The sequence below is a fragment of the Erpetoichthys calabaricus genome, chromosome 3 (genome assembly GCF_900747795.2).
Source record: "Erpetoichthys calabaricus chromosome 3, fErpCal1.3, whole genome shotgun sequence".
NCBI classification, from domain to species: Eukaryota; Metazoa; Chordata; class Cladistia; order Polypteriformes; family Polypteridae; genus Erpetoichthys; species Erpetoichthys calabaricus.
The window spans coordinates 189,140,590-189,428,947 of NC_041396.2; the positions used below are offsets into that span (position 1 = coordinate 189,140,590).

Sequence of the window (288,358 nt, forward strand, 5' to 3'; positions counted from 1 at the left end):
GCCTCAGGGGACCTTGAATGAGCGTGTGGTTGTAGGTAGCTCCCTCACTCTTGGTTTGTAGTGAGGCTGAAGCAGAACCAGGTTATGATCTGCTTTCTCAAGCGCAGGCAGCGGGATGGCGCTGTATGCGTCCTTAACATTAGCATACAGTAGGTCAATAATTCTTTTTCCCCGGGCATTACAATCCACATACTGGGAGAAAGCAGGTAATGTTTTGTCCAGCGTCACATGGTTAAAATCTCCAGAGATTAGCACAAGTGTCTCGGGGTGCTGTGTTTGTAGTTTAGCAACAGCGGAGTGGATGATGTCACCCGCTATCTCCACGTCTGCGCGAGGAGGGATGTAAACAATAACAACAATGACGTGTCCAATCTCTCTGGGCAAGTAATAGGGACGCAGACTTATGGCCAACAGTTCGATGTCCCTGCAGCAAGTGGAGATTTTGACGTTTACATATCCATGGTTGCACCACCTTGTGTTCACATAGAGAGCGAGTCCTCCTCCTTTCCGCTTCCCGCTGGTATTTGCGTCTCTCTCCGCTCTAACTGTGCTAAACGCGGGTAGCTCCACGTTAGCATCTGGGATGCTAGTTTTTAGCCATGTTTCACAAAAACACAACAAACTGCATTCTCTGTAGTTCCTGACATTTTTCACCAGTGCAGCCAGTTAATCAATCTTATTTGTTAGTGTTGTTAATACAAACTGAAGCTTCTGGATTGGTATACAGTAGTTTGATCCATGCACAAATGTTCGAGCCAAACACAAATTTCTCTTATGTAGTGTAAAGGTAGTTCCATTCAATCATATCAAATGATTTTTCTGCATCCAACAATAATAATATTTCTGGGGTGTTTGACTTTGCAGGTGAATATATTACATTAAACAGGCGTCGAAGATTGAAAGCCAAGTGTCGGCCTTTAATAAATCCAGTTTGATCTTATGATATTACCGAAGGCAGCACTTTCTCCATCCTCCTAGCTAGGACGTTGGAGAGTATCTTAACATCATTATTTAGAAATGAAATTGGTCTGTATGATGCACATTGTAATAAGTCCTTATTTTGTTTAGGAAAGACAGTGATTAATGCTTGGTGAAAAGTTTGAGGTAGAATTTGATTATCTCTAGCTTCTGTAAATGTTGCTGATAAGAGGGGAGCTAGCTGGGTGGAGAATTTCTTATAAAATTCGACAGGGTAGCCATCAGGGCCTGCTGCTTTCCCACTCTGAAGTGACTTTATAGCATCTAGTAGTTCTGATAGCGTCAAAGGTTTATCCAATTCCTCTGTGCTAAGAGTATCTATTTGTGGTATCTGTAATGCATCCAGAAATGCATTAGATTGTGTGTTGTCTTCTTTAAACTCAGTAGAATATAAGGATTTATAGTAGTCTCTAAATGTGTGCATTATATTTTTATGGTCAATGATTTTATCTCCGTTCGTGTTGGTGATTGCTGGGATTGCTTTGCGAACTTATTGCTTGTGGATTTGTTGAGCTAAGAGCTTATTAGCTTTCTCTCCGTGTTCATAGTAATGATGTCTTGATTTAAAAATGAGTTGTTCAGTTTCTTTGGTTGTTAAAAGGTTGAGCTCTGAATGCAGAGCCTGCCTTTTCCTATGAAGGACACCTGGCATGTTCTTGATCTCTTCTAGTAATTTCGCTGGTTAGCTCTGATACCTGCTTGCTTTGTAATTTATTTCTGTAGGAAAGATATGAAATAATCTGTCCTCTTAAGAAGGCCTTTAGAGTTTCCCCAGAGTATTCCTGCAGAGACCTCTGAGGATGTATTTGTCTCTAGAAGGAAACTGATTTGTTTTGATATAAATTTCGTACAGTTCTCACCAGCTAACAGAAGTGGGTTAAGACGACATCTGCGTGATGAGTATGTGGGGCATAATGATTTTAGCTCCAAGATCAGAGGGGCATGGTCAGAAATAACATTAATGCCCCGCCATGATAGCACATGTTCATTATGGCACAAAGTACTACTTACATTATGTCACACCAAAAGCTGAAATCTTGACAACCGTAACCATTTTTATGTTGGAGAGAACTCGGGATATTTTGGCTGAAACACATCACACATATAAAAGCTGACCTGCCGTGTTTGATGGTTTCTGAATATGTTCACCCCATAAGTCTTTTTTACATTAATATTAATATAAAAATTATCTGAAATAATTTTATATTATATTAATATTTTATTAATGTACATAATTGTCCTGAAGTTCTTGGTTTAAAGGTACTACAGTATATTAATAAAATTCCTGATTCACCTTTTTAAAATTATATTCTGTCCTACATTTTCAATTGCACTGATCTGAGACAACCAACCAAAATTATAATCTTGTTATGATTAACTTAAATAGTTGACTATATGATTCAGTCTGGTGCTTCTTCATTTTACACTACAACCACCACTAAGTTACCATGGAAGGTCATAGAAACTCAGGATCACCTTCAGCACATGACATTCATGTATCAAAAAGTGAGAAAACTGGTTTCCATCTGATTGGAGAAGTGACAATTGACTGCTTCATATAAACCGCCATGGAGACAGAGCAATTAAAGGAACAGATGACTCTTTCTCAGAAGATTAGCCAAAGTTCAGCTTAACCTCTGGCCCTTTCTCAGGGACAGTAACTGTCTGGTTACACAACACACCAGTTTGGGGTTTTCTGATATCAGGGTTGAGTCAGTTATGTCAACTGTGCTTTTCTTGGAGGGGTCAAGAGGTCTCATCCCATTCCCTCTGCTAACTACTGATCTGCAAAGGTTTATGTAACTGTATTACCATTTTTGCTTCCAGTTGGTGCACCACAACTGATCTGGCTGGTATCTTGCCTCGGGCTGTGCAACAAAATATAAAAGGCAGGGACCCAAAAGCAATTTGGAAGACTCCAGGGCAATCTCCCAGTGCACACATCTGCGTTCTTAGTTATTATTGACTATATACTGCATTTTTGTAATTATATTATTTGTTACTGTATATAATTTTGAGTTTGCTACTTAATAAACAGTTAATTACTGTATACTATGTCTGATCTTTGACTCTGCTATCGAGAGTAATGATGCAGTAAAGGTCTAAACCTTTTTCCATGTGAGCACACGCTCTGAGGTTCACAGCTTAAATACTCATAACTGATGAGCGTTCTGTTTATAGTTAGGTTTTGGGTTATATGTAACACGCGATAAGTTAAGCTGTCTAGCCTCTGAAGTTTTATTCTGAGACACAAGCTAATGAACGGCACTTAGCCTCCGAGGTTGCAGATGGAATATTATTCATGTAACATACACTAAGAGACCTGCTTAGCCCCTGAAATTTCATTTTCAAGCACATGCTTTTTAAATGGCTCTTAATCTCTGAGGCTACATATTTATTCCTAAACCTAAAGTTTTACAAATGACAAGCAATGCCAACTAAAACATTACAGTAACTTAGAATCAATTCATAACTTACAGTAAAAGTAATCTTTAAATATTAATAATAAATTGGAGTCAGATTAAAAGATCTGCACCCTTATTCCTCTGTTGGTAAAGTGATGGGACAATTGAAGCTTAAAAGCTAGTAAAATACACAAAATAATGACCATAAATATATAACTAATACAAGGATAAACAATGGCCAGCTAAAAAGACCTACACTATTAATATCTTAACAAAAATGCATGTTTTGCATGTTTAGAGCAATATTTCTTAAACTAGGGATCCTGGATTGCCACCGTTTGGGCTGTGAAGGGTCACGTCTCATCATTGTTTTAATGCGAACGGGTTGCAAACAGCTTGCAAAATGTCTCGCAATGGGTGGTGGTGGGTTGTTTAAGCAATCAACATTTTTTCTCTATGTCTGTTGGCAGTGACTCTCAAAGATTGTCATGGACTGGGCCTTAAACACATTAAGAAGGGAAACATTGTGTCACGCGAAAAAAAAGTTTAAGAAACCCTGGTTTCAGTTGAGTATTCCTTTAATAAATCATTATTGTATACATTTTTATATTTCTAAAGGCTATAAATTACCTATATGTAGTTTTGTAGTGTAATAACCAGCAGATATTTAAAAGTAAAATATAATATTATTATGGCACAAGCATATTTGAGTCCCTTAAATTAAATTCAAACAGGGACACACAAAGAATGCAACAAGTGGTGGGAAAATTAACAGTTCTGAACAATAACCTGAAAGGTGATTAAAAAAATCATAAATGTGTGCACCTGCCTACTTTAGCTAACCCCTAAAGAGCACAGACAACCAATAATGCTGAAACAAAAGAAAAATGCATAACATGGCTAATGATGTTAAAATTATATACATATGAAAAGCACTATCATACAAGAAAGAAAAGAGCAAACCAGTAGAATTATGCATTTTAAAAAAGTTGAAGTCCATGGCACAACTCGTAAATCTGTTATAATTCCAGGTTATCGACCTTGTGTTTTTGGAAAAATAAAGCCTTTTATCATTATGATACATTGCCAAGGACACTTTTGGCTTGTGATTGTTTTGCTTGGCCACGGCCATTCTGTTTATGTTGGGACCACATGACTGCCAGTGTCATTATCACACATTTCCATCAAAGAAAGGGTAAGGACTTTTTGCAAGCTTGTTCTTTGACTTTGGGTTTGCGTTTTGGACTTGATGGCAGATCTAATTAATTAAATCAAGTTTTTCTTAGAAATGAAAAAGGCACAATATAATATAATAACAAAGATATTTTCAGTAAAGAGGATTGAACAGATTCCTCCCATCAGCACTTCCCCCAACCCGCCATCCCCAGTGAGTGAAAGTTAATTTAGAAGAAAAAAGAAAAGAAAAGGAAGAGTGATAAGGCTACTGGGCCAGGAAAACCAAGTGTAGAAAGAAAGGGTATAACTGTGAGCCAGAAGGGCCTTGTTCATCAGCGGGACCAAGCATGACTATGTATTAATAATGGGTATACCATTCATCTGCAGTGGCCTAAAGAAGAATCAGATATTTATAATGGGTGGCTATCATTTATTAATGGTAATAATTATCACCTTGGTGTTCAGAGGTGCCTGTTTATCGACACTGGAGCTGAATGCACTACTAATCTGTACAGCCTTCAAGAAGAAGCAGATTATAACAAAAGGATTGCCAAAGACTGAATTTGGAGATTCAAGTGAGAGGTCGGGGCCATCTTGGCTACAGTACTACCTTGAGAGAAGAACCACTTCTGGGGAATTAGGGGTAGTAGAAAACAAGACAAGTCAAGAAGAAGGAAATTATAATGTTCAAATCAGATCTCTGTAGACAGAATCAACGATAAAGAGATAATGACTGAAGGGCCAAGATCATAGGACTAGAGGACAATACCAAAACCAGTGTATTTAAAGCACAGAAGTGGCGAAGAGGGACAGAGATAATCCCATACCAAAATACATCCGGACCATAAAATTGCGACAGTATAAAAATTTGAATGTGTTTATGCTTAGAAATATTTGGAAGTTAAAGTAATATTCTTTCAGATTGAATTTCAGGTGAAGGTGGAATAGGATGGAAGGTTGCATTTCCAAACAGAGACCAGTGGCAGAGGTTTATAGATAGGTTTGCACTGAAGAGAGTATATGGCCGAAATACTTTTAGACTGCAGGTACAATGATTGAGAAAAATTAAAAGCAGGACGAGAGTCAAGTGAAGGACAGTATGATACTGCATATTTATCAATTTTAGTTGAAGGAAAAAGGCAAAAGAAGAAAAATAAAAAGGGGAAGAGCAAACTTGGACAAACTTGGCAACGTTCTAAGACATCAAAGAGGTCACCAAGTGAGGCAATGTCCCATTAAGCTCAGAAAGAAAAAGAAATTAATTGTTTACTAATATACAGAACTTCATTGTTAAAAGGAGGTGGGCATGAATGCCATTTTGAACAGCTGGAACCTTCAACCTGATGCCATGTTGAGTAAGAGCACACACAGTAAAAAGACCACCATAGGAATGGAAGACCTCGATCTCAATTGGTTATTCTAAACAGACAACCAAGAGCAGGTATAGTGGGTTGGGAAGTGTGAATGCCCAGCATAACACAATATCAAGAAGTGACATCCCATCATTGTCTGCCATGAATTAAAGGTTTGGTAGAAGGTTGTTTCGTATTCCAAGGAAACCTAGATAAAACATTCAATTTCACAACAATAGTTATATCTGGTAGAAAAGGAAGATGGCATTAAAGAAATGAATATAGCAAACTATGTCCATTTTAATGGCTAATAATCGAGAGCAGAAAGACATGGGGATGGAGGACCAGCAGTCGAGAAGTCTCACATTCTTCAAATCATGAAGACAGTTGTAAAAGACAGTATCTTGTACTAAAGTGGAGACCTTGATACCCAAGTATTTAAATGTTTTGATAAAAAATGAATAGATGAGCTAAAGAAAGATAGAAAGCAGAGGCATTTTAATGTAAAGAAAGAGGATCTGGGTATAGCTTTGAAGAGGTTGAATATGACAAAGATAAGAAGACAATCCAAAGGAGTGTTACCTAAAAAAAGCAGAAATTCATCAGCATATTGAAAGATTTTCTGAGGAATATCATGTGTGATAATGAGAGTAAACAGATTAATTTATGACTTACTTTGGCAAGACGTTAACAGAGAGAAGTTCAAGTGTAGGGAGGTAAAGGTCATCTTTGTCTAGCACCCTTACAGATGTACAATGGTTTGGAGATTACTGAATTAATAAGTATAACTTTAGCAGGAGACAAAGGAGGGTCTTAACCATATTAATAAAGGTCTCACCAAACCACCTATAGAGTAAATTCTTCCATAATAAGGACCAGTTCACACAATCAAACACCTTTGCTGCAATGAGATGGATGTCGCAGCTTTGGAGCACTGTCAATAACACATAGAAGGCGAAGAACGTTGTCAGCAGCACTGTAGGGGGAAACTGTTTTGGTGCAGATGGATTAAATTACGGAGAATAAGTTCCAGGTGACAAAATAGTAACTTTGCCAGCAATATGGCATCAAAATTCATTGAGGAAATTCGATGATCAGTTTTACATTTCCATGGCTCCTTACTCTGATTAAGCAGTCATATAATCATGGCCGTACTAGTGGATTCATTTTAGAGAAGAGAGGGCAAGTAAAGGTTCTACAATGTCCTGAGCCGGGTGTTTTATTTTGACACATGGAGTCTGGGGCCTCTTTAAGCTCATTTACTGTTAGAAGCAAATCAAGCAGAGAGACTTCCTCCCCGGTAAATTTAGGCAAAGCTAAATAATCTAAAAAGGGAACGTAGATGGGTGGGGTGGGGAAACATTTCTGAGAATAACTCTGAGTAGTCCATCCATCTATCCATTTTCCAACCCGCTGAATCCGAACACAGGGTCATGGGGGTCTGCTGGAGCCAATCCCAGCCAACACAGGCCACAAGGCAGGGAACCAATCCCAGGCAGGGTGCCAGTCCACTGCAGGACACACACAAACACACCCACACACCAAGCACACACTAGGGCCAATTTAGAATCACCAATCCACCTAACCAGCATGTCTTTGGACTGTGGGAGGAAACCGGAGTGCCTGGAGGAAACCCACGCAGACACAGGGAGAACATGCAAACGCCACGCAGGGAGGACCCGGAAAGCGAACCCAGGTCTCCTAACTGCGAGGCAGCAGCGCTACCACTGCACGACTGTGCCCCCGACTCTGAGTAGTACAAAAACATTTTTTGATGCATTTGGTATATTAGTGAGAAGCGCTAAATTAATTGTGAGGGCAGTTAAGGACAATAGAATCACATCTCTGAAACCTTAGAGCCAGTAATTTATTGGATTTGGAGCTCGTGCCCATGTTCAATGGACTTTAAACTCTGCCTTTGAAAGAGCAAGGAAGTTAATTGCAATCTCCATTTGAGTAATTAATTCCTTCATTAGGATTAATGACATGGGGGTGTACAGTGTGAAAATGCAAAACATAAGAGAGACCATCAAGTGAGGTAAGATTTTTTTGATAATTCAGCATTTTCCCACAGAGAGGTGTTGAATTTTCAAAGGGCAGCAGGGGAAGGAAGTGAGGAGAGATGGCAGTGAGATATGGCTGCCCAATGGCCTAGGAAAGAGGCATTTATAATAATTATAGTGGAAAGAGAATGAGAAATAAAAATATAATCAAATCATGGACTAGGTGTGATGATGAAAAGAAAAACTTTTCTTTAATGGAGAGGTTAAAAAGGCCAAAAATGTCAGATAAATTCAGACAAGAAAAAAATTCATAAGATTAACAAGTTGAATGCAGAATCTTGTGATGAAGAAAAACTGGGAATTTATCTAAACGTTGATTCATGTTTGAGTTTGCATCCATTCAACAAATAAGTCATAGTCTTTAAATTTAGGATTTTGTTCAGTTAAGAAGAAATGATGAGCAGTACGGGGTCTTGAGTAAAAACAGACAAATTCTTTCTCAGGTCCACATATTTTAAGATTTATACTAAAACACACCAGTACGATCAGGTCATACTGAGGCAAATCTGCTGTGGAGGAATTAATGCATTTTATTCTCACTTTTGGAATTGTGGGACATCTTTTTCAAGCAGTTTTGTCTCTTGTATGAAGGCAGTGTCAACTCTGTAACAACAGAGGTAAGCAAGAATGTTTATGCTCTTGATATTCTGACCAAGGCCCATATCATTCAATATTAATTTAGGCATCTAGCAGGTTGACAGAGAGACTTGGAAAGAAAGAAAGAAAGAAAGAAAGAAAGAAAGAAAGAAAGAAAGAAAGAAAGAAAGAAAGAAAGAACAGAAACCTGGAAACACTGTCTATAGCATCACCCCCCATACTACCCCAAAAAAAAAAACAAAATCAATCAACACACCCCCAGAACAAGCCCCACCTACCTGATGGTTCAAAGAACTAATTCAAGAAGAGAATGTTGAAGGTCAGGCTGCTAATGGAGTGGACGTAATGACGTGAAGCACTGTGGGAAATGAAGTCTAAAAAACAAAAGAGTTTAAACTTAATACGATTGAGCAAAAAACAGAAATGCTGGAACAATCAAAGAACCATGTAGCACCAGACTGCAGACAATCCGTCTGGTATCATGGGCATCCATTGTGATCCCAATGGAGAGTGTGAAAGGGTACAGCCTGGACACAGACAGGAGGACACATTCTTAAGCATCACCACACGTTTATTCACACAAGTCACTATGTGCACCGCCACCAAACACCCCCACAGTCTCCCAAAGTCCAGTATTCCTTCTCTGTCTCTTCTTCTCTCACACTCAGGCCTCTCCTTGCCGCCTCCTCTCTGACCTCGTCCACCTCCTCACCCGACTCCAGCCTTGATTGTCGGGAGGCGGACCCTTTTATAGGCAGCTGAATGCTGACCACACCCAGCCACCTGTGACAAGAGAAAATAAGACATGATATCTCCAAGGAAGTGGATAAAAACACAGCATTTTCTGAATTCAGGAGGGACTAGAGTCAAACCCTAAAACAACACTAGTCCATTTGCAAAGGCGAAGCTGGCTTAACTAGGCAATAATGCAAAGAACTAAATAGAGAGGAAGCAGCCAATGATACCAATGGAGCAGAAGAATTGAGGCAATCAAGTGTATTATGGTGGCCATCATCAAAGGTGTGAAATGAAATGCCTTAACCTCACAAAAAGATTTGGGGCAGCCTCCCTGTATACTTGAAGTATGGCTGAAAAATGGCAAAGTAGTAATTGAAGGTCTTTACAGATAAGAGTCCAACACAGAACAGACAAACAGAAGGATTATGGCGGTTTTCATGGTCAGTCAGGGGAAGTGATGTCATCGGGCCTGGAAACCGGAAATGGCGTCCTCGGTTTCAGGCAGAATTTCCCAGTTTTGGTCTGCAGGGATAAAAGAGAAAGGATTAGTGCACTCTGCCACCCCCTGGCCCGGGGTGAAATGACCTTCGAGTCTTTTAGCTGCCTCCCATGCATACGTGTGTGACAAAGGGCACAACACCAGAAGCCTTACAGTTGTCATTGGCCTCAGTGGCCTCTTTAGACTCATCAAAGATCACCCAGAATGATCTAAGGGAAAACTTAAGATGTGCAGTTAATGAAATGAATGGCTGTAGACCTGCCTTGCAGGCTCTTTCTATTAGCAGAAACATTTTCTCTTTGGGAATTTGGGAAAAAAATAGATTATTTGGCCATTGAAGGGTAAATTGGCAATTGGTGCCTTGGTGAACCGGAAATCCTAAATTGTGTGTATGAGTATGCGCGTGTGTAAGTTTGCCCTGTGATGGACTAGCCCCCTGTTGAGGGTTTTGTTTCTACCTTGTACCCTATGCCAGCTGGGATAGGCTCCAGCAGACCCCCGTGATCCTATTCAGGACTAAGTGGGTTGACAATGACTGACATCATCAGTGGTTTCCCAGCAGATGAAGTGCTGCATGTGGCTGCACACTATACTGGGTCAGAAAAGACAGCTGACTGTGGATTCTTTAAAAACTTGGTAATGTTATTGCCATCTATGTCCTTATTAAAGTGTGTGAACCTTAAAGTGAGGGTGACTATATGGCATTTCAGAGACTGATTGTATTTTTGCACCTCAAGTACAAATAAACTGTTTTCAGGAAGGCTCCAAACTTCTTGGTAACCTTCTTTGCTCTTTCTTAACCTCTGTTCCTGGTGGAACACTGCAAGGTCTTCCTGAAGACCCCACAGCAAGACTGCCAGCTGGTCCACCATAAATGTATTCTTCCCTTGACAGCTTGCACCATCTTGACATCTTTTTCAGGCCTTGAATCCAGGAGCTATGTAAGAGATCTTCTTCACGATGGCATTGTTTAACTCTCCAGTGAAAGGTAAACTAAACAATAATCCTTTTTTAATTAAATCATGGAAATGAGTTTACTACACAGGGAGCACGCTAATGTGTGAATATCTTTGATCTCGGGCTGGGATCATCACTTAATACGTATTCTTTGGCCTCTAGCCTGGCTCATTAGCAAGTAGCTGGGGGTCCAGGAGCAAAAGGAGGCATCATCCCCTCAACTGAACTGTTCCTCCTTTGGACACAAGTCTTTCTCTTGCTTAACTTGCGCTGCACAGATTCTGCACAGAATTCCTGCTTATCCATAAATTCCCACTAACTCTTGTTTTGTGTTTCAACATTGAAGGAACGACTAAGAGCAGCAGATTTCATGGTTTGGGGACAAACCTTTGCAATATTTTCCAAGCATTTGTGCATCCGTGATTACAGGTGATTTTTATTTTTGAGTCGATTGTTTAGTAAGTGAATTTTGCATAATTTCACAATAGTTATATATTATATTATTCGCGTATAACAGATTTATTATACATTAACATGTATAGTTGCAGTATGACTCTGACCTGCGTGGAGGTAGAATGAAAGAAAAGAATGAGAAGATAGACAAGACAGCCAAGACAGTCTGCAAAAACTCTGCAGAGGTTTAGGTGTCTCAGAAAAGAGCGAATAAATAGTCCAGCAAAGGGCCATTAACCATTAGGTTTGTCTGTGTCTCGTATCTCCTCCACCATATCTGGTGTTGTTTTTCCTGTTATAGAAGATGAATGGTGGACGAAGTCAAAGGCACCAGTATGTTCTGTTTGTTTAAGCAGACGTAATCAATAACATGACAAATTATCAAATAATTACATAAAGAATCTTAACTTATTTTATAATATGAAGTTTAATTATCTGTTATTACTCCAATGTATACTGGGAATGAAAGTGAAAGTAAATTTTTACTTCGGTAGTTACAGCAGCTCTGTGTCAACCAAACTATCACCATACCCCTCAGAAGTTCATACGACTTCTTATAGATTTCGCTGTTTGCACCAGCCCTCTCCCAAGTCATCAACCAACACGTTTTTTTAGGTTACATTAAAAACACATGTAAAACATTAGTCACCAATATAATCAGGAACATACAGAGAATGTAAAATAGGAAAGAGCTGAATTCATGTTAGGCATGCAAGGTGCGGGATAGAATTAATAAATTAAATAATCACCCTGCATTTGCTGCTTTAATAATAAACTATAATATTTAAATAATACATATACATTATAAAGTAAATTGGCACAAATGACTCAAAGTGTCGTTTAGAGCAAAAGGAGAAAGTGGTGAGGGACCCTCAGCCTCCCTACTGTTCCCCTCTGAATTCTGCAGCATTGAAATATAAGCCTTAATAAAAGTGTCTGTGTGTTTGTTCAGTTGCTATGTCTCTCTCTCTCATTCCAAAAGCTGCCACATTACAAACATTTTTTATTAATAAAATGCATTGCATTTGTCATTCCAACAGATGGCGCATCACAAAAATTAACACTGCCTTTACAAATCCCATTCCAAATGGCATATAACAAAGATGAATGCATTGTATGGTACAGGTTGATGCTGAGGTCTACATTGATTTCAACCCGTCTTAGATGGGTAGCACAGGTAGTTGGATATAAACTCACAATTGTGCTATGCTTGTGTTGTCTGCAGATTCATCAACGGCTATGGATAAACAATCAGCCCAACTGACACCCTTAATCTCTTCCAATACATGAACAGGACATGCAGCAGTTAAAGCTGACAGAGACACCTGTTTCACAAATTCAATACCATTATCCACCGTAACGCACTCCTTAAATACCTCCACGTGAGCAAAGCTATGCAAGTATCCCTGCAGCTTGGAGAGAAGAACTTATTTGTTCTTGTTGAATTACTGAAAGGCGAGGATTTTCCTGCTGTAATCACAGCTCGCTTTCCAGGCCTTGATGGTCATGTGCCAACCCTCAGACTTTGTTGGATGAGATTTTTTAAAGGGGACATGTTTCTGAAGATAGTAGTGCCTTACATTGCATTAAAGACAGTTTCATTGCAGACCTGGCAGGTTGGCAGAGCATTTCCGAAAGATGAGATTATAAAGGCGTACGTTTCACTCAATTTGTCATTGCAATAACAATTCTTGGTATCAATTTTCCTCTTAAGAAGTTTTGACAGATACTCTTGCTAGCTAACTTGCAAAGTAAATTTTGAATGTTATTTCTAGGTTAATAAGTAGTGATGGGTATCACCCCTGTAGATTTTCATAAGAAAAAATGAATTTAAATGACTGAGCTTTCTAATTTTCAATCCTAATAACACCAAAATGAATTAACTCTCTGGAGCTTTTTTGTTTTTGTACTATCAGACAGAAGCTGTCAAAGGGATGATTGATTATCTTAAGCCCCGCCCCAAAATATGATTGATGACCTTAAGCCCCGCCCCAAAATAGGATTTATGCCATTAAGCCCCACCCCAAAATATGAAAATATGATTTATTAAAATATGGTTTATAAATTATGAAACTTATGACACGTGGCTTAATTTTATAAACACTAGATTCAAAACTAATATTAAGAAATTCAAATTAAATTAAATATACACTTATCTTGCCTGTAATACAAAGCCATGCATATGTGTATCTTTCTAAAAACGATATAAAACATTCATTTCTCATTCCTGTGTGCATCTTTTTAAATTTCATAAGACATGTTATTAACCTAAAATACTTATTCTCACCCCGATTCAAAACAATTAAGAAAATACGCTCCATAAAACAATTCTTAACGTTAAAAACACATACCTGCTGTTTTAAGCCTTAGCAGTAAGGTTCACAGACCGTACAGCAATTTTAATTATATCCCCACAGGTAGTCGCCAAGCCGAATGTGATACTGTAATTGTTTAAACCCTAGATTCAAATCTGTTTTAATTACCTTGCTGTAAGAAGGCTACACCAAGAAGTCGGAGCATTTCTGTTTTCATGATAATGAGAACCCTCTATACTTAATCTATTTTTATATCATAAGATTTTAACGTAAAAGACAGGTCTTAACTCCATTTTTTAGTAAAAAATCCTTAACAATATGATTGTTACGCCTTGTTTTCATGATGAGCCCCCGGCATACTTAATTTAATTTAAACGTGTTCTATTTTTTATATCATTAGATTTTAACGTAAATATATACTCACCCCGATTCAAAGCAATTAAGAAAATATACACTCCTTCTGATTTTAACTAAAATCCTTAACACGTTTTTCAGCACTGGCTCTGCGAACTTAATCACAAGAATGTTTTTTTTTTAATTTTTTTTAAAGCGATAACCAGTTAAATGTCAAAAAATACTTTTTTACATTCATATGGTCTGAGAACAAACTTATTAGATGAACTATTTCCTGCTAATGTCTCTCCTATATGCCAAAATAGACAATCAACTTTAAAAGAATGTAAGAAAAGTTATTCGTAGTACTAGGGTGTTGTACCGTGTTAGCCATTGTGAATGTAGAGAAAAGCCAAGCAAAATGACACCTTTTGGCTAACTAAAAAGATTACAATATGCAAGCTTTCGAGGCAACTCAGGCCCCTTCTTCAGGCAAGATGTAATCAAGATGTAATGGGGGTGTTTTAATCTATTGCTTAGATGTTACGCTTACATACGAGATCATTTGAATGAATATTCTTTGTCGCTAGAAAGGATCGCCACCACGTAGAGGAGGGGCGTCAGCAACTTTTCACCTATGAGCTTTTTCCCAAACATGCAGGGCTTGTCGCTCCTCTTTTCAAAGGCCGAGACATCAAGACGGTCTCTACTTTAGTGGGCTATCGATACATTAGCTTTTTTTAACATATACGTGCCTCGGCGATCTTTCCAAAAGGTAGGCGATTTCGCTTTTATCTTCCACAATGGAAAACAATGGAAAAAATACTTTTGTGTCTTTTGGTTATGTGTAGATTAATGGAATATGTGTTATTAATGATCATCTCTCTTCAAACTGTTGAAATGATTGTTTTTATAATTCCATTTTCAAATCAGACACGAAGAGCAATCTCTTCAAAAATTGAAGTTTTTTTTTTTTATTTCAGAAGGTTGTTCAAAAAGTGAGTCAATTCTAATACTTTTAAATCAAAATGTTGTTTATAAGACCATGCAGATTTAATACTTTAAAAGTACATTCAGACTTGTTACTTTTAATGGAGATGTCTAAGTATGTACAAACTTATTACTTTATCTTTTAATTGTAGAAGAATTGGAGGCAGCACTGTATTCTTCTTTACATCTAACAAGCATGCAGTTGCAGGAACTAATCTCTACCATAGATTGTCTCTTTGAGACTAAAAATCCTGTCTCAGACAAAAAAAGATAAAGCGTCCCCAGAACCTCGTAAGTACTTCTTTCACCTGAGTGTTCGGTGACCCGAAAATAGGGTAGGGTATGTGAGTTGAATATATAATTTTTAACAGAAACCTCAATGCTTCAGAAAAGTGGTTATTCTTCCGATGGTTTCAGTCAGCCTCTAGAATCGGCGCAAAGGCCCTTGGACAGTCTATTATTGAACATCTCTTTCACGCAGCCCAGTAAGTTGAACTAATTGTGAGAGTGCGCGGCAAATGATTGTTTTTTTCAGAACCTCCATCGCCAGGATTACTGACACAGATACTCCAGGATTCACCGCAGTTTGTATCATCACCTGGACTTCTCACCCAAATAGTCAGCGAACATGAAAGAATTGATGCCAGGGCTAAGGCTGCTGAGTTGAAGACTGAAATCGATCGAGTTCTGCAGGAATTTCAAAAAGCCTCACCAGACTTTTTACCCCTTTCTCCAGATTTCCATCAAAAGGTTATTTTATTGTATGCTATTTTAGAAAACTTGTTACCGAAATAATGACATGCAATAGTAAAAGCAGGAAAAGGAGTTCAAGTGAGGACTTGGATACTGGGAGCGGTTCTCAAAATGTTGGGTTATTGCATGGTATGGAGAATGAACTTAGTTACTCTATTCGACCCCCAAAAATGCCTACTCCTCCTCCCCGATATTTTAATGAATTGGAATATACTAATTGGCCAAAATGAATAATATAATAGCTACCATGAGAGTTCCTTCACCTGTTACCACTCCCATTGACTCTGACCAGCTTGACTGCCTTTTAGAAACCCTGCGTCCAGTAGCTACACCAGATGAAATGCTAACATTAAATAATTTGTTAGAAAGGGTTCAGCGGTCTTTGACCGAAAATGTGAATGCTCAGATGGGTCACGGCTTAACAAACACCATGGGTTCTGCAAATGCTCAGCCTTTTGTTCCAACCATCCATAACGCTGTCTCCTCTCAGAGTATGGTTACACCAGTATCAACTATCCCTTCAGTTACATCTGTTTCAGTTATACCTTTTGCTCCCTCTACTTCTGTCTCTTCATCTGTTTCAGTCACTGTATCCTCTGCTTCAGTCCTGCCATCTATAGCTATCCCCTCTGCTCCAGTCTTAACATCTGTAGCTAACCCCTATGTCTCCTCTGCTTCAGTCCCTGTAGCTAACTCCTCTGCTCCAGTCTTAACATCTGTAACTAACCTCTCTGTACTCTCTGCTGTAGCTAAACGCTCTGTTTCAGTCACTGTCTCCTCAGCCCCTGTTGCATTGTCATTTGTAGCTGTCCCTTCAACCTCATCAGTTGGGCCAGTTATGTACGGTGGTTCTGTTGTTTCTAAACCCTCAACCACTTCTACTTCAGGCGTAACAGTTATGGCCGGTCCCTCTGATGTCTCTAGTGCTGACAATCAGAGCATTTTAATCAGATTGACAGATCTTTGTTTAATAATACAGAAATAAGACACCCCTTAAGTTTAGCTGATGCCTATGAGTCTTACGAGGAGGTGTTTAACAGTATTTATGAGATGCTGCAAAGAATTCTGGATAGTTTTTCGGGTACTTTAAATCCACAAGATGTTGTACAATTAAAATTGCGTGCTGATTCCTTTCCTATTAGTGCATTTATACAGATAACTGGAAGTAATATTAGTGCAGATGATTTTCTTCAGCAGATAGAGAATCTTCTTCAGAGTCACGCGAGTGTATTAGCAGATGAGTTTCTGATGCTAGTCATACAGATTGTTAGAGTGCCTAGCAGGAGGGCTAATGGCGCTCGCAAGGTATCCGCTCTACTCAATCACGAAATAGTCAGAAAGAAAATGAGGCATTTAATTATTTCTTATAATTACGGGAATCAGCTCTGTTTTGCCTTTTGTCTGCTTACCCTAATGGAAGACTGATACTTGCATAATCCACAGTTATGCATGTGTGAAGCGTACAACCTTCAGAGCAGAGATGGATTATCTGTGCATGAAAAAGTGTCCTTTGCGGACGTTCATAAATTTGAAATCTTGCTAGATGTTAAAATTGTCTGGCACAGATGCCCAAGAAATGAAAAATTTTTAAAATTTGAAAGCTCCCACGGTAGAAACCTTAAAACATATGTTATGTTTTTGCATGACAACCATTACTACGGCATTTTGAATTTAAAGGGTTTTCTGGGTGTGAAATACTTGTGTGACTACTGTTACACAAGCTACCACTCAAACCTTAGCCATCTCTGTGAAGGCCACTGCAACGTCTGTTTCTTCCCCGATTGCAGACTGATCCATGAAGTGCTTATCAAGTGTGTTGATTGCAACCGTTACTGCCGGTCCCAATTTTGTTTTATTCAGCATACGATTCCTAAATTTAATGACAAGACCAATGACATGGAAGCGGCTTGTGACACTACAAAAATGTGTCCCCTGCGTTACAAAACTTACACAGTGAATGCCACCTCAAAACCCCATAAATGTCATCCCAAGGAATGCCGTGTTTGTAAATCAAAAATTGAAGATGATGCAGAAAACCATCAATGCTTTATAAAAACCTTGAAGTCTGGGGAGCTGTGTGAGCCCTATGTGTTTTATGATTTTGAAAGTCGGCAAGAAACGAGTGTGCACATTCCAAGTCCTTGCATTGGGAATCCTGGTTCTGGGCAGGTGAAGATTGTGTACACCAGTTCTTTGCCAGATACCGTCATCCCAAGTATCAAGGCTATACCTTCATAGCTCACAATTCAAAAGGTTACAATGGGTACTTTTTAATGAAGTATTTGATTGAAAACGGAGTGAACCTTCAGGTTACCACTCAAGGAAATAAGTTGATGTGTTTCACAGATGAGGGTTATCATTTACATTTTATAGATTCTCTGAATTTTTTAACAATGAAATTGAGTGTCATGCCTAAAGCCAATGGGTTTGAAGCCAAAAAAGGGTATTTCCCCCATTTCTTCAATAAGGCTGAAAACCAGGATTATATCGGACCCTATCCTGAGCCTGAATGCTACCGTGTCCAGAGCATGATGACAAAAGAAAAATAAGAATTTTTTACCTGGTATGAGAGTGTCAAACATGGCATTTTTAATTGTAAAGAGGAGATGGCTTTTTATTGTAAAAATGATGTAAAAATTCTTAGAACCGCATGCATCAAATTTAGAGATGAGGTCATCAAAATTGGCAATATTGACCTGTTTCAATGCATGACCCTAGCCTCTCTATGTATGGCCATGTACCGGCAAAATTGCATGCCTCCTAAATCTATTGGTATAATTCCTTCTGACCATTACATTAGTAGTCAGAAAAACTATTAAAATGCATCTATTCAATGGTTATTGTATCTCTGTGAAACAGAAAAGTTGAACATTCGGCACGCTCTAAACCTTGGGGAAGTAAAGAAGGGTTCCTTTTTTTTTGACGGCTATGCCAGAGTTAAAGGTATTCTGACCGCCTTTGAATTTGCTGGCTGCTTTTACCATGGCTGTCCAGAATGCTACGATTTAAACAGTACCCATCCTTTAACCGGCATGACTTGTGCAGTTATTTACCAAAAGTTTATGCAAAAATTGGAAGTACTTTGGACAAAATTTAATCTAGATGTGTGTACGATCTGGAAGCACGATTGGGAGACGATGAAAAAACACGACCTCAGGCTACAAACTTTTTTAAAACATTGTGATTTCCCTCAATGTATAAATCCGAGGGACTCGTTGTTCGGCAGCTTTACCAACGCCATAAAATTGTACCATAAGGCTGGGGGCGGCGAGCACATTCACTATTATGATTTCACTAGTTTGTACCTGTTTGTGAATAAAACAAAAATGTACCTGATTGGTCATCCCACCATCATTTTTCAGCAGTTTGGTGATCTCTGCCAGTATTTTGGTTTAATTAAAGCCACCATCCAGCCTCCATGTGGTCTCAATTTTCCAGTCCTGTCTCTCAGGTTTTGTGAGAAATTAATGTTCACCCTCAGTCGCACCTGCGCAGAAACAGAATCTCAAACTGTGGACTGTTGTCACACAAATGATGAGAGAGCTTTAACTGGGACTTGATGTAGTGTGGAAATAGCGAAGGCCATTGACAAAGGTTATATAGTATCAAAAGTTCACGAGATTTGCCATTACAGTACTCCGAACGTACTTCTGCGGTAGAGATTAGTTCCTGCAACTGCGTGCTTGTTAGATGTAAAGAAGAATACAGTATTGCCTCCGATTCTTCTACAATTAAAATATAAAGTAATAAGTTTGTACATACTTAAAGACATCTCCATTAAAAGTAACAAGTCTGAATGTACATGTAAAGAAATTCCCATTAAAAATTTAATAAGTCTGAACGTGCTTATAAAGTAATAAATTTGTACATTTTGAATAAAAAGTAAGAAGTTTGTACATACTTAAAGACATCTCCATTAAAAGTAATAAATCTCAATGTACTTTTAAAGTATTAAATCTGCACAGTCTTATAAACAACATTTTGATTTAAAAGTATTAGAATAGACTCACTTTTTGAACAACCTTCTGAAATAAGAATAATACCTAATTTGTAAAATCTGAACATTACAAATACTTCGTTTTTTCATTTAAAAATCAGAAAACACACCTCCTGGTGATTTGAAAGTGGAATTATAAAAACAATCATTTCAACAGTTTGAAGAGAGACGATCGTTAATAACACATATTTCGTTAATCTACACTTACCAACAGACACAAAAGTATTTTTTCCATTGTTTTCCATTGTGGAAGAAAAAAGCGAAATCGCCTACCTTTTGGAAAGATTGCAGAGGCACGTATATGTTAAAAAAAGTTAATGTATCGATAGCCCACTAAAGTAGAGACCGTCTTGATGTCCCGGCCTTTGAAAGGAGGAGCAACACGCCCTGCACGTTTGGGAGAAAGCTCATAGGTGAAAAGTTGCTGACACCCCTCCTCTACGTGGTGGCGATCCTTTCTAGCGGCAAAGAATATTCATTCAAATGATCTCGCATGGAAGCGTAACATCTAAGCAATAGATTAAAACACCCCCCATTTTATTTCGACGCAAACAGCGGCCTTTTATATATGAAACCATTTCTTAGATTGCTACATGTATTTTAATAACTTTTCTTACATTCTTTTAAAGTTGATTGTCTATTTTGGCATATACAGTTAGGTCCATAAATATTTGGACAGAGACAACTTTTTTCTAATTTTGGTTCTGTACATTACCACAATGAATTTTAAATAAAACAACTCAGATGCAGCTGAAGTGCAGACTTCCAGCTTTAATTCAGTGGGGTGAACAAAACGATTGCATAAAAATGTGAAGCATTTTTTAACACAATCCCTTCATTTCAGGGACTCAAAAGTAATTGGACAATTGACTCAAAGGCTATTTCATGGGCAGGTGTGTGCAAGTCCGTCGTTATGTCATTATCAATTAAGCAGATAAAAGGCCTTGAGTTGATTTGCTGTTTGGTGCTTGCATGTGGAAGATTTTGCTGTGAACAGACAACATGCGGTCAAAGGAGCTCTCCATGCAGGTTAAAGAAGCCATCCTTAGGCTGCAAAAACAGAAAAACCCATCCGAGAAATTGCTACAATATTACGAGTGGCAAAATCTAGAGTTTGGTACATCCAGAGAAAGGAAGCAAGCACTGGTGAACTCCGCAACGCAAAAAGACCTGGACATCCACGGAAGACAACAGTGGTGGATGATTGCAGAATCATTTCCATGGTGAAGAGAAACCACTTCACAACAGCCAACCAAGTGAACAACACTCTCCAGGGGGTAGGGGTATCGATATCTAAGTCTACCATAAAGAGAAGACTGCATGAAAGCAAATACAGAGGGTGCACTGCAAGGTGCAAGTCACTCATAAGCCTCAAGAATAGAAAGGTTAGATTGGACTTTGCTAAAGAACATCTAAAAAAGCCAGCCCAGTTCTGGAAAAACATTCTTTGGACAGATGAAACCAAGATCAACCTCTACCAGAATGATGGCAAGAAAAAAGTATGGAGAAGGTGTGGAACAGCTCATTATGCAAAGCATCATCTGTAAAACACGGTGGAGGCAGTGTGATGGCTTGGGCGTGCATGGCTGCCAGTGGCACTGGGACACTAGTGTTTATTGATGATGTGACACAGGACAGAAGCAGCCGAATGAATTCTGAGGTGTTCAGAGACATACTGTCTGCTCAAATCCAGCTAAGTGCAGTCAAATTGATTGGGCGGCGTTTCATGATACAGACGGACAATGACCCAAAACATACAGCCAAAGCAACCCAGGAGTTTATTAAAGCACAGAAGTGGAAAATTCTTGAATGGCCAAGTCAGTCCCCTGATCTTAACCCAATTGAGCATGCATTTCACTTGTTGAAGACTAAACTTCAGACAGAAAGGCCCACAAACAAACTGCAACTGAAAGCCGCTGCAGTAAAGGCCTGGCAGAGCATTAAAAAGAAGGAAACCCAGCATCTGGGGCCTCATGTATAACGCCGTGCGTAGAACTCACACTATAACATGGCATAAGCACAAAAGCGGGAATGTGCGTACGCACAGAAAAATCCAGATGCAGGAATTTGTACGTACGCTAACTTCCACGTTCTTCCGCTACTTAATCCCGATCAGCGTGAAAAGTAACGCACGTGCACGCGCCTTCTGTCCCGCCCCAACTCCTCCCAGAATTACGCCTCTTTGAATATGCAAATCAATATAAATAGCCTTCTGTGAAAAGACAATGGGAAAAGCACGGGGGGAAATATAAGAATTTCAGCGAATACCAAGTGGAGGCAAAGGAAAAACGTACTATTTGTTGGTTTAAACAGTGGTATAATCAACAAAATGAAGTTGATCGAGTGACAGAGTGTCGGAGAAACTCAAAGGCTCAAGTTCACAAAGTCGCACAGTGCCCGAAATAAAAAAGAAGTCACATATCAAAGTCGCCGTGAAAAGGCAAGTCGTAGCCCACCGTCTGAGTGTCATATGAAAGCTTATTAGGGTACAGACAAAAAAAATGGGCACACAGTGGGGAAAAAAGCATGAAATGTCAACTTTAATCTCGAAATTTACACTTTAATCACAAAGTTTATTTTGTCATTAAAGTAGAACATCATAAACTTCATCTTAAAATTGTTTAATTTACTAGTTTCTCAAATCCCATTGTAACTAAAGTGGCACATTAAATGCTTTGTTCTGTATTTGATCTTCTTTGTGCTCTATGTGTGTGAATCACTACCTGCTTCTTAAACGGGCTTTCTCTTTCTCCGACAGGACACATAATCCATTACATTCGTGATATTACAGCTCTCTGAATAATTAAAATACTGAGATGTATACGTGATATCTTTTTCATGATGATAGGAATGAAAGCATGTTATTAAACATGGGAACACGGTGGCACAGTGCTTGTTCATGTCTCACGCAAGAGGCTTGCTGCGCCATGCGCGACCTTCAATGAAATAATTTATCACAGCAGTACTGTCTCTTTCAAACGTACTAACCTCCAATTCCTGTCCTTACTTTTCTTTCTCCAAAAACCCAATCGCCACACAATCAGTTCTGTAATAGACGTGAAGCCATTTGTAAGCTTAAAACGGCAATTCTTCAAAACTTTTAAGGAACATTGAAATGTCTTCGTAGTACATGTTTAATTACTCTATCCGTCTATCCTTCCGGTGTCGCGTCAGCACCAGCAATAATACAACGCAAGGCAGGAGCTATCCGTGAACTAGCTAGCGCTGCGGCACCGTGTCCTCACATGTTTAATTATTAACAATACAGATTATTTAAATGAAGTTAAAGTTTTATTTGTATAATATAATCAACAAATTTTGCTGCATTTCATCTTAAAAATGATATCGTCATCATATGTAAATACACGCTTTATAAAGTGGCACAGGTCGTGCAATATTATAACTGTAGTACAAGTTTACAGTGAGGTAATTGTACTTATAAGTACAAACAGTTCTACAAGGAGCACTTGATGGACTGATTGAGTGCGTTTATAGTTCTTGTTGTGAAACTTTTTCTAAACTGCAAAGTCCGTACAGGAAAGTCTCTGAAGCGTTTTGCCGTGGCTCAGGCAGCGTCTGCTTCATGCTGTATACCGATATTTCTCTTTCCGATCAGCTGCTGCTGTGATTCACACTCAGATACAGTGATATAAATACTCAGAGTGGTGCAGTGAGAGTAATATGGAAAAAGATGATCTGCTGTGGCAACACCTAACGTGAGCAGCTGAAAGAAGAAGAAGATGCAGTGAGAGTAACAACGCTAAAGCAGTTATGGTATTTGGAATACTATGGCTATTCCCTGGACCATTATATTGCTACAGGTTAATTACAATCAGATGCATTACATTAATAAACAATATACAGTTAGTTTCAGTGTATTTATAAAGCAGCGTCAGGAATGTGGGTCTAAGAAAGAAAGGGTAACCACACAGGAACAGTAGCACTGCTTTGACGCTGGGTGCCGCCAGTCTGCAAAACTGAGCGGAGAAATTGCGTACGCCAGGGTATGAGGTACCGTGGAAAAGTGCGTGGCTTTATGCCAAGTTTAGGTTTTATACATCGCGATTTGAGCGTGGAAACGTTCATACGCAACATTTCTGTGCGTACGCACCGTTTATACATGAGGCCCCTGGTGATGTCCATGAGTTCAAGACTTCAGGCTGTCATTGCCAGCAAAGGGTTTTCAATCAAGTATTAGAAATGAACATTTTATTTCCAGTTATTTAATTTGTCCAATTACTTTTGAGCCCCTGAAATGAAGGGATTGTGTTAAAAAAATGCTTTAGTTGCCTCACATTTTTATGCAATCGTTTTGTTCAACCCACTGAATTAAAGCTGAAAGTCTGCACTTCAACTGCATCTGAGTTTTTTCATTTAAAATTCATTGTGGTAATGTACAGAACCAAAATTAGAAAAAAGTTGTCTCTGTCCAAATATTTATGGACCTAACTGTAAGAGAGACATTAGCAGGAAATAGTTCATCTAATAAGTTTGTTCTCAGACCATAGGAATGTATAAAAGTATTTTTTGACATTTAACTGGTTATCGCTTTAAAAAAAAATTAAAAAAAAAAACATTCTCGTGATTAAGTTCGCAGAGCCAGTGCTGAAAAACGTGTTAAGGATTTTAGTTAAAATCAGAAGGAGTGTATATTTTCTTAATTGCTTTGAATTGGGGCGAGTATATATTTATGTTAAAATCTAATGATATAAAAAATAGAACATGTTTAAATTAAATTAAGTATGCCAGGGGCTCATCATGAAAACAATCATATTGTTAAGGATTTTTTAGTAAAAAATGGAGTTAAGACCTGTCGTTTACGTTAAAATCTTATGATATAAAAATAGATGAAGTATAGAGGGTTCTCATTATCATGAAAACAGAAATGCTCCGACTTCTTGGTGTAGCCTTCTTACGGCAAGGTAATTAAAACAGATTTGAATCTAGGGTTTAAACAATTACAGTATCACATTCGGCTTGGCGACTACCTGTGGGGATGTAATTAAAATTGCTGTACAGTCTGTGAACCTTACTGCTAAGGCTTAAAACAGCAGGTATGTGTTTTAGCGTTAAGAATTGTCTTATGGAGCGTATTTTCTTAATTGTTTTGAATTGGAGTGAGAATAAGTATTTTAGGTTAATAACATGTCTTATGAAATTTAAAAAGATGCACACAGGAATGAGAAATTAACGTTTTATATCGTTTTTAGAAAGTTACACATATGCATGGCTATGTATTACAGGCAAGATAAGTGTATATTTAATCCATCCATTGTCTCCCGCTTAACCGAGGTCGGGTCACGGGGGCAGCAGCTTGAGCAGAGATGCCCAGACTTCCCTCTCCCCGGCCACTTCTTCTAGCTCTTCCAGGAGAATCCCAAGGCGTTCCCAGGCCAGTCGAGAGACATAGTCCCTCCAGCATGTCCTGGGTCTTCCCCGGGGCCTCCTCCCGGTTAGACATGCTGGAACACCTCTCCAGGGAGACGTCCAGGAGGCATCCTGATCAGATGCCCGAGCCACCTCATCTGACTCCTCTCGATGCGGAGGAGCAGCGGCTCTACTCTGAGCCCCTCCCAGATGACTGAGCTTCTCACCCTATCTTTAAGGGAGAGCCCAGACACCCTGCGGAGGAAACTCATTTCAGCCGCTTGTATTCGTGATCTTGTTCTTTCGGTCACTACCCATATCTCATGACCATAGGTGAGGGTAGGAACATAGATCGACTGGTAAATTGAGAGCTTCGCCTTGCTGCTCAGCTCCTTTTTCACCACGACAGACCGATGCAGAACCCGCATTACTGTGGATGCCGCACCGATCCGCCTGTCGATCTCACGCTCCATTCTTCCCTCACTCGTGAACAAGACCCCGAGATACTTGAACTCCTCCACTTGGGACAGGATCTCGCTACCAACCCTGAGAGGGCACTCCACCCTTTTCCGGCTGAGGACCATGGTCTCGTATATATTTAATATATATATATATTATAATATATATCTCATGTATATTTAATTTAATTTTAATTTCTTAATATTAATTTTGAATCTAGTGTTTATAAAATGAAGCCATGTGTCATAAGTTTCATAATTTATACATCATATTTTCATATTTTGGGGGTGGGGCTTAAGGTCATCAATCTGTCTGATAGTCCTACTGACCTTACTTTATTCTTAGTTACTTATTATTGCCTAATCTTATTTTTATATATTTGTTTTTTTTTCTTTCTTCATCTTATAAAGCACTTTGAGCTAAATCATTTGTATGAAAACGTGCTATATAAATAAATGTTGTTGTAACTACAAAATATACCTGATGATTCTTTATCTGGCAAAGATAGAAATTTGACAGTTGTGACCACCTGACTTCAGACTCAACTTACCTACAGACACTTCCAAGTTCTTTGAAATAAATGTTTATTAACAACAATACCTATACCAGGCTTTAAATCAACAACACAGCACACGCTAAGTCGTTTAACTTCGTTGTGTCACTGCCTCCCAACTCCGGCTCCCCTTCAGTAGTGAGATGGCTTTGTTTATGCCGGACCCGGGGGTACTTCTGGGGCTACGGTGTTGCAAAATGGAAACACTTCCAGGTCAGATTGAAGTCCTCTAAAGCATGGAGAATTACTCCTAATAGCACCCCCTGGTGGCACCCAAGGACCCCCGACAGGGTCCTGTGGGTGTCCATACAGTGGCCAAACCAGAGGAGCACTGACCCCTTTTATACTGGGGGACGGATGGTCTATAATCTCCAGCTTCCTTTGGTCTATCCGTTATTTGTTTATTAAGACTGGGATAGGAATCCACAAATAATTTGACAGAGTTGCACCTCCTTTCATGTGTTCTTTCTGTTGTGGCCTCCCAGTCAGGTAAGGATCCATCTTCCATTCCACTCAGGATGCCCGTCCATCCAGCACAGCACTTACACAGGATTGAACTGACTTGACGTGTGTGATGTGAATAATTGGGTGAATGTGTCTGCTAAAGTGTGTATGGTATGTGTTGGGGTTGGAAGAGACTACGGTATGTGGCCCAGTTTGGCCCAAACAGTATTTGTTCTTTGAGAATCTAACCAAGTCAAATCTGTTTAATGACCCCTTTTCTGATCCATGTCTGACTGCTCCTGTTACTCTCAGGTCTTTTTATCTTGATCTTGTTATTTTTTCATTTTTTTTGATAACCCTTACCCTTGCCTCTCCACCACTTTACCTGTTGCACTTTGTGGTGTCTGCTTGCAGGTAGTCTTTTGTAGTCATTTTATTAGCTTACAGGAAGTGGAAGGGGTTTTCATTAAACAAGACTTTAGTGATTGATGGGGCGTTCAGTCCCATTTTGATTTCATTTTCTGGTTGTTTCATTTGGCTCGATCTCATAAAGATCATAACAGCATTATTGTTAGCTATCACAGGTGATGAGTTATCACTGACACTGCCGCTAATAGTGTGGTGGCTTAGTGACCGGATTCAAGGGTACTGTTACAGGGCGGATAAAAGCATCAAATTTTGGCACAGTTCTTCCTTAAGTTCAATAGAGTTATTTTAGCCTAGGAGCCCTGATGGGATTGTACAACAAACACAAAATGAATTAATAGGCATGAAATATCACAAATACAACATTTGATCAGCCTCTTTTTGCCCTTGCCAAATTGGTACAGTGGAAATGGCCTGACACTCATGGTGAGAAAGTGCATGTGGTTATGCTTGGAGGCTTGCATACTGAAATAGCTCTGTGGAATACCTTGGGTGATCTCCTTGAAGGCTCAGGCTGGACAGCCACACTCACCACAGCTGAAGTAATAATAATAATAATAATAATAATTCATTACATTTATATAGCACTTTTCTCAGTACTCAAAGCGCTATCCACACAGGGAGGAACCAGGAAGCGAACCCAAAATCTTAGTATCATCTGGCATGGCTGACTCATTTCTGAAGGCTGCCCACCTAACCCGAACTAGGCATGCTCATCAAGTCATTGTGCTTGCCCTGCAGAATCTTCAAAAGGAGGCTTTCATGCTTAGTACAGGCCCAAAAGATGATGAAGCAGCAGAGGCTTGGAGAATTGACATGCTGTCAAAAAGTCCAATTTTCATGTTCTGGGACATGATCACGAGATATGAAACCCTAATTTTAATTTTCGTCAGGGCTCACAGAGAAAGAAATTTCCCACTGTATGTTGAAGTTTTGGAAGAACTAACCCGTTTTTTGCGTTGGACCATGTAAATTATGCAAGATGGACACCTGTCCATATCAGGGACATGAAATCCTTGCCTGACTCAGTCAAAGATGAGTTTCAGAACAAGTCACAAATTCTCTGCCACTCCATTTGACCAGGCAAACAACCAGATAAATAAGATTGTGAAGGGTTCAGGTGGTGCAGTGGGAATCACAGAAAATCCAAATGCCTTCAGACGATGGATGATTTCAGGACCAGAACTTGCGAGATTGCAGAAGGAATTTGAGGAAGAATACGTCCATGATGATGATTCTGACAACAGTAAGAACTTGCTACACCATGAACAGGGTTTCTCAGTTCAGAAGACTTTCCACACACAGGTGACAAGCCTCTGTGAAGCTATGAGACAGATGGGCAATCCATTCTTGGTTGATTTCCCAGAACTAGTTACTCTTGATAGCCGTATCTGTACAGGTCAACTGGTGATTGACTCACTCCGCTGCCTGGAGGACACAGGTAAGAGACAATACCAAGACTTTGTTAAGCGGGTTCTTGATGAGCAAACTCACTCAATTAATGATCCTATAAAAAGAAATTCGCTAGCACTCTTCAGTAACCCTAAACACAAATCTACTCCAAAGCAGGGCAAGAAGATCAAATAACTGAAGAACAATGTTGCACTGTTTGGGCAGCTTTACATTGCTATGTAAAACCGCAAAGGTGACTTGGAAGAGTTTTTTGCACACGAAATGCTGTCATTCTCTCCTTCCTTCTCAGACTTTGGTAAGCTTCACTTGCCAGGTACCAAGTCTGATCTGCTGCAGTGCCTTGAACAGCCTGATCAGTGTGAGGCACCTGTTTTATATGACTGCCAACTTCTGGATGGAGCTGCTATCATCCACTTCCTGCCCATTAACACTGTTAACACGTTTGATATGTACGCAAGTGGTGTTTTCATCCCTTACCTTAAAAAGCTGCTACAAAATTGCAACAGGCTAGACGTTGTTTGGGACAGCTACACCTCAGGCAGTTTGAAAGAGACAACACGAGAAAAGAGGGGTAAAGGCAAATGCAGAAAAATGTCCAGTCAGACAAAACTGCCACGTAACTGGATGGATTATCTCCGTGACCCAACCAATAAGAAGCTTTTTGCTTTTTTCACAAATAAGATTGAAGAGTTCAAGTGGTCACCAGAAAAAAAATATATGTCACCTCTGGACATGCTGTTTCAGTTCTTGGTTCTGGTTCTCCCATGAATGACTGCAACCACGAGGAGGCTGACACTCGGATTGTTGTACACGTACAGCATGCACTGGAAGACAGAGCAGAAAGTGTCATTGTGCGTATTGTAGACACCGACATAGTAGTCATCCTTGCAGGCATATTTCATAACCTAGTCATCACACAATCTGCTGCTTATATTTGGGGGGCCTTTGGCACAGGCAAGAAGCACAGATTTTACCACATTAACGAAATATGTGCAAGCTTGGGTGAGCCAAAGTCAACAGCATTGCCTGTGTTCCATGCATACTCCAGCAGAGACACAACTTCAGCTTTCATTGGTAAAGGTAAGAAGTCAGCTTGGAAGGCCTGGCAGGCGTATGATGATGTCACAGAGACATTTTTAAATCTTGCCAAACATCCATTTCAGCAGTTGACTTCTGATTGTTTACAATTCAAAACACTTGAAAGACTGACTGTTATCCTGTATGATAAAAGCAGCCCTTTGATGTCTGTGAATCAGTTAAGAAGAGAACTCTTCTGTCATGCAAACCGATCAATGGAGAAACTGCCACCTACACAGGACGCACTACTTCTGCATGTACAAAGGGTGGTATATCAGGCAGGAATCTGGACGACAAGCTTACAAACTGACCAACTGATTTCTTCTCCATTGGGCTATGCATGGGTGACAGAATTAGGATCATGGGTGCCACAATGGACCAGTCTCCCTGAAGTCTCCAGGGCCTGCAGTGAGCTGATCAAATGTTCCTGTAAAGGCGACTGCACCAGATGCAAATGCAGTAATGCAAATATAGAATGCTCACCACTGTGTAAATGCATGTGGAACAAATAGAATTAATCTGATGTAATAATTTGTGATTGACTTTGTGACTCTGTCAAAGACTGTTAAGTTTCGAGTTTCGTGTATCTACGTCTGTTTTTTATAGTGCAAGGACGGTAATTTTTGGGTCATTTTGACAACAATTTTCATTCCTATTGGTAAATCTGCAGTTTTGTGGTTTATTCAAGTATTTGTGAATGACTTGGTGATTCTGTCAAAGACTTTAAAGTGTCAAAGTCTGGTTCTTTTAGTGCATGTACGGTCATTTTTGGTCATTTTCGCAACAATTTTCATTGAAATTGGTATATCTGCAGTTTTGTGTTTTCTTCAAACAATTTTTTTGGGCTCCTAGGCTAAAATTCTTTCATAGACCCTAATGATTAGCCATGCAAAATTTGGTGATTTTATCCGTTCTGTAACGGTAATCTCACTAAGCCACCACACTATAACACTTTATGGCAGAGGTGGGTAGTGTTGGTCCTGGGGGGGCCGCAGTGGCTGCAGGTTTGTGTTCCAACCCAGTTTCGTAATGAGAAGTCAATTATTGCTGATGAAGCACCCATTGCTCAAGTGACATTTTGATGCTTCATTTTAGTGGTCTCGCTTGTTAAGGTTCACCACACTTAATTGCTTATTTCAGTCTTAAACAGATGCATTCAGTGTTTTAATTGCTCCTTATTAGCAATAAGATGTAAATGACAAAGGAGCCAGCAGTTCTCCATCGAACGTATTCCCATTTACACCTGTATGGATTAATCATGCACTATTTGGTTTAGTAAAACACTTAAAAAATGTGAGACTGAAAATGATCCATTTTAGGCTTCAAATAACTTGGATGATATCTTTGAAAAGGAAAAAAAAAATCTACGATATAAGAACCTAACATTGGAGACTAACAAGCCCTAAAATTAAATAAGGTCTGAAATTGGCAAGGATTGGTTTCTAATTAAGCAATTGGGTTGGACTGAAAACTTGCAGCCACTGTGGCCCTCCAGCACCGATGTTGCCTAACTCTGCTTTATCGCAATCCAGTCTGCTAAAGATCAACATAAGAAAGGAGTTTTATTTTCTAGTAAGACTGCAGGAACAGTCAATGCTGTGGGCCAAAAGAGCTACCCCATAAAGTACAGAACATTCATTCATGAGCTAATTCAATCTGATAGATAGATATATAAGATAAGATAAGGAGTGATCAATGATAGACAGACAGACATACATACAGACAGAAATAAATCAATGGTAGACAGACAGAAAGATTGATAGATAGGTAAGATAGGGTGTGATCAATGATAGACAGACAGAAATCAATGTCAGACAGATAGCTAGATAGACAGACAGACAGACAGATGTTGAGCAGAACCACTGTTCCAATTCTACCACTGTTTACTGTTTTTCATCATATGATGAAACCTGTTAAGACACGTATACCTTTACTGTGCTTACAATTAACCTGAAGTCAAAAGATACAACTTACACAGTATATTAACTTCTTACCTGAAATCACTACAAAGAAATAAATGAAAGAGGACATATACCTTAAACCAACAATCAATGATTCTCAACGAGACGTTTCCATGGAGTTTGTTGTGCGACCAAATGACAGTGAAATGACAGTGCCGCAGTTACTTTATCTGGAGTCGTATACTTAGCGGTTTGTAGTGTCTTCAAAGTGAACTTGAACTTGTTATGTTAAATACCCAATCCACATTATTAGAGACCATTAAATGATTTCCACTGGCAAGGATTAATGGAGCGTGAAACCTGTGTTTTTTTTTCCTGTTTGATAAACTGCCAGCACGATGGCTCTTACCGATACAGCGTGAAAGGGTTAAGAGAGACGAGACTTGCATCACAGACACTCATCTTCACAGAGCTTTATTTACATGCGCACTATTTCTTATACAAACTAGATTACAGTTCATAATGGAAACACAGGGAAAGATTCACCAACATCAAGCAGTGAAGCCATTACAAGTGATATTCAAAGGGAAACGGTTAAAATGAAGTCTTGACATATTGTCGATTATTAAGGTAGTATATTTTCTCCTTCCTGGCAGATGGCTTTCTTGCATGTGATAAATAATGACAGCTCTTGCCATTTGTGTATTTTATTTTATTATTTTTTTTTTTTTTTTGCCACAGTGATTAAAAGAAAAATTTATGACACACCTGCAACCGCTATATCATTACATGCAGAGCGTGTTTCATTTGAATTTCAAGTTCACAGGGTTCCTTCATAGCTGTAAAAAAAGCCCTTTATTCGATCAGTGAACCTGCCATGACAACATGAATAAGAGTAACAGAAAGGAAGTGAAAAAGAACAAGCGCAGCCTCTATTATGCCTGAAAAATGATCTTGAAAGCCATCCTTGGGGAGTTTCAGCTACTGCTTGACTGTCTCTCCATACCGTTTTCAAACCCAGAGGTATCACCGATGACGCAAAGAAAACCCTGCCTGCTCTCTCCTCTCAGGATGCCCAAGATTACGACAGATGCCAGATTCCTCTTTTATTTTGGCTTTGCTCTCCAAATCAGCCTCTGAATGCAAATTGCGCGGCTCTAAGCAGTTACAAGCCTTATTTACTCAGAAATAATTCAAGCGATAAAAGGCTTTAGTGCATTAACTGTCAGCTCAGGCTCTCTCTTTCTCTCTCTACGACAAAAACAGAAAAAAAATTCCAAAGATGCCTACATCTCCATCACTGTTTAAGGCAATTGGCAAGCTTTGTAGGCCCTTTGTTCTTTATGTCAGAGCCACAAATAAATCAGAGCTAGAAGAAAGGGTTCAGCAAATTAGCCTTAAGAAGGAATGTGATTGATTACGCACGAGATGTAGAAAAATAAAACTCTGTTTGGTCAAGTTGGCAGAAAGGCCTTGTGTATGACAAGTCTGAATTGAACCGCGCCTGCACTGTTTTGAAGGATAAGGACGCGTAGCTGCTGCCTTGTTGGTGATGTCTTGCTGGGACCAAAAATGTGTGGCAAAGCTCACAATCTGCTCTACTACCTTAATAAGAGACGCCGATGGAAAATATTAATAGTTCACAGTTGCATTTAATTGTTGATATGCTAGCAACCTACCAACACGTTAGCACAAAAACACATTTCTTCGATGTGCTAAAAACAAAATGAATAAATGAACAAACCAAAGAGATAAAGAAAGATAACTAGGGTAGGCATTCAAGAGGGAACTTCTATATAAAGTGGTACATAGTTACAATAGTTAGAAAAAAAGATCCATCATATCATTATTACATAAATATTCTTTTTTTTTTTTTTTTTTCCTTAAGGAACGGGGAAGGGGGATGGAGGCACAGTAAAGGTGTAGTCATGTCAGGGAGGAGGCGCTCGACGCCGGGACAAGCAGGACGGGTACAAGGGCATCCGCTGGCTATCAGAATGGGTAGGAATCATGCGTTAAAAACATCAGAGGTGCACTGCGAAGAATGCAATTATCTACCAGCCATGCACAATGACCTGCCATGGTTCCATAATCAAACAGAATAAGAAGCATTACATTATTGTAGAAAATAAGAATTCTCCACAGTCTACATCAGAACAGTACTCCGAGCTGCCTGATAAAAGTGAATTCTCGTTTTAGGAATGGCGACTAGTCTTTGCCTTTCACCTTTGCTGCTCCTGTGCCTCTCTGTGAAGCAAATTGCTGACTGCATGTCCTCCGTTCAAGCCTTCCTGAACACAAGTTAAAATAGAACAGAGAAAAAAAAAAAGGAACATATACATTGTATACATATATATATATGTCTGTTATATATATGTATATTATGTATGTGTTTACGTATACCTACTAATGCAACATCAAAGGGGGAAAAAGTGTGACAGATTTAAAACAAAACATCGCATTTCCTGCCAATTGTTTTTGATGTCAGTGTAATAAAGGAAGTTGCTTCTGTGTAACAAAAAATATATATATATATTCCTGCTGATTATGCTTTTTGTCTCCCTGTATCTCGCTGAAGAAAGAAAAAAATCAAGTTGTTTTTCTTGTTCCTATATTAACAAAAAAAATCGGTAATAAGAAAAAGCTACAAACAATATTATTTGACTCAATACTAATGATGTTTAAACAAAAGGAAACATCTTGAGTCCTAGGGTTATTGCATATATAACAGGTTCTAATTCACACATACAAGTAAACTCTTATTAAAACTAGTTTTCTCCTCCTGCTTTATTATTATTATTTTTTTTTTGTTTTGTCATTTTTTTGGCTGCCAGCATCGCCTACATATTCAAGTAGTTTGGCAATATACACAAAAGCTTATCAGTTTCCTAATAAAATGGCTTCCAAACGGAATACTTGTAAGTCCAAAGCTGTTTGCAAACTTTCATTAGCTTGCTTTTTTGTTTTTTTTTTCTTGATGAAAACGTCTTTGTGGTCAGCTAGGGAAAAGAAAGAAGCCCAGGGAAACAGGCTGAACACTGTATAGCACCCTTAGGGACGCAACTATCAGAACAAGTCTACATCTGGTTTTGGCTACATTTATACTGTGTACTGATTAAGAAAAGCCCTCTCCTAGACAGGACCTCGACAGACAGGGTTTTCCTCTACAGTTACATACAAACAGACATGTAGAATTCGCCCCGCCGCGACGGTGGCAAAAAACGTGTACCATTGCGTGTCGATCTGATTGAAAAAGGACAAAGGAAAGAAAGAGAAAACAAAATCCGAGTGCACCACTTGTGAAAGCGAGTCTTATGATCAAAGCCGCCCTCGTGTCTTGTACTTCTTCATTTGAATAATCCAAGTGCCAGATTCTTGAGGTTAATAAAAACAGGATAATCCATTCGCAGGCAGACTCATCACTCCCTTTGCTGTTTCCTGGATTCATGGTTGCAATTCTTTTTTGTTTTGTTTTAAACTTCATTGTTCTGGATTTCTTTTCTGATTTCTGTTCCTTTTCAGTGGAAACAGCAGAAATACAACTGCTGAGCTGGAGCATACAGCAATGTGAAAAGATAAAAAGAAAGTAAGAACTACACAATCCGGGAACCATTGCTTAACACCACATACTTTTTTTCCCTATAGATACTACTGCAAAAAGCTACGTAATACTTGCAAGTTCCATTAATATTGAACAATCAGTGTCTTTCTAATTTAAGCATTGTGTAGTCTCTGGACGTTTCAGGTAAAAGAAAGATTGCATAAAAGGTGTAGGCTGAAATTGTTTTTCCTTCTGATTTTTGCTTGTGTCTTCATTTTCTGAAGCAAGGATCATCTGTTCATGGCAACCCTTTAGCTTTTATTTAGGAAGTTGAGAAAAAAAAACCAAAAAGATTACGTTCTGTAAGCACACCGGTGTCCATGTCATGCTGACAGAAGATTTTGGCAAAGGGCTGGGGTCTTGCATCATGTTATGGACCTAGAGTCAAAGACAAAAAAGTAAAAGGTTAGTTGTAGGCCTTTATATTCCCAAATACATTTAATTTCAAGTTGTCCACCATGTGTTTCTTCTGAAATAATTGACTGTTATGTATTCAGTGCTCTTCCTTCCTGCTATTACACAGACAGACAAAGGCATAGAAGGGGTCACTTCAACAATAGTTCTTAGAAACTGGTTCACCAATTCAATGGTAGGCAGTATATTGAGAAATCAAAATTTAGCTGTTCATGTAAAATCTGCATGGGGCCAATCACCGTTTTTCGATGAAAAAGGGAACATAGCTGTTGAGAAGTGAGAATGCATGTTTCAAAATGTAGTATATACAGTAAATGCTGCAGAGAGAACAACACACAAGCAATATCTGATCCAAATCCAGCATTTCCTCTTGTAACCTGGCATGGAGAAATGAGGATAGATGCGGAGTAAAGTACGAGCTGAAAATACCAACTGGGGTGGCAGTACAGGCAGCAACCCTGAAAGTCCTAGCTATGTGTCTCCAAAGATACGCATGTGAGCAACACGGCAGCACCACAACCAACAGTCCTGTCTCCTTTTCTCTTTACTCTGTACACCTCCGACTACAAATATAACACCAGGTCATGTCACTTGCAGAAATTCTCAGATGATTTTGCACTGACGAGGGGATAAAAGGGGATGAGACAGAGTAAAGCAGTCAGGTGGAGAAGTTTGTTCTTGGTGCAAAGATAATTGTCTGCATCTTAACATCAGCAAAACCAAGGAACTGGTTGTTGATGTTTATCACACCAAAGAACCTCTATGTCCAGTCACTATTCAAGGAATGGATATAGAGGTGGTCCACTCCTACAAGAAATTGGGGGTCCACATCAATGACAGGCTGGACTGGTTACAGAACACAGAGGAACTATAGAAGCAAGGGCAGAGCAGGCTCTTTATCCTTAGGAGACCTTATCCTTATCCTTGTGTTCCTTTAATGTTAGAAGTGACATATTTCACATCTTCTATACCTCTGTGATGGTCAGTGACATTTTTTTATGCTGTGGCTGTTAACATGACTTCAAGAGAGGCCCACCAAATCAACAAGCTAATTAAAAGGTCAGGCTCAGTTATGGAATGCACTCTGGACCCCCTGGAGATCGTAGCAGAGGAGGCAATGAAACTGAGTGAAATTATGGTCAATGCTGCACGTCCTCTCTCTGACACACTAACACTGAGAACTTTCAGGAATGAAATATTCAGCAGAAGTGTGTCAAGAAACGCTACTGGAGGCTCCTTTATACCAACAGGAACACATCTGCATAATGCCTCACAGGGACTGTGACAGCCAAGTCAGAAGTTCTCATTCTTTTGAATTTTCTTGCTTTATAGTCATTCTGGTGTGTGTGTGTATATTTATTTATTTATCTATCTACCTACTATTTATGTAATTATTTATTTAAAGAGGTTCTGTGAAAAGCCAAACTCCCCCCTGGGGACAAATAACGTTTTATGTGATCTAATCTAAATAGTGCAGGTTAGGTGGATTGGCTTTGCTAAAGTGGCCCATGTGTGTTTTCACCCTGCGATGGACTGGCTTGCACCCTATGCTTGCTGGGATATGGAATTGTATAGTTTAGGCATGTATGCGTTGGTTTGGACATGTGCAGTGGAGAAACAACGAAAAGAAAAAGGATGCTAAGGGTAGAGCTGCCAGGCAAGAGGAGAAGTGGAAGGCCTAAGAGAAGGTTTATGGATTTGGTGAGAGAGGACATGCAGGTGATGGGTGTGACAGAACAAGATGCAGAGGACAGAAAGATATGGAAGAAGATGATCTGCTGTGGCAACCCCTAACGGGAGCAGCCGAAAGAAGAAGAAGAAGAAGATTAACAAGGCTGGCTGCTCTCAGACGAGGCTGTATTCAGATAACTGAGTCTAATTATCAATTAACTTTGGCCAGCTGTTTGAGTAGCTAATGGGCCAATTACCTTATTACACAGTTTATTACTTAAATATATGAAGTACCACTCTAGAAATGGTCCATTCCGTTTCCCTTTTTGAATATTACATTTGGTCTAAAGAACTGAAATTCATTATGAAAAAAATATACGAAAAACAGGATACCAGGAAGGGAGCAAATATTTTTTCACAGCAGCGTAAGTACATCTTACCCTGCAGGGTGACCCACATACACAATGTGCTTAATTTTTTCTAAAAAAATTCATATAAAAAGATGCGGAGTTGGGAAGGGGGTTATAAATATTAAAAACAAAATGATTTAAAACACAATTCCTTTAACTTTTAGGAAAAAAAATAGTTTTGATTTCCATTAGCAAAAAATCTACTAAAACTTTATTCACACTTTTAACTTTTTTAATTTGGATTGAAGAATAGCAGTAATAAAATAAAATAGAACAGAATTCAGCTAGCTTTAGTCATACAATATATACGTCAAGGTTGTGTTATGAATTCATTTGAATAATCTGTCTATTACATTTTGCTTTATTTCTATGAGATATTTTAACATTCATTTGGTAATATTTGTACTGTTCCTTCAGTGATTTCATGGGATCGTCATTTTGTGTATTCGTTTTCCTATGTGTGCTGTCATTTTGTGCAGGTGTTGACATAGATGCTGCTGTTTTGGAACTATGGATGTGATATGATGTATATGTTGCATGTCACATGATGACATCACTGTAAATGATGGTCATGTGTAGTAAGCAGCATCTCAATTTTAACTCATTACTGGAAAGACTTCGCAAAAGACTAGCACTCAAGCACTTAGGAAAAGATCCAAGTTTGGACTTTTGTTTTATTTCGACAAATTAGCTAATCTTTGTGCAATGATCTTAACTACACTCACCAGCCAATTTATTAGGTGCACAATACAATACAATTTATTTTTGTACAGCCTAAAATCACACAAGGAGTGCCACAATGGGCTTTAACAGGCCCTGTGTTTTGACAGCATCCCCAGCCATCCCCAAATGGAAGAAATTTTGGGAAAGGCACATCAGAGAGAGGCCCCTTTCCATGTAGGTTGGGGGTAAATACAATACAATACACAGAACAGAACACAAGTAAACCTCGATTCAATACAATAGTACAATAGTAATAGTACAAGAACAGAGCAAAACCCCTGATCAACTGCTTGCTAACGCAAATATTTAATCAGCCAATCACATGGCGGAGTGGTGGCTCTGAGGTTAGGGGTCTGCACTGGCAATTGGAAGTTTGCTGGTACAAATCCTGTAAATCCCCAAAGTGATATTACACAATTGGGCCCTTGAGCAAGGCCTGCAATTGCTTCATCCCGAGTATGACGTTAACTTCCATCCAGCCCTGAAAGAAGTTCCTCCAACTTGGAGGGGGTTGGTGGCAGGATTGGCACTCCAGCCACTGTAAAAAAAAAAAAAAAAAAAAACCTCACACTGTTCCATTCTGTTCGGACTAGTGATAGCAGAGTAATGCGCCATGTCACAGAGTTCAGATCATCTCAAACTGATTTCTTGAACACGATAATGAGCTCACTGTACTGAAATAGTCTCCACAGTCACCAGATCTCAATCCAATTGAGCACCATTGGGATGTGGTGGAACGGGAGATTTGCATCATGGAAGTGCTGCCTACTTGATGCTATCATGTCAATAGAGAACACAATCAATGAGGAATGTTTCCAGCACCTTGGTGAATTTATGTCATGAAGAATTACGACACTTCTGAAGGTCCAACCCGGTACTAGCAGGTTGTACCTAATAAAGTGGCTGGCGGTGTGTGTATGTCCACCACAATCCTTTTGTTTTACCCTGAAAGAAAGATATCCTATCTTCACTGCTGCATATAAACCAAAATCTGCCAAATAGAGTATGTAAAAATGTTCTTTGCGAATATTATAATAAAATATAATATTCCTCTACTATGGAGGAACAGTGATATTTACTCAAGCTATTCACATTTCAGATAAAAAGCTGACATAAGTACACAGAATGCTACCCTTAATCTCTGCCCTCATATTCAGAACATTTCACAGTGATAACATTTTTTGTTTCCTATCCTACCTAAGAACTGGGCCAGTTTTACTGCCTGGTGCCCCCTGTTGCATTGATAGTGCGCACATCAACTTGCTGCAAAATGGCCAGTGTTGGATTTAGCCTTTGCTCTTTCTTTGGTGCCTGTCTTTAGAGTCAATGTACCAAATGCCTAGAAGAACACTGGACAACTGATCAGGAAAGAAAAATTAATCATTTAGATCCTGAATAAAAGCCACGATTGAATCTGTGCAAAGTACAATCACTTTTACAAAGTAAAATCAACAATTTGGAATAACTCAGAAAAGAAAGGAAACCGTTGGTGTCCTTAGCAATCTGCAAATAAGCTCAACCAAGGAAATCAATGTCATGACAGAAAACATGAAATACACGAGCTCTTTTGCTCAGAATAACTGACTAAAATATCTACAACTGGCGGTGCAGGCATAACACTATACGAAGCCTAAGTTCAAATAAGACAGCAATAGGAAAATTATAAAGACAATAATGCAAAATATCAGGCTTTCAACAGCTCCAAATGTGAACAGGCCAGTTTAAACTCCCCCTGTGATGTAGAGATATAATCCTACAGACGAGACAAAACCTATACTAATGTGATGGCAAAGTGAACGTGTGAGAAAGGACTGATGTGAAGACGATTCAAAGCATACTACTTCATCAAACACAGCGGAAGTGGCCACCTCTGATAATTAATCATCCACTTTCATTGGTGATGACTTCAGCAGCAGAATGATTTCTGAAATGTGTAAAAGTATCATGCACATAAAAATGCTTGCTTGAGCTGTATCATAGAGCAAGACGATGACCCAAAACACAATCTAGAAGTAATCTGGGCAAGTTATTCTGCTGATTTAATTCCAATCAGATTTCCAAACACATTCCAATTTTGATTTCATTGTCCCGATTCTTATGGAGGACACTGTACAAAGCAGCACAATGCAGCTGGGAGTACAGGAAACAGGGGTTAGGCATTTTGCAGCAGTGCCTATTCAATGGAGTCCTGCAGATTAAAATAATAATAAATAATTCATTACATTTATATAGCATTTTTCTCACTACTCAAAGTGCTATCCACACAGGGAGGAACCAGGAAGCGAACCCACAATCTTCCACAGTCTCCTTATTGCAAAGCAGCAGCACTACCACTGCACCACCTGTGAAGAGATTAAACGCTGGTCATCTTTGCCTCCAGGATACTGGAATTGGTGTGGCGAATCTCCTTGAGGGAGGGTTGATTACAATTACAAACAGTTTTTAGGGAACTGATGTTAGTTCTGCTACAACACAGACAATTAGTCACACCAATGGCTTTATAGACCATTAGCTTGGTTTCCCTTTTGAGATCATGGCTATCAGAGGGCACCAAGGGCATAGTTTCCTGAAGAAAATGCTAGCACAGCTGATGCAATATTGAACTTGTGCCTTGATGGTTCTTTGTTGATACAGCTGGCTGTCAAGATACTGTATGGAAAGCGGACAACAACTTTCACTGTTTCTCCAGAGATGGTGATTGCTGGGGGCCCAGACATTTGGGCAGACATCTTGATAGAGGATCCTGGTTTCACACATACCGAGAGACAGTCCTAGACTGACTGGCCTCCAAAACAAACCTCAAGTTCTTCCATTGGAATGGGAAGAAACCAGCATAGCCATCTGAATTCTGATTCAGCTCAAATACAGCTTTGAGGCCTACCTTAAAAAAGGTGAAATAATCCAATCCACCTAAAAGTCCCTAGCCACAGGACCTCCATTATGATTCATTAGGTGGCACTTTACCTTGAGAAGGACTACCTCTCTGATGAGTCATACAAATAACGGCAACGCAAGGACAGAAAGGAACTCACAGAGATGTAGAAGTGACTAGCAAACAGAACTGTCTGACTCCACTGTCCCAAGAGCTGTGGCTCGGATTGGACTCTGCTGCCTTGGAAGGACACAAGATAAACCTGCTGCATGTCGCTCTTGTTTTGAGTGACGGCTAAAGACAGGAAACAGGGCACAACACTGTGCAGTATGTAATGGAAAAATATCACACACAGCAGTCAAACAGTTAATTAAATTATTACGTACACTGTAATACCATGGCTAATGAATCCTCTGAGAATGGTGTAAATGTGGTAAGGCACATGGAAAAGTTCAAGTACCTGTCCTCTAAGGCACTGTGCTAGTCACTGCGCAGCCTCCTTGCATGGAATAATCATTGTTTATTGTTGATACTGTGTGCGTATTGTACAATAAGAGCTATTATTATATATTTCCCTTTTTTTTTTAAATAAATATAATTTGCCCTGTGTGTAATGAAAACATGAAGCAACATCTTCAGAAACTAAAATGCAGCTTATAAGGATAGTAAAAACTGGATAAAAGAAATGCTATGTAGCAGAATGATGTGGGTTAGTAGCCAGCCATGAAAGGAGCCAGTGTATAGCATGGACGATGGAGTAAATTGAGAGATTTTACCTGCAAGCACTTGGGAGGTCCTTCTCCTCTGCTAAGATCTAATGGCCCAAGTGCCTGGTCACATGCAAGTCTCCTTAAGGATGGTGACATGGTTTGAGTTCATAGAGTTGTGGAGAGTCGGGCATGCAGTGTTGCCTTTGACCACAAGTGAGATGCTAGACGTGTGCAGGCAGGGCATAAGGGAGACGGAGGCACAGGGACGACATTAGGGAGCTACAATAAGCATCTACATTCCTCCTATCTACCTATACAAAGTTAAACAAAGGAGTTTCTTATAATGAACTAAAGTTCCAGAGTGCATCTACTTTGTAAACAGCAGTATTACTGTATTGCACTGGGTACAAAATTACTATTGGGATGCATGCTGATATAAAATCGCACTATTCGTACCTTCACCTGCCATACAAAAGCAGCCTGTGCACCTTCAACACCATTCAGACCGTGGGTTCATGTAAATACAACTAGATGTGCACATGCTTTGAAACAGATGTTCAGCTTTGAGGTACGAATGTGCTATTCCAAACGTCTGAATGTTGCGACTTTCTTCTGAAGGTGTGGTGAATGCTGTTCTCCGATGAGGCACGAGGAATGACTTGTTATACAAGGCATCCGTAGATGAGCTAACCTGGCCACGTATCCTAGTCCCAGTGCTGGCTGGCTGGTTGTCAGCAGGTAGCTGAAATCTACTGGGAGTGAAGGATGACAGCGTTTTGTGTTTTGGTGACAATGTTGAATGTTTTCCTTTTCAGAACATTCCCTGTTGAGATGCATTCTTTGTTGTTCACAGCACACAGCTAAAGTGCCACTAAAGTGCTTTATGTACAGACTCTTCTCTTTATTGCTTCAATAATTAGGGACTTTTGATTTTATATAAGTTAGGATATTATGTTTTCAAACCCAGAATGCCCTCCACAACATGCTAAGGTGGTTATGCGACAATAAATCCTGGGCAACAACTTTGTCTCTGGGATGGAGGAAAATGTCTACAGAGGCAAAAATATTTTAGAATTTGTGAGTTGGATTAGAGCATATTTAGGCTTTTTGTTAAAATGTAAACTAAAGGGATGATCTGTGGGATATAATGTACGATGCTTAGGCTCAAGCCTTTCTCATAGCTGAGGGAATGCTGGATAGATTCCCAAGCTCCTGACCCTGAGACACAAGTCACTGAGATGAGCATCTGTGCAAACAAAAGAGACACACTATTGCACCCCACAGATGGGTATCATATTGTAGATGAGACAAAAATGCGATGCCGTGTCCTCCAGAAGTGTTCTTCCCACTGTCTGCGCTTTTGGCTTTATTTTAAGCACAAAAGTGCCAAGGATCAGGACAAGTGTCTTGAGAAGTCAACTTTAATTTAAGTGAAACAGAGTTGTCAACTGATGATAAAGCAATCTGGCTGGTGCATTCAGAAACATAACACAATATGGCAAAACGGACACATTAATATTCATAATTTAACCAGTGTGCAAGACTTGACGGTATTATAAATGTATGCAGCGAGGTGAATATTAACCAGTTATTTCATCTAAATGTTCAGAGTTTAACATGTAATGTGTAATGGAGACATGGGGTGCTTAGATGACCCATCAGGGTTAATTGCTGGTACAGAAAATAATGCTGCAGGGATAGTGGAATAACAGAAGAAGAAGATGGCAAACTCTGTCTGGCTGCTCTGGTTTGGATCCCTACAAGGCTGATTGAGAATTGTGGTTTGGGTGGGCAACCCTCTCAAAGACCTCCAGGGCTGCTAGGTGTAGCTCTGGGAGAGACAGCCTTAATATTTCATAGCGCACTTTTCTGTTCCAGGGGTGGAAGTTAAAAGAAGGCTGCTGAGCCCCAGCCAAGGGTACTTTTTGCGAAAGCTCACCAGAAAGAGGGTGTTGGAATTGTGGGTTAAATAAAAAGACTTTCTATTACTCAAATCTGCATACTGCAGGTATTGCTCTATCTAAGCCTGATCTGGTGTATTTTCATTCTGGGTCTGCGGGGTGAGTAAGACCACCTCATCTGCACACATATATTAGCTAGTTCTTCATTACAGTTACTTTTAATTCTGTTTATTTACTTAACCAAAGTAACTGCAAAATCAGAATGGTATGGTGGTGCAGTGGTTAGCACTGATGCCTCACAGCTCCAGCCTCTTACTGTAACCATCTTTTTCGAATTTGCTTGCTCTCTCTGTATCTGTGTGTGTTTTTCTCTGAGTATTCTGTTTTTCTGCATCACCATCAAGTTGAACAGGCTAGAATGGCAACAGTAAATTGGCACAGTAGTTGTGTTCACATTATAAGCCTTATTGCTCAATTCTGATTTTTTGGTCAATGGGATTTGCCAATTTTGATGGTTCACATCCTTAAGTACAAGTGACCTGTATCTAGCTGTAATGTGAACGCATCTGTTCTCTAAAATGGCACGCATGCCCACATTGACATGTTTGTGCACAAGTCATCTGCACTACTGACAACAAACAGCGGAAAAGGTCATCAGGACTACTTCCAGTTGTGCAATATTTCTCAAATATCATATCTCTTTGTTTCTCATCATAACTAATTGACAATATCGATACACAATCACTCATCTCTATTTATAATCAAACTTTGTATCAAGATTATATTTTCGCAGTTAGGGAGGTCGAAAACGGTGGTGGAATTTTTTCATGATTACATTTACATTACTTAGATTACGTACAAAGTAAAAAGAGTTATAGTCACCTAAAAACATAGAAGAAGCATTAGTATTATATAATACTAGCCATTCCCCGCAGCACCGCCTGCAGAGTAGTGAAACAGGACAAACTTTAAAAATCAATAAACAAAAGGTTATCACTAACTAAGCAGAGGCAAGTTACGCTCCAAAATGCAGTGGCAGACTGACTCCCCACTCCTGATGTCATGCTTCCCCCTCCCCTCGGCCTGCAGCCTGTCTCACATTAGCACGAACTATGATTCTTAGCGCAATGAGAGAAGTCGCAAAATCAACCACAATGTTCAAGCAAATTCTAGAAAAAAGCCAGATCTAAATTTGTTAAGTAGTTCTCTTGTGAAAAGTGGATAGACATACAGACAGACAGATAAACAAACAGACAGACGTTGGATTTTATATATATATAGAGATAATATTTGTTGCAATCAATTGCTATAAGTAAAACTGCATTTAGCTACATTTCAGTATGATAATGATGGTGGAAATAAAAAAAAATCATAAAATTAAATGCATTACCAGGAACACAATGAGGACATAACAGCTTATTGTTCTCATTACATCTTTATATTTACATGGCATGTTCAATGTTTACATGTTATTGTTAAACTGATGATGTATAAATTAAAATAAAATTAATAACAGGTATTGAAAGAATATGCGTTATATTGAATATAGTTTTTAATATCGTGTACACATTTATATTTCCACTTGGATGGTTATTTAAATAAAATACTACTTCCAGTTGAGCAATTCTTCTCAAATTTCACATCTGTTTGCCTTTCATCATTATAAATATCTATACAAAATTTGAATCATCTATCTGTAATTATAACCATAGTTTACTTGAAAATTCGTGAAAGTATTAAGTTAAAGTACCATTTTGGAAACCCAAAAGTTGATAGGATTTCGTATTTTTGATATAGAGCAGATTTCCATAATCTCACTGACCTAGGTCAAAGCGTTTCTGAGTTATCGTGTTTACACACAGATGGACAATTTCAAAAATGGTATTTTCGAACTCAGGAAGGTCTAAAATGTCAAGAATCATCAAAATCTCGAGGTCGAATTTTTTCACGATTCCCATACCTTCTCTATACAATATATACAAGAAAGTAAAAAAACACCTTATCTGAGAGACGACTCAAGGTATTACAACCAACAAAATGGACACGCTAGTAGCTAGTGTACGCATCGAAGTTTGTTCTTGAGGACGGCAACTGTAAATGATTAAGTCAATAAGGTGAAGAAAAGCCAGCCTGATAGCTTTTAGCTATTTTGGCTCGTATTGCTGCACCAAGAGGTGTGTGGGTACGAGAAAGGAGCCAGCAATGGTGGGACTGTGACTGTTGTCACAGCTGTAGCTCCATTATTGTTTGGTGGCACTGTCAGTGCTGGCTGCTGATGGGAGTGTGCAGGTCATGCGTATGAGCAAAAAAAAAAAACACATGAATTCCGACCGTTCTTATTCATGTTGCATAGCTGTGATTCAACTCGGATTTGAAAAGATCAGATTTTTGTGTCCATACAGCCATGAAAACATCGTGTTAAGGCAAAAAAAATCAGATTTGAGACACTTCAGCCTGGCAATGTGAATGTAGCCATTATAATTGACAAGGAAATCCTATACTGTGCTGGCTGCCGTCTTGTACCCCATGATACCGGGGTAGCATCTGAAATGTCTTGGTTAAGCAGCATCAGTCAACAGACAGATGAAAGGACAAAGATATCTAGTAGATTTTTATCCATACTTATGCAATAAGTATGTTAGATGATTTCTCAGGTTGTACATCAGGCCAGTCAAATCAGGTTATTTCTGATGGTTCACTGTGTATGTTCAATGAGAAATTGTTATGTTTAAATGCTTTAGAAAACCACTAAAATTGAAAATGTAAGTATGTTGAGAGAACTTAGAGGGACACCTACAATATATTTCCAGCGGATCAGTTCATTCTACTGCATTTTGTCTAAATCTAACATCTTCTGCAGGACTGGCTTCTGCTTTCCAGGGTGTGCTTTGGCTCTGCAGAGATGGATGGATTATTTTGCTCAGGTACAGCCTGCAGTGCATTGTGCTTTCCATTTTAAAATCACATTTTAGACAACGGCCTTTTATTTCCTTGCTGCCAAGTGTGGTTTTTCTTTTTGTAGGTTTATTACACTCATTAAAAGGTGAATATGACCTAAACAGTAAGGAATCCTTATTTGTTATCTGACCCACATCAATAAATCAATATATCCACTATTACAGTCAATCACTGGTTTTCTGCTAAGGCAAAGATGGCGTGTGGGTGAGGGGAATACAGTACATGAGATGGATTGCACATTAATGACTCACCTTCTCATGTTACTGGCAAACTGAAAACAAGTAGTAACACAATGCCTGGCTTAAGGGGCTCCCTTAATGAAATGACATTTTTTTTAGCTCTGCATCTTGAATAGAAAGAAATTCATTTTGCACATTACTACAAGAGCTGAAAAGCGTAGAGCTGCTACATGCAATATTGACTGAATATCTGATAATACATATTCAGCTTAAAACAGTTTATCTTTAATGAGCAGATTGCAAATATAGTACAGATAATATGATGAAGGACCCAATAAGTGCCACCTCAGCTAAAAACGCGCAGTAATTAGAATTACAATGCTTCTATAACTGTACAGAATGGAGATCAAAAGAAGAACACACGGTAGCAAAATATATATAAATCATGATGGGTAGCACAATGGGGCAGTGGTTAGGGCTGCTGCCTCATGGATCTACAGTATTTAGTAACATGCCCCCAAATTTTGTGTTTTTTCTCTCTCTGTGTACTCCATATTTCCTCACACACCCCAAATATGTGTATGTTAGGTTAAATGGCAATTCCAAATCTGTCAGATGTGAAAGAGTGTGGATGTGTGCATGACTGGGCTCTCCAATAAACTGCCACCACATCCAGCATTGATTTCTCACTTGTCCCAGATGCTACCTGGCTAAGCTCCAGCTGCTGTTATCCCTCTTTGGATTAAGTAGATTTGAGAAAATTACTTTATATAGTTTAAATCCTGCTTTCAACCGCTGTATCTGTGGTCTTATGGGTGGAGTGGCATTCCTCTTACCCACCTCAAAACATCAATCAACTGAGGACAAAATACTAAACCATTCGCCTTACAGTCTTTTTATGTCTCTGCTACTTGATTCCTCCTCCCAAGCTGCCTCCTGACTCTAGGGTCAACTGACGTCTGTCTATACAGTAAATGGCATCATATCATACCAAGGCTGAGGAACGCCTCCACCATAATGCTTTCTAGTTGCTCCTGGACGTACTTACTCCCTCAGCTTACTCTTTAACTTTTAAAGGAAAAGCCAACCCAGACAGCTCCATAATCAGAACAAGAGAAGCACTTGTCTCAGCTGAGGCCACTATGCATACACTTGATGGCCTGGATGACATTCTCTGGCTTCTTACTGGCGTCCTGAGGAAATTAATTCAATGTATCAACATGAAGGACATTACCATGAGTGACAGGATAAGCCAATCAATTCAATGTCATCTAAAAATTATGATTGAACCAAATGCATTGAAAAACAGCACAGAGTTTGTGTTTTCATATTACCGGGCCATTATACTGTAGATTGATGAGGTGAAATTCTTACTTGACTTTTATGTTATGTTTTTATCATTTATTTATTCATGTTTTTCTACCAGTGTGTTTGCACTTACGTGGCACATTGAATATGTGAGCTGGCATGTGACATCACATCACAGAAGCAATTTTTCCTTTTAAACGCTAAAGAAACATTGTTTTCAACTTTAATTCTTAGCGAAATGCTTCTTTTGCATGTGCATTTGACACATTGCTTTCTGGCCAGTTCTTATTTTCATTTGCTCCTGTTCTGCTTTTTTTCATGTGTGTTTTGCTTATTCTTTCATCTAGTATCGTGGTGCATTCTTATAGTTATTAGGGGCTACTTGGATTAGGCAGGCACTCATGTATGACCAAATAGGGCCAGGTGAGTAGTCTCACCCATAAGGCCTTCCCCATGATACCTTTCAGAATTCTTTTAGGGTATACTAGGTATTAACACCTGTTTCTGGGAGTTCACTCTGTCACGGATACAACTAAGTAAAGTCTTTTCCAAGCAAAAATGAAACATTTCATTTCCTTTTGTGTACTCCCTGCCTGTAATCTGAGAAGAACCGCTTGGGACATGTTGGTTATCAGACAGTAACGCTGCCTCGCTGTATTTGCACCTCATTTCTTTATGCACACAGGGTGCCTTGTATTAATAGCAGTGTTTGCATATTGTCTCTGGGTTCATGAAGACTTTCTCCCATAATCCAAAGACAAGCCATTAGGATGATAATCAAATCCAAATGAATTCTGTGTAAGTGAGTGGGCCACATATACAGTATGTTAGGTTCAGCTATCAAATTATACGGGATAATTAGGGCCTGCAAGCATGAAGAAGTGATAATGGAAATGTGGAAGGGTTTAGTGATCAAGGCAAAGGTAGCATTATTGATTATACTAGATACAAAATAAAAGCCCAACTACATTTCTCTATTTGTCAGTAAAATAAAAGAGTTTCATTGCTCACTGAGTGGTGGAGCTGGAAAATACAATAGCATTGAGAGGAAAACTGTAACTTGAACATGATTGAGTTAGGGGAATAAACAAAGGAAACAGACTACAAAAGTATTCAGCACAAAGCACTTCAGAAAAGTTTTATATAATTCCCCGTGTCCCTTCATTTCTGCTTTGAGTAGTATAGCACTGCACTAAGCAGATCGAAGATTCCCTTAAATTGGTGATTTATGGAGATTATTTCTCATTTCTTTTGTCTCGGTTGCATGCCTTTCACACACCATGTTATTAGTTATAAGCTAATAATAAGCTCACCAAACAAATTTTGTCACCTCTGGCTAAAACTTTTCTAATAGTAATGGGACTCCTCCATGAGACAGAAGAATAGCTGTACAGTGATCCCTGCCTATTGCGGAAGTTACGTTCCAGACCCATCAGCAATAGGTAAAAATCTGCGATATAGAAAGACCATATACAGTAAATAAACATTTTTTTTTATAGTTTAAGGCTTAAAATACCCCTCCCACATGCTTTAAACACAGGTAAACTTATTAAAACACACTTTGTAAACACATATGATATGTGGATGTCGGGCTAAGGATATGAGTAACATCTCTCTATTATAAAAAAAAAAAATCTTGGCAGGGAGACCAGGGAGACAAGGCATGATCTTCTCGGAAGACATTTTAACGTGTCACGCAAGACAAGGCAGTGAGACAGAAGGACAGCTGCTGTACAGGCTTTAAAATGATCGACGTGCAGAGCGACAAGCAGAACACGCATCTTGGCAGAAGCAGCACAAAGCCAGTAGCTGATCCGTCCGCTTCTCCTTAGCGTGCGTTCAGCTCCCCCCCTTCATAATGCGAGCGGGAGAGACGTGAAGTGGCAGGAGCGTAGCGCGCCTCCAAGGGGGTTGAGCGAAGCGATTGAGAGCAGATCATCTCGGAGAGACACTTTGATGACACACGAGACTAGACATTACAACCTTAGGAAGCAAAACCCGTGAGACGGTGACTTTTGCACGTCACGCCCTACTTACAAACAATTTAAAACAAATTCACGGACATCTAACCTAGCAGTTGTTGGATTTTGTTTGGCAGACACACTTCAGGTTCTCCCAGCTCTTAAAACAATGACAAGCAGAACACGCAGCTCGCCAGCAGCAGCTGCAGGAAGCCAGCAGATGATCCGACTGCTTCTCCTTAGCGTGTGTTCAGCCCACCCCTCCCTTCTTCAGAACGCTAGCAGCAGGAACACAAAGTGGCAAAAGGGCAGCTGCTGTACAGGCTTTTAAATGATTGATGCAAAGTGCGACAAGCAGAACACACAGCTGGCCAGCAGCAGCAGCAAGACAGCAGCTGAACCGATTGCATCTCTTTAGCATGCGTTCAGACACCCCCTTCACAACGCGAGCAGCGTTATAAGTCCCACAAGAAAGAGATTTAACCACACCCGGGCCAGGAAATAAAGGACAAATATTGTTTTTACAAAAGTTTTAAAGTAAAAATGAAAATAATACATATGTAACAATTCCCATGAAAATAATAATCTCTTTAAGTTGTTTATCCGGTAAACCAAACCCGGGGGTGGGCAAGCGAAGCAAGCAGAGGGCGGAGCCCCCTAGTAATAATAATAAATCCGTGATGTAGCAGGGGCGTGATAGCTGAACCGCGATATAGCAGTGGATCACTGTAATTCTGTCTGCCATAGAAGCCACCAGTTTTTGGAAGCAGACAACATCAAACTCCACCATTCTTCCAGCACCAGAATCCCACAATTCACTCAGATGTTTCAGTTGGCTTTGCCAGTGATTCACTCATTGCTCCAAACAGTCTTTTGGATCTCTATGGGATTTAAATCTGGAGACTTGGCAGACCAGTTGAGATGCGAGAATGCTTCAGAATGTTCTTTACTTATTGGAAGACTGGGGTAGCCATTCTGTGTTCACTCTGGATATGAAGCACAAAAGGTTGTCCAGAAGTGTCTCCACCTCAACCAAAGGACCCATTTCCTTGTAACTCCACCACCCCCAGAACATCAGAGAGAACAGCACCTTGCAACACAGTTCTTATGGAAGGCTTCATGAGGTTTATGATGGACCTGTTGCACTGGTCAAGCACAAGCAGAAACACGACTCATTAGACATGATAACATGTTTCCAGGCATCAACAGTCCAGTGTTTGTGGCTCTGCGTCCACTGTAATGGTGCAGCTTTATGAATAGCTGTTAGCAAGGGCCTTTTCAGTGGTACTGTGCTCCAGATATCCATGACATGCAGTTCTCTTCTGATTTGGATAAGGCTTGTTGTGAGCCTGCAATGAATATCTGCAGAAATTCTTACCAGGTGGGAAAGTGGTTTGCTGTCATAATGCATGAGACACGGTCTTTTGACTGCACTTCTGGAGAGAATTAATAGTTGACTGCAAAGTATGCCTCTACTGGATCCCATTGGACAGTACGCTTTGACTCACCTGCAAAGCTGGCAGCTTCTTGTACGCTTACACAAAAAAACTTTTCTTGGTAATCATTTTTCCATCATGCAACAACAATACATACAGCATGATAAAAACAAATCTGCTTAATCTTTTCATAATCTCCAGATATCAAAGGGTACCAAGAAGTTGGCGGAAAGAAATAGAGACCCTTGCACTTGCAATGCAAATGTTGGGAAAACCAGATACGCTATATGTCCAAAAGTTTGCTGGACATTCCATTCTGCAACCATGAGCATTAATATGGAGTTGCTTCCCTAAAATGGTTATAACAGCCTCCACTCTTCAGGGAAGGTTGTGCACAAGATTTTGGACTGTGTCTGAGGGAATTTGTATACATTCAGCCAAAACAGCATTTGTGAGGTAAGATATGGATTTTGGACAAGAAAACCTGGCTTGCAACCCGTGTTCTAATTCATCCCAAAAGATATCAATAGAGTTGAGGTCAGGGCTAGCATTGTGCATAAAGCTTGTGTGCAACTGCTCGGCCATGGAAACCAATTTCATGAAGCTTCTCACACAAAGTTCTGGTGCTGATGTTGGCTCCAGAGGCAGTTTGGAACATTGTTGTGAATGATGCGACAGAGTAAAGGTGACTTTTATACACTATGCATTTCAGTGCTCAGAGGCCTACTCTATGCATTTGGATCATCTACCGCTTTGCTCCCCCTTTACAATAATAGCCCTTGCAGTTGACTATGGCAGATTCAGCAGACTGGAATTTTCACTACTGACTAGTGACAAAGGTGGCATCCTATGACAGTGCCACATTGAACTCTTCGGTATGACCCATTCTATTGTCAATGTGTGTCAACAGAGACTGCACGACTATGAGGTTCAATTTTATGTCCCCGTTAGTAATGGGTGTAGCTGAAACAACTAGACTCAGTAATCTAGAGGGGTGTCTACATACGTTTGGGCATATAGTGTACAATACACTGAAACCTGACAAATACTCAAGAAAGCTCCACAGGAACCCTCAGTCAGTGGCACACTAAGTCCACACCCTTGCCAAATGAAGCAAGAAACTAATAATACAACAAAAGGTCTAGAGTGTAAAAGCAGGAAGAAGAAACCAATTTCTTTCCAAACTGTTTCCAACATCAACAAGTCAACAATGGCCAAGCCCTGAATGTAAACATCTCACATGGGCACACAGCAGTGCATGAAAACCTTGCTTTCTTACCATGACATAAAGAAAAACTGGGTGGGGAAGAGTTGCACCTAAAAATACCTACTTGCCCTGTCAGCTGGTCTGTGTCATGTAACCATATAATGTTCTCAGCAATTGTCAGTTTCAGGGTAATTATCAGTACTACATATTATGCGGGAATGATGTCAGAGTTGTGCGCTAAGCCAAAAAGGCAGAATACCACAGTCTTCTTTCTTCTCATATGTTTAAAGTGATATATGATGACTAGTAAAACGGATTCTATTATATGTTAGCTCAAGTCCTGATGTGCTGAAAATTACAACATAGCTTGGTTTGCATATGTGGACAGTTGAAGGAACCTGGAGTTTATATTTCTTGACTGGCAATGATGGAAATGACATTTTATTTAATCAGATACACATACACTGCATTTCTGGATGTTTTATTTACTGTGGTAGATCATCGTCTTTGTGACCTGCCAGTGGGTTGGGGTGGTGGTTAGTGAACATTTAGAAGTAATTTTCAGCACTTAATTACTGATCTCAGCCATGGGTTGTTGTTATTCCTCCTGTTTGGGTTATTTGGTTTGAATTGAACATGCTGATTAAATGCATGCATTCCTGATTTGTTGATCACGGAGATTGGCAGAGGGGCAATTTTGATTATTTTGAAGGTTATTAAGACTAATTAGCTCTAATGGGCACAAGTTGAAAGGCTACTCATTTAATTCAGCAGCCTCAGGGGTTCACTTGCTTGGCAACACCAAATAACAAGTAATGGGAGGGATGATGTCTGTGAAGAGGAAGGAAGAGTCTTTTGTAATATGCATCCTCAGGTGTAAAGCTATACATTAAAGATTTATAGCTTATAGGGTCATTATTGATATACGGACAGCCATATAGTGTGGATTTATAGTTTATTGTGTCGATATTTTTACATATATAGAGTACAGTGAAATTCTTATTTGCATGTGCTAATCAACATGCAACATGTCGCCAGTCTCCAATAATTACAATAATTAATGAGACTGGCCTCGAAACCTCTGCCTTGCTTACCTAAAAAATCTCAGAACATATTTGTCACTTGCACAGTCAGCATCTTAACCTTTCTTTTACAGCACACAAACATTTCATTTGGTGAAAACGCCAGTAACTGATCGGATATTGCCATTCAGCTATCTCTTAAAAGCCAATATGGGGACTGTTTCAGTCTTTGACCATGGAATTTTCAGCCAATTCCTGCTAATGTTTTGTGTATAAAAATGTTTCTGCTTTAAGTTCTGTACTGGGGATGTGACTCCATTTTGAACTACAGGATGTACCATATACTTACTAAGTTTTTAAAACTCTTTTAGATGTTTTATTATAAATTTAATCTGTTCTGTTTCTGGCCAAATACAGAACAGTATAAACGTGAAAAAAATCATTAGGGTCATGAGCATGAAAATATTTACAACAAGCGTGAAGTGAAATGTTGAACTTTTACCACTGCACTGTTGAGAGCATATTGATTAACTGCATTACAGTATGTTATGGCAACTGCTATGTATCTAACAGGAAGGATCTGCAATGAGTGATGAAAACTGCCCAGCACATCAGCAGTAACCCGCTGTTGACTATTGCTGACCTGCAACATACATAGTGTTTGCGACGGGCTTGCAGCATCATGAAGGATGCTTCTCACACCAACCATGGACTGTTTACCCTCCTTCCACCAGGGAGGCTCTACAGGAGCCTTCATGCCTCCACCAGCAGGCTCAGGAACAGTTTCTTTTATAACACCATCATCATTCTGAACTCTCAACCCTTACCACTCAATAGCTGACCTTTCTAAATATCAATAAATTCTGACTGTGCTCTATGTATGTTTTCACCTGTTTACATATATTCTGTACATAAAAATATTTCATATATCTATATTCATATCAGGGCGGCACGGTGGCGCAGTGGGTAGCGCTGCTGCCTCGCAGTTGGGAGATCTGGGGACCTGGGTTCGATTCCCGGGTCCACCCTGCGTGGAGTTTGCATGTTCTCTCCGTGTCTGCGTGGGTTTCCTCTGGGGGCTCCGGTTTCCTCCCACAGTCCAAAGACATGCAGGTTAGGTGGATTGGCGATTCTAAATTGGCCCTAGTGTGTGCTTGGTGTGTGGGTGTGTTTGTGTGTGTCCTGCGGTGGGTTGGCACCCTGCCCGGGATTGGTTTCCTGCCTTGTGCCCTGTGTTGGCTGGGATTGGCTCCAGCAGACCCCCGTGACCCTGTGTTCGGATTCAGCGGGTTGGAAAATGGATGGATGGATATATTCATATCATGTCAGTATTCATATCTGTATACTCTTCCTTCTATATACTACTATCTGTAAATTCAAATATCATATATGTGCTCATGTGCATGCTGTCTTACTACACCTTACTGTCTTTAATATGCACTTTAATGTACTATTTGCACCCACTGTCTGTTGCATCTTACTCTACTATTTGCACTTTCTTTTTAGACACTAAACTGTGTTTCATTGCACCTGTACAATGACAATAAAGTTAAATCTAATCTAATCTAATCTAATCTAATCTAATGTAGTGACATGCCATCCGCACTAAGAGAGATCTCAGAATAATAAAATGTAAAACATGTGTTTTAAAAGGCTATCAAGTAGGCACAATGTTTAGAGCTCTTGCAGGATTGGATGTTGGGCCCAGCCAGTGTCAATATGGAGCTAGCACTTCAGTGTCCTCCCATTCCAAAGATGTTGAAGCCACCCATGACCCTGTATAGGAATACACAGGTTCAGAAAATTGACAGACAAATTGATGTTCTCATTATGATTCGATTCTCCTATTTTAATGGGCACATTCCTCATGAATTGGTTCTTATTATATTATTCATTTTCTTACTTTTGCGGTGGGTTGGCACCCTGCCCAGGATTGGTTCCCTGCCTTGTGCCCTGTGTTGGCTGGGATTGGCTCCAGCAGACTCCCGTGACCCTGTGTTTGGATTCAGCGGGTTGGAAAATGGATGGATGGATTTTCTTACTTTGCTCTTTATTAGTCTTTAAAATTTCAGTGTAGTGTAAGTGCTAAGCTGTTCCTGTATAACTATATTATTTACTTTAGTGAAACAAAATTTTTTTTTGCTGTACTATTCACTCAGTGGTGCCTTCATTGGAGAGTTTAAGGCATCCCCTCACTTCCCCTTTTGGCAGTTCACTGTCTCCATCGCTCTTTAGTCTTAGTATGACTTCTATCCCTTTAAGACACCATTCCTAGTTGCCCTTTTAGAATCTTTTCTTAAAATATTTCCTTTAGTAATAGCTTCTTTTCAGAAGGGTTCTTACTGAATCTATGTATCTTACGGTCAATATGCAGCAATACACCATGGACTGGTTGCCACCCCATCACAGGGTATACACACACAAGCACCCACAGTCACTCACGGAGTATATTTAGAGTTGCCAGTGAATGTTTTTTGAGTGTGGAAAGAGAACCCACAAAGATATTGGGATAATGTGCAAAATCGACACGGACAGTCACAGAGTTTGGATTTGAACCACTGTTCCTCTTAGAAAATGTTTGAACTTTACTCCAATAAGGTCAAGGTCAGCACTCAAAAATTCCTGTATGCACTATTTATATTTATGCGTAACAGCAACAATGCAATTTTGAACATTAAAATCTTACACCACTTGGACTTGACTACAGGCACTTATGTTCCCTATTCCTGAGAAGCCTACGGTTTGTACAAAATGGGGGCTTTTATTATATCTCTACATTACAAATTTGGTTGTTGAGTCAGTTTTGGTCTCTTGTTTTAAATAAAAGCCCAGAAGTCTTTAAACGACTGTGTTCACGCTTTTGAAATGAACACGGTCAACTCAGTAAAACTCAAGAACTGTGAGCACCCCAAATTCTCATTGTAATCACCAATTACACAGACCCATCCACCGATTGACTGGCTAATGTGCCGGTCCTGTTCCAGGTCATAAACCCATTTAATCTAATTCAGGGTCAGGAGCCTATCCAGCAGCATCAGGCACAAGGCAGGGTCCTTCTCTAGATGGGACTTCGGTATATCTCAAGCATGTTCAACACGCCACATTACGTACAATAATTCATCAAACATGCATACGTTTAGGAAATTGGACTAGCAGAATAAAACTAATCTGGTCGCAGGAGGAACTTCAAGCTATTTACAAACACACTCTGTCCCATCCAGGAACTGAACCCTGGAGCTATGAGACGGCAGCACTGCACCACAATGACGCCTACAAAACATCTGAAAATGACAAAATAGGTACTTTCTGAGAATTCAAGTGCAGGTATTTTCCTGATGATACGCTTGGTTTGCCTGTATATTCATTTTTATAACCCTCCATCTGAAGTAGAATTGTATCCAGCAGTGAATTTCCAAACAATCAGTGTCACAAATGTATTCTGGAATGAGGTAGATGATCCCTACTATTGACCTAATCCGTTACAATACTTACACTACTGTGCAAATTATACCCCATTAAAACACTCAGGGCTTCTTAAGACAGTAAAAAAGTAATGCACAGCAAGGAGTTACGTGGGCAGTGGAAGGTTTAAAAATAAAACAACCGAAAGAAAAAGCAACAAAGAGATAAGTGAGCAGATACTGAATTGTGCAGGCCGGGTAAGCAGAGCTATTCAGGCCAGATAAGAAAATCCTAAATAAAGCACGGGGCTTTCTAACATAGATTTGAAGCAACCTTTTCTTTCTTGTCATATCTGTCATTTAAAAAGAAAAAAAAGAAAGAAATCCCTAATCACTGTAATCAGTTCTTCATTATTGCAGTGTTTAGTGTACCTTCTGCATGTCTGAATGTGCACTCCGGAGCCCACAGTAAAGCAGATGACAGAGATAAGATTCTACTGGCAGTCAACCAACCATAATTATCCCACTCCATGAGAGTAGTAAGACAAAAAGAAAAAACAATGCCAGCTATGAATCAAGTCATTAACCATGCTGCTGCCACTGAAAATGTAGTTTTAAGAATTCTACAAGAGTGTTTTTTAAAGATTTATTATAACCTGAAGGGATATATATATATATATATATTTTTTTTTTTGCTGCCCTAAAAAATACTTCATTTTTCTTTTTTTTTATAACCTAGTTAACATGACCATAACCTTATTTCACAGCATTATGTCTTCTCCAGATTCCTGGAACAGATGTAGTTCTGCCATAGCATATATACTTGACCATTGCAAAGAACCAGAAAATCAATCGATCAATCATCCATCCATTTTCGAAACTCAATTTGTCCAATCCAAGCTCACAATGAGCTACAGCGCTGGGCTGAAACCAATGCCACAGTGACTACTCGGCCATCAGAGGGCTTACCATTCTCATGCTGACTCATACTGGGCCTATTTAATGTAATAGAACGTCTTTGGGAAGGAGGCGTCCTGAGTACTCAAAGAAAGTCCTCGTGGGCCCTAAGTTCATTCCATACACGTAGTGACTCATGGCTCCTAGAGGTGTTCAAAGTATCAATTTGTATTTTACTGTGCTGATCAAATCATTCTCTGCCTCACGGCACTTCACTGGCCTGTGTGGATCCTCCTGTAAAGCCAGTGAGCCTATTGCTCAGCTAGCTAATTGGCTTTTCCTTCATTTCTTAAATGGTTAAATGCCTCATAGACGTCAATATGTTGACAGCAATGATGTCTTTTTGCTGCCTCAGTTTATAATGACTACTTCAAATAAGATTGTGAAACCTTATGTGCATTTGACAAAAAGCTGGGAGCTACTTGCTGTGCAATCACAAACCAAATGTGCAAAGGGACATTTGGTTTCATCTGAAAGATTACCACTGTACCGTTAATCTTTTGTATGACCTTTACTTCCATGGGGTGTGCATTAGGATGGAGGTGAATTAGCAGTGAGGAGCTACCACTTCATGTTTTCAAACCCGTTTCTGACAGTGGCCGTAATTAATGGAATTAATGACAAACATACAAGAATAAAGAAGATAAACAATGGGCCGTGCTACAGTGAGATGTGCAGAGAGTGAGACTGGAGCCCATTGAATACTAGCATACTGGATGTTCTTCTAAATTATTGTGTACAGGATCCATGAAACACTGCAGTGGGCAGCAGAGGTGAAAACAACCAGACTGCTAATGACTGAAATGCCATCTGACACTTCAATAACACATTTACATTTTAAACCTAAGAATCTTCTTATTGTATGCATTTGCAGGTGCCTTACTTGCAAATACATATCTCTCTATTATAATAAAAAAATCCTTGGATGAGACGTGACTTTTTCAGAGAGATACTTTCACGTCCAATGAGACGAGACTTTGTGCCAAGGAGATTTCACCACGCCCGAGGCCGGAAATAAAAGATAAAGAGTAGATGACGAAGTAGAATGTCATAAAGAATTCAAAAACGAATGACGTTGTACACATTCAGAGCAGGTTAGAGATAATGAAAGTACTAAAATTCGAAAGTCTCCAAAAAAGGATAGGAAAGATCGCATAAGCACAAACAAACAGAAATTATTACTCGGTGAAATAATGGAACAGCGAAAAGAGATTGAATATATTGTTTGGATTTAAACTTTAAGTTGGAGACTTGAAGATCGTTTAATTCGTGTTGCCATCAGGGAAAAGTAGTATTTCTTCCCAATGAAGAGGCGTATCCGCGAGAATTAAAAGATTTGTTGTTTGGTGAAATTGAAATCTACATACGCGAGCGACACAGACGTGAAGTGGCTGGCACGTAACGCAGGCCCGGGGGGGTTGGTGAGCGAAGCGAGCAGGGGGCAAAGCCCCCTAGTAGAATACAAAGTACATATCTTTTTAAATACAGAAATGAACTTAGTGATGGTTTTCACAAAATGTTCAGAAAAATTCACATTTAATGTCACAGCCACTCACTATTCCTGGAGAACAGTTAAACGTGAAGGCAGAAAGGGAAGCAAATTGTCCTGACAAAAACTTAAAAAAATACGCTGACAATAGTCCCCTTGACTTCTCTTTAAAAGTCACTTCTAATATACAGCCTCCCTTTGTTTTTTGAAATTGTGCTTTTTCTAATTACCCCAAATATTTGATAGGCCCAGGTACCTTCTGGTACCTGGCGAGGAAGCGGTTCAGTTACTGTTAAAAGGAATCTGGCTGTGTGGCTTGCTCACTGAAACAAGGATGACAAAGAGCTGCAGAGAGCCTCCATCACCGGGGTTTGGATGTGTGCTACACATAAAATCACAATGTTGTGTTGTGACTTCCATTCAGCTACTTTAATTTTGTTTTTGCTTATCGGAGCCACTTTAGTATTCTGATTTTAAGACTGACCTACCATTTACACAGTAGATCAGGCAAGTTGAAAATCATGTAAAAACCTGCATTTGTATGTATGAATGAGTTAATGAGAAGGGATCTATATGGCACCATCAAGTGGTGTGTTGTGAAAATGCACAGTGTTTGGTAATGCTGTATGCATTCTTTACAATTTATTTAAAAAAAAAGCCCTCAATATCACTTGACAGTGATGATGTAGATGGAGAAAGGACAAACAAAGTCAATGAGGCATCTTGACGCCACTAGTTAATACTGCACCGTCACAACTCCAGTTTAAATTGTAGTGCTCTCTGTGTGCGGTTAAAATGTTGTCACGGAATACACACACATCCTCCAAAACTGAGGCAACTCTAAACTACCTGGAGTTATTGTAAACATGAATGTAAGACTGAAAACTTCCAGAAAAGACTCCAGCTTTCCAAGACTCCAACATTTGATTATGAGGGGCTCAGAAATAGACGGATACTCTTTACCTGCAGTTTTTTCTAAAGGTGTACTCACACTAGCAATGTGTTCTGTGCCCGAGCATGTTTGTCTGCATAAAACCCCCCCAAAGTCTAGTTCATTTGGCTAGTGTTATCGCACTGTGCTGGGCAAACTGTACCATGGCGTGGCCCACTTGGAAAAGGTTGGCCTGAGCACGGTTCAGTAGGATTCGGGAACTGCATGATCGCTAAATGTGTCAGAGCATGGAACACAGACATGACGTCAATGAAGGGACAACTCTTAGATTACTATGTAGATAGTGCAATTCTCATTTCATTCGATACCATTTGTGTTAAAAGCAGGTTTCTTTTCTCACCTTACACATGAACGTGAATTGTAGTTGACAAGAAAAGCTGTAAATCTCTCCCTTAACATCATTTGTCTCTGTAAAAATCTTCTCATAGGTGCAGCATGATGAACAGAAAAACGCTGCGCTGCACACTCAGTCTGTAAGAGGGCAGAATGTTATCCTGTTCTACTTGACTCCAAAAAAAACCTCAAAATGACAAAAATTATTTTGACATGCATGCTGTCACTCCGTGTTCGGATCTTGTTTTGGCTTTACACAAAGCTGCACGGTGATGACGAAAGTGTACCCAGGCCCAGAAAGTTAAGCACAGTGTAAGTGCAAGCCAGCAGGGGAGTAGGAAGGGGGGGGTGATCGCTCTTGGGCACAGAACGGAACACACGTTCCTAGTGTGAGTACACCCTAAATGAGCGTGCGTGGGGCGTGCGCATGAATGTTCTTCCATCCATAGTTAATCCATGTCTTGTCTTCAATGATGCTACAGCTACATGCAAGTTTTCATTGTAGAAAGAACTGTTTCAATAGCTGAATGAAGTATTATTCTTACTATTTCATATACAGTAGACTTTAATTGATGTAATGACCACACTGTACTATCCCAATCAAATCTGCTTGAAAAGTTCTAGTTTATTTTGGATTAGTACTCTGTCACAGACTAATGTTGAGCCTTGGCATAAATGATACAAGGCAGGTTCAGCACTAAACACTTACAGTATCATGAAGTTTCTGCTTTTTTTCTCACTCAAGTGACAGGGAATAATCAAATGATGAGCAAGCAAATAGGGAACTTACATTATCTAAGTGCATCAAGATCACTAAAATTTAAAGTAGGAATACAAAAAAACACATGGATGATTCATTTAAAGCACTTCTTGTAAAGTTGCTCTCTCATTTAGGGATTTTCACAATGAGCAATGTCAAACTGCAATGCTGTAAACATAAGTAATAATGAGCATCTTTTCAAATATAAGACACAAGAACACAGAGTTTGGACAGAAACACATATCTTACAATTTCAAGGTTTAATCAGTGGGAAAGGTGACAAATGAATCTACTAACACAATGGTCAGACCTCAAGAGTGTTCAATTAGCACTCGCATACTGTCACATCAATATAGTGCATGGCTTTCAAAAACGTGTAATCGTGTGTGGAAACCGCAGCAGCAGCAGTGTGGTGAATACTCCGCAAGCTGGCACTGAGCCGTCACCAACTAGTGTTGATTTAACACTGCACAGTTTACTGAACAAACATCTATTGGAAAAAGAAGCCAGTCTTATTGTGTATTCTAAAAGGTGTAACACAGCAGGATGTACAAGCAGTTATAAAACACCAATAAGTACAGAGTAGCTCCAGGCAAGCTTGCTTTCCAGGAGATGAATGTGTCAAGACATGTTCTTTAAATTAAAGTCAAAAAATAGCCCCTGTTTAAAGGGCTTTCAGACACATGTGCAGCCAAATGTGGTTACTCAGCTACTTCCCTCCTTAGAAAAAAGCTGCTATTACATGTGTGGAGATTCAAAAATGGTTAAGTTACAGAAAAAGAAGCAAAACATAATTGGACCCCAGGAGCTAAATTCTATCCTGGCACAATCAGGGACAGGAAACCCGGAACCACTGAGCCACAGACCTCCTGTATTTAGGGTTAAGAACTAATCTAACATACACATCTCTGACTATGGGAGAAAACCGACATATTGTAGGTACAGCGGGACAACCAAAGTACACATTTGAATGTGATCAGGACAGGAGGTGAACCCAAGTGCCTGGAAATGTCGGACAGTAGCGCTAACCACTGCCAGCAGTGCCTCAGCTCCCTGTGATCCAGCAGTTGATAAGAAAAAGCTAAAGAAACAGAAGGCTCATTATAAGGTATCTCTGCATTACTCTCATAACAATCGCATTATGAGTGGAAATGAACCATTTTTATATTTTTTTTAAATCTCAAACCCACTTAATTGAAATGAAAGTCATGAAGATGGGAGCTTAGTTGCGTGAGGCCAGATTAGAACAAGGTACCTGTTTATTGCATTGCCTATTATAGGCATGATTTTGTTTTATTATTATAATATTTTTTTTAATTAGCTGTAATGTACAACACATGACACTATATTTGGTTTGTTCCTTCTTTTATCAATTCTGTTATTCCCTACATTCAAACAGCTTTATGGCAATGTTTGAAAAGATATACAGTACTCTTTTTCTGAACTCACTTTTTTATTAGAAGGCCGTAGAGAGTTGATGGTATGGTAACACTAGAACAGGGCACAAAAGGCCAAAAAAATCCTAATTTATTACTTACTGTATAAACTTGCGGATAAGTTCTCCCGCCGATAGGTCGGGACTTGATTTTACAGTATAATTTCTGGTATTTTATAATGTCGGTTGTATAAGTAAAACTCACGCTATTGGTCCAAGAGATTATAATATGTTAACGCCCACCTGAGAGAGTAACCATGGAGCACACTGCCTTTGATTTCTATGTGGGTACGGCAATGCGCTGTATCAGCGTGTGCTCCTAACCTCTTTCTCTCTCTCTCTATTGTGCCCACGTGACCACACGGCAATACCCAAACTATTTCGTAGCGACGTTTGTATTGATTTCTGTTTTTTGTATTTCACACCCTCATACACCTTTATCATAAGAGCATCCCTTATCTACGATGGAGCGTTCAATCAAGATATGAAGCTGGTTTTAAATTAAACGTCGTTGAAGTAGTGAAAGAAATTGGTAACTGCGCTGATGCAACAAAATTCGATGCGTCTGAGAAACTGATGCGAGATTGGAGGAGGCAAATAAGTGTTGCATTTTTGAATGGCCGTATAAGTCGGGGTCTAATTTTATGATTGGTTTTTCAGGTTTCAAGAACCGACTTATACGTGAGCATATACGGTATTTATTAATTGGCATATCTTTGAGATATTGGAGGAACCTGGAAGAACCATAGCCAGCATCTCGGTCCAAAATTAACACTAGTTCCTTGGAGGTATAAGTAAACAGCGTTAACCAAAGAGTTTAAATGCTTTCAAACAACTGAAAGACAGAAGATTAGTAGTGAAATAGCCTACAATTTCTTTTTTCCAAAACTACAAGACACTCAGTGACAACCTGTTTAGTTTTGTTTCATTATATATAGTAGTCGTTACTCATAAATTTTCAAAACAAACAATAAGCACTTTTTTTACAAAATATGTAAGTGACACATCAAGAAGTGAACCTATTTCCGGTTACCCAGCAATGCATTGTGTCTATTAAACTTCTCTACTCTTGCTTCCAAAAATCGATTTAACAACAGAACATTTACTGTTAAAAAGCATCAAAAGTTTACAAAAGCTAAAGATAAGTGTGTTAACTGTCTTATGGCAGTATGCTAACAGTTTCAGCTAACCAGTTCTTTATATGTAACATTAGCATACTTGGTTTTGACAGATGTCTGTTTATTTTAATATATAATAAATGAAGTACTATGATTACATTTGATACATGTTTTTCTAGCATCCATATATCTTTGTATTGTTTCAAAATGTTTTTCCTGTTTGCTACATGTGTAATTTAATGTCAACACAGATCAATGACGAAGAATGAGGTCCAGGAAGATAAACAAGCCAACATGTTTGGTTATGGGAAGACTCGAGAATGTCCAGAGGAGGCCTACCTCATACATAAACTTACTACACACAGTGACTAGACCAAGGTCTCTGGAGCTAAGTGTTAGCACTAATAAGGGTAACAACACGGAGTGATCACAAAGGTGAATGAGGCAAGCGATGAATTCATGTCACCAAGATTTCACACAACGAAAAAACTTTGTTGAAAGAAATCTTAGGCTGAGTACACACTAACACAAATAAATGTGAAAAAAATTTCATGTCTACTACCACTTTCACATCATGTTCTAGAAGTTTATCATCCACACTGACATTCCAAAGAGTGCTTTTTGTTACAGAGCAAACCCTAAGTAAATCAAAATGCTGAAAGAATGAGGATAAAAGGACTTGTGAGGGCAGATAATTAAATACAGCTGCTTTTACAAACAAGTATAAAGTTGTCAAAATTTTGGGAAAATATGGACCAGGGTTCCGGCCATATTTATCCTGATTAGCCTACAAAGTAGTCAGGGGGTCAGCACCTGCATATACGGAGACACTGGTGAGGTGCTATGCTCCTTCTCGCCCACACAGGTCTGCCAGTGAACAGCGTCTGGTGATGCCATCTCTACGTGGCATCAAGTCTCAATCCAGACTCTTTTCCTGTGTGGTTCAGAGTTGGTGGAACGGGCTGCCCACCTCCATCCATACTGCTGACTATTTAAGTAGTGATTGAAGACCCTTCTGTTATGTGAATATCCGTCAAATTGATGAAGAAAAAAAAATTTTGGTCTGCACTACTTCACATTCTTGGTTAATTTTTTTGCTTTATCGATTATAGTCTATGATTGCAAATGTATGAGTTATTACATCTTTTCACTTGTGACTATCAACTTTTATTACTCGTCTTATTACACTTGCTGAGCAAACAGAACCTAGCCTAATGTTACTCAATTGTTTACCTCCTTGTAAGTAGGGATGGGAATTGATAAGATTTTCACGATTCCGATTCCATTTTCGATTCTGTTTAACAATTCGATTCTTTATCGATTCTCCTATCGATTCTTATTTTTAAAAAAGGAGAACACACAGGTCGATTAACTTAGCATTTTGTTTTTTATCTTATCTTTGAACAAGATAGAAATTTAGGAGTAGCATGACCTTACAAACCCAACAGTGAGATCTTAAGAGATCCACAGCCTACGGCTCCTCGATGGGGTGCCATGGGGTCCCCAGAAAAAAATGTGTAAATGTAAAATAATAATAAAATAAATATTCTTCTGTAGCAATAACAAAGTATAACATAAATTATTCTGTGGCAATTACATAAGAATGTCCAGTAACATTTACACTCTCCTTTTTAAAAGTATACATGAGCTGAGCACTCAAAAATAAAACTACATCAGCCAGCAACAAATACAATCAACTCAAGTCCAATGGAACTGTGCACAGTGCAATTCTGCAACCATCAACTATTTTGATAGCTACATCCATGTTGGCCGCATTATCAACAGTGGCTGCCACAACCTTGTCTTTGATACCATACTCCTCCAAGATCTCATCAGTCTCCTCTGCTACAGCTGTCCCTGTCTGTGCCTGGTACACTGGTTTGGTTTTGAGGACTTTTTCTTGAGCCTGGCCATTCCTGACATAATGCAGCGTTACTGTGAGGTAATGATCTTGACTAAAACTTGCCCATCCATCTGCAGTGACGGCTGCCTTCAACACATGTTTCAGCTCAGAAATGGAAACGGATGAAACATCTGGCAAGAGGAGAACACACAAATTTGACATTCCCTGACTTAGCCTACAATTAAACACATTCACTTACCGAAAATCGGGGGCATCTACTGTGGCAAATGGGTGCAAGCCTTTTACCACAAACTTAGTTACTGCTCAGTGACATTCGTCTATCCTGGCCTGTGTCATTTTACTTTTCCCCGCCTCTGTGAAAGGAGAAGCTACCGGTAGACTGCAGCGAGAACTGCCAGCATCTGAGACAGCCAGAACCTGTCTGTCTCTCTCGTCATGGTCATCTAAATCCAATGCACAGTAATAGCAGGTTTTGCAATAAGGCAAATCGCGCTAACATAATATGCAATGTTAGTTGATTAGTTACCTGCCGTATTAACTGGAGAGGACCTGCAAACGTTACCGCTGCTGCTGGGTTGAGATTCACTAGTCCGGAGCGGATCAAAAACACAACATTCATTTAAGGTTATCGCGTGTTTTGTGTGCAAATGCTTTTGCATATTCGTAGTGTTTCCTCCCTTTGATGAAATATCTACTTTGCAAGTTGCCCTGTTGTCATCCTTTCTCGTAAAGTATAACCAAACTTTTGAGCATTTGTGCCGCTTAGGCGCCATGTTTCCTGCTGGGTAAATGACGCTACGCAACGCGGTGACGTCATTCGAGGTGACTGGAATCGATAGGGGAATCGTTTGCAAAAATGGCAAACAATTCCAAGGAATTGAAACAGTGGGAACCGGTTCTCAACAAGAACCGGTTTTCGATTCCCATCCCTACTTGTAAGTCACTTTGGATAAAAGCCTCTGCCAAGCAAATAAATGTAAATGTAAAATGTATCCATTTTGGTCTGGACTGGGTCTCAGGTACTGCTTGTAGGGTGGGAAATTGCAAACCTTGACCCCGAAACTGTTTCCTATTCAGGTACAGTAGTCAGGGATGATTAACACTTACACACTGTCCATTTTTTAAATTATCCCTGAATCCCTAGTTTCTTCATACTCCATGAATGTGTTGATGATTTTCATGCTTTGCTTTACCACAATAACGTTGCAAGCCTTTGAGTCTATTTCTGTCATGCCACCTCCACCCTGTTTTCACTATAAATTAATTTCTGTCATCTATAAACTGATCAATGCTCTCCACTTTGAACGATCAATTCTGGATCAGGACAATGAACTGCAAAGGTTCACAAGTTGGAATTTCTCTGTACTCTGGGCATGTGATAATCCTACTTCTACTACTACTATTACATAATGTTTTTAGAAACAATGGCCGTAGTGCAGCTGCTAAATACAAATACTGTATTATATGAAGAACTGATGGTATATTTAACAATATTAGTGCATGTAGGTTTTGCAAGGTGGCCATCTCCAGGTAGCATTTAGCCGAGTTGAGTGAAGCTTTTCTTGTCATGCTCTCACAAATAAAAGACATTACAAGCATAAGGTAGGGGCTTGAGTGACAGTCTGAATAAGAACATTAAAGTAAATGTTTCCAATCAAAACTTTGCTGTTTGCCAAGTTTTCAGGAATCGTGTACTACATATAACCAGTCATAATTACGATCTGATCATGTATAATTTTTATTATGACAGAGTTCATCCTCATTAAAGGGTTAAGCTTTTTTTTTTTGTTTTGCAACTCAAAGTATCCCTTAAGGGTGAACCTGTCACGCTCTTTGAAAAATATCCAAGACTTATCTTGTGTTTGTAGTTCAGGAATGCAAAACCCATGAAGCGTGTTGCCCTGTTAAGACTCCAGGTATTGCTGAATAAGCTTGCGTGACAATGTTAAGGTAGAGGCACAGAGAAGAAACGGAGTTCTAATTCTTACGTCCCTAGGCTGTCATGACTCAGGGCTTGACACAGAAACCTGATTTGTGTTTACCACTGAATGACACAGAGAGTGAAGTCAAAAATGGTCAGGACATCTCAAATAGAAATGTTAATGTAGAAACACTAAGAGGTATTACCTAGAAATTTCATTATCGATCCAGCTATAAATTTTAAAAGCAAGTTGACAAATTATTACATTTTAAAACCTTTTCATAACCTGGATGGCTCTTTCACAGTGCTTTCTATTTAACGTTGACATCTTCTTTGGTTAAGTAAGAAAGAAATTCCTTTTTAACATATCTTAGGATTGCTAATAAACATTGGAATGTTGAAAACAGCCAAAAGAAACTTTGAGAGTGCTACATTTCAATCAGTAATATAACAGAAGGCCGCTACCTCTCAATAACAAGGAATTTTGTCATTGAGGCTTTTTATTCAAATGTCCATTTTACACGAGAAGGTACATTCTTTGCAAGCAATTGCAAGAATTCTCTTATTCTTGAACACTTCAAATTTACATTATTAATCAACCCCTTAAATATCCAGCTGCGGAGTAATAAGTTTGCTGTTTATAAACATCATATTATACTGACAAATGACTTGCATTCCAAGAAATACTAGCAATTACTTTGACAGTTGGTGAAGAAGAGAAACATTGTAACTGAAATCTCTGCTAATGATTGTATGAATGGAACTTCTAGCTCAAATGTAATAATGTTAAAAATATAGCCCCTGAAAATGTTTTTTTGCTTCTTTGAAGTAATCATTACAAAATTAAGCTACTTTTCAATCTCGCCTTATTTAACATTTACGTTGCGTGTGAGAGAGTGTATGGGGTTTATAGGCCACAGTTTCTCCCTCGTTCATGAGACTCCTTGAGCAATAGGAGGTACCAGAGCTGTAGAGCTGACAGATGTCAGACAAAGTAAAAACCTAACAACTTCATTTTGGAAATCCATTCACGCTCACATATTTTTAAATCGGCAACTTTTCTACTTAGGTGTAGTAAAAGATGTCTAGTAATAAAGAAAATGTGAAGATCACTTTTTTAACATCCGTAGCGTTAGACTCGAGCATCACTCCACTCCGGCAACAGTATCGATGCGTCTCGCGTAAGACAGCATTAGTGCCAAGCGTTGTCTTGCGTAAACGTCAGGCCTGAGCATTACCCGAGCAATGGTATAGGCAAAACAGCAGTGATGACGAATGGAATGTGTCTACAGGCAGTGAAATTGAAATGGTCAGTGAAGTGATTCTGGGAATTCGAAAAAGTGACACATCACTCACACATGTGCATTGTGCTGCTTATATTATTACTAGCTGTGTAAGCGCACATGGTCCTAGAAACTATTGAAATCACCAAAAAAAGAACTGAAATGTAGAGATGTCAAGTAAAGGTAACTGAAAGGAACTACTCTGGGCATCTCTCTTATAGGAGGTTTCATTTTGTTGACGTGCTCACATTGCTTGTGCATTAGCAGTGGGAGGAAAGGTAAAAGAGATACTGTTTTGCCGATGTTAGAGACTAAGCGACTTTGTCTTTCTTCTGATGTTTCGATTTGCTGACATGCTGGCCTCGCTTGTGTTATTAGCGGCTAAGCGAGTTTTCTGTTTCCTCGGGGGTGGAGCCCTTACCCCGACTGCACCTCTCACTTCCAGGCCAGACAGACATGCACACTTTCACGCGTAGACGTTTATATATAAGATTATTATTCATTATTATTGTTACTTGAATCATTATCATACCTTCTACACTTCTGACTTTGTAATTTTAGCGTTTTCCATGTTTTACAGCGGAAAGATGAGATTTAATAAAAATGTTATTTTTCAAACCAAGAAAATGCAATGCTTTTTATATGTTTTTTTGAGAAAAAATGCAACGCTAATAAGGTTAATAGAAATATCAAAACATTTCAAATGTGCCAGAACTGATGTTGTGTATCAATGAAGAAAGACACTTGTGCCAAATGGGAGACTAGAGCTATTCACCCTCCTAAGTATTAAATGCTCACCTGGTTTGTCCATCCACACTACTTATAGAATGGTGGGGTTTTCAACCTGGCACCCAGCTCTGTGATGATGTTTGTTTTGCACCAGTGAAACTTCCTACGTTGAGAGTGACGACATTCTGAGCAGAGATGAGTGTATCAAAATTGAAGTCCAAGCCATCAGCATCCATCAGCTCATTTCTGATAATTGAGTCCATGTCACACTCAAGACTGCCACTGAAGATGTCCAGGTCCAAGTCACTAGGAAACTTCTCCTGATTCATGGAAGGATGGTTAATGCCACCACTGCTGATGCTGGAGAATAATGAAGAGTCTGAAAGGCCAATTTGCATAGATTGATTACCACCACTGGGGGACTGCAGGTGGTGCTTGACAGAAATCAAATTGTTGGTTTCATTCATCAAGCTGATCCCCCCATTGACTAAATTGCTGTGGCCACTCCCTCCTCCTCTCATTGGCGAACTCTGAGACTGGGGCTGGTGATGCAAGCTGCCATGATTAACTGGGCTTCCCTGGTTGGACTGAGTAGCGGCAAAAGACATCATTGGATCACTGCGAAGCATGACATTGCGACGGGCGTTTTGTGATGAAACAGCACTGCTGGCTTGGGACATAAGGGGGTCTGACTGTGTCATCATTACGTCACTGTGACTAAGGGAGTCAGAGCTTAGTAAATCCTGAAGAGTCTGGTTACCAAAGTGGGAAATGCAAGAGAAGGTTGTTTGCTTGTTTTCCTGTATTGTCTGCATGGGTGACTGGCGCAAAGTGGATAGAGGCGAGGGTCCAAAGATAGAATTACTGAAACTGCTGGAAGATGAACCCAGACCAGTGGTTTTGGAGCCACAAGTAAAGCTGGAACTTCTCTGCATCAGCCCTCCGCTCCCATTGCTACTGTTGCTGCCTGCTGGAGAGGATTGCTGTGGTGGAGTCAAGCTGATATTGTCCAGAAGGTCATCCATAATGTTCTCTGCAAGTCCATCGTTAAGATTCATTGTGCCAGCCAGATCTGTCAACCTAGGAAGTTCCCCGGGGCATGGCTTACTGACGGATGGAGACAGACTGTTGGGGCTGGAATACAGCATTGGAGAAAGAGGTGAGTCATCGTCAGGAACCTCATCCAGCTCAGTATTGGCTAAAATTGGTGAAAGACGTCCACTAATAGTGCTTGCATTAGAGTTGGTGCGTGAGCGGAAGTCAGACCAAGCATCTAGCTCATCACTGCTGCGTGACGTGGGGCTGCCAGGCCACTTGGACAGTTGACTGGTTGGGCTCTCAGCGCCTCCTTCCTGAGCTGACTGCAGAGATGCCTTCTTCTTTGTTGCACGTCCGCGACTTTTAGTGTATTTGTTGCTATTGTCCATTGAAACAGCCCTCCGGCGTGGAGCTTTTCCACCTTTCCCTCCATCTGGGTTGATCATCCACCAGGAGCTTTTCCCTGTGCCTTCATTCTGCACCCGAATAAATCGGCTGTGCAAGGACAGATTGTGTCGAATGGAGTTCTAGTGAGAAAAGAAAAACAAAAAAGGGTTATTAAGCAAACTGGTATTTCATTATAAGCATTACATAATAATACACAATCCACTTAATCCAATTCAGGGTAGCTGGATCCTGCTGTGGCAACATTGGGTGCAAGACAGGAATCAACTCATGGATAGGATGAGACTCCATCACAGGGCTCACACAACACACAGCCATTCACATACTTTCACACAGAAACAAGAAATGTTTCTTTAAGGGCTGGATGAAAAGTCCAACTTAAAGTGATAAAATTGCTTTTGTAAAAGGGGAACAGTAGTGTTTTTAATAGCAAAAACTACTCTTTGATACGCAAGCTTTGATAAAATCATGGAGTGAAACAATGTAGCCATTTTCATATAAATCACCAGAAAAGACCAAATTGTTGCTGATCTATTAATGAATTGGGGGAAGAACAGAACTCCCAAGAATGAAGGCAGCGGCATTCAAAAAGCTGTGCTTACTTAGCCAGTCTGCCCCCTAACCATCATGCTGATTCTTGGGTTTCTGAGTTCATCCCCATACGCGATGCTAGCCCAGTGACATCACCGATTCGCTCTTTCCTGCTGGCGATTTATACAAAAACAGCTGCAACGTTTCACACTGTGATTTTTTTTCAAAGTTCTTACATGAAAGAGTACTTCTCTTCTAAAAGACACACAATCATGACTATTCCCCTTTAAGCTTTTACTCTACTGCATTTTAATGTCCAGAAGGTCATCCATAATGTTCTCTGCAAGTCCATCGTTAAGATTCATTGTGCCAGCCAGATCTGTCAACCTAGGAAGTTCCCCGGGGAAGTCCTCACAGGTGGCGCAGTGGTAGTGCTGCTGCTTTGCAGTAAGGAGACTACGGAAGATTATGGGTTCGCTTCCCGGTTCCTCCCTGTGTGGATAGCGCTTTGAGTACTGAGAAAAGCCCTATATAAATGTAATGGATTATTATTATTATTATTATTAATGGTATTCACAATCACTGAACTGCAAAAATAACAAAATTAAAAAGGATTTTTATATTATTTATTTTCAGAAATATGCATTTTCTGTTTGTGGCACACCGAGTTATTCTAAAAAACTATTCATCCGTCTGTTCCTTCTGTAATCACCTTATCTAGTCAGCGTTGCAGAACTCACTGTGGAAAACAGGATGCTAAACAGGATGTCGGCATACCACAGACCACGCATACAAACAAATATGTTCAGGTTGTCCAGCGCATCATTTAGAAAGCAAGAAACAAGATGGAATAAATGTATCCCTGCATTTTCTGAAGGTGTTCAATGTGACCAACCCAAGAAAGAACTAACTAGAGGTATGCATCCCTGAATAAATACATGAAATCTGAAATCCTGTTAAAAGATCCGTCACCATGTCTGACCAACATGGCAACATGGCCAGTGACTCATGGTCACCTCTTTAAATCAAACCTCTTGTGATGGACAGTCGACAGCTCAACCCGGCTGGGACGCCCTTGGAATGGAAGGATGGGGAAAGGCAGCTACTTGCCGACACTGCCTCCCCCAAAATGCTATATGGCAGTTCCCCTGGAGTGTAGCAGTGCCCTGGATTCCCACAGGGCATCCTGGGACTTAGAGTTCGATTTTTCAGCCCTGTTGGGTGCCATGGGTGCCGCCAGGGGGAGCTGTTGAAGAACCTGGGGATTCAGACTTTCCTCATAGCCCGGAAGTACGAGGTAGTCACAGGGATGGAAACCCCGAAGTACTTCCGGGCTGAAGAAAATGTCAGTTCTTCATTAGACCCGAAAGTGCTAGCCAGTCACGTGGTCAGAAGGACAGAAGCACTTCTGGGTCAAGGACTATTTAAAGGACTGATGGGAACCCAGCAGGCGAGCCGCAGTTGGGAGGTAGAGGACAGAGCTTGCTGGGAGGTGTGGAGGACAGAATTGTGATTTACTTGTGTTTAATCTTATATTTATTTGCCTGTTTATTGGTGACGGTGGTGCTTGAGGAGCCCTGTACAAAAAGAAGAACATAAAACAACGTCTTGGTGATTTTAACCTGTGTTGTCAGTGGCTGTGTGTTGGTTTAAGCACTTGTATAGCGCCATCTAGTGTTACACTCTGTATGGAGTGTCTGAGAGGTGGATAGCATTCTTATACAGTATCAAAGAATGAGGAGGTTGTTCAAAACAACATCCATTTTCAGTTAAAACCCCAAAACATTTGACTTTATTACTTGTCAGCAGATAATTAGAACAGTAAATATACCAAGCGTCAAGTTGACAGTAGGAGAGAAGATGTTAGCCCTTAACAGCAGGAAAATGCCTTTGGAGTTTTACAACCATTTCTAGATAACACAACCATAAGAGGAGGAATCTAGTAATATGTTACTGTCCATATTTCAAAATGGACATATAAAACATGACTACATTTTTGAACTACTAAAAAGAAAGCTGAAGACAATGCACATTACAGTAGCTCTTACATCCATAGACTGGAATGGCCTGTGTTTCTAAGGTATGTAAGACAGTCTTGAATATTAATTGGGTTTCTTTATGGAGTATTAAAGTTTAGTTAGACGTTTGCACAAGTAACATATATAAAAAGGTTAGGCAGCACTTTAGGTGTGTCTGTTAGTCAATTACTGCTGTGTAACAAAACCTCAACAAAGGATGTTTATAGGTTTATTATTTTCATGTGTACAGAGTACAGTGAAATTTTTACTTCAATGTGCTAATCAACATGCAACATGTCACTGGAGTTACTAAAACCTACAAAGGGCCAAATACTACAAGCTACCTGCAGTCTGCATGTAGTACTCACTTGCTATCATGTAACAATACCTCACAGAAGGTTTGTTTCTGTTAAACAGCAATACAACTATTTAAAAGCTCTGAGGCTAAGATCTGTGCTGGTATCCAGAAGGTTGCCGGTTCGAATCCCCGTCACTGCCAAAAAGAGATCCTACTTTGCTGGGCCCTTGAGCAACACCCTTAACCTGTAATTGCTCCAGGGGCGCTGTACAATGGCTGACCCTGTGCTCTGACCCCAAGGGGTATGCGAAAACTAACAAATTCCTAGTACAAGAAATTGTATAAGGCGAAATAAAGAACAAAGAACAAAAAAAGTGTGTTACCAAAAGCCATACTGGCACTAACTTTTGAGTTTGTTATAATGAATCAAAATGACAAAACAGAAGATTCTTCCTCGTCTACGTAAGATTGCAAAAGATTGGGGTAAAACTGGGATAAAATGGAGATGGAAAAGGTCAGAAAAATCATAGTGTATTTCTGTGTATCAAAGACCAAAAAGCAGGATGAAATTGCAACAATGTTATGGTCAGGTCAAGTTGGGGAGCATGCACTGGTACAGCACGTCACTGCAACCACCACATGATGAAACAGCTTGGGATCCTGGTTGGCAACCCCCTAGGCAGACACACGGTCCAGTTCCCACCTACCGGAAATGACTCTCTATCCGATGCAGCCAGGTGTTACGTGGGTGACCCCTTGGCCTGGTCCAGCTGTTCAGGTTCTCAACAATGAAGATCCTGTGAGCTGGATCACCCTTGGGGAAACGCACCACATGGCCATAGTGCCGTAACTGATGCTCCCTCACAATGCAGGTAATATGCCTCATTCAGGACTCCATGAGCAACCACTCATTCGACAGAAAGTCAAACCAGCGTTTCCCAAGGATTCTCCGAAGAGAAACAGTACCAAACGAGTCCAGTCTTTGTCTCAGGTCACTGGATAGCGTCCATGACTTGCAACCCTATAGCAAGACATGAAGCACCAGGACTCTAAAGACTTGGACCTTCGTCCTTTTGCATAAATATCGGGAGCACCACATACCCCTATCCAGCGACCTCATGACCCCCCTTGCTCTACCAATCCGTGGAGTCACCAGAGATATGAATGTCACTGCTGAGGTAATGGCACAAAACAAATGACCAAAGTTAAAATGAGCAACCTGAAACTTAGAACTTGCGGCTTTATGGGCCTACCTTCACTGACTGTCAGATGTTTATTGTATGAGGAATTTTGGCCCACAAGATCCTGGTTGCTCGGCTTAGTCCACAGAGGGCAGCAGTAGTTGCAAGTTTTCCACTGCAGTCAGTTTTAACTGAGGTTAATGTGTTTGTCTTTTAATTTAATTCCTCAGTTTAGACGTCTTACTTCCCCTATTCCAGGTTGTTCTCAATTATTTTAGTTCATATAACTGTATTCTTCCCTTTCAGTGCTCATGTTATTCTAATTCTAAACAATTTTAAAATAAATGAGCTGTGTTACAGTAAAATAGTTGAATCTGGTGACATGCACTGAGTCCTGCAGAGAAACTGCATCTGATTAGCCACTCACACCGGAGGGTGTTCAATGCTAATTATTTGCAGTTTAGAAAAGGAATAATATTAAAATATTAATGAACTCAAAAGAGAATAAAAGGATCTGTGTAGACCAACTTGTTGCTGTCTTAATATCAATTTTCCCCAAGTTTCATGTCTCTATGTGATTCAGACTAACAATGAACTTTAATTACAATGAAAAATTATGCTCAGATTGGTTATAATGGAGGTCCTCCATGAAACAAATTATTAGCAGCCAATCCGATCACACCTCTGACACGCTTTCATTCATGAGTCCTTCAGGTCCCTTTGCACCTTTTTAATATTAAGTTGGACTCCTTGGGGTCATTAGTATGGACCTTACAGCAGAAAATGATTACGTGTCATAAGATGGAGACGGAACACATTCCCTTTTTTGGTAAAACTCATGTTAAAAAATCTCTAAAGGTGTTTGCCTTGAGGATCAGCGTCACATAAGGAATTATGAATATATACATTACTAGATGTGTTACCTATTTTCACCCAGGAAATTTCTAAGTTAAGGCGCTTCAGTTACAGTGCCATTGGTAAATTGGATGTATCATAAGTACTACAATATGTAAATAAGTAGTTTTCTGTATATAATATGTGTATCTTTTTTACAAGGGGTAACATTATTAGTTCACTAGAGCTGCTTACTGTTGAACAAGCGACATAAAGTCCTCAGTGAAGTTGCAATAGAACTAATGTTATAATAATGTTATAAAGGTCATTTAAAGCTAGTTCATTCAAAGCTAAAAACTATCTTGACATAAAAGGTTAAAATTAGTACAGTCTCGGTATACAATGATTTTGAATAACTGTCTACCAACAACAAAAAACAAAAGTTACTAATTACTTTGATTTAAAAGCACCATCCTGTTCGCGTCTTATCACATTCTGAAAAACAGCATCTCCATCAGCTATAGAAAAAAAAAATGTGCTTCACTCTGTTCAAAGGTGGCTTGGCTCCAACAGCCAATCTGCAATGTTTTATTTTTATTTTGCTGTTTCCTCTTTGCTTTTTTTAACTTCAAAAAGTGCACAACCTTGATTGTTGATTGGTATTTGAACATAATGACGATTTGCAGGTGGACAAAAGTGTTGGCTTTATCAAAAATGCAAGGCTATTCACTGATAAAATAGTGTAATCTCAGATTTATTGTCCTGTGTGACTCTCCCCTGGTGTGCCTAAGTGATCAACAACACTTGGCAATATCTTGCCAGGTTTCAAACTGTGCTTGATTAACTAAGGGGATCCCCATCTCCCCCCTTCTAATCACGCTCAATTCATGAAGGGGGAAAACCCCCCCACTCTTCAAATGCTGTCTATATGGTGGTCAAGGAATTTAAACAGGGTCCCAAGGCCACAAAGGTTGAGAAACACTGCAATCCAGTAAGACAATGAAATTCTGTGTTTTTTTATATTTTTACTGATTCTATTTGAAGCAAATAACAATCTACAACAATCTAATCAAGCCAAATTTAACAAAATTCAGCCCCCAATCAGAGACAATGAAATTGTTATCCCAAAAAAAAACACATCAGCTGTTTCCTTTGATGACATGCTGCATTTATTGATAGTCTTATTTAAACTTTATGAGCACTGATGGAATCTTCTGGAGGAGCACACTGACTGATGGGAATTGTAGTCCCCACTTTGGCATCTGCATAAGATTGTACATAAGATGAAGGGGTAATATATATTAAATATCTTTCTTACTGGATCAGCGCTGTGTGAAACTGATTGAGGTCACAGCCACAGTGCCTGGCAAGAACTTGCTAAACATGTCTTCTTTGAGCTACGCCAAATTTTGCTCCTTTCACTTCGCTACTAAAGACAGCCTCCACTTGCATAAACCCTCCCATTTCTCTGTGTGATTGCTATCAGTCCTGTGGCAAAATGGGGGATGCAGTGTGCTAGACTGACCCACTCGGTACTGCATTATTAATAACAAATCTCAACAAATAAAAGCATGCGTCATCTAATTTTTGTTTTTCTACAACGTCACCAAATTTCAATCAAATCTGTCAAGACATCGTTTAGATTTTAGAGTATTTAGTTTTTCGATTGTATTGTTTCTTTACCATATTGTTATATCGAAATGTATGTTCTTAGTGGCTAACTACTACAATAGATTTACCATCCTGCCAAATGTCAGCTTTTTGGCTAAATGGGAAATAGTATTTTTGTAGATGAGCGACTCTTTCTGCACCCAGTTTTTCATTTAGTACGATGTGTATCCGACCTGACTGTAATACATGCAAAACTTGAGCACAGTTTGTGACATTGGCTTCCAGTTCCAAATTCAAATCCAAAATAAACAATGAATTTAGTGTGCAACACTGCAATACAATGAGTCTTTGAGAGTTCTAAAGGAGTAAGAAAAACAGTCAAGTTAAATAGGTACGATCAGCCTATTTTTTATCTTGTAATGTTAATAATTACTTTGAAAGATGTCTTGATTACTTATTTATTAAATTATGAGTGAATAATACATATGTTCAATTTCCTCCCACATCCTGTATTTGAGATTCATCAGAGGCTCAGCTCTCTGCTACCAGAGAAATCATTTTGAGCAAGCTGCTCTTTTTCAACATGGCACTCTCACTTACCTCATGTGGGTTATGACCAAGAAGGAAAATGTAAGGATTTGAATCCTTTCAATTTAAACAAATGACGTTTCAGAGTTGAGATGATAGAGGTGTTTAAAACTATGAAGGAAATTGGAAGGGTGGATGCCAGCTGTTATTTTAAAATGTGTTCTTCAACAAGAATGCTTTTTCAAATTATTGTTCTCTGAGTAAGTTCAAGTTTGCCCTGTTTGGGGAGTTCTAGAAATGGTTTCAGAAGCACAGGGGTTAAAAGATTTTGTCTGTTACAAAGAAAATAAAAAACAGGTTCTTTCACTTACTAACAGAAGTTTATATGGTGAAGCAAGAACTGAGAACTGCAAAAGTATGCAAATTTATGGAAACAGAAACCAGCCAGCATGTGCCAAAAATAACTTTAATAATAACAGTATGATGGTGATGTAACACCAGGGTTATATCTGGATGACTACTTCGTTTTCATGATTTACCATGCTGTAAGGAAATAAGATTTTTTTTTTTTTCCAAACCAAAAACCTGGTTATCATGTTTTGCCACAGTGGCAACTTTAGTAGATCAGTCTGCACCTATTTTTATGGTTGGAATTCAAAGAAAGTGTGAAGTCTAAGTAAAGCTGATTTTTTAATTTTATGAATGTGAATGTAAACTGCCTATACACATGCAGATTTATTCAATGTAAGAGACTGTTTTCAATTACCTCACAGCTTTGATACTGAAGCATTGCTATACTACACCTACTCAAAAACATCAAACCACCATTATTAGTTTGGTCAGTGCTGGCCAGACATTATGCCTGAAGAGGACAAAGTTAATAACCACAACTAGATGTGAGTGGCGCATATGCACGCATACACATTATGCTGCCGGTGTATCCCCTCTACATTTAAAATGATGGGGAAACCTGGAAAAGAAAATGAAATATGGAACATCATGATGAAGGGATTTTCATACAAATACCTTTAACAATGTAAGCCTAGATAAGTGCAATATTGATGATGACTATAGATACTAGATACTGTACCACAAAAAGAGAAACTGCATAAAAAGGCTACCCACTCCACAGTCACATCTAATAACTGACTTTATTAATATTTGTTCAAGTCAGTCGCTCCTGTGACTCAAACCTACTACTTTACGCTCATCATCCCAGCCACAGAATGGTAAAATAGTTCTGCTGAGCCAAAGGAAGCTTACATCTTGCCTGAAGAAGGGGCCTGAGTTGCTTTGAAAGTTTGCATATTGTAATTATTTTAGCCAATAAAAGGTGTCATTTTGCTTGACTTCTCACTACATTCATAATGGCTAACACGGTACAACGCCCTACTATGGAAAGCAATCAACGCTATTCTTCTGGGTGGTGGTGGGGGGGGATGACAGTGAGGTCACTCAGACACTTGATATAACAGGTGGGCTCTTCCCGTTCATTACAGCACATTAGAAACTTGGGTCAGATTCAGTGCACGGTATGACTTTAGATCAGATATGTGGCTGCTGCCTCCTAGTTTCAAATCTCACACCTATTCACTGTCTGGGTGCGATCTGCATGTATGTCTTATGTCTGTATGAGGTTTCTGTTCACACACTCTAGTTTTACCAGACAAATCCTGATTATGTGCATGTTAAGGTTTAATGGTGGCCACAATTGAGTAAGTGTGGGTGTGGGCATGCGTGGCACGTCTTCCCAGGTTAGTTCCTATTTTGGGCCCAGTGCCACCGGGATAGACTTTGGCCACCCAGGGAGTCAGTTCTGTAGTTCTGTTGTCTCAGTGCTCCATGAACCTGGGTTCAGATTGTGATGTGGTGACTGCCTGTGTGGAGTCTGCACATTTTCTGCACCTAGATTTATGACCAGATCAAACCATATATATGCCTTAGATGACTACACTAAACCGCTCTGATGTTTCTAGTGATAAAAATGGCGGATTAGACACTGCCTTAATCCACTGCTGTCTGTAAACTTACAACTCAACAAGAGGCTTCCAGAAATGCATGGATTCCATAGTTCCTATGTCTTATTAAAATAATATTTTAAAATGCTACAACAATGTCCAACACCCCTGACAAATCTCATTCAGAAAATGACTAATTACAAGCTGAAATTTAAAAAATGGCATTGTTTTTCATGTTTCTGGGTGCTAGCCACTTCACCTTTGTTCCCTTATGCCTTTTTAACTTTGCATGTCGAGAATAGATTTTCACTCGTTGTATCTTGGTGCATTATTGTTTTGGAATCATGCTTGTGCTCTTGGTAAATATGTCACATAAACTATCTCACTGTTTTACCTCAAATGTTCCTTCTGCTGCTGGCTTTTACTTTTTTGAAGTAAACATCACGGTTACAATTTGGGAACTGTTGAGATGGAGACAAATCTCTCATTAAACCTCCCTGGACGCTGTATGCCAAAAGAAAGCCAAATCCATCAGCCGGCTGTTGTTTGTGTGAAGTTTGTACATTCTTCCTATGTCTATCTGAGTTTTCTCTCTGTGTCTTCTTTTCTGAAACCTGCTGAATAAAATCTACATTTGCAAATTGACCCTGTGAGTGTAGATGTCTGAGTGAATTTGTCCTGTGATGGAGTGGCACCCTGTTCAGGGCTGGTTCCTACTTTATACCTGACTAGCCAACCCGCGGCGTAGCATACGCCTCATAATCACGACACTTTTTTAATGATTTTAAGCACAGGGGAAAAAAATGACGGCGCAGGGTAGACACACGTTGATCCATTCAGTGTAGCGCGTGTGCAGTACCGGACATCCAAGGGCATCACAGACCTGTTAATGCTCAATCTCACGTGGCTGAAAGCCACTTGTCCCTCTAAGAAGTTGGACGCCGACCGGTTGGCGATCGCGTAACTATTTAGCAGTAGGGAGTCTCATTCGTTTTCGGAATTAACCAGACAAATCGCTCCACCAACTAAGAACAGCCATGAACCACCACCCAGAGAATCGAGAAAGAGCTATCAATCTGTCAATCCTCTCCGTGTCCAGGCCGGGTGAGGTTTCCCGTGTTGAGTCAAATTAAGCAAAATTTGTGTGTGGTGAGTTGTTGCGTCCGGGCACATGAGCAGGCACTGTGAATGCCTTGAGAGCGTGGGTGGACGCGTGCCGGGGAATAATGAGTATCTATATATCTTCTTAGATATAGAAAGCGTCTGATGCGGTGTTTGGTGAATTGTTGCAGTTTGTGAGTTAGCAGTTGTGATGGTTTTACACTCCAGTTCATTGCGATGAACGCTGGTAACAGTCAGGCGGGTGGGAGGGCAGGCATTCTTGTCCCATGCTCTTAGAGTTGGTGTGCGTGTCTCTGTATTGGTTCGAGTTGTTGGGCGGTGCTCTGTCATTTGTATCCCATGGTCGGACGACTTGGTGGATTATATATAGAAATGCAGCCGAAACCAAAAAGAATAATGAAAAGTCAACGTGGCTCAGTGGTGCATGTGTACTGTAGCAGAGACGAAAGCGAGTTGTTGCGTCTGGGCACATGAGCAGGCACTGTGAATGCCTTGAGAGCGTGGGTGGACGCGTGCTCGAGTTGGTAGGCGTGAGTTGGTGGGCTGGGCTTTGTGAGTTGACTGACATGGCTATTTTTTGCGTATCCCATGATTGTCTTATGGCAGTGTGAATGCCTCGAGAGACAGGGTGTCCTTATTTGGTGAGTTGTTGCAGTTTGTGAGTTAAAAGCTGCAATGGTTTTACACGCTGGTAACAGTCAGGTGGGCGGGTAGGCATTCTCGTCCCATGGTCTTAGAGTTGGTGGGAGTGGCTCTGTGTTGTCGGCGGGCGTGGCTATGTGAGTTGTCGGCATATCCCATCGTCTTAGTGTTGGTAGGCGGGTCTCTGTGAGTTGGCGGGCGTGGCTATATCGTGCGTATCCCATGGTTGTCTTGCCTGTACTGTCGGCTTAGTGAATTATATATATAGATGATTACTGAAGTACCGGTAGATTAAGTGGGTTTGAGAGTGTTATGTTAATCCATCTCTCAAATATTGGATACATGCTGTGGTATATCAAATGAATGACATATGGGCCTGGGAACTGAAACACAGATGCTCTACTATTCTTGTAATAAAGCATGAGATTTGGAATAGCAGGGTTGGGTGAATGGATAGATTCAGAAAAAGAAAGAAAGAAATTAAAAGATAGATAGATAGATAGATAGATAGATAGATAGATAGATAGATAGATAGATAGATAGATAGATAGATAGATAGATAGATAGATACATAGATAGATAGATAGATAGATAGATAGATAGATAGATAGATAGATAGATAGATAGTCCAGTCAATTTTATGGAGCTCATTTAAAACAACAGCAGTTGACCAAAGTGCTGTACAGTTTACATAAATACACAAATAAATGTATAGATACAGTAAACAAATATACCAAAATATACAAGTAAATTAAAAAACAGTACTCTCATCCAAGTTTAAAAAGCAAAGGAAAAAGACTGGATTTAAAAATATCCAAAGTTGGTGCTGACCTAATATAAAAGGGTGCACTGTTCCACAGCTTAGGGGCAGCAACTTTGAAGTCAAGTCTAAATCTCGTGATGACCAGTAACTTCTGGTCACAGCACCTAAGTGATTGTGTTAGACAGTAAGGGTGTAAGAGGTCAGTGAGATAAGAGGAGGGCTAAACCATTCAGTGACTTAAAAACAAACAGTCACATTTTAAACTCAATCCTGCAGTGAAGAGAAGAGAAGCTAAAAATGGTCAGATGTGGTTATGATTCCGTGTGCCTCGTAGGAGCCTGGCTGATGCTTTCTGGACTAGTTGAAGACAAAAAAGGGATAACTGGATAACTCCAGTGTATAATGAGTTGCAATAGTCAACCTGAGACAAGACAAAGACATGAATTAGTTTTAGAAAACCATCTGCAGAAAGAAAAGACTTGACTTTTGCTAATACCCTGAGGTGAAAGAACCAGGATTTACCAACAGACGTTGTCAGAGGGCCAAGGTCACTTGCAAGAGCAGAAGTAAGATCAGAAGGTCTAAAGCACACAATCTCTGCTTTTTGTCATTTAAACTAAGAACATTTAGTGACACCTGTATTTTAATATCTTTCAGGCATTCCAATAAGGGTTTTAAAGGAACTTGTTTTGCTTTGTTTAAGTGGAAGATACATGTGTGTATCATCTGCGTAGCAATGAAAATAAATATTATGTTTTTTAAAAATGGATCCTAAGAGCAACGTGTATAGTGAAAAAAGAACAGGCCCAAGGATAAATCCTTCTGGGACTCCACAGGTTCAGAGGAACCAAGGAAGAAAAGAAACTGCCCAGGCTGACGGAAAAAGTCCCCTGTTAGGTATGACCTGAACCATTCCAAAGAGGTTCCTTGGATTCCCACATACAGCTCAAGATCGGAGATAAGGATGCCATAATAAGCGGTATCAAATGTGATAGATAGATAGATAGATAGATAGATAGATAGATAGATAGATAGATAGATAGATAGATAGATAGATAGATAGATACTCACGTTTGTCACATATATACCCTTACTTGACTTCCCCTGTAAATCTGGTCTGAGGCTTATAAGAAGAGGATGGCAGCCTAAACAGAACGAGTAAGTATGACCGTTTAGGAGTGACTGAGCATTTTGGTATACTACTTTCTTAAAAAAGTGAAAAAGCTTTTTGGAGTGCAAAATTGTATCTAAAAAAGATTTCACAATTTGTTTCCCTGTACTCTCATTACAAAGCGGTCCGCTGTTAAAAATGAGTCTTTTCAGACATGCTATATATGTTCAGAAAATCATGGAAAGCTGAATAATCGTAAAAAATGGTCTGATACCTAGAGGCTCAAACGCTAAAGGCAAATATGCACTTCTAAAGATAAACATTGGGCTAAAACTTACTATAACCTTAAAGTACAGCAGATAAATTATGCTTTTGAATATAAGATGACACCACCGACATAAATCTTCCCTTGCCTGAGTGCTAAACTTTGATGTCCCAACACCAATTTATCCAAAGACTTAATTTTTAAATATAATTATTGAATTATTTCTGAAAATGTATTTTTATTCCTAATGTTAGATTAATCTGATTTTAAGTGAATTTACTCAAACATGTTTAAGACTGAGGATATATTGCTGTGGGTATTTAAGTTTCACTTATGACGCTCTATATTTTTGATTTTTTCCATTCCATGACAGTAGTCAAGCTAACACTTGCTATTTATCGGTTGTGTTTCCAGCTTTGGTGAAACGTAACTTATTCTTGTTTTTTTTAACAACAATCAAAAATATCTCTTCATTCACACATTATCAGGATGTGCTTTTGCATTATTACAGGTTCCCTGTGAGCCAGAACCCCACTTTGACCCCCAGCCCTGGTGAAGGTGAAGTTGAAATAAAAGTCCAAAATGAACCTAACCAACTGCATTACCTGGAAAAATCTACACATAATATGAAAACCTGTCCAGAAATCCAAAAACAAGACCCCAAATAAAGACTATATTGTTTTGTTCCTCTCTGACAGAAAACACTTTTCTCAATGCAAAAATATCAGAAAGCTTTGCTTTATTGCTGTTTTAAGAATACAGAAGGTGGGACATTTTGTAAGCAGTAGAAAGACCTTCACTCCATTAAGATGTGTTTCATTAAGTAATACCCATCCATCCATCTTCCAACCCGCTGAATTCGAACACAGGGTCACGGGGGTCTGCTGGAGCCAATCCCAGCCAACACAGGGCACAAGGCAGGAACCAATCCCGGGCAGGGTGCCAACCCACCGCAGGACACACACAAACACACCCACACACCAAGCACACACTAGGGCCAATTTAGAATCGCCAATCCACCTAACCAGCATGTCTTTGGACTGTGGGAGGAAACCGGAGTGTCCGGAGGAAACCCACGCAGACATGGGGAGAACATGCAAACTCCACGCAGGGAGGACCCGGGAAGTGAACCCAGGTCCCCAGGTCTCCCAACTGCGAGGCAGCAGCGCTACCCACTGCGCCACCGTGCCGCCCATTAAGTAATACCGGTAGGTTAAATTACCCAATATTTCATATAAAAGACTCTTAGAACCAGCAGGGTCTTTGATTCAACAGCACAAGTCAATTGTTTGTTGTTATGCCTCGATTACTGTTTTGGTGAAGAAGTGGCTCTTGACAACACTTAATGCTCATTGGTGTCCAGTATTTGGAAGCTAGAGGAATTCTGCTGGATTAAAATTATTGATATCTAACTCCATGTCATTGTCGTTGGTCAGAGATGAATAAGATCTACTGTGGTTCCATTAGCCCGTCAAGAGTTTTTTTGTTTTTTGTTTTATGGTGCTCTATTTATATTAATGCTAACATCGATGGTTTACTGGTGTGTCCTTGTTATATGTGGCACCCTCAGGCAAAACGGAGGTTCAAATAAGAATTATCATCCAAAGTCCTGTCATTCAGTCAAAACTGGCTACTTTTGTAATAAATATATACAGTATATATATATATACAGTATATATATATATATATATATATATATATATATATATATATAGTACAGTACAGTACAGCAGGATACGCAAGTCCCTGTGATCATGAATTGTGTTTGTAGAAATGGAGAGTATGATCTCCGGCTGTGCCCCATCAATGAAAAAATCTCAAGTTACTTGATTTGGCATAATAAACTTGTCGGTTATCCGGTGGTATGCTTACCACGACCAAAATCCATGCATTTTTTTGCTAAAATATTGTCAAATAAATACTTTTGGAAAATCAGAGTGGTGCACCAATATGAAACATATCCAAACCGTGTTCAGCTTTTGAATCGAAGACTTGATTCTTGACCAAAAAATGAGGACGAGAGGTAGATCTTCAATCTGAATTTTAATTTCTTGGCTATCACTACAAACAAAATGGGGTAAGCAACAGATAAAACAATGCATTTTTTGAATGAAGTATTTGTTTAAAGTCTCAGGTGGTATTTTGGTTATTTTTCCACCATAATCTAAATATGTAAAACTGTGTTATCAGGCTTCGCCAAGGTAATTTCATAAAACAAAACAAGACTCAGTTATTGTGCCGTCAGTTAATTGGTTTCATCAGAAATACTATGTGACGAACTAAATACTTTTCTGCATCCAATACTAGATAGATTTTTTACCCAGGGATAACATTATTGGAAGGCACTGTGTTGTAGTGGTTAAGGTTTTGGACGTAGGATTTCAAACTATGTAAAACTATGTAAACTTACATGTATGTAAAAATCAAAGAGTGCTGGGGGGTTTGAGGTTTTTTTTGGGCCGTCGTGTATGTTCATATTAAGGTGTACTGTACTTTAATCAGGGGCTGTAATGTATATGATGGACAAAAGAATGAGGGACTTACCACTTTTGTAATGTATGTAATTGTAAAAATGATCAGGGGCTAGGAGCAATAGATGAGGGGCTTAAGCCTCTGAAGCCCCTAACACCACTGTGTCACTCTTGGCTGGTCTTGTATCACTTCATCCATTATTTCACTCTTACTCCCTTTTTGCTTCTAGTGAAGTCGCATCTACTCGCAGCTGCAGCACCTGACACTGGCACTCAAGGTTTATAGCGTGCTTGCTAACCGTTGACATTTGAATCTTCCTTGAGTTTCACCATACTCCCTTCTTCCATTTCAAATCTGACTGCAGATGCCCAACATGATCATTTATTGTACATGACTCCACCTCTTCTTCAATCGTTCCACAACCCTATTGGTTAGTGCTACTGTTCTGTCTGCCAATCACTTCTGCTCCTTCTTTTGTTTGCATAAAGCATGCTCTCAGTGCAGTGCAGAACAAGTAAGTTTGCATAATATTAATAAGTATCAACAAATTAAAAATTAGGACTCTGCTAATTTTCTTTTTTCTGTAACATCACTAAATTTCAATCAAAAGAGTCAAAGCATTTTTGAGATTTTATTTTATTTCTATTGCAGGATTGTTTACTCCTAAATACTCCATCCATCCATTTTCCAACCCGCTATATCCTAACTACAGGGTCACGGGGGTCTGCTTGAGCCAATCCCAGCCAACACAGGGCGCAAGGCAGGAAACAAACCCTGGGCAGGGTGCCAGCCCACCGCAGGGCACATTCACACACACACCAAGCACACACTAGGGACAATTTAGGATCGCCAATGCACCTAACCTGCATGTCTTTGGACTGTGGGAGGAAACCCACGCAGACATGGGGTGAACATGCAAACTCCACACAGGGAAGCGAACCCGGGTCTCTTTACTGCGAGGCAGCAGCTACCACTGCGCCACTGTGCCGCCCCCCCGAATACTGATATATCAAAATATCTTTAATTAGCAGATACCTACTTCTCTAGATGTACCATCCAGCCAAATTCCAGCTTTTTTAGTACTGTAAATGGAAAATAGTGTTTTTGTTGATAAGTGATTGAGCGAGTCATACTGAAATGTTCCAGTGATATCCAGAAGAAAACCTTTTTTTTGCAAAACACGGTCAAATGAGTACATACATATCAGAACTTTAGCGCAATCACAACAGACTTGTCCTCAGCACACAGGCATACAAAGTATTTATATATTATATAGTGTATATAGAGTATCATCACTTAAATTATTACTGAGAGAATTATACTTTAACTCTTAACACATTAAAGATTTAAGTTGTTTTGTTTTTTATAATTACATACAAGTAAGCCCGCGATTCGCCAGCGAATCGGAAATCCAAGAATGGCAATCAGTTTCTGCATGATGAAATATCATGGAGGGTATATGTGGTGGTGTGGGCGGTCGCGTCCGGGCGGCTGTACAACCTGGCGTGCACGCTCTACCTCAGGTTTAGTTCACAGGTCGTAGGCATGGTAACGTTTCCATTTAATTCAATAACATGCATCCATACGGGCTCGTTTACAGGTCGTAGCCATACGGGCTCGTGTTTGTATTACTAATCGTTGAGCTCCCTCCATTTGAATACATGCCTCCTTTGCCTGTGCTGTGTCAAAAGCATGTTGTGGGCGCGCTCGTTCACTGTCCGGGCTGCTGAACAACCTGGCGTGCACGCTTTACCTCAGGTTTAGTTCACAGGTCGTAGGCATGGTAACGTTTCCATTTAATTGAATAGCCCTATTTGAACTATAAAGATTTAAGTTGTTTTGTTTTTTATAATTACATATATTATAATTTCAACTTTGTATTATACGTAAAGTTCACCATATGCATTTGTACCACTCTGTAAATTGTCCTGAACAATCCATAATGATTAAGGTGACTGCAGTGTATCTACCAATCCACCACCTATGCAATATTATCTTTAAAAAAAAACAAAAAAAAACTACAGTCTACCCTCTGTTTACAACCAACTGCAGATTGAAAATATTCAACAAAAAAAAAAAAATCCACAATCTTCCAAATAGCCAAACTTGAATTTGCGGTGTGTCGTACATTATGCTGAATCCATGCTAATAAAGTGACCTGTAGCTGTAGCTGCAGTTGTCTCTCGCCATAGGAGTTGAAAAGAATGGCTCTTAGGAGTAAACTTACAGCTCCTCTATGACAGTAAATTGCTGAGCCACCACACTGCTTTTCAGTAGCTAGCTCTCTTCGCATGAATCACCGTACTCTACATGGCGGATCGATCGACCCTGTTCTCCCAATATCGGCGCCTTTATACTGCTCACTAGTCCACCTTCTGCTTCTGAGCACTACCACTCACCAAGGTGGGAAATGGTCTCCATGTTTACACTTCCCGCAGCTCTTAAACAAAACAAAAAATTCATACACATAATCATGAAAATAAAGACATTCAAACAAAGAAGACTAATCAACCACTAACCAAAAAGTTCTTCTGAAACCGGACTTCCTTAAATTGTTGCGTCTCCTGAAGTCAACCAAAATGAGTCCATCCATTAGCCTGCAGAAACCTGGTAAACTACGGTAAGGTTATCTATACGCATGCACATGTGCAAAAAGCTGTGCAGGCTGGGAATGGCTGGTAATCAGTACACTGTAAATTAAACACTGAAGTTTCACTTGATGAAACTATTAATATCAACAGGGACACACGCAATCATAGCGGCAAGCGCTGCCCTGTGTTTCTTTAAACAAAAGCCGTTCAAGTGGCAATTCTGACTGTGAGTCCCTTGGCGTCACATTGTGAGAACACGTTTTTTGTTTAAATGGTTCCTAAATTGCAATTAAGTGGTCAAAGCAATCCCTCGAAAGGAGAAGTAAAGCGCTATTATCTCAATAAAAATCTTATAGACTGAAAAGTGGCATGTTGCTGGCCGAAGTCATTTTTCCCTAAATGATAAAATATAACAACTATTTGCATAGCATTTATATTGTTTTAGGCATTATAAGTACTCTAGGGATAAAATTAAAGTACAGTATATGGGAGGCTGTGCTTGAGTTACATACAAATACTACGCCATTATATATAAGGGATTGGAGCATCAGCAGATTTTGGTATCCCCCGTGGATAAGGAGGGATGGCTGCACAGAAAAAATGCAAGTTTCAGGTGGCATAAGCAAATTTGAAAGAAAAGAAAAATCAACGATAAAAGAATGAGTTAAAAAAACGAATAGTAGAAAGGCAGTTAAAAATGCATTGGTCAGATAATTGTTTTATCTCACCTATAATCTAGTTAAGAGGTTCTGGAGCCTATTCTGGCAAAAAAGCGACTAAGGCAACAGGCAAATGAAAATGGGATTGCAGGTAACCGGACAGCCCATGTTACCACACATACACATGTAGCTCTTTTGGTCAAAAGGATAATTAAAGAAGAGACAACAAGCCTCTGCACTGGGGAAAAAAATCACAGGAACAAAAAATAAATTCAGCGAAAGCAGCACAGAATCGAACTACAGTGAAATTACAGGAGGGGGCTAAATTCTGTACCACCCTTGTTTCCATGTTCAATAGTGTTTTTAAGATATTTTATTACCACCAACAAAGTATGCCACATAATAATACAAAGCAGCTAAAGAAATTAGTGTAACATCGCCTTCCAAAGACAATTTAAGCAAGCAGTTAGAGATTATCTTATTAAACATGTACTGTAAATACAAACTAGGGAAATGGTAGATTGAAAGAAAAACAAACACTACATTGGGCTAAGCTCATGTTTGTGCATGTTCATTAAAAAACGTGTAAATTGATAGATGGCGGGCACTAGCCACAAATGCTAATGATGCCCGAGTGCTGGCACCTGTCATAACCTGTCTTTTTGTTAATAAGTCGAGGCGCTGCTTTCACTCCTTTCAAGTTCTGTAACACAGCTACAGAGGCCTGCTTTGGCAAAAAGCTAATAAAGAGGAATCATTTGCAGTCATGCAAATTAAGAGATAGTCCTTGTGGCAGCAAACACTTTTCCCTCATCGTGACTTAGACAGCCACATCTGCCTAATTAGAGGCCTGTCAATGTTGAGAATACATGTTGTTGGAATTTGGGGGGTTTAAAACTGAATCATTATAAAATTGTGTAATGTTAAAAGGGGCATCTACATTGTCCACTGTGACAGAAGGTATACTACATATCAAGCAGTGCTGGCAGGTTATTTAGAGCATATTAACTAATGATAGTAAGGAATCACGTTACATGTACCCAGGGAATATTATATATAAAAAAAAAAAAAAAAAAACAAGAAAAGAAAGGTATACTTTTATAAAAAGCCGTTACTGTTTTCACAGATGTATCACACAAAAACCCTCTTTACTGTGCTGAAAGAAACTGCAGTAAGCAAAAATTTCTTCACATCAAATCTGAGGCCTTTTCAGTCAGAAAACTTTTTCTCTTATGAAAAGCTCTAAGATTTCAGTCACCCCTGGCAGAGCTCTACTTGAAAAGCCTTTGAAAAGCAACAAACACCAAAAAAGCAAACATAAGATGAAGTTCAAAAGAAGAAAGCTCCTCAGGCAGAGGGCTTGCTGCTGAATCACCGGCAGACTGACAGGGATGATATCCCCTGCTGTGTATCAGGGGGCTCAAATGCCATTAAGGCAGAAATAATGCAAAAACAGTTTTATAATCATAAAGCTGTTAGGATTTCTGGGTAAATTTTTTTGGTTCATGTGATGTTGCTAAAACTAACCATTTAGCCAGCAGTCATACCACAAGAATTTCAGAACAGGTCATTCACCTGAAGTTCCCAGCCATTATGTCGATGGTAGACCAACCAGGAAAAGCTTGGGTTGCTGCGGGAAGAGGTGTTGGTGAGCCTGTGGTCTGACAGTGGACCCCAATGCCCCAGTGCAGTGACGGGGACACTGTGCTGTAAAAATGGTGCCATCCTTCAGAGAGAACTTAAAACTGACTCTCTGTGGCCATAAAAGATCCTTGGGCATCCTTCATAAAGATCAGGGTGTATCCTGAAGACCTGGCTAAATTACCCACCATCCCCTGTCTCTGATTGGCTAACCATCTCTTGCCACTTCACCACCTAACAGCTAATGTGTGGTGAGAGTACTGGCGCAATAATGGCCACCGTCACATCTTCCAGGTGGATGCTACACATTAGTGGTGACTGAAGTGGCTCCCCACTCACTAGATAGACAGATGGAACTTTATTTGTCCCCAGGGGGAAATTTGGCTTTTTACAAAAGCTTATTAAATAAAGAAATACATAAATAGGTAGGCGGCACGGTGCTGCAGTGGGTAGCGCTGCAGCCTCGCAGTAAGGAGACCTGGATTCGCTTCCCGGGTCCTCCTTGTGTGGAGTTTGCATGTTCTCCCCGTGTCTGCGTGGGTTTCCTCCAGGTGCTCTGGTTTCCTCCCACAGTCCAAAGACATGCAGGTTAGGTGCATTGGCGATCCTAAATTGTCCCTAGTGTGTGCTTGGTGTGTGATTGTATGTGTGCATGCCCTGCGGTGGGCTGGCGCCCTGCCCAGGGTTTGTTTCCTGCCTTTTGCCCTGTGTTGGCTGGGATTGGCTCCAGGAGACCCCCGTGACCCTGTAGTTAGGAAATAGCGGGATGAATAATGGATTGATGGATGGATAAATAGGTAGATTAAGTAAGTAAGTAAGTAAATAAATAAATAAATATATATACTTTGGTCTGAACACACACTGGAATGATTATAGAGCAAGAAAATTGTTCAATAGTATTTATTATACAGCCTAATATTTATGTTTCTGCACATTGCCTGGTGAGTTGTAATTCAGCCCCTAAAAAGTTTGAATTTCGTAGTTCAGCATCATTTGCCTTGTATTTATAATTTCCATAAAGTAGTAGACTGCCCACACCTATACAGCAATACTGCCCTTTAGAAAAGAGGGTCACTAATTAACAGCCTTCAATATAAATCCATACAAACAGTCCAGTTTCCAAATCTGAGTTACCACATGTTTAAACTACAAGCACATAAGCTGCCAGTTTTATGTCTGCACGAGGAACTCTACCGTTATAGAAAAATGTGTTTAACAGAAAAAGGTATTCCATGGTAGCTGCTGAAATACCAAGTGATCCTTTGACCTTACACCATCACCACCACCACTACCACCCAAGCCCAGACTTCAATTTTTTTCACATAAGCATTGAGTGTGAAATATTAAAAGACTATACTTGTAGGAAACTTTGTTCAGGGATGTTGATACATTTGTGATTTTATGCATGCACCTAATTTCAAGGAAAATGCTCGCCTGGTTATAGCCACACTTGTGGGGTATGTGTTCATTCTTAACGTCTGGTGCAGTGCAAACCATTAGTCAAATAATTGACTCATAATGTAGCATGAAGCCATAAAAGCAATGGATGATTATAACACGTCTTCTGCTGGTCAAACAAAAATATCTTTTTTTAGGATGCATGTAATTGTTGCCCCTATAATTGAAATGATCTTCCCCACAATGGTAACATTTGCTTTGTTGTAAATGCTGTAAAAAAAAAAAAAAAAAAGCCAAGTAACGTGAAAGCTTAAATTACTGAAATGAGCAATTCAGTCTTTTTTTTTTTTTAAACTCAATTAATAAACAAAGCCCATGAGTCAATTCTATTGTTACACTCATGACTTAAAGCCAGCCTGATCTTCATCTAAATGTAATGACATCATGCATGCAAGACCATCTGTACTCTGAAACACAATCCTCCGAGGCTCTGCTCCACTTATCATTTTTTTTAATTAACGTTCAACTCAGTCAGAACACAAGCTTGCTCTAAGTTACGGTGATAGCTAGCTTTGGTGTGTCTGAATTGTTACGGGAAACCTTAACATTTCAATTATCTACAATCTTGACTAAATTAAATCTTAAGGAAATGTGAGGTATAATCCCTAAACCAAACAGTAAGTATGTGGGCTTTGATGCTATCTGCACAAAATGGTGCTGCTCCGTGAACACCACTGCATCCTCCATTTGGTGTACGTCTTTCCAAACTGAGCACAATTAAAACCTTCTGGATCTGCGCTCTTCTACTGGGCTATGAAAGGAGCCTTTACGAAAGTCAAATGTGCTTCTACCTGCTGCCTGACCACCACCAGTACAAGAAAAGTCCTATCAGGAACAGATTAATAAGCTGGTTCTTATGTTTGTTTTTGTTTCCAAGAATTATTAATTTGAATTGTAATTTGTTAACATTTTGATTGCTATTTTGGTGATAACATTTGTCATCATTTTGTACATTTGTTTTTTTTTTGTTTTTTTGTTTAAAGAGTTGCAAAGATGCTGTGTGATTTCCGATACATATGCCATGTGACTCGTGACTCCATGGCAGCCACATTATGCACGATGACCACTTGCGTTAAACAAGCATCCCAAATTTAGTTTATTTAAGGAAGGACAACCAAGGGATTCAGTGTGTGTTTGACCCCTGGGTAGTTTTGTCTGTAACTTTGACTTTGATTTTGCGCTGAAAGATTCTGGACCACAATGTAATGACTTTTAGCATATCGACCTTTCCCTTTGACAATGCTCCTGCATTACTGTTAAAAGAAAGGACTTCTCTTGATCTCTACCCGTCTAAATCCAGCTTGTGTCTTATTCGAACACAAGGGGGGCTCCGCCCCCTGCTCGCTTCGCTCGCCTACCCCCGGCATTGGGCATCCTGAAATACATTAGTCGAGCTCGTTCGTCTTGGAGCCGTGCCCGCTTTGCTTGCGGCATTTCAGACGCGCGTTGTAGGCGCCTGCGTTCATTGATTTTATCCAGCCGGGCTCGTGTTTGTATATCCGTCAGTCGAGCTCGTTCGTTTTGAACCCGTGCCTGCTTTGCTTCCGCAGTTTCAGACGTGCATTGTAGGCGCCTGCGTTCATTGATCTTATCCAGGTGGGCTCGTGTTTGTATCGTTGAGCTGTATTGTGTTTGAATTCGGTGTAAAGCGTTCAGCGGTTTGTACAATCCCAAACAGCACATTATTCCTAACTTCACTCCGCAGTAGTGCCACTCACAATATGGCGGTGACGCCTGCGCCTTCCGTAGTAGTGCCGCTCACAATATGGCGGTGACGCCTGCGCCTTCCGTACTATCATTGTGGACCTGTGGGGCCGCCGTAGCCTCTTCCGTTTGAATCTGGGCTGCAGTGCAGAATCGTCTTTTTTGTATGGCTGTGTCATTAGTCGTTAGCTATGGGTGCGTTGTTGCTTCATTTCTCATTCACGTCAGTTGAGCTCTTTCGTTTTTGGGCCGTGACTCCTTCGTTCGCGGTGGATACGACTTCACGTGCGGTTTATGAGACGCGCGCTGTACGCGCCTGCGCAGTATGTCTCATGGTCCCATCGCCGTGTACCTGCGTCCATGCCATCCGGTTTACCATTCTCGGTTAGTAATATGGATTGTAGATTCCAATCCAACTATATGCAGTATGAAGCTGCAAATTACAAACACATAAGAAATAAAGCAAGAGTTTCAGTACAATTTGATATAGTCTAAAAGGGAGCTAGAAATATCCCTTTTCTGTCATTATACAGTATGTTAAGATTGTTTCATCAGCCTTAAAAAACTAATATTATTCAACACCTTCTGGGCAGGATTACTCCTCAAGACTGAATCTGGACAAATATCAACCGCCTGCATTTTATGTGGAGAATCACATTTGGTCTTAAATATCTGGCCAGAATATTGGTGTTCAGCATATGTCCTCCATGGCCAATATTTAAACATAACAAACCTAATATGAGTGCTCACTAATAAATTCCTTTCTGAGTCATTTTCTTTCCTATTTCAGGATCACAGGGAGTCAGATAACAACAAAAGCAGTTGCAAGGCCTGAATCAACCCTGGATGGAAAGCCAACCCATTGCAGGGAACATTCACGCTCATTCTCCATTTGGAGACACTAACTGACTTCAAAAAATGGAATGACACGGCAAAACAGACTCAACATGGAAGGCTCCCTGCTGAAAATCAAGCTTGGATATAAGATTTAGGCGCCTGTGATGTTAACTATTGTGACACCCCAGAAAGACCCTCTCTCTGTGTAACCAAAACCTACCCTAATACATTTGTTGTTCGGCCAATAATAACCTACAGTTTACACTTTGGATTAGATTACCTTATTCAGCAGGGTGTTGAGGATGCCTGGTGCCCTTGCCTGGCCGGAACGCCTTCCTAATGGAAGGTCCGGGGGAGAAAACATACACAGGGCATCATCTCCCCCAGAGCACTAGATGGCAGTTCCCCCTGGGTTGCAGTGATGTCTCGGATTCCTACAGGGCTTCATGGGAGTTGGAGTTCAGCACAGCCCTGTTGGGTTTCCGTAGGTGCCACCAGGTGGTGCTGCAGGAGCCCTACTTCGTTTGGCTTCCGCCTCGCTCGGAATTGCTTCTGGACCATGCTAACGGGCCACTGGAAATACTCCTGGGTGTAGGATCAATAAGTCCAGTACTCCTTCTATAGGAGCAAGAGTTGGAAAGGAGAAGATGGAGCGTGCTGGAGGAGGAGTGGAGGCAGAAGCAGAGACACAGAGGCAGAGAGAAGTAGAAGAACTGTGTGCTTTATTATTGGTGCTTGTGGTGTGCTGGCTAGTGGGAAACGAAGGGGAAGAGTTTCCCATAACTGAATAAAAGCTTGTGTGTGTGTGAAAGAACTTGTGTCTGCATCTGTCTGTGTCGGGTTTGGGGAACTGGTGCACCCCCTTCAGGCCATAACAAGGGATGAAATGTTATACAATTCACTGATGCTTAAGTACAGGAAAGTCTTTCTTTAAAATTCCCCACAATTTCTGGATTATAATCAATATGAAATTAGAAGGAACTTCCTCAACAAAAAATATAAGGCAGAATTAACACTTTTCGGGAGAACATTCCTTTTGCAGAATACATCCCATAAGTGTTAAAACATTTTTTTCCATCTTCTAGCATTTGCTTACTTGCTGTAGCATGTGAACCCAACTGGAGTTTTAGTTAAGAAAGAGAATTCCACTTTTATGAGGTTATATGTTTGTGACACTAGTGTATTACCTTTTATCTGACCCCTCCATCTTATTTTCAAGCATCTATGTCAGAGTCAGATAACACCGACCTTCTTATTCCAAAGTTAGTACGGCTAAAGCTAACTCAGTGCTGAGTAAAACCCAATGACCTTACGAGTCAACATGGCTGTAACTCAGGTTTCTCATAAATCAATCTGTTCTGCTTTAAAGACAGACAGTTCACAAGTTCAGCTGTCACAGGATGAACTTGGCCTTGTAGAACTAACAGATTTAAATGATAAATTGACAATGTATTTAACAAAACAGCAACTATAACTATATAGCAAATAGCTAAAGCCTTGCAAAGTAAGAAGGCAAATGCATGTTTTATTTAATTTATTCTGTTATTTAACATTTATTTTGTATTTATCTGTAATTTTATTGACAATTAAATTAAAATGTTTAAATAAATTGTAACTGAAAAACAGTGCCCAACATATTATGATGCTTGGTATTAGATTTGTTCAAGTGTGTATTGCTGCATGAGTTCTGTGTGGGAGAAAAATCATTGAAGTCCACAACACTCAAAAAAAAAAACAAGTAATCAAAACATTTGAAATAGTTTTGTTTAACATCCCACTGTTCAGAAATGCCACCCCAAAATTGTCTGTACTGAGGTCTACGGTGGACTAGTGCCCTGTCTGGGGTTGGTTCCTGCCTTGTGCTCAATGCTGCCAGGAAAGACTTAAATTGGATTAAGTGGGTTTGAGAATGCCATGTAATGATATATAATCTGCTGACTGGTGACACTGGCCTTCCTCAACACTCTGTCCTGTTTATTTCTTTTCGGTATTGCTGAGCATGGATATGCATACTGAAGCACTATTTATTAGGTGTAATTATCTAATTATTAAGGGCAACTTGAGTTTGATCCATTTAAGCAAAATGTGCTCATATAGGCTTTTTGAAGATTGATGCAAAAGCTTTATCACTGGTTAGCATTTAATAGCAAAATACCATGAAGAGAAATCCCTTATGGTTTTATTCTGATTTACCATTTTTAAGGCTTTATATGTAGTAGGACAAAGTATGATCCTTTAACAGAATGACAGAAATGTCCCAGACTAAACGAAGATTCTTTTAGACTGAACCCTGCCCTAACAGCTGGGCATCGTGAGGTCACACTGATTTACATTCTTGAAGAGACTTGCGACACGGCATCAGGGAAAATGGATACGTTAGTGCAAATACATTCTGGCAAGATATCAAGTTTCAGTGACGGTGTAAGGCAGAAAGTTTCCTTGTTAGCCACCTACAAGTGGTGCAATTTTGGCAAAGCTCCTGCATTAAAAATCAGCAGAAGATTCATCCATCGCCTGTTTTGAAACTTTCTTTATCCAAGTTGTGATCACTGACTACAATAGATGTAAGGCAGGAACGCACCAATCAGCATAACATTCAAGTCTTTTGGATATGAGAGAAAACTTGGAGTGAATAATTACATGGACATGAGGATAAAGTGCATACGCCACACAGACACTGACTAGAATAGAATTTAAACCCCAGCTCAACCCTGGATAGATTCGCTCCATAAGCTGTAGACTTCCTTGAGTTTTGTGAAGAGGGTTGGGAAAAGACTGATGAGTAATAAGGAAAAGGACAAAGAGACAGATACTAAGGAAACCAAAAATAATTAACTGAAATTTGTTAACAAGAATGACAAATCGTCTGTCACCAAATCAGTCACTAAACACACTCATAGTTTATAAAGCATTGCTCAACTGAACACCCTAAAAACTAGTATATTGGATGCCAAAATGCAACCCAAAATTCACAGCCAATTAAACAAAGCAGAAAATCAGACCCCGGAAATCAAAACTTAACTTTTAAAGTTATCCACAATCTGGAAGTCCACAATGTTTTATATCGGTGCCCCAATGATGCTTTGCAATGTCCAGTTGTCATGGTATAGGAACAGAAGTCCGAAATTGTTGGCATCCACAAAAAAACAAAACGCGAACAATAAAAATATAAAATACCAACACCTCCAAAACAAAAGTTCTGCACTTCAGATGATCTCCTTACAGGCTTTGCAGAGGAGTGTAATAAGCCACTGGGACGAGGGGGGGGGGGGGGGCAATCACTAACATTATTTCCTCCTACTCTCCCTGCACGACAGAGAAACCACCCAGGGAGGGCACCTGACTTGGCCCCTTCTGGTTCCCCCATCCATAAGAATCCTGGACTCCTGGAAGGAGGCATCATTTGACTCAAGTACAAGTCACTAGATGTAAATCCTGTTGTGAAGTTTCCTCTCAATTTGAGAAAGATTCTTCTGTTGTTTTGGCCCAAGGTCCAGGGCAACCATGCCAAGATTGGCATTATTTTTAATCATTTTTCCCTTATACTAAAGAGGATGTGGTGAAAGAGGACATGCAGGTGGCAGGTGTAACAGAGCCAGATGCAGAGGACAGGAAGATATGGAAAAAAATGATCTGCTGTGACGACCCCTAACGGGAGAAGTTGAAAGAAGAAAATTAAATAGGATGACCCAGTTGACACCCCAAGTTTTGATCCGACAGTCTGTCTTTCCTGCACCTGGCTACAAGTGAAAATAAAAAAGAACTACATATTTAAATTCACCACTTTCCCAAACCCCTTGTAACTTTAAAAAATATGCAAGATTACGGTAAATATAAAATAAAATTTAAATATAACATTTTAAAAAGCTATCAAAATGAAAACAGAAATGGCTTTCAGCCATGTAAGCTGAAAGAAATTTAAAGATGATGGGAAATACTTGAGTGCATGGCACATGCGTGAAATAGCTTTAAAAATGTCACAGGCCAACACGCCAATGGAGGAGACTTTATATTCAAAAGTGGGCCTTAATTTATCTAATTTTCCTTACAAGAATACAAATTTAACTTCAACCAAATTAAGACAACACCACAGTTTGAAGCATACAGTGCACTCTCTCCAGTACTACTTTCACGCTGACCCCAATCCCACCTGAAAGTACAGGATTCTTTCGGGAAGGGAAGTCCCATTTTTACGGGAAGCACATGAATCTTCAATAAACTCCACTGAAGTAGCTAAACCGCATTTGTTCACATTGGGCTGTCCCCCAAAAAGCATTAAAGTAAAAGAAAAAAAAACTTCATAGACTTGATGGTGCACAGGTCATACATACTCCTTTTTTTCTTTCATTCTTTGTGTTCAACTCAAGTTTATTAGCAGTTCACTTTATACAGCCAGTAAGATTTTTAGTATTTTTGTCAGTATTTTTTTCTTTTTACCTTGCCTCTTTGGGATCCATCCAAAGTGTGTGTTTACCTTGTGCAGTATAATCATTAACTCAGACACCAGCTGCAAGGACTTCCACTCAATACAGAGGCCCTTTTGTCTGGAAGCAACATGTGGTACCAATTTATCACTGTCAGCCTCAACCAAGAATCTGCTAACTTTTTTTCCTCTTCCACTGTTTTGGAGGGTTGTGTAACAAGCGCCCTTAATCTTTGACAAGCAATGAAAATTGTGCAACACTGAGATTAGCTGCTCCTTTTTTTTTTTACTGATTAAAGTCATGGGGTTTGGACAGAGACGGAGATTAAGGAAGCAACGCATCATTATGGAGAAAGCATTGTGACATTGTTTACAAGAGCAAACAAACATTCACCCAGGAAAAAAGAAATAAAAATAAAACTGCCCTAATCAAGCTTTTTATCATATTCATAAAGATGTGCTCATTAAGTTAATTGGTCATTCAACATTGGTTTCATGTGACTGTGAGTTTGCATGTCATAAAATGGACTGGCACCCTTTCCGGGTCTGGTGCCTGCCTTGTGCCCAGTGCTGCCAAGATAATCTCCAGCCCTACAAGACTCTGAACTGGATTAAGTTGTACTGAGAATGTTACGTTATGAACAACCCTACTGGAAACAGTCTGCTGCGGCTTTAGTCACGCTAGACTTGTATACTTTTTGGATTACTTTATTTTTATAATGTAGAGAAAAGCCAAGCAAAATGACACCTTTTATTGGCTAACTAAAAAGATTACAATATGCAAGCTTTCGAGGCAACTCAGGCCCCTTCTTCAGGCAAGATGTAATTTATTTTTATAACTTAACCTTCTTCTTCAGGGTCACAGGAGATGAAGTCCTATCCTAGAGTCACTAAGGCAGGAAGCAACTCTGGACAGAGTACAAGTCCAGTTAATGTCTTCGTCACACACACACACACACACACACACACACACACACACACACACACACACACACACACACACACACACACAAAATGGAGCCAATTTAGAGTCACCAGCTAGCCTAACAGATATGTGGAAGAAAAACTCCGAAGAAAATCCAAACAGACACAGGGAAAACATCCAAATTCCACATAAATATAAACTGGGAGTGCGATTTGGACTGGGATGTTAGATCCATCAGACAGCAGCGCTAACCACTGTTTCCCCATGTGGCCCCATGTTATTTTAAAATTTTTGGCTAAAAACAAATTATGTGTGGAGTTTGCATGTTCTCCCTGTGTCTCTGTGGGTTTCCTCCAGGTGCTCCAGTTTCCTTCCACAGCCCAAAGACATGCAGGTTAGGCACATTGGCGATCCTAAATTGTCCCTAGTGTGTGCCTGGTGTGTGGGTGTGTGTGCCCTGCGGTGGGCTGGCGCCCTGCCCAGGATAGGTTCCCCTGCCTTGCGCCCTGTGTTGGCTGAGATTGGTTCCAGCACACCCCCATGACCCTGTGTTAGGATATAGCGGGTTGGATAATGACTGACTGACCGACAAATTATGCTACATTTAATATCACAGTTAAAGATGAAGGGTAAACTTCTCAAGTGTTTGAAGCAATGCTTCATAACAGTATCAAGTCACTTTTGACAGTAACAGATACTGTGTATTTTAAATATATATAGGTATATAGTATATATTTCACTAACAAACTGTTTTGAAATCTCTGAAAAACTATCATTTGCCATTGAATTAAATAAATCCAGTTCTGACCACAGTCATAAAGGCTATGTTTTCAGCTTGGCAGTGGCCTTTCATGCACGGAGGTTAAGACATCACAACAAGTATAATTGGAAAGCTGACATTCCTACTTCCTATTTCAAGCAGTAATCACTGGAAGAGGAACAGTGGTTTGCAAACAAAAGATGCTGAAGCACGCAATGCCATCAAAGGGGTCATCGCTGAAAGGACTTTATAACGAGACCCCGGGATTCAGTTGGCCCCTTGAGAAAAGAAAAAGAAAAAAAAAAAGCGCAATGCATTTTTGTTTTTTATCTGATGAAAGCAAAGCGGCAAACAAGCACGAGTTCCATCTGCACAACAACAGTTTCCTGTATTGGAAAGCTGCTTCATATTTCAGGCATAAGTAGTGCAAGAACATTTTTGTGAAACTAAGGCATAAACGATTCTTGCACTAGGTGTGTAGAAAACTATGACTTTAACAAAAGACTTGCCTTAAGTGTCATTGTAAATGTCAGAGAGTTGCGATTTTTACACACAACCTTTATTTATCTAAACCAGAGAAACAATGATACATTTGAAGTATATGTTAAAATTTGACCGCAGGCAGGTTATTTGACTCAGGGTCACACAATAAATCAGAATTGTTGATTAAACCTGCTACCTTGGGGTTTAAAGCCCAATGCCATACCCACTTGATCACCCAGAGTAGGGAGAGAACATTTAATCTTAAGTAGATCTGAGAGAGGGCGGTGAAAGCAATATGTCTGAAAGACACCTTAAGAAAGAACCTGATTGCCTCGCTTGTGTTACACGGCTGCTTAAGAGGTAGCACAGCATGCACCATAGTGGGAGGCCCCTGATCCTCAATCACGTCATCCATCGACTGATTCATTTTCTTATTTTTCTTTTTCTGTTATACAGTAGAGTGGTGGAGACCTACAGCTTATCCTAGCAGCACTGGGTTCAAATCTGGATCTAATCCCGGACAGGATGACCATCCACCACAGTGTACACTTCCCTGCACATGGGTAAATGTTATCATTAATTGGGGTAGTCCTTAGGGCGCAGCATGATTCATCAACTAGCATTCAACTGCCTTTGGTATGTCAGAAAAAAAAGATGAAAACAGAAGACAAAAAAACAAACAGATTTGCTGAAGCCACTCTGAAACTGAATCTCCTGCTCCCATTGTTGGAAAACTTGGGCCTGAACTTGTCAGTCACTTAACATCATACACATTACCTTAATGGACATCATTTTTTTAAGAGACTGGGGAGAGAGATTGAAACAAGAGATGAAAAGAAAAAAAGAAAATCCTAAACACACAGAGAAATGTGCAAAGCTACATCCAGTTAGTAGACCTGCCTGTAATTATATGATAGTAATCAAGGGAGAGTGGCGAAGGTCAGAGGTTTGCTGTAGGACACAGAGGCAGATTGTGGGGTATCATGAAGTTGTTTTAATTTCATATTCTTTAGCAGTACGAAAGAGAACTGTGGAGAAAGGAGACAAATGACAGGAACATGTGGGCTTCACAAAAAAGGAAAAGCCATGGAAGGATACAATAATATTAGGAAGTGCCATCTAATGTATTAAATAATTTGTAGTGAATGAAGTGGTTTTAATAAACAAAAAATATAGAAGAATGCAAAATAAAGTAACACAAGTAGGTTACAGAAAATTTCTAATGTTTCCTTCAGAGAAAATGAAGGCCTGTCACATATTATATGTTGTACTATATACATATTTAAGACCATTTCACATACTGGATATACTGTATGTTTATAGGTGCATTTTAGCATGTGTGCAAATTTAAATATATAACATAACATTCTGGAACCCACTTAATCTAATTCATGGTCACACATTGAAACTATCTCAGCAGCACCGAGTGCAAGACATGACCCAGCCCTGCACAGGGTGCCAGTCTATTTCAATATATACTGTATGCAGTGTTGCCTTGGGAATCAATGACAAAAGGATTTAGGGTTTTTTTTATGCTCTCTAGCATGTTTTTATGATATTGACGAATGCTTAGAAGGCCCCAGCTGGCCCAGGTCATCACAGCTATGACTCTGACTGTGACATTGTCAGTTATAAACAACCATGAACTCCCCCCAGAGGTTTATGCTCTCCAGTAATACTGTTGACTGGTGTTTTTGTTTTTATCCCCTCTGTTGTCGACTAACCTAATCTCAATTATAAAGTTAATAGACTTTATATTTAACTATTTAAGCAAATCAGACTGACACATCTCTATTTTACTTCATATTTATTCATTTTGAGTGTTCATATACTGTATGTAAATGCTGAATGGTTGAACCAAAGCAATGCATTGTAAATATATATGCACATATATTTTCAAATATTTTGAGCCTATACTCAGTAAAGAGAGGCGAACAAAGATGAAATTAATTGAAATTAAATATGCTATATACAATGAAGGAGGTCTGACCTGGGACCCCTGGTGAACAACTAGAATATAGAAAATGGGTTACCTTTGCTAGAGGGTGTTAAACAACTTAACTGTATAAAATGCCACCTACAGTATATGGTTGTATGAACCCTCAATCTAAAAGGTGCCAGCACAGTTACTAGATAGATAGATAGATAGATAGATAGATAGATAGATAGATAGATAGATAGATAGATAGATAGATAGATAGATAGATAGATAGCACATAGGATGTGTTTGGGCATCACATTCTAGACTTGACTAACAATAGTTTATATGTCAGTCAGCCTGATTTTTGGCCGTCTACCCAGTTATCAATGACTTCATATTATAGTACCTACTACCCTTATTGTCAAGTGACAGCCTTTGCTGCTTCATTTAAAACAGTTCCCCTCAATCTTCTGCAGCTTTCTAGTTTTTATCACTATACAGTATATGATACAGTATAGTGATATATACAGTATATGATATTATTACAGTAATAACTGTAGCATCAGATGCACCCTGGAACTGCGCTTACTTATTCATTTTACAAGTCCCTCAGTCTTGAGCTCTAGCTGGATGGTCCCAGGACACTCATGTCACCACCCCACACTGTGCTTAATTCACTTTCACTAAGTCATCACATCCTTTCCATACATTTGTGCCTTTGGTGGAAGTGGTATAGCAGAGTTAGATAGGAGCCAGAAGCGGCATTGTTCAGAAGAGGATTTGATATTGAGAGTGAAGTACAGTAAATATTTCGTTCTATTGACCACGGCATCTAAATCAAACTGTAAACTGTATGTAATTTCCAAAAAAGTAGTATGCCTTTAGGATTGCCTTGTAAGGTTACTTTGAGGCATAAACTTAAGAGAGAGAGATGTGACTGTGAAATTCCAAGAAGCCAATTTAATACTGAAGCTGCTCATCTGAACATTTTGCAGAATTCATTCATTGCTTTCTAGAGAGTCCATACAGGACATTCCAGTTATAGTCCACCATTTTAACATTCTACTGTTATTCAGAGATATTAATTATGATCCAATCCTTCCACTATGCTCTAACAAATGTGGCATTAATGGGTATGATCTATAATGAAAGTCAAGAGTGAGGCCCTACTGAGACGGCTTCAATCATTTGTGGACCCCTGCGACCTGCTTTATTTTTAATCATGTACCACACTGAATGTGACATAGGAAACTGTGCAGTCGGAAGCTTCACCCCCTTCGACATGCTTTAACACAACAAAGGGCACCATTGAGGACTCTAAAGTGCCGCTGGGGCAATCTTATGCAGTTAACGCTGTTTAAAGCCAAAGAATAAATGATTGAATGCATAAATGAATGACTTTGCCAAGCACTGACCAGCACAGAAAGGCAATCTGAGTCGAACCCCTCTCAACCCTCCAGTTCCCACAGTCTCTTTTTGACTCTTGAGCCTCAGCAGTCAAACTAACGCTTCTTCCTTCTCGCTGAATGCCTTTTCATGACTGCTTTGGAGAAAAAAAAAGAAATGAATAGGCAAGTTGGAGGAAACATCACAGTAGGCCAGAAATGGTAAACAAGGCGGCTTCTTTCTTTGTTGTGATATAATTCTGGGGTTTGTGGGGAGGTGGGGGTGTGCTTGGGGGGAGTGAGGGGCTTCCTACAAAGGTAACTAAATATGTTTTGCATTACAAGTTATGAGACAGAAAGGTGAAACCTCCTACTGGGAGACACCAAATGCTGAGATGTAGGATTTCCATTTTGTGCACTCATTTCTGTAATAAAATTATTGTTTTTCAAACCGGCATTAAGAGCTGTCTCCTTGGTGCATTATCATAAATGTTCTCCCATGTGAGAATACATCATGTCTGTTGATTGAGATAGCATACTTGATAAAAGTAATATACTACAAAGCTCATTTATAGTACTCTATTGCACACATGGAGTCTGCTATTAATCAAGCTAGTAAAGTACTTGTGACAAATGAAAAATTTATAAAAGATTACAGGGTGAATGAAAGTGATCATGACAGCTTAGATCATATTATTACATTTAAGACACGTCTAAAACTGTACTGTGAGTTAAACGGAAAAAAAGAAAACCAAGAGTATAGCGTAGTGTTGCCATGGTTAATGCTGCTAACTCCCAGCTTCATGAAACTAGGCTCCAGTTCTGGCCAGCACAATGTCTGTAAAATGGTTGCATGTCCTCTCCATGCCTTGTTTGGTTGTGATGTAGTCACTCTGGGTTTCCTTCCACATTCTAACCATATTCATGTCAGGTCAAATAGCTATTTTAATATAGTCCAGTCTGAGTGTGTGTTGCGGCTGAATGGTGGACCATCCATCTACTACTCCATTGATATGCTTAGCCTGAAATGGACTGAACGGGTTTGACAGACAGTGAAAGAGAGGAATACAATGCAGACTAAAAATATACCATGTTTGTGAAAGGTGTGGAAGTGCAGTGAAATATATCATTACACCACTGATCATAACTGTACAAGGCACTATATTTCACATATAATTACTATGAAGAGATTACTGCGCTGTGATTCTTTTTGTCAACATGAGATGCTTTAGTAAGCTAAACTGTTACAAGGTTCCTGGGCATTATGCCAAGGATTGTACATGGACAGATAAGCCATTGCAAAAAACTTTTCATTATAATGGTAAGTAATGTCCTGATGTTCTCTTGTCCAAAAAGAATGTTTAAAAACATACTGTTCTAATGAGTAAGCCTATGCCAATCAAAGTTATTGTGTCATTAGAAAGCCTGTCAGTTTTTACAGTTTGAGAATACCTAATCTGCATTTTCATTGTTTTGATTGAATAAATGGCTTTGTTGAGACTGCCTCCATAGAGTCATCGATACTACTGAAGAGCCGCTGCTCTCAACATGACCTTATCTATTAATATAAGTTGCTGTAAAATGTGTGAAGCTTTTTTCTTGATTGAACATTAAAATAAAATATTGGGCCCAGCAAAAGGATTCACTATTCAATATTTTAATTCTTTCATGAAAGTTAATGTTGCATTCTGGTGGCACAGTGATCAGCGCTACTACCTGGAAACTCTAAAGGACCATATGGAGATTGCATACTCGCCCAGTTACCCTAAAAGTGAAAGCAAAATTAAGACCCTTAATTAGACTACAGTAAAGTGGTCCAACATGAGTGACTGTCGATGTGTGGATGGGTGCCCCTGTATTAAACCGGTAAACCAGCCAGTGCTTGTTCATGTTTTGAGAACAACACTTCTCAGAGAGGCTGAAATTTAGAAAATCAATGGATATTATAACATTACACTAGAAAATGAGAAATGTTATAAAAAAATCAAGCTCATTTGGTTAACTAATATGGTTAAGGTTCCCTACTATCTAATCCAGATACATTTTTCAAAGACTCAAATAAGATGACTTGGTGGTTCATTCCAGATCTGCACACTCCTTTGTCTGAAGGTGTGTTCTGAATGCACATCCACTTCATATCCACTGGTCAAATTCAGAATATAACAAGCAGCACTGCTTACTTTATCTTGAAAAAAAATTTAAAAAGTACTTATTCTCAGCCCCACACTCACAATATTGGAATCTGTTAGGCTATGTGGGGATGGAGTAGAAAGAGTGTCCTGAAAAATCACTATCTACCATAAATATTGGGAAAAAGTCGTGTATTTTATATTTTGGGGCACCAGCAGACAGCATGTCAGGTGGAATCTGGACCAAACAATCCACAAGACATGTATATTTATTATGGGGTAAAAGTAGAACCCTGGACACATGGGATGCCCATTTTAATTTATGTCACTTAGCTGGAGCTCAATTTCACCTCGACACCAAGGTGAAGACTTGAAATGTATATTTGCGGTAATATCATTAAAAGGTAATTTGAAATTCCCTCAAAATTACTTTTAACCCCCTGATAAAGGGAACTTACCCACTTATCACCCACTTATTCTGTTGTTTCACAGCGAGCCAACCAGCTGTTAGTTTAGAGCAGGGGTCTCCAACTCCAGTTCTGGAGGGCCCCAGTAGCTGCTGGTTTTCATTCTTACCCTTTTCATTATTTTTGCTGCTAATTAGCTCTCTTGCCTTAATTTTAATCAACTTGCTATATAAGACTCAGTCCCCTTAATTATTTCTTTTTCCTTAATTAGAAGCCAAACAATAATTAGATACACAGCAAGCCAAGATATGACCAGTAACCTGTGCCATTCAGTTAGTATCTGAAAATAAATAAATAAATAAATAATAAAAATAAATCTGCTCAGGTCCATAAAATATTTTGACTGTGAAAAAAGAAAATCAACACTTCTGAAAATGCCTGTTGTAGCAGAATGAGACCACCAACAAGCCCTCTTGAATTTAAACAAAAGGATTAATTAACAACAAGAACTAAGTTCAAATTAGGAAACTGGTTGGAGTGAAATTGGTGGGAGTTTGAAGGCCCTACTTAGCTGGTCATCTGTTGGTTCACTTCACATCTCATTTCTGTTTGGGTGCCACTTAAGGAAAAAAATGAAGCAATTTAGAGTGATAAAAAATAAGACCATTTAAATGAAAGGAAACAAGCAGCAAAAACTGGTCACTAATTAAAAGAAAAGAGTTAGAATGGAAACCTGCAGCCACATTAGCTCCTGGTTTAGTGCAGGAGTGGGCAACGTCGGTCCTGGATGACTGCAGTGGCTGCAGGTTTTCATTCCAACCCAATTGCTTAATTAGAAATCAATGTCGGCCAATCTCAGGCCTTAATTAATTTTGTGGCTTGTTAGTCTGCAATGTTAGATTCTTATATTTCAAGAGTTTTTCCTTTCCAAGGATATCATCTGAATGATTTGAAGCCTAAAATGGATCATTTTTGGCCTGTCACATTTTTCTATTAAGTGTTGTTTTAAACCAAATAGTGTATGACGAATCCTCCCGGGTGTAAATGGAAACACGTTAGATGGAGAACTGCTGGCTCCTTTGTTGTTTGCAGGATATTGCTAATGAGGAGCCTTTACAAACAGTGAATGCAGCAGATTAAGACTGAAATAAGCAATTAAGAGTGGAGAACCTTAACAAGTGAGACCACTAAAATGAAGCATCAAAGTGTTACTTGAGCAGTAAGTGCTTCATCAGCAATAATAATAGGGCTGATATTGCCCACCCCTGGTTTAGAGGATTGCCCGGAATTTGCTCCTCTGCTTTCTTTGACTTTCACATTCCTGGCTGCTCAGTGACTCTGACCTCAGAAGTCTGTGTCTATATAAATGCATGGTCTTGCTTCACACAGTCCTCATAGATATATGTGCAGCATACGGTGTCTTGCAAAGGTGTTCACCCTCTTTAAAAAAGTTTTAGAACTCAGTTGGATTACAAATAATGTCTGCTGTAAAAAAAATGGAAAGCCATAATTATTAATCAGCAGATCTCAAGCTCAAAAACTGAGTATGCCACTTGCAAAAGTATTCACTTTCTCCTCAGAATTAGCACTGGCTCCCCTTGACCCTGAAATGGGTAAATGGTCTGGAAAATGGATTCTGAGCAACTTTGTTTTTTATTTTAGCTTTGTAAGCTTTGTTTCCTTCAATCAGCTATTTCTTTAGCACACAACATAAACATCCTTCAGAACCTCTTTGTCACTGGATATGAAGGCTGTCTTTTCAGCAGACCTTTTAGCTCATTAGTAATCCAGGGCTTGTTGTTTGTAAAGAAATACAATGCCTTTGTGGGTACCACGGTGTCAAGACAGAAATTAATATAGTCTGTGATGCAGTTACAGAGCCCCTCAGAATTGTCCCCATGTGACTCGCTCATCATTTCCCAGTTTGTCATTTGGAAGCAGTCATTCAGAGCCATTTCAGCATCCAGGCTCCACTTCCTCACTATTCTGGTGGTAACAGGTTGTCATCTAGTAACAGGCTTGTAGCTGGGAATAAAATGAATCAGGTTGTGGTCAGATTTGCCTAAAGGAGCCAATAGATTACACATAAAGCCATCTTTAACATTTGAAAACAGCAGGTCCACCATGTTTCCTCGAGTGGAACCAGTCACAAACTGACAGAAATTTGTCATTGTTTGTTTGAAAGTCACTGGTTGAAGTCACCATGTATTATAACTGCATAGTCGGACTGAGTCATCATTAAAGTGTTGGTGACACAATGAATCATTTCTGTTGCTGAGATCCCTTTGCAGAGGGAGGAATATAAACATTAATAAGGGTGATATAATTTACCTTCCTGGGCAAATAACATGGATGAATTCCAGCAGCCAGAATTTCAATATCTGAATAACAAAATGTTGTTTTGACTGTAATAAGCTCTCTTTTAAAACCATTCCTCTTTCACAAAGATGACCAGTCTTCCTCCTGTCTTTTTTCCACACCACACTGGATCTCTGTCTGTTGTTAGGTGCTTACTATCGTTAGTCAGTAAATTTAAAAACAATTTGAAATCCATTTATCCAGTTTCTAGTGGCTACTATCAGTGATAGCCAGAAGCCAGATCAATTCTAATTTTAAATAAGACTAGTAACTAGTAAATAAGTTCAGAAAAAAAGAAACACAGTGAGAAATACAAAGCTTCATAAAAAGGCTGCTTCTTGCACAGTGCCCGGAAGTAAATACGTTCTCAAAAAGTGCTTAATCTACTTCAGAGTCAAAGATGTCCAAGAGGCTGTCACAAGTGGCAACACTGGTCACAATGTAGGAAAGCCTGAGCATTGCACCAGTGCCTCATAGGGCACACACCCTTACTGGAGTCAACTTAGAATTACTGTTTAACCTAACCTGCACATCTTTGGGAACGTGGAATGAAAATCAGACGTTTTGTGAACGTGCAGACTCTATACATGGAACCTGTTAATCATTGTATCACTGTGTCATTGTTAATAACAACAGTAATAATAATGCTTTTCTTTATAATGTGTCTTATAAAAACCTAAGGACATAAGTACATAATTAAAAGGATAATAAGTAAACAATTCCAAACACAGCAGTAAAATGAATGTTAAAAAACAATTTCTTGAAACGTGATTGATGTTTTTATTTTCCTATTTCATGTAGCAATATTCTCAATGAGTGAGTTTTGGCGCCTATGTCAAAAATTTGCAAATGGCTCTCTGTAGTGTTTACAACTTTTTTTTGGTGGGTCGCTGGGCAATGTCAGGCTTGGTCAACACTTTACAAGGAAATGGTGGTGGTTTGATCATTACTGCATATTTGGCAGATGGCTTCACCCGAGGCAATTATAAGATCAGTTCTTTAACTTCTTATGCCCCAGTTGGTTTTTGGCATTATTGCGCCTAAATTACACATGCAAAATGAAACAGCTATTATTCTGCTTATGTAATAAAGGAGATGAAAATGGTAACACTCCAATTTAAATTTGGCACTTTAGGGATTTCTGACCAAAAAACTGGATTTTACAGTATATAACACCAAGTCATTTTATGAAGCACAACCCCGGAGTCAAGTTTCTTTTGTGCCCCTATCGGTCAGCTATACTGTTTGGCACAAGGTGATCCCCCAACTGGAAACACTGTGTCCCTTTTTGAAAATATTTATTCACTTGCACCTAAAGAACCACCTTTAAAAACAAGTATTGCAACGGCAGTTATATACACACTATATACTGAAGCAAGTAAACTATTTGTAATTATCTACTTTATATTATATATATATATATATATATATATATATATATATATATATATATATATAAAATCCTAAAGTCTAAAAGTGCAACGTTTTTATGTCATGTTTTTTGTCACGCTTTAAATCGGGCTTATTTTAAAACCTACATATAATGTTTGGTATAATTCTTTTCAGAATCTATTGAACTTTAATGTGATGTTAGATTTTCAGATCGTCATTCCATTTTTAAATTATAAACTAAAATATCAAGAAAGTCGTGCATCGAGCATAGTGGACCTCAGTTTAACAGGAAAACTCCTATCAGTAAGTGAGTAAATATTTTATTCTCATTTCATAATTTTACTCTGTTAAATAATAATAATTTTTTTGTACATATTTATAGAATTTCATGATTTTGACTCCAATAAATAATAATTTTTCTTTTGTACATTTACAGATTTTACTAATATTCTGGGGGTTGGGTGCCGAATATTGTGCATATAATTATGTACTCATCTAAACCTTTACTTACTGAATTATTTTTCTTGACACTCCTTGAAACAATTTCTGTTTACCAGTAGACATTGAGAGACCTTATATTTTGTACACTAGATTGGGTTTTTTGTGCTGCATTTCACACATCTTCTCCTGCCTCCTAATGCAGTTGCCCCACAGAAGTTTAGTGTTTGTTTATTTATCTATTTAGTTGTTGTTACTTTTTCATTGCATTTCACATCTGGAATAAATGAAGTACATATACACATTTTATACCAGCTTTTTCCATACACTATGGAATCCATCCATCCATTTTCCAACCCGCTGAATCCGAACACAGGGTCACGGGGGTCTGCTGGAGCCAATCCCAGCCAACACAGGGCACAAGGCAGGAAGCAATCCCGGGCAGGGTGCCAACCCACCGCAGGACACACACAAACACACCCACACACCAAGCACACACTAGGGCCAATTTAGAAACGCCAATCCACCTAACCTGCATGTCTTTGGACTGTGGGAGGAAACTGGAGCGCCCGGAGGAAACCCACGCAGACACGGGGAGAACATGCAAATTCCACGCAGGAAGGACCCGGGAAGCGAACCTAGGTCACTATGGAATGATAAAGTAAATCTAAATAAAGTCTGCAATACTTCCTTAGAAGACTGGCATCCTTCAACATCTGCAATAAGATGCTGCAGATGTTCTATCAGACGGTTGTGGCGAGCGCCCTCTTCTACGCAGTGGTGTGCTGGGGAGGCAGCATAAAGAAGAAGGACGCCTCACACCTGGACAAACTGGTGAGGAAGGCAGGCTCTATTGTAGGCACAGAGCTGGACAGTTTGACATCCGTGGCTGAGCGACGGGCGCTCAGCAGGCTCCTATCAAATATGGAGAATCCACTGTATCCACTAAACAGTGTCATCTCCAGACAGAGGAGCAGCTTCAGCAACAGACTGCTGTCACCGTCCTGCTCCACTGATAGAATGAGGAAATCGTTCCTCCCCCATACTATGCGACTCTTCAATTCCACTCGGGGGTATGGGTAAACGTTAACATTATTCTAAGTTGTTGTCTTTTTTTACCTACATTTTTATTACTCTTTAATATTGTTTTTTTGTATCAGTATGCTGCTGCTGGAGTATGTGAATTTCCCCTTGGGATTAATAAAGTATCTATCTATCTATCTATCTATCTATCTATCTATCTATCTATCTATCTATCTATCTATCTATCTATCTATCTATCTATACTAGTCAAACACACCACACACACACACACACCTAAGCCAGTGTTTCTCGGCCACTTTTGGGGCCTAGGTGGTTTTCGTCAGCTTGTGAGCACATGAGACTTGTTCACAGCATAATCTCCCTGCCCCCCCACCCCATCAGCAAAGGCATCAACAGCTGCATGTAATATTTTATTACCCCATTTCTAATCACATTCGCTTCAACAATAGCCACTCCTTTATTTTATTTCCCCTTTGTAATTGTTCTTATTTATGCATCAAGTAGGAGTGATTAAACACGAGATTTTAGAAAAATATTGCATGCCATTGTCGAAACCTTTAATTGGGGGGGATTATACCGTGAACAAGTCACAAGCTGAAAAGGACTTTTTTTTCCTCTTCTCTCATGTGCTCATAACCCAACGACACAAGCGGTGTGATACAGAAACATTCACTCGAGTTCTGGGGCTCACATGACACTTCCCGAGAAGTGCAGGTACAGCATCATATTACTAACCGAGATGATACACTAGGAAACAAGGCAGATACGCTAAACTGAAACTGAAAGAGCACCTCTCAGAAATCTAACGTAGGAAGAATGTGCAGCAGACAGCATGCAGATATGGTAATTGAACCCATGACACTTGAACTGCCTCGACGCTTCAAAGTTATCCTAAGCAGTACTCACAAATCAAGCATCGCATCGAATCCTTCGGTATAAGTATTGTTCTCAACAGAGTCAAAATTATAATCAGAATCTGACCCAAGGTTTGTGCATAACAGTGTGTAAAGATGAGCCATCACACAAGCAATTTGTTTCCTTCATTTTATGCATAGCTGTGATATGTAATCTGAATGACCAATTATAGACCACTATATAGCACTGGAATGCCCCGAACCTCGGATATCCAATGGTAATGAGACTTTCATCATATGTGGCAGCTTTGACAAAAGCAGATTCACTCAGCTGTGACGCACTGCACACCTCTGCATACACGTGTCCAAATCGCATATTTTACTAATGAAGAAGTGCACACAACATGGAAACTTATGATTTATTTAAAAGAAGACACCTTTGGGTTTGTAAAAATACCGTTATTGCTTTTGATTGATTTGTGGGTTTATTTAAAAAATGGCAGTGTCCCGCTGGCAGGTTACCTGGTGCATATGTGGCTACATGTACTTTCTGCAGTTTGAGCACAGACCAGTTAGGTGACTTGCTCGGGTCACGCAGCGAGTCAGTGGTGGAAACTGAACCAGAGACTATACCTACACAAGCCGTACTGTGGTTTGGATAGTTTCTCCTGAAATTTTTGTAGAAATAAGTGAGTATTTCAATTTTGTTAAGCGCCTCTCACCACCTGCTTGAGTTCCAGGTGCTAACCGCAAACCTTACACAATTTCTAGCACTGCCCTGGTGAAATAAACATAGAGGTAAATGGCAGGCACCATTACAGACTTACAGGAAAAGCAGAAAATAACAGAGAGTGCTTTATTTTTCAAGTTCAACCGTAACAAAGTGTTCAATGTGAACAACCACAGCCAAACCTCCCCTAACAAACATTTCTGATTTCAACAAGCTTGCAATCTGACCCGAGAGAAAATAAAACCAGAGTGATGGTTATTCTTGGATGAGAAAACTGACTTTATCAGCATTTAAAACTAACAATACATATGTCTATTGTTTAGATAGTCCAACAAATAAATCATCACGACCAAATGTTTTTGAAAAAATGCATGCTAAGCAAAAAAAGGGAAAAATGTACACAAAAATACCCGCTCAGCATCTTCGACAGACACACACGCACTCCCATCTGTTGTAGCACTAGCGCAACACATGGTTTATAAATAAACCGTCCCAAAGCCAACGGCATGTCTGAGTAAAGTTATTTTTACAACGACCGTACTTCATAGCCTCATTCCCAGCTGTTGTGATTTTTGGACAGCGAAAGGGAACATTCCATTCTGTGAGACCAAATGTGCCCTTCCGGCTCAGTGCTTGGTGTTATTATAGAGAGCGGCTCCTCTTCTCCAGTGCTACGAAGAGCCCCTTACCAGATCAGCACTCCAGTTACAACCAGACCCTGCTGCTTTGCTTATTTTTTTTTTTTTTGTTTCTTTGACATTCCCTGCTTTCGAATGATACAGATGTGCACGTTCCAGAAAAAAAATGATCCCCAAGCTACAACAAGAAATAAACCTACATATTATGACAAAAGCATCAGCCAGACTTATGGGTTTAGATTTTAAAAAATGTAACATTCTAGGGCCAGAATGAATTGAATAGAAAATATAAAAGAAAATTGAATATAAAAAGAAAAATATGTGCAAACTCAATGGGAGTTGTGACATAAATCATTAAAAGGTCGATAATTAGAAATATATTAAAATATGATTGGCATAATTTACATAAATCTGGCTATTTAGTTTGCAAGAAATCAGGTCATCCCTTGTTTGTTTAAGAAATCACAGCTGCTGAAGCCATCTCTGGATCCATGAAGATCTAGAGAAAGGTTCTTTGGCACACCAGTTTTGCTTTAACACCTCACTGAAATGGCTTTGTGGGAGTGTAGGTATGGGCCCCTGTGATTGACTGGTTTGTGATTGACTCCTGTGATCACTGTAGCCAGGATAAGCTTGGACCCCTGCAATGCTCAATCTGATTAAGTTGTTTTAAACTATTATGTTGTGCTAGTTTCTTGAGTTCTCTGAGGAGGTGCTGTAGAAGCAGTCACTACAGAGCAAGAATGGAAGAATGCTAATGAGGTCTTGGTGGCGTGCGATATACGGGCATGGCCACTCATCAGACTGCCCACTTTCTGAAGCAGTTCATTTCAATTTTAGGCTGTGGGAGAGTGTAATTGAGTGTAAGCTAAGAAGGAAAACCTGGATGGAATACAGAGCCCACTGATAAAAACAACCACATTCACTGACACTGGGCCCAACTTACAGTTACCTAAAACCATACAGTATGTCTATTGGGATCTGCAAAGAATACTGGAGAAAGCCCCCCACAGATAAGGGGAGATAAGGCAAACTCCACGAAGACATTGAATGAGTTAGGATCCCAAGCCAGGATTCTGCAGCCATGTTGCTGGATGGCTACCCTCTTTTTAAAATCAGTTAAACACTTCACTACAAGTTGAAGGAAAGAAAATCAGTTCTCAGTCAAAAGGAGGGTGAGGTTTAAGTAAAAGGTGGAATTAAATAATAAAATTACAGTGCTATATTTTTATGTTATGTTTATACCCTATGTAAGTGATGGACACTTTAAAGTCAAAGGTGTTTTGAAGAATATCCAACTGTCTGATACTGTTTAACTGCAAGTGCTATGGAATAGGAATCAGAAAACAAATTATTACGGGCATCTCACGCAAAAGTAGAATCAGGATATCGGAAATTGAGGTGAGAAAACTGAGGTCTAAAAATCTACTGTATGTAAACAAAAAAAGTTTCAAAATAAACATATCAGCAAGCCCAGACATATTTTGGAGTCATTTTAAGGGAATAAAATGCTTAAAGACTGTCATTTTGTACTGCCATTATCAAATTAAGCTCTAACAGAGGGTGATAGGCCCAGAATGCTTGGACAGCTCCCAAATGGTGAATTTTACAGGGAAAATAGACAACTTAAAAGACTCTATGATGGCTGATGGTTGGAGATGAAGAAATGAACTGTAGTCGTGCTTTCCTGTTTATATTTTATTACCATCCATAATCCATATATTGGATGGAACAGATCAATATTAACCATAATCATAACCCTCTCACAAATTGAAATAATTTAGAGACACTAATCAATGGACGTTGCGAGGACGACAGAGCACTCAGACTACATGGGGGTGTGCAAACAACACCCAAAAGGCCTTCAGGTCAGTGAGGATGATGCTGCAATATTACCCACTGAGCCCATGTGCTAACTACTTAAAATAAAAAAAAAAATGGAAAAAACAAGAAAAAGGTTTCGTGTAAAAGCAAAAAGAGTAGAAAACGAAGAGCTCAATGGATTTGTAAATAGACGGGCCCAAGACATGTGTGCTTTCACGATAAATTACACACATCATACCAAACACTGATAAAAAGTCAGACTGATATATAAGGAATTTTATAGAGGAAAACTGGTAAATCAAACATTATCTGATTCTTCATCTGCAATTATTTATAGTTTTCTGACTTTAACCATAAATTTAAATGCATGTAGTTCTTTTTTTTAACTGATTGTTGCTATTATGACCATTTATAAATTGTGGTATCTAAGGTGACTTGTAGTTGGCATTGTACACTACAGTAAGTGAACTGTTTGATGTACCAGGTGTAAATAAAAATAGTAAAAAATATAAAAGTAAGTTATAAATATAATACAGTTTTGGACAAGCAACTAGTTGTATCTGCAAAATATACATTTTTGCTTGGTGCAGGTGCTCATAGAATTAAAGAAATATATGTTTTTGGCTATTTGTACTGAAAACATGGACAATGCAATGGCTTTGTCACATAACTTTAAAGATTTGATTTATCAAGGATATGGATAAATAAAGAAGTCCCTGTGAGTTTCTATAAAATATAAGGTGCAGAGTACTGATACAAGGTGTCCCACTCAGGCATCCAATGAAGGGGATCTGGACGCTGGTAACCTAGAAGGACTCATGACAAGAGCCAGAGACTCACATGAGTGGTCCTGGGGGTTGTAACGCTCTCTGCAATGCCCTTGAAGAGGTGGAGAAGAGATTTGCCCAATACCTGCTTTCTGCCATGGTGACTTCATCACCCAGCGCTAAACCTCCAGTGTTGTGGCGCCTGCAAGTGCTATGTGCTAGTGGCTTGGGCACTGACCTTTAAACCACAATGGTTCACTGAGCAAGACACCTGTTCTCCAATTGTAAAAAATATATATGATAAAAGGCATATTGCATCATGATCATGCGAATTGTCACTGGTTTAGTCATCTGCCAAATATACCAAACTAAAAAATAATGATTTCTCCTTTTATAAGGTAGCAAGCCAAGTCTTTTTATACTGCTTGAGATAAACATACCATGGCTCTTAATATCAGCAAAATACATCACAGTATACAACAGAAAGCATTTAGGGTACTTAGAAATCCCAATCTGCGTAATAATCCACAATAATTTAACTATTTATGCAAAAACACAAGCTTAAAATAGGACAAAACTACAGCCAACATAATTTGTTGTTGTTACTGAGAAGGTGTTTATACTGAAACCATACCTATATTTTGAATAAAATAAGGAAAAGAACACTCCCTTGAACTAAATGAAAAAAGGATTTGCAATATACTGAGTAAAGCAAACAGAGCCTCCTAAGGGACATAGCACAGCATGTGACTATTAAATAAAACCCTCAACTGTGTATTAAATCCACGATTTTCAGGCAATTTTGTTTAATCTAAGCAGATTTGAATCGAATTACATTTGCATGGCAGTCCAAACATTGTAAGAGCATTAATTAAAAATTACAAAGTTACTATTGGCTGTGCTGATTTTCACTGATGGTTTCCTTTTGCTGACTTTAATGTTAAAAGGTGACACATTTCAAAGGTGTATTGCCAGCGTCACACAAAAAATTAAAGCAGGCATTATAATTTATAATTTCCTGAGAAAAGAAAAAAAATACTTGTAAATGTAAAAAGCAAAAGTATTCTTTGTAACTCTTTGAGAGTGAGCTTTACCAGGCAATTCTATGTGTGTGGCTACTAGCCAGGCGAGGCCATCAGGTCACAAAACTGATAGACAGACAGCAATCTCAGAAAAATCCTGACGTGCTGGACGGGGGTCAAGAACACAATATTATGAAGTGTAAATGCACTGGACAAAGACAACCCCGGGCAATAAGACCTTCATTTATGGGGGTGTATGGTCCAGCAATATGGGGCAACAGAGGTGAGGCCCCTAACAGCAACCAGGTTGCTGTACATAGAGCTGATTTATAAATCTCATTTATGTAGCGCTGCTATATTTGGCTCTTCAGAAGGCATGCCAAACTCCAGTATAAATTTGAGGAGAACAGTGGAGAAGTGGCAAACTGGAACATTGTTAGTTATCAAAAATCTCAACACGGTTTATTGATCATGTCTTTCTTGATCTGGAGTAAGTCATGTGTGACTCTTAAATCTACAAGTTTGAATAAAAAGTATTAGACAATCAAATTAGTCCAAAATACAAGGGAAACTTCACATTCACAAGCAGATTCCAGCTACTTTCCTGCATACTTCTGAGCTACTGGGGCTAAATGTACTGAGGAACCCAACACATCGAAGCAGTGCTCAAATGCTCATTATACTGTAACTGCCATAGAAGATCAAAATGACCATCTGTGCAAATAAATAGTATAAATCTGTACAGCTCCCAACTTTATTGGCTGTATATCAGGCTTGCAATGAAAAGTCAATAACTAGACAGGGTTAGGATCATTGTAATCTTAAAATACTTGCACAATGTTGGGCATTGATAAGTGATAAAGTTTTGGTCTATGTAATTATCACAATACATTACCACAAATTTTGGCTAAATGTTGGGGTTATAGAAGACCCACAGCAACAACACCACAGGGAGGGCCAAGCACCCAATAGGGTAGGCTGTCACAGCAACTAAAATCAGTGCTTCTCATTTTGCACGTGGACTGCTGGATAAAAACTATGGCTCCCAATTCACAGTGGTGGGACTCAATTGGCATCATCGACTGTTAAGCATTCTTGACTACAATGTTGGGCTCACTAAGCCAGTATTGCTATAGAGATGATAACAACAGTGATACAGCCCTCAAATCATTTTAAAATGGTATGCTGCCAGCAAAGTAGGGGCCATGGTGTGGTTCATCATCACATATAAGACAGACAGACAGACAGACAGACAGACAGACAGATAGATAGATAGATAGATAGATAGATAGATAGATAGATAGATAGATAGATAGATAGATACTTTATTCATCTCCTCAGTGAAATTCAATAGCTGGTGATAGCAGTATAAGACAAAGTGTACATTGCCCATTTTGCATCTTTTGTTTTAGAATCATACACACACATTCAAAAATGTATTCAAGGTAAGTGTCACAAATAACTGGATATTGAACACTCATGACAGGTTTTGAAACATTTAGATCATTTTTCACCCAGTACACTGCCAGAAATAACTGTTTGGTTTACTGGAAAATAAGCTGCATGATTAAAGTCCAGCTTTTGCTGCTGGCTAGCTGACCCTCAACTGTTCACATGTAAGAATAAGACTTGTCTTCTAACTAATGAAACAAATAATCTCTTTTGGAAATTTTGGTTGCTCAAGATAGTAAAAAAATAAGTACATTTTTGAATGTGCTAAAATAATTGTAACTAGAGATGTACTGCGGGATGTGTACTACTTAATTAAATTAAACAGTCACTATTCATTGTAAATTCCTATACTTTCTTTTACTCAAACTCAAACAGAGGTGAGAAGAGGCAGAGCAAAACATAACTTGAAGTTGTGCAGGTACCATATTTAAATGACTGACACAAGCAGACAGGGCCGTTTTACTTGATGCTAAACTAAATGTAATCTCTCTCTGGATACAGTACTGTACATCTGTTCATAGAAACTGAAAATTAAGGTTATGGTATTTATGAGAAAGGCACAGAAGTTAATGTTTTATATAAATAAATGTTTGATATCTTATTAAGCCTTAATGTCAATAAAGATGTACATATAATAACATTTTATAATTTACAGATTAAACAAAAGCAAACACCCTCTGAACAAATGAAAAGTTGGTATAAGGCCATATGAACAATACTGTATTTGTGTAAATAAAAAAGTGTAATAATTCATCCATCCATTTTCTGAACCTGCTCAATCCAGATCTGGGACTACGGGCAGGCTGGGTCTTATCCTGGCATCAATAAGCACAATGGGGTATTAATCCTTTGCAGATCAAAATCACAAGAGGTCAATTTAAAGCTACCAATTAACCTAACCTGGACATCTCTGGAATGAAGGATGAAGACTGGAGTAGCAGATCCACACAGACACAGAGAGAACGTTTAAAGTCCATATAGAGAGTGGCTCCCAGTATGAAGACTGCAACTACTCAACAGTAAAAAAAAAATGTCTCTTCGAGAACCCCTGTTTTTTTTGTGCATGGATCCTGTTACTGATTAGCAAATTATCTGTACGCAGCAAAACCATCGGTATTAAATTAGGTCTAATAATATTAAATCAACATTTAAAAGTGTATATTTGGGAACACTCTTATCAGATACTGTATACTGTACACTTTCAAGTGTGGACAGTAACTGCTGCAAAATGGATCCAAAGTTCTGGGTTGAGATCCCGCTCCCAGTTATTGGCTGCAAGGACTTTACATGTTCTCTCTTCATCTGTGTAGGTTTCCCTCCCAGATCCCTGGGTATGTGCTGGTTGAGTTAACTAGCGATTCTAAATTGGCCCTCTGTATGTGTGTGTGTATGTGTGTGTGTGCGTGTGTGTGTGTGTGTGTATGTGAACGGACCCTAAAAAGGACTTTCACCCTGTCTGGTGCAATTTCATGCCTTGCACCCAAAGCTGTTGGCATTGGCTCTGGCACCCTATGACCCTGAATTGGTTTGAGAATTAAACATTCTGCTGTTGACTTTGAAGAGATCATACGACACTAGCAATTTTAAAGTCTGCAAAACAAGGCAGGCTTTTACTGTTGGCTTTTCATAAAATTGTTCCTATTTTTGAAACAGCGCTAACACTTTAAAATTGTAGCTATTAAGAGAGTGGTGTGAATTTTGTTGAATTCTGCTTATATTCTCACAGGGGACAGACACTCTGAAGAACTGCAGCTGAGTCTATTTGAAATACTAAATTAAGCGTTGCTCTTTATTTAACCTAATGGGAACTGGATCAGCTTTCAGAAATGATTGCTTCACAAGATACCAATGTCAACATTATGATCTCAGCACAGGGTAAACATAAATAAAGGCATAAATATGTTTAAAGTAAGACGTACTATTTTAGGTAGGCACTTTTAAAAAAAGCTACGAGGGATGTGCTGAGGTGTAAATCAAAAATGTTACGGCCGCCGTCTGGCTGACGTAAGGCAGATCAGGTTTTCACATCTCCTGATGTGCTACCATCAAGTCAGCTTTTGCTTTTTGTACCTCCGTTTGCAAGAATGACACTCCTTGACTATTAATCACTTTGGCTAACGGGCACATGCTGTCTGCAACAAGGCAAGTACTACTTTGACAAAACATGTCTCTAAGAACTATGTAAGACTAAAATGAGGACAAAAAAATGAAAATGGTGCTACACAACGTGTGATTTTCATTCCTAAATACTGTAATTATTATCTTGTGTCCATGCATTCTACTAGGTCATGCCAGCTTATCCTCTGAGGTGCCTGGATTCTTTCCATAAGAAAATCAAGGCATTTAAAACTGGCACAGGTCTGTATTCTGTCACCCTGTTTTAAAGGAAGAAGACAAGTGGCCAAGTTAGTTTTAAATCATTTATTAGTATGTATGTACGTGTTCTGTATGACATACTGTGCAAATGAACTTAAGCCTGCCATTCTGTACACAAAATTAGACTTGCCACACGGTGGTCACATATCTGTCACTGAACACGTTATCATTTCTCAGTGTGCCAAAAATCTAAATGTTCATATATTTTATGTTACATTTTAATATTTTCAAGGTATTCCCAGTGTGTTTTTCTTGTTTCAAAAGATAAGGTGTCCTAATAGTCAGTTTTGACCTGTTCACAATACTCGGCTCTTTTTCAGCCAGTTTGATGACTAAACACAACTTCACCACAGCTTCACAGTTCTCTGTAAATATGACAATGAATGTAAATTTGAGGAAACTTCAATAGGTAGAGTTGTCAGAGCATAAAAGGGGCTAAAGGGTGGGCAAATGGGCTACAGCATGTGAAATGTCTGTGTGTGGTGGCAGTTAGGCAGTTCAGGCCAATAGTCACAAGTGAAAAGGAAACAAAAGAAAAGAGCTTGCTCTCCTGAAACTTAGGTGTCAGAATATGCGGCTCTGCTCTCAGGCATCTACTGTATATTACAAAATGTCTTTTTTGTTTTCTTTTCCTTTGAACTATCATTTTATGGACATGTAAAAATACTGAATAACATATGTTGTGAATCCCTTTTGAATCCGTACAATGGTCTGCATTATAAGCAATCTCGAACAGACTGACAGAAAGCCTAAAAGAATTAATCCTTATATCCAGGCTTTAACTGTCTACTAACATTAAATGCAATTTTTATGTCTGAGAAAAAATAATAACAAAAGCATGAGGTGGGCTGAGCCTATCCTCCCAAACCATCTTTTGTTTTAGTTATTAGAGCTCAGTGAGCAATAATGTCATGCCTCCATGGCAGGTCACCCACCCATCATATGGCATCCAGTGCATGTCTGTATTATACTGCTGAAAGAGGCACGAAGGTATCTTTAGTGAAAGCACCAAGAGAAGAGACTTGCTGAAGCCTATTAACTGGGAATCCAGACCTCTCTTTTATCAAGTAGTAATCAAAACACTAAGCCAAAAAGCCAAACAATTAAAGTCTTAAAACAGAAACATACCAAAAAAAGATAACCGCTAGTAAACACTGCTTTCATCCAGTCTCAGATTCTAAGGAAGGTCTTGTGCCGACCTTCATAGGCTCATGTTGATGATATCACAAGCTGTGCCATCCCAAAGAATACTAAGAAACATTGCTATGGCAACCACCAACGCTAATGGACAGGAAATGGAGGCACCTGTGCGGAAAACAAAATGGTGACTCAGCACAACAGTAAAATTGAAACTTGGTAAGGAAGTCTTAAATAAAAAAAAAATAAATGACATAATTGACTTTGGGAAGCTAAAAAAAATTACAGAATGATCTTAACATGTACAAGGGTGTCAAATTCAGATCCTGGAGGGCTGCATGTTTACCATGTTTACCAGGGCGGAGTGGTGGCTCTGAGGCTAAGGATCTGTGCTGGTATCCAGAAGGTTGCCGGTTTGAATCCCCGTCACTGCCAAAAGAGATCCTACTTTGCTGGGCCCTTGAGCAAGACCCTTAACCTGCAATTGCTCCAGGGGTGCTGTACAATGGCTGACCCTACGCTCTGAACCCAAGGGGTATGCTAAAACTAACAAATTCCTAATACGAGAAATTGTATAAGGCAGAATAAAGAACAAAAAAAATTTGTATTCAAGTCACTTTTTGGCAACAATTACTGTCACTAATTGAACCTACCTCTTCTAACTTCTAACTTAAAATGATTTCCTTTCTATGATTGGGAACTCTTAATTCTTTTCTTTTACATAAGAACATAAGAAATGTGACTAATGAGAGGACACCATTCAATCCATTAAGCCTGTTTGTTTAGCTAATAGCTAAGCTGTCCCACTATCTTATCCGGATTTTTCTTAAAGGGTGTAAAGGTTTCTGCTTCAACGCCATGTCTCTGTAGTTTGTTCCAGAGTCCCATGACTCTTTGCATAAAGAAGAGCTTAAATGTTCTTCCTCTCAATTTCCACTGATGTCCTTGAGTATGTGATTCACCCTTAAACTGAATGAATACTGATGGGCCTCCTTTATCAATGCTTTTGAGAATTTGGAAGAGCTGCATTAGGTCTCCAGTGCCCATGAAGTCTCCTCTACACAGCTTCAAGTGGGCTATGTGCTTTTGGTGGCATGGTCTCACTAGTGTATTATACACTCTAAGAATAATGTCCCTTGATTTATATTCAATTGTTTTTACGATATCCTAACATTTTTATTTGCCTTTTTTGTTTCACGCATTGCTTAAACACTGAAAGCATTGTGACAACACAAACCCCTAAATTCTTCTAAAAGTAGTTGATGTTCCTTTTGCCCATGTTTAGCACTTGGTAGTATATGCCCAGTTCTAAAGCATGTGTAGGTCTTTTTGATTTTTCTTGTTTCTGCCATTCTTCCAATTTTAGTGTCATCTATGAACACCAGCAGACAAACAATAGTGAGATACAATAATGAGATAAACCATGCTCAGCTAAGTCAGGTGTCTCAAACTCATTTTCACTTCACTAGTTTCTTAATTAGAAGCCACTTCCTCCTGGTAATGAAACATGTTATTTAATTATACGGCTTGTCCCATGTGTTATAATGAGAAGACTAACATCTCCAAAACTGCTGAGTCTCTTTTTTCTGAAGGCATTTGTGGACCAGAACAGATGAATATTTCTCAGAACTTCACCGTTGTCTTTTTGAAATATTTTATTGAAACAGTTTCTGTATGATGGATACATCGGTACAAATGAAATCAACTTAGTTAGTCATCTGCTGGCTAGCTTTGCACCCTTTTATCATTTTGCTGCTGGTAAACGTAAAAAGAAACATCTAAATCATCGAAATGGAATCAATTAAAATGAAAGCAAAAAGTGTGTTCCATTAGCAGCAGTAATTTGTGACTAGGAAAGTGGCAGGAACGAAAATCTGCAGGCACTGTGGCTTTCATGGACTTTGACATCCCTATCATATATACATGCATGCCCTAAACAACATTTATTTCTATAGCACATTTTCATACAAAGTGCTTTCAAACATGACAAAGAAGTAATTAAATAGAAAAACAAATTAACTTTAGCTAAGAATAATACTGAATAAATGGTATACAAATGATAAATAAATAAGGCGCACTTACACAAGTAAGATATACAATTAGGACAAATAGAATCCTTAAAATATTTAATTTCTAAGAGACTGCCCGATGATGAGATCAGATGGAATGGGTAGACAGAAAAAATAAAAAAAGGAATTTCACACATCAGCTTCATAAATACTATAACTCAGTTACTCTGGAATCCAAGAAGTCAACCAAGCAGTATAAATGGGCAAAGAACAAAACGAATGGTGAGATGGTAAACCACTTCAGCAGCAACACCAACTCCACCCTAGATCTAAAGCATTACCTTATCAAAGTAAAGACCTGGTAGCAAAAGCTTGAGCTTTTTTGTGGTGAGTTCCCAAATATAGTCCTGCTTTGGTCTGTCACCTTAGGCTCAGTTATGGGATGCACTCTCATCCTGCTGGATGCAGAAGTGGTGGAGACAATGAAGACAAAACTAATGGCCATTATGAACAGTGCTGCATATCCTCTCAAAGACACACACTAAGACTGAGGACTTTTAGACTATGAATTATTCAACAGACGTGTATCAAGAAACGCTACTCAGGCTCCTTCATACCTGCGGTAATACACTTTTATAATGCCTCACTGTATCTGCTCCCTTATCGTTAGCCAAGGCAGACTTTTTTTTTTCCTTTTTTAAATTTTTGTAATTCTTGTGTGTATCTGAGTGGAGTTGTTGGTAATTGCTACAATATTTCTATATTCCTTGAGCTGTAAATTTTCTGTTGGGACAAATAATGTACTCTCCATCCATCCATCGAATATGTAAAACATAGCAATCAAATAATCCAACCAGTGTATGACTCCTACCAGTCATAGGTGAACAATTTCCATGGACAACACAGTCCTGGAGGCCCTTACTCAGCATGTAGCCAACTTGAATGTCCAAGGAAGTATAAATGCTGGATTCTTTCTGGTTATTTCATATTTAGAGTTTGCTTTAAGCTTTTTCTCAATTAAAAATGTGGGGTGAAAAACAGCCTGTTAAATTTGTGACACATTTTTATTTATATAAAACCTTTATCCAAGATTAAATCCATCTCATTTGCAGGGAAGAGGATGGCCCTGTGGCATATTTTAAAGCAGCTTACAGTTTGTTGACATGTGGCAGAAGGCTCCTTACTATAACAGAGCATATCCAGAAGCACAAGAAATGCATGGTTATAAATCTTACACTCTTTCAGCTCTATAACACATGCAAGTTCCACTCCTCCCCACCGAGCGTCTTATAATACAAGAACAGGCAAAAGATTTTACCTCCAAGCTTTTGGATTGGCAGACCTGGGACCTTCTCCAAAGGCCCCATGAAACAGAAACAGGGTGAGGCAGGAAACTGTAAAAAGGAAGCAAACTGCATTGCAGAGAGGTGGTAGCAAATGTTTACAATTCACAATCCTGCCTTCAACTATAAGAGTTCAAAAATACAAACTGTGCACCACAAATGTGACACCTTACTCATAAAATGTAATGGATTGATTTAAATAAAGGTAGGATGTGTTTTAACAATTAAAAAAATAAAAACAAAACACCCTGTCTGGCTGCCACCACAAAAGTCTCTTAGGACCCAAAAGGGCACTGCTATTAAATACAGTAACAATATTTTTTCACAGAAATCTGTATTAGGATCCAATGTTCCCTTTCATTCACCAATTCTAGCTTTTTAATTTTATACATAAATCTTAATGTGCATGTATTTAACAGCAGTTACTGCTGCTGCCTCACAGATCCAGAATGTTGGGTTCAATTCCTATACATGTTTGTTAACTATATGTTATTTTCTAGATACTTCTGTTTTCCTCCAACATCTCGAAATAATAATAATTCTTAACATTTATATGCCACTTTTCTCACTACTCAAAGCACTCTCCATGCAGGGAGGACCTGGGAAGCGAACCCACAATCTCCTTAATATAGCCAGGAATAATTCACTACTAAGATATCCTTGTGTGATGAGCCTTACAATGGTCTGAAATCCTGTCCAGAGCTAGTTGCTGGCTTGCATTTGATGCTGTCAGTACAGAGTTTGACCTAAAAAACCCAGAAATGGATTAAGCAAATTTGAAATTCCTCACTGGCTTAATGGCCATTTTCTGGGTTTACCCAAGTTCGCCAGTTGCCCACCAAATCTTTTTCCTCTTACTCCCACTGAGAATATAACTGCATCACACAGCTTTTCTGTTTAATGCTAGAGAAGCTCCTTTAGAAGTCAAAATGTGGAACACATTGCATGTTTGTTTGATGCACCCCTCACTTTTGCTATTTGCTTTATTTATTTGAAGGGGTCACAGACTGTAATGGATATAAAGCCCAGTGCCCAGTCTAACAGAAGGCATACATAACCACTCACACACTGAGATTTGCCAATTAGCTTAACCTGTACATTGCTATTATTATTACTTAATAAGTGGTGGACACCTTTATCCAAGGCATATTATATAACATTTAAGATATAATTGATGACATTTTTTCCAATTGGAGCACAGGCAGGTGAAGTGACTTGCTGAGGTCACACAGTGTCACAAGCAGGATTTGGACCCACAACCTCAGAGGTTGAAGTTTAAAGCCTTAACCACTAAAACACAATGCCTGCCATGTTTGGGATGTGGAAGTTGGACTGTATGGAAAAGATACACATGAACACGCAAACTGCACGCAGACCGTGACCAAGACAACAAATAAATGTAGGTGTCTGAAACTATAAAGCAGTAACACTAACCACCATATTACTAAGTTGTGAAAATGTAAAGTAATAATGATAATTGCTACGGTCTGAACTATTGTAATTTTCCCCTGCATCATTACATCTTGCCTGAAGAAGGGGCCTGAGCTGCCTCAAATGCTTACATATTGTAATCTTAGCCAATAAAAGGTTCAATTTTACTGGATTACAATCTCTTGGTAAGATATCTTACTTCCAAGACTGGCAACAGTATGTATGCCTCGTAAAAACTGGCACCTGAAATCTGGAGCTTTTGACTAGAGAGACCAACTCAGGTGTTTCCTGACTCAATGGCTTTACTTTCTGTAGATAAGCAATCAGCACACACCCTCCGCACATACACACACACCGGCGTCAGTTTCATGGTTATGTCAGAGTTGTGCTAGCCAGCTTATTGTTTCATTGGTCAATTGCATAATGCAAAGAAAACGAGGCTATTAGTGGCTGAGTTTCTGTCTCTGAATTTACTGAAATGCTCACAATCCATTTTTTGAACCTTCCTTTATGGTCATGTTTATCCTAGCAGCTTGGTCAAAGGAGGGGAACATTCACTCATACCTAACAATTTACCCTTTGGATGGCCAATTAATTCTCACAACAAAGCAATGCATTTGTCTAGTGAGAGGAAATCCAACCACTGTAACAAAATTAACACTGGAAGGACATGTAATCTGCAAAAAAGACACACCAGGCTGGGAATTTAACTTTAGCTTTATGGCAGAAGGGCTAACCACTGTGCCACCATGCAGTCCAAATGATGTTTATACCAACAATCACTTAGCAGGAGTAATAAATGACATAAAGAATGTGACATTTTATCCAAAAAAATATTCGTTTTATCAAGAAGAACATATTTCCAATGCTATTTGTTGAAGCTCTGCACGTTATTTCTGCAGCTCGTAGGCTTTGCATCGTTGCTTTACTGACTGCAAAAGAAGAGCAAGGTCACATGTTTCAGATTTCACAATGGCATGACAAAGAGCTAGTGCATAAATTAAAAAGGACACTCTTTCACTTTTTTCTTTAGATCTCTGGAAGGCTATGCCCAGCTAAACATAGTAATTACAAAAAAGAATGGGAGAACTCCTTCAGCTTCAGTTCAAGCTCAATAAAGCTCTTTTATGGTCCCATCATTCTAGTTCTGAGAGAAATGTTAAGCCCTGCTCCATTACTACTATTAATGTCTTCTCTGAAACAGTGCTACTTGTCTTTAAGGCATTATTACAGTGGTCTGTAAAATAAAGAGACCTTAAAACTTTGTACTCTAGTTCTACAGAATGAAGTATACTAAAAAATGAAATGAAAATAAATAAATAAATAGACCTTCAATTTTAAAAAGTAGTGTCTTTATCCCATCCATTTACTGAACTCACTCTCTCTAAAAATGAGCTGAAGCGAAATTGTGAATGGAATATCTGCTGTTCCTGCCTTCAGCATTGGTCAGGAGTCCTGTTCTCATTTTGTTTCAGCACGCTTTCTTTTCATGCACTACTCTGATATTCTTCCGAGTATTTATTTAACAATATCAGGTTCAGTCCTGGAAGCCCCCTTAACAGTGCACGTTCCTTCTTTTAATTGGACTCCTACATTAATTAAGCATGATGTTACTTTGCCGTTTTGTGTTTTTTACATTAATTCAGAAATTACAAACTAATCATTCTTTTAACAATGAAGCAAGAATTTAGTGGCAAGGTAATTATTTTTTGGACTTTTGCAGTTTTGTTCATTTTTCATTTTCTAGTTATTTATGATACAGTATTTACAAAATAAGCACACAAATGGGTACCATTAAAATTGCTGCCCTTTAGCAGAGACTGTTGCTTGTGCCATTGACTGCTATGCTTGTATTTAATTGTCAATATTCAGATATAATTAGGAGAGCAACCGTCACAGAAAAATGTGAATTAAAAAGAAAATAACAGAATTAAGCATAGGAAATACAGCAAAAAATAGAAATATTTCTTAATTTTGTATAAAAGAAAATCTAACACTAATGCACTTTTCTGAATGCAAAATAAGACACATGAAAGGACATCTAATTCAAACAATGAGATCAATTAAAGGTAAAAATGACTTGCTCTATGTGAAACTTGCTGGAACAGAAACCTGCAGCCCTGGGGGGACTGAATTTGAGAACCCCTGGATTAAGTGACATTAGTAGCTTGAGGCCCCCTACTGGACCCCACTGAAGCCCACTGTGTCATAAACATTGTGATCTCCATTCTATGCAAAAACATGAGATTAAAAATATTTCTATGCCCACCTAACAACAGGGCTGCATTAAGACCAATAGAGGCCCTAAGCACTTTAAAGATTTTAGTGCCCCTATATATATCTAATTCAAAATATAAACAATAATAAATTGCAAAATTTATGTTATTTTTTGTAATGAAACAAAACTTACAGTAAGATGGAAAATAATTTTTATTTTTGTATTTTCACTTTATATTTGTAAAGTTTTCTCTGGCATTTTCTAATTGCAAAATCTTTGATCAGATCCTCAAAACTAAGCTTACTTGACACATCTGCTTCTATACTCAGTAGAGTTAAGGCACCAGGCCTACTGCTATTATTACTATTTTATTATCGTGTATATATATATACATATATATATATATATATATATATACATATATATATATATATATATATATATATATATACTGCGGTGGGTTGGCACCCTGCCCAGGATTGTTTCCTGCCTTGTGCCCTGTGTTGGCTGGGATTGGCTCCAGCAGACCCCTGTGACCCTGTGTTCGGATTCAGCGGGTTGGAAAATGGATGGATGGATATATATATATATATATATATATATATATATATATATATATATATATATATATATATATATATATCCATCCATTTTCCAACCCACTGAATCCGAACACAGGGTCACGGGGTTCTGCTGGAGCCAATCCCAGCCAACACAGGGCACAAGGCAGGGAACCAATCCCGGGCAGGGTGCCAACCCACCGCAGGACACACACAAACACACCCACACACCAAGTACACACTAGGGCTAATTTAGAATCACCAATCCACCTAACCTGCATGTCTTTGGACTGTGGGAGGAAACCGGAGTGCCCGGAGGAAACCCACGCAGACACGGGGAGATATATATATATATATATATGTCATTTTTTTCATTTAATGTGGGAGCCCCTTTTTGTGGAACGTGCCTCAGCTGCACCATTTGGTCTCTAGTAAATGTGGCAATGGCAAATTTCTGTGCTGGCCCCCTTCCCTTGATGCCCTAAGCAAGTACTTATTTTGCTTAATAGTTAGTCCAGCCCTGCCCAACAAACAACACTGAGAAAGTAACACACGAAAAAATGATCACTTTTCAGTGGAGTAGTCCTTTAAGATTCACATCACTTAATTGCTGCTCGTTTTCTTAACCAGCTTCTAGTTAACAATGAGATGTAAATGTGAAGGCAACAGCAGCTCACTATCTAATGTGACCCCACTTACACATATGTGGTCTGTGTTCATCTCTAAATATCTGTTTAAAGAAAAGTTAAGGAATGAGTACTAATTTCCTCTGAGCCACAAATCATTCGGATGAAATCCACAGAAAATAAAATTCAATATAACAAAAAGCTGATGTGGCAGAAACAATTACTATGCTAGAAAATTAGTTAATAACTTTCATTAATAGCAAGGATTGGCTTCTTATTAAGCAAACAAGAAAAAGATAATAAGAAATAATCCATTAAAGCCAAAGAGTGCACAAGAGAAGGAGATACACCAGACAAGGGGGACACATTTATTTACAACTCATTTGTTACCCTAAGAACAGGTACATATAATCAGTAACTCATCATTTTAGATTGTGCCTTCCATAAGAGACAATAACTGAATGTAACATGTCAAAAAAATAACATCACTTAAATATGGGGAAAGGCACAAAGATGGGACTACAGAAGTAATAAAGGGAAGGATGCATAAAGAGTGGCGGTAGGATCTGTTTAATAGAGCATAATTGTCATTTCGCTATGTTGGGTTCAGAAGAGCCATTAACTGAATAAAATAAACATATTGAATAAACACAAGGGCAGGCAATCTAAACCGTAAGGGAGAAGAACACATTTTTAGGAGTGATTTGGTTGTCATGTGTAACCAATGCATCTGAATTCTCATATAGTATATGCTCATTTTTGCTGTAACAAAAAAAAAAATAGATTTACAATCATATATTGTGCATATAGTGAAGCAATACAAGGCAGCAGTTTATAAAAATGGTGAACATATGGGGCAAAATGTATGAAATTTGACAGCTCTATTGTTAACACATAGAAAACTGAACATGAGAGTTCTCCACCTATTAACAACAGACCTACCAGTCTGAACTATGCTGCTGCAGTGCTATCTGATAGACTCTCTGTAGACTCGAGAAAGCTTTTTGCTCAGGTTGGCTGGAATACTTCATTATGCCCAGGCTTAATTTGGGCAGTGCGTAGAAAACGTGAGCACTGATGGACCCCCATGGACTGGCTATGGATCTCACAAGTTTTTGAAACAGCAACAAGGCCAAAGTTGGTAAATCTAATGAGTTTAGAAGAGTGGTGCTTTACCATTGGTGGCAAGTAATCATTTCTAAGAACTTTGCACTGTATAATGTCACTTTAATGATGAACAGTAATTTAGGCTCCTGGAATTTATATGTTTGTTTATGTCAGTAGTGGAGTTTTGAAGATCCCTCAAAGACAGTACTGTATAGACTACGCAACTGATTGATGCATTTGACCTGAGTAAGGACTCCGGCATCAACATTCAAACCTGCTGTTAAGAGGTTAATACTTTGAGCTGGGAGACTTTTGAAAAGAAAACTGCACTAATCAGGCTGAGAAGGAGTGCATATGCATAAGAAGAAGACATACAGGGTGGGACTCTAGATGTGAGAAAAAAAAATTGGACCCTGGACGATGAGCAGCAGTTCAGACTGCTGCTGTCAAAAGACTGAAGTCAAAGGTAAACATAAAAGGTTTGGACAATCTGAAATTCAATTACAAAGAGTCAAGCATTTTAAGTTATACTAAACACTATTCAAAGCAGTTCAGTTATACGAACAAACATGGATATACAGTAAGAACGAGGTTCGGGCCTATGTTGCCTCTCTCTTTAAACAGTGAAGTGATTTTTTTTCATTCTCTTAGTTTCTTAGCTGATATGTATGGTTAGAGTTTCTTTAATATTCAATCAATTAATGCACAGTATCTACTATTTATAACTCCCACCTTATCTATCTATCTATCTATCTATCTATCTATCTATCTATCTATCTATCTATCTATCTATCTATCTATCTATCTATCTATCTATCTACTGTATCAATCCAGTAATAGACACACAACTGTTCTTTCTATCCATATCAAATATTATTTTAAGAGATGTCATGTTTTGGCCTTCCAACAGATGGAAGACTTTGATGACATAACAGGCAAGTTCATGTTTACAGTCCTATTAGATGCAAAGTTATGTGTACGTTTTAAATCTTGCTTCAAGTATATATCCTTTTTGAGTGTCAAGCCAAAACGAGCTGAATTGCTTTACTCAGGTGGAGATTGGCATGGTTGAGTGCTGCTTCTGCCAGCTTTTTGTTTTCAGGTAATGCAACGACAACAAACAAACAGAAGCCAAGTGTCTGTTCACAGTAACACATGTGAGGTTAAGAATAGATAGGGATAAACTGGCTAAGAGGAAAAAAGAAACAAGACTTTCGAGTGGTGCAGAAGAAAAATGTGCAGACTCACAGCATGTAATGCATTGTGTTTTAACAGTTATTTATTGGCAAAAGCATATACAAATGATATGTATTCTAACAATCTGAGGTATCTCTAAATGTTCAACCATTTGCTTGTCAATCGTGATCACAAATCATATCACAATATTCACCAATCTTAAGTTGCATCACTGCCAGCATGTTGCCCAGCACTCAACACTTGGGTGATCACTGCTTGAACCGTCAGCTAGTGGCCACTACAAAAGCGGTCTCATCTTGGCAGCAAGTGAACTCTGCTAGTAGACTTACCAGCTACCTCTCTCTAAACACGTAGTCTGAGTTCTAACAACAGGTAATCATTAGCCGGTTGGTCTTAATGTCCCATGTTCTAAGTGGCACGGCATATAATTTTTTAGTTTTATTTTCTGTTTTCTTTCTTGAATAAAACTAATTACAAAAACTGTGACAACAAGGAAATATGCAAGAATTTATCAGGCTGGTCATTTTAGAAGTAAAAACCCAGAGGCCCAACCGTGAGAGTGACAGTTCATGACCCAGAATTTTTCACGTCACTCTAAAACCTCTCTCTATACACATCGTATTATAACACAAAATATACAAAAATGAAGGCTTTATTAAGGAAAAATCACAGCTTATGTCTTACTGCACAGGATCTTAAACTAATCAGCATAGGCGTACGTTACCTGCTTTTCTAAACCCCTCACAGCTCCATTTTGCCTCCTCAACCTCCTGTTCTTCTTACCCTCTAGACAAAATCACAGAACAACCGCCTGCGGCTTCAAGTTCAGGTGACCCAGACAGGATGTAGCGATGCTGATATATTTGTGGGGTCAACCTTAAACTCCCATAGCCACCAGGTGAACCTGCCTGCACCCTTAGGGCACAGTACCATAGATCCAAGTGGTGGCTACGGATGACAACTCAACTGGGGGTTCCACTTCCCACTTTTTGCCTTCTATATGGGATACTCCATGGCAGCAAGTAAACACTGCTTGGCAATTTTCACTATTAAAGGTCGTATTAAAGTATAAAGATTTAGTGACAAAGAAAAATTATATATTATACCTGTATATTTAACATTTAAATTCGAAGCCACAACAGTTAAACAGATACTGTCAGTAAAGAGTTACAATAGCACAATAAATAAATTTGTGAATTTCCCCTTGGGATTAATAAAGTATCTATCTATCTATCTATCAATATGATATCTGACAATATGGTATCTGTTATGGCACATCAGTCAATTTTTTACTTACTTTTACTTTACTCGTCCTTGTCTTAACTGCATTAGAAATGACAGCCGACACACCTTGCATACTCCTATATAGGCAAATCAGCTGCAATCTCTACAGTCAGCAAACACATGTGATCTAAAATAAATTTGCTTATTCAAGTTGCTTCAAAAATGTGGTCTTTTTTTGCATTTGGAGGAAGCATTTCCTGTCACTGTAAATATGTGTTAACTAGCAGAAAATAAACTTTCAGAAGCTGTAAAACTACACAGTAATAAGGAATATGGAAAACCAGACTCTTAGCTTGAAAATGTTACAGGGCACCAAGGCCAGAGCTGCTCTCTTAACCAAAGAAATAGAAGGAAGTGACTGGAATGAAATAATACAAAACATAGTCTCAGACTATGACTCATGATTTTTTAATTTGTTTTTCACTAAAAATAGTGAGATGAAAAAAAAGAAAGAATAAAATGACTAAAACGAGACTGAGAGACACATTTAATGTACACTAAAAGCCAGTTAGGCCTGCCACATAAATCAGCATAACATTGAATTTTGCCATATGACAGAAGGGTCCTCATGTAAAGTACATTCATGCTCCCCATCTCATTAAGGCATCCCAGAAGCTAAACAGAACCCCTCACAAAAAACACCCACCCGAATTCGCCCATAAAAGGTCAATTCAAAGTTACCAATTAACCCAATTTGTACATTTTTGGAATGTGGAAGGAAGACTGGAGTATCTGGAGAGCAATGATCCCAGAGGCAGGGAGAATGCACCAATTCCACATTGTGAGTTCCAACACCAGCATTTGACTCAAAGTTTTTTGTGTCATGAGCCACCAGCATTAACCACTCTGCCACCACAAAATTGTATAAACTGTACTTAGAATTTCATACACTGAATGATCATTAAGTCATTGTCAGTTTCTTAGTCAAGTAATCATTTAGATTTCTACCGAAAAATATTAAGATGTATTTTATGACCTCACATTCTGAAGCACACTTAATCTTCTATAGGGTTATGGGGAGCCTGAGCCTATCCCAGCAGCACTGAAACTAAGGCAGGTACCAGCCCACTTCATGCACTCATACACCCCCCCAACCCGACACTCCTACAAGGCCAGTGTGCAATCATCGGTTAACCAGTCCAGTACATTTTTGAGGATATGGGAGAAAAATCTGCATGGAAACACAGAGAACAAGAAAATTGGACACGGACAACATCTGGGCCTGGAAGACAAACCCAGGATGCTGGAATGTTTAAGCAGGAGGATAGATTTTGAAAAACAAGAAAATTTCTATGTTTTATTTTGTAATCACAAACCTAGATTTTTATTTTGATCCAATTAATATACTATGAGTCGTGCCACCCCTCTAAGACTGAAATTGAAGAAATCAATGTAGACCTCAGTGTTAACGTTTGCAGGGCACCATGCAATGCATTTATCTCTGTTACATGGCATTTAGTATGGGATTCGTAAAAGCAACATTAATGTCTGTGAGGCACCATCTATTGCAATGACAAATGCAATGCATTTTATAACTAAAAATGTTTGTGATGTGCCATCTTTTGGAATGATAGATGCATAACAACTGGATAGCTACACAGACACTTACCTTTATTTAAGATGGATTTATTTCACTGTACCGCTCAAGGACCTACATGCAAAAATAATCAATGGGAAGTTCAATGCCTTTATGGTGATAACTAAGAAGGCACTTCCTTACATTTTCTACTGTTAGCACAATAAATTCCTGAATTTCTGGAAACGACTGGACCACACCAAGGTAGAATGTCTATTGTACCCAGGAACATTTCTCCCCCTTTATTTTTAATTTCTATAAAAATGTTTTCCTTTCTTAGATTTCCTCACATTTTGTTGTGCAACAATTTGTAATGTCCATATTTATTTGTTTGTTTGCCATTGAAGAAGCCAACAGAAGTAGCATTGCCACGTGTATAAAGTACTAGGAACTGGAATGTAAAGCAGAGAAACTATACTATAAAACATGTCTATTTTGCTTTTCACTGTGCAGTTTGTAGTGCTTGATGTGTCTGCTGTAAAAATGATTGAATGAAGTCAATTTAATATTTGATTATTTTAATCAAGTGTAAAATGTATTTCTGGAGTCACCCAACTGTCATGGCACCACATTTCTGACATGTCCAAATTCTAAATCTCTCTATTATAAAAAAAATCTTGGGAGGGAGACTAGGGAGACGAGACGTGATCTTCTCGGAAGACAATATGACGTCTCGCAAGAGACACTTTAACGTCACACGACACAAAGCAGTGAGACAACATTTAAAACAAGTTCACAGACATCTAACCTAGCAGTTGTTGGAATGCTTTTGGCAGACACACTTCATGTGCTCCCAGCTCTTAAAACAATGACAAGCAGAACACGTAGCTTGCCAGGAGCAGCAGCAGCAAGCCAGCAGATGATCCGACTGCTTCTCCTTAGCGTGCGTTTAGCGCCACTCCATACCCCCCCCCCCCACCTTCAAAACGCGAGCGGCAGAGACACGAAGTGGCAAAAGGACAGCTGCTGTACAGGCTTTGAAATGATTGGGCAGAGAGTCAAGAAGAACAGGCAGCGAGCCAGCAGCAGGAGCAGAAAGACAGCAGCTATTCCGACGGCATCTCCTTAGTGTGCGTTCAGCTCCCATACTAACAACCCCCCATCCCCCCCCCCCAAACCCCCACGAGCAGCGTTATACATCCTGCAAGAAAGAGATTTAACCACACCTGGGGCAGGAAATAAAGGAGAAGTATTGTTTTTATAAAAGTTTGTGAGTAAAAGAGAAAATAATGCATATGTAACAATTCCCATGAAAATAACAATCTCTTTAAATTGTATATCCGGTAAAAGAAACCTGGAGGTGGGCGAGCAAAGCGAGCAGGGGCAGAGCCCCCTAGTAAAAAAATAAAATCAACAAAAATAGTGCCTCCATTTTGTCAATATTCAATGTCAGCATCTTTGTAAAGATCACATCTGTGAGTGTTTTAAGATACATTTGTACCGGCTTTGCACACCCAAATTCTGAAACTTTTAATCATTCTTTGTTACAAAAAATGCCCAATCATCCCACATGGGAATGGAGGTGAACAACGGGATTTAACTTCATTCTCATATTCTCCATTAGAATAAACTCCAAAGATCAACTTGGACATTCCAGAACATTAACTTTTTATCTTTTAACTCTACTCTGCCGTGATATAGCTGTATGTTTAGGAACACATTCTAAGTCCAAGGATCTTGGAGGCCACCTCAGTCATACCATACCCATGATTATATTGCAGATGTACAATTTGCCTTTCGCTGTGCTTCCAACTTTAACTTGCAAAGCAGATTCTGTTATCTGACCGTAACATACCTTATTTGGCCTATCAGCTGGTTGACTAGCTCCTGTACTTCCACTTTGGTTAGTTATGTCACTTTTGACAACTCAAAATCTGCTCATTATCCAGATATTCACAAATGAATGAGTACACTTGTTTCTGCTTATATAGAAGTGAGATGTCAAGCAAAAAAAGATTACAATATGCAAGCTTTTGAGGCAACTCAGGCAAGATGTAATGAAGAAGGGAAGAATGTAATGAAGAAAAGAAGATGAAGAAGGGGCCTGAGTTGCCTCGAAAGCTTGCATAATGTAATCTTTTTAGTTAGCCAATAAAAGGTGTAATTTTCCTTGACTCTCACTACATCCATAATGGCTAACACGGTACAACACCCTAGTGCTACTGCTTAGATAGTATAATGCTGTATTTAACGTTTTTTAGTTGCAGTCCTTGTCTGCTGTTCAATTTCTGTACTGTATTGTCTGATCTGTTATGCTTTCACATTACATTGTACTGTGTATGATCTGGGAGGAGCCTATGATATTACTTATCTTCATGATTTTCAGAAGGCTTTTGATAAGCTCTCACAAGACCAAAGAACTGGAGTTCAAGTTGCAGTGTGTAGCTAAGCAGCATACAACCCTGGCATAAACAAAGGATGCAAAGAGTTATGGAACAGGGTCCTTTTTAGGTTGGGAGCACATACTGATACAGCGCATTGCTGCTCCAGGTACTTCTAAATTTGGAAATAAATTTAAAAGAGAATCAGCGCTGGGGCCACTGCTTTTTTATGATACCCAAGTAATCTTTGTAAGATTGTAAGATTTGTAAGATTCTTGCCTGAAGAAGGGGCCTGAGTTGCCTCGAAAGCTTGCATATTGTAATCTTTTTAGTTAGCCAATAAAAGGTGTCATTTTGCTTGGCTTTTCTCTACATTCATAATGGCTAACACGGTACAACACCCTAGTACTAAGAATGTAAATAAAAGTGGGTTACGTTTGCAGATGATTCCAAATTAGATGGAATTTCTAGAATTATAAGAATCATTCAGGCTGGACCGGGACAGACTTTAGATATGGGCTAATTTGTAGTAAATAAAATTAAACATGACTAGCAGTGCTTGAAGTACCAGAACCTAGAATACTTTCTCTACAAGAACCAGTAAGTTCTGAAAACTGCAACGCTTGAAGCTTCACAGGGACTACACCACCATAACCCTCCCCAGGTCTTCGATTGAATACTGTAAACAAGTATTGAATAAAAGCACATTTAAAGTATTATATATAGGAAGCAAAAATATTAGATTCCAATATACAATGGGAAGTTTGAATCTTAAAAGTACACTTTATGAGAAGAATTTTGGCGTCACAGTGGACTGTTCACTGTCTCCATCAAGACAGTGTACAGAAGCGATCAGGACGGCTAGTCAAAAGAGGTGATGCTTACACTACATATGTAGTACAAGAGGCCTCATCAGGAGTACTTGGTGAAGTTTTGGTCTCCGTATTACAAAAAAGACTCTAGAGAACAGTGACTAGGCTGATTCCAGGACTACAGGATATGACAGAAGATTTGCACAGATGCCCCATAGATACCATTTTAAGTCACAAGAACTTCTCTTAACAATACATGTGATAAAAATTTAAAACTGACCAAACCTATCCTTTAATAAGATAAAATAAACTGCCAATTATTGTTTGGGTGCATACTGTTTATTTTCCCAAGTGTATGGTAAGCTATACCAATACAGTGGTAAAATTTTCCCTTTAATTATTCTTTATTATATATAATTACTCTGCATTTTTAAAAAGTGTATTGCCATTACCATGCTATGTCGTAATTTAATTCTTTTTGGGACTGAGTTTGTGCAGAAAGGTGCCATAAAATATACACATTTATTTAAGGGTTGACTGACAACATATCAATGTAATGTATTAACACTCACACACATGATACATCTATACAGTATAATTAGAGACAAGGAGTCAACTATATAAAATTAGACAACAATCCTTTGTTGCATGAAAAGGAAGAGAAAGCGCCGCAGATTGATAACTTGATTTATCATCAGCCTGTCCGTTGTCTGGACCCACATAACCTTGGCTTGTATAACTGCCTGCGGCTAGATGTATGATTAGAACGGTATTTTCATTTCTATCACGTTTATGAATGGATCAACAGTGTGTGTAGGAGCTAAAGTTTTTGGGTGGCATATGGATTTTGCTGTCTGATATCAGGCATGGAGCAATTAGTTAAGAAAAAAAAAAAAAAAACTGTCAACCTCCTTGCAAAGCTGCAGACTCAGCGGCGTGATACAACCCCAAGCTCACGCTGGATTTTGTAATCCGATGAGCTGAAAGTATGTTAAACAAGTCACTCTAAATTATGCAGTCATGCATTTTTAAAAGGATGGGGTGGAGGCAGGGCACGAGCCATAAAAGGGTGCTTTTATCTGCTCAAGGCTATCACTAGCACAGGTGGGAATTTTCCACAATCCAGTCTTGAGATGCTGACCACAGGACCGTCATAAATTCTAAAGGGAGGATGGCAGAAGTAAAAAGTTCCAGCTATACAATGCATCATTGTAACCCACTTTCCATGAGCGTGGTAACTGGTAATATACATTTCAAAGTCTTTTTTTTTTCCACTTCTATTGCTACTGTTAACCATAATACAGATCTTGTTTCTTACGTAAAGAAAGCTGAATGGCTCATATTTTTCCACAAACCTTGCGTAACATTCTCATATTAGGTATTATTAGTATTATTTAAAATTTGGTGCATTGGCTGGATGACTATGGATTAGTTAATGGGAGGCCACTGTCAACACATATGCTAAGCTTGTTTTCAAGTATTCAGTCTTCTTTAATTTGACTGATTGCTTTGGGCATCTCATGAAACAAGACAGCTAATTTTATCAATAATATGTGCCTGATTACAAGGCTTCCAATGCTGTCATTTTCTGAAATTCAATGAAAGTACAGTATAAAGCGTAGGAGAGGGTCTCCTATCATGTTCCCTTTAAAGGTGGTGTGATTTCATTACCATGATTCATCTTTACACAAAATAAAATCTTTCCATCCACACTTGAAACTACTTCATTCAGTACAGGCCCAGAGGTTTCAGGAATCTCCGCTAGCAATTTCGAGGTCAAGAAAGATATGCATTACTGAGCACCTACACACACACACACACACATTCACCACTCACTCTCATGAGGCCTTTTTCGAACTGCTCATTAACTAAACACACAACATATTGGGGAAACCAGTGTACCAGAAGAAAATCCCATCAGACAATGAACACACTGGGGCTCAACCCCATGAATCTGGAGCTTATAAGGTAGCAGAATGAAATACAGTACTGTACTATGCTGCCCACATACAACTAAAATTAAGAGGTTTCCTCTTGTAAAACAATGAATGGATAGAGATCAGTTTATCAGGATCCATGTTTTGACAGCCAGTTTCGTATTTGCCTAACACACCAGATATTAGATTCACCCTTGAATCGGCCACAGGCTGCTATTAACATGGGTTTAAAATGGACTGCACTGTAGCTGTCAAAACATGTTAGGGAACAATTTATCACACCACCATATGCAGACCTGAGACATCATCTGTAACCTGCAGAATCTTAGAAAGCTCTACCTTAAATTTATTTTCATCAGCTACAGCAAACCCCATTTTTTCCTTCCACTGGTTGCCATCTTTCATTAAAGGATGTATGTCATCCCCAACTCTCAGCACATAACCTGCTCATTTATCATATGGCTTTTATCCTGTGGTTTTCATTTCTTCATGTCATTGAACTATTCTTTGAATATTTAAAAAGCTTCAGCTTTATGATATGCATTAATAACAGGCCATTTAATTAAAAAATTCAATTAGCTTCTCATTGTGAAATGGGCTAGAATTACAGAAAGGTGGACATTGTGACACTCAAGCAGTTGGACTATCCTCTCTAATATAACACCCACTAAATGTTTTATTTTGGTAAACATACATATTTCTACTGTATATTGACTATAAAGAGGCTGCAATAGAGTTGCTCCAGGCATTAAAATATTGTAATACAATGCAACGTAATGAATCAATATAATCATTAGGTACACTGTAGGCTGGTTAAAGGTGACCATTACTAGGTACATTTGCACATTGGATATGGAAATAAAAAATGGTAATTACAACACTGTTAATACTGGGAATTAAAAACATTAGCATCACAAGAGAGACAACTACAGAATAACTATGACAAGACACTTAATAAAAGAAACATAACTCATATATTACAAACCAAAAAAGCTGTGGTCTCTAGAGAATAAAAGAAACCATTTAGAGGCTAAACCATATTAACCAAGTTAATGTAATTCCACTCTGCAAATCTGGCACCAGAATCACACCGTGAGAGTCTGTGGGTTTGGAATTGGTGAAGAACTTTGGTGTTCACCCGAAAAGTGTAACTTCACTCATTAGCATTCTAGTCTTTACCTTGGAATTAATCAAAGGTCAGAATTTGAAATCTATATATGAAGTTGGTCCACAAGGGTTCCTTCGCTCTTTGGTGGGTTCATTAGTAACTTGATATTATTCGTCTAAACTTCGGGTAATTTGTATTGAACAGCTTCAGGTGTGAGTGACATTGAATACTGCGAACCATTGCAGGGCTCATTACTTACTGCCATATCAGCTTACTTTATCTGTCTTCACTCATTTAAAATTTCTTTTAGATAAGACATTATTATTTAGTAATCTGTAAAATTTATACCGGTCAAACCCCCCCACTATAGTGAACACCAAAAATAGTGACATTTTCAGAATAACGAATACTTTTTGTTGGCCTGGACAAACATTGATACAACATCATGTTTAACAGATTTTGTTTTAACAAGATGTAAATTTCATCGAAGATAATAATGCAGTGTTGTCCTTACGTCACTGCCATGGGGCGAATCACCGGCGACCCCTGTCAAAATAGTATACGTATTTTCACATATTCATTGTAACGTAATTTCCCTTATAACAAAATATTTTTAAGATCCCATTAATTTTACTACAACAGGATTCCACCTGTAATTACATTGCACTTGAACAGTACTAACCAAAAATAAACTGAATTGAATAAGATAGCAAAACAAGAACATCAAAGAGGAAGAGTACAGTTCTGTGAAGTAAAACATACTGTATGAGTATGATTCGGGTATGTTAAAAATTATAAAAAAAACAAAGCTAAAAATGTGCAAAGAGAAAAAAAACAGGTGTGCCACTGCAATGTAATGAACCAATATAATCATTTATTACACTGGAGTTTGGTTGAAGGAAATCATTACAAGGTGCATTTGCACAATAGATATGGAAATAAAATATGGTGATTACAACACTCTTAATACTGGAAATTAAAATCATTACCTTCATGAGAGAAACAACTACAGAATAACTATGCAAAGACACTTAAAAGAAATATAACGCATATAATACAAACCAAAAAAAAGCTTTGGTCTCTAGAGAAAATGGGAAGTCAGATGACTAAGCAAGTAAGAAACAAGGCAAGCAAGACAGAGTTTGGAGCAGCTACAATGAAAACCTGCCACCCATGTGACCTCCTTAGACTAAGGTTAATGGCCACTTCTAGAACCATGAAATGAAACTGAAAATGGCAATAGGATGATTTGACAAAACAGTAAAACGAATAACAATATCAACATAAATAATAATGAACAGAAATCATTCCTATGGAACCAAACTAAGGTTCATAGCAGACTTGATGAAACTCGCAAAAGAATTTGGAATTCCACTCTAATTTATCAGATTTTAAGGAGATGGACTTATCTCTGCTTTAGATTCAAAGCTTTAAGAATTGTTTTGTGGGTTATGTCACCATAGCACAATCTTGGGTTTAGTTTTGTGGTTGTGTAGCAACAGTGCTTGTTGCCAGTCATGTGTTTTGAAGACGAAACTGCATGTGCCATCACAATTGCTGAAGCTATTTAAGTTGGTGGTGCAAAAATGTTAACGTCAAGGTTTTTTGATAAATATAAAAAAATAATATGACTGACACTCTCACTTACAAGTGATACAGGAAATGGTTCTTTAATCATTTAGAACTTTGATTTAACTTTTCACTATTGACTTTCCTTTCCCAGTTTGTGCTTGTTGGAAGCTCTTTGCTTACAAGGTGCTTACAAAGGGTAAAATTAGGAGAACTGAGAGCAGGAAGTCTATATTTTCAAACAGGGTCAAACAATGGAGCAGACTTTAAACAATCTGGAGTCTGAAATACTGTAAAGACTAAACCGATCATCAAAACCAAAATGCAAAATCAAAATCTTACACGTAGCAAAAGTCCCCTTAACAAATCTGTAATTTCTCCAAACTCACGCTAAGCTTTCCTTCAAATGTTTGCTGATTCTTTTCTTTCTAAACTTTTCTAGTGTTACGGTGTTCTGCCATGTTTTATTAATGATGTCCCGTGTAACGACTATCAATTAACACTGCAGCTCTCAACACTGTCAACAATCCCAGTGAAAAGCATAATGTAGAATTCTGCAATGTTGTCACTGTAAGAATGATTAAAAATGATAAACACAAAAATATACGTAACTGAAAATGGGAAAAAAACAATGCCTGCAGTGTGTCAGTCAGTCATTATCCAACCTGCTGAATCTGAACACAGGGTCATGGGGGTCTGCTGGAGCCAAACCCAGCCAACACAGGGCGCAAGGCAGGAACAAATCCTGGGCATGATGCCAGCCCACCACAGGGCACACACACACACACACACCAAGCACACACTAGGGACAATTTAGGATCGCCAATCCACCTAACCTGCATGTCTTTGGACTGTGGGAGGAAACCGGAGCGCCCGGAGGAAACCATGCAGACACGGGGAGAACATGCAAACTCCACGCAGGGAGGACCCGGGAAGCAAACCCAGCGCTATCACTGCACCACCATGCCGCCGCCTGCAGTGCGTACTTTTTATTATTAGTGTTTCTGGAGGCGCATTTTTTACTCACAACAAACAACCTTTCTCTATATTTTGTATATAAATCCTTTCTAATATGCTGTTAAAAAGCACTACAATAAATCTTATTTTTATAAGAATATGAGCCATTTGAAGACAACACAAATATTTTGAGCCATTTATTTGGCAAATGATATTGGCATTTGGTACGGGTGAATACTGAACAATGGAAAGTACACAAAGTGGGAAGCACAAGAGATAAATATTAAATAAAGATTTGTCTCACACACATGAGTAGGGGCCATTTTCAGGGCTTGTGCACCATTAGTATAGTAATTCCGCTCCGGGACATAAGCGGGCGCTGTCATTCACATCGTTTGTGATGCTATTTTCCCAGCGACGTACCGGCTTTTTAATGCCCAACTATTACACCTCCTACCATTACCATTTCCAACGAAAATATAAAAGTGCGGAAACTTTTTGAACGTCCCCCGTATCTACAGACCAGAGAATCCAAATAATGGAGTTGACTACCAAAGAACAGCAGCCTTGTTAATTGACAAGCATCTAGAAAAGATGTTATTATTTTGCTTTGCTTTATTCAAGTGCGAATTTATACTTCGATATATAGGGCTCACCATCCTGTGCCCTAACTCTTTACCAGCATTGTGCCTTATCGTTTTACAGATGTTAAATGTCAAATAAATGTTATTTGTGCTTCATAATGTAAATTAAACTGGCTAAAATTTTACATCTGTATATTTAGATAAAGCTATATAATTGGATCGTGTGATTTTCACAGCACATCACAAAGCACAAAATAATTGTTAATATTTGGCTATTTGAGACTATGACTGTTGAAAATTTACACTCAGCTAAAGAAAATGAACACAAATACTCAAAATTGTTACCAGGCTTTCGTAGCAATTGACAAAAAAATACAAGTTCAATTATCAATAGCTTTAAGTTTTTATTCTGAGTTTTGACTGCCCATTTCTACACGTGTAAATGATAACTAAAAAACAGTTGGTGTTTTTAAGGAAACAAACGACTGTCACCCATAACAGCAGACACAGTAATAAAAAACAGTGCAATAACTGATGGACCGCATTGAAACTAAATATTGAAGAAATGAATGAACTCTTCACGGACTCTGGTAATAAACAAAAATAAAGGTAAGGTTTCACACCATTCAGAGGTCAGGCTTGAACATGTCAAATCAGAGAGGGGGGGGGAGGGGTTACCATTCTTAATCAGTTTTTAAGTCATTCTCGTAATTATTCCGCTCTTTTTTTTTCTCTGACTCTCCATAAAGCCTCCTCTGCTGTACCATTAATCCTTCTCCCAAGCAGAATTCAGTTTCATGATTTCTTTTTACGATTAAAATAAATCATCATTATACGTATCAGATTAGAACAAAAACAACCCCACTTTGGTAATAAAGAACTGTATATCTGAATAAAAGCAGACAAAATCATACCATTAGACCCCAGCCTAGCATGCCCCACTCAGAAACTAAAAGCTGCCCAATCTGTGATGACACACTGCCATTCTTTTACTTCACTGACCTATTTTCCTTTTGCTCTGAAAACGTTTTAAGGATTCCCTAGAGGTGCTTTTAGCCCATAGTCTTTAAAAAGGACTTGTAGTCACGACACACAAGTGATTTAATAAGCTACTAGAAAAAGAAGAAAAATGCTATTTAGCTTTCCAGTAAAACTATTGCTGGTGCACACAAAAGAAGGCTAGGATTATGGGTGAAGAATACAAAAGAAATATTAATTAAAAAAAGTAGAGGTTAAGAACATACATTTCTCAAACCCATTTAAGATTTGGGTTACAGAGTGATTGGGGCCTATTCTGATAAAAGTAAAGAGTAAAACAGGAGCCAAGTCTAAATCAAGTGTAAGTCCATCTCAAATCCCCACTGGGCCAGTTCACAGTTTCTGTGCATCCTACCCTGTGCGTCTATTTGTTGTTGAAGGAAAAAGTGGAGGACTAAACAGTAAACCATACGAACAAATAAGCAATGTGCAAACTCTCCAAAGACAGAGGGCAGTCTGAGAATGATGGTCTCTTTCTTCACTTGGACCCCAGTTCATTCTTTAGACTGCTGTTCCATAGTGGCAGAACAATAACTTCTGCTGCATACTACATATGCTGGACAATACATGGTAGTATTAGGGGAGTGATAGGCCTTGTCATTCTGACAGTTATTGTGAATTCCATTTTCACGTTGGGAAGTTCTAGAGCACCTTTCATCGTCAGCATCATTTCAAAGTACTTACAGTATACCTTAATTTTTAAAAAATGCATATACTATTGATATATTTCAAGGAAAGGCAGGTTAACTGACTTATTAAAGAACACACCGGACTAATCCTGTATCCTTGTGTTTGTCACAGATGCAATCCTCTGTAATGGCCTGAAAAAAGCATAAGGGGATCCTGGTCAGAGCGTGAATTTGAACAAAGATCCACACTTCTCCAGTCTGAATTAGGCATGACGAATGATTGAGCACAGAGACACTCTAATAGCTCTGCTGATTAAAATGCATCAATCCACAATTTAACCTGCTTTTTCAGTTCTGGATGACAAGAAGCAGGTCCCAGCGGGGATTCACACACATACTGTAACATACCCAAAGGGTCAACTTAGAGTTGGCAATTAACCTAACATGAATGTTTTCAGAATTTAGGAGGGAAACCGGAGTAAAACCCAGACAGACAAGGAGAGAACACGAGGGCTCCATTCAGGCAGAGGGCCAACCAAGCTCTACCGAACCACCATTAGGCCTTGCAAATGTAAATGAGAAGGCTAAATGCACTTACAAATAGTGCTCTGAAGTCTAATCCATTCTTCTTATAGTCCATCTCAATCTACTACAAATCAACTTAAAATTCTTTTACTGCATACTGTATATGAAATAATCTTTATGTACTTGAAAAGACCAATGTACATTTTAGACATCATCTGTCTAAAGCAGTGGTGCGAAACTCCAGTCCTGGAGGGCCACAGTGGCTGCAGGTTTCCATTCTAACCCTTTTCTTAACTGGTGACCAGCTTTTGCTGCTAATTAACTCCTTTTCCTTTTATTTTAATTGATTTGTTTTTTAAGATTTGTTCCCCTGAATTTCTTCATTGTTCCTATGAATTGCTTAGTTTCTTTCCTTAAATGGTACTCAAACAGAAATGAAATGTGAAGTGAGGGAGCCAACATAAGAACAACTAAGTCAGGACATCAAACTCCAACCAATTTCACTCCAACCGTTGCTTCATTAGGCACGGAGTCTCGTTGTTAACTAAACCCGTTCTTTAATTCCATGACTTTTTGCTGCTCTTGTTGTGCAATAGCATACATTTCCAAAATTGTTGGTTTTCTGTTTTCTAAGAGCATTGCTAAAATGTTTGGGGACCTGAGCAGATCAACACTCATGAGACCTTCATCTTTCTTTATTTTCAGATATTGTATGATGGACACAGTTTGCTGGTCATGTTTTGGCTCATTCTGTATCTCATTATTGTTTGGCAGCTAATTAAGGAAAAAGAAACAATTAGGGGGTCTGAGTCTTCAAGAGCAAGTCAATTAAAATTAATTCAAAAGAAGTTAATTAGCAGCAAAAACAGGTCACTAATTAAGAAAAGGGTTAGAATGAAAACCTGCAGCCACTGGGGCCCTCCAGGACTGGAGTTTGAGACCACTAGTCCAATCCTTTCTTCAAACATGCACTAATTCCACCTCTTTGATATCTCACAACTTCCACCATATTGTCAACATATGTGGTCCAGTACAATCAGCTGATTGCTGACCATGGCAATGGAAGTGTCAAATGTGACTGGAACCAGGGGGAATAACCTTAAGGATTCTATGAAAAGCATACTTGGAAAAAAACAGTTATGGTTAAATAAAGTAAATGTAAACTGTCCCTCCATTGAAATTACACAAACTGTAGTTGCTAAGGAATAAGGAGCACGCATTATATGGCATATCTATTAAGAAAGGAAAGCTGCTGTCTTAGTTCAAATACAGAAGACAATTAGATGTCAGAATTGTACCTTTAAATTTAGAAATCTGAAACATCATAATGTAATTATTATCTACACATGGAGTGCAATGAGCTAACAGTGAGCCCCTAAGTCTGTCATATCACCAGCTCTGCCTTTCAGACCCATCCTGGACAAAGAACAAAATTACTTATTGTTGACCCAAGAGCCTTCATTAAAATCTCAGGCTGGTAGCCGCCTAAGTGAGATGTGTACATTCCCTTCATGTCCTTCATCTCTGCATGAGTTGCTCTCCAGGTACAACGGATTCCTCCCCAATCCCAGTTTTGTGCATGTTAGGGTAACTAGTGACTTTCAGCAGGCCTGGTGTGGATGTGAGTGTGCCCTACGGTGGACTGGTGCTTGGCTTTCACCTATTATTACGAACACAGGCTCTGTCCCCCTGTGATCCTGAACTAGATTAAACAGGATCAATAATAGTTGAGCGATCTTTAACAGAGCAAATCTGCAACAGAGTGTCCAGAATGACCAGAAAACATCCTATCAACTAACTAAAATGAGCAAAAGCAATGCCTTCCATTTTTAAACTAAAAATGGCTAAAGTGACACAACCCTTTCGAAAAGGTAAACTATATGCCATTGTATGGAACAGGATACATGGATTTTGGCATACAATCTGTGTGGATTTGGTCACAATTAGCTGTTATGAAAAATGTGTATTTTGTAACTTAAACATAGAGTGTATGCACACATATGCGCAGACATTATAGTGTTATTTATTTTAGTCATTTACATTCATACATTTTTAAACATGCTCACCAGAAAATGGCAAACATCTTTTGGATTTACAGTAAATTTCATCCACATAGCAGGAGATAAAGTGTTGTGCTGCAGATGCCTAATTCTAGATTAGCTTATGCACATCTACCTCTGATGACTATGATGGGATGCACAGCTATGAGCATCTGGTGAGCAAAGTGCTGCTTCAGGGAATCCAAACCCCTGTGACACCTGGACAGGGCTCATGCTCGGCCGGGACGCCCAGGAAGACAGCAGGAGGGCTCATTCCTCCTCCAGACCGCGAGGGGGCTTCCGCCTTGGTTGTACTGGGGGCCACAGGTACAGGGCTTGGAAGCCCAACCCTGTAGGGGCCCGTGGTCACTGCCAGGGGGCGTCCTCCTGCCTGAAGGACCCTGGACCCCAGTACTTCCGCCACACCAGGAAGTGCTGGGGGGAAGAAGAGAGGGAAGTGCTGGGGGGAAGAAGAGAGGGAGGACAGCCGGCATTTCCGCCACACTGGGGCGTGTCCGCGGGATTGCCGGTGCACACCTGGAACACATCCGGGTACAGATAAAAGGGGCCGCCTCCCTTCATTTGAGGCTGGAGTCAGGTGGAAGCAGGACAAGGTGCAAGAACGAGAGAAGGAGGCGGTCCGAAGAGGCAGAGTGCTTGGCCTGGACTTTGGGGAAGATTGGGGTTTGTGGCACTTATGGACATTTGTAAATAATAGGTATTGTAAATAAACGTGTGTTGGGTGACATGAGCGTGTCTGCCTGTCTGTGTCCGAGCCAGTCTCCACATCCCCCAATCAAAATGTGCTTCCTAAAAGACCTTAACACTCGGCACACCAAGCAGACAGGACCCATCCAGATAAAAAAGCACTCTTTGAACTAATGATAAAAAACCAATAACAGTAAAGGGAGTTAAGGCAGTAAAATCACAAACAAACATTCTTTTGCTTTTAATTTTGTTCACTTTTACAACTTTGATTAAGCCAGGTGAAATAGAATGGCAGGTATGTCGGAACTCAGATGGGGGGCTATTGGCTGACCACTTTAACAGCATGGCCAACAAAACTGAAGCAGGGACCTTTCAATGTGTATGCTACATATAATGCTATCATCATAAGTGGAACAGGCCGCTCAACATGTACCCAGGTAAGGGTCGCCAGATTTCCAAAATCACAGATCAGGACAGCCACAATTTCGAAAAAAAAAAAGGGTTAAGAAACTAAGGAAGACAAAAAATAGATCATTTTAATTAAATTATAATTATAGATATTAGGGGCGTCGCCCCCTGCTCGCTTTGCTCGACCACCCCCCTCCCCCTGCTACGTGCCAACCACTTCACGTCTCTGTCGCTTGTGTTGTAAAGAGGGTGGCTGAACGCACCCCAAGGAGACATGATCACTCCTCCAACACCCCCTCTTAAACAGTGATACAATGGGAAACACATACAGGTTTTTTTTTACCTCCTCTTTGATCAATCAGCTACTGGCTTGCCGCTGCTGCCGTGCCGCGTGATCTGCATCTCACGTGGAGCACTTCTGTCATATCACCTAAGTCCATATATTCGATCTCTTTTCGCTTTTACCTTTTCATCAATATTGCATTTTGGAATTACATTGTGACAACACAACATATAACTGTCCGTGAGTGAATATCGTTTCTTTCTCTCTACAAGAGATGTGTCTGACATAACCATACAGGACTTTTCCAAATCTCTTTGCATAAGCTCTTGTCTCACGGGGCTTCCTGCTCTGGGCATGGTTACATCGCTTGGCATGAAGACTCGTCTCATGGGACATGAAAGTCTTGTCTCCTTCCAAATTTTTTTTTTATAATAGTGAGATATAAACTTGCATAATCTAAACATATAAGTGTTAGGATGAGTCAAAAATTATCCACACTCTGGTTAAATTAAAAGTTCTGTTGGCAGCACTGTCTTATCGGCACTTTCTGTACGAGGTCCCAGTCTCCCCAGATACTGCTGTTATGTCAGTGTTACGTCAGATCATTTGTAACTGTGGTGTGAGAAACAATGGCTGCTCCACTTGTGATTTGCACAAAAGAAGAGCAACGTGCAAGGATTTGTTTTTTCATGTTTCATATAATACAACACAACATATGTAAATAGAATGCAGATACAACATACCATGTTAGTCAAAGTCTTTATCAGTATCACTTCACTTTCAAAACGAATTACACACGAGCACGAGTAGCCATGATGAGCACAAGAAAAGTATGATGACATAAGTACATGAAGTACACGAACATGCATGATTCAAACACTCAAATTTAGCTGACAGTTAACAAATTTCATTCATAAAAGGTGGTACACCAGGCTGTCTACAAAACTTTAACTATATATTCAATATAATAATTGAATTAAGATTTTTTTTCTGCATACAATTTTTGTTCAATCAGAATTTTCAGAGGCAATGCAGGACTCGGGATTTGTCTTTTGAACCTGGGACAGTCCCGCTTGAATTAGGACATCTGGCAATCTAGAGTCAGGTCCACAATGTGCCAGCCCAGGCCTACCATTAATAACTAACAAAATAAAGAAGGATGGGCTCAGACATGTCTTGTCTCGGTAGAAGCTCGAAGACACAATTCAACCCCAGAATCACCTTTCCACAGCAGAGTAGCTGGTGCTACGAATACATTTCTTAATAGAAGAGGGACTGTTATTTAAGCCTCTATGTCTGATTTTTCCAGAGGTCAGTTTTAGGACGTCACATATGTCATGTTAACCATGGCACTCACTGACAAGGTGATTATCATGGCATGGGTATTACTGGGCTGATTTTGAAAACTTTCCTTACGTCCAACTTTAACTGGAACTCAAAGAAAAAAGCTTGAACCTCTGGGGAAAAATTACATATAAATAATAAATACAGTGTAGTCAAATAAACTTTTAGAAATAATCAATACAGTGTAGTCTAAAAATTTTTACACATTAAAACAGTTCGGTAAACTTTTGTTTACACAGAGTTACTATCTCTTCCATAATATCTGAATCAGGATGCATGCTGCTTTGTGATCATGTTTAGGACTTTCCTCTTTTTATGTTACACCTCCAGGGGTCCATCATCGTCTTATGTGGTTCTCATCCCACATCTTGAAAGTCATGCAGGTGAGGTTAACTGGTTAACAATTTCAAGCTGGCCCCAGTGGAAGTGTGTGCATGTGTGCCCTTTGATGATGGCCGTCCTGTCCCAAGTTGCTCTTCATTTTGTACCCAGTTCCACTGCCGTTGTTTCCAGCCACACTCCACCCTGAATTGGACTAAGTGTGTGTGAGAATGTATGAATGTACTGTATATTATATCAACATGATCACACAGTGGTTAGCACTGCTCCCTCACAGCTATAAGGCAGTAAGTTTGAATCCTGGTCCACAAACTCCAGTGTACAGTTTGCACAACACAATATCTGTCTGGCTGTATTTTTTCCCAGGATTTCCATTTTTTCATCCCACCTTTCAAACACATGCTTGTTCAGTAAACTGGTGACTCTAAATTGGCCTAGTGGATGTGAATGTAGGTTTATTCATGTGTGGGCCCTCTAGTCGGCTGGATCCCTGTTATGGGATGCTTTCCAACATGTCTGCCACCCTGACTGGACTAAGCCGGTTTGAGAATGTACGTGTTTATGATATACTCAGCCATCTTTTGAACTTTCTTCCTGCATTTTGGCATTACTGATTACTGAAAATCTATCTTCCCTTACTGAATGTTAAGTCGGGAACCATTCCTGGAGGAGTACAAACAGAAACTTTCATGCTACACCATCAATTTAGACATAAAAATCAAACTTACAGTGTATTATTGGACTGTGGGAAGAAAACCAGAATACCCCAAGAAACAAAAACACATATTGATGGAACGTGCAAAATTGCTCTAAAGGCTTCATAAAATGAACACAACTTTTGAACCTGAATCTGTCTGTAGTGAACTTTGTGGCATTCTTTAGCATATGTAACAATGCTGTAATGTCTGCAATGGGGTAGTGTTTCACTTTTTTCACAAAACCATGTGTTGAATCTTATAATTTTTGATCATTCAATGTATTCAATGATGGTTTATTTTAATATTTATTAAAAATCACATTATATTATGGCATCTGCGTGGGCCCAAGTTATATGTCTTTTGAGCAGTAATCACATCCATTTAGATGCTTGTTTTCATGACAGCAATCATGTTGTTTATAGCAACAGCACCCATCAGTCACATGACATGGAAAGTCATGTGATATGTCATCATATCCCACCTATTTATAATGGCAGCGCATAGGGATAAAATCAACAAAATAAACCTTTAATTTGTGCACATTAGCTAAGTCAGGGATAAATCTCCTGTTACATTTAACTTAGGAGTTCTCGTTTGTTTTTTGGGTTTTAATTTCTTGGTCTAGTGTTTTGAACTCTTGATAATTGTTTTGCTTTCACCTTTTTTGGCAAACAAACCTTGGCCTGTCCCTGATGATTTCTTTTGATTTTCCGTGTTGTACTTTTCTTTCCTGGTCAAAACAGTCTTGTTCAATTTTTCAGGGTATGTCATTTTCTTACCAGCCCTTGAAGTGTCAAAGAGGACCTGGAGATGAAATGTAGTCAAAACCAGAAACAATTCAAAACCAAGAAGACAAAACCCTACTTATTAATCAGAAAGTCTAAGGGAAAACTATAAATAAGACCACAATTTGCACTATGCTCAGGAAAACCTAGGCAAGTTTCCTTCAAATGATCATTTTACTTTACAAGTAAAAAGTGACGAGTGGAGAAGTATTGACGCTTTTGAACAAAGGTATCTCTGCAAAGCTTAAAGAATCACAGTCAGCATGAACAAATGACAGCAGCAACTCTTATCTCTTCTACATTTACCTCAGAGGTCACATAAACAAGCATCATCGGATACAAAAAAGAAGACACTAAGCACCTCAGGAAAGAGGAAAGCTAGTGATGAACTGCATGCAGGGTCAGGCTTTGTCACCAGTCTGTGAAGCATACAAAGATGTGCACTCCCTTTTGTGATATGTTTGGTTCCCTCACTGCTCCGAGCATGAGCCACATTGTGAACCACTCACCAACGGTAACTGTGACTCCCACAGATCCTTCAAACAGCTCCCCTCCAGCCATCATTTCAACAAGCTATTTTATTTATGTTGTCACATTCTAATAATAGAGGAAATCAGGTCAGCCAGCTGCAGTGGTCTGACTTTTTCCGGTCGTGTTCAAGGTAAACCCACTTTGGATGATGTTTCTCAAAAATTGAGGTAACAGTCAATCAGCTAGGTAGTGTCGTTTACATTTTACCATTCTTACTCGATCCATGAACTGGGAGATTGAGGGTCAAGGTGCAGCAATAGAGGAACGCATTTTTTAAATTTGACAAAAGAGCAGCTGTATTTACATCTCTCAGCTGTGTCTGTGTAGCCATGCCATGAATGCAAAATCTACATGTTACAGTACTGACTTGAGTAATAATAATAATCGTAATAATAATTTGTTACATTTATATAGTTCTTTTCAAGGTTCTCAAAGAGCTTTAAACAGTGAGTGGGGAGCCATTTCTACCACCAGTAATGGGCAGCATCCACCTGGATGATGCAGAGGCAGCCATTTTTGCACCAGTGCACTCACTCAGGTGGTGAAGTGGTGAGAGATATAGCCAATTAGAGACAAGGGATGAGTAGGGGGCCAGAATGACCAGGGCATGGTGGGCAATTTAGCCAGGACATTTGGATACACCCTACTGTTTACGAAGGATGCCCAGGGATCTTCAATGACCACAGAGAGTCAGGACATCGGTTTTATGTCTCCGTCATTGCACTGGGGCATTCAGACCCCCATTCAGACCACAGGGTAAGTACCCCCTGCTGGCCTCACCAACACCTCTTCCCACAGTAACCCAAGCCGTTCTTAAATGGTCTCCCATCCAAGTACTGACCAGGCCTGAACACACTTAGCTTCAGTGGATGTCCTCTTCTGAAGTGCCAGTGGTACGGCTGCTGGCAAAGAAAGGAAAAGTAAAGAAGAAGAAATTTTCTTTGTTACTACTGGAGGTGACCTAAACAAGCTATCAATTTGAGCTAGCATGTTATGGCATAATAGCATTCCTGTCTTCTCTTTATATCAATTCCTTTTTATGTTGTTTTTTTTTACATTTTCATTTTCATTTTGTTTTTAAAATCCAGAACATTATAATGGCATGCTATTCAGTTAAACAAATAATTTAACAGATAGAGCTATTTCAAAATAAATACAAAGTAGAAAAAAGCAGAGCAAAACAAAATTCAAACCAAGTGAAAAAGAAAAAGAAGAAACACAAGTGAAAAAGCATAAAAAACGAAGTTTTTTAAATATCATAAAATGATTAATAGCAAGAGCGAGTCAATCATAGGTTAAGCATACTAATTCTAAAATAACTTTAATAAAAGCTTGCCATGTTTTGAAACAGTTTTCTACATATCTTCTAAGAGAGAACTTTTTTTAATTTGAGATAATATAGAACATTGCTTAACCACCAAGTTACAGAAGGTAAGTTGGAATTCAAGTGAAGTCTGCATGCTAGTGGTGTAGTAGTGATGTATATATTAGAATCAACTTAACCCTGTGCACTTTAATGCCACCTGGGATTACCCCAAATATCACTATTAAAGGATTAGGAGTGATTGAGGCAGTCTGAGAAGGATGAACATTTTTTTGTTCAAAATGATGTTAATTTAGTACATTCCCAGAACATACGGTCTAGCAAAGCTGGAGCTAAGTGGCAACACTTGTAGATTGAGTTGTACCTTGGGTACACTTTGGGCAATTTTAAACGAGATAAACATGATCAATAAATGTGCCTGGCACATAAAGAAGAAGAGTGTATTCTGTGTAAAGCCATATATAAATTTTCCACTCCTTTTCTGAGATGTCGATTGATCTATGGATCTATGAATGGTATATTTGTTGAAATATTTTTATATATTATTGAAATGCTGCTCATCAAGGCTAACAAGTATGGCCTCTGGTATTGATATGGGTGCAAGATGTGGAAGGTACAGTAGATTTTTTCTAAACAAATCTTCTAATTTGCATATGGGAAAAAAGTGAAAAGTTAAATTTGGAGCACACCTGCTCGAAAGATGCAAATATGTTGTCTACATAAAGATCTAAAAGAATCTTAATCCCTAGCACTGCCCATAAGTTAAACACTAATTTTGTTTGAAAAAGGTGGAAAAATGTGATTTACAGTATCTTGTACAGGAGTAACAGAAAAAGAGCTTTTCTACCTTGAAATGTATCCTGAATTGGTACCACATGTTAAGTAATTGGTAGACGACTGGATTGCTAGTAAACTGATGATAGTCAGAACTAAACAGAGCACAAAGCAGGGCATACTGTACAAGGAAGATCTACAACAGGTTCTACCTATCTATTATATAGTGCCTTTTATGCTTATATATATATCTATCTTGTAGTTCATTTTATGCCTATCTATCTATCTATCTATCTATCTATCTATCTATCTATCTATCTATCTATCTATCTATCTATCTATCTATCTATCTATCTATCTATCTATCTATCTATCTATCTATCTATCTAATCTTTACAGTTTTCATTTCGTCATGTCTCATTTTTGTTGTTATGAGATGCCATTTTTTTTCCTGTGGGCATAGTCATCTTGTAAACTTTTGCTTGTGGATTCCAACTATTTTGTTTGTGAGTCAGCATGCTTCTTTCTAGTATTTAGGGCAACACATTTTTGGCTAACAATTAAGACTTTGATTTAGATTCAAAGATTCCCTGGTGGCCTTCACAGGACATTTGATAAAGTTGGCCAAGGGATGTTCTTGGTTACTGCCACATGCTTCTAAAATGACACAGCATTAAACCCTGGACATCAAGTATATGAGAAGTACAGTACATGGACCCCAAGAAAACATCTTTGTTGCATTGGAATCCATGCTAGCAAAACAGGAGTGGCATCACAACCTGTAGGATGGAGGAAGTAGAGTAAACAAGATGAAAAAGGTAGGCATTGGGAAAAAAAAATATTCATCCATTTTCTGAAACTACAGAGTCATGGGAAGCCTAGTATATATTAAGGGCCAGGAAAGGAAATAACCACAGATGAATTATCTTTCTTTCAGGGGACAGAATAACAAAACACCTAATACTGAAAAAAGTAGGCTAAGAAAATGAATGGAAGTGGAGCACAAGATTTGTCCCTTGTTGTTAACAATGAAAATGAATTATACACATTTTTTTGCAGATTTATTGGGTTCAAGAAGTTACTTGTAAAACTACATGAGCAGCGCTAAAAGTGCAGTACTAATTTCTACTGTCTCATGGAATCAGAGTCCTGGGTTCAAAGTGCACAACTCCTCTTTCTCTTGTGGAATTTACATGTTATCCCTTGTATGTGGTTTTTGTCAGGTTCTCTGGTTTTCCTTCCACACCTCAAAGACAAAAAAATGTTAGGCAGAACAAGTTTAACGATGCTATGCATAAAAATATTTGTTGATTTAGATCATTCAGGAAAAGATTCTTGGGATATGACTTTCTTAATAAATACTTAAGTTAATTTTGGTGACGTCACCTAAGCTTATATCCGTTGGTAAACTAGGACTGCTCTCAGCAAAAACAGCTCACTAACAGTCTACAGAATTGTTCTGTTTCATCAGTCAGTAAGTCTGCATGAGAAGATTGAAAAGGTGACACTAGATCTTAAAAAATAGGCATTAACCAAATTAACCAAGCATCACATCTTACATGCTAGTTTCTAGCCCCCCAAGCTCCTACTTCAGCGTACTTAAGCCTTATTTGATGCGATGTTAAAGCCTAAAATCTATTTTTAATGCACTGCCATTAAGAGTCATTTTTAAAGAGAACTGAACTTTAGGTGAACTCAGAATTTTTTTCTGTCACAATAGCATTTGAAATAAATTGCTTTCATTTTCTTCTGCTTTTAACTTTAAGAAATTTAGGAAGGTACTGTAGCACAATCAGTAGTGAAGCCCCACAGACTTGGGCTCAAATCCTAGTCTGATTGCTGCCATTTTTGGCAGCTTCTCTAGCTGGTCCTGGGTTAGTTACTTCACACTACCCTTCTTCCCTCCACATCTTAAAACATGCTTGCTATATTAAATGAAACCTTTAAATTGGCCCAGTGTGTATTTTAGTGTGCACTAAGGTGGACTGTTGTGAAGGTTCATTACTATTGTCAGCTTTGTACTTGAAGCTGCTGGGTTGTAACTGGAAAATGTGGGCTTGGAAAATGAATAGAAAGATTAAGAAATGCAATTTCTGATATGTCCAGTGCAGATCAAGCAATTAGTGGATATCAACCATCAAACAAAACTAAAATATTTAAAAAAAGATCTACCCATCTATCTAATTTCTAGCCCACTAAGTCCAATACAGAGTCCAATAGACAATCATGTTAAATACCACTAAGGCATTTGGTTTCTTGAAGATTTGTATGTGCCACCTAACTGGTCACAACAGTGAAGCAGAGCTATGGGATCTTAACACTACTGGAGGAGGCACCTGCCACCTGTGTGTACATCACAATACTGAAAAATCTGAAATATTAAACCTCACACCAAAATCTTACACTGTATGTACAGTATAAATGCAACAGTGCCTGTACTTGATCTTTGTTTTCCTTCATGACCTACCAAAATGCAATGTAATGTGCAAGGGCTGACTGAACGACTTTTCTAGGCATTCTGCAAATGAAGTTTGCTTTTTTCTTTTTCACTGTACTCTCCATTATATATAGTACATAGTCACAAGGTTATATAATCACAAGGCTTTGACCTGTGTAGCCATAGCACACACAGGACAAGTTCAATGGTGTCAGTCTCAAATCCTTTTAACATAGATCTATCATTTCCTGAGAATGGTTGTAGAGCAGCCACATAACAGATCCATACTTCTAACGTAAGTGGAGGAGGACCAAAACTACTTGACAGTAAGTAAATAGCAGTGTGTTGCTAATTGAAGGGGAATCACCATCAACTATTATATTATGTTAATGTGTAGTGTTTCACCACAAATACTGGCAAATATACTCAAATCTGTGATCACTGCAAGCATATTTATAATAGGCACCACAAAAAGGCCCCAAATTCTAGGAGTCTAACTTTGTTACTAGCCAGTTTGAACCATGCTGCACACAGCATAGGCTACTATCCTATTAAATGTTATCTCTGCTCACTTTGGATGAGACTAAAACTTAATGTGCTGTGGCTCCTTTGGTTTTCGCATTTTGTTCACTTCCCCTTCAAAAACCACCTAATGTGAAAATAACTGTACTAAATATAATACTATTAACATATTAGAAATAACAGGAAATACAAAAAACGAAATCCAATAAAAGATAAACTAGCTAGATTAATTAATCTGAATAGATTTTATAATGTGGCCACATTTGTTGATTAGCTATTTGTGCCCGTGCTACAGCAAATTGTTTGGATGTCTAACTCTCACCCAGGGACTGGGAAAATATCCTTGAGCTTCAAGCATTTTTGAATGCTGCACAATGCTCTTCCACGTTTTCTACTGTTTCATATATTCATATTAGCCAGTAAATTGCTCTCTTTACTTTGGTTTACTTCAGGTTGTGGCTGAGCGAAAATGTATTTTTGGATGGAATGGGAGATGGGAGAGACAAAAATAACATGCTGAGGTCAAGAAGCCAAGAGATCAGACAGAAACCAAAACTACTATGAAGTTAAAATAACATGCACTTTGAAGCCCTGACATGAATTTTATTTCTACTAACTCATAACACCAGTGAAGGCTGATTTAAGAAAGCATCCAGTATTGTGGGACACCAGAAGAAGTGCATCACTGCCTGACATACCTTTGGGTGACTAGGCCATGGCACGGGACTTCCTGATATCCCATGAAAACAACAAAATGTGGCTGCTAAGGAAAAAAAGGCCACCACAGCCAGTGCAAATAACATAATTGCTAAGAAAAACAAAATTTTGGTTAAAAAAACAATTCGTAAATCAGCTTAATAATATGAAACTCATTAGTCGATACAAACAAGTATAAAAATGGGAAAAATGCACAAAAGAAATGCAGATCATTACAACAAGACAGCCATCTACATTCATTCTGAATGATGCTAATCCTTGGGTACAGAAAGGTATTCTTTTGATGTCACCACTTCAACTGTAAAACTTTCCTGTCATATTTATGAGAATCCTTATATTTTCTTCTTCCAGCAGCACTTTCCTTTGGAAGCCACAAGTACAGTCCATCTGCATATATAACCATACTGACATAATAAAGATAATTACATATGTTGATTTTTGGATTGGTTATCACAGTATAATGAAAAATTCTGTTGGTTTCAGGAGATAATGTATAATGTATTCATATATACTTTTCAGACTGGAAATATTTTTTTAACAAATAACAAATGTGTTACTTATTAATTGTGCATACAAGAGCGCCTCTTATCTGTTGAAACACTTCTTAATGCTCTGCTACTCATATGTATTCAATAGCAGGTGTTTACATTTCCATCTTTAACTGATGAAAGTACATTTCTCTGCTGCCGCTGCTGCCAAGAAAACACAGAGCAAGACAGACTTTTTCCCATTTTCTCTCCCTGTTCCAAATCACCGCCTTTAAATATATATAAATAAATATGCTGTCCGACCTGCTAAATCCAATGCAGAATTTTAGAGGATTACAGCCAGAACTTACTCACCGATTAGGTTAAGCCGCATATCCCTCTGGCCGATATTCCTAAAGGGTTAGGCGCCCGTATTTAGGACTCTGTTCCCAGACAAGTTCAGACACATAGGTATCAGCTTTGAGACACTAATACGCTGACGGAAAAAGTCATTTAATATTTACTTTGGCATATTTTTTGATAAAACAATATGATTTACATTTAAATGTGTTCATACTAATTTTTAACATACTGGTAAAACCTTTTACCTATTCTAAATTCATACTATATAAAGAATTTCATCCAATATATGAGGTCAGCTGGTTTATCAAACATATCTAGTTGTCTTTCATTCCTTTCCCTGTATTTATACTTAAGCTAAAATATACAGTAAATGACCAATGTCAATGATTTTTTTATGAAAGCATAAGTCACCTCACATATACCCACCACTTTCAAAGACAGTCAACACATATGTATTTACCTGCATATGGTTTTTAGTACGTGCTTTCACTGGCCCATGTGGGAAACAAACCTTACAGCACCTAAAGCAGGTGACAGTGATTTTTGTTTTTTTTACCCTTGAGAAATCAGTACTTGTGAATATCACAGGAGTACACATAATGAAATTCCTAAAAGTCTAAATAGATAAAATCATATAGCTAACATATATCAAATGTAGCTTCTTGGATTACTGCTTTCCCATTACTTAAATAAATCTACAATGAGATATCTTTATTGCTTAGGGAGTTCAAGTAAATTAATGGCGCAGTTGGATTCTTCCTGAGTATAATCCATCCATCCATTTTCCAACCCGCTGAATCCGAACACAGGGTCACGGGGGTCTGCTGTAGCCAATCCCAGCCAACACAGGGCACAAGGCAGGAAACAATCCTGGGCAGGGTGCCAACCCACCGCAGGACACACACAAACACACCCACACACCAAGCACACACTAGGGCCAATTTAGAATCACCAGTCCACCTAACCTGCATGTCTTAGGACTGTGGGAGGAAACCGGAGCGCCCGGAGGGAACCCACGCAGACACGGGGAGAACATGCAAACTCCACTCAGGGAGGACCCGGGAAGCGAACCCGGGTCTCCTAACTGCGAGTCAGCCGCGCTACCCACTGTTATCCAATCATTTTCATGCCTGCATAGTCCAATTTAGGATCTCAAGGAGCTACAGCCTATCCCAGAAGTACTGAGCACAAGGAAGGACTGATCCCTAGGATAGGTGCACACTTTCTAACGAGGATAATTTAACTGCACAAACTAACCTAACCTACACATTTAAATACCCCCAGAGACACCTAAACAGACATGGGGAGAACAGGCAAACTCCATACAGATGGGGACCACAGCAGGTTTTGAACTTGAGACTCTGAAGCTCTGAGATAGACATGCTAACCTCTTTGCAACCTAAAGAAGTACATTGAAATACTCACTATGAAATGCTCTAAAGACATTTAAAATATTAATTTTATTACAGCTTGTAGCTAGTTATAATTGTTAATAACCTGTGGTTCTAATATAGTAAGTGTAATCACTTTTTATACAAAGGTTTAAACAGCACCAGAGCCTCTTGTCATATGAATTTTCACCAAGTTAATTATTCATGTATTTCTACAAAATAATTATCACTTTCCATCACCGCCTGATTTAATTTTAATTTCCTTACTCAGTTATAAATCATTCTTTGTAATCTCGCAGACTTTTGCTCTGAAGCATATTTCCACCATCCTCGGTAATAAAACATAAAAAGTGGAAAAGACGTTTTCCAGGATTCCATTTTGTAATGTGATACTTGTCAAGACTCAAAACACTTCATCAGCGCTATCTTTCCTGTCATCAGCAGCCCATAAATAAACCTACAAAATAAATGCATGGATTTTATTTTATTAAGGGTGGCAAGGTGCCGCAGTAGTTACTGTTGCCTCACAGTTCCAGAGTCTTGGGTTCATATCCCAGCTTGGTCACTGTCTATCTGGCATCTGCATATTCTCTCCACTTCCATGAGAGTTTCCTCAGGGTACTCTGATTTTCCATTAATATTCCAATGAAGTGTGTGTTAAGTTAACTGGTGAGTGTACAGTAAATAGGTGTTAGCAGATGTAAATGTACCCCGTAATGGAATGAGACCCTGTTCACAGCTCATTTCTGCCTAGACCTGATACCCCAGGACAGGCTGTGCCACAGGTGACTATGAACTGGATTAAGTAAGTTTAATAAATGAGGTGTCTTTAAACTTCTAATTAACTTTACTGTATTATTATAGATGCAGGTTTTGTAAGAACATAACTTGTTCACTTTTTTTTTTGCTGAGAATTGCCCAATACAATTACCAACTGCTTTTTCTACCTTGGGTGTGTTACTGTAACCTTAGTTGAATCTCTCAACTCCTACAATAATTTACAGAATTTCATCTTTTCATCCAGACAAACTGCTCTTTATTTTTAGAGTTATATAGCCTGACTGCAAAATCTGGTACCTTCTACAATCATTTTAACTCATTTTAACCATGTATGCAGCCTAAAAATTTTCAAAATGGATAGAAAAATATTTTGACATATAATGTTGAGATTTTGCAATATTGATACCTTTATTAAAAAGCTATTTTTTAATCAAAAGAGAAAGTCAATTTCTTAATAAACATCACCTTAATGCAGGGGTGGGCAAAGTCATTCCTGAAGGGCCGCAGTGGCTGCGGGTTTTTGTTCCAACCCAGTTGCTTAATTAGAAAACAATCCTTGCCAATAAGTACATTTCATGGCTTCTTAGTGCTTTAACTCTGCTATGTCAAGTCATTCTCATATCCTAGATTTTTTTTTTCCATTCTAAGGATATCATCCAAATACTTTGAAGTGTAAAATGGATGGGTAATTCTCAGTCCTTCACTTTTTTCTCTTCTCTTTCCTTCCAAGTATTTAATTAAACCTAATAAGGCATGATAAATACACACAGGTGTAAAGGGTAAGAAGCAAAATGGATAACTGCTGGTTTCTTTTGTCATTTGCATCTTATTGCTAATAAGGAGCAATTAAAAACAGAGAATGCAGCTGTTTAAGACTTAAATAAGCAATAAGGGTTCAAAATCTTAATGAGGGAGATAACTAAAATGAAGCAGAAGTGTTTCTTGAGCAATAAGTGCTTCTTATTAAGCAATTGGGTTGGAACAAAAACCTGCAGCCACTGCGGCCCTCCAGGAATGACTTTGCCCACCTCTGCCTTAATGGATATTATTCTGAGTAGCAACAGAGATACAGTACAGAGCTATCACTGTACGAGTGACTGTCCATCCATCCATTTACTGAGGCCATTTTATCCAATTTCACATTTACAAGGGGCTGAATCCAGCATTAGGTGCAGACAGGAACAAACCCTGGATGGGGTGTCCCCCCACTGTGGAGTACACTTTACTACACAACAATCTGTCAACCTAAACCTGTATTTTTGGGAGGTGTGAGGATGCCGGAGTATCCAGTGGAAAATAAACATAAATATCCTGGGAAAGTGTATATTCCGCACAGACGGTGACCATAATTCTGAAGCCAATCCCAAGTCTCTAAAGCTACGAAGGGACAGTGTTAACCACTGGGCCACCAAGCTGCTCTCTCACTTTCTCTATTTCTAATGTACAAATGCGCATGATAATAATTCTTTAATAATTCTTTGCATTTATATAGCGCTTTTCTCACTACTCAAAGTGCTTAGCAATTGCACTATGATGTGCATAGTACTTTACTCTTTGCAAATCCTGATCTCAAAGGCTCTTCTTTTTCTTTGGATCTATATAATGTGGAACTAATTTAATGCAATTCAACCTCAGACAAATCAGGTAAAAGTTTACCATTCACTTAAAAAGTCTGCTTCACTCAGATCTAGCCTGCTTGTTTTGTTACCGATGATTAAAGATTAGGTTTAGTTTGTATTAACAGATTATTCCCTAGAGATCTCACCAGCCAATCTTTCTTTTCTAAAAAAGAAAGAAGAAAAGAAAAAAGCTATTTCCCCCATTCAAAAACTCCCTTATTCAGTAAGATCATATGACAATAGGTTTGCAGTATATCATGCAAGAACAGCTGGATGAAGTCCAAGTTCTATACAGAAAAGCCTCTACTCCAACAATGAATTTCTGTTTAAGCAGCCAGGGTTCATCTTTGCCCAGGCTTCAACTGAATGAGGAGACCAAAAGACCTGGAAAACAATGAGCCATGCACAGAGTTACAGATCTCCTCTGACAACAGCACATAAGGAGAGCCAGATTCAAGCCAGGGAGGGGGACGTTTGCTGTTCCCTTCATTAAATACTAAGCTTTGCTTGTTGTGTTTTAGGCTACTTGGGTACAAACACACGGTCTGTTTTACTTTTTATTTATTTTTTTTTAATTGCAAGCAACTAATGAGCAAAGAACCACAAAGCCAGACTATTCAGATTATACCCACACACGAGGAGGAGAAAAAGAGAAACATACTGTAAGCGGCAGAGTGTGCAATGTGAGAGAAACCGCTTCTCTACAAATCACACTACATGAAAACAAATCAAAAAAAACAAAACCTCACATGCCAAAAAAAAACATATGTAAACAGAAATCTGGATTCACAGAAATAGTACATTAAAACCGTAACAGTTACTGCCAGATAAACGACATTTTCTTCACTTAGGGGGCAGCCACAGATTTGGCCTGAGTAGCATTACCAAAATCAAAGCTGTGAAGAATTATCGTAGAAACAATTTAAAGCCCCAGACTTTAACACTGGGAATGGAGCAATGCCAAGCACTGTGAGAAAATGAACATCCACAAAATTCAGGCTCAAAGTTTACATCTTATCATAATGTATTTGTTTATTCATCCATTTATTGCAAACAAATTATTACAGCAACACATTACTTGTCTGTCAATCTGGCTAAGTTGTAAGTACCACTTTTCTTTGCATATGACCTACAGTTGTCAGCTAAGTTGAAATTGTACACTGGGTGCCTCTGTTTGGTAGAATGTAATGGCTATGAAGTTTACTAGAACTTCTAAGATATGGGGGCCTCCTCAACCTGACTGTGAACTGCTTTTCAATGTTGATAAATGGCTCTGACTTCCTCACATTTAATTGAATTAGATCAAATGGCTACAAAAAATGGATGAGCAGATTGCAAACTACGGTGCTTCAGGTAAGAATGTCAGACTGTTGGTCAGTACAATCCTTTTAGAACATGACCTTCCACTGTGAAATACATCAGGCTTAAACATGTACTGTATTTTGAAGATGACCATGCACAGCTAGGGTGCATTTGCAATATTTTTAAAACTTTTAAAGCCTCTTTTCATTCAAGTCACTCCAACCCAGTGTGCAATATACCACTTTTCTACTGGTGTTTGATTACGCTGTTTATTTGAAGTGCAGACTTTCTAAAGATGTAAAGGTTCAAGTGTTCATTCGTGTACAGTGTACAATGAAATGCATTTAAAATAATGAATGTGGGAGGCACATCATTGATTCATTTTCTGAACCTGTTTAATTGTACAGCCATGGATGGCTGCAGCAGCAGTGTATGGGATGACTGTCAATCAAAAGGCACACACAACTCTACTGGGCAAAAGCAACCTTAACGTTTCCTGGAAATAGAAAATTTAATGGGCTGCTGCTGCTGCTACTACCGATTGATAGAAATAATGAAAATCCATAAGCATTTCCGCCACTGTCCTTAATGCCTTTCGAAATTTATGTCATTAAAACTGTACCTACATGGACAGTAATCTGGATGCATGGCAGATTACCGCTGCACTCCTCTATACAGTTGGACTTTGTAGTAACCAGTATACAGGCATTTAAATGACACTTGTACCATCTTCTACTTTCACTCCAATGTTTTGATTTCTTCAGAGACACATACAGTATGAAAACATCCAAGGGGTGAATACTTTTTATAGCAACTTACATGGCCACCAACTTGATAACCAGATTTACTTGCAATTTTCCTGCATTGACAAACAAGTCAAGCTATTTATTCTGTATTGTGCAGCTTCTCAAACCAAGCAATTTGTTTAGTTAAATATTATGAATGTCTTTTGGACAATAACAGATGACAACCCGCAGACTCCATAGCAGTTTTACTATATTCGTGATCTTGGAGAGGCATCAGCTAACTCTTAAGAATTACCCAGGGCAGAGGATGCGGACCTGCCTGTGCTTGCTGCCCCACTGGCTTTTATATGAAGACACTGGTAATACCATATCTTAGCTGTATCACTGACATATGAGTCCTATTAAAATACTTCTAGAAAGACAGACCATGTTTTTAGTGAAAAAGTCAAGCCTTTGCCCTCTGTTGCTGAGGTGTTTCACTTGCATGTTGTTGAGCTGCAGCATTTGCTTTGTTTCGATATTGTGTCTCTTCATCTGTGTCAATAGCACAACTTGTTGTTGCTCAGCGGCATTTTCAGCATACAAGTCTTTCGTAGTGAGAAGTGAGGTGCATATAAGCGTGGAAAAAATTTAAAAGTGCATGCATGCGCCATCTAGTGGCTGTGGCTGAGCATGAGCGGAGGGGACTGCTGCATACACACACACACACACACACACACAAGTCTTTCATTTATATGTGTCTAATATATACACACACCTACTTTCAGTACACACACACATATATACATACATATACTGTATAAACAACCACTTACATACTTTTACTACGATTTTATACTTTTAAGTTGTAGGTGGCATAATTTATACATTTAGAGTACAGCATTTTTTATTTGTTTTTAACAGAATCCCATTGCAACTTTTGTTCATTGCTTCATCGTAACATTGCTCCCGCAACAACCCTAACCCTAACCCTAACTCCATTAAACCGTCAGGGATGTATATATTGTTCCTGGCGAATATTCATCAAAACAAAGAAAACAAAACACTGTAACTTATTACCACGGTATTTTATTAAACTGGCAGCTCTGCTTACACCCCAGCTTTTCAGCATGCTACGCTTTTAGCAGACATACCTATTCACACTATGCAGAATTACGAAAAAACAGTTAAAGTGTCTCTGTGAAAATCAACAATGTGAACCTGCTGACCTTGAAAATTCAAAGACGTCTTAATCTTCATTTCTGAAACTAGTTACATATTCATGAACAAAAAGATGTTGAGAACAGGGACAGTACAAAAAAATGAAAGCCTAGAGGACTGAAGTCACGCTGAGCTCAAGTGAAATGGTTCCTCAAAGGGTCCGTATAGTGAGCGATAAACCCAAAATAAAACACTTCCCATCTTCTTTCCCAGTCTTCTCCTTCAGGGTTTTAATCTTGCGTGTTCAGAATCTGTCCCTGTAAGTGCAATTTTATATCTAAGCTTAACTGTACAATTTTTTTTCTCTCAATGTTTTTATTTTTTCATAGAAATGCAAAACAGTCAACAGAGGTTCACTATTTGAAGCCATTAATCATTCAACACAACACAAGGCCCCTAATCTTCACTACAGCTGGGGCATCCTCAACATATTCAGTTAAAACTACCATAAGCATTGATAATAAGCACATCACTTTCTAACATAGTCCTACTTTTTTACCATTCCAATCTGCTTAAAACTGCAAAAATGTTTGTACTGTACATTTTCATACAGGAGGTACTGGAGCATAATGGCAGAACCATGACTAATCAGTAGGTGGCTTACAATTTCATGGGCAATTACTCTCATGTTAGACAGATTGCCACAGCAACTTTCCACATTCCCTTCAGCAGTCAATGTGCATGGGTGTCCTTGTCATTTACTCTTTCATTTATCATTATGGTATTGTTATTCTTTTGGGCAAGCCATTTGCATATGCATCTCTGTGGTGATCCACCGTGAGATCATCGTGAGATACTGACAGTTATCGATTAATTTCTTACAGCTTCAGCTCCCAGAAATGTAATTAGCTCACGTTGCTTGTTTCTGGTGTATACAGTAAGAGAAGCGGACATGTTAACCCATCTCCTGATAAAAGGAAATCACATTGACTATGTGATGTAATACATTACTCCAATATCCCAAGCTTCCTTCCTCAAGGTTTAATGGCTTTTTAAAGATGATACTAATCCCAAGAAATAAAATTACATTTAAACAAAGTTGCTTATAATTTTTATTCCTGTACACAGACAAATAAAAAACAGTAGATCAACTTTACATGTAACCCTGTTTTAGACCACACGACAGAAAATAAGCTGTATAAGAACCAAATTTATCTAAGGCCTATAAGAAAATGTGAACTGTGCGACTGTCCCTTATGCTGGGAACCTTCAAATACTTTTAAGAAATAAAGGAGCATAAACTGGTAGAAATCAATAGAAACTAGGATGAAATTTGATAGAATGAAGGAGACAAGGGTGGTTTGACCTAATGATTAACGCAACTGACTCATACCTCCACATTTCTGGGGATCCTGGTGCAATCACCATCTGAATGGAGTTTTCACATTGTACCTATGTCTGCATGGCTTATCACAGTGTGCTCTGGTTTTAACCTTCGTTTTGAAGATGAACGTTCAAGGCTGATTGGCAGGTCTAAATATGTCCTATATGGATGAGAGTTGTGAACATGTCCAACAATAGTTGGTTCCTGCCTAAAGCCTCTTTATTCTTTGATAAATTCAGACAGCCTGCATTTGAACAAAGAGGTATGGAAAATGGATGGATCTACAGAATGTTTACTGCAAGAGTTGCTGGTTGGTGAGCACTAAACAGAAACTCAGTATACGAGAAAATGAGAATCGGGTTCTTATCAAGTGGGCCAGTAATACTTTGCCACTATAATAATTATGGTACTAATTTGCTTAAATAAATTAATTTCTCGCAAGGTGGATGTAGCCTTGCCTGTACCGCCTGATGTTTTATTAGATAAATAAAAAAGACTTCTTAAATCATGCACTGAAAAGACTCAAGTGCAGAAATAAGAAAAGAACTCCCAAATCAAACGTTGGTTCTCTAACAATGGAAGTGGATGTGATTGCTGGCTTCTCCTGAATGTGACTCACATTTACTTATTTGGCCTTTATCCAAGGCAACTTACAACATTTGTGATACAATCAGTTACGTTTCTTTTGGTTTGCCAGTTGGAGCACAGACAGGTCAAGTGACTTGCTCAGGGTCAAACAGTGTCAGTAGTGGATTTGAACCCACAACCTCAGGGTTTATTATTTAATGCATGCAGAATGAAAGATTGTCACAACAGTGTATTAGGTGATGGTTTCACTCTTCATACCTTCAAAAAAATACCACATGAATTGTTCCACTGTCAATATTTGTGATCACTTTGAACTGGGCTGTGGGACTATGTTCTGTCGGTCACCTGCTCATGGTGGGACTGACTCTGACTTTCTGCAAATTGAATTTGGTGGAATGAAAACTGGACCATCACCCCTGTCCATGCAAGATATCTATGACTACAGACCCCTAAAGAGAGACACTCACCACCATTTGAGACACCTGCCATTCAGCAATCAATACTATGGAATCTGATGCTGTAACCCCACGGCTCACAAACAAATGTGCAATCTCCACAACATAGGTGGCCGTGCAGGGATTATATTAAATCAGAAGCTTTTTTTGGTTGGTGGAATTCTTTTTTTTAAGTCTTACACATTAATAAGTTTATTACGCCAAACTGTACTAAATTACACCATTGCAATTTATGTGCAGTTTGAAACATAAGGTGGTAAGATAATGTTCCTGATCTATATCTATGACTGTTAGCATGTGAGATAATGAGGTTTGTTATCAAATGTTAGGTAAACGTTAGATTTTTGCTCTGTCTACTGTCATCACTGTAAATAATCTAAAAAACATACAGAATATTTCAAGGATGAACAAATATATTTTCACACATCATGATGATTGCACCAAAGTCAAGAAGATGAAAATGGCACTTTCTTTTTAAAGCCATACAAGGCACTTGATGAGACAGCTCCCTCCACACACTTAGCACTCCAAAGAAACAATGTTCATTCTGGTCATTTCTTATTTTAATGTATTTTTAATTTTTCAGACTGCATACTCTCAGCCACAATCTGGGTTGAAGTACAGTTCAATCAGATATCTGTGAATAATTCAGTAAATCATTTGCCAAGCCATCCATGAATGGGCTTTCATGCAAGATGAGCTTTAGAGCCCAGATGCTTTCAAGAGAGAAATCCAAGAGGGTTTGAAACAGATTAGTGAAAAAAAATTATATATAGAATATCACTGCCCTACTCTCTAATCCCATCGCTTTTGAAGTTGCTGTCGAGTCTGTACTGTTGAGCTGTCTCACCACACTTTTGATGAAATGAACGTATATAGAGATGTGTTTTCAAGCATAAGGGCATCAGACTTCAATACCATGTTTATATTTTTTCAAACAAAAGCAGCTCCTTTTTTTTTAAACGGACGTGCCTTCAAGTGGATGGGTGACTCTTGATAGGCCTGATGTAGGTGCAAGTGCTTGGTGACAGGCCGGCATATGCCAGCTGCCATAGGAACAGGTTAATGAAGTGGGTGGATGGACATCCAGTTCTAGCAATCCCAGCTTTCAGTCAGTTCCTGTTAACTCTCGGCCGATCCACTCTGAGATTACATCTGAACTGGCATAATCCTGGGTGCTACACCATGCTGGTGGGTTTTTCCTTTTATAATAATGTTATTCTGACTGCATTGTATTTGTAGCTTGTATGCTAGATTTATAAAGTGCACTTCATAAGATTAAGACTGCATTACTTCTGACAATTAGACACATCACCCTTAACAGGCTGAACTAAGGTGGCTTCCTGAGTTACCTGTACAACACTATCATTGGAACAAAAGCTGGTAGTTTCTTAAACCCCAGAATATCTAGTCTGTACCCACTTGCACAAAATGAAATCAGATCCCCTTGCTCAAATTGCAACACTACTGATACCTGGCACCATCTGAGCACTGGAATACTCTCGCTAAATCAGACTGTGGGACCCCACAAGTGTTATGTTTCCAAACACACCTAGCTTTACTAGCATTATTGTTGTATATTTGTATAATAAGTTTGCTCAAAGTGTCTAACAAAATTAGCATTCATTACACTTGTTTACATGAGCAGTATATTTTTTTTACAGGCAGGTTACATGACTTAATCGCATAGTGAGAAGTCAAGCAAAATGACACCTTTCATTGGCAAACTAAAAAGACTACAATATGCAAACATTCGAGGCAATGTAATAGATGTAATATAAAAACTGGAGTTCCCTGTGTTAATATACACACTAGGAGGGAACTCCAGTTTCTGTATTACATCTTGCCTGAAGAAGGGCCCCAAGTTGCTTTGAAAGTTTGCATATTGTAATCTTTTTAGTTAGCCAATAAAAGGTGTCATTTTCCTTAACTTCTCACTACATCCATAATGGCTAACACGGTACAACACCCTAGTACTATTAGCATGACATAGTAAGTCAGTGGCAGGGACTGAATCGGCCATCTTGTGGTAAAGTCCAGTATCCCAGCCAGTATTCCTGAACTGACACTACAGTCAACACTCACTGCCAACTCTACTGCTATGTAATTCGTCACTTACATGTCTGGACTTTCTCCTCCCTGCACTGACTTACTTCCCAGTGATTTATTATCACACAATTGAATTATCCAGAATTGCACTTTGTTTGGGGTGGTGCAGTGGGGCTGTGGTTCACAGTTCCAGGCACCTTGGTTCAAATCATCATCCAGTTGCATCCTATGTGCAGTTTGTACATTCTCGCCTTGTCTGCACAACATCTGATACTGCTAAGATAGGCTCTGTTTCCCAGTAACCCTAACTGGAAAAAGTGGGTTCACAACATAAGTGGATAAAGGAGTATGGGTGTATGTGGATGTGGCTCATTCAGTGCTGTTTGTAGACGCCTGAAAACACAATGCTGGAACGAGAAATTTTGGGAAAGGAAGGCCAGAATAACCAATTCCAATGTAAGCCATAAAGCAAATCCTAGAGGTGCATTTCTGAACAATAAAACTAGGGTGTTGTACTGTGTTAGCCATTATGAATGTAGTGAGAAGTCAAGGAAAATGACACCTTTTATTGGCTAAAAAGATTATAATATGCAAGCTTTCGAGGCAACTCAGGCCCCTTCTTCAGGCAAGATGTAAAGATGTTTGCCTCAAAAGCTTGCATATTGTAATCTTTCTAGTTAGCCAATAAAAGGTGTCATTTTACATAATTTGTCACTACTGAACAATAAATGTTAAAACAATGAAATGGCTACATATGTTGATTAAGTTAGTGGTCCTAGTAGGAACTGGCCAGGAACAAAGGAGGACACTGGAATACAGCCCCATGTGCACTGCAGACCAGAGGCTGGGAACCACTCTTTTAGTGGTCAGTTGACTCATTAGTTTTAGCAGCATCTTCAGTGGGTGGGATGTGTGAAGAAAGAAAGACAGGAGGAAAAGACTGCAATTCTTGAGGCACTTAAAACTAATCAATCTAACGTTACCATTCTATAGTAAGGTGCTATACCACTGAGAAGTGGTGTTTGGAGGTACAGTGCATCCGGAAAGTATTCACAGCGCATCACTTTTTCCACATTTTGTTATGTTACAGCCTTATTCCAAAATGGATTAAATTCATTTTTTTTCCTCAGAATTCTATACACAACACCCCATAATGACAACGTGAAAAAAGTTTACTTGAGGTTTTTGCAAATTTATTAAAAATAAAAAAATTGAGAAAGCACATGTACATAAGTATTCACAGCCTTTGCCATGAAGCTCAAAATTGAGCTCAGGTGCATCCTGTTTCCCCAGATCATCCTTGAGATGTTTCTGCAGCTTAACTGGAGTCCACCTGTGGTCAAATGAGCTGATTGGACATGATTTGGAAAGGCACACATCTGTCTATATAAGGTCCCACAGTTGACAGTTCATGTCAGAGCACAAACCAAGTATGAAGTCAAAGGAATTGTCTATAGACCTCTGAGACAGGATTGTCTCGAGGCACAAATCTGGGGAAGGTTACAGAAAAATTTCTGCTGCTTTGAAGGTCCCAATGAGCACAGTGGCCTCCATCATCCGTAAGTGGAAGAAGTTCGAAATCACCAGGACTCTTCCTAGAGCTGGCCGGCCATCTGAACTGAGCGATCGGGGGAGAAGGGCCTTAGTCAGGGAGGTGACCAAGAACCCAATGGTCACTCTGTCAGAGCTCCTCTGTGGAGAGAGGAGAACCTTCCAGAAGGACAACCATCTCTGCAGCAATCCACCAATCAGGCCTGTATGGTAGAGTGGCCAGACGGAAGCCACTCCTTAGTAAAAGGCACATGGCAGCCCGCCTGGAGTTTGCCAAAAGGCACCTGAAGGACTCTCAGACCATGAGAAAGAAAATTCTCTGGTCTGATGAGACAAAGATTGAACTCTTTGGTGTGAATGCTAGGCGTCACGTTTGGAGGAAACCAGGCACCGCTCATCACCAGGCCAATACCATCCCTACAGTGAAGCATGGTGGTGGCAGCATCATGCTGTGGGGATGTTTTTCAGCGGCAGGGACTGGGAGACTAGTCAGGATAAAGGGAAAGATGACTGCAGCAATGTACAGAGACATCCTGGATGAAAACCTGCTCCAGAGCGCTCTTGACCTCAGACTGGGGTGACGGTTCATCTTTCAGCAGGACAATGACCCTAAGCACACAGCCAAGATATCAAAGGAGTGGCTTCAGGACAACTCTGTGAATGTCCTTGAGTGGCCCAGCCAGAGCCCAGACTTGAATCCGATTGAACATCTCTGGGGAGATCTTAAAATGGCTGTGCACCGATGCTTCCCATCCAACCTGATGGAGCTTGAGAGGTGCTGCAAAGAGGAATGGGCGAAACTGGCCAAAGATAGGTGTGCCAAGCTTGTGGCATCATATTCAAAAAGACTTGAGGCTGTAATTGCTGCCAAAGATGCATCGACAAAGTATTGAGCAAAGCATGTGAATACTTATGTACATGTGATGTCTCAGTTTTTTTATTTTTAATAAATTTGCAAAAACCTCAAGTAAACTTTTTTCATGTTGTCATTATGGGGTGTTGTGTGTAGAATTCTGAGGAAAAAAATGAATTTAATCCATTTTGGAATAAGGCTGTAACATAACAAAATGTGGAAAAAGTGATGTGCTGTGAATACTTTCCAGATGCACTGTAAGTACGTGGTGAAAGAAAAAGACAAACGGTAGAAGGGTACTAAAAGATGCCTTACATTTTTAATAGTATTGTTGTGTAATGTTTGCAGGGATCACCAGGAGGCAGCATTGCTAAACAGAAAATAGAGGTGTTATAAGGTTAGATTTTTTTTGTTTAATACAGAGGCAACCTGGCTGTAAATTGTCTTTTTGTTTGCCCTTAAAAGAAAAAAAAAAATATATGAAAGAAATCAAAAAAGGCCTAAGAGCTCTAGAGACCTGACTGATCTCCACCTATGCAGTGCTTTCACATTCTCTCCATGCCCAAGTGGGTATTCGCCACATTGTCCTTCCTGCTCCCCTATCCCACAGAAGTGAATATTAGAGTCTCTAAACTGGTGTCAGAGTATGCCGGTGTGGATTCTGCCTTGCGTCTACGGCTGCCGGGTTAGGCTTCAGCTCTTTCTACCTCTGTTTAGATATACACAGGTTTAGAAAATGGGTGGTCAGATGGATTAAAGGAACAGCACTGGCACCTGACTGAAATATTTTAGATGTCTGGCCATTTTTATTTTTTGGAGGTAACCACAATATCTTACCAGTTTCTAACACTGCAATCTGAGAACACTAAACCTGAAACAAAGGACGACTGAGAGGCATGCCAGCCCTGCTCTTTAAATTGGACAGGGCAACCATAAAAGTGGGGAATGAGCGAGTATTGTGTCAAAGCAGCTCGACTGTAAACTTTGCTTCTGCCTCCCCATTCTAGTCACGTTGCCTGCCGCTTCCCTTTGCGTATGTAACAAAAGCTGGCTCGCTGCCCATTTACACAAAGCCAGGCCTGGGAGTAGGCACACTCAGCCACTTTCGCATTGCCACACACACTGACCTACATAAGATTCTAGTCAGCTGATTGACTCGCTTGCCAAAGACAGCAGCCAGTCACACGTGGGGGTGGAGAGAAAGCGAGCCAATGGCAGAGGCCCTGCTGAAGGCAAGCTCACAGTTTCTATACAGTTTTCAATAAGCACAAGGACTAGTTAAATAAATGCAAACGCTGTAAAGCTTAGGAGAGAGCACATTTAAATGGAAAGCTCCTGTTACCTTATGCAACAGCGCAGGAAAAGGACGGCCGTAAGCAACCAGCATTTAGAGCAATTAAAAAGCCCATTTATTTGTACTGATTTTTCAGCGAGTGATCCTTAAATGAACAATCCAAAAGCTTCCAGTTTTGTTAACAGAAATGAAATCATTTAACATTAAACTGCTAGAAAAGGTACACACCTCCCATGACCCAAAACTGGACTAAACTGGCTCAGGAAATGAATGGATGAGTGGTTCGTGTGTGCAAAAGTAGCACAGTGGTTAACACAAATGCCTCAAAGATTTAGGGGCAAGATGCAAGATACCTGTAATGTCAGTACAGTACAATGAAAGATTGTTTGGAGCAAGCCTATAGATGCCTTAGATAAAAGTACATAAGAGTAAATAATAAGCTAAGTAAACATTAAACTATGAGAAGCACAGTTACTATTAACAGTTCCAAATATACACAGAGTAAAACTAAAAGTAAACATCTATTCATAAATAGAGCAATAATAAATGAAATCACAAGTCAATGAATTCTCAGTGAAGATTACAATCAATGCAATGCTCATGAGCTGCCTAGGTTAGATTCCAGGCTTAATGCTTGGATGTGCTTCAGTGTCTTCTCACATTGCCCAGATGTGGATGGGTACACACATGAAATCACATTTAGGACTAATGACCCGCATTGTGTCCGATTCTACCAGCACAGACTTTGGCTCTCAGTGTCTGTCAAATCTATTCATCCATTCATTTCTGATCCAGCATAATCCAGAACAGGGTCACAGAGTCGGGATGATCCCATCAGCTGCCTCCAGCTCTTCACAGTGCACCAGTCCATCACAGGGTACACACACATACCACACAGGGTCACCAGTTGACTTTCACAACCTCAGTGGGGGAGGAAAAACCCACACAGACACAAGAAGAGCCTGCAAACTCCACTAATACCAGCGCCGAGCCATTATTCTAACTCAGGAGACATCCGGCCTAACCACTATGCCACCCTCTCTATAATAATGTCCTGGAAAAAGCTAAATCAGAAAATGGATGGATTGAATGGCACAGTTGTGTATTAACAGATTACAACGGCTGGAGACAAACATTCACACACACAGATTTAAAACAACATTCTCCACTTTTTCTGCTGTAAAACACTAAATTGGGAAGTGGGCTTCGTCTCAAACTGCACCGCTACCAGCACTTGGCATCCTGTTTGATTACAGCCTTGGGTTTGCATGTTCTTACTGTGTTCATGTGAATTATCCTGGGCGATCTGGTTAATATCCACAACCCAAAGACAATTTGTTAGGCCAGTTGGGTTACGGTGTCTTGGCGTGTTTGTGTTTGGCAGACTGACTACCTAGCCAATGTGTTTCTCTCAATGTGTTCATGTCTCTCTCTTCAGGGTAAAATGGACTGAAACTTAATATTGTTTATAAAGAATTGATAACAAATTATTAAAGTGAGGAGCAAAGGCACACTGGTTAATGCAATGGCTCTTCTGTTTCAGGAAGTTTTGTTAGTTGTTAGCCCTTCCACTGTGTGATTTTTGCATATTCTCTCCTGGTTCATGTAGGGTTTGTTTTTACTGCAGTTTTGTACCTCATCGTAATGACACACACGTTAACTCTATCCATGCATCCATTTTGTAATCTGCTGTGGCACGCGGCTGGGGGTGGCACCCAGCCGGCACACCCAGGAGGACAGGAGGAGGGCTCCTCCAGACCACGAGGGGGCGACCGCCCTGGTTCCTTTGGGGGCCACGGGTACAGAGCTGGGAAGCTCAACCCTGTAGGGGCCCGTGGTCACCACCAGGGGGCACCCCAGTGCCTGGAGAGCCCTGGACCTCAGTACTTCCGCTACACCCGGATGTGCTGGGGGGAAGAAGACTGGGGACACCCGGAGGGCTTCCGGGAGCACAGCCGGCACTTCTGCCACACAGGGGAGTGTCCGCGGAGGAGTGTCGGGAAGCACCTGGAGCCCATCCGGGCGTGTATAAAAAGGGCCACCTCCCTGCAAACGAGGACTGGAGTCGGGTGGAAGTGGACAAGAGTTGTGTTGGAGAGGAGTGGAGGCGGCCTGAAGGAAGCAGGCACTGTAAAGAGAGGCCTGGACTTTGGGGGATTGGTGTTGGAGGCACTGGGTTCGTGCATTAATACTTATAAATATTATATATAATAAATGTGTGTTGGGTGACATAACGATGTCCATCTGTCTGTGTCCAGGCTGCTTCTCACACTGCTTATCCACGTTAGGGTTATGAAGGACTGGCACCTATCCATATAGCATCAGGCATAATGAGGGAACCGACCTTGAATGGGATACTAGCATTAGACTAACTGAGCCCCTATTACAGCTAGTGGTGGGCTCTCAGAGATGGACTGACATATCTTCCAGGAGGCTGGGATATAAAGTAGGATCTCTGAATTTGCCAGGTAACGCCACTTCTCTTGTATTCATATTCCAAAATAAGAATGTATGCCTGCATAGATAAATAAAGAACATACAGGAAGGTTAAACATTCTTAGAGTTTTGAACCAGCAATATAAAACCCTGCTTGCTGCCTAAATACACAGCAGGAAGCCAAGGCCACATGCAGGACTTTAAGCCTCCAGAAATAGAACCTACTTTAAGGTAATGAGCACATAGTTCAGAGAGATCTCTTATGAGAATTATTAATGAGCTTCATGGATTTTAGACTGTTTGACTTTAAACCAACAGGAGACCAATTCAATCCCCACTTCTGACCCATTGTGGGACCCTGAGCAAGTCGCTTAACTTGCCAAAGCTCCACTTATAAAAAATATTAATCCTGGGGAAAAATGCTTGCCAATTCAAAAATAATTACTGTGATAATCAAATAAATTGCTACTGCCAAGTAGGCCATCACTTCCTTATAACATTCTAATCAGAAGAGCCTTAAAATGACGATGACAGGCAATAAAAATATTTATGTCTGCCATTCCTTTCAGAGACTGTTCCTGCTTTATGTTTAAAGCTGCCAGAACAGACTTTGGGTTCCTACTGCCTTGTTGCAGACTAAGCAGATTTAAAAAATGGATGCATGGAAGGTGGTATGCAATGCCAAAAAAGGATATTCACAAAACTATAAATAATAATAAACCGCCGACTTCAATTTGAAATTCAGTATTTTCGACATGTAGTCTTATCATTTTAAAATACTACTCAAGAGTGAACTACGTTTACAGTTCCCCAAGACGAACAGAGATGGAGGCACGCTGTTAAACAAAGTGCATTTGGTTGGGCACAGCTTTTATGCCACCCTGCTAAAAGTCATATTATTGACTGTCATTATCCCTCACAAGCTTGGAGGATTATATTTCTCTAAATATTATCCAAGACCACTCCTGTAATCAAAGTGGGTCACTGCATCAGACAGAAATGGCCAAAAGCACAGGCTAACAGCAGCCACATGCCAAATGTCTTGCTGTGGTAAACCAGAGCATTAATGACATCTGAGATCTGCCGTGAGCTTTAGTGACAAACTCCTGATGTTTAGGAAGGAATAGCTGTCATGCCATTGCATTGGCTTAGCTTTAGCTTCATGCACCTTGGAAACAATAACATTGCTTGCTTGTGGCAGGGTGGGCATCACACTGTAATCACTGACATGGATAATTCAAGGGGCGTATTTTTACTACACATTTATGTTATATATGTGTAATGACTCACATCAGGTCACACTGGGTGTGGATTTTTGAGGAGCTTGTCCTTTGAGCACAACTTTCATGTGTTCAGCACTTTGGGTGTTGCTTCTTGATGAAATATGTTATGCTTGCATGCTGCACTGCCCGATACATTTAATGCTATAATTTTGAGGACAGGCCCACTTTATGCTTGAAATGCTAGCAGTAGCCAGCATGAACCCTGTGTATATGGCAGGCAAACAGGGTTGTCCTGTATTCCCACTCCTCACTTGCAAGGGATTAAAAACCTATTTGCCGACTTTTAGATTTTAACTCTAAAGCCCTAGCTTTCATTAGACGTGAATCTCCAGTAGATAAATTGGTTTGCCAAGCCAAACTAATCCTTCAAATCCACTGCTCAAAAATACTAGCCTGGAGATGGTTTCAGTAGCTGCAACAGACTAATCATCACCAAAGCTGCAGGCCAGTGGGACACACTCAGGTGTTTTTGGGGGTTTCGAAAGACAAGCATCATCCAGACATGCACATACACTGAACAGATGAAAAATAACTACCATCACGTGATTCACTTGTTACGTAGTCCCACTTGTTGTCAGCAGTGTAGCCTAGCTGTCTGTGTACTAGGCAGGATCCGAAAATGTCTTATTAGAATTCTGAGCCTGTCAATTATCAAATTATGTATGAAGTTGTCCTGTCCTGGAGAAGTACTTATAATGTTATGTTACTCACTAAGGATTAACTCCAAAAAGTTTGATTTTTGGCTAGTTTCAGCACATAAAGGGAAGCCAAATACTGGAATTGAATAAGTTGAGTAAAATCATATTGACCTTTGTGGGCTGCAAGGGGCGTCACACACCCCAAACTCCAGACACAGCTGTGCAGAACCCGGGTTTGAGTTCCAAAAGCAATGTTCTATCAAGCACAGTATATTCTTCCAAAGATAAGTATTTCAGAAGGTGTCTGCAACACAATAATTCTAATGAAACTTGCCCCTTCCTTAGACTTTACTTCTTCAACCCACCTGGAAAGCATTGCCCTCCTGTACTCCCATTTCTAACTGAACCAGCTGATGTGAACGGCTCCTTTCCAAACTGAACCTCAGAGTAGTTCTGACACATCAGGAGCCAAGTAGCAGAGTTTCCACATGACAGGAAAGTCTCCTTTCAGAGACAGCCAAAGACCATAACAATGGTGACCATTGCAAACTCTCAAGCAGCCCTGGGAGCTACACAAGAAGGAAACACATGATGCTGGGAGGCAGTCTTCTGCTGTCCTTTCATTATATTGGCCTCTCATCTGGTAAAAAAAAGAATACCAATCATCCTAGCTGGGACATCTGTCTACCCACATCATCCATCATGCTTTTTAACAGTAAGGCAACTAACAACTTAGTTTACAGCAAAAAAAATAACATAGGGCTCTACAAGTCCTGACCTTAGTAAGAAAAGGCAGAATATTAGCATGTTAGGAGTTTGACAAGTCAGTCAGTGTGCTGGGGATAACTGCCTGCCTAGGCCCAATCTGTTTATGTTTAAGGTCATTCCATAAAAGTGCATGAGCATCTGTCACCATTAGGGAGCGCTCTAAAAATATGACACAACAGCTTCTACACACTCGGTCAGTTATTCCCAAAGTCACTCGCTTAGACCTAAAAGTGCCTACTAACCACATGGAGACTGAACCTGGAGTTGGCAAGGGTTCAGATGGAGGATAGAAGGTCAGCGTATAGAGAAAGAGGAGTACAGTCGATAAGCCGGGAGGATTCTTTTGCACAAAGCTAAATAGAACAGCCATATATACTGGTAGGCCCATTATGCCTTCTTTGTTTTCCCTTTCTGTTGTAATAGTGCTTCTCATATGGAATACCATCTTAAAGAGGTGTGAATTTACAGTACAATTACAGCTCCTAATTTGTTCAGTGTTCAGCACTAGCATTGAACTTTTTAAATAGCATGCGAGAATGCGTTGGTTTGGACATGTGCAGAGGAGAGATGCTGGGTATATTGGGAAAATGATGTTAAAGATAGAGCTGCCAGGCAAGAAGAATAAGATGAAGGCCTAAGAGAAGGTTTATGGATGTGGTGAAAGAGGACATGCAGGTTATGGGTGTAACAGAACAAGACGCAGAGGACAGAAAGATATGGAAGAAGATGATCTGCTGTGGCAACCCCTAACGGGAGCGGCCAAAAGAAAAGGAGGAAGAAGATGCCCTCTCTATTAAACATGAAAAGCAACATCCAAATTTGGGAGCATACAGCATGAAGGGAAATGTGAACACATGCAGTACAAGAGTAAGTTGCTGTGTCTTAGCCACTAATGTACATCACACCCCTTGGCATTACATTTCATTAACACTGTCAAGTTCATTGATACTTTTTGAGTCATTTTAGCAGTGCTACTTTGTACCAAAGAAAAATCTTCTTCATTCATTTATTCATTTTACAAGCCAGCTTACTCCAACACAGGCTCCTTAAGGGGCCAGAGCTAATTTTATCAGGATTGCCACAAAAGACGTGGCAACCTGCATGCAGCGCCAGTCCACACATGCACTCAACTCCTACACGGCTAATTTGGAATTGTCCAATAATTTCATTAACACAGAAGATGAAAACAAGTAAATTAAGTAAAACAAGACAGCTCACATTTGATTTGTGCATTTACAAACATTAACTTAATATTGCTGCGGTGGGCTGGCGCCCTGCCCAGGGTTTGTTTCCTGCCTTGCGCCCTGTGTTGGCTGGGATTGTGGTTAGGATATAGCGGGTTGGATAATGGATGGATGGATGGATGGAAGTTAATATTGTTAGAATAGTGCTAATCCACTCCCACTGTAAGAAGACAACCAAAAAAGCACCATTGGTGCTTGCATTGGGATTTCTGCATACATTACGGGTCTACACCATTCCATTTCTTGGTGACTTGTCTTCTTCCATTACTGCAGGCCCTTTGTAATAATGTGAATTGTGTGAAGGTGTAAGCACAGGTTAGCTATCACTCAGCCTCACTGTCTGCACAGCACTTTAATTAACAAATGTGTGACCTGCATAGACACAAATTACAGTCTTGTTTCCCACCAGCCTAAAAAGGATGTGGGTTGCCAGATGACATGTCACCTGTATCAAAAATCAAGCTGGATGTCAGTTTGGTTTACAAATCAAAAGTGAAACCTGGCTTACAATAACCAGTTATTTATAAAAAAAATGCACAGAGAGAACCAAGGGTTCTGTGGGGAAACAGGTATGGCCACTCTGACAAAATGACAAAAGAATTCTGGCACTTGTGTTTCAGGTTTATGGATTTATATGGTCATTACTGTCACATGTAGCAGCCTTAGTGGAGATAGATCGGTTTAGGAGGCTGCACTGTATGTGCTCTGTACACTATAATTAATTTATATCCTGTACGTTTTAAGTGTTCAGGTTTGTGGTGAGACATTAAGCAAAATGACACATTTTATTAGCTAACTAGAAAGATTACAATATGAAAGTTTTCAAGGCAACTCAGGCCCCTTCTTCAGGCAAGAAGTTATCAAGTAATCAAGTGTAATCAAGTGTTCAGGTTCAAACTCAACGTTATTGCCATATGACGCAATTCCACTGACATTTTTGTCCTGGTGAAATAAAACTGTGATAATGGCAATTCAGAAGAAAGACAAGTAATTATGTGAGCTGTCAAACATAACATAGCATCACATTCTCATACAGTTTTTCCACCTTACGTTTGTGGGGAGTCACAGCTTATGCCAGGCATCAATGGGCTTAAGGCAGGAACCGGCCCTGAACAGAGTGCCAATGCATCACAAGGCCCGCTCACACCCACATCGGGCCATTTCAGGGTGAACGATTACTCCAACCACCACATCTCTGGAGATGTAGGAGGAAAACCTACACAGATACAGAAACAAATGTACAAACCCTACACAGGCAACAACTGAAATAATTCAGATACATATGGTTAAATAAAATCAAAACTAAAAAATACAACAAAATTAATTGATTCCTGAATAGAAAATATATATTTAATTAACGGACATGCTAGTTATAAATTTGTATTGCCTGAGGGTTGACAGAGTCACGGAATTGATATTGTGGTGATGTCTGCCCGACGAGAATACGAGGCTCAGAATGGCACATTACAGAAAGAAATGAGGTTCACCACTCACCACATCTTACAGAAGTACATTGTCCCAGAAAAGACTGCAAGCCAATGCTGATACAAAATAATACATGGGATAGTTGCCTGCTTGACTTTAAAAATAAGTACATTCTATCCATCTATCCATTTTTGAATATAACAAGGACACAGATGAACCAGAACCTAACTGGCTCCATCACAAGCAAAACAGGATGCATGAGACACACATTTAGTATCTTTGATGAATTGAGGGTTGTTGCCATTTAGTGACTGCATAATTGATGTTTGTTCGCCCCATGATTGGTGATTATGGTGAGAGTGGTGGTCAAGAATAAATGCTGCTCCTTGTCATTTTTTTTTTCAATAAATTTTGTCTGTGTCTTGTTGTGATTTTACATATTTAAATCAGTCAGTCAGTCAGTCATTTTCCAACCCGCTACAGTATATCCTAACACAGGGTCACAGGGGGTCCGCAGGAGCCAATCCCAGCCAGCACAGGGCACAAAGCAGGAACAAATCCCAGGCAGGGTGCCAGCCCACCGCAGCATATTTAAATCATTTTCTGTGAAATTATTTAACTTCTTTGGAAACACAAGGACATTACCTCATAAAGTGTGCATAAGTTGCATGCCTTAGCCGAGAACTGTGGATAGCCTGTGCAGATCCATGGATGTGGCAGGGACGTACAGATAAGCATCTATGAGTGTTATATTCATGCAATCAGTCTTTACAGTATGTCTCCGCATAAAAGGGTTATTGTTCATATAGCCTTCATGCAATCAATGCTATATTACTTAAACTATATTATGGAATGATTAAGAACATACATTTCATTCTGCATTTGAATTATAACTGATATTGTATTGATAGAAAACATCCATCCATTCACTGATCCCACTTAATCCAATTTCAGGACTGCGTGAACCCAGAGGCTATCTTAGCAGCATTTAGTATGAGGTAAGAACCAAAACTAAAGGGGGCACATGTCTATTACAGTGCACACCATTCACACCAGGAAAGCGAATATCAACCTAACACCACATCTTTGCAATATGGAAGAGTAATCGGATAACCAGTTGATAACCCACATAAGTACAGCAAGAACAGGCAAACTCAACACAGCGTTCAGGCCAGAATTCAAATTTAGTCTACTGGCACTTAGAGTCAACTGTGCCAACTTCACAAGAAAATATGACTTAAGATAGTTTTACAAACATTTTTATTATAATACAAACTGGAAATTGTGTCTGAATGCTTGCTTTTATACAGACAGACATGGCACTGCTGATGTTGTCCACACTCCTGTAATATACAAGCCAGCAGCTGGAAAACATTCAACAAACTGGCTGCCCTGCTAAATGGAGGAATATAGAAGTAAACATATTTGAATTTGATGGACGATATGTATGAGTGTGTGTGCTCTGCAGTGGACTAGCACCCTGTCCAGCGTTGGTTCTTGTCTTTTTCACTGCAGCCATGAAGAACAGGTCTGATACAGGATGAAAGGATGGACTCTCTTGTTAGTGAATGCAGTTTCTGATTTCTTGAGTTTACTTTCAGTCTGGACTATCACAACAGATTACTGAATCAGTTTATTACTTCAATGTCAAGTCTATTGCCAGATATACAGTATATGGGACACAAATCTGTTTCACCAGCTTCTTTGTGCATCCACTATGGCCACTGAATACTTCTGGACTCTTTGGTTAGATGAACTCTGGTAACTGAGCTGCCACGTGAGTCTATGCACCACTCCTGAACCTTGCCTTCCAGCAACATTCATATCAATACTGAAGGACTGCTGACTGACTTGCATTGTATTCAATACTATGGGTTGTCATTTATGTTGCACTGTTGTTGTGAGATGCATTTTGTACACACTCTTATACTCTTAAGTATTGCAAGCTGATTTTCTTCGTTATAGTAAAGGTGAGTGTGAGTAAGAATTCTACTGTCCAATGACAGACCAGCTAACTGACTAATCCCCCGCCCCCCCAATAAGAGTCATCTCCCATTGTTCTAGTTGTAAAAATAACTACAGTAACTATAAGCTTAACATATTACTTTTCTGTGGGCATGGCTGCTACCACAAAGCATGGACCACAGACTCATCTCACCCATTCATCACTTACTCCAAAAACTCCCCTCTGGTAAACGCTTCAGGTTAATTGAAACTAAAACTAACAGACACCTCAATAGTTTCTTTCCCAAAGCCATAGCACTCTGAAACCAGTAACGTAGCCTGACTTCTTTGTATATTCATGTGTTCTGTCGTACACTGCATGAAAGGTATGAGTGTGTACAGTGTATGTACATGTATGTGTGTGCATATGTATACACACTACACACTCACATGTTCACTTGCGCATCATCATTTGCACAGCTCCTTTATAATTGTACTATTCTGCAACTTTGTATGAAGTTTTCCCTTTTAACTAATACCACTTATGCTATTCGTATGTGACGTTGCATTCTGTTATCAGAAGCTCCAAATTTACCAAGACAAATTCCTGTACATTACGTACTGGCGAATAAAAGTGATATAATTTTTTTTAAAACATTCTATGCCTTAATCCAAGGTGCTTTACAAAAACATTACCTACCTTGTCTATTGTTGTGGAAGGATTTGTAAAACTTGAATACTAAAAGATAATCTATGGGCACACGAGAAGAGCAGTGAAACTCGACACAGGCCGTCACCAGGCTAGGATTTGAGTCCCAAGACCTTGGAGCTTTGAGGTAGCAGCCCTGCCCACAGAAGAGTTTTATATTTTATCCGGAAGATTACAAAGCACAATGGCATAGTTACTGTAGTTATTTTTACAACTAGAACAATGGGAGGTTAAGTGACATGCTGAAAGAGCCCCAATGTGTGGATTTACAGTCTACTCCACTACCATTTATTATTAGAATGGTGATGGGGGATGAGAGTTAGACCTTACAAGATGCTGCTGTCCTTGTTCTGGCCCATCTTCCACTGCACATTAACTAAAAGAGGCCCTGACTTACTAATGAGACATGTCCTATGGAAGTATAAGCTACTGGGTGGATTGTATGTCTGTAGTACTATGGTGTTGCACCGTGGTAGCCATTATGGATGTTGTGAGAAGTCAAGCAAAATGACACCTTTGATTGGCTAACTAAAAAGATTACAATATGCAAGATCCTAAAGAAGGGGCCTGAGTTGCCTGCATATTGTAATCTTTTTAGTTAGCCAATCAAAGGTGTCATTTTGCTTGACTTCTCATTACAGCTACTGGATGGATAAATTACTCAAATTGATAATACTGCATTTTTTAAATATTTCAAACAATTTTAATGAGCAGATCAGTAAACACATTAAAAACACTATAGCACTGAACCATAGCTATTTGTTTTTTTAGATTTTAACCCCTGCAGTGTACAATCCACGAGACTCAAGCCCACTCTGACCTGGCTCATTCTCTCCTGTCATCCCCTACTCATCCACACATCATCTGTTGGAATGCAGTCAAAGCTCTGGCTCTAACCAGGAGTCTGCACAGACATCTAAAAATAAAGAAACTTTGGCAAGCAGTCCCTCTGCCAAGTTGTAACCAAAGGATGTGTACATTTGTGATCCAAACACATAAAGAAAATGTATGAAGCTGTCACTGGCAATACAAATTCATTAAAGACCAAGACCGCTGATAGAATTCTGTGATGCATTCTTCTTCGACGTGCTACAAAACAGGCACTTTATTGCAAAATTACAATAGTGTTTAAAATCAGTTATCTCCAGACTATAGTGAACTCCATATTCGTGGAGCTAAAAACGGCTTCTTTATGTGACTAGTAAAAATGCTGACTCATGTCATGTGTTACAAAGCCCCAAGTCCACCTGTATGTCCCTTAGGAAAAGGATTACATCTAAGTGTGCTGCTTCTGGGCAACGTTGGGTTTGGGACACTCTACTCCTTGTACACTCACAGGGGCCGAGTTATGCACAATTGTAAAAAGGGCAAGCAGTTTAAAGCCAGACTAGACAGCCTGGCCTTTTAAAAAGGAGGTGTACTACTGCACATCCAGCAGAGTGCCCTGTTTATCGCAGGTCAAGCTATTGCGCCCAACCATACAAGTGACGCCACACCAGCACCTTATAAGCCAACATCAGGAAACTCTCCAGTAAAATGGCAATTTGTAACCAGAATTTGGAAGCTTGCCAGTGAATAAAGGCTGCCTTTTGAAAAGAAAGAGGGTGACTACCAAACAGGTCTACACAAAGCAAAAGGGGTTCTCATTTTGTATAATTTCCTCAATTACTGAATCTATGGACAGCAAGCACTATAGCACAGAAGGCAGCTTCAGAATTTTGAACTCAGATGCCGGCCCATTCTGAATCTGCACGTTCTCCTTGTGTCTGTGTATTTTTTCCTGTCTACTCCAGTTTTCCCTCCCATGTTTCAAAGACATGAAAGTTAGGCTGACTATCAACTCTACAGCATGTATGTGTGAGATTTCTCCATGATGGATGTTTGGTAGCTCTCCATAACCCTTTATTGAAAGCAATACCGTCATAAAATGAACTAATTAATTTGCATTTATCTACCCCTAATTTCTTTTCTAGTATATTTTTTCCTAAATTGTCTTTAAGAATACAGTGGTGTGAAAAACTATTTGCCCCCTTCCTGATTTCTTATTCTTTTGCATGTTTGTCACACAAAATGTTTCTGATCATCAAACACATTTAACCATTAGTCAAATATAACACAAGTAAACACAAAATGCAGTTTTTAAATGATGGTTTTTATTATTTAGGGAGAAAAAAAATCCAAACCTACATGGCCCTGTGTGAAAAAGTAATTGCCCCCTTGTTAAAAAATAACCTAACTGTGGTGTATCACACCTGAGTTCAATTTCCGTAGCCACCCCCAGGCCTGATTACTGCCACACCTGTTTCAATCAAGAAATCACTTAAATAGGAGCTGCCTGACACAGAGAAGTAGACCAAAAGTACCTCAAAAGCTAGACATCATGTCAAGATCCAAAGAAATTCAGGAACAAATGAGAACAGAAGTAATTGAGATCTATCAGTCTGGTAAAGGTTATAAAGCCATTTCTAAAGCTTTGGGACTCCAGCGAACCACAGTGAGAGCCATTATCCACAAATGGCAAAAACATGGAACAGTGGTGAACCTTCCCAGGAGTGGCCGGCCGACCAAAATTACCCCAAGAGCGCAGAGACGACTCATCCGAGAGGTCACAAAAGACCCCAGGACAACGTCTAAAGAACTGCAGGCCTCACTTGCCTCAATTAAGGTCAATGTTCACGACTCCACCATAAGAAAGAGACTGGGCAAAAACGGCCTGCATGGCAGATTTCCAAGACGCAAACCACTGTTAAGCAAAAAGAACATTAGGGCTCGTCTCAATTTTGCTAAGAAACATCTCAATGATTGCCAAGACTTTTGGGAAAATACCTTGTGGACTGATGAGACAAAAGTTGAACTTTTTGGAAGGCAAATGTCCCGTTACATCTGGCGTAAAAGGAACACAGCATTTCAGAAAAAGAACATCATACCAACAGTAAAATATGGTGGTGGTAGTGTGATGGTCTGGGGTTGTTTTGCTGCTTCAGGACCTGGAAGGCTTGCTGTGACAGATGGAACCATGAATTCTACTGTCTACCAAAAAATCCTGAAGGAGAATGTCCGGCCATCTGTTCGTCAACTCAAGCTGAAGCGATCTTGGGTGCTGCAACAGGACAATGACCCAAAACACACCAGCAAATCCACCTCTGAATGGCTGAAGAAAAACAAAATGAAGACTTTGGAGTGGCCTAGTCAAAGTCCTGACCTGAATCCAATTGAGATGCTATGGCATGACCTTAAAAAGGCGGTTCATGCTAGAAAACCCTCAAATAAAGCTGAATTACAACAATTTTGCAAAGATGAGTGGGCCAAAATTCCTCCAGAGCGCTGTAAAAGACTCATTGCAAGTTATCGCAAACGCTTGATTGCAGTTATTGCTGCTAAGGGTGGCCCAACCAGTTATTAGGTTCAGGGGGCAATTACTTTTTCCACACAGGGCCATGTAGGTTTGGATTTTTTTTTCTCCCTAAATAATAAAAACCACCATTTACAAACTGCATTTTGTGTTTACTTGTGTTATATTTGACTAATGGTTAAATGTGTTTGATGATCAGAAACATTTTGTGTGACAAACATGCAAAAGAATAAGAAATCAGGAAGGGGGCAAATAGTTTTTCACACCACTGTATATTGCCTCCTCTTTTACTCCCCCTATTGTCTCCAAGTCAGCCATAGAATGGTGTGGCACAGACATCATCCTCACAACCTGGTAGTTAAATATTCTTTGCAGTGGCCTACTAAGACTGAATCTACTTGTGGCAATGATTGGAACTTGCACTCATCTATCTAAGGTAAAAAATGAATCAATATGCCAGCTTAAATTGTACCCTGCACTAAACAATAACCAGTAACCTTTAAAAGGTAATGTCTGGCACTGCATCTGTTCTTCTACTGTTCCCACTTCTTTAAGTTTACAGCCAATCATGGGGAGCAAGTAAAATTTGTCCTATGTGACTAAACCTAAATGCAAAGTTTAGCTAATGACTGCTTGGTAACAATATGCATGTAAATGAATGATTAGAATTACATCCAGTCTTGTCGTAAATAGCTCAGCGGTGGCCAGACACAAGGTGGTGTCACCGACTCAGTAATCTGCTGGATAGAGAAGTAGTCACTTGACAGCTAAACCTAAAAGCTTTCCAGCTTTCCGTCTTGGGTTGGTACTGAAGCTTGCCCTGGTTCTTTACAATGTCTAAAGGTTCAACATGTCTCTGGTGAAATGGCAGCTGACTGTGGGAAAAAGTGAAGTAACTTTCAATCTAGACAATACAGTTTATCTCAAGCACGTTGTCTCAAAAACTTGGAGCTAGTTTAATTTTGTCCAAGGTTACTACTGAGGCCCAAGGCCCAAAAACACATGAAGAAAAAGAAAAAAGCAAGCTAAAGTAAAAAAATGACAGTTTAGATCAATCAGGTAACATACCTAACTAACACTTTATTACATTCCCAAACAACAGCCAAGTTCTTGTGATAAATCAGTGCAAGTTATCACTCAAATTTTGCATTGCCTGTTTACTAACTGTGTAGCATGGAGGCTAGTGATGATGTCTCACAACTATAGCAGCCTGGGTTCCAAATGTGTCAGATGTACACTGAATGTGTGGAATCAGCACATTGTCCTTATTTCTAAATGGATGTTCTCCTTACCAGGTTTCCACCCATAATCCCAAAAATGTTCAGATTAGGAGACTACAAACTGGCCCTTGATGAGTGTGTATGGGTACAGTATTTCAATCCATGGATGGTTCCTAGCCAGTGATCCATGAAGCTGGGTGAGCTTTAGTTCAAATGTTACCATGTAAATGAACGAGAGGGTGTGAAAAATGAATAGGAGGATGCTTGTTAATGCTCGTTCTAAGCACTAAGGTCTCGTTAAATATGAATGTGGTAGACCCCAAGAACATTTGCTGCTTAGTTATGGTGGTCTTGTTGATGCACAGATTCACAGTTTATCCATCCGTCTAATGTCTTAAGCTACATTTTTTACTACAGGACTACAAGGAAGTGGAACACATCCCAAAAGCAAAAGATCCATGATGGTAGCCAACTGTGGACAAGATGATCATAAATGCAAACTCGCACAAGGCCAATTTTGAGAAACTAAACATAAGGAAATAAGAAGCTTAAAGCAAAGTTCACACAAAGCAGAAAAGACAACAAGACTAAACAGAAGGCATCTCAACCAGGAATTGAAATGCGGCCATTGCTTGGTAAGCCAGCAGCACTACTGTCTACACCTTTGTATGCAGAAGGGCAAACAAGTACAGGAAAATATTGTTTTTAATAGAAACTAGGGGGCTTTTTTATTTCAGAACTTCTTTAAAAACAATATTTGGAATCTTTCGAGTCCCAATATGCTGAATCTTTTAAATGAGGTCAGTGAGACATGTGTTTAATGACTTTGTACCATAATTCAGGATAGGTTTCTCTGTTTGGAATTTTAGCACAGACAAAGCGATCTACATCATCAGTAGTTAATTATTTTTTTGCAAAGTAACCAATAAATGCATGTGAGGTAAACTCCCTTTTTGAAGTTATCTGACTTAAACTTCAAAGTCTTATAATATTTACATACTTCAGACATATCACCTATGTCCATATATTCGATCTCTATTTGCCTTTTCATTATTTCTCTGAGTAATAATTTCTCTTTATTTACACTAATGCGATGTTTACTTTCCTTGTTTTGACACTTTCGTTTTTTTCTGCCTTCATATTCTGTGTCTTGCTCTGCATGTGTTTTGCACCTACGTTTTTTTTTAATTCCACCGTTATCATTATCTATAACCTGCTCTGCATGTGTTTGGCCCGCTTGTTTTTTAACCTCTTTATGATGTTTTACTTTGTTTTCTACTCTTTGTCTTTTATTTCTGACCTTGCTTTGTCCCAATATTTTTTCAATTACACCTGGTCCGTGATGATTATTTTCCCTTTTTTCGAGTAAGAATTTATTATTTTTGTTTGTGCTAATGCGATCTTTACTATCTTTTTTTTGATTCTGTAGTGACCTCCGCATCCGGCTCGAAAAGAGAAGAAATAAAAAAAAAAAAAACAGACAGACGTAATAAAGTCTCACAAAAGTTTTACTTGAACAATCAAGAAAAAGAACGCCGACTTCGTAACCCCAAACACAACCTTCTAGCACCCTCTCCAACCCCTCCTCCCGTCCCCCCCCCCCCCCCCCCCCTTACCGCATCAATTAATACCCCGCTGTCAGTCTTCCGGTGCTGTACTCCGCCCCTCCTCAATCAAACCTAACAGTCACTCAAAAAAAAAGGGCTTCAACCTGCCTGGGACACTACAATACTTTCGAATTTTACTGCTTTCATATTCTTTACCTTTCTCTGCATGTGTATCGTGCCATCATTTTTGAATGTCTTTATGAAGTTCTACTTTGTCTTTTACTCTTTGTCTTTTATTTCTGAGCCTAATTGGACCTGCTTTTTTTTCAATTCCACTTGTTCCAGACTGATTATTACTTTCCTTATTTTCTGAATTTACACCTTGATTATTCTTTTTCTTTTTTGCATTTTTTCTCTCCTACGCTTTTGAGTCTCTTTTATCCGTGCTGTTTTCTTCTTCGCTCAGTCGTCATCTTTTCATCTATAACATATTCTCCTTATACGCTTTATATGTGCTGAGAGCCCTGGATCCGTGTGTGCTCAAAGCCTTGACACAACTGAGTGTTTTGGTGCCCGTGGTCTTATTTGATATTGGTTGTAAGTAGGGCGTGTCTTCCAAGAATCTCATGTACTACGTCCCCGCGAGACAGTCCTGGGTCAATCGTTTGGCACAAAGTCTTATGTTTAAGGTCCCTGCAAGATGCTCCGTGGTCAATCTCTTTCGTCTCGTGGGTCTTTTAAGTGTCTTCCGTGATCTTCACGTGAAGATAACGTCTCGTCTCCCCTAGTCATTCTCCCCCAGAATTTTTTTTATAATAGAGAGATGTATAATTTATCTATCCAGTTCAGGTTGGGAGGGGCTGATGGCTATCCAAGCAGCACAAGGTGCAAGGCAGGAATCAACCTTTGCCAGGTCACAACTGTCTCACACTGGGCAAAGGTTGAGTTACCAATTGACCAAACATCTTTGAGGTGTGTTAGGAAATCAGAGTACCTGCAGTCCACACAGGCATCGGGGGTAATGTACAAACTCCACACTGGCCAAGCTTGGGCCAGGATTTGATCCCAGGTCTTTGAAGCAATGGGACAGCAGTGTAAAAGAAATGCTCTATAATGCTGTTCCAGAGGAAGGATTTTCACCTAAAATTCTCTTAAAAAACATTCTCACATAGCATTTCAGTAGGTTTGAACCGTGTTTCATGTAACACCAGCAGGGCACTAGGTAAAAAGGATAGAGAAACCCATCCTAAGAGTTGAAACTGTATACACTCATGAATACATAAGGGGCTTGTGAGGTTAATGTGAGAGACACTCAGCAAGGTATCCCTTAAGTTAGACCAGCAAAGTAAATGGGCATATATTCTTTAAACCTTATAAATGTTTACTGAGGTGCAAGATGAGAGAAAAGGTATTTAGGAGCAACAACATCATCTGTTGTCAAAACAGTACAAAGCAGAAATAAAGTTCAAAGATACAACAGATTGGTGGCAACAAAGCTAATTGACAGGTGGCTATCATGGGAGAAGAGGAAGTACTCAGATACAAATAAAGAGAGAGAAATAGGGGGGCCTGCAATAGGCTATCACAGAAAAGAATAATAAGCGTTGAGTAACAAAGTGGCCTTCTTGCGATTTCTAAATGGCCCACCCAGTAAGAAGTGAACATGAGGTCTATGGGTAAAGCTGGCACTCATTTTAAAATGAGGGGCAAAAAAGGTTTTCGAAGTAAATATACATCTGAAAGGCTTCTAAAAACTGCACAAAAAGAAAGCACCAATAGAGCGATCCCAGTCCGTTAATTGAGGTTCCAAATGGCAGCATGTTTACAGAAGAGTCTAGGAAAATGAGCAAGAGAAAAAGGAAATGAAAACAACAAAGCCAAAACACACACATAGTGCCAACTGAAAGTGCAATTGCATATTCAGCCCATCACCGAGGAGAAGACTGGAATGGACAATGGTGCAATATCAGTAGCGGCCTAACAGACATTCCCAGGTTAAGTTAACTGGCAACGGCAAGTTAACCCTTATGAGGGAATGGGTCTGTGCAGCAACTGAGCTTCTACAGTGCACCTGAAGCTTCCAGGATAGGCTCTAACTCTAGAGTTAGAATAAGCAGGTCTGAAAATGGATGGATGGATGGATTTGTTAAGTTTACACTGTAACAAAATCAGAGAAACCATTCAAGAGCACTTTATTTTTGAAATTTGGTGTTGTAGACCTCTTGATAATGTAAATTTCTGAGTTTATCTGCTTATGTTGTATGTCTATTAAAAGTTCTAAATGTTTAATTTTCTTCAGCATAGCATACTTCTGTTATGAGCTGCTCACAGTTCATACATACCAGGCAATTATTATTCTAAAATGAAACTAACCCTGTCTATGGGCTGTGTTTGCTGTGTACCTTACATTAGGGCTTTGCACTTTTACGTTGGCCCTTCCTTCTCTACCTGCCCAAAGGAACAAGAGATCATAGTGTGTGAGAGACACTGTCATGTCACCAAATGGTAGCCCATACAATGTGAAAATATCGTGGTACTCCCGTCACATTTATGAACTTTGACTTTTAATGGAGTTTGTTTAGCATCCTCAAGAGAATGTCGAGCTGGCCAAGATCAGACAAACTTTCACTACAAGTTTATTCCATATGTTTGCAGAGGTCCGTTTTATTTGTCCCAAAGTGTTTTCCCTTCCGCCTTTGCCAGCTGACCATATTTTATGTTCAGTTGACTTATGGTTACTGCAATTTTAAATACAATTACAAATTAAATTGTGGCAAAACCTTAATTTATCAATTAATGACTTCCTTCTGTTTATAAACTGTAGCTGAGTTATTCAGCTTTGAACAGGAAATGTCCTAAGAAAATGGGCCATGGTTATAGTGCCAAGGGCTAATCAGCTGTATCAGAGGTGCTATATAAGTAACTGTGTACTTTCTGTATACAATATCTGTATAAAGGAATATTTGCTGCTATTTTCCCTTAGAGGCTAATATTATTAGTTCACTGGAGATCTGTACTCTTAAGCATGCTATATACAGTTACACATTTTTGCTGTATATCAGTTGCTGGTTATACTACTGTCTGACTTTGTCCTTTGTTGATGGCAAAACACAATTTTAGATGAAACTATTCTTTCAAATTCAAGCAGGTAATTCGTAGGAAAAATGGGAATTTTAGGTATAAATATAATTTCACCTTATAGAAGATCCTGTAAAAACAGTACTTTCAGTCAGACTTGAATCTAACGCTTTGATCTGTAATCTTATGCCTTACAAAGGTTTGAAGCATTTAGATCAAAAGCAACATGCAATGAATGGTGGTTTCCATTAACACGTCACATACAGCATTGACATTTACAGGCTGCACATTTACGTGAAATTGTGTAATGAACTGAATGTTTTAAGCACTGTTCAGATAAGAACATGTGAAAAGAAATAATATTGTGAACTACATACAATGTCCACATCCTCTACGTTCTGTCTGTGGGTGACCCTTTACTGAGCTGCACAAGTGTTTAAAGTGATCAAGGCGATGCCATGGCTCCTGGCTTGTGTTGTATATAAGGAGTGAAGTGGGCTGGAATGCTGTACTGGTAGCTCCCTGTGTCTGCTTTGCACATGGCATTACCATCAAATAGCACTCTGCCCGAATCTCTCATTCTTCAAAGTTTATGTATGTAAGAACACTCAACAATCCAATCCAGCTTGAATTAGTATGTATTTTATACCGCATTGTAAAGAATAAGAAGAAACTGACAGTATAGGGAGTAGCATGTGCCCACAAGGAGGCCACTTCCGAGCCACATCTTCTTTGAGTTTCACCTAACTTTTCTTTATCCACTTCACATCTTATTTTCAATGCAGTTTACCACCTTGTCTCTTTTTTCTGTGCAGGGCAGTTGGCTTGTTTTCAGTTGCTGCCTGCCTCAATTCTCAGTACAAATGCAGCCTCAGCTTGTACAGTGGCACAGTTCAGCTTGCAATGTTCATTTGCACCATTTCTCCCATGTGATTACAACTACGGCAAAAAAAGGACATGTTGCCTAAGAATACCCCACTCACTACAGCAACAAATATTGAGATATAAAATAACACAGGACAGGCTAATTTTCTTTTTTCACTAAGGTCACCAAATTTCAGTCAAGACTGTCAAAGCGTTTTTGAGATTTTGGGGTATTTAGTTTTTCTATTGTGGAGAAGGGGTTTACTCCTAAATATTTATATATTAAAATGTCCTTTCTTAATGGATACCTACTGCCCTAGACGTAGCATTCTGCCAATTCTCAGCTTTTTAACTATGTGGGAATTAGTGTTTTTGGAGATGAGTGAGTGAGTGAATGAATGAGTCAGTCACCCTTACATTTTATATTACAAATATACGAGGGTTGTCTGGGTTCCGCGCGGAATTTTATCGTTTGTCGAGTGTCAGCCTGTCGAAACCTGTTCTGCTGTGTAGAGGGATTATTCAAGTGGTTGCATGTTTTTGTTCAGATGTTTTGCTCCCTCTCTTCCTTCAGAATGAACACGAGAAGCAAACAATCATTCGACGAGATCTTGGCTTTACAAAGAAATGTGCCCGATGGGTTCCAAGGCTGCTGACTGTGGAACAAAAGCAAGCTCGCGTGGAATGGTGCAAGTTTTTCCTTGACAAGTTCAACAATGGCCAATCGAGGACTTTCAAGATGATCACCACTGGAGACGAGACCTGGATCTACAATTTGGACCCTGAAACGAAGAGCCAGAGCATGGTTTGGTCGAAAAAAGGGGCGCCGCCATCACTCAAAGCTCGGCGAATCCGCTCGGTGAAACGCACCATGTTTGCCATCTTTTTCAACATCGATGGCATTGTCGCATCAATTCCGCTGATGGAGAGGAAAACTGTGACCTCTGAATGGTACTCGTACACCACTCAGTGCCTGCCTGACGTTTTTTCTGCGATGGCTAGAGGCCAGTCCAAGAACTTGCGAAGGCACTTTTTGCATCATGACAATGCGCCAGCCCACACGGCTAATGCGACGAAGCATTTCATTGAAGAAAGTGGTGTCAACGTTTTGAACCCGCCACTATACTCGCCTGATCTTGCACCATGTGACTTTTGGCTCTTCCCGAAGGTGAAAGAACCCCTGCGAGGCCACAACTTCGAAACTCGAGAGGAACTGATTGCAGCTGTCAAAGAATAGCTGGACAACCTCCCAAAGACAGCCTTTCGCGAGTGTTTTGCGGCATGAGTCAGAAGAGCCCAAAAGCGCATTGATGTTAGTGGTGAATACTTGGAAAAAGTTTAAAAAGGATCGAAGTACATGAGAAAAATAGAAAAAAAAATCCTTGGCTACTTATTTCGAGTGATTCCGCGTGGAACCCAGACAACCCTCGTACACATATAAATGAAATTTTTAAAGTTATTCTTATGTACTTTAGCCTTTAAATTGCTTCTGTTGACTAGACCTGTAATTACTTATTTTTACTGCTTGTAGTTTCTGCTTACTGTAAAGATCTTTTATTAGCATCCAGTGCTCACTTTGTATTATTATTCTTATTATTAGCATTATTATTATTATTAAAGACAAAAAGGCTCAAAAGGTATTTGGGTTTGACAGCAAAAGATAAATGTTGACACCTCCAGCCTCATATTTATGCTCAAATGCACACTTACTAGTACAAAGCAGCAATTACAAAGTAGCATTTAAGAATGCCTCTGATATTACAGAAGAACATCTGATTCAATGTATGCGGTAATAAATGTTTTTAGCACAATTTATTCCCAATTTAAAGTGACTAGTATTGATTTCCAGCCTGGTCATCGTCCATGTAAAAACTTTGCACATTCTCTTTCTGTGGACATGCATTTTCCCTCGCATGGTTAGTTCAGATGGCAAATCTAAACTGGGCAGTTGTAAGGAAGTTTTGGTATGTGTAAATGTGCTCTGCAATGGCCAGATGACCTTCAAAACAGAATCTTGCCAATTGCCTGATAGAATTCTCATAAACATTTGTAGGTTGCGAAAATTTTGTTAATGAATGGATAATGACATACGTAGAGTTAGAGTACATTTACAAAAATACACACACACACACACGTACTGTATATGTAGCTTGATCCATTAGGCAAGAGAGCTAACAACTGTACCACAATGCCATGTATAAATTCATACATATACATATACTGTACAAGGAAATCACAAATGCAAGAAAGCCTCCCAGCTATGGTTAAGAGAGACCAGGTTGAGAAAAATGAATGCAAAGTGCATAGTACATATAATTTTTTTACACAACATAACTACTGTTTAAGGAAACAACAAAAAAATATAAAATAAAACAATCAACATACATGTTTCTTACTATCCATGATACTTGAAAAGAGGTAAAAAGATATAATTACATCATTTACCAGAAAGGAGCCTACTGGCACTAGGTGTCTAGCACATCTTCTTTGATTTTTTTGCCCATTTACTTGGCCTTGTAATATTACTTTGTTAAACTTAACATTACATTCCGTACACTGGAAGCACTACTGTGAGCAGAAGATAACTGAAAATTGCAAATGCTATCATTTTTTTTTCTATTCTCCATGATCAACACAACAATAAAAGCAGGTGAAAAATAGAGCTGGATGGACTGTGAAGTTAGTTAGGCCTTGTCCACAGCGTCACTTTATTTACCAATGCAGTGCCTTCAGACACTGACTGCCTTCTTGAATGTTTTCGTATTTTCTTAAGTAGCAAATACTAGTCAAAACATACAATATTTATACAGTATGTTCTTTTTTCTTTTGTACATATTATGCATCCATTTCTCTATAATGTCAAAGCAAAACAGAAATTCTAAAAATTCCGTGTACATAATAACCAAGAAATTTCTGCAATAGCATCAAGTTCCATATGAGTTCATGAAAATATATGAATGGAGTCAACCTGTGCTCAGCTCAGCTGGTTGACATTCTTTTAGTAGAAAATTCTTTTAGTAGATATATACCCATCAGTGAGGCACCATTCTTCATGATGTGCTGATGTTCGGAAAGTACCAATAAGTGCAATGATTTATCCACAACTGTGAGTATGCATAGATAAGGAATGGGTAATAAAGCAATTGAAACACACCAAAAGCAAAAGCCAAGCTCACCAACATGAAGTGCAAAAATAATCAATTACCTGAAATCTTTAGTTTCAGTCTAGCCTTTCAAACTAAGCAACCAGAAAACAAGGACATTAACCTGAAGAGTGACCAAGAACGCAATGATCTACAGTAATCCCTCCTCCATCGCGGGGGTTGCCTTCCAGAGCCACCCGCGAAATAGGAAAATCCGCGAAGTAGAAACCATATGTTTATATGGTTATTTTTAGAATGTCATGCTTGGGTCACAGATTTGCGCAGAAACACAGGAGGTTGTAGAGAGACAGGAACGTTATTCAAACACTGCAAACAAACATTTGTCTCTTTTTCAAAAGTTTAAACTGTGCTCCATGACAAGACAGAGATGACAGTTCTGTCTCACAATTAAAAGAATGCAAACATATCTTCCTTTTCAAAGGAGTGCAAAGCAAGCAGTCAAAAAAAAAATCAATAGGGCTTTTTGGCTTTTAAGTATGCGAAGCACCGCCGGTACAAAGCTGTTGAAGGCGGCAGCTCACACCCCCTCTGTCAGGAGCAGGAAGAGAGAGAGAGAGAGAGATAGAGAGAGACAGATAAAAAAAATCAATACGTGCCCTTTGAGCTTTTAAGTATGCGAAGCTCCGTGCAGCATGTCCTTCAGGAAGCAGCTGCACACAGCCCCCCTGCTCACACCCCCCTACGTCAGCGCAAGAGAGAGAGAGAGAGAGAAAGTAAGTTGGGTAGCTTCTCAGCCATCTGCCAATAGCGTCCCTTGTATGAAATCAACTGGGCAAACCAACTGAGGAAGCATGTACCAGAAATTAAAAGACCTATTGTCCGCAGAAACCCGTGAAGCAGCGAAAAATCCGCGATATATATTTAAATATGCTTACATATAAAATCCGCGATGGAGTGAAGCCGCGAAAGGCGAAGCGCGATATAGCGAGGGATCACTGTACTGAGTTCTTATTGATCAAATATGCCCTGTACAGGAGAAGGGTCAGATACACAGATACATCTGGGGAAAAAAAGTCACATAGCTGAAAACCTTTGACTAAATGAAGATTTGTGCTACGCCAGTGGCACATGTCCATCGTAGGGTTTGCTCTCTCACACAAACTCTCTCCCTCACACATCCCAATTCACCTGATACATGTGTCTTTGGGGGTGTAGGAGGAAAACCAGAGTACCAGAAAGAAAGGCCATAAAAACCCAGAGACTACAGTATGTGGTAACTCCACACAGACAACAATCAAGTACAGTGGAACCTCGGTTTGCGAGTAACTTGGTTTACGAGTGTTTTGCAAGACGAGCTAAAATTTTTAATAAATTTTGACTTAATAAACGAGCGAGGTCTTGCAATATGAGTAGTATGTATTCGCGTTGTCTGCTGAGCGTTATGTGATCACAACTGAGCTGATGGTAGTTCTCTCTCTCACTGTGGGATTGCGGGCAATCGTCTCCTTTTCTCCATCTGAGTCGGCATGCCTCACTCATATAGTCAACACCTGTACGAGTGTATACTATTTACTACAGCATTGTGACCACGTGTGTGTACTGTGACGTGCGAGTCCCCGTCTTGCACCCCAAAACATGAAGCTGAGTCTCAATACTTTAGCAACACCAGCTTTATTCAGCTTGAAACAACAACAGCGCGTTTATTTATTGTTGCGGGATCTGCCACTCTCCTATAGACAGACACAGCAGTCAGGCAGGGTCGTGGCCAAGTAGTACTGTGCCCTGCGCATTTATAATGTTCCTTGTTCCATGTATCACCCCTCGACGGCAGGCGCTTATAGCATGTCCGCGATCTTTTCGGATTCGCTTTTACGGAGAACTGCTACAGTGCTGGGAGACTGCGATTGCTTTGGGATGCTCTTCCGCGTGTCGTCCCGTGGGTGGAATCCCACAAGAGTTTAGAAACTCACTCACACCAGCCATGATTCTTTTCAAAGGTAAAGTGCAGGTTAATTTGTTTTATGTATTTTTACTTTATATTTTGTATTAATCATTTTTATATGAATAGTTTTGGGTTATGGAATGAATCATCTGAGTTTCCATTATTTCTTATGGGGAAATTTGCTTTGATATATGAGTGCTTTGGACTGCAAGCATGTTTCCGTAACGAATTATGCTCGCAAACCGAGGTTCCACTGTATTGGAATTGAACTCAGAGTACATACGGCCTTGATGGACTGAATGGTTTCCTCTCGTTTGTCAAATTTCTTATGTATACTCTGATCCATGAGGCTGTAGCGCGACTGTATGCTTCACATGCAACATCAACAATGTCTTACTTGTGTTTCTAAATGGATGAGTTGTAATTTTCTCAAGCTAAATAAAGAGAAAACAGAAATTTTAGTGATTGACAATAATGGATATAATGAGGTTATTAGAAATAAACTTGATGTATTAGGATTAAAAGTCAAGACGGAGGTAAAGAATTTAGGGGTAATTATTGACTGTGACCTAAATTTTAAATTGCATATTCATCAGATCACTAGGACAGCATTTTTTCACTTAAGAAATATAGCAAAAGTTAGACCTCTTATATCATTGCAAGATGCTGAAAAATTAGTTCATGCTTTTGTTTTCAGTGGACTAGATTACTGTAACTCACTCCTCTCAGGACTACCAAAAAAAGACATAAATCATTTGCAACTAGTGCAGAATGCAGCTGCTAGAATCCTAACTAGGAAAAGAAAATCCGAGCACATCTCTCCAGTTTTAATGTCACTACATTGGTTACATTGTCATTCAGAATTGACTTTAAAATACTGCTCATGGTTTACAAAGCCTTAAATAATCTCGCTCCATTTTATATATCAGAATGTCTGACACCCTATATTCCAAATCGTAACCTTAGATCTTAACCCTATATTCCAAATTGTAACCTTAGATCTTCAAATGAGTGTCTGCTTAGAATTCCAAGAGCTAAACTTAAAAGAAGTGGTGAGGTGGCCTTCTTCTGTTATGCACCTAAAATCTGGAATTGCCTGCCAACATGAATTCACCAGGCTAATACAGTGGAGCACTTTAAAACACCGCTAAAAACACATTACTTTAACATGGCCTTCTCATAACTTCATTTTAGTTTAATCCTGATGCTCTGTATATTCTATTAATTATCATAACTATTCATGGTGGTTCCAAAATCCATACTAACCCCTACTCTCTCTTCTGTTTTTTTTCCCCGGTTTTCTGTGGAGGCGACCTGCGCCACCACCACCACCTAATCAAAGCACCATGATGTTCCTACATTGATGGATTAAAGGCCAGAAGTCTACATGACCATCATCATCAAGTCCTTCCATGAGAACCCTAAATACAAAGAGAACTGTTCATGTATGTTTGGTAGAATGCCCAGAGGGGGCTGGGTGGTCTCATGGTCTGGAATCCCTGCAGATTTTTTTTTTCTCCAGCCGTCTGGAGTTTTTTTGTTTTTTCTGTCCTCCCTGGTAATCGGGCCTTACTCTTATTCTATGTTAATTAGTGTTGTCTTATTTTAATTCTTATTTTGTCTTTTTTCTCTTTTCTTCATCATGTAAAGCACTTTGAGCTACATTATTTATATGAAAATCTGCTATATAAATAAATGTTGTTGTTGTTGTTCACCATGGCAGCCTGAGGAGCTAACTGGGCAGAGTGAATGGTGTCTTCGCATTGATCAGATCTTGTTTTCTTAGGTTTGCCACATGTTAATCAGAAAAGGCAGTAACGAAACTACAAAGAAAATCAAAATGTATTCTAAAATGGAAAGTGCATAAATAAAAGAAAGCACATACGTTGGGCTGGGAATCTGTTGTTGATCACAGTACAGGAAAAATATTTGAATTCTGTGCTGACTGACAATCCTGGAAAGAGCTTATAGGAAAAAGGTAGCGTTCTCAAAGACAGTATGCTTCTTCTACAGGTTCAATTACATAATTTGCAGTTGCTGCTGATTTGCATGTAAACTAATTCAATACTGTGAATTAACAATTGATCTTCTTTATTCTAGATTTGAATTTGCTTCTTTGCTATTCACCACATCACAATTTCACAGTTTAATTAAATCATAGAAATCCTTTGTTTCTTTCCTGCTCTTGGATGCAATTTCATCTTTCTTGAATTAAACGGACATTTGTTATTTAGTAACTCCTCTCACAACAGCAAATACACAAACTCTAAGCTGAGTCAGCGAAAATAATACCATGGACTAATCAATCTCCACTTTATATAGTTCAAAGCATTACAAAATAACACAGGAGCTTCCAATAAGAGATAAACCAAAGGTACAGATCGAACTTCATTTGTCCTCAGGAGGAAATTTGCCTTTTTGCAGAGGCTCTTTAAATAAATACCTATATAAATAAACATACACCACACTTTGGTCTGAGCACACACCAGAATGACTATAAAGCTAGAAAATTCAAAAGAAAGAAAACATCTGACTTGGCTGTCACAATCCCAATCTTTATACAGATGTATTGCTATTGGTATAAAGCAGCCCCATTAGTATTTTTTCATACACTTCTGATGAATAATTTTTTGACTGAAAGTCAGAGTTGTGTCAGAGAGAGGATGTGCAGCATTGTTCATAATGGCACTCAGTTTTGTTTTAATTCTTTCCTTTGCTATGACCTCCAGGGGGTACAGAGTGTGTCCCATAACTGAGCTTACCCTTTTAATCAGCATGTTGATTTGGTAGGCCTTTCTTGAAGTGGTGTTACCAGCCCAGCACACCACAGCGTGGAAAATGGCACTGGCCATCACAGAGTTATAGAAGATGTGAAGGATGTCACTTTCCACATTAAAGGACTGCAGTCTCTTAAGAGCCTGCTCTGCCCTTTCTTCTATAGTTCCTATGTGTTCAGAGACCAGTCCAACCTGTCATTAATGCAAACCTCCAAGTACTTGTAGGAGTGGGCAACCACTACATCCACTCCTTGAATAGTGACCAGACATTGACGCTATTTGGTGTGGTGAAGATCAATAACCACTTCCTTGGTTTTGTTGATGTTAAGATGCAGACTATTGTCTTTGCACCAAAAAATAAACTTCTCCAATTTGTTAATTTAATTAAGGAATTTGTTAATTTAAGCCCAACTGGCGCTTTGACTTGTTGATGAGACAGCTTGCATTAGTCTGCAGGTCTCACAAAATTACCAACATTCTGGGTTTTATTTCTTTATTTACACATCTCAAAGATAAGAGTGAAAAGTCAACACATGATTCTAACTTTCCCGGTATGAGACTATGGGTGTGTGCTTTAGTGTGCCATGCAGTAGACTGACTCCACATCCAGAGTTAGTTCCTGCCAGTCACATTATCCTGCTGAGATATCTCTGAACAATGCAACTCTGAAGTGGACCAAGCATGTTCAGAAAATGATGGATGGATACCTCAGCATAGCAGCCAATTCTACTTAAGTCAGTGGTTTGTGGAAGCTCTAGCATTAGTAAAAACTACATGAAAGACTTCAGGCAGGAAAGAGTGAGACATGAGAAAGGCGAGGCCCAGCCAGATCCTAAGAAAGAGAGGTGAGGAGGTACTGAAAGGGATAATACATGTCACACCTTTTCAAAAGGAAAGGTTCTACCAGGGGCTGTATGATCTGTAAATATACTAGATAAGGAAAAGAGAAGAAAAGAGAATGCAAACAGGAAGGAAATGAACAAACATCACTCTAACCCCAGAACACAAGGCATCATGGCAACCATTAAGTGCCAAAAATGCCAAATCTTCATTTTCGTCAGAAATTTTTAGTTATAATAGGTCATTTTATAATACGAGGGGGAGTCAAGCTAAAGTTAGAAAATAGGATTTATTAGAAAACTAGCAAAATACCCACGCTTCGCAGCGGAGAAGTAGTGTGTTAAAGAGGTTATGTAAACATATATATACATAAACATATATACATATATATATATACATATACACATCCACATATATATATACATATATCAACATATATATACACATACAGACACATATATACATATACTTATTTGTATATCTACATATATATACACATATATACATATTTGTATATCTACATATATATACACATATATACATATAAACACATATCTATCTACATACATACACATATATCTATCTATCTATCTATCTATCTATCTATATATATATATATATATATATATATATATACACACATACATATCTATCTATCTATATATACATATCTATCTATCTATATATATATATATATACACATACATATCTATCTATATATACACATACATACATACATACATACATATCTATCTATATATACACATACATACATACATACATATCTATCTATATATACACATACATACATACATATCTATCTATATATACACATACATATCTATCTATATATACACATACATACATACATACATACATATCTATCTATATATACACATACATATCTATCTATATATACACATACATACATACATACATACATACATATCTATCTATATATACACATACATATCTATCTATATATACACATACATACATATCTATCTATATATACACATACATATCTATCTATATATACACATACATACATACATACATATCTATCTATATATACACATACATATCTATCTATATATACACATACATACATACATACATACATACATATCTATCTATATATACACATACATATCTATCTATATATACACATACATATCTATCTATATATACACATACATACATACATACATACACACATACATACATACATACATACACACATACATATATATATATATATATATATATATATATATATATATATATATATATATATATATATATATATATATATATATAGCTGATTACCCAGTGGATTCGCTCACTGAGTGCAAGAGAAAAAAATAAAATGTATGTATAGAATAAGTTTAATTGCCAAATTTATTTTTCCACAAATAAAGGGCACTTACAATAACATAGAAATCAATATAAACAACATTAACATCATTATCATATGAGAATATGAAGTAATATATAAGAAGCACATTGCATATAAATATAAATTATTAAACAGTAAAATGTTCTTCTATAATACGCTACCGTGGCTATTCGTTTGTCTGTCCAGGATTTTAAATCACCTGTAGCTCGCAAACCGTTTCACCTATTGACTTGAAATTTGGTACACAGATACTACGTCACGTCTACTATTCGCTTTCCCACACATATGAACATATATATATATATATATATATATATATATATATATATATATATATATATATATATATATATATATATATATATATATATATATACATATATATATATATACACATACACATATATACATAGTGCGTTGCAACACGGGCTGCGATTGTTACATGGGAGGGAGAGGACAAATCACAGCTTCCCGCTTTCTAATCGGGCTTGTGATTGCTGCTTTGACGGATGCCCAGATCCCACAGTATTTCCCCTTAGGAGAGGCGTTAGGCAAGTGTAATTGAATAGCGGTGCTGCAAGTTATTGCTCTTTTTAAGTTTATTTTATTTTATTGTAGAGTCAACTCACAGCTGCGCGCACCAGTGCGTGCGTGGCGGATGCGTACGGCTGACGTTTTCATTGTCTACCACCTCCGCTAATCATTCTTGAGGCAGATTGAAGACTTAAGTGCCAGCTTAACTGAAAAATTAAAGAAAACATACTAAGTTTTAAAACAAATCAGTTTTAACGGGAAAAGATGCCGACGAAAGAAGAGAAGCAGCGGGACGCTAGGGTGAAGAGCTGCTCATTAAGCAGCAAGCTCATCAACCTCTGAGCAAACGAATGGTAAACGTACAGAGAAAGAGGATAAATACTATGAATGGTCATGTCAAGTATATTCACTCCACGTTATCGTGCAGTGCACTGTTACTGGTATTTTGATAAAAGAATCTGAATAACATATAAGAAGCGTATAAATTATTAAACAGTAAAACATTAACATTTAAGAAGTAAAGATACATTGAGTACTACTGTAGTGCTTTCGGGTATAGTACATTTTTTGTTTGCCCATTACATGCATAAATGTATACATTTTTTGGTGTACCTACCCAAGAACACGCGACATGACCCGGCAGTTAAAAATTTATCGCTCCAGCAATTTTAACTCTGTTACAAAGTCATCTAATATGGTATTGCAAACGGCAGCAGGAGCGTTTCTATAAACTCAATTTAAACTTACTGTTTACACCGTGCTTTGAAGATGCATAGTATGCGACACGTGTTTCGCCGTAATTGTGGGCTCATTAGGAGTACACAGTCACTGCACTCCCTTACTGGAATCGATCCTCGGACGTAGAGGCGAAGCCCCTAACGTTGTGCTACGGCGTGTGGTTCGTTCATTTGACAGCATGTAGATCGGGGTAATTACATTGCAGGCATTCGTAGTCTGATTCACAATCTGATTGTATGGGTGGTTACCTACCAGGTAACGCTTGTGGTTGGTGAGCAAGTCGGCTAACTTCTGCCACGGTGCCCTCTTTCAGTTGCGAGAAGCAGATCATACAATGGTTGAAATAGTTTAATATATATAGCAAAATCACCGCGCTTCGCAGGGGCGAATATGGTATTGCAAACGGCAGCGTTTCTATAAACTTAATTTGAAGTTACGGTTTATACCGTGCTTTGTTTCATATTCTTTTCCTACTTTATCAATTGTGTAATGTGTTTTTTGAACAGGTTTGATTCATGGAAGTGATCACTCCTGCTGCGTTCAGTCACTTCACGTGAGCCGCTCTCTTGTGTGATGTTGCGATGTCCACGGGTTTATTTAATGTTAGCTAAGACCCGGCAGTTAAAAGTTTCTCGCTACAGCAATTTTAACTCTGTTACAAAGTGATGCAAACTCTCGTTTATACCTCGTGTCTTCTCATTAAACTTGTATCTCGCGAATATGGCATTGCAAACGGCAGCGGGAGCGTTTCTATAAAGTTAATTTAAGGTTAGGTTTATACCGTGCTTTTTTATACCTCGTGTCTTCTCATTAAACTTGTATCTCGCGAATATGGTATTGCAAACGGCAGCGGGAGCGTTTCTATAAAGTAAATTTAGACTTACGGTTTACACCGTGCTTTTTTATACCTCGTGTCTTATGAAGATGCTTGTATGCGTCACTCACTCGCTTCTTATTGTTTCGCTGCCTTGTCAATTGTGTAATGAGTGTTTTCTTCAGCGCTCTTTGGGGCTCCTCCTTCTTTTCTACGTACTGAGTTCACAGTCAGTTCACGTGATTACGTGGGAGGCGTGATGACGCGACACGCAACTCAGTCTCCTACGGCCATCTTGCTGCCTTCCATTACAGTATATGGACAAAAAAGAGGTTCCAGTTATGACCATTACGCGTATAATTTTGAAATGAAACCTGCCTAACTTTTGTAAGTAAGCTGTAAGGAATGAGCCTGCCAAATTTCAGCCTTCCACCTACACGGGAAGTTGGACAATTAGTGATGAGTGAGTCAGTCAGTCAGTCAGTCAGTCAGTCAGTGAGGGCTTTGCCTTTTATTATTATAGATGGAATGAACCTTAACAAAACTGATAATGTCATTTCTCAATGTAGTCTCCACCCTTCTCAATGCACTTGCGCCACCTACCTGGAAGTGTCTGGATTCCAGCAGAATAAAAGGTTTTGCTATGTCCTCGCAACCACTCATGCACCACTTTCTTCATGTTGTCATCTTTCTCTTATCGATGATCACCCAGATGGTTGGAAATCACATGGTGCCACTTCTGGTAAATAAGGAGGAGGATGTGGCAATATCTAAAACTTAAGTTTCTCCAGACAAGCCTTGTTGTTATTAGCAGTTCATTGTCTTGCAGCAAAAGGACTCTTTGAGACAGCAGTCCTCACCACTTGGATCAAATAGCAGGCTTCACGTTGGTCTCCAGCAAGTCACAGTAACTTGCACTAGTGACTGTAATACCCCTCAGCATGTAGCATTCGACAATAACTTGAGTGGTTGCGAGGATAAGACAAAACCTTTTATTCTGTTGGAATCCAGGCACTTCCAGGCAGGTGTCACAAGTGCATTGAGAAGGGTGGAGGCTACATTGAGAAATGACATTATCAGTTTTGTTAAGGTTCGTTCCATTTTCTAATAAATCCCATTTTCTAACTTTAGCTTGACCCCCTCCTTGTATTATTTTATCACAAATTGTAGGCTGTACAATAGATATATGGATAATTTATATGGCTAAATGGGAAGGATTCTGGTTTACTTTGTTCTGTAACTTTTTTTGTTTTCAGTGTCTTAAAGAAAGGTGATATCTAGGACATTTAAATTACATGAATGGTGCTGGGGCTGAGGATCTGTGTCAGTATCTGGAAGGTTGCCAGCACAAATCCCATTACTGCCAGAAGGGATCCGACTCCACTAGGCCCTTGAGCAAGGCCCTTAACCTGAAAGTTGCTCCAGGGGTATTGTACAATGGCTGACCCTGCACTCTGTCCCCCCAAAGGTCATATGAAAAGATAATTTCCCCTTAGGGATTAAAAAAGTATATCAAATCAAAATTAACTTGGATTTTTGTTGGACACTGACCCAATTAAGTTTAGCTGAATGTACTTTACATCATCATCTAACTTATTTTAGCACTATTACGATTCTTACTTAAATAAATTCAAAGATATATACTACACAAATAGATAGTAGTCCTTGTATGCTCTGTATAATTTTAAAGCACAGTGTTTTGTAATTTATGAAATGTCATTTTGTATTTCACTTGTTCTTGATTTGTAATTATGCACAGCCATCACAGCTATTCAGTGGCAAGTGTGCTAGGTATAAAATACAATGAAACAGTTTAGACTTTAAACAATTTTAACTGTCTTCAGACTCTTCAAAGTACATGAGTACAAATTTGCATGTTGCCTCAAGGTCTCAACTGTCAGAAGCTAAAATGTCATTGTAAAAACACAACAGTCACCCTCAGGTGCTACATATGATATTATTGCTCGACACTGCAAAACAAAAAGTACAAAAAAAAAAAAATAATCATCAAGTTTCTGTACTTCTACATAACAGTTTTATATGTCACATCATATAAGTTAAGACCACGGTGATTTTGCAAATACACATAGAGTATGGGTGTAACGTTAACCAGCCCAGACAATACTGACCATAACAACATAAGAAGTTTATTAGGATCATTCAGTTAAGCAAGCTCATTTGGTTATCTAATAGCTAAGCTGTCTCATGATCTTATTCAGATGCTTTTGAAACATTGTCAAGGCTTCTGCTTCAATTAAATTGCTTTGTAATGTGTTCCAGATTCTCATGATCCTTTATGTGAAGAAGTGGTTCCTGGCATCAGTCCCCCTAAATTCCAACCGCGTCCTTGAGTACGTGATTCACTATTTAACAAGAAAGACTGCTGTGGGATAAACTAAATTAATGCTTTTGAGAATTCTGAAAACCTGTATTAGGTCTCCACACATCCTTGTCTGCTCAGCAGTAAGAGGCTCGTTTCTCTGAGCCTCTCAGAGTAGGGCACGTCCTTTAATCTGGGATGCAATTGGCTTCCATTCTCTGCACAGCTTCTAGACTTGGCATTTCTTTTTGTGGTGTGGTGACCAGAACTGCACATAGTATTCCAGATATAGCTCATTAGCTAAGCATAACACCCGATGATTTTATAGTTGTCAGTGTTTACAATAGACTCTAATATTGTATTTGCCCTTTTAATCACCTCTGCACGGTTGCATTAATGTAAACTCTTACATCTTTCCACAGTATGCTTTGTCTTGGTTTTTGTCACCCATGTTACATCTATAACTAACGTTCTTTTTGCTTATGTGTGGAACTTTGCACTTGTTAATGTTAAACTGCATTTTCTAAGTTTTTATTCAGTTTTGGAAATTGTCTAGTTCTTATTAAGTACCTAAGAAAACTTTTAAGAGATAATGTAAGGTGGACAAGAACATCTGTAACGTCTGTAGTAACAGTCTGTGAAAACCAAACGTGTTTCAGTTATTTATTTTACCTGGTAAGACACACCTAGAGAGAGAGAGAGACAGTGGAGATGTCTGTTGTATCAATTAATACACATCAAGAATAAACTACATAAAAAGGGCTAAGGTAAATCTTAGTGAAAAATCAAAAACACAGCAGGCATGGGAAGCTGTTTGAGGGACTGGGAATTAACACCCCAAGCCATTTTATTGAGTCACAAGATTAGAACTCGGCAGAGGGTAGGAATCAAGAGTAGATAAGCTACCAGTCCACCACAGGACACACACTTACACACTTGTGTACTTTCACACTCACTTATACAGGGTCAATTTGGAATAATAAGTTAATGTACACTGGTTGTCTCTGGGGGGCTTTAGGTATGCAAAGAACATTCATACTCATACTATACTTTCATGGCCACAACTCTGGAGCTTGAATGCAGAAGTGCTATTCATTGCATTACCTGACACACCTCACCAAGTTATGCACTCTTTTAATTAAAATCATATATCCTGTGAACCGTAAGCAAATGTACTGCATATTTAAATATTGAACAGTTCAGAAAAAGGGTTAAATTAGCTTCTGTTCCATTAAAAACAAAAAGTTCCAAACATCAGTTTAGTTATAAACCTTCACTGCAAACATGAAAAAGGCTACAATGGTACAATGGTATTAGCAACACTTAATAAGGAATAAGCCCTTTTTAATTAAAAGAGGACAGAACAAACATACAAAACAACATAAACATCTGACAACGCAATACATAAAACCGAGACCAAGGTGCTTATGGATTGAAGCTGTATAATTCAGGGCAGTCAAACAAACGTCTACAATGGGAGCTGCAATCATCTACCCATTGTTCATCCAATCTTTGCAAAATGTAATAACCCAAATGATTCTATCTTTTGTTTCAGCAGTCTGAAGTGTGCATTGCACACAAAGCATGACTTCAACTTACTAAAGTCCTTGATGTCGCAAATGCTCTTGTTACAAAAAGACGCTTGATTAACAAACAAAGCACGACCTCCCACTCACGCTCTCTTTCTCTCGCTTGCTTTCTCTTTTGGAAAGCGGCAAGCGGCTGTTTGTGTAATGAAAGCCACAAGAAAGGCAATTAGTCGAAAAGACTGTGTGCGCTGCATGGGCTCTTCCTCCAACACATTCAAATCCACATACACTAATGAAAGGGTCAAAAATTTTTTAGAAAAATAATGTGTCTGTTAAGAGATACAGGCCAAATTCCTGAAAGCACCCAATTTCGAAGTGCTCCAAACAGTGATGTGGCAATGGTGTCCAGTCTCCAGCTGGGATGTGTGGTGAGGACATGATTACAAATAGTAAGCTAAAGCAAAGAGGTGCCTTGTCTACGTAGAATAATTCTAAATTTACAAAATTCTTAAAATTGAAGAACACTGCAAGGGTTTAGCAGAAACTAGTTTGCCAGGAGCCATTCTGGTCGTGTTCTCCATACTTCCACACTCATTTCCCTTACAACTCTGGCTTCTTCCTATATCCCATTTGCAAGTTAGGTTTGACGGCAGTATGAGATGGACTTGCAAGAGTTAGTCTCCATAGGTTTGTCATCCTAGCTCACATAGGCTCTCAGCATCCCTGTAGTCAAAAATGGAGTTTGTATGGACGGAGAGGCAAATGGAAACTAGCCTAGTATGAGGGGTGAGTTAGAGTTACTTTAAGAGTTACTTCTTGGCTACAGCCTGATTGTACCCAATGGGCTCTGCCTCCCTGTGACTCTGTAATAAAAACAGCAAGTTAGATGGATGAATGGATAGATGGATGAAAGTTGACCAGCAGGAGTCACTTATAATAATAATCTAAACTACAGAAACTAAATTAAGAGGTTTCTAAAACTGCATGTGCATTTCAGTGTTGCTCATGCACATTATTAACTTTTTATTCTTTTGAGACTCTAGTAGACATTAACACCCTACTCTCTACAGCTCCAACAGGCAATAAATATTCATTGAGCTGTGAGTAAAGGTGCTAATTAAATAAGAAATAAAACCAGGCTCCTGCCAATGATTTGTGCCATATAAACTGAGAAAATCACAGCTTGAAATTAAAAAATAAATAACTTTTCACTAGCCGAAATAATAATAGATTCAAACGGTACACTACTGCTGTAGGCGACACTTCTTTGGTAATTGTAGCCCGGTTTTGTCCATATTTGACAATACTGCTGTTCGGACTTAAAGAACTCCGTCCCCTTCCAGTTTCTCATAATAATAAAGATGTTAATGCTGCTGCAACGGTCATGTCAATACAAATGTAGTTCCAGATGAGGTGTGTCCTACTTCCATAATCCCCAGCAGTGAAATCAAACGCATGGCTCCGTCCTGGTTATCTGACCCACTGCAGTCTTGGGTTATCAGTGGAGTAAGACCCCTGCAGCTAGAATGATGGCAGCAAGGTCAAGTTTTATCACAGCACACAAATGAGTCTGCAAACATAAAGATACCAGTTGTGTTTAAACTTTTCAGCAGGGTATATAATGTTTATTAGTTTCAAAGAAAGAATACAACATATAGGGTATGTGTACTGTATATGATACAATTTATACACATACAGTACAATAATAACTTCACCTATTAATAAGAAGCAACAATGGACTTTATTGTGCTTCAAAACACTTCATCATGACTGTCAGAAGTGTAGCCTTGAATCTGAAAGTAGAAAATTATGGCTTTACTGTAAGCTAAACTGAGCCCTGAGGGACAATTAACTTTACAAATAAAATATTACCTGCCAGGCGTTTCACTCAGTATCACTCCTTGTGCTGAATATCAACTTATTTCCATTGTCACAATTCTTGTTCTATATCTAGTGTCATCAATGATGCACATAAACCTCATAGGATCCTGACATCTTTTGGCCTTTCAAGTATTGTCATAACCATGAGGTAGCTTTTGATTCACAATAGTTACTACTGCTGCTGCCTCACACAGACACCTGGGTAAAAATCCAGGCCACAGCCATATCTGCATAAAGTTTAGATTCTCCCTCCACATCCACATTGATTAACTCCCAGGTACTCTGGTTTTTCTGTCACATCCTAAAAAAGACTAGAAGGCAGGTCAACTGACTAGAACTATAAACTGGCCTGCGTGCATGAAATGGGTGTATGAACGAGTGGGCTCTGCAGTGTCCTGACATCTCATTCAAATCTACCCCATCATTGAGTTCAACGTTTCTGGGATAAATTTCACCCAAAAGCAACCATACAACCTCCCTGTGCTTTTCGGAATAGGCATCAGCAAAATGAAGCCCCATTGCAGCAATTATAGGAAATGGCAGTAAGTGTGCTTTTATAGTTGTACCAGGAACCTTGTTCATTTTAATGTGTTTATTTTTCCGCAGGAGACTTTTTGAGAATGTTATTTAAAAATGCTAATATGTCAGGTATTTCCATAAGGAAATGTAAAATCCACAAAATATTTTATTCATCTCTTCACTTTACCCTGTTTATCCAGTGTAAGGGCGAGGCGACAAAGTAATTAAGAAAAGAAAAATCTCCTCTGTCCCTTGTGAATTCTATATTCCTGAAACAGGCCTGGGTAGACTTTCTTTTTTGGCCATTCAATGCTCAAAGTTATTTGTATGCCTGTCTTTTTAAGCAGCTGCTATAGTGTGACACTCAAACGCAGACTGGATGTGGATGATTGAGCCAGCCTCCAACAAAAGGAAAAAATAACTAATAGTTTAACAACGCTGAGCATGTCATTGTGGTACAAATGGAGCAAGATCACTAGAGAAAAACATACAAGAGGCTAGAGATGCATAGCCACTTACTTGTTGGGGTTACAGTGCAATAAAGCTTAACTGTGGTGGGCACCTTTTCTTATTAACACAGATTCTCACATCAGGCTGTGTATTATGGAGTAATTTTAAGGAAAGAGATGATCTTGACCTTTGACAATGGATAGCTGGATGGCTGAAAAGAGGTATGAAGAGTAAATTGTCCAGTCCCAAAGAGTTATAACCAACATTCAGAGTCAGGTACAGATCCGACTTACAGTATGTTACGTTATTAAGACTTCAAAACAACAAGGTGCTGACAATCAGATTTATTATAAATACTTCTGTAATGATTTTAGGGTGATTGAGACTGTAGACCTCAATGTTGCACACAATTTTGGTTCCTCTGTTCATTTTGATCTTGTTGTTACATTTTATTGTTATTCTGTGATGTTGTCTTGCAGCCATTTGGTTTGTCATTTTCTATAGTGGTAACTGTTATTTTGTGTATTATTTAATTAATGAGGCTATAGTTTTGTTAGTAATGGCTCCAGGTTTCTACCACGAGAGCTGGAAAGTGTGACATGTTACATTACTACACCGCTAGTACTGTATTTAAAATGGTCATGCACAGACCTTAATGGCCAGGATTCTGGATATTGTTGTCATGATCTGGACTTTATTTTATATTCTTACAGCTTTTCCTTGGCCTCTAAAAACAATGTATACATAATTTTGGGGTTTTGGAATGTAAGGAATTTAATGGTCAGGTGCTGTAGCTTCATTCTGTTTTCATTATGGACACCACAATTGTTAGCCGTTTTCGAGGCTATAGCTGGGCAGGATGTCCAAGAGTTTGCAACATGAGATGTCATTACTGTGACTCTACAATATATAAGTCATTTTCATACACTTCCCGAGTGTCCATGTCCATGTTAGCAGATGAATCAAAACAAAATAAAATCCTTGTGTTATTATTGTTCAAAGCTCTCTCGTTACAGATTCTTTTCTGTTCTTTGTCTTTGATTTATGTTTTGAACTATAGCTATGTGAAATATTTTGGTTAACGACTCCTTCACTTTGTTTCTCGATTTTCAATTTTGTCTCACGTCCTGGCCTTTGTTTATTTAATTCCAGCACTGTCAGTTATATCCTTGGCTATTTATTACATGTATGATCCATCTTCTGATTCTATTTTAGTGGACATGTGCAGTCAGTACAACTGTGTATCTTCTTGCAGTGGTTTTAGTTAGTAAAAAATCCAATTTATGGAGTTAGGACTTTGCCTGTTTCTTCAACTTTGATTTTTGTTTTACGTATTGATTTTGGTAACTTTTATTTGTGACCCTCCCCAGCAACATGAATAAGCCTCAAACCTCGCCCGGTTGGTACCCTCAAACAACTATATGTTGAATGGCAACATGTTACTATTGCCAAGAATGTAGTGAGCTTTACGATTCCCTATATGCCTGAAATAAACAAAAGTCAGATCTCAAGGTAGATAAATAAAATAATAATAAATGAAGACTTTATGACCAACACCCTCCAAACCCCACCTCATTGATCCCCGCCCCCCACATCCACCTACCCTCCCCTCCTTATTTGCTATATATTACCTTGGATTCCTGTAAGTCTACTCAATGATAATTCCTGGTAGGAATCGGACACTTAGGAATAAAAAACGTGACTCATTTTCTCCCTTTGTCTTGCATATATCCATCTTTTATTATCCTTATGTTATGAATAAATTGTATTTATTTCAGCGTGTCTGGGTCATTTGCTGAAAAAATGATCTATCACTACCTTTGAATTACAACAGAGAAAGTGAAAGTATTTCATGTAGACTTTTCACTAATTTATGTTTATATAAATTATAATTGTATACAGCTCCTCAAATTTCCAAAGTCCTGGCTAAAAAGTGAAACAGAGATCTTTGGGTGGGCATAAGTTACTGTAAAATCCTCAAACACAATAGATTGTGTTTGCAATTTGGCATCCCTGAGTGGACACCTTACATTTTTTTTTAAATTAATTATTACTGGCATTGCCAAAAGCAACATTGATCATTAATTGCCTGAACTGAACTAGGAAGGCTTTGGCTTAGAGTATTATTGTTATTAATTTTATTTCTATTTATTTTACTTTAAATTTACTTAATAGAAAAAAGGTGAATCTAGGTAATACATAGACATGTTAAGATACACAACAGAGTAAAATCTAACAAATAGATTAAGTAAATTTTTCTTTTTATTGTACAGGGCTTTGTGTCTGTGAAAAGTGCTTTATAAATAAACTTTACATACTACTTACTACTACCAATCAATTCTTTTCACACCATACACATCTCCTATAGCATTAATCAAAATGTTTTAGGAAAGACAGGCTGTCACTATTTTCACAAATTCTTAATGTCCTTAACTGGAAAGTGCAGTTTGTGCCTGGGTCTTTATTTCAACAGAAAAGTTCTACTTGTACAGTTGGCTCTTAACCAAACAGAGTCCGACTGTGAAGTACTACCAACCCAAAGTTAAATGGCTAGTTACCCAGGCTGCTGCAGAACAAGGTCATGCTGCTCCTTCATGGCACAACTGAGAGCTCCCAAAATTTGACAGAAGATTCCAAATTTCAGATGACATTCTCAGGTGATTCAGTTTTGTCTAATTTGGCAGTCAAAAATAAGTATTTGAGGTTTTGATTTTTTTCATCAATCATTGCCCCACACTTGTCTAAGTATAACAAAATATTGCCATTGCATGTAAATGCCTGATGTTCAAAACATCTTAAATATATTTACTGCATGCACCTCATGAATGGCATTTGAAAGCTGGCCAAGTCAAGCACTTGATCATGGAGCCATACTTGAATATTGCCTCACTTATCTGTAGGAGCCATTTTAAATTGTACCTGACCCTTATTATGTCAATGTGCTCACCGCCCAAACCTGTTTTAAGCACAAGTGGTACTATGAAAAGATACTCTTCAGGGAAAGAGACAGATTAATCTGCACACTTCAGCTTTTACAAATGTCAAGATTTATGTGACAGACGTCAGCAGAAAACAAATATGTAAGCATCATGCTTTGTACAAAAAGCTTCCAGTTAATTCTGGGCTTTCTCATGTAACACACACGGTTCATATTAACCTTTAGACGGCCAAGTAGGATTAAGCGTAAAAAAAAGAAGACAGATAATTAAAGGTTGTATTTCTGGATTTAGGGCATTTTATACTATACATCATGATATCTGATAATATTTCTTTTAAATAAGAAAAAACATAAGACAGCTGCCTCTGAAACCAAATTATGATGGCATGCTGTAGATCTTACTCTATTCTTTCAGTGCGGAGTCCACAGGTAACACACAGTTCATCTTTTGTGTGCTGCCTTAGTGTGCCCTGCAGAATTACAATTGTTACATAAGACAAATTTATAATTCGAATGTACAGTAATTCAGAAGAATGAAAAATTAGTAAATTACAGTATGTGGCACGCGGCTGGGGATGGCACCCAGCCGGGATGCCCAGGAAGACAGGAGGAGGGCTCATGCCTCCTCCAGACCACGAGGGGGCGACCACCCTGGTTCCTTTGGGGGCCACGGGTACAGAGCTGGGAAGCTCAACCCTGTAGGGGCCCATGGTCACCGCCAGGGGGCGCCCCAGTGCCTGGAGAGCCCTGGACCTCAGCACTTCCGCCACACCCGGAAGTGCTGGGGGGGAAGAAGACTGGGGACAGCCGGAGGGCTTCTGGGAGCACAGCCGGCACTTCCGCCACACAGGGGAGTGTCCGCGGAGGAGTGTCGGGAAGCACCTGGAGCCCATCCGGGTGTGTATAAAAGGGGCCGCCTCCCTGCAAACGTTTACCAAGATATACTGTATTTTAAATAATAAAATGAATAATACTCCTTTTAATGCCTTTTTATTTCATCTACAGCTACCTGGACCCACAAACTATGCCAAAAGCGTGAGGTGTAAAAGCTCTTAAGAGTCTGAACAGGAACCTCATGCACAATAACTGGGTTTGGTTAATGGCAGGTGCCACATGAAAACAAATCCAGCAAAGGAGAATAGAACATTCTACACAGAAGGAGGCATCTCCGACCAAATTTGTCAGCCCGCCAAGATACACTGTACTACTGTGGTCACATTTCTTGTAATTTATTTTAAGATCAAATAACAAATGTAATTATAAAACCAACAAACAATTAAGATATAGTGACTAACTGATACCAAATTTCCATGCAATTATGGAATCAGCATGTTATCAATAAATAAGTCAAAAATGAGTAACAGTTACAATGTAAGAACAAGAGCAGCATGGAGACCCACTGGCTAGGGTTACATGAGCACATCTTTAGAGATCTAAATTTAAGTCTCAAGACTGACCCCGCGTCCCAGTGAGCCTCTAATGGATAGAGCAGGTTCAGGAATTAAACAGATAAATCTAGTAGCAAGATGTTAATTAGCTGTATTTATTACGAAATTCTTAAAAGTTAATAAAGGATCAAGGTGACTCTGGAAGTTAATAATCATTTATAATCTAAGAAAATGTGTAAATACAAATGAACCTCAGTATCTTTTATATATTTAATAGCTGATAGATGGTCATGGTAATAGTGAAAAAAAGTCTGTAATCTAATAACAAATGCTCTTTAACATTTATATCTGCATTTCTTACATAATTTTAGTTAACAGTGATAATAAGCAGCACTTCATTTGTAATGTTACTGTTAACACTGAATTGTATAAATTAGATGAACCTCTCTGCATTTATTACAAAATTCTTACTAGCTAATAGAAGACCAGAGGCACCATTGCAATTAACAATTGTTTATAATCTTAACAGCTATTTGCTAGCTAGCATCAAATTTATTACACACTTTTTATTATTTAACTGAAGGTTTGAGTGACATCATTCATAATAACACTGATCCAAAAAAACACTTTTTTTTGCTCCTGTCAATTTTAGGAGGCTGAATCCAAATCTGGCAGCAGAATTGCTCTATCACATCCAGTTTTTGAGAGATGAAGGTTCAAAATGAAAAAAAACACTATTTTGGTGAAAAAATGTATATATGTATTTTTACATAAATTATTTAGACTTATAAAAATGATAAGTTAGACATATAATTGCTTTAAACAGAATTAGTACATACAAAAAATGGTCATCTGGTAGTTTTTTTTCTCCTCCTATAATTTTCCAAATGACTGACAGATTTCTGTTACCACTGACTGACCACTTTCCACTAAAACAACTCTCCATTTCAGTGCCGTCCTGATGGAACTTTTCCCTGTGTTCAGCATGTTTCCAGGCAAAGAATCCAAATAAAAGTGTAGGAAATAAATTTATAAAGACATGTTTCAGCTAAATGCTAGGCAGGCAACAGAGAAGCTTCTCAATGAGAAGCTCCTCAACTAGTTCCTTGTAGTTGATTGCTTTTCTATTCCCAAGAAAATTGTGGCACATGCTTTTTTTCCTATTTAAATAAAAGGAAGGGTGTGTATCTTTAATCGTTTCTTTGCCTGTTACCTGGTCAAGACAATAGATGGATCAACCTAACCTTACCATATTTCTGTAAATACCTTTTAAACAATAACTTTGTCCCTTCTGGACAATAAATGGCCTCTTTCTAAACTTCTAAATATAAATTCCTGGCTATTTTGAAGGAATAAGCAAATAATGTGTAGCAAATACTTGATTTTGGGTTGGTTCTACCTCAACTAATGTTAACAACAAGGAAGGCTGCCATTTTCAGCTCAAAATATACTTCAAAAAATATGCTGAGTATGAAAGAAACTCGTGCCATAGCACAACTTATTTTTTTTTAAAAAAACATCACTTTCTTTCAAAACAGTATTTTTCACTGAATCAGATATTTCACGGAAACGTTTTGTGGTAGATAATTTCCAATTTCAGAAATCTATAAAGTACACTGACTTTTTTGTGTAGGAGAATTCTGCTGCAGACCAGTGTGATTAATCAGCAATTATGATCTAATGGTAAAATTTTAACCAATAAATGTTACAAAATTCTTAGTCATAAGTGAAAGGTAATTGGGATGAAGGAAATCAGTAACTGTTTAGTCTAATAACGTTTTTTTGTACGGCGACTAATCCGAATTACTTATAGTGGATCGACATTACCATTAAATAATGAAGTGCATTATTTACTTATAACTTTTTCCTTAATGCCTACTGTAGTTCTGTATTTGTGATGTATTTTTTAATTGTTCCCAGTGTCTATCAAGGTCAGTAACAGTTCAGAGCCAATTAACACCATTTTAACTAACGCCTACTTCTTCATTCATTGAGTGGTCGCATGGTATCACGGTGGTAAGCACAGCTGCTTCATGGCTCCAGGGGGCTGGGGTTGAATCTCGCACCCACTTGTTCTTCATTTCATGTCTGAATATTCTCCATGTGCCTGAATGGGGTTTTCACCCAAATCTCCACAGACATGCATGTGAAGCTACTTGTAAACTCTAATCAGACCCCGCGTGAGTGGTCCTGAACTGGATTAAACGTGGTCATTATGTTTACAATAAAACTAAACTGTACAATAAGTGGTGAACTAACAACTACTGCTTCAGTTCTTATAAATTTGCTAACAGTATTAACAGGCCCTTAAAATAAATACTAACTAGCTTTTTATTTTCTCTGACAAGAAGTCCAATAAATTCCTAAGCCTTTACAATAAACACAGATCCAGATCAATAATGCACCATTTTAAATAATGCCTTTATTGAATTAATGAATGCTTAATTAAACTTATGGAAATAGTACCTCATACAAGGAATGATTAATACTGGCCAGGTATAAAATTAAAACTACCAAATCCCAGTAAGGATAGATAAGGATTTAGAACAACTTTGGATTCCTTGGACTTGAGCTGGGTGTTTGCCTAGTCTGCCACAATGCAGTGTCCAACTTTATGAACTGGAGTCTGGGCCTGCAATGCCATTATGTCAGAAATGAAGCTATGCTATGCACATCCTCTACTCTTGTATATTCTCTTATGACTTCCAGATTGTTAGTACTGTAACTAAGTATGAAATAAATGCACAAAAAATCCAAGGTCACCGAGTTAAAAAAAAAAACAAATACAGTATTACCATAATTTACTGTACAATGGCTGGCAGACTTGCTGTCTGGGTGGTGAACCTGGAACTTACATAGCAGCACTCCCTCTTCATAAAACTCACCTAACCAGTTGTGTAAGTCATGCTAAACATCTACGGAGTTTTTTTTTTTTTCTTCAACTTATCTAGGAAAAATAGCCATCTTGCTCTTCTTTCATGGATCACAAAAAACAGTTTTATATTCAAAGCAAACCCAAAAAAGAAACATTCCTTTTATTTGAGACCAGATTAACATTGTATATATAAATTTATAATTACTGAGTATTTTAAAAATACTTTTATTTAACAGTCACAGAAGTACCTTGCAGAAGTTTCTGGAGAATTTACAGGTCCAGCATGCGCAGTACTATATACAGTAGTATTACAATAACAATTTGATGATCCTCTCCTGACTGTCAGCGCCCATTGTTACATTTCTCATCTGGTATTATAATCTGAAACATCCCCCAAAAAAAAACTTCAAATGAGGTTTTTAAAAAGTACAAAAAATGGATGGAAACAGAGATACTTGCTTTAAATTAAAGATTCTCATAAGTTTTATTAAATTAATTAGGTTAACACTGTTCGTGTGGTAAATCTCTTCTGCTAAACTGCAGGCAGCAAAGATAAAAGACTGTGCCAAAGTTGCCATTCTAAACCCGTATCACTTGGGAAACTTGGAAATCTGTACAACTGTGCTAAGATATAGCTCACTAGAAGGGCAAAGCAAGAATAGAGTGAAAGAAATTTTAAAAGTGGTGTTACAGTCACAGCAGGATTCAACAGAAAGCTGGGACAAAGGTTAACAGCAAAGCTGAAGAGGTCCATATCTATGGCAGCTAGAAGGGAAAAGGACTGAGGAAAATCAATGAGGATGCTACAAAGTGATTAGGCAAACACCGCATCAAAATCTTTTTGACTCTTTGGGATTTCTGGAATCATTGCATCTATGCTACATGAAGTTCACATTTTCTTATGGCATGAGCCAAACTGAAAGTTCAAAGAATATCTTCATTTCAGAAAATAAAAACCTAAAACAAATGTCTTGAAATCTTTACTGCATGACAATAATGACTCTATAAACCTAAACTGTCGGCATGTAAAATATAGCTCTGACTGCAGTGTCTATCAATGTGTCTTCATTATACAGTGCCAGGCAGTGCCGGATTAACCAATAGGCACATGTAGCATATGCTACGGGCCCCACAATTTCGGGGGCCCCCAAATGGTGGACCCAATATTTAATGAAAAAGTGTAGCATTGAAAAACTGGTCTTTAAAAATATTATCTTTACATTTTTAAACTGTAAATTTCTTACACAACAAAACTTTAGGGGCCCAACACATAAAATTCACATAAATATTATAAGATTCTTATTATAATCGAGAGTAAAATAATTATTTAGTCTGGTTTGAACTGTTCAGAATCTAAACTTCAGATGATGCAGACCAAACGGGCCCCCAAATTTGAAATGTGCTACGGGCCCCCAAAGCTCTTAATCCGGCCCTGGTGCCAGGAGCTGCACATCGTTTCAAAGAGCTGCACAGAGTAAATAAAACTATAGCATAGCATCAGATTGAAAACTTACTATTGCATCATCAAGAAGTAAAGTACTAATGCAAATCAGAACACAAATAATGTATTGGAAGAGTTTAGGAGAGGATTTAATGTCAGGCCTAGAGAACAATACACTGGGAAACAGGAGCAATCAGTATAAAACTGGGAGAGTAAAATAGTACATTTTAGACTGATTCTATTCAGCAGAAGTGAAGAGGTCAGTCTTTAGCATTTGTGCAAATAAACCTGTAGAACCTCACGAATACATATGGGGAGAGAGAGTTCAGAAAAACTAAGGAGAGTTCAGTAAAGGAAGTCCAGCAAACCTATTAGGCAGCTAGAAGAAAGGAGTCAGAAAATCTGTGTGTCTGTCCCATAGGTTTATATGGGGTAAGTGGGTAATCAATGGTGTTAACCTTTATAGGTTTACATTTACTTATTTGGCTGACACTTTTACCCAAGATGCCTTACAACATTTATGACACAACTGTTACAGTTCTTTTGCTTTTCCGATTGGAGCACAGGTAGGTCAAGTGATTTGCTCAGGGTCACAGTGTCAATAGCGAGATTCAAACCCACAACCTCAGGGTTTGGAGTCCAAAACTTCAACCACAACACCACTCTGCCTGCTAACAACAGAGTTAATATTTATTAGTTAGTAGTAGTTATCCATTATAAGTTAACAACAGAGTTATTATTATGCTCCTCTAATAAATAAAATAACTTATGACAGGGCATTCCTCAATAACTCTAGGACATTCATTCCAATCTTTTCTCTTTCTAATGTACACTGATTTATAAATAATTAGTTAACTTGTAAAATCTGCTTATGACACAAAAACTGGTGGGACACGAAATACTAAGGATGCAGCAAAACAATTCACAAAGTGTCAAATTTAATGACACTTTAATTTTAATGTGGAGAAGTACAAAAGTGTTTCATACAAACAAGAGAAAATGAATTATAAATTCAAGATAGTGAAACAAAATCATAAAAGTTCTTGGAGCTTACAATGACACAAATATTTTTATTATCTAGACCAGTGGTGTCCAACTCTGATCCTGGAGAGCTGCAGTGGCTGCAGGTTTTTGTTCCAACCCAGTTGCTTAATTAGAAGCCAATCCTCACCAATAACAGATCTTATTTAATTTCATAGCGTGTTAATGATTTAACTCTACCATGTCAGTTTAGTCTTAAGTCTTAGTTTTTCCTTGCCTTTCTAATGATGCATGTATCATGCAAGCGATTTGAAGCCTAAAACAGAGGAGTCATTTTCAGTTCACTTCACTTTCTCTTCAGTTTCCTTCTGAGTACTTAATTAAACCAAATAGTGAATGACGAACACACACAGATGGAAATCAAGACAAGCTAGATGTAGAAGTACTGGTTCCTTTGTCATTTGCATCTTATTGCTAATAAGGATCAGTTAAAACAATGAATACAACTGTTTAAGACTAAAATAAGCAGTTAAGGGGTCAAAATCTTAACAAGCCAGTCAATTAAAATGAAGCAGAAAAATGTCACTTGAGCAATAAGTGCTTCATCAGCAATGAATGATTTCTAATGAAGCAACTGGGCTGGAACAAAAACCTGAAGCCACTGCAGCCCTCCAGGACCGACGTTGCTAAGTCCTCATTTTAAGGGTCTGAGTCTTAAATAGCAAATAAATTAAATTAAGTTAATTAGTATCAAAAGCTAGTAACTAATTAAGAAAATGGTTAGAATGAAAACCTGTAGCCAGTGTGGCTCTCCAGGATTAGTGTTGGCCATCCTGATCTAGACAATGTACAGGAGCAATTTCATAGCAAATGATGTCAGGTTATATTATAAAAACTGTTTAATTGAAATCAATAGATATTATATACCTGAACTTTGAAATGGATTTGTGAGATCACATCCGGTGTACGGGTAACCATTCCATCAAAAAAAACAAGACGATCTCTAAAAGACGTGCAGAAAACAGCAACCAAAAAGCCTGTCTGAGCAGAATTCAACTTTGGGCTGAGAAGACTATGTCAGGACTTAATTCAGGTTTTCAAAATTCTCCAAGGTATTGATAAACTGACCTATCAAATTTCAATTAAAAAGTGAACTCATATTTTCAAGGACAAAGGTAGAAATTAAAGAGAAGTGCGTTTAAAACTTAAGTCGGGAAGCCCTCCTTCACATTGAATTATGGAAATCTGGAACAAACTACAAAAATGAAATAGTTGAAATGGAAAACTTAACAGTTTTTAAAAAGTGTGAGATATTGGGACAACTTAGCTATTAGCTAGTCAAACACATTTCTTGGACTGAATGGTGTTCTGTCCTTTGTGAAGCTTCTTACAAACTATGATCTTTTCCACAATAGTCATCTTAAGCTATATTTTGCATCCTCCAAAGAGAGTTCACTTTTACAAAAATACTAATATACAGTATGTTTACATTCACATTGTACATTTGTTAAGAAAAATCAAGACAGTCCATGGAAAGTATTTAACAGAGGGGTTTTGGTATGACGATGTACACAAGACAGGTATGAGGGTCAACTAGGGCAAATTTGTAGGGGATACATACGGTCACTATCAAAAAAGCAATAATCATGCTCATTTTTATCCATTTAGGTATATTTTATTTTCATTTATTTAAGTAGTTTCAAAAAATGCATCACTCAGAAAATAAGATTAGTAAAAAAAAAAAACAGATGAACTTAGCAGTTCACCAATATTTTAAGTTTTTCAGTGAATTAGTGGTCACTGGGACAAATTTGTAGGGGATACATACTGTCACTATCAAAAAAGCAATAATCATGCTCATTTTTATCCATTTAGGTATATTTTATTTTCATTTATTTAAGTAGTTTCAAAAAATGCATCACTCAGAAAATAAGATCAGTAAAAAAAACCAGATGAACTTAGAAGTTCTCCAATACTTTAAGTTTTTCAGTGAATTAGTGGTGTATACTGCAGGTTATAGGTAACATGTGCTTAAACAGCTTTTCCCTTCTTCTATGGCAAGACAATTGTCACAGCAATTATGATTATAAAGTTAAACAAGAAACTGCAAGGCCATAGATTAAAATCATATCTTTGGAAGTAATGCATAAAATTGAGCAAGTAATACAACCTGCCTAGGCTCTACCTGCACAAACATATGCACATCACTACTGTATCAGAACTACAACCTAAAGGACCATGGGACACGTACAACCACAAAGGCTAATACAGAAAACCTAGTTTATTTGATCGAGCACACCCATTGAAATTAATAGGAAATTATAAACTACTGAAAATTACAGTATAGGTATGCCAGCAAATACATACTTAATTGTTATGCATTCCTTTAATGAGTCAGTGTGATGCTGGTAATCATTATCACTTTATTATTTAATCAGATGGTGACTACAGATTTACTACTTTCTTAATGCTGCTTCACACTTCAGCAAATATGCATGAGTGAAAATCTGGGGAAATTTCAAATATTGCAGAACTTTCTTTGAAAAATTAAAAAATAAAAAAATCACAAGACAATGTATAGGTATCCTTCCATTTCACAAATGCAGTTATTACCACTAAAGGGTAGGGTTAATCCAGGTAGCACCAGGCACAAGGCAGCACACAATTCTGCATGGGGATTGGTCCATTACAAAACACACTCATGCATACATTCACAATCACTCAAACTAGGCCTGTTTCAAACTGGTAGTTATGTCGTTGTATAAATAACTGCAATTAGAAAAAAACATCGACTGTGCATATTCCTAACGTTAACGGTTGATCTACCTACGTATCCTGAGGCCACAAGTGCAACCACGTTTTCAAGTCATGCAAATTTTATGCAATTTTAAAAATGCTTTATAATAAAAAGCCAATTAATGCACTCCACATTTTTTGTTGCACTAATGCGGTTTATTAAAAATTCAACATTATGACTTTACACTTATAAACACTGGACGAATGGATTACTTTGTTGTTTTTCCCAAACGTGAAACTCCAAAGGGGTGCAGGAGGAAAGCAGCATGCAGACTTGAGAAGACAGTTAAGCCGGTGCACTTTGAGGTGGTAACACTATTCTGCTGTGTTGGCCATTCACGAAGTCAGTCCAAAGACAAGTTTTTAAATCAATCTTGTGTGTACATAAATAAGTGTGACTGTAGTCTGCTTTGCACAAGCAAGCCACACATGACTTGCACATTTAAAATGTAATTTAAACCAGACAGAATTTTGGCTGGAAAGAGATATTGAAATGTATGAGGCATTTTGATTATATTCATATACTTACTATTAACAATACTCTATATTCTACTATATGCATACTCTGACACAAAACAATCCCTTTAAAAGAAATTACAATAAAGTTTATGGAGGCATAGTAGCATACTAAGTAGTCTCTCCTGGTTCCATCATTCTGCATTCCAATATAGTGCCCAGTTGTCATCTCTGTGTAGTCTGTACATTTTCCTCTGTATTTTCAAAGGGTTTCTCGCTGGACACTTGTGGTCATTTCTCACATTTCTAAGACAAGTGTGTTATGTTAACTGGTATAGGATGTGTGCAGGTGTGCATGTACGTGTGCCATGTGGTAAGCTGATGTCCTTTCTATGGTGGATCCCTGCCTCGCACTCAGTGAAACCAAGGTAGGACCCAATTGCGGCATCCGAGAACTGGATTAAGCAGGTTAGATAATTGGTGGATAAATGGACAATCTATTCTAATATATCACATGGTGACTACAATACATAATTTGTATAAAACAGTATGATCTTGTACATATTGTACATTAAGCAATACAGGGATGCACAGTGGTTAGCACCGCTGCGTCACAAATCCAGGATGCTGTGTTTGAATCCCACTCCCTGTCACTGCTCACGTGGAGTATGCTTTTTCTCCTTATGTCTGTGCAAGTTTTTTTATTATTTTATTTTCAGACATTGCAAAAGTGGGTCAGTTAGGCACTGTGTCTGTCTGAGAAAGTGGGCTGCAGAGTGGAGTGGTGCTGTGTCTTCCTGCCTAGTGCCCAATGCTGCTGAGAAAGGCTCTGTCCCCCCATGATAATAAACCTGGAATAAGTGAGGTTGACAATATTTCATTACTATAATGTATATTACACCAATCTACAGTATCTGGCTAAAAAGTATAATTTATGAGGAAATAAACATAGACACACACACACACACACACACACACACACACACACACACACACACACAGATACTTATATATAGGCTGTGTGGTCTAGTGCCTTTGGAAATCCCAGGGTCACTGACTCTAACTAACCACATTACTCACTTGAAAGACCTTAAGATTACATTAACGTTAAAAATCTTGTGTTCCAATTAACGTATGAAGCATTTCAAAATGCTGCTAACTTATGAGGCACTATGTAACAATCTCAAACAAGGAAATGTGGGGAAATACTTAATACACGTTTAATTAATAAGTAAAACGCGTAAAGATTTATACGTTTTTCTTCTTTAAAATACACATAATTACCGCTCTCAAGCATTTAGCTGTGATTTTGCATAAAGTTTTCCCTTTCCTACTCCGTTCAGCATGTTGGAGCCAAAGGCACGTCCCTGGGAGTTAAAAGACAACCCCTAAGGGATTCCATGCAGCACGTCAAAGCACTGCAGAATGTGATTCGTCCGATGCACCGTAGCGAGTGTGTCTCACAATGCCCTCGCTGTTAGAGGCACAGTTTATCACACTCTATCTGGGGGCGGTGCCCATGATACGAACACGTGACACCTGCTTCTTGATCCGCCAGATACAGTATGTTTCTACTTTATGATGTGTGCTGAAAACGTAGCGGACGTGCTGACCCCTAACGTGCTGTCTATTCCAAAATAATGTTATAGATGCCATCAGAAATATCAAGGAGTAGCTTTAAGCAAAAAAAAAAAAATGTTAGTAAGAAATTCCACCACCGTGCGTGTTTAACAGAATGAACCTACTGCATTTTAAATTAATACACAACGATTACGGGCAATCAGTATTTTGTGCAGAATATAGCGGGACAATCGGACAGCAGAAGCATCTGCCAATCCTCCAGAATTCAGTAACGCGTGATCGCGCTCCTAAAAACAATAATACCAGCACAAACGCCTCCACAGTGAGGCGCAACAAGTCAGCACAGCGCCCACCATGTGCAGTCGTGAAAGCCATGTGTTTTTAGGTTAGAATGTTTTTGTTTTGGTAAGACTTACCTTCCATCCCGCCGAGCTATTACTGTCCCCTTTATCCTTGAAGTAAGGTACGCTCCTGACCATCCAATCGTAGATCTGAGACAGCGTGAGTCTTTTTTCGGGCGAACTCTCGATAGCTTTGGTAATGAGGTCAGCGTATGAGAGATTTCCCCAGGCATTCCTGCGAGAGGACGCTTTTCTCTGTTGCTGAGAGCCCAAGCCGCTGTTACCGGTAACGTTTCCGGCGTGGCCGGGTGAGTGGGACGAGAGTGGTGAGCCGGACGTCTCGTGGGCAACCGCTGCGACCCCTGTGCCCTCCACTAGCAGTATGGTGGGCCCGCTTTGCTCTTCTCCGGCAATGCTGCTGTTGCACTGTATGCCCCCATCATTAGTATTCATTAAGCTGGATACCTCCTCCTCATCATCTTCCTCCTCGGGGATGATGGAGTTATCGGCAGACTCCGTCTTTTCCACATTGGACTGCAGCTCAGGTCTGGGCAGGGGCCAAGTGCACGATCTCGGCCTGGTTTGAGGTTGGAAATCGGGGTCTATTTCGATATCCAGGGGGTCCAGGGAATCGATTTGGGGTACATCTGACATCTTTCTTTCTTGATCCTTATTCCACCTGCTCTGTCAGTAAATTACAAAGTCATTCTCCTTTACGACCCTCGCAAATAGCATGTGCAAAAAACGAATAATCCGTAAAAATGGTAAATGAAGTCTTCTAATTAAAAAAATGCACGCAGTTTGGCTCTAACATGTCAGCATGTTGCTGTGCGTTACTTGTGCAGTGTGCTCCAGCTCTGCACACCTCAGTCGCGGTTCTTCTTGCTGTCACTCCAGTCAAGTCATTTTGCAGGCGCGTCACCCTCGTAAGGATGCCCACGACGCCACCTCAATCTCCGCGAGTTTGTTTATTTTTCCTCTGCCCCTCCACTTCGCAGGTTGTTGCCACTCCTCCGGCTGCCTGCAGGCGAAAGCCCCCCTCCCGACCCCTTAATACAAGAGAAAATCCTTCAGTGATGCCACGCGTAAGAACATCCACAGCAATATGATACAGGCTAACGGATAACAAAGATCACAGCACACCGACGAATCCTTATAGTCCAGCTACCTCGAGCAACAGCCTGCTGATGAATCGAAGCTCCTTGCATTTATTGCCAATGCATTCCCGTTTCTCCAGATGCTGCCATCTTGACAAGTTCCCCTTCAGTCAAGTCCTTAAAAAAACAGACCAGAGAAGGACACCAGCCCCCTCTCCCCCTTCCGTGCATTTACGTTAAAAAAATCAACAGTGGTCGATCACGTCCATAAATTTGCTTTGCATTTCTCATAATCAAATCTTACACTTGCATGTATTGTTAAAAAAGAGGCAAATATATAACCCTGCAGCACGATCAGCGCGCTACAGCGCTTGTTCTCATATAAACGTGAGGGCTCCTAATCCACATTCCTCCCATGACAGCACGCAAACTACAAACTTACACAGCGCAATCAGCTAGACGCAGCCTAACCCCAGCGAGAAAAAAAAGCTATGGCCTGCCCCCAGATCACATTGAAGGGATCGCCTTTTAAAGAGATAACATCCCAAATGCAAGCGCACACCGGGACTCAGGGACTTAGCATAGCGCAAGGCTTCACGGTCAAAGGTTCAAAGTTGCTGGGGCAGGGGGCGGGGCGGAGAGGAGCTGCTGACACAATTACATCATCAAATACAAGCAAACCTCAGCTCGTCTCCCATTCCTTTTCCTCGCGTTTACAACGGAAACCTCCTCACAATAGCTATCAGCCCGTGCTTTTGATGATCTGGATGAGTTGCCATTTAAATATTACTAAACAGATTATATTGGTAACATAATTATTTACTAAAAGTAAGTGCAAAAACATTGCAGTTTGTCCGCAGCTTACAGCGTTTCGAAGCCACTGACAATAAAATGGCATTTTCAGTGCACTTAAAAAAGTTATGATAAAGCGTTTTCACTGCATAATATTAACGTACTGATATAATACTGCACTTAAAATTTCTGTGTCTGAGTGTTTCGCTAAAACACATTTTGAAAACCGATGGTTTTAAAATTAGAAAACCGAAGATAGCCGAAACAAAAATGTTGAGTCAACTTTTAAGAAACAGGAAGACCACAACAAACAATGTGGCTTCTGCTTTCCTTTTACCAGTTTCAGCTGTTTAATACACTGATGAAACAAACTGTAAGAAAGAATACAAACGAATATTTCTTACACTCTTTAACTTTTATCCGTTTCTTCAACGTACAGTACCTTCACAAAACAGGAAGTTTTTATTTATGATTTCATCCATTCCTGGATTTTCATAGATAGATAGAAAGTTCACTATATTAGATAGATAGATAGAAAGTTTGCTGTATTAAACAGATAGAAATCTTCTTCAATATACATTATGTATGTACTGTAAATATACATTATCCACCTCCCCATTTAGTGTAAGTGTTCACCCAGGAGTGGCCTCTTGGTCAGAGTGCTAGCTCTTTTCCGTGATCTCAAGTATTCTGCATTTCCTCTTCTCTGCCCCCAATTGAACCACTACATGCCATGTAAGCTAAGGCATCAGTTCTCTTGGCTTTCATGAGATTTGTAAGATCTTACCCTTGCTTCCTGTGACTTCCACCTGCTCTGCTGGTGATCTGTTTGTACCCAGAAGAAATTACCCAGTTTGCGTGAAAATCAGCATGAGTTATTAGCTAGACTTGTAAATAATTAGGGTTACAAGTGTTTTGTGTCCATGATCATTACTACAGACCTGTACATCCGCCTGGCTGTAAAAAAACACAAAATATATCGTCAGTTGTACAGATAACTGAAAGAATCTGATGGTTGCTGAACTGTTGGTCCTCATAAGCCACTTATTAGCTGAGCCTGTAATTAGGAAATGTTTGGGGTGCTCAGAAAACATCATCACAGGACATCCAGTGGATCAGAGATGTAATATCTTCAAATGGACTGCTGGATATGCCTTGGGCTGTGGGTCACCGACTTGCAGGTAAGGCACTTCATTCAAGGCATCGATTATGTTGTCCAGAGTTTAATACTACCAACTGCATTTGGGCTAGCATTTCTCTTGAATATAGAGGCATGCCTTGGGCAGGCATCTGGTCCACTTCAACAATATTAATTTATTCCAACATTTAATAGTCTTTTATGTATTTTTCATGTGTCTGATGCACAAGGATATAGCCTTTCCCTAACACACATTGTTAGGGAATGTGGCACAGCACCAGGTGACTGGCACAAGATCACCCAAGACAACCAGATCCTGTAATTAATTTGACCATTTTCTATTGCAAGTTTGCCAGGTATCATTTTGCAGCAAGACAAAACAGATACCATCTCCTAGGAATATCAAATAGGTGGCACAATAGTGCAACAATAACAACAACTGTGCACTGCAGTACTGTTTCTCAGCCCTGGAGACCAGAAGTAGACATGTAGTTTGCACATTTTCTCTTTGCTTATGTGGATAAGCTTCTTTCCAGATCCCAAAGACATGCATTTTTGGTTATTTGAGTGACTCTAAATTGACAGTGTGGAAGAGTGTGCCCTGTGATGGACTGGTATTCTACTTTGTGTCAAATGCTGCAGAGACAGGCACCATCTCCCCACAATACTCAGAGGGAGACAACAATTCAGAAGATGAAAAGATGGAAGAGTATATATAGTATATGCATTTGCAATCCAGTTAGGCAACCAGGGCTCAAACACTATGGGATGCAATGGGCCGCAATATCAAACAGTATATGGATGTGGTTTGGTGTTTTTTTTACTATAAGTTATTTTGCATTACATTTTAATTATATTTGAAAATCTGAGTTATAAAATGAGAAGTGCAATATATAAAGAGTAAACCAAACTAATCATACTTTAAAACCTAATAAATTGCTGTATTAAAAAATATATTTAAGCTGTGATTTAGATTGCATTCCATAGCATAATATCATTAAAACCAAGAGCATCCTGTACTCTATTCTTAAAACCAACAAATGAAACTTTAGTAATAACTTATGTCCTCAGTGTTGGTGAGGCATTAGCAAGCTTGACATTTATTTCTATACCACTTCATATTCTAGTACAAAAGGAAATAATTAGATCATAAAACCAGTTCTAAAACTGATTGCAAGCCAAAGTTTGACTTTTAATTTCTCTATTTGCACTCTGGCAGCACCATTTTGGTCATGTTGTTAAAAAACATAAATGTTGAATCTCAGAAATAAGGTATTACTGTGATCCAGCTTTGAGGAAAAATGGCAGGGAGGCTTTTCTCAGCCTCTGACTGGAAAAATTAAAACATTATGTCACTATAATTCAAGGTGGCAAGAAAGAGATTTTTTATACTAGCTTACTATGTCATCTTTTTTAAACTGTAGATCTAAGCTCAAGGTAACTACATACACCTCTTTATTTATAGTATGTCACAAAAGCCAGTCTTGTAACTGTAACCATTTCTGGATGGGATGTCACTCTGTCCCATGGTACTGTCCCACTCTCGTTTGCACAGGACCTATATAGAGTCATTGGTGTACATTGCTTGCGCATTTTTGGGATGCAAGTTGTAGTACCCAGAGAGAATCCACTAGAACCTGGAAAATGTGTCCTAGAGATATGAAGCAGAAGTGCTAAACAGTGTACAAGGCTGCTTCTTGTTTATTCTTTTTTTATTTTATTTTGCATTAAATTTGTTCCTAAGTTCATTGTTTCAACAGAACATTTTTCACTACCATCGTTTATGAAGGTATGTGTATATATATATATATATATATATATATATATATATATATATATATATATATATATATATATATATATATATATATATGTATGTGTGTGTGTGTGTGTATCTACAGTATATACACTCACCGGTCACTTTATTAGGTATACCTGTTCAATGGCATGTTAACACAAATATCTAATCAGCCATAGCAGTAACTCAATACATTTAGGCAGGTAGACATTGTTAAGATGACCTGCTGAATTTCAAACCTAGCATCAGAATGGAGAAAAAAGGTGATTTAAGTAACTTTGAATGAGGCATGGTTGTTGGTGCCAGACGTGCTGGTCCTAAGTATTTCAGAAACTGCTGATCTACTAGGATTTTCATGTTCAGTCATCTCTAGGGTTTACAGAGAATGGTCCGAAAAAGGGAAAACATCCAGTGAACAGCAGTTCTCTGGGTGAAAATGCATTGTTGATGTGAGAGGTCAGAGGAGAATGGCCAGACTGGTTCAAGGTAACAGAAAGGCAACAGCAACTCAAACAACCACTCATTACAAATGAGATGTGCAGAAGAGCATCTCTGAACACACAACATGTCAAACCTTGAAGTAGATGAGCCACAGCAGCAGGAGACCACACAGGGTGCCACTCCTGTCAGGTAAGAACAGGCAACTGAGGCTACAATTCACACAGGCTCACTAGATTGGAAAAACGCTGTCCAAGTCTCAATTTGTGCCTCAACATTCCGATGGTAGGGTCAGAATTTAGCATTAACAACATGAAAGCATGGATCCATCCTGCTTTATATCAATGGTTCAGGCTGATGGTGGTGATGTAATGGTGTGGGATATATTTTCTTGGCACACTTTGGGCCCCTTAGTACCAATTGAGGATCATTTAAATGCCACAACCTACCTGAGTATTGTTGCTGACCATGTCCATTCCTTTATGACCGAAGGGATGGCCACTTCCAACAGGATAATGCGCCATGCCACAAAGCTCAAATCATGTCAAAGTGGTTATTTGAACATGACAATGAGTTCACTGTACTCAAATGGCCTCCACAGTCACCAGATCTCAATCCAATAGAGCACCATTGGGAGATTCGCATCATGGATATGCAGCCAACAAATCTGCAGCAACTGCATGATGCTATCATGTCAATAGGGAACAAAATCAATGAGGAATGTTTCCAGCAACAAAGAATTACGTCAGTTCTGAAGGTAAAAGGGGGTCCCTCCTGACACTAGCAAGGTGTACCTAAAAAATGGTCGGTGACTGTATGTGTATATATATATATATATATATATATATATATACAGTATGTATACACAGAGTACATGTTTGAATATATTTCAAGGTATTTCTCTGTTTATATTTTGTGTTTATGTTTTGCATCATTTTTCAGTTGCTTTTTAAATTATTCTTTAGTGTGCTGGGTTTATAACTGGAAGTGTGGTTAATTGAACTGAATAGTTTTATTTCAACCCCTCAAGCATGCATCTTTTAGTATATTCACTATACATGTTATCTTTGTAATGTCAGTGTCACTGAGTCTGCTTAAATTAAACAGTTGGCCCTGTCATAATATTAGTTTGCTTTAATTTATTTACAGTATACTGTATATGGTAAAGATCAGGACAAGGACTGTGAAAGATCAAAGTTGACCACTTGTGGTTTAAATAGGAGAAACAGCATGTTGGAGCTTAACATGTGATGTGCATGTGATATGGGGCCAATAACACAGAATTTGAAACAGTTAAGGTGGCACAATGGTATTTTAGGAGCTAAAGACAATCTGTCATGTGAGTGATGCTGCCAGACTAGGCTCCATTTCTCCACTACTCCAAAACTGAATAAATGAGTTAAGTGAATGGATCAGACAAATAGTAGTTTTAATACCAGCAACATTTGGATAACAAATTACTATCATTGAGTACAAAAGATGAACTCATCACAGAATCTATTATTTTTAAAAATGGCAATGTTTACAAACCCAGTGAAAAGAAGAGCAGCGGGCATATGGAGAATTTAGGTAGTGGGAGGCAGTGAAAGCAAAGGCTTTTGTGGAAAGTGGCCAGGCTAGCTTCACTGAAACTCGAACCAAGATCTCTACAGGTTATATTTGCAGTTAACTGTGTGCCTTTGTACACATCTTTGCAGAATCCAATTTTTATTGAAATAAGAAAATATATATAATGCCGTCTTTAGCTTTTTTTAATTTGAACTATTTATTGTTTTTTGGATAGTGCTATGTATATAATTTTAATGCTGCAGTTTGCAGTGCTTTTATAATCAAACAAGGTTTTGATTACATTTTTATTCCAAACATTTTCTCAATGAGAGGTCATTTTCTGTTTTTGCTCGAGGAGTTGGCTTATTTTCTTATTGCACTAAAAGTAATAAAAATCGGGTTGCTAATTTGCTTTACTTTTAAGGTACAGTAGAATGTTATCCATGTAACTGAATACACTATGCTTCGATTCTGTTCTGTCGCGATTTCACTTGGGGGATATTAAACAGGCAGAAACGACAAGTTTTTACATTTAAAATACGTTAGAGGTGATCCTGCGGTAGATTAGCCTACTCGGTTTTGAGAATGTCACATTGCAAATATAGTTTGAAAAGCAGTCCCTCCAGAGGTTTCGGAGGCTGCAGCCTACCCTGGCATTATCGAGCGCTAGGCTGAAACTATTCCAGGACGGGGCGCAACTTGTGTATAACATTAAAAAAGCAAGATTACACTGTGCCCATTTGTGCTGAAAAACAGTAAAATACATAATGTACGTACGTAAATTCACCCATTGATCAAGGGTGAATTTGAATTTACTTCAACATATCAGATCCTCATAAAAATCTTTCGTGGAGCACAAATGTCTCATCAGTTTGCAAGTATTAACTTTATTACAATGCTGAAAAATTAACGTTCATCTTCTACTCGGTGAGTATGCGACATGTAAGCAAAACTGTCGTGTATGTGTTTTCCGTTTTTAAACTTCTCTCATTCGTTTCTTCTTTTTTGAGCTGTTCTGTTTGGCGCAGTAACTGTTGTAGCTTTAAGTTAGCTTTTATTACTCCTAAGTAAGCTCGCTCGGTCCTCCTCTCAAAGGTCGTCACCAATCATCGCCCCGCCTCTCTTTCATGCTGCTTTGACCAGCACAGTAGTATTATGGTTCGTTTGACGCGTTCTGATGGATGACGTCATTTTATTTAAAGTAAGGGGTGGACATGTTCCGAGCATGTTTATTGGCTGGCGTAATGTTGCGTCACAACTGTAGGTCCACCCCTGAGATGAAGTACAGAATTCCAAGGAGCAATGAGATGCTCGTGGCTCAGCTCTTGAAAAGAAAAACGTGCGAGAATGGACCGTGACGGGTCTTTATTGTTGTTTTACTAGCTGTCGGTGCATTTGTATTTAAAAGTGCACGGAATATTATTTACTCGTTTTAGATTCTGCTATATTATTATATATTATGCATAGTAGCAATAGGGTTATTGCTGTTAACACGATGGTGTCAGGTAAAAAGTGTGCTTTTTGAATGAATGTGTATGGTGCTGGGTTTCATTATACATGCAGGTGCGCAGGGCCCATTCTTATCAGTTCCGCATCCTTGAATACATGCAGAGTATATTTTGAAATTTAGCATCCAAAAAAGTCTGAATAAATGTTAAAACGGTTTGCCATAAAACCTATCTGTAGAAATGTGGCGGGCTGCAGGGCCGTGGTTACGAGTAACAAGGGTAGGGGCGAGTTTGGAATGGGCATTACCCACTCAAAATTGGACCCCACAGTGTAAAAGATATCCTCCAACGGCATCATACTCTCCAAAAAGGTGACATGTATCTTTGAGTCCTGAAAGTTAGGAGCTGATTAGAGTGATTTCTAAGAAAAAAAAGAAAGAAATTCAGTTTTTAAGAACAATACAAGTCTGAATGGGGCAATTAATTAACATCATACTATACAAAAAAACATAAATGGGCACAGCTCTCACCAAAATTATAAAAAGAGTAGTAAAGATAAAGTGAAGCACATACAGGTCAAGTGACAACATTCTGGCCATCTGAAGCTGACAAATGAGAGACACGGAGTATAGACTCTTGTGGATAACGTTTCTATCAGGATTAATTTTTTTAGTAACATTTTTGTTTATTAAGGTGTGACTTTTCCTTTGGGATTAATAAAGTTTACCTAATCTAATGTTTATATTTGTATTTGGCCATCCATTTTTGAGTCTTCCAAAATTTTCCCAGTCAGAATTCTCAAACAGGGAAGTTTGGAGTTATGGTGGGGGAGGAGCAGAACCTGTCCAGCTCCAGACAGGGTGCCTGTCCAATGTAAGCTTCATTCATGACACAGCAACACACAAACAGACACTGGGTCAGTTTTGAAGCCAGCATTGTTCTTGATTAACCCATCTTTCTCTTAAATCTGAGTTGCTTTTCTGCTCCCCAATGTGCTGGAGCTCCCTATCAGTTCCATGAGCCTGGGGTACAAACAGGAAAAAGCTTGCCTTGTGTTGGAGCTAAATAACTTGGCAGACCCGCTCATAAGGAGTGCGAAAGTCCCCATCTGCACAGGCTGCAAATGGAAGGTGCATGTTGAGGGGTATCGGGCCATCTACAATTTGCAACATTGAGAGGTGGTGGGGGCAGTCCAGACCAGTCGTGCTTACCTGGACTGGGGAGCAGTGTAGTAATTCTGGTCCAAAGCCACCAAGATACAACAGAAGATCATGGTGATGGACAAAGTCACCAGGCTGAAGCAGGAGTGCTTCCATATGAAAGCAATATCCCCGGGCAGCCAAGGAGCTTGGACAAGATGGGGCACTATCATTAACAGACACATCACCTGGGGGGGCATATGGAGGATCTCACAATCTAGACTTAGCTTCCTGTTGAGGGCAACCTATGACACCCTCCCATGCCCTTGGAACCTCACACAGTGGTATGGTGAGGAGGTAGGCTGTTCCCTCTGCAGGAGCATCAATGTGAGCCTCCAGCACATATTGTCAGGTTGTAAGGTGGCTTTGACTCAGGAACGCTTCAGGTGGCTCCAAGTCCTGGCAAAGCTGGCCGAGATCCTGGAGAGCTGTAGGGTAGCAGCAAATCGCACACCAGCAATAGCTAAGCATGCCCTAGCAGGATTTGTAAAGTCCGGCAGTACGTATCAACCTCCTGCGCAGAAGAGGATTAGCATGCTTACACCTGGCAAAGAGTGGCAGATGTTGGCAGACCTCAGGAAACAGATGGTCTTTCCAAGAGAGGCTGCAATAACAATTCTCCGGCCAGATGTTGTCATGTGGTCTGCGGTGGAGAAGAGGGTCCTGCTCATTGAACTAACCATTCCTTGGGAGGAGGGTATGATAGTAGCCCATGAAAGGAAGCATTTGAGGTATATCACGCTGGCAATGGTGTGCCAAGAGGCTGGCTGGAAAGCCAGAGTTTACCCCGTGGAGGTTGGTTGCTGGGGCTTTGTCAGCAAAGCGACAGTCCAATTGTTACATGGTGTGAGAGTGGCAGTCTCAAGCTTGAGGAAAGCTATAAAGGCACTAGGAGAGGAAGCGGAGAAAGGGAGCTACTGGCTTTGGCTGCAGAGGAAAGACATTGGTTAGGGGTCAGTGAAGGCAGGTGCAGGGGGTGGCGGGGAGACGTCCCCAGGATGCAACTGGCCCCCAGCTGGGAGATGTACTGGTTTAGGGGGTGAAACATCCATGAACGGCGGTTTCCAGCTGACGACCCTGCAGCTGACCTAACTGCATCGGTAAAGGTGTGACAGGCTGAAGAGCCAAAGCACGATATACTATCTTACCTGTACAATGAACTACAAAGTGGGTATCTGAGTTACTGTAGACTTTCTGTCAGCTTGAACCCATCTAGCCATTTCCTCTAACCTCTCTTACAAGCCTGGGATGTCACTCTGCAGAACAGACAGGCATTGGATGTGTTTTATTTTTCACACTATTCTAAGTAAACTGTAGAGTCTGTTTTTGCACAGAAACCCCAGGGGATCAGCAGTTACAGAAATACTCAAACCAGCCTGTCTGGCATCAACAATCAGGCCACGGTCAAAATCACTGAGAGTATATTTTTTCCCCCATTCTGGTGTTTGATGTGATCACTAACTGAAGCTGACTGCCCGGTTAGCTAAACAATTTCATGCATTGCACTGTTGCCACATGATTGGCTGATTAGATAATTGCATGGATAAGTACAGTAGGTGTACAGGTGTTCCTATAATTTTCTCAGCGAGTTTATACTCCAGTTTGCAAAATTTTTTGCTTTTTTATATGTTTATTTTAGATAGGCCTATTTATTCAAGCAGCTGTGTGATAAAGCAATAGGGTGAGCATGGATTAACAGCAGAGCAGCATGCAAGCTACACAAGCAGTATCATATTGAGCAGTAATCCAATATTCAAAGAATTTTATATTCACCTTACTCTGTGAAGCTATGAAATCAAAATCTATTGTGTATTTTTAGCTACAACAGACATGTATGCAAATGACACCAACCAAACTAAAATTTTGGAAAAGTACATGTTTACCTTATTCTGTACAGTTTGGAAGCCTTAGGTTTCACCCCAGTGTAATAAGACATACTAACTGACAATAAACCATATTGCAACATTTAGTGCTGTAGTGAAAACTCAGCTTGATAAGACTTATACAGAAGAACAGGGATATTGCAAAAAAAAAAAAAGAGAACAGAGTGCCATACAGAGATAGTGTATGGTATGGTGAGAGACGTTTGCATTGGAGTGAACATCCCAAATTATGCTACTGTTAAAGGTAGGTCACTTCTAGGGACCGTATTTGTTCCTTGAACAAAGGATTAAATGGATGGCTGAGAGTGCAGGCAAAAGAATGGGAGAAATCACTCATTGCTCTTGGAAAAAATATAGAGATCCTGGGCCTTTATATGAAAGTTGCACCTCAAGAATGTGGTATGGCAATGGCCCCAAGAGAGTGGTGATCTTCAGTACATAATCAAGCAATATTTTGCTTAGTATTACATCGGAGGGACATAGCTAATCAGCGCCTCGAAATGTTTAGAAATATTTTTGTTTGTTTCAATCAGTTGATCAAGAAACCAGAGAAGTTCAGTTACCTTCACAAGGTGTTGTGATAGTTTTGCACTCCCTACATTGACCCATGATTGTGAAATTGGGTTTAGAATTGTATTTATTGAGGTTGTGCAGGTAGTGAAATTGTTTTTTGCATCTCTCCTGTACTGTTTGTCTTTCATTTCTTTTTTGTTTTAGTTCATTTGTTCTTAACCTACATTTTTTTTATTTTGAGTTTTTAATTCATATAACCCAAAGGAAAATGTGGCCTTTCACAATTTTATCCATCTTATTTTAACTACTGTTTTAATGAACTGTTTGAAATATGCAGACAGGCTGCCAAGTAGCAGAAATATCATTTTGCATCCAAGGATAACAGACATTTGTTTGAAACCCCCGTTTTCAGCGTCCAACATGAAAAAAATATAGTTAACCAACAGAATGCTACAAAGAATATAAAATCAGAACAGGTTGACCTAATCAATAAGGGGGGGGGGGGGGGGGGGGCAATGGAGTCAGATGAAGAGAAAACCTTTTAGACAACCGCTGCCATCAATCATGTCTGGAAATGCACAACGTATTTAAAAAACACATGTGTAAACAGCATTTGACCCTGATTTAGGTTTTGATTTATAGGGGTTTGTGAAGTGACAGAATTTTCTGTCCTTAGGACTTATTTGCATTTTTGGAAACATGCATTCTCAAGATAAAGTAAAAGGTGAGTGCATAAATAAGGAAACGCATGGAGTGATTTAGGGTGATCAAAAATCAATGGAATAGCAGCTACTGTATATATACAACTTGTCCTAATGTGCTTCATGAAATCCTCAATGATTGTTATTTTCTCAACTATAAGAACTTTAACCCTAATCATATTTAACTGAACATTTTTCTTTTCATGTTAATGTATGTACTATTTTCTTTTTTATATCATGCATTGTTCAGTTGTAAAAGAGAACATTAAATGAATTGCTTGTTAAGGAATAACATACAGTATTTCAAACTTAGCTATAGTTCCTAGTTGGATTTATTTTTCCTGATTTAATTTATGGTCACCAACAATGGTAGCTAGCTATGGTATACTGAATGAATAAAATGAAAACTGCAAATAGCAGAAATATTGTTTTTTATATAGTGACTGGCTTACTTAACATGATAGAATGAGGATTTTGCAATCCTAGAGAAAACTGAGTTTACCAAAGATTCTTTGTATTGAGAGAAACCAGTTTATGCCATTTGGGTATTTCATAAAGAATTAACTACTATCTGCTATTTAAATTGTTCTGACATGGCCCCTTGGAAGGTGGTTAGGATGGATCCCCATGGCACTAGGTGGGATCTAACCTCAGAACTGATCAAGAATGTTTTTGAGATTCTCATGAGGTGTTGGAATCTTTTCTTTTCTTCTTTTCTGCTCTACTTGGTCTTAGAATGTCCCTTTACATACAGTGCATCCGGAAAGTATTCACAGCGCATCACTTTTTCCACATTTTGTTATGTTACAGCCTTATTCCAAAATAGATTAAATTAATTTTTTTTCCTCAAAATTCTACACACAACACCCCATAATGACAACATGAAAAAAGTTTAGTTGAGATTTTTGGAAATTTATTAAAAATAAAAAAATTGAGAAAGCACATGTACATAAGTATTCACAGCCTTTGCCATGAAGCTCGAAATTGAGCTCAGGTGCATCCTGTTTCCCCTGATCATCCTTGAGATGTTTCTGCAGCTTAATTGGAGTCCATCTGTGGTAAATTCAGTTGATTGGACATGATTTGGAAAGGCACACACCTGTCTATATAAGGTCCCATTGTTGACAGTTCATGTCAGAGCACAAACCAAGCATGAAGTCAAAGGAATTGTCTGTAGACCTCTGAGACAGGATTGACTCGAGGCACAAATCTGGGGAAGGTTACAGAAAAATTTCTGCTGCTTTGATGGTCCCAATGAGTACAGTGGACTCCATCATCCGTAAGTGGAAGAAGTTCGGAACCACCAGGACTCTTCCTAGAGTAGGCCGGCCATCTAAACTGAGCGATCGGGGGAGAAGGGCCTTAGTCAGGGAGGTGACCAAGAACCCGATGGTCACTCTGTCAGAGCTCCAGAGGTCCTCTGTGGAGAGAGGAGAACCTTCCAGAAGGACAACCATCTCTGCAGCAATCCACCAATCAGGCCTATATGGTAGAGTGGCCAGATGGAAGCCACTCCTTAGTAAAAGGCACATGGCAGCCCGCCTGGAGTTTGCCAAAAAGCACCTGAAGGACTCTCAGACCATGAGAAAGAAAATTCTCTGGTCTGATGAGACAAAGATTGAACTCTTTGGCGTGAATGCCAGGCGTCACGTTTGGAGGAAACCTGGCACCATCCCTACAGTGAAGCATGGTGGTGGCAGCATCATGCTGTGAGGATGTTTTTCAGCGGCAGGAACTGGGAGACTAGTCAGGAAAAAAGGGAAAGATGACTGCAGCAATGTACAGAGACATCCTGGATGAAAACCTGCTCCAGAGCGCTCTTGACCTCAGACTGGGGCGACGGTTCATCTTTCAGCAGGACAACGACCCTAAGCACACAGCCAAGATATCAAAGGAGTGGCTTCAGGACAACTCTGTGAATGTCCTTGAGTGGACCAGCCAGAGCCCAGACTTGAATCTGATTGAACATCTCTGGAGAGATCTTAAAATGGCTGTGCACCGACGCTTCCCATCCAACCTGATGGAGCTTGAGAGGTGCTGCAAAGAGGAATGGGCGAAACTGGCCAAGGATAGGTGTGCCAAGCTTGTGGCATCATATTCAAAAAGACTTGAGGCTGTAATTGCTGCCAAAGGTGCATCGACAAAGTATTGAGCAAAGGCTGTGAATACTTATGTACATGGGATTTCTCAGTTTTTTTATTTTTAATAAATTTGCAAAAACCTCGAGTAAACTTTTTTCACATTGTCATTATGTGGTGTTGTGTGCAGAATTCTGAGGAAAATAATGAATTTAATCCATTTTTGAATAAGGCTGTAACATAACAAAATGTGGAAAAAGTGATACGCTGTGAATACTTTCCGGATGCACTGTACGATAAAGAAAGAACACGCTCTGTGGTATAGTACTCCATATGTAGCACAGTAGATTATACAGTGGCATGATGACACTGTGTGCTTTAATTCAAGTTTATTGAATCACTGAGAAATATTCATCTTCCTCTGGGCACTTTATCTGCTACTATTCTTAGTGGCCACATTTCATCTCCCCCTGAGTTGCAACAAAGCTCCATGATGTTCTTAAAATAAGAAAAGTCCAAAATAGCGCCTTCTGACAGCAGCTCTTTCCAAGGGCCATGTGGCTGCACCAGAATTTTCATGATAAGAATGCCATTTTGTAACAGATTGACATTTTGTCTATAGGGATTTGCTTTCAAAATAACTTCAATCAAATTACAATATAGTGCAGAATCAAATTGCAATACTGAGCATATTACAAAACATTTAAAAGTGCATAATATTATATTTTGACTCAAGTATCCAAAAAATATTGTAATGTGGGGTCCATGGCGATTCCTACCCATAGTGCTGATTCCTCTTAGTTTGGGGGACATTGGGTCAAATCTAGACTCAGCTGCTATCTGTGTGGATATTGTTCATTCTCCTTCTGTTCATATGGACATTTTTCAAGCATGTGGGTTTAATCCCACATCTCAGATATATATTAATATATGATTTATTACCCTTAATTTGGCCCTGTCTTATTGATAGTGCAACCAGGGTTGTTTTTATGTTTTCACCCAGTACTGCCAGGATAGGCTGTAGCTACCCACAACCTAGTAATGGAAGAAGTGGGTTTAGAGAAATGAAATAATTAATAAGCTAATAACAAAGGTAAGTAGCATTAAGCTATGTAATAACATAGTTTTATTGGGATTATATGACAGACATCTGGTTATTCATGTATGCTGTTGGGCTATAAGGGGTTTCTGTTAATAGTTACATAGTAGGTTTTCTGAGGGTGAATTAATCTAAATGCATGCACCTTAGGTGTTACCCTCTACAATTATAAAGTATATATGATATATTTGTGTCACAGACAGGGAGTGTTTCAAACATGGGTCTTTTCCCAGCTTTTTGTGATGTTTTATGTCTGAAAGTAGTAACACCATGCATGATGACTCATCATGCAGCCTCCTGCTAGGGTCAGAGCTATGGCTTAGAGTTCAGTCACTTGTCAGAGGATTTCTGCTCACACATCCTAGAAAGCACACCTTGACTAACTTGGGCCAGACAATGGCTACCATGGACTCCTCAAAGGGAAGTCTTCTTAATGAATATGTTAAACTTTAGTCTGTTTTAGGCAGAGATGAAAAAGGTATGGTGATGCTTTCGTCCAGGAAACTGACATTTGGTATGTCACAATCATTTCTTATTTGAAGCAACAACCTGAGCCTATTGCATACAAGGTAAACTTCCAAAATTCAAGGACATTTCAGTATATAACAGTCTTAAGGGTTCCTTAACAATAAAGCAAGAATTAATTGAAATGCAGCAGAAAAATTAATTTCTTCTTTCATATGATGAATACTATCACTATCACTTCAAAGTAGTTTCATGTCAATAATCTGTCATTTTCTGATTCAAAGTTATGGAGAGTAGAACCGCAAATTTCATAACTCTTTTAAAGGGCACAGCACAAGGAAATTAAGAGTCTTGTTCAAAGTCAAAGAGTGAGTCACAATTTAGCCACAATTCATACTGGGAATTTCCTTTAGTCAAACCCACTTTAAAACCACTTGAACCACAAAGCTTTACAGTGCCAAGATTACTGGTATTCTTTTGTCTTTCCAGAAAATACAGAGCATTTATTCTGTTCCAGTTTTTTTCTCTCTCTCTCTACTGGGGCAATTTAACAACATACACAAGGGAGTGTGTACTTGCTTTCTTGGAATCTCCAACATTTCCTTGCCTTAATCCCTTAGCTTCTGTCTGAGCCGTAGCCAGACTGAGAGCTGGAATGGATTTATCTTTTATCTTTTAGTGTTCCACTTTTTTTATTGCCCTAACATCTGAACACTATTAATTTTCATGCTCATCCTTATATCACTGTGTCATAATTATCTATTATTCAACCAGGGGTTTTCCTTACAATGTTATACTATGCACATTATTTTGCTGGAATCAGTTCTGTCAAAGAGTTTTCTCTTAATATACACAGAGTAAAGTAAGTAGTAGTCACGTTTGTTCTTACAATTTGTATCTTAAGCATTTTATTTTTCTGAAAAATACCTAAAGCAGCCTCTCCAAAATAATATGCAAATCTCCAGATGGAATGTATTTTTTAACTAACTGAAATAGATTCTATACAAAATAATGTTTTTTTGGTAGTTGGGTACTGGGCATCTCAGAAAAGAAGCATAAAAAAAAAGCAAAAGATACAAGTGAAACCTTTTGGGTATCATAGACACAAAGACCACCCATTCTTTAAGTTAAATATACACAGGCCTCTAGCATTTTTAAAAATGTTTGATTTGTTTGTTGACACTACTCATATATGGTATTATTTTTTTTACATTTTAGAGTCTTCAATTTGTCCTTCCACATTTTCATCCTATTTTTCCTGGTGTGGTAGCATTTTTCTATCTAGGCAAAAAAAAGTTTACTAAACACTTTTATCGGATCTAACTTGTCTGCTCCTTCTCTGGCATGTGCAGGTTCAGTTCCTGCATGTTTCTTTGTAACTAAACACTTCTCACTAATATTCATACAGTTTTTAATTTCTGAAATCTTTTAAGTGGATGAATTCATTCACTAATGTAGTATAAAACTGATGACTAAAATGCTAATAATATATTTTGTTTATACTGTATATTCTCCTTTTGCAATTTACATCTCTTATGGCATACCATAATTTTTGTGCTTGTGGAGAGAAGAAGGGTAAATTTAAAGGAAATTAAGGTGGTTTTATTTCTGGAATGTAAATATTAAGCTCATGGTAAAGTGTATTATTATTTTAGTAAAGAATTCTTAAATTAATCTGCCTTTGTACACCTTCACTTCCTGGAAATATCTGCATGCAGTCTTCTGAGTTAGTTTTCCCTGGTGTGCTCTGTAATGCTGGCATCAAAACACCACTGTTCCATAACATTGTTAAAAACATACTTTTATTCACTTGGTTTTGGATGCACTCTCATTCTAGTTTAATTTTGTAGTTTTAACTCTTGTTTTATTCTCTAAATATAGGAGTATTTATATGGTTGTAAACTTTCAGGTTTTGATCCTAGCTCTGCGTTGCTTTATGCCTTTTACCATTTTAATGTACTGTATTATGTTTTTGCTCCTTTTTATTGTTGTGGTGGATATTATTGTTGTAATCTAGTTTGGCCAACTTCTAGTTGCTTTGAAAGTGCTATATAAATATGTTTGACTTGACTTGACATAGCCCAGAATTTTTTGGGCCTAATTGATTGCCTTCCCAAATACAAATCTAGATGTAGGTACAGATAAGTCCCCTATCAGTCCACTCCTAGGCCTTTTCCATATAAAGCTACTATATATCTTTTATACAAGTCAGGTTCATTTATGTGCCCAACCTAAATGATCTTATAGTTGCCAGTAACCTCATGAGTATTTGCCCATTCATGAAGCTCGCACTACTGCTGGATCAGTCAGTGGGTCAATGTTGCTTCCATATAAAGGAGCTACCTCAAATACCTCCTGGCATTGTGTCATCAGTAAATATGATTGTTTCCAATAAATCATTAATCTGTAAAATCAAGTGCACAAGCAAGTTCTGCATATTTATTATTACAAGTACAATAAAATAAATGTAAAATGTAGGCTTATATGCATCATACATAATTCTGAATAGTGGAACAGAAGGAGGATGTTCTCACAGTGACCATCTGCACCTAGAATAAGGCTGAAGAGAGGAAAAGTGTTAAATTGTGTGTTAAAGTTCAAGCAGACTGCCACGGGGAGATAAATAAGGTAGAACACAGAGTACAGACGAAACAGTTGAAACAAAAACACTCAATCCCTTTTACTTCTAAACCTTTGTCTACTCTATGGTTTGGAGCACCCACTTGAACACCTGAAAGTATTACCAAAAGCAGTTAACTCGTCATCTGTTGCCTCTTTTTTTCATCTTCCCTCCAGTGTGCTTCTGAACTCTTGACACAATTAAATGTCTGGCTCTTTGTAGTTTATAGAGCCATTTTCAGTATTGATGGGGTCGCTCTACTTTTGCTACATGAACACCAGGCACCCGACAGATCCATAAAGTGATAGGCATATCAGTCAGCCTTCTTGCTGCCTGTCAGATTTCACAGCTGGCTGAGTGCATTGCATGCAGATTTATGCTTTTTTAGGTGCTTTTGCATATGATGTAAAAGCACCTTTTGTGATTGCCATGTCTGTCTGTCCATCTGCATGAAACAACTAGTCTCCCAATGGACTGATGTTGTTGAAATTTGACACACTTGTTCTTCAAGACAATATGTCAGGATAATTTACATTTTTTATTGATATTTTTCAAATTGTGCTCAGTGTATAAATATATGAAATTTCAAAATCTCCCATTAAAAGCCTTGGTGAATTTGCAAACTCATCTGTCTTGAAATAAAGAGACATTTTGTGTGACCTCATTTACAGATTAGTTTTCAGTTTCAAATTTTCCTTGAGAGAACTCCTTTCAACTTTTACATTTTGTATAATTTTCTCTGTTACTCATTTGACAGTCACTCTTGATAGCAAAATGGCACACAAGCTCTCTTCTGCTGTTTAAGGTAGATTAACAGTACAAGTAAAGAAAAAAAAAGCAAATAAATGGAACTGTGTAAGCCTCGTTTTGTAGCCAAAGAGTGAATAAATAACTGTGTGTAGTCAATAGTTACATTACAATAAAGACAACATCCCAACTGGATTATTTTGCACATTTTAATCATTCAATATTGTTTTGACACTATAATTTATTGGCAAAGTTTTATACCTGCTCTCCATCATGTTCCGAACCTGCCACCAATTTTTACTTTGAGACTTCAATGAGAATTTAATTCTACATTGGATCTTCCAACAACACTTATTCTATAGCACATTTTCATAAAAAGCATGTAGCTCAACATGCTTTACAGTATATCAACAAGTAATTACATGTAAAGAAAAACAAATTAAATTTAGATAAGAATAATAATGAATAAACAGTATACAGACGATAAATAAATAATGCACACTTACATAAGAAAGATTTATAATTAAGAGAAGTAGTCCTTAAATATAGAATTGTTTTTTTTATGTTTGTAAATTACAATCCAATGGTAATGTCAGATTGCCAGGGTGGACAGAAAAACTAAAATCTCCCATTAAGCTGAAGAAAAACCAAAACTTGCATGTGTTCCATGGCCAAAAGGCCTCCCTGCTCCCACTGGACATTGTGCCTAACATAAATGGCCTAAGTCATTCATTATTGTTGTTTTTTAGGCTTCATCTTGGATAATACAACACAGTCTGTATTGTGACAAGCTGTAGTGTCTACTTTTATTCAAACATCATACATGACTTTGATCAGGGGGTGGTGGTGGTGTAGAATGCTTAAACAGGGAGAAGTAAATTTAATAAAGATTTCAGATTTGCCAAAGAGAATGGTAATTCTATGCATATCTAAATTATTAAGAGTAGGGCTAAATTGAAGCTACAAATAAGCAAAATTAAAAAAGAGGGATTTTAACAATTTCTTAAAATGTTCCACAGTATCATCCTAGTGTTCCTCTATTGGTAAATTATTCCAGATTTTTGGTCCATAATAGTAAAAGGCCACCTTGCCACACAGGTAATCAATGAAACAACGTTAGAACTGATGAGATGTGCTCAGATTTTCTTTTACTGGTTAAGATTCTTGCTTCTGTAGTCTTAACTAACTGCATCCGATTGAAGTCTTTCTTAGGTAGACTAGTTAGAAGTGCATTACAGTTACCTAATGGACTAAAAACAAAATGATGAATTCATTTCCCAGAATCTTGCAGTGTTAATAGATCTTTAACGACCAGCAACTAACAACAGCACTTCAATCTATGCCATTTGGAATCGGAATCTATTGTCTATGAAAGCTATTGAGTCACCACATGCTTATTTTGAGCTGACTTTCTAACTACATGAAATTGTAAAGTGTTGCTAAAAACACTATGTACACACAGTTTAATGCAATCTACATTGCAATTTCTTTCTATTATTGCTTTTATTTTTGAATATTATTCACTGTTGCAAAAATACTGTATTTAATAAACAAAAATGTGATATCTGATTCTTTGATAAGGAAACTGAAAAATGTAAAAACTTTCAAATCAGATAACAAAGTCACAAAATCAACCTGAATGTTACACCAGGCATACATTTTCTAATTTGTTGTGTTTATTTTTTATTGTTTGACTGGTAATTTTATATTTTCTCAAGGATTTAAGATGGCCAAAACAAATTTAGTTCAAGACGCATGACCTTGTGCCATGAAGGCAATGTGATGTAATTGGTCTTAGTCAAGTAGTCTGGGCAACCATTTTCCCCTTGTATTTCAGCGGTCCTGCACAATGTTGAGATCTTTTGCACTTTAATCTTTAATGTTTTTCTTTTGAAAGAGCCAGGCTGTCATTTTAACACTCTTTTTTGCATCTAAGTAAAATTTCCTTGACTGTGCTTTTGCATTTTGACATTTAGTATGCCTGTATTTGTATATACTGTATTTATTTATTTATTTATTTATTCACATTGTGCTGCTTTTGTACTTGTGAAGGGCTAGTTTACATAGGCAGATGTTCATTTTTTGTATGAAATTCATTATGGTGCTCCGAGTTTCTAACTATTTTTTATTTCAGGTTAGTATTACGGTAGGTCTTACTACCCCGGTTGCTGTTTCAGTTATATCTTCCCTGTCATTATAACAGTGCTGCAAAGTTCACAGATATCTGGGCAATATGTGTGAAAACACTGTATAACATTAGAATAAATATAAATACTTTCAGTGTTCTAAATTTTAAGGACAAATAATTCCTCACTTTTTCTCTTTGAATTAAGCAGGTAACCAATTACGTAGTTGCAGCTCAAAGTCAAGTGTCACCAGCATATGTATAATAATTAATATTATGTTTCCAAATAAAATCTCTTAATGACAGCATACAGTTAGGTCCATAAATATTTGGACAGAGACAACTTTTTTCTAATTTTGGTTCTGTACATTACCACAATGAATTTTAAATGAAACAACTCAGATGCAGTTGAAGTGCAGACTTTCAGCTTTAATTCAGTGGGCTGAACAAAACGATTGCATAAAAATGTGAAGCAACTAAAGCATTTTTTTTAACACAATTCCTTCATTTCAGGGGCTCAAAAGTAATTGGACAAATTAAATAACTGGAAATAAAATGTTCATTTCTAATACTTGGTTGAAAACCCTTTGCTGGCAATGACAGCCTGAAGTTTTGAACTCATGGACATCACCAGATGCTGGGTTTCCTCCTTTTTAATGCTCTGCCAGGCCTTTACTGCAGCGGCTTTCAGTTGCTGTTTTTTGTGGGCCTTTCTGTCTGAAGTTTAGTCTTCAACAAGTGAAATGCATGCTCAATTGGGTTAAGATCAGGTGACTGACTTGGCCATTCAAGAATTTTCCACTTCTTTGCTTTAATAAACTCCTGGGTTGCTTTGGCTGTATGTTTTGGGTCATTGTCCATCTGTATCATGTAACGCCGCCCAATCGATTTGACTGCATTTAGCTGGATTTGAGCAGACAGTATGTCTCTGAACACCTCAGAATTCATTCGGCCGCTTCTGTCCTGTGTCAAATCATCAATAAACACTAGTGTCCCAGTGCCACTGGCAGCCATGCACGCCCAAGCCATCACACTGCCTCCACCGTGTTTTACAGATGATGTGGTATGCTTTGGATAATGAGCTGTTCCACGCCTTCTCCATACTTTTTTCTTGCCATCATTCTGGTACAGGTTGATCTTGGTTTCATCTGTCCAAAGAATGTTTTTCCAGAACGGTGCTGGCTTTTTTAGATGTTCTTTAGCAAAGTCCAATCTAGCCTTTCTATTCTTGAGGCTTATGAGTAGCTTGCACCTTACAGTGCACCCTCTGTATTTACTTTCATGCAGTCTTCTCTTTATGGTAGACTTGGATATTGATATGCCTACCCCCTGGAGAGTGTAGTTCACTTGGTTGGCTGTTGTGAAGGGGTTTCTCTTCACCATGGAAATGATTCTGTGTTCATCCACCACTGTTGTCTTCCGTGGACGTCCAGGTCTTTTTGCGTTGCTGAGTTCACCAGTGCTTGCTTTCTTCCTCAGGATGTACCAAACTAGATTTTGCCACTTGTAATATTGTAGCAATTTCTCGGATGGGTTTTTTCTGTTTTCGCAGCTTAAGGATAGCTTCTTTCACCTGCATGGAGCGCTCCTTTGACCGCATGTTGTCTGTTCACAGCAAAATCTTCCACATGCAAGCACTACACCTCAAATCAACTCCAGGCCTTTTATCTGCTTATTTGATAATGACATAACGACAGACTTGCCTACACCTGCCCATGAAATAGCCTTTAAGCAGGGGTGCAGAAATCCAACGCCCGACTCGTCCGACACGGGTAAATTGACCGTTGGACAAGCGTGTTTTTCTGGTTTCAGTTGTCCGCGGACAAGTGCAATTTTCTGGAGTAAAATATTATATGTGCTGTGCAGGGCACATTTTACCACTACTTTAACATTTTAAACATTTGGGTACGTACTTTGTGCGGAAACAGTCTACTTAGGCATGTTCTTCTTGTCTCAAATTGGTCTTCAATATTGTTTACAAAATAATGGCTGATTTTTCAAAGGGGAAGCACTCTTACGGTCTTACATAAGTATTTTACCCTAATATTTACACGCTTGGAGATGCGGTCATTTTTTTCATGCCGACATTACGATGTAATCTGATGATTTTTCATTATAATCAATAACTTTTATATATTACCAGTAACAGCGTACTGAACAATAACATGTAGTGAATAAATACACTTGACTTGATCATTCTTAGTTTTCATCCTCTTTCTCTGTACGTTTAGCATTCATTTGCTCAGAGGTTGATGCGCTTGCTGCTTCCTGAGCAGCTCTTCTTTTCTCCACCGTAGCGGCCCGCTGCTTCTTTTCTTTCGTTGGCACCTTTTCGCGTAAAACTGATTAAGTTAGTTTTTGTGTTGCAATTACTTAGTACGTTTTCTTTAATTTTTCACTTAAACTGGCACTTAAGTCTTCAATCTGCCTCAAGAATGATTAGTGAAGGTGGTGGGGAATAATAACGGCTCCCATACGCATACGCCGCCCTGCGGCGCACTGCCGAGAGTTGTTTCAACAATAAAATAAAATAAAAATAAAGAGTAATACAAATCATCACCCCGAAAGCGTATAGTAAACATCACGTAGTATACTGTATGTGTACCAAATTTCAAGTCAAAAGGTGAAATGGTTTGCGAGCTACAGGTGATTTAAAATCCTGGACAGACAAATGAACAGCCATGGTAGCGTATTATAGAAGAAGATTGATAAAATTCATTGTTTCTACATAAAAATGCAGTCATTTTACTTACAATACAATTGTTTTCACCACATAACAAAGCTTGTTAGGCAGTTAATCTTTCCTGAAATTTTCGATTTCGTGTAGGTTGTGATATATTGAGGAGTTAAAAAATTTACAACATCAATTTTGATGAGCTGTCAATAGATCGTTTTTGATTAGCGAATATTTCATATAAAACAAGTTGGTTTCACGCTGTCAGTTTATTAAAAATAAAGAAGAAAACATTCTAACGGTTTCCAAAGGTTATGAAATATCTATAAAAAATCTTCACTGTAACTGTAGTATGTGAAACAGAACTAGTGTAGCTATAGGCCTAATGAAGGCATTGTTTATTAGTGAGTTAGAATGATAATGGAATCTTTTATAAAATGTTCTAGAGCAAGGTGGCAAAATACTACTCCCTGAAAGAACTTTTTTCAGTTTTAAAATGGAAGGCAGTTTTGGTATCAATAAAAGAGATCAGAAAAAATAAACTATTTTTCACTTTTGTTATTTGTTTATGGACAAGTGAATTTAACTGGCGGACAAGTGGATTTTCTAAGTTTACTTGTCCGTGGACAAGTAGAAAAAAATTTGATTTCCACACCCCTGCTTTAAGTCAATTGTCCAATTACTTTTTAGCCCCTGAAATTAAGGGATTGTGTTAAAAAATGCTTTAGTTGCCTCACATTTTTATGCAATCGTTTTGTTCACCCCACTGAATTAAAGCTGGAAGTCTGCACTTCAACTGCATCTGAGCTGTTTCATTTAAAATTCATTGTGGTAATGCACAGAACCAAAATTAGAAAAAAGTTGTCTCTGTCCAAATATTTATGGACCTAACTGTATATGGAGCTTTTGTTCAGTTGTGAAGCCATTTACCAATATTTGTCATAATATTCTTCTTGCATATTTATTGCAATCAGATTGAGTCAACCTCTTTCTTCACCACACAACATAAAAATATAACATTCTCAGACTTGCTTAAACGAATTTATGTTCATGGGAGGGCAAGAGTCTGTCCCAGCTATATCAAGTACAAGGCAGAAACCAATACACTAGACAGGGAAATACAGCATCATAGACATAGGAATCCCATGCTTTATATATAGATGCCATTATAGGAAAGGTCTTACACAAACATAATCAATAAAGATGAAGCAAAACAGAAACTTACCATTGCTTTTGAAAAAAACTATACCTCCTTTCCTTGCCCTGTCCTTGGAAGGGTCATAATGTCAACTGACTAAGCATGGCTTACCACATTTCTCTTTCACTACCAACAATCTCTAGATCATTTTGATAAGCACTCATGCTCATGGCTACCTGGAAAATGCTAAGGTTCAAATGGGTCCTGCATTGGCTTTCCAGTAGTTGTGCCTGAAACGCATCCTGCAGAAAGTACTAAGGAAGTACTCTCACTTCATCTGCCATCACATGAATGTAAGTAACATTTGCTGTATTTTGTGCTCATCTTAGATTTTTACGCTCCTCATCCTGTCACTTAGAGAGAGACCCTCAGCCCTTTCGAGGAGCCTCATTTTACCTGGTTCTGTCTGTAACCACACGTGGGTATGTGAGTGTACATATATCCAAATGCTGCTGCTAGGTCAGACTTACTAGCCCTTCAGAACTCATGCATGAGCAAAGCCTCGAAATAATATAATCCCTTTACTTGGAATTGCTGTTGTCGCATCACATACAGACATGAAACCATTCTTTTCTGAAAGAAAACCATGAGCTCACTATGAATTCTGTACAGTCATCTACTGTGGTGCATGTTAGAGGACACAGTTACAGGAGACAAAAAAATGTAACTTTATCCACTAGTCCTGGAAATGTTGCATGAGAAAACCTACAGCAATTATGTGAAAGTATCTAGGTTTTGTCAATCAAGAGTTAATTGTTTGAATTATAACACATGTCACACACACGGGATTAGGAAGCAGCCATCAAGTCCAAAGGTGAGTGGTACTTCGTGAGGTAGAGGGTTGGTTATGTGTACTGATATCTCTTTCTCTTTGTCAACAGAAACAAAGAAGAAAAATAAGAACGCTCTCACCTTACTTCCGGGTCCACAAAATGGCTGCAACAACAACACACGCAACTTCAGTAACATCACTTCCAGTCCTTGCACATTGACTCCACTTTTCCGGCCATCCCTGATGACATCACTTTCCGGCGCTTCCATATGATGTCACTTCCAGCCATCTCTGATGCCATCACTTCCAGCGTGCCTGTAATGATGTCACTTCTGGCCACTACAGATGACGTCATTTTCTAATTGTCATTTCCGTCCACCATTTTCTATATAAACACTTTGAACCAAATGTTCGATGTCTTAAATGATCAATTTTTTTTTTCATCTTTGTCTGTCGGACAATATACGGGGTCATTCCCCAACTCTTTTTGAGCTTTCACGATTTGTTATTTCATCACACACACAATAGCATTTTATTTCATTATATCTTGTTAAAATTAAATTTGCTTATATGCAAATGTGTTCTGTTCAGTCATATTGGACATGGTATTCAAAAGCCAAGTATCACATAAAGTCACTTTCAGACAGGCAGTTTTCATTGCAATTTTTCCAAGAGATATTCTTCAGGTGTATAAGATCAAAAAGTAATATAGGCAAATAAGATTTTGCGAAATCTTTCTTAAATAGAATTCAAAAGAAAAATGAATGATTGTTAGAAAAGGAATAAAGTAAATAACTAAGAGGGAAAGATTAAAACTATCCTGCACTTTATGACTGTTTTCCAATTTGCTGTGTTTGACAATGTTAACACTTCAAATATTTGACCACAAAGAGAACAGTAATTAAAAGTGTTGTTTTAAAAAAATGAAAGATGGAAGTCGTATCTGAAAAATCTTCTGAGTCAGAAGACAGAAAGATAATCGTCAAGCTGCTAAATCTAAAAAGAAATTAAAATGACAAATGTAGTATATAACACATAATTTTCAAACAGGTCACAAGAAGATTAATGTGTTTTAAACCATTAGGTTGGAGGTTGTTTTGTTAAATTCAAGGGTTTTCCATATCAACATCTACAAACAAAACATAGCCAGCTCTGATGGTTAAGGACGTAAAATTGTTTACTTTTATTTAAGGACATTTTAACCTGAAACAGAAGTACATTTTTTAGCATTTGAAGTTTAATTTCAGAGATGAAAAGCAAAATTAATCAGTTTCTGAATTAGTGGTATTGTTGTTGGACACCTCTCAGAGCTTTAGCCCCTGACCTCAGGAGCCCCTGATCTTCAGGAGCCCAACCCTTCTCCTTACTGTTCTGTGTTGTGACATGCATGGACAACTGAGCAAAAACTCCAGAGGTATTGTTTTTTATCTAATATATTGCCAGAGAGTGGGGGCTAAGTCCCTAATAAATGCAGAGGCTAGTGATGCCCTTGTTCTGATTATATAATTGTGTTACACAAATTAAAACAAGACTGTAATTACAGAGCACTATTGAAGAAATTATCAGGACTGGCTTGTTTGGAAAAAACTTGACTTTTGAATCAGTTATGAACCTTTACGGTAGCTGGGACAGTTTAAGGACAATGAGCCTATCAAAAGTTCACAAGGTTAGTTCAATTGTGCAAGGAAATGCTGGAACAAATTAAAGATGGCTGCAGATAGAGAAACAGGATACACACAAAAAAAAAGTAAACAAGTAAATAAATAATGATGCTAGAATTAGGCACACTTAATTTATACTAGAGGTGAGGGCTAAAAAGGAGGTGGCCTATATACAGAAAAAAAATAGGGAAACTGTATTTTGGCAGTATATATATATATATATGTGTGTGTAAATATACAGTACAGTATATAAAGTTGAGATTTTTTGGAATGAAAGTAAATACAACATATGAATGAACTGAACATGTCCTAAGGTTTCTAGGTATGGTGTGAGATATGGGGGGCCATGAGTACTCAGTATTCCTGAATGAAGCATTTGTGAAATATCTCGGAGGTTTCCATTATAATACCAATTGTCAATTTTTAACATTTTACTTTTTTATAAACATAAATTTAACAATAAGAATAAATGCAAACTGACTATTGTTTTTTTCTCACAAGTTATTGTTTGTTTTTTTATGTAACTGATGCATCAGCCACTCAAACAAAGACATTTCTTTTTTTCAATGTTTTCACACAAAAAGCAGCCAGTTTTATACGTCTATATTGGTCGAATGTTTTAGTCAACAGAAAAAGCATAAAGTTACTTATGAAATTTATTGTTGTAGCTGTTAATTTGCCTTCTCAGTCTGATGGAAGAATATGTTTGCTCCACAGAGAAAAAAGGCTTATGCTATTTTAACCACAGTATACAGTACACCAATCTACCAGCATACATTACCAGCCAGCAAGAAGGAAAGAATGGAAGGACTATAACCAATGGATATTATGAATAATGAACACAAAGAGCCTTCTGCTGTCTGAAAAGGGTAATGTTGTTATCTGAGGAGAAGATAGATGCAGAGGTTTAATAGCTATGCATAAAAATTGTTGCAGAAAATAAATCCATAAAGACCATGACAGTATATCACATAAAAGGTCCTTTGAGATTGCAGGTTTAAAGCAAATGGAGCTTCTGCCAACAAAGGAACTGGAAATGAACACCAGATTACTTCAAGAAATGGCATTTACTTTCAGGTCTGTCAAACACTTTAACAATCTGCCTTTGCCCAAAAAGGATCTATAGTAAGATCTCATATGTACCACAACACAATTCATATCCTGCTCAGAAGTTCTGAGGTTAGCTAAGGTACTTTTCATATTCTGAAGATTTTCATTTTATCACTAACAAATTCTCTTGCAATTTCCTTTCTATAGTACAAATTATAAACCTTTTTTCACTACAAATTTCTCCTGTTTTCTTTACTGTAATATGTGGTTGGATATCTTGGGTCCTGAATTTAATGAGTCAATTTTCAGTTCTCACAGCATTACCTGCATCCTGTTATTTAAAAATGGACACTCTGCATCTAAACATACCTCACCCAGGAATGTTTTGCAGAAACAAAGGTTTGGAAACCATCCTTAAATACTGGACTGGTCACTGTTAGTTTCCAAGTCCTCCCACACAATGTACATGTTATGAAGTGATCCTTTTTGGCAATCCAAACCCATACGATTAAACCAAGAGTGCTGAGTTAATTGGCAACTCCAACTGGCTCATAAGTAAGGGTAGGTATGTACTGTATGTGAGTATGTTCTGAGATTAACTAATTAACCTCCACCTTGCTATCTAATGCTGTTTTTATAGACACTGACCTCTCACAATTGCAATCCTGGTAAATGGGCTAGAAAATGCAATGGATGAGACCACCCAAATCCAGAAGTCTGATCAGTACAAGGTTTAAATAACAAGCTGGGGTCCACAATTTTTGCTAGTTACTTCCTAAATATTTGAAGCACCAACTTAGATTTTTGTCTTTTTTCAGTTTGTACATTTTCCTCCATGCCTCATTATCCTCTAAGGTATAACAGCAACCTCAGATAAACTGTATAATAGTATCGCACGACATACAGTATCAGTGGCAGTAAAGCTAAGACTATGATATTCTGTTTTGTATGCAGGGTTTGACAGTTGGCCATTACTCTAAAGTACCATTACTTTACTCAAAATTTTAATTAAAGATGCAGATGAACCAGCCTATATTCAAATATTCCTATTATTAATTTGCGTTATATCATAATCTACCATTAATTTACCTCTACTATTAATTTAAGAGACAAATAAACTAGCCTGTATTCAAATATTCTTGTTATAAATGTTTATATCATAATGAACAGATGTGTAGCTGTATGAGCCTCCCAGGGAGAACTGACCCAATAACCTCTGACATTTCAGTACAACCTTTAAGGCACAGAGTTGACAGACTGTAGTAAGCAAGAAAGTATAGAAGCGCACAACTTTGCTGGCAGATTATTTCTCCCAAATAAACCATAAAATTCTCCTACTTTTGAATCCAACAAAAAGAAGAAAATGCAAAAAAAAAAAATTCCAAACAAAAAAAAAAAAGACAAAAACAGTGACTTAGTTTTCCCTTCTCATGTTACTTCCAACCATGAGAGGTTTTCATTGTTCTGTAGTGCAGTATCTGAATGCAGTTTACAGTCATATGGCTAATTTAATTGGTATTGACTTTTATAGCAGTTCTATCCTTGGGTATATGTTCAGTAATGCATTAACTGACATGCCATTTTCAGAAAGGGGGGGGGGGGGTGTTCCTTTTAAGAGTAGATATATAAAATACCTGTTGGATTAGCTGATGATAAGAGCTGTTCTGCTATAAAAACAAAAATAATTCTGTCATGGTTTCTGTGTAATGAGGATATATGTTTGTCTTTAGTGCAACTCCACTCAAAGTCCTAACTCACAAAAAAAAAAGGCTTGGTAAATTGGCAAATGCACAATTTATATATATATATTTTTCTCTAAGGCACACTTTTATATCTTTATAAATCTGCTTCCTTATTTATATAGCTGCAATAAACTTGTGCTCTGTGTCATACTGTAGTTCTCTAATCTGATGTCACAGATAACTGGTTACAGTCATAATGCCTTTTAACAACTGAGCCATCACAGATATCTTATCAAATTTTTATTAGGTGCTGTGCACCAAAGGTCCTAGTTTCTACTGTGTTTGTATTTTTAGTGTATTTTTTCATTCTTGTGATATTTTAAATCATAACATCACAAAAACAGAAAGACAATGGGGTCTTAATTTAGGCATAAAAACAAACCTTGCTCTAAATTCTCTATTGCAGTCACCAGCAAGAAGACTCTTCTATGTAAACAAAAAAAGAGCAAAATGGCACTTATCTTTTAAGTATCAGAGATTTGGAAATGCTAACCATTTTTGGTGTATGTTTTGGGTCAGACTAGTTGTCCCATGTTATCGTGGATTGGTTGTTGTTGGTAAGGATATCTAGTTGCTACAATGTCCCCATCAGATATTTCATGTGATGATTGCTGCACCCCGATTTAGGATGGCACTGTGGTAGCTTCTGTGTCCCAGTTTTTGGATTTCAAAACAAATGTTAATTGTTTAGTTGTACCAGTCTTTAAGGGAGCCAGTAACTATTTTTCTGTGATTTTGACTACAAGCATTGGTTAGCATTTTGGTTTGGCACTTTTGGTTTCAGTTGGATCTCTTGTTTTCGACACCTAGTGCAATTTTAAGCTTCATCTCCTGGTCCTTGGTAGCTTAGAATTCTGTCCTGCCTTCACTTTCACAGACCGTTTACTGAGAGGGCACCTAATACAATGTCATTGCCCAAAACAGATTCATTTCCAAGCAGGTGACTATTTAGCAAACAACATATATTATCAATAATTTCACCCCACTGAAAGAATGAATTTTATTATTGGGGTAATAATCTGTATTGGTCGATTATCAATTGATTTAGATTCTGTAATTAATACAGTTATGAGAAGAGTTAATTTGTACTGCAGGTGTAAAGTCAGTGATGGAATAAAATGCAGTTTTTATTTTAAGGTTTCATGACTGTCGCCTAGATGATGCTCCAGCCAGTCAACAAGGTAGGTTTGCTGCAAAATTTTGGGACAAAATAGGAGATTCCCTACGAAAAAAGGTAAAGAGCATTCTGCTTTATAGAAGATGTATTTTTATTTACAAACTAGGTCACTAAATAGCAGTTACGAGACTGCAGCTTAATACAGACTACATCTCTGTGTAATCTCAATAAGGGTCTAAACACAATTAAGTTCTGGCACTTTAGTTTTACTTTGGTGTACACTATTATTATTATTATGTTAGGTAGAATGCCTAGAGGGGGCTGGGCGGTCTCATGGCCTGGAACCCCTGTAGATTTTGTTTTTTCTCCAGCCGTCTGGAGTTTTTTTTTGTTTTGTTTTTTCTGTCCTCCCTGACCATCCGACCTTACTTTTATTCTATGTTAATTAATATTGCCTAATTTTATTTTTGGCGGCACGGTGGCGCAGTGGTAGTGCTGATGCCTCGCAGTAAGGAGACCTGAGTTAGCTTCCCAGGTCCTCCCTGCGTGGAGTTTGCATGTTCTCCCCGTGTCTGCATGGGTTTCCTCTGAGTGCTCCGGTTTCCTCCCACAATCCAAAGACATGCAGGTTAGGTGCATTGGCGATCCTAAATTGTCCCTAGTGTGTGCTTGTGTGTGTGTGTGTGTGTGTGTGTGTGTGTGTGTGTGTGTGTGTGCCCTGCGGTGGGCTGGCGCCCTGCCCGGGAGTTGTTTCTGCCTTGCGTCCTGTGTTGGCTGGGATTGGCTCCAGCAGTCCCCCGTGATGCTGTGTTAGGATGTAATGGGTTGGAAAACGACTGACTTGACTGACTAATTTTATTTAAAATTTTTTTTTTCTTCCATTGTCCTGTAAAGCACTTTGAGCTACATCTTCTGTATGTAAATGTGCTATATAAATAAATGTTGTTGTTGTTATTATTAAGCTATTTTTAATACCTCAGATTTCCTTAAAAAAGTGAAAAATCCACATGCTGGGAAGATAGTCTGCTTTAGCCTCAGTGCTAGATGCTCTAACTCTTAAGAGATGCCTTACTCAAACTACTTCCTCTAGCATTCTCCACTACAGAGCTGTCAATGAAGAGCACCTTTTTTATCAGCATCAGCTGACAAGTTGCTGGGTGCCAAGTCTTGGTTCTGGTATTTAATTGGTGATCTGGATTCACAGGAACAAACTATTAATTAGACCTCAGTCTCACTAGTATTGTGACTGAAATTGTGGTGGTGATTGTGAGTGTGCACTAGCCAGAGTGGAGTGTGAAACACTGAAGTTGAAAGAGGAGTGGATGCATTATGTAAACAAACAGTTAATCAAAATCAGATTTAGCTAATGCCAATAAAGTATACAATCCTCAAAGGCACATATCTTTCTTATTAACTCTAAGTTAACTAAACACTGTTGAGAAGTTAAGCTATCTCTATTGCAAGCATGAAAAGCTAAGCAGTATATAATAAAGAACAAGAAAAGAACAGAATAAATTGAACTTTTTATGATTTGTATTATTTTATTATGCATGTTTGAGACCAATTATTTCTTTCCTTTTTATGTGAATATAGGTTTTAGAGGTTGCAGAATTCAATTCTGTGGTTACTACTAATCTAGAAGATTATTCTAGAATAATAATAATAATTTTTAGTTGATTTTGGACATCATTTTGAATTGTGTTCTACCAATATTTTGTTATGTTGTTGCTAGGCTACTGACCTGAAATTGTCTGGGTTTCACTTTCAGGGTCAAAGGTATAAAATTCTTCCTAAACACACAAATGCTAAACACTTCCCTCACTTCTGAATTTGCTGAAAAATAACTAAGAATAGTGTGTATTTATTAGTTAGCACTCCTGGTAAAACAATTTTGATCTATATATTTTTGACTACAATTTTGGATTTTTGATTTGAGATTGATTATAGTGTTTAATTGACTTCCTGGTTAATTGACATCTCTTCTTCTGGTCCTTTATTTTCCCTGTCACCTTCATGGTGTCAAAATAGAGTTTCATTCACTACTGAATCTGTTTTATGCAGACTGGCTGTGCCATAGACCACCTGCACATTACAGTTCCAAGCAAAACAAATACAGCACAAAAGCACACTTTGCTTCTTTCTTCTCTTTCTCTTTATGCCTTCACTTCTCCCAGCAAGCTTCATCCTCTTCTAGCCAATTCTGGCTCCCGTAGTAGTGGCAGCTGGCACCTTTTATAGTGCACCCAGAAATGCTCCAGGTGTCCTTCTTCCGGCAGCACTTCCACCACACCCATGCTTAGAAGTTCCTGTAACACACCCTAGTGGCGTCCACAGAACCCAACAGAGGTGCAGCAAACTCCAACTCCCATGGAGCTGCTGCAACCCGGTGGGCTACCATCTAGTCCTCTGGGGGAGGTAATGCCCTGAATATGCTCTCTTCCGTGGTTCTTCTACTATAGCAGCTGCTGGGTAAGGGCCGTCTGCCACACTATCTATCTATCTATTATATAGTACCTTTCATATCTATTTATCTAACTGGTGTCACACACGTTCGACTAGGGAACAGACAAAGGGCCCAATCGCACATGAAACCAGGAGAAACGGGATTTGTAACGCAGCACTAACGCTCTCTTTTCCTTTACACCCACAGGAAAACGGCAGAATAAAAGTCCTTACCACAAGAAACTGCTCCGATCTCCCACAAAGAACACCTCTATCTCCCCCCGTAAAATCACCTTACCTCCGGCTTCCTCCTGATGACTTCAGTACTGTTGCTCTGTTTCTGATGCCATTTCCGGCTTTTTTCCAAACCCCTCAACTTCCATCAGTTCATTTCCTGTTGTTATTAACCCTCCACCATTAAAGCTCCAGGAAATCATATTGTGTTGTCAAATGTGTGTGCTTTTTTGTGCTGATTTTGACCTTATACTGTATGGGGAGGCTCCCCAACTCTTTATCTGTCTTGTGTACTTTAATTTATTACAGATTGGTGTAGCTGGCAGGATTTATTGCACGAATCATGTCCGAAGGGTAGGACCTGAATGCAGTGCTAGGTAACGTAATGACAGAGCTTCAGACCATCAAAATCGAACTGAGCGAGACCAGGACACAACTGGCGGAGACTGAAGCCTGACTTTCAGCTGCGGAAGCAGTAAAATTGGAGGCCCCTTGACCTCCACCCCCTCCACTAGTGATCTTAGCAGAGGGTTATGACATCAAGTCATATCTTATCATTTTTGAGTACACTGTTGCGCACAATTTATTGCAGAGGACGGAGTGGGCAAGCATACTCGTTCCATACCTCAAGGGTAATGCACAGCATGCTTATTACGACCTCTCGAGAAGGAGGCCGCCAACTATGACACCCTTAAGGTTGAGATCCTGAAGTGTCGTTACTTTGGACCAGCACGCCAGGGAATGGTGGCAGTGGAAATTGAACCCGGACAAGTCCAAATTAGGACAGGCCTTTGAGATCTGAGGTAAAATCAGGCGGTGGATACGGCCAGACATTAACAACGCACGCCTTGTCGTAAAACAGATCTTGTACAAGGCTCTTGTGAATGCCCTGCCTGACCACCTTGCCCAGCAGGTTTGGATAGAATTGTATAAGAACATGTACTCCCTTATAGAGGTGATCGAGCTGGCAACTTCCAAGGTGGAGAGGTCTGAACAGTCTGCTTGTCTAGCCCGACAGGCGCGCATTGCTAGCACTTAGCCCCTGTGACGAAGCATGAAGAAGGCCTAAAGAAAAGATCCCTGGTTTCCCATGCTGCTTCAACTGCGGTGAACTGGGGCACATCATCATCACTTGCCTGCTCTCCACAGAACCGATGGACTGTACCTGGGAAAAGGAGAGAGGTATTGTGCCTTGTCCAATTCCTGTCTCTCCCCAATACAGGAGTGGTACTAGAGAATGGGCATTGGGTTATCACTATGTTTGACTCCAGGAGTAACATGTCTGTTGTTGCTCGCAGTTTTATCCTACTGTGACAATTCAAGAAGTCGATGACTAGTTTAACCTGTATACATGGGGAGACCAGATGTTATAGATCCGCCAAATGTGTCATCACTTGGGAGAGCATTCACAAAACTTTGTTGGTAGCAGTTTTACCTAACCTTCCTTTCCCAGTGATTGTGGGGCAGGACTGGTACAATATTAAACGCGGTATGGAAATAGCCACTCCCACAAAAAGATTGGGCCTAATAATGGATGGGAATTCCCTGAACTTGGCTGTCCCCACACCATGTAATTTCACTGATGTCTCGGACCAGAGCAGAGGAGCCATTACCTCCTTGGCCAACCCGGAAGTAGAAAGAACCAACCTTTTTTCAGTAGTGGTACAGTTTTTGTAACCAAAATCATCCCAAGGCACACTGCTATTTTACTAACCACAAAAACATATATATCTCATCTATTACACTGGACAGTGTTTATTTTTGGTCACCTCTTCGTTGTGTCTTCTAATGCCAATCCTGTAGCCTTCACCTAGTTGTTCAGCAATACTAAGCCTGCCAAAAAAATTTAGCCTCATGCTATTGTTTAGATGACTGCTGCTATTTTCATGCTGCTTGCATTTTTCAGAAAGATCTTTTAGGCCTCCTACACAATCTCAGTTGCCCACAACGCTTTGATACAGACACTTTGAAGCAGCAAACAGGGAAAGCAAAGAAAGGCATTATTTACACTGTATCCTGTTAGTCAGTGAAACGTCAATGTGTAAGCACATGCTTGAATTCTTAAGTTAGGTCAGTCCAGTCCAAGCTCCTTTATCCTTTTTTTTCCTTCAAGTAAACGATTTAGGAAGGGGTATTTCGTTAACAAAATCACCAATTTTTTTAAATTTCTGAAGTTCCGCTTGAAGATGCCAAAGTCGTGCTCACTCATCTGTAGTTATGTAACAATAAAGGCGGGTGTGAACTGTGAACCACTGACATCAACATGACAGTGTCCCAACGATTGTCCAATCACATTAGATTAAAAAAACTTATAACAGTACTAATTCGCTGTCAATAAATATGGGAGTGCCTGGGGCACAGAGAGCTACACCCCCGGAAACAACTGAAGATAACCAATTAAAGGGCACCCTCAGGTAACTTGCTTGCTAAAAGATCAAGGACTTGCATAAACCCTCATTTAGCCAACATCCTTTTCTCTGGAAATATAGGTATTCACACAAATTTTTTATTAAAATTACAAGTTGGGATCAATTGTTAATGGATGTTGACATGCACTGACACTAGGAGCATTTTGCAAATAAGAAAATTTATTTCATGATTATTTTACATTACCTAATTTATTTAAATGGAGTTTTTACAAAATTTGGAGGGGCGCCCTGCATTACAAGCCTCCACTGCTGTAGACGGCTTTGAAGTTACCGAGTCTGGCTCTTGCTTAGCATTTACTCCTGGTTGCCAGCCTACTAGTCCCACAATCCTGTTCAGCAGTTCTTTCACTTGTGACGGTAGAGAAAGTACACTTTAGCTCTCAAAGCCTATTTTAGAGGTTGCAGACAAAGACATGTCACTTGCACATTGTGATGTAACCTTGCAGTCCTGGCACATAGCTCTCCATTTCTAGTTAGAGGGTTAGCAAGTTATGAATGCTTGTGACCCGTACATTTTACAACAAATGCTGCAATTCAAGAAATCCCTTCTCATATTGTTTAATTTCTGACCTCTGCAAGACACAAATCCTTCATTTTTAACAATATTTCTTCAAGGAGATATTTCTTGTGTGCACTCCATTGAACAAATGCATGTCCCTTAAAATACATATGCAAACCCTTGGTTATTTGACAGCATGCAGCAAAAGTGATCTATTGCATTTTACTCTTTAGAAATGTTTTAGTGACATCCATATTACTAACCGAGAATAAACCGGATATGGACGCAGGTACATGGCATGCCCATGGACGCAGGAGACATAGTGCGCAGGCACCGACAGCGAGCGAAGTCTGATCCACCGAGAACGAAAGAGTCACAGCTCAATAATGAAGGAGCTCAACTAACGTAAATAAGAAATGATGCAACGCGCCCATAGGTAACCACACAGCCACACAATAAAGAGGATTCAGCGCACTGCCCCAGAGTGAAATGGGAAATACTACGGAGTCCACAAAGGTCCACAACACACAGCATAATCAAACCCGAGATAGTACGGAAAGCGCAGGCGCCTACAACGCATTTCTGAACCATAGCTCACCACCGCAAGCGAATTCTGATACACCACCAAAACCGAAAGAGCTCAACTAACGGAAATACGAAATAAAGCAACGAGCACAGACAATACGGAACCCTAACCGTGCGGGCGCCTACAACGCGCGTCTAACACACCGCAGGCAGACCCCCGAGATGGTACAGATGGTACAGACCCCCGAGATGGTACAGAAGCCCCAGAGATACAGACTCCACAGCATATGTGAATCACATTACAGTAATACAATAATATGAGTACTCACAGACAAAACAAACACAACAGGCTTCAGCGTCCCGCCCCACAATCAAACCGGAGAGAGTACGGCGTCCCCAAACGTCCACAAAACACAGCCTAGTCAAACCCGAGATAGTACAGAGGGCGCATGCGCCTACAACGACTACCACATGAAACACACACACGGCACCGGAGGTATAATATTAGCTCAACTAATGTAAATAAGCGCCTACAACACGTCACGGCTCAAAAACAAAGGAGCTCAACTAACGGAAATAAGAAATGAGGCAATGCGCCCATAGGTAACGACACAGCCACACAAAAAAGAGGATTCAGCCCCCTGCCCCAGAGTGAAACGGGAAAAAGTACAGAGTCCACAAAGGTCCACCATACACAGCATAATAGTACGGAAGGCGTGAGTTAGTACGAAAGCCAAAGGCGCCTACAACGCGTAATAAGAATAAACGAACACTCCGTTTTAAACGTACGTCATCCTCACACGTCCAAACTGTAATAAGAATAAACGAACGCTCCGCATTGAACGTACGTCATCCTCACACGTCCAAACTATACAGCATAAGTGAATCACATTACAGTGATGCATTATTAACAGTACAACCACAGACAATGCTCCGTATTAGCAGTAAGTGCAATTAGTCATATTACTAACGGTAAACAACGGAAAACTAATGGAGTCTCGATCACGGCTCCAAAACTATACAGCTCCACTAACGGAGCTACAAAAACGAGCCCGCATGGACAAAAACAATAGACGTTGGCGCCTACAAGGCGCGTCTGAAACCACGGAAGCAAAACTGTCTCGGCTCCAAAACCAAACAGCTCGACTAACGGAGCTACAAACACGAGCCCGCATGGACAGATACAATGAATGTAGACGCCTACAACGCGCGTCTCAAACCACGGAAGCAAAGCAGGCACGGGTTCAAAACGACAGTGCTTGACTGACGGAGATACAAAAACGAGCCCGCCTGGATAAAATCAATGAACGCAGGCGCCTACAACGCGCGTCTGAAACTGCGGAAGCAAAGCAGGCACGCATTCTGTAATGAGTCCACTATTAGTGAACATTCATTAGGATTAATGAATATACTTCCTTTGTTCGTCATCTACACCTTTACACTCCAATATATCTCATACATTCATCAATGTATTTCGGGTTACCCAACACCGGGGGTAGGCGAGCGAAGCGAGCAGGGGGTGGAGCCCCCTTGTAAATTTCTAATATGCACTGTACTAACAGCTCTCCAAAAAGTACTTTCCTTCAAATGCATCTTCTCACTTCTACCATGCAAGGTATCTAATGGAATATATTAAATGAAAAATAAAATATTCCATCACGGTCAAGGCTAAAGTATTGGTTTATAGTAATTAATAATTCAATATTAAGCATCTGGCTTTATCATTATTTTGCTAGAACAGTGACAGTGATGATACTATATAGCAGTATCAAGATGTTGAGAAGACATGCCTTCTTTGGTATTCCGGAGAAAATAAAATGAGATTATTAATTCTAATGTTCTCTCAGCTTTTAGGTTTTCTTTTATTTATTTGTTTGTTTATTTTTTTGCGTCAGCCCAAGGAAAGATGAGAACTTTTTTTTCCTCATTTAACATTTTCCTAATAGTTTTTCTATTTTCTACGTCTGTTTTATGTTTGCTGGCAGATGATGGACAGCTTGAGTTCAATAACATTACAAATTACGTGTACTAATACTCCTAGTCAAGTTGCCAGTACATGGGCTGACATGCTGATATGAACCAATGGAGCAAATAAATGTTATTCACTGACACTTTCACAGACAGTTATACACACTAGGAGAGTGTGCAGGGATAGCACAGGGTGCCTAGGAGAAAACAGGCAACATCAACACTGCCCAACACTGTGAAGTAAACCAAAACATTTTAAACTCCTAAATTCCAAGTTAGGTTGGCCCAATATGAGTTTATGAAAGATTGACCAAAACTATGACTTGCGAAAGATGTACAGTGGGGCAAAAAAGTATTTAGTCAGCCACCAATTGTGCAAGTTCTCCCACTTAAAAAGATGAGAGAGGCCTGTAATTTTCATCATAGGTATACCTCAACTATGAGAGACAAAATGAGAAAAAAAAATCCAGAAAATCACATTGCCTGATTTTTGAAGAATTTATTTGCAAATTATGGTGGAAAAAAAGTATTTGGTCAATAACAAAAGTTCATCTCAATACTTTGTTATATACCCTTTGTTGGCAATGACAGAGGTCAAACGTTTTCTGTAAGTCTTCACAAGGTTTTCACACACTGTTGCTGGTATTTTGGCTAATTCCTCCATGCAGATCTCCTCTAGAGCAGTGATGTTTTGAGGCTGTCACTGGGCAACACGGACTTTCAACTCCCTCCAAAGATTTTCTATGGGGTTGAGATCTGGAGACTGGCTAGGCCACTCCAGGACCTTGAAATGCTTCTTACGAAGCCACTCCTTCGTTACCCGGGCGGTGTGTTTGGGATCATTGTCATGCTGAAAGACCCAGCCACGTTTCATCTTCAATGCCCTTGCTGATGGAAGGAGGTTTTCACTCAAAATCTGATGATACATGGCCCCATTCATTCTTTCCTTTACACGGATCAGTCATCCTGGTCCCTTTGCAGAAAAACAGCCCCAAAGCATGATGTTTCCACCCCCATGCTTTACAGTAGGTATGGTGTTCTTTGGATGCAACTCAGCATTCTTTCTCCTCCAAACACGACGAGTAGAGTTTTACCAAAAAGTTCTATTTTGGTTTCATCTGACCATATGACATTCTCCCAATCCTCTTCTGGATCATCCAAATGCTCTCTAGCAAACTTCAGACGGGCCTGCACATGTACTGGCTTAAGCAGGGGGACACGTCTGGCACTGCAGGATTTGAGTCCCTGGCGGCGTAGTGTGTTACTGATGGTAGCCTTTGTTACTTTGGACCCAGCTCTCTGCAGGTCATTCACTAGGTCCCCCCGTGTGGTTCTGGGATTTTTGCTCACCGTTCTTCTGATCATTTTGACCCCACGGGGTGAGATCTTGCATGGAGCCCCAGATCGAGGGAGATTATCAGTGGTCTTGTATGTCTTCCATTTTCTAATAATTGCTCCCACAGTTGATTTCTTCACACCAAGTTGCTTACCTATTGCAGATTCAGTCTTCCCAGCCTGGAGCAGGTCTACAATTTTGTTTCTGGTGTCCTTTGACAGCTCTTTGGTCTTTTCCATAGTGGAGTTTGGAGTGTGACTGTTTGAGGTTGTGGACAGGTGTCTTTTATATTGATAATGAGTTCAAACAGGTGCCATTAATACAGGTAACGAGTGGAGGACAGAGGAGCCTCGTACAGAAGAAGTTGCAGGTCTGTGAGAGCCAGAAATCTTGCTTGTTTGTAGGTGACCAAATACTTATTTTCCACCATAATTTGCAAATAAATTCTTCAAAAATCAAACAATTGGTGGCTGACTAAATACTTTTTTGCCCCACTGTATGTCTTGTTCAGGGTTAGGGTTAAGGTCAGTTTTTAAAATTTTCATAATTTTAATCCCACTGTCCAGGAATACATTATTATGGAGACTGGAAAATCATAGTTACACTGGCATAAGTAAATTTAAGTGTACAAGGTAATGGTCTGCATTCCTATCCAGAGTTGCTATCTTTGCTGAGATACAGCTCCGTGTAACCCAATGTGTTGGATGGCATTTGTTAATTTATTTACATAAGACTTTATAAATCATACAAATGCTGAGTTCCTAACAGCAAATTTATTTGGTTGCACAATGTCACACTGTGGGTTTATTTGTCAAATTAGTTTTGCACTCCTGGTCTATAAAGACATGAAACATAAGAATTTATCAGTACAAAAATTACTTTTGATCATCAATCTGATTTACATTTCTCATGAGGTTCAGGAAATAGACAAAAGCCAGGTAGATATTATTACATGGCAATGCTAATCACAGCCTTTTAGATAACTGGACTGATTTTTGTTTTATTCAAGGACTTGACCCTGTAACTCGAAGTAATACACTTGTGCCTTTTACATTGCATATTTTTAATAAATTCCAGAATAATCATTTCATCACTTATTGGAATTCCGTAATTCATTATATACACTGTTCATTAGTTTGTGCAAATATAATGTAATTCAGCTCCAATTTACACATCCTGCAAGATGAAAGTTATACAAAAATATCAAGGACAGGCCTCTAATTTTCAACAATATCATCAAGCACCGGTCTTCCTTGATTATGTGTTTTGGGATTGTCCTAAATTAAAATAGTTTTGGGGAAAAAATTAGCTGATTTTTCAGACAGCATCGGACTAAAAATTATTCATAATTGTTTAATGGCACTGCTTACAGTAAATCTTAATGTAATAGGATTATACAGCATAACAATAAATATACTACATTGCCTATGTGTCAGCTTATCTGGTTCTACTAGAAGAATCTAAACCCACCCTCTATAACTCAATGAGAAATGACTTTCTTATATTATCTAAAACTAAAACAAATCTAATTTCCTTTATGATGAATAGTGTTGAGAGAACATTGCTGAGTTAGCTTCGCCGTGAGTTCTCAGAAATCAGGGAAATGTTTACAATATTTGCCAAATTTGGTGAACTGCATTAAAGTCAATGGGGAAGGACTAACTGAACTAGATTTGACTGGAATATAATGGTGCAACCATCTTTAAAGTGTCCCTGAGGGCTAGGGAAATGTCTGCCAACTATACTGGACTGATTATTGTGGCCAACAAGATCACCTGAGCTGTGTGGCAACAGTGCCAATCACTGTACCACTGTGCCTCTGTGAGATCAAAGAAGAAAGAACACAGTCATGCAATCATATATTTCATCAAAACAAAGCGGAAAAAATGAAATCGTAGTCAAAAGTCAGAAAGATTAGGTAGGTCTTTTAAAGGCACAAAATTCAAAGTGGTGTGTCATGATTGAAGCCACTGGCTCATTCTATTTTTTGAAGTCGCACTGAAGGCTCTCTAAACTGTCTGTGCCGATGCTTTGCACTTTTTATTCTATCAAAAAGATAGGTACGCCTTGTAAATAACAATAAATCTTTTGTTATTATTATTATTTCATAGAGTCTCCTCTGTTTGGGGGGCTGTCATGCTCTTTCAAGGTTTGTTTTCACTCTCACCGCACCACATGGCTAATTATTATGCACACATAGGCAACACGCCTCCTTCTCATATACAGTGGTGTGAAAAACTATTTGCCCCCTTCCTGATTTCTTATTCTTTTGCATGTTTGTCACACAAAATGTTTCTGATCATCAAACACATTTAACCATTAATCAAGTATAACACAAGTAAACACAAAATGCAGTTTGTAAATGGTGGTTTTTATTATTTAGGGAGAAAAAAAAAATCCAAACCTACATGGCCCTGTGTGAAAAAGTAATTGCCCCCTGAACCTAATAACTGGTTGGGCCACCCTTAGCAGCAATAACTGCAATCAAGCGTTTGCGATAACTTGCAATGAGTCTTTTACAGCGCTCTGGAGGAATTTTGGCCCACTCATCTTTGCAAAATTGTTGTAATTCAGCTTTATTTGAGGGTTTTCTAGCATGAACCGCCTTTTTAAGGTCATGCCATAGCATCTCAATTGGATTCAGGTCAGGACTTTGACTAGGCCACTCCAAAGTCTTCATTTTGTTTTTCTTCAGCCATTCAGAGGTGGATTTGCTGGTGTGTTTTGGGTCATTGTCCTGTTGCAGCACCCAAGATCGCTTCAGCTTGAGTTGACGAACAGATGGCCGGACATTCTCCTTTAGGATTTTTTGGTAGACAGTAGAATTCATGGTTCCATCTATCACAGCAAGCCTTCCAGGTCCTGAAGCAGCAAAACAACCCCAGACCATCACACTACCACCACCATATTTTACTGTTGGTATGATGTTCTTTTTCTGAAATGCTGTGTTCCTTTTACGCCAGATGTAACGGGACATTTGCCTTCCAAAAAGTTCAACTTTTGACTCATCAGTCCACAAGGTATTTTCCCAAAAGTCTTGGCAATCATTGAGATGTTTCTTAGCAAAATTGAGACGAGCCCTAATGTTCTTTTTGCTTAACAGTGGTTTGCGTCTTGGAAATCTGCCATGCAGGCCGTTTTTGCCCAGTCTCTTTCTTATGGTGGAGTCGTGAACACTGACCTTAATTGAGGCAAGTGAGGCCTGCAGTTCTTTAGACATTGTCCTGGGGTCTTTTGTGACCTCTCAGATGAGTCGTCTCTGCGCTCTTGGGGTAATTTTGGTCGGCCGGCCACTCCTGGGAAGGTTCACCACTGTTCCATGTTTTTGCCATTTGTGGATAATGGCTCTCACTGTGGTTCGCTGGAGTCCCAAAGCTTTAGAAATGGCTTTATAACCTTTACCAGACTGATAGATCTCAATTACTTCTGTTCTCATTTGTTCCTGAATTTCTTTGGATCTTGGCATGATGTCTAGCTTTTGAGGTGCTTTTGGTCTACTTCTCTGTGTCAGGCAGCTCCTATTTAAGTGATTTCTTGATTGAAACAGGTGTGGCAGTAATCAGGCCTGGGGGTGGCTACGGAAATTGAACTCAGGTGTGATACACCACAGTTAGGTTATTTTTTAACAAGGGGGCAATTACTTTTTCACACAGGGCCATGTAGGTTTGGATTTTTTTTCTCCCTAAATAATAAACACCATCATTTAAAAACTGCATTTTGTGTTTACTTGTGTTATATTTGACTAATGGTTAAATGTGTTTGATGATCAGAAACATTTTGTGTGACAAACATGCAAAAGAATAAGAAATCAGGAAGGGGGCAAATAGTTTTTCACACCACTGTATTTATGTGGAACTTGAAGGTTGACCTGCACATTTGGCTACAAGCACAGATAACTCATCCCAAAGAGTCTGTAATCCAAATAATCAGCATTACATACCTGGGGGTGGTTCCATCAATGTTGGCTGTTACAGCTCCGGAGGATGTGGTACTGGCCTCACAAGATATTAAGGGGTGCTGGTATTAAAAAAAAAAACTAGACACATTATCAGTAAATAATTGGACAAACAAGAGCAAATGTGAACGCAGTAAGTTTGCTATGAATAACGCATTGGAGAAATTCGCTGATCAACACTAATTATGAATGATGCAAAGCTTCTCCAGAACTTGCCTAGAATGAATTAATGTTTTAAAATAAGCCTGCCAGACCACAGCCTCTCTCTTTTTTAAAAAATATTTTTAATATATATGAGAAATTATTTATAATGGGCTTTTAATTCACATTTCTTTCTAAACTGGGCAAGGGTGGTTTTCCTAAATAGTTGCTTATGATTTGATGCATTTTAAATTTTGCTCTGTTCTTAGAATTTATTCTTGATTATATTTTGATTGGATTATGTTTTACATATTGTTATGTGATTTTTGTCCTCAATAAGGCTTAATTTAAAAAATAATTCCTAATCTAATTTAGTGGTTGTGGTTGCTCTTATGTATGCAGTTTTTTGTTTTGTTTTTTAATTAGTTTAATACATTCGTCTCTTGTGGTGATTACCAATAATAAATTCCATGAACAGAATAGTGAATGTAGCCAAGAGATTGCTCCAGTTCTGAGTAATGTTTATCTTTTCACTGTGATGAGGCTAATACATTCTGTAGTACTGGAGTGAGTCACATTCATCTTTCCCCATCATAAAAAATAATTAACTCTAAAAAATGCAGAGGTTGTGAATAGACAGGAATACAGGGAGAGTTGCTAAGCCATAACCACGTAAATAATCAGGCAATAATAATGCCAGCAAACTTGATTTAACAACAGCAACAATTGCACTACAGTCAGGCCCTCCCAACAATATATACAAAAATATACATTTTCTGGTAGCATACTGAAGCATTATTTGGTGCTGTTGCCTCACACATCCATTTTTCCAAGTTCAATGCCTGACCTGAACATTCTGTGGATGTTCTTCCCATATTCACATGGATTTTCTTTGAGTACTCCAGTCTCCAAATACATTTCAAATTCTTGTCGGCTAAGCTGCAAGCTCTGAATTGGCTGAACAGTGTGAATGTGTGTGTGGATGTGCTTAGCAAAATACCAGTGGTCCCCCTTATTACTTTTTCACATTTGAATTCAATTTTTATTTTCATTACCTCTGATTAGAATTCTGTGTATGAATTCACTACATGGTCTAAGCATAGTCTATTGTATTGATAACTAGGCAACTATTTGGTATAATGTTAACCTGTCCGCCTGACTCTACCCTGTAAAAAATGTATATCTTAAAGGATGAAACAACTATAAAAGTAAAATTTACAGTAAATAACTTCAACACTAGCAAGATATGAACACCTTTAGAAGCTAATATAGATTGTAAACCTTACCTAGAGGGCAATAATTTTATTTTCAGACAAGCTGGTCTAACCATCTAAGACAGCTTGAAATCTAAGTAATCAACGTCAGAAGTGTAAAATAATGAAGTACAGCTACTTTGTTACTTTACTTAAGTACAGTTTTCATCTATTTGTACTTTACTTGAGCAAATTTCATTTAGGGCTACTGTTATTTTTGCCCCTGTACCTTTTTAGGTCAAAGAGCATACTTTTTACTATTTACCAGCAAGTCCTTATTACTCATTACTCAGGCCAAAAGAGACCTATCAGGTGTGTTGTTAATTTAGGTTATAGTTCAGACAGAGCCATAGAATGCTGTCTATCATTCAAAAATAAAAGCACCAATGGAATACAACTGGCTGAGAGGATCAGCAGTGAGGCCCATCAGGTTGGGCAGGAGAGAGTGGGAGAAGGAGGTTTGGGTTCTTTTGTATTGTATGTTTGTTTATTGTTTATATCCTGCCATTTTGTCTTTATTTAATAAAAAGTTGATTAAAAAATAAATAAATAAAAGCACCATAGCATGTCTTCCACTGCTAGTTTGGAAGGTTATTACCATTCTTCCTGTTCACTGCTGAGTCATGATAAGTGAATGTACACATTACCCGTAGTTGTATTTGAAAAAAGAAATCTTTGCTTTCAAGAATGTTACTTCAGATTTAAAGAAGTATGTTGAAATAAGCATTTTCTCCCTTCTTGAGCTAATGTTTATTATTTGGATAGTCCCAAAAAGCAGTCTCTTTTTTATTTTGTGCAAAGATTTTATGGGCACAAGTAATATATTAAGACAAGAAGGTCTGAGAACAATATCCATAAGTTGTACACACAAGATACTGCAACAGATTCTTACAAGCCCAATAACTGAAATGCTAGCCTGAGCTTGGGGTTCTATTGATTCGTTCTGCTTTAATGAACTGTGCTACTGGAGTTAACAAAGGGCATCATTTTCTGGATGAATTTGGTACTTTTGGGCATTCTCAGTCAGACAGATAGCTCCTAATAAATGATGTAATCTCTTTGAAAGTGATCTTTTGTATTTGGAAATTATAAATAACAGTTTATTTCTAAAAAAAAAAAAAAATGCAGAGAGAGAGTAGTAAATGAAAATTGGAGAGCCGTTTCTTTTCAGGCAGATAAAGCCCCACTTTACACCAAGCTTAGATGAACAGCCCATAGATTTTGGAGTGGCCATATTTTCATCTGCCCCTATCATGGAGACAGTTTGGTCTGACTATAAATCTTTGGCAGGCTTTGTTGTAACTAAGCTAGCAACTTACACTTACATGTTATAATCACAAGGCAATGGGGGTGTGTTCATGAAGGACTGTCCTGCAGATGCAGGAAAGCATTTATATTATTGCTTGAAACCTTATGTGTTATGAATAAATATCCATTTCACAAAGTTTTCCATTGCACATGCATACAGCTAGGTAGATTGTCATGGCTACCTGGTGTTGATAAGTAGACAGCACTTGGCCATGATTTTGTTTGTGTTACATAATTGAAAAGCACATTTTCAAAACTTTCTCAGTCTGGTCTTTGAATATGTTTACGCTGTATAAAACAAGATCCCCAAATCACTAGTTTAATATATTAAGTGTTTTGAACAGCAGATCCAGAATCAGTTTTTGACTAAGCAGTTCATGCTGTGAGTAACAGTTATAATCATAACATAGAGACAAAGTCAGATATCAAAATACTGCATTCTGTACAGTTTTGCATATCACTGTTTACAACACTCTGTTCTTATTTTTGGTTGTGCATTTCTTTCATTTTTTCTGTGACTTTGAAAATTAACTAAATAAATAAATCCATACATTGTTTACATACTATATGGGGCAATTCAATGGTGCAGCGGTTAGTGCTGTTTATTCTGAGCTCCACAGTCTAAGGTTAAAATCCTGGCCTAGTACACTTGTGAAAAGACGTGCAGACTAGTGGAAGGTTACAGCATTGATCTAGTAACATTCACATTGCTGGCACTTTTGAGCCTACGACTTGGTATTAAATCAAACTAAAATTATTTTGAATAACACTAATTGGAAAAAAAAAAATCACAGAATTAATTTGTAAATATCAGAAAATTGCGATCCTCACCTAGCTGCAGGCCATCTGTGCTCTGACACACATAAAGTAAAAGTGCTGATAATTAGCCTTTGCAGCTATCTTTTTAATTACTATGCTTAATTAGCATGTCACATGTACTGTCAGTTAGCTGCCTTTGAACAACATTATTGTATATTTGTATTTACTGAAGCACAGCTCTGGTAATGGGCTATGGACAAATACAAATTTTGCCCACTATTAGGTCTCAAGTAAATCTGTGTGTTAATTACATTAAAAATGAAATGCATTTGTGATCATAATGAAAGGCACTGTATACAATATACATTGATTAATTCATAATTCCTTTTATTTTTTTATATTTTGCCCTCTGCCATGTACCAACATAAATTGTACGGTTGACCAATAACTGTATACCTTGATGGTTAAGATAAAAAAGTAACATTTTCAGTTGTTAAAGTATCTTTCTCTAACACTTCATTTTAAACAACATCACTGCTGATTTGTGATAAATATCATGTATAGCTTTTCCCTCCTGTTATCATTTAAACTAGTGTTATTAGGAAAAATAATATGGAGACTACAGTGAACATGAGTTTGCCCAGTGATAGACTGGCATTCTGTCCAAGATTAGTTCCTGTCTTGTACCTGATGCTGGCAGAATAAGCTCTAATTTTACACAGCTTAAAAATAAAAATACCTGGCTTAGGAAATGAATGATGAATTATGCAAACTAATTAAATTTTGAACATCAGCATCCTGATTGTAGAATATCAGAGTTATCTTTCACCTGAACAAGCACTCTCTTCTTCATTTGAATATACTCCTGCCTACTCTACCACTCAGTAATTGAGATTAGATGAGCAACCTGGCAATAAAACATAAAACTACTTTTAAGGAAATGCTTTATTAACTACTTTTCTAAGACCATGTACAGAAAAAATGTAAGTTAGATGTATAGAAAAAAATATACAGAAAAATATGTAACTTGTAAGCTTTTTCAAAAATTAACATGTCTAACAGGAACAATACAGAATGTGCAGGATATTAAACTTTCACACCCTTGTATGGTCTCAGGATAACAGCAAGACACATTTGGATATAATTGATTCAACATTTTGTTAATAGATCATCTCTTCTCTAACTTTCTTTGGTGAAATGTACATAGTAATTTGAATTTATTATACGTTTCAAAGTAGGGAGATGGTTATGTTAGTTCTGCAAGGCAATTTTGCTAATGTTTTTATAACCACAGGCTATGTTGTGAGGAAAGCAAATTAAATAAAATGGTCACAAAAGCTGTAAGGTCTTGACAATACTGTATTCACTGAAATGAGTGGGATTTCTCCAAAACAAAGGAAGGGCAAAACATGAAAAACAAGAAATATACATTAAAGAATGCCCATACAATGAGTTCACTGTGCATCTTTACTACAAGTTTGTGACAAATACAAAATAATTTTGTTTTCAAGTTATTTCTTCCATTTTCTCAAAGCACATTTTCCATTACAGAGTTGATGGGAGCTAGAACATTTTCAGGAACCACTGAGTGTAAAACAAGCCATGTCCCTGTAGGGGTAAGGCAGCAGCATTATCTACAATGCCACTATGTTTTGGGGATATTTTAAATTAAGCTCATATTATCCTAACTATAGCACTGTCTAGAAAGTCAGATATAACTTTGAATTGGGAGCACACAGATTGAAAAACTAGGAATGGTTTGTTAGATGCTGCTTTAAATGCTGCATTTTAAAATATAACTTTAAATGGAGAAGAGTCGGTGTGATGACCTTACATCTGCCAAGTTACATAACTGTTCATTCAAGAGTCTTGAGGTCTTACACACTTTCCTTCAGGCATTGTTTCTAAGAACTCATTGCAATCCATACTTTGTTGTTGTCCTGTGTATCCTTATTATGTGTACTTAAGTTATTTAAATGCCACCACTGGCTGAGAAGAGTAAAAAAACTTGATTTTCCATACACTTCCATGTAACAGATAATGGAAAGCAAACCAAAATTATATCACACAAACACACCTGAATATATATATAGCATGTGTTGAAAAATTATTTGGTGACACAGTGCATTACTCCTTTAGCTTATCTAAAGGCCTCTCCACTCAGGAATGTAGATGTGGTACACCACTGTTTCCAGAACATTCTCATATGGAGCTACTTTACATAGCACCCTTTCATTTTTATGTAAAGTACCTGCTCCTGTACTGCATCTGAATAACCTAAGTTGTAAGGTAATCTGACAGATGTTTGCCTCCTCACATATCATATTACATCATGAGCATCGTTACATCATTAGGTCATTGTTTCTTCTACATGGGAGGTATGTGATAATGGTAAATGTTATCATATTGGATCTAATCCTCTTTAATAAAATCCCTGTGTGCGTCCATGTGTCCGTGTGTGTGTGTTTTCTGGCGAAATGCACATGCGCGGGGCATGATGCAATGCTTCAAAGGCCGCCTGACGCGTCACACAAGACAGAGAGGGCGGGACCTATAAAATATCGCGCGGCCGATTCAATCAGATTTCGGTAAATAAGGTAAGGCCTAAAATATAACGCACGAAAAATCCAATCGGGTACTGAGATGCGGAGACCAGCTTCCCCAAAGAGGTGGGATTAGTGTTTGTTGTTGTGCAAGTGTTCACTCTGAGGATGTCAGATTTGCGATTAACAAACTTGGCCCATTAAAGTGTAAAGTGTTTTCTAAATATACGAATTTTCATGAAATTACAATAGGATGACTTTTAAAAGTAGATTTATTTTCACGCACATGAAATCCGTTGCTGGGGAGACGCCATACATACAATAATCAGCTGCACGCCAGCACAGATTAAAATACTTGCTGGAGAGACGTATTACTGTGAGAGAAAATTAAAGGCACACAATACAGTGACGCATATTACAGCCACATACAAGCCAGTATTACTGTAACAGAAAACAGACGGTCCTTTGCCATTTAATATAGACTGTTCCTACTAATGTTTATGCACTACTATTCTAACGCCCATTATTGTAACAGGCTTAATGTCTAGTCTTCTATAAAAATATATTTCCAATTTATTATGATAAATCACACTTTCACTTATGAGCCTTAAATACTGCATGCAAATATAAACAAAGTAATATAAAATTAAAATATACTAAAAAAAACTAAATGCTACCAAAACATAACTGAGATGCTCTTGTAGCTACTTTCCACGCAAAGAATAATACCAAGGATGCCATGTCTATCAAATAGTTTGTTTATTCATAGGTTATCATACATAGTGGGGAATAAATAAAAATTAGAAAGTAAACCAGAAAAAGCCCAGCAGCATTCCTTGATCTTACTTTGCTATCTACAAAATAGGAAGGTTTTCCCACTTAGTCTCCTCCAAGTACCACCAAAACACTCAGTTTCTACTCTCCCATCTTCCTCTATCTCTCATTTCACCTTCTGCCAGATAGCCTTCACCCCAACTCATCTCCTGACTTATGTCTCAAAGGTACCTCTGGTCTGATAAAACTTTAAACTCCCAGTAGTGGCTTCTGGTATCTCTACATCCCTGAGTCTTGTATTGCTGTTAAAGGGCAAAGTTGACAAGGTAGTGTCTCAGCTCTGGACAGAAAGGAGAGAACTAGATACCTGATAAACTGTGATGAAATGTGTTGGGTGTCGATGGCAGTAGTTTTTCACTAAAAACAGTGCAACTTCAGCTTTGTGAATTCTGGTGTGGCTGACGAGCTGGGCTTCTGCAAGGTGTTCAGTGTTGAGGGGCATTGATTGTTTAATTCATCAGCTGTTCCAGTATCAGTATTCCACGGATTGAAAATACAGAGCCATGTCCACAGAAGGATAAAATGGAGCTTGAGCAGGAAAGGGAAAAAAAATCAGAAAAGGAAAAGAGAGACAATGAACAGGAAAGATAAAGGTTAGCAAAAGGATATGAAAATGATATCAAAAGATGAAGAGGCAGGATCGTGGCAGAGTCCATGTAGTATGGGGTGGAGGTCTCTATCCCACTCCTTCATGAGTGAGGCTTGCCTCCCCACTATAATCCTGCTGATGCTGATATATCCTTCCTATGATATAATGTAGATTTTAAAAGCACATACAGAATTTCATATTTGCCTCGATACATGAATCATGCATCTTAAGTATAATATTCTTGACTTGAAAACCACATAATGTGCTATAAAAACTTCCTATGAGCCTTTCTGATACAATTTCTGGTTGTGGACAGTCATTAGTGCTAAAGGCATAGTCCCAGGCCCTACATATGTGAGTATCCATCCATCCATCCATCCATTTTCCAACCCGCTGAATCCGAACACAGGGTCACGGGGGTCTGCTGGAGCCAATCCCAGCCAACACAGGGCACAAGGCAGGGACCAATCCCGGGCAGGGCGCCAACCATATGTGAGTATATCTAATATTTTTATTTCCAATGTCTTATGCCCAATATTGTAGTGACTGGCCCACTTTCCCACAGTCCTAAAAATGGGATCAAACAGATTCAGTCGATGGAAGAATGCATAACACTTTAAATTTAGTAAATCTGCCACATATCCAGCCAAATGTGAATACTATCTGTGTACATTTATTGTGATTTTGCTGACTTGAAAGTATCTACTAGTCTAACTAATTTAGTTTCATCTCCACATTTAACCAACTTGTTATATTTTTACAAAAATAAATTATGTCAATTTTGAAGAGCAATGGTTCCAGCTCAAATATTTATATGTTACCACTTTTCACATTTTCTACCTATTCAATAATTAGATTATAACACCAAACTGTGTTTAAGCAAATTCTAAAACATCTATCCAGCTTTTCTTGCTTCCCTGTCTCTCACGGGTTACTTTTAAAAAAAAAAAAATTCTTTTCCGGCTGCCTTTTAGCATTACTAATTTCTGAATTTTCTGATAATTTCATGCCTTCTGAAGCCTTATGATCACAAACCATGAGATCACAAGTCATGAGAGGAGGATTAAATAACAACTGACCACAGTAATAGAATGTATGTATTTTAATGATTCAATTAAAATTTAATTAATTATTTGCTATATTATGTTAGATTTATTCAAACTTTTAATTAAACTAGTTGATGTGTGCATCATGATGGACTGATCTCCTTTTCAGAGCTGGTTCCTGCATGGTAGCTTGGATAAGATATGAATCTCTATGGCACAGAACACCAAAGACGAATGAACAAATAGTTCATTGAATGAATCCTTGTTGGTCGTTGGACTTGAAGAGATCACCTTTTTTAGTTTAGTCCCAAAGGCTTGGCTTCATCTTCTTAGAATTCCACTTCTAGAAATTATATTTTACTCTCTTCCCTGTCACCCAATTAACAAGACCAAAGGACATGCTAAAAAGATTGTATCATTTAACCTGTCTGTAAATCGCCCGGGAGAAGCTGGTGGGATTTGTTTGGGAAATGGTGGCCTGGTCAGTCAAGCTCAGCATATTGCAACCACAACTCTCGCCTGGAAAAGTGAAACGAAAATGATGATGATTTTCTTGTATTTTGTACTTTTGTTTTTTACACCTTGAAAACACTGGGTTAGTATTTACATTACAGTACCTTATTCCTATTAGTTCAGCAGCCTCAATCTCCAAATTCTGTCTTGTTACAAAATATCAAGCCAAGACAGGCTGCATATCTTTAGTTTTCTAGTGGTTCTGAATATCAAGGAATTTAAATGTATATTTAACTTTACGGTACATTATGTCTGAAAGTTTATTTTTATTAACATTATTGCATCACCATTTTTTTGTAGGCACTGCCATGATAAGTTGTTGGAGGTGTGGCCCAGGAAGTCAGGCATTTGATGTCATTCATTATCAAAAAAGATCAACTGTGTTCTGGATTTCTAAACGTTCTTGATCTGTGGTTTGATTTTTTTTTTAAACTACAATATTTATGTCTCTCATTTTGAGTTTTAGGGACAGATTCATTGGTTCATCTGATTTGGATTTTTTTCTTGTTATGTTGATGATGTTCTTCTCCTAGTTCTTTTTTTCAGCCCATGTTAAGGTTTTCATACATTACTAGTACATATATTGGTTGATAATGGTTGTTTTTGAACCAGGTATGTCAAAATAAAGAAGAATCCAGGATTCATAATTAAATTGGGCCTACATATATAATAGTGTTTTTATTAAACCCAATAACTTTTTACATTGTAAAAAGCAATAACACAAATTTCCATCAGTCTAATAAACTTCATGACATACCTTAAACATATTACTTCACATACACGTGTGGTCAGTCTCTTCCTCTGTCCAAAAAGGTACACTTAAGAAGTTAAAGGTTGCATAGTGGCTTAACCGTTTTCACTTCCACCCACAGGTAGGAAGATCTCAATCACTAGAAAATGTGTAAAGTCATCCATGCCTGATGTCTATATTCACCTCTTACAGTCCATCCGCCATTTAAAAGTTGCACGTTCAACCCTTTGGGGTCACTTCAGCCAAGCAAAAGAATGTGACACACATGTGTTGATCCCACGTGAGCTGTACCTTAGTAATTTTACAACTTTGGACAATGCCTACATGTTTTTGATGCCTTGATTGACTGTGCTCATAACTATATATATATATATATATATATATATATATATATATATATATATATATATATATATATATGTATATATACAAACACATAACTGTGAACAGAAGACAAATGGAGCATCTATTTTAAAGATTAATGTTCAAAAGGTTTTCATCAGACAAATGGCTTCACATCCTCTAACACGATACAGTACTCAGATATAAAAAGAAGTTCATTTCAGTTTCAAAATCTATTAAGCATCCTGGTCCTGCCATTGCAAAAAACACAACTTATCACTGCTTTACGATTTTGTGTAATCAATAGTGTGAAGCTCCTGTGAAGATACCCCATGCTTTGATTTTGAGAAGAAAAGAGCATATAAAAGCAAGTATCACAACAATCTTCTCTGTATCTTTTATATGTTTAAGTATGCAAATATCAGTTGATTTTAATAAATATAGGAGACATATATAAAGCCATTTCCTACTACTGCCAAGACACACATATAAGATTAACTGGTGACACTAAATTTGACTTATGCTAGGAAGTGTTCCTTGTGATGGACTATTGCTATATCCAGGGCTGCTTCTTGCATGGTACCAAATATAGCCAGGACTTTGTCCCTGAATGACCATGAATTGGACAAAATAGCTTTGTAAATCAATGGATGCTTGATGTTATCATTGTAAAAATAACAACTGTTTTAGTGGCCTTACTTGTAATAGAAAAATAATGAAAATTCTAGATTCTGGTTTTAGTGGAATGGCTACATTAATGGGTACATGTTTTGTTTCTGCTTTGTTTGTGCTGTATTTGTTATAAAAACATAGACAACTTTGCTTTCTGTTGGTTTTATGGTAGTTGATTTTGAGAGAAAGGATGAATATACATTCACAAAACTATAGCAGTCTACCGGGAACTTACATTAAAATTAATTTTATTAATACTCAATAAACAGATAATACAAAACACTGCAATGATTATTGTCAAGCATCTCAGTGGCATTGTCACATTTGATAAGATATAAACACTTTTATACTTGAGGAATACTAACATGGCAGTTTAAGTCTTGTTATTTTCTGTTGGATTATTTATCAACATACAACTGAAAACCCCAAACAAGTTAAACAGCAAACAT

General features: G+C 38.8%; 1 protein-coding gene and 1 long non-coding RNA gene across 2 annotated transcripts; both read right to left on the reverse strand.

Moving 5' to 3' along the window:
* Positions 1-31,704: 31,704 nt before the first annotated feature.
* On the reverse strand, positions 31,705-233,437 carry foxo3b (forkhead box O3b). The gene is made up of 3 exons (XM_028797620.2): positions 231,943-233,437; positions 69,931-71,426; positions 31,705-35,225 (listed from the first exon to the last, which is right to left on the reverse strand). Exons 1-2 carry the CDS (start codon positions 232,519-232,521, stop codon positions 69,972-69,974), a joined length of 2,034 nt encoding a protein of 677 aa, XP_028653453.1. The 5' UTR covers positions 232,522-233,437; the 3' UTR covers positions 31,705-35,225; positions 69,931-69,971.
* Positions 94,149-94,306, reverse strand: LOC127527210 (uncharacterized). The gene is made up of 2 exons (XR_007934518.1): positions 94,258-94,306; positions 94,149-94,212 (listed from the first exon to the last, which is right to left on the reverse strand). It is a non-coding gene; the product is annotated as an uncharacterized LOC127527210 (long non-coding RNA).
* Positions 233,438-288,358: the final 54,921 nt, after the last annotated feature.

Bases quoted from the DNA above. Each gene is read 5' to 3' on its own strand.
- foxo3b (XM_028797620.2), bottom strand. From the start codon at position 232,521: ATGTCAGATGTACCCCAAATCGATTCCCTGGACCCCCTGGATATCGAA. The intron at 71,427-231,942 runs GTAAGTCTTACC...TTTTCTCACTAG, and splicing joins ATAGCTCGGCGGGATGGAAG to AACTCCATTCGACACAATCT.